The sequence below is a fragment of the Megalobrama amblycephala genome, linkage group LG2 (genome assembly GCF_018812025.1).
Source record: "Megalobrama amblycephala isolate DHTTF-2021 linkage group LG2, ASM1881202v1, whole genome shotgun sequence".
Lineage (NCBI taxonomy): Eukaryota > Metazoa > Chordata > Actinopteri > Cypriniformes > Xenocyprididae > Megalobrama > Megalobrama amblycephala.
In genome coordinates, this window is record NC_063045.1 from 59424239 (window position 1) to 59712596 (window position 288358).

Consider the following 288358-nt stretch of genomic DNA (forward strand, 5'->3'; position numbering starts at 1 on the left):
TATTTTCTAAAACCAAAGCACATTTTGAATGATTGATTGATTGACAGCTTGTCTGACATTAAATATACTTGTGTATAATATCTCATTGTTTACATAAACTCTTTACAGTCATAGACCTCAGGTGAGGGGAGGCCAGTTTGAACCTGCTTCTGTGTGTCACCATCTCTAAACGAAAGCAAACCGAATCGTAACCGTGTGTCTTACCCTGTGAATGTAGCCGCATGCTTTTGATTTCGGTCGGCTACAGCATTGGATTTGCTATTTTGGCCCTTTAAGACGTGCCGAGACATCCCTTATGAAAATCATATTGTCCTTGACATGATTATTTTTATGAATGTGCTGCTTTTTTTTTTTTTTTTTTTTTTTTAAATATGTAAATACGCATGAATAAAAGTACATACACATTTACCTCAAAGTAACTTTTTAGGACTTGCTGCATATCTATATCTATATATATATATATATAATATAAATAAATATATTTTATTTTTTAAGGTTTTTTTTTTTAGTCATCTTTCTCTTGATATTTTTTTAGTTTATTTTAGTCTGTTTTAAAAATGTGTTGTATGTATTCTGAGCTGCCTGATTTTTCCATTGTCCACAAAAGAAGCATCTTAAAAACCGACTGGCCTCTCCTCCGTCTACATTGGTGCAAACACTTACTGACAGTGTTCACTTTTTTATCAAATGTCTATTGTCAGTGATGAATGTATTTATTTGTTTGATCCTGTTTTGACTTTTTAAGAGTTTGGATGAGACGACGTGTCTTCAGGGTCTGAGTTTATTCTGTTGTAGTAAGCTGAGAGGTAAATTAAAAAAAAAAGAAAAAAAAAGACACAAGACAGATAATTTTCAAACCTGTGAAGATGTAGACATGAGGAATGTATTTCTCCATGAAGTGTCCATCATAAAGGATGTATCCCACATCGTTTTTGTAATTTTTATCTCACTCAATGCATGCACATGTTCTGGATCATGTGTTTTCTGTCACAGACACTTGAAGGCTGTCGATTTTAAATGTTCTCTGTCTGTACGCCTCTGCCCACCGATACAGGAAGGGACCCTTTAGAATTGCGTCAAAGGCATTCAAGGTTGTGTTTTGTGTACCGAAAGCTGCCATGTTGCTGCGCGCTGTGATTCAAGGCTGCCGGTCGATTCCGTTGTTTATTATTTACAAATGCCCAACAGAGCCAAAGGTTTTTCCTAAGAAACGCTTGCATCTCTTCACTTTCTCATTAGCCAACAGAATGCAGATGCATCTTATTACTGTAAGATCACATATCTTTTTAAGCTTTATAAAATGCACTTTCTAAGTTCTCACCGAGGTCCTTTACGCAAGATCTAGGCGATTTCATCTTATCAGTTATTTACAAATCGCAACGTTTACTTGTCTAAACAATTTATCTCACACTTTTTTGCTGCTAATGTGTAGTTTTGTCCAATTCTACATATCCCAGATAGTATTATGTTGTTGTTGTTTTTTTTCTTCTGTCAACATAACTGGTAAGTGTTAGGCGTTCATAGGGACCTCAAGTTACCAAACCAACCCAAACAAACTAAACCAAAGCCAGATTTACAAGCATGTGCATAGCAGGTGGGCATGATTCCCATATGTTTTCACTTAAACGCCATATCACGTTTAAATGCTAGAGCGTTAGTCATCCTAGCCTGTCCATAAGCATTCCAATAACTTTATATGCTGATTAATATTTATTTTCAGTTCGAATGAAAGCAGGATGTCGGATTAGAGAGGAATTTGGAGGGGGGGAAAAAAAAGTCACCAGTAGAAGCATTAGTTTGGCGCACTTGTGAAGGAAGACAAGTTGCCCTTGACGATTATTAGCTGGAATTACTGTTGCGTGTGTGTTTTCGGTCAGCATTGAACACAGCTCGCAGACAACACGGCGGTTTCGCCTTCCTCAGAGAGCTTGTATTCAGGTCAGAGCTACATGCAGCTCGAATTCTGTCTCATGTGAATAAAACAGTGTACAGAGCTCATCTCACGTTCACAGTCTTAATGTACAGCTACCAGAAGTCATTTTAGAATCTTTTCATTAAAATCTTGATCAAAAAAATTCTGGTGTGTTTGAATTCCTTCCTGTTTGTTTGCGTTTATCACTTACAATGGAAGTAAATGTGACAATCTCTTTTTGACATTGGCTGTGCAAAGTTATAAACTACACTCTAAAAATGCTGGGTTAAAAACAACCCAAGTTGGGTTGAAAATGGGCAAACACAGCGATTGGGTTAAATGTTTGCCAAACGTGCTGGGTAGTTTTATTTAACCAATGTTTAAAAATATGGCTGGCTTAAAATGAACCCAAAATTGAAATTTTATTAAATTACTTAAGGCAACAGTAATAATCAATAGGTGAACATTTATTAATAAGCAATTTAATAAATGTTTGTTTAAATTTTATTCATTTAAACTTATTAATAAATGTTAATTTCCAACATATTAAAACAACCCAATTGCTGGGTTTGCCCATTTTCAACCCAACTTGGGTTGTTTTTGAGTGCAGAATTACACAAATAACTAGAAATACATCTGTTTGTTTGACAATTTTATAGCTCTAATGTTTTAAAGAAAGAACTAATGCAAGTGCTTTAACAAAAAAAAGTCGTACCTCGACTTTTTGTGCCTTCAAAGTGCTTTATTTAATAAATAAATACTATATAAAATGCCCCATTTCCTTCCATTGTAAGTGTACTTTAATGCATTGCAAAGTGCATTGCTTTATACGTGTTATTGATTGAACTAAAGGATGAGTTGAAATGATTTTCTGCTGAACGTTTCAAGTTCATTCACATTCAAAGCAACTGCACTTGAGTTTCTGCACCATCCACAGCCGAACGTTGCATCAGTGAGCCCGGGGGTCACCGATGATTAATGACGAGGGGGCGAGAGAGAATCTGGTCCCCTCCCCCCGGCCGGGCTCTAACCGGCCGTGGCACAAGGGGTCCGTCTGCCATCTGGGAGTCCCTCTCAGAGTTTCACCAATCAGAGTTGGCGGCTCTCTCCTTCACCAGTGCTTTTCTTTCTCTTTTGCTCGGCATTCTCGTGGCCGTTTAGACTGGCCCTCCTTTTGTTCCCCCCCTCCAGGCTTGCCAGTGTATGTCAAGAGGCCAGCGTGCACCTCCCTACCCCAAGGGAAAAGAGGGTTGGCATTTTTTATGGTCCTTGTGTGGCTGATTCTACGAGGCCATTAAGCCCCGCCTCAAGTGGTGTCACATGCCAAATGACCCTGAATGGGGTCAGTTTCAGGCACAATGAGTTGTATGTTGATGCCACCTCCCCCCGCTCGCCCCGTCTGCTAAGTATAGATTAACTATAGACACATCTGCGAGGAGGCAAAATCACATGCAGATCTTGCAGGAAACCCTTAAATGCATGAAAGGCCTTTCAGCGTCCAATGCCCATGGTCGTGGCATCTGCTGCACGATTCAAATTTGCATTCGAAAATGTTGCTCTTGGTTAAGGCAAGCTTGTAGTTCAAGTTGGTGATTTGAACAAACCTGAGCCAGATTTGGGCCTGTAAGAAACCACCTAGAAAATGTTGTAACTGCAAAGCAACAGGCTGATAAACATCATTTAGCAATTGTAAAAATGCACTCTTAAAAACACTGGGTTAAAAACAACACAATTTTGGTTGTTTTCAACCCAAGGGCTGGAGAAATATAGGACAGAACACATGTTGGGTTAACTTTACCCAGCAAATTGGGTTGTTTATTTAACCCCGCATAATGGGTTGATTCATTTTTACCATAATACCAGCTTTTTTACTTCATACATGAATCAATGTTTACGGATTAACTTAAAGGGATAGTTCACCCAAAAATGAAAATTTGATGTTTATCTGCTTACCCCCAGCGCATCCAAGATGTAGGTGTCTTTGTTTCTTCAGTAGAACACAAATTATGATTTTTAACTCAAACCGTTGCTGTCTGTCAGTCAAATAATGCTAGTGGATGGGAACTTCTACAATAACAGTAAATAAAACTTGCTTAGACAAGTCCAAATTAAACCCTGCAGTTCGTGACGACACATTGATGTCCTAAGACACGAAACGATCGGTTTGTGCGAGGAAACCGAACAGTATTTATATCATTTTTTACCTCTAATACACCACTATGTCCAACGGCATTCATCACTCGATTCATTTGGTCTGATCGCGCTCTGACAACAGCAGTGATGTCTCGCGCATCATTGAAGTATATGAGCGAGACATCACTGCCGCTGTCAGAGCGCGATCAGACCAAACGAATCAAGTGATGAATGCTATTGGACATAGTGGTGTATTAGAGGTAAAAAATGATATAAATACTGTTCGGTTTCTCACGCAAACCGATCATTTTGTGTCTTAAGACATCAATGTGTCGTCACGAGCCGCAGGGTTTAATTTGGATTTGTCTGTCGTGTTTTATTTACTCTTATAGTCCAAATTCCCGCTGACTTGCATTATACCACTGACAGACGGCAGCGGTTGTAGGTAAAAATCATCATTTGTGTTCTACTGAAGAAACAAAGTCACCTACATCTTGGATGCGCTGGGGGTAAGCAGATAAACATCAAATTTTCATTTTTGGGTGAACTATCCCTTTAAATCCTCCCCAAACTTTTTTTTAAATACTCCTCACAACCACTAGTCTGCATGATAATTCCTTTATTTTCAATTATATTTTATAGTATAGCATATTTTATATTGTTTTATTTCATATTGCCTACTGTGACTGACTCCATAACCAGTCCATAAATAATCAGTGTACAATTCTGAGAACATATTTTAACATCCTAAGTACTTTTTATTCTGTATCTTTTTTAATAAAATCATAAAATTTTATGCAAGGCATCAGGTGTTTCCATAACACGAAAAGAACTGATGCAACACTCGTTTAGGTGACTCACATCGCGCCCCTGTATGTTGCTTTGCATAAAATGAAACGATATACAGAACAATAACGAATTTTTAAATAAAATAAAATGTACACAAACCTGTATTTTCCTGAAGACATGCACCAATTTGATGGAGCTGTACTGATCTCTCCTGAAGAGGGTGCAAAACTCGCGATAAATAACTCAACCCCTCGGTTATGTCTGACCCAGGATCTGGGTTACACTAAAACTACCTGAACGCTGGATTGTTACGTCTGACCCAGGATCTGGGTGACACAAAAACCACCCGAACGCTGGGTTGTTACGTCCGACCCAGGGTCTGAGTGACCCAAAAACCACCCGAACGCTGGGTTGTTACATCCGACCCAGGATCTGGGTGACACAAAATCTACCCGAATGCTGGGTTGTTACGTCTGACCCAGGATCTGGGTGACACAAAAACCACCCGAACGCTGGGTTGTTACGTCTGACCCAGGATCTGGGTGACACAAAAACTACCCGAACGCTGGGTTGTTACGTCTGACCCAGGATCTGGGTGACACAAAAACCACCCGAACGCTGGGTTGTTACGTCTGACCCAGGATCTGGGTGACACAAAACCTACCCAAAACGCTGGGTTGTTACGTCTGACCCAGGATCTGGGTGACACAAAAACCACCCGAACGCTGGGTTGTTACGTCTGACCCAGGATCTGGGTGACACAAAAACCACCCGAACGCTGGGTTGTTACGTCCGACCCAGGATCTGGGTTACACAAAATCTACCCGAAACGCTGGGTTGTTACGTCTGACCCAGGATCTGGGTGACACAAAAACCACCCGAACGCTGGGTTGTTACGTCTGACCCAGGATCTGGGTTACACAAAATCTACCCGAACGCTGGGTTGTTACGTCCGACCCAGGATCTGGGTGACACAAAAACCACCCGAACGCTGGGTTGTTACGTCTGACCCAGGATCTGGGTGACACAAAACCTACCCGAACGCTGGGTTGTTACGTCTGACCCAGGATCTGGGTGACACAAAATCCTACCCGAACGCTGGGTTGTTACGTCCGACCCAGGATCTGGGTGACACAAAATCTACCCGAACGCTGGGTTGTTACGTCCGACCCAGGATCTGGGTGACACAAAATCTACCCGAACGCTGGGTTGTTACGTCCGACCCAGGATCTGGGTGACACAAAATCTTCCCAAACGCTGGGTTGTTACGTCTGACCCAGGATCTGGGTGACACAAAAACCACCCGAAACGCTGGGTTGTTACGTCCGACCCAGGATCTGGGTGACACAAAACCTACCACCCGAACGCTGGGTTGTTACGTCTGACGACCCAGGATCTGGGTGAACACAAAAACTACCCAAACTCTGGGTTGTAATGTCTGACCCAGGATCTGGGTGAACACAAAACCTACCCGAACGCTGGGTTGTTACGTCCGACCCAGGATCTGGGTGACACAAAATCTACCCAAACGCTGGGTTGTTACGTCCGACCCAGGATCTGGGTGACACAAAAACTACCCAAACGCTGGGTTGTTACGTCTGACCCAGGATCTGGGTAACACAAAACCTACCCAAAACGCTGGGTTGTTACGTCTGACCCAGGATCTGGGTGACACAAAAACTACCCAAACACTGGGTTGTTATGTCTGACCCAGGATCTGGGTGAACACAAAACCTACCCAAACACTGGGTTGTTACATGTCTGACCCAGGATCTGGGTAACACAAAAACTACTCAAACACTGGAAAAATACCCCCTAAAAAACAACAACAAAAAAAAAGGCTCAACCCTGGACTTGGGTATAAAAAAAATCACCCGATTTTTTTTTTTTTTTTTTTTTTGCCACTTTTGTTCTTTTATTCCATATAACATGCTCAAAGACGTTGTATGTCATTTATTTGCATGCAAAGACTTAAAATGTTTGCCAAACACCTTCGGTTCAGCCTTTTTGCTGGGCAGTTTGCATAAGAAGTGTTGCACCAGGTGTCGGCCTCACCAGTACAGCAGCTGCCCCTCGAACCCTGGATTAATGCAGGAGAGAGGGGGGGAAATACATGCGAGCCCGTCCGGCAGAATTGAGTCTATTCTTCTCTTTATTTCTTTCACTCTTTCTTTCACTGGGCTGAATGTAATGGCACAGACTGCCAGGCTGACAGTGCAACGGCCCAAAAGAAATGACCCTACAGGTGGTGGGCACTGCGAGAGTTTAGCATATTGATCCTTTCACATGGAATAGTACAGCAGCCTCTCAGAGAGACCGTCCCCCTGCTCTCTATTTACACTGTGCCATGGCGCTATACAAAACAGGCTTTAGGGCGACACATAATGGGCTCCTTTGCCTGAGCTTGAAGGGCCACAAAGGACAGGGAGAAGAAAAAAGGTTTAATGTGAAATTCTGATGCCTTTTTTTTCCTATTTCTTTGTTCTTCGTCACACATGATGATGCTAGACTGGGTAATTCAAAGGTACAGTTGATTTTTGAAAGATGCAGGATGCTGAAATTGGTGCCATGACCCGTAGGAAAATGTTTTTTAATCATATGATGTATTAATGTTCAACTAACTGGATTCACAAACCAATATATATAAAAAAAAAAAAAGTAAAATAAGCACATTTCATGAAGAATCCAGAATAATATGTATCAAGGTTTCCATAAAAATATGAAGCAGCACAACTGTTTTTAACATTGATAATCAAAAAGGTTTCTTGAGCAGCAAATCATCATATTAGAATGATTTCTGAAGGATCATGTGACACTGAAGACTGGAGTAATGATAATGAAAATTCAGCTTTGATCACAGGAATAAATTACATTTTACAATATATTACAATAGTTGATTTGTTATAGCTAATACTTAACAATATTACTGTTTTTACTGTATTGTCAATCAAATAAATGCAGCCTTGGTAATAGACCTCTTTATAAAAACGTTAAAAAAAATCTTACCAACCCCAAACTTTTGAACAGTAGTTAGTTTATTCTTCCTCAAAATCAATCATTGGCAGAACCGTTAAGGAATCTGGATCAGAACCAGAACCATTATATTCCTTGTGATTACAGTGTGTTTATGTGCGATGAACTCTTGCTGTTTAGAATGCAATGAATGTACCTGCTCCAGTGAAGTCTGGCCTCTAGGAACAACATTTTTAATCAGGAACTGTCAAGCACAGTTGATTAACATTAATGGGTCACATGGGCAGAGCCCCCCACCATATGTATGCAGATTCACAGAGGGTCTGACATCAAACCGCAGCTCACGGATGGCATCAGCGGCTCTCGGCCCATTCATCACGGTCATGTTGTGTTAGTTTTGTGTGTGTCGGAGAGAGCAGAAGGTCTGTGACCAAGATCACACTTACGGCCTCGTTTATGTGCTTAAAAGGATACGGTGAGGTCTGTAGCAGCTTCTACTAATAATACTATGGTAATACTGGGATCTTTACTCACCGCTCTCACCATGACCTGGGTATTAAAGCAGCAGATGACAAAAGTGCATTGTGCGCTTAGAATAAACGGAACAATATCATGCGTTGGTGTGGTCTTTATAGTTATTTATACAACAGTTCTTTCTGGTTCTCGGATCTGATTGGCTGAAAAGCCATGCGATATTCTAGTGATAACAGCACTGCTACATTTTCACCATTTGTATTACTCCACTTTAAGCGACTGTCATGGTGGCCGAGCAAATCCACCGCATTTTTTACAAATATTCCATGAACTGTAGTTTTTTTTTTTAGGTGAGAATGTAGTTGTTTAGACCTGAAATATGTGACTCATATTGAATCATAGCGCCTATTTTCCAATTTGTTTAGACGTTTCAGAGATGCGAGCTCTAGGCTGCCGTTCAGTGCTCGAGTACCCGCCGAGAACAGCTTCATTTTGGCCAGTGCTTCAGGATTTGCCGCTGTCTCTTATCGTCATTAAACATGAGATGTAATTCATTTTGGGTACACAAAACAGGCAATCTTTGGTCTTATTAATCTATTACTTGTTCCTGAGCAAATCAAATTGGGCTATGTTAAATTTAATAATTTAATATTAAGGCTATTCTTAACTTACATCCTGTAGAGCACTGCTTTTGTACATTTGACTGAATTGTACTATTGTGTTTATTTCCTATTGTCATTTATAATGGCTATTGTTGTTAATTTAAATATTGTTGTTCAATAAATATTATATTTATATAAATGTTGTATTTGCTATTGCCCTCAGAGAAACCAACACACCAGTTTGTGTCCTACCACCACAGGAAATCGTTAAGAACAACTTACCTGTGATGAAGGATCACTTCTCAGACCCGTGTTTCTTGGGAATATCCCGGACGAGCCCCCAGCTGTTAGGGTCCATTAGTAGAAAGTTACATTAATAAACCATTAGATGGCAGCAAACTTTACGAGTGAATGAGTCAGTTGCAAAAGACTTTTAAATGTACTTTTGTAAACAAAGGGCATTGTTTTAGCGCTGTATGTTATGGGAAATTCCTTTAACTAAAAAGGGCAAATACAAAGATCGCTTTCCTCAGTGGACATTCAAACGGATCTTTATAATGGATATAATATTATGGACATCGACCTGAAGAATGAATGTTATATCAGACACAGGTAATGCTCGCTCAGGCGATCTCTCTCTATTAATAATACTGTACAAAATACAGTTTCAATAAAGCGACTCAACATTCCTTTGTTACTAGTTCTAAAATGACGTTTTAGAATTAGTAACGGAGCCTTGGTCAAACTGTCAACTTGAGATTTGAATCCGTGGCGGAAGGAAGTAGTTCTACACAAAAGAAGGTTTTAAAGACACTCCGTTGTTATTCCTTATTTACACACTCGTGCCGTCAAACTATTGTATAAACACAATATCACACTCGTAGCCATGCGATACGGCTGTATATCAGCACGCTATGATTACCTATGGCCAAATCACAGCCGTGCTGATATACAGCCATATCGCATGGCTATGAGTGTGATATTGCTCATCTATAGTTAGTGTGAACGGGCCTTTAGTTTAAAGTATTCTTGGCACGTTCTCATGACAACCAGCTACACATTAAAGCCCATAATCTCTAAGCTCATTAAAAATTAGAGTAGCAGTGCTGCGGTCGCTCACTGGAGCACTAACACATGCACTGCCCACGGCAATCCCATCAGAACACGCCCTCGTCTAAACAGAGTCTGTTTCTGCTCAGTTCGCTGTGATGTTCAATAAGTGCAGTTGCAGGTACTGCGCTTCATTCTGCTCATGAGTTGCAGGTGCAGCGCTCAAGAATCCTCTGTGGTCTCTGCGCCAAACCTGCTTTGAAACACATTCAGTGGCATTCTTTATGCAACAGACCCCCACCCCACCCACAGCGCCTCCAGCCGTATCACGGGCAGAAGGGAGGGGTTCAATTGCGCTTTCTGAAAATTGCCCTGTCGAAAATAAATGGGCATGTTTCAGGAGACGGGAGAAATCAGTGGCAACACCTTTTTATTGCAGCCCACTCCCACCTCCCCCACCCTGAAGTGCTGAGGGAACCGTTGCCATGGCAACCCAGTATTTCTACTAATGTATGGATGTGGAAGTGGAATTCCTGGAGACAGTGAGGCTTCTTGTGCTTCAGTTCTCTTACAAAGCAGCTTCAGCTCTCAGATCTCTCCCTGTGAACTTACAGAGAACTACAGTAGTATGAACTGCTTTGGCCTTTTTAAAGCCCAAGAATTAAAATCAAGGAATATAAATATTTTACAGTACCACTGTATTACTGATTTTTATATATATATATATATATATATATATATATATATATATATATTATATATATATATTAGACGTGTATACACACACACACATATATATATATATATACACATATACATGTACATACATATACATACATACACACACACACACACACATTATATATATATATATATGGTAAATGTATGTTGTTGGGTGTCTGTGTAATGTGGACTACCTAACATTTTTCAACATGGAACTGCACAACCGTCTTTGGTTTATTGCTGTATAACAAAAACACAAATATTCTTAATTGAATAAACATAGGGAATCAATACAGAATTCAAATGATGTGCAATTGGCCATTATAAAACTGATTTTGACTCTAAATTCTGATTTGAAGAGCCTCGTTTGAAGCCGTTACTTGGCATAAGTTTATCCCAATTAGGAATAATAATAAAACTGAACATTGGCGTCTTTTATCATGTTGCTAATCTGCTTTGCATAACGTATAAGAATATCCCTTACTTATAAAACTGTAACAGACAAACTCTTGTGGTCTATTGTATTATTTTACAGTGTTCAAACGTGGCTCATCCAATTAGTTGTTATAAGGGGTTTGTACAGGTTACATGTGGAAGCTCCATAAATGTGATGGTCACCCTTAGCAGGATTAGCTCAGCAGTTCTGCGGCCGGCTACATCAAGCAATTAAATATTAATGGCGTGAGGAGTCATAGCATCTAAACCGTCCTCGAGGTATAACACACAGAAGGGATGGATCAGGTTCGAGTGCCTACGATGAATAATGGAACGCAATCATCGTGCATTACTGACGAGAGTTTCAAATCGGTGGTGTCGTCAAAGACTACAAGGAGAACATTTTTTTCCAAGTATTTTAATAGATGATTTCAGGTCCATTTCTGTTCACAAATACATTTGATTGATTATACTGACAGCAATGAAATGTTAAAAGTGCAAATGTGGACAAACGGCGTATATAATCAGCAACAGCTTTTCATGAGGTTAAGAAACGTTCCTGTCATGTGACACTTCTCTGAAACGTGTTTTCACCGACAAACATGAACATTTCATGATTGAACACAGAACACAATTCAACAAGTGACTTGATTGTCAATGATGCTAATGGTGATGCAAATCAATTAAAACAATAATTAAAGGGATAAAACGTCAACATACACAGAAATAATGTCTTTTCTGCCATATTTCTTATTGTCACAAATATCAGACGCACATATATACATACAGATGAACATGAGCATAGCTTTTATAATTTATTGTTGCTATAATAAGCTAAAATAAGCTCTTATCTTTAAGTAACATTAAAGGAAAATTATTCATAGGACTAAAGCTTTTGTCTCTAATGTGTAGAGATTATTTCATATCTATTCACGTACAGTGAGTAAAAAAGCAGCGAAACTACGACAGCTAATGAGGAATAGCGACTATACAGCAAATCTCTCATCGTAACCCCACCGACGCAATGACCATGACACTCGCCGCTCCCCATTTTAACCACTATGAAATTACATCTTCAATGTTTTTAGGAAAAATACATGCCAAATGACACACATAATGATCACCAGATATTCTATAAAGTCAGTAAACTACATTTTCTTTTTGGATTGAAGATCCCTGTTAGGAGTTAACACACAAACAACATCTGAGTGAATCTCATGAAAACACAAATCTAAGAAAATAAAGCCTATTTTCAGGAGCATTAGGATATTTTGCATTTATTTATTTATTATTTGTATTTAATTGCATTTTTCTTATCATTACTGTAATGCATTCAGACGGTGTACTAGTTTTTTTTGTAATTCTCATTCTCTCAATTCTATGGAAGCTTGTTTCCACCGTGAAATAAAAAATAAAAAAAGGTAATTGCGACTTTTTCTCTCACAATTCTGAATTCTTTTCTCGCAATTGCGAGATTATATCAGCGATATAAAGTCAGAATTGTGTTATAAAGTCAGAATTGCAAGAAAAAGTCAGAATTGCAACTTTATAACTTTGCAATTCTGACTTTATTTCATGCAATTCTGACTTTATAACTTGCAATTGAATGTTATAAAGTCAGAATTGCGAGATATAAACTAAATTCTGAGAAAAAAGTCAGAATTGCGAGTTATAAAGTCAGAATTGTGAGTTATAAAGTCAGAATTGTGTGATTAAAAACTCGCAATTATGAGAAAAAGTCAAAACTGTGTGATATAAAGTCAGAATTGCAAAAAAAGGTGATTGCTACTTTTTATTCAGTGGCGGAAACAAGCTTCCATACAACCCTGATTCTCAGTAAAATAAAGTTTTTTTGTATTATAGTAAAAAAACCTAATTTTTCTTTATTTAAATCCACACAAATTAAAGGCAGTAGAACAAATACCTTCATCATGACATATAAATATTAATTGGCGGCATTTTACATTATATTAATAAGAAATTGTGGTTAAAAATGTATATGCACAATGTCACAATGAAAAAAAAACCTTAATAGTCCCAAAAATAGACAATTTTCTTGCAAAACTAATTTCTATAATTTTCAGACCACTTCCTGAAAGGTTTCGTGAGATTCACCCATTCATCACTGCAAAAAAGGATGTTCTTCCTCAGTATTTTTTTCTTATTTTCCAATACAAATATGTAAACATTCTTAAATCAATTTACTTGATATTAAGTCTAGTTTTATGAAAAATGTATTGAAATTAAGTTTTTTCTTAAAACAAGAAAAATATCTTACAATGGGGTCAGCAAAAAATAATTTAAAAGTTTATTTTTCTGACCTCACTGGCAGAGACTTTTTTTCATAAAACAAGACTTGTATCTTAAGTCATTTTGCTTCTCCAGTAAATGTATCTTGATTGAAGAATGTTTCGATATTTGCACTGCAAAACACTGAGGAAGAAACTCATTTTTTGCAGTGCAGTGCCGAACACGACGTACAGACAAAACACAACGGAAAAACACTGATGTATTGCATAACACGGGTCATTTGCTGACGGCACACAATCTACAGTGCAATCTGTGCCATAGTCTTAGAAAATGGCTTCCTGGGTGATGCAACTGAACCCAGTAAAGATTCAAGTAGAGTTAAAGGATGTATTTCTACGCATGGAATGTCAGAACTCGCGCACAAACCGTCATGGCAGATGCCTTAAAGGGAGATAAGAGGACATACATGCAGCTTTAGGAGTACAGCGGTTCACTAGAGAGGCCCTGAGGCAGCCGGACAGGAAGGGACACACCTGGACGCTGCGATCTGGGCCAATCAGAGTGGGTGAATTATTCAAATCTGTAAAGTGCTCGTCATAAAGGATTTTAATAGACTGATAGTGACTACTGATCTCAATCTGAGGCCGGTGAAGAGAAGTCGGATCGAAGGCGGATGTGCGGGTCCGGTCTCAGTATGGGATCTGGTTCTGGTAGTATTGGAGCATGTCGTAGGTTTTGCTCCTGTATCGAAGAAACAAAGAATTTAATCATAAACGTTTATGGTAACACTTTACAATAAGGTATCATATGTTAACATGAGCTAAAAATGAAAGCTTCGATAACAATAAAGCTCTTTCTTTGAATATCATGTGACAAAAGTGATGTGTGTTACCTGCTACTGAGGAAGCAGCGCTCGATGACTTTAATCATGAAGGCCGCAGCTTCCTTCTCGCTCATATTGGGGTTGAACCTTTGCCTGCCGAACACAACGAACAACGATCAGTGTTTCAGAGGAATAAATGACAGATTATAGCATTAAATTATGATTTCATATTCAGTAACGTACTTCAGGAGTTTGATAGTCTGTCCTCTGAAGCACGGCAGCCCTGTGTCCAGCATCAACGTCACCAATGACACGACAGCATCCATATACGGCCTGAGATGAACCATTAAAACAAACACGGTCAAGTCAACATTTATTTCTATAGTGCTTTATACAACCTAGACTGTTTCAAAGCAGCTTCACAGTGATAAACAGTGTTAATAACAGTGTTAACCATGTAAAATTCTTCAATTACGACCGAAAACACATTATTTTTTCCCATATTCTCCATTGTTGCAGCTCCTCTCTTCCCAGTCTTTCAGTAACGCTCTGTTCAGTTCCTGTCTCTATGAAGCCCCTCCTTCTGAAAAGCACAAGCTGCTCTGATTGGCTGGCTGGAGCAGTGTGTTGTGATTGGTCAAGCGCTTCGAGCATGTTTGGGAAATGTACCGCCCCTTACCATAACTGCCAGTTTCAACACTCAACCAGGCCCCGCCCCTTTATTCTGCGTATGAATTATTTAAATGAGGAATATTGTGACGTGTTCGTTCCTGGAAGAAACTCAAGACTACAATGGAGGCGTTTCAGGGAGTTGAGAAACCGTGACACTGATATAGAGAATAACTCCTGCTGGAGGGACTTTGCAGACCTTTTTCATGCTCAGATAGCAACATTACACACTAACATGAAAAAAGCATAATAGGACCCCTTTAAAATATTCAGGTGGTTTGCAGCCAAAATCCTTCCCAGACACGCTCAAGTGTCAACACGTCTGACCTAATCTATCACCTCTGAGGATGCTGAAATATTGAACAGTGGCCCGTCTCACCTTACGGCCAGGTATCCGCGCACACACATCTCCATGAACCATTTAAAGGGCGTGGCCTCCATCTTGCCACCCATGATCATCACCATCTCGTCGGTCAGCTTGATGTCGGGCTCCCAGCCCAGATTCCCACCCGGAGAACTCTCAAACATGAAGCCAAAGTCTAGAAGACATAAATATATATATAAAACTATATGAAATAGAATTTTTTTTAAACTGAAATAGTATTTTTGTGCATTTTTCATAACAATAAACGTAAAATTAAGTAAGTTAACTTTTTTTTTTTTTAATGTTTCACTGCAGCAATAATTTGCCAAGTGTCGTCTTTGAAAAGAGCTCAAACTTCAGTCTGTGCTCCAAAGCATTGATGATTTAAGTTGGAAATTTCATTTTCAGGTCTATACTCAAAAAGTGAATAAATGGATTATAACTACAGCATAAATATAATTAAGTACCATAAAATCCCCTAAAAATGCAAAATAATAAAAAACACTTTCTAATTAAAATATAGTACATTCATTTCATTGAAATAAAAAATAAATAAAATAAATAGAGAGCACCAACAGGTTAAATTAAATAAAAAAATTAATAATTTAATTAATGTTTTATATTATATGGAATATTTAAAAATCATCATATTAGAATGATTTCTGAAGGATCATGTGACACTGAAGACTGGAGTAATGATGCTGAAAATTCAGCTTTGATCACAGGAATGAATTAGAAAACAGCTATTTTAAATTGTTAAAATATTTACTGTTTTTACTGTATTTTTGATCAAATAATGCAGCCTTGTCAAATAGTCTAAAATGATGGTACAAGAAGCCATGACTAACATTAGAAGTGGAATTTGGGGAGAAAATAAAATTCTACAAAATAATGTAGCCTTTTTGAGTTAAGCTAGCTAGACTGACCGATGTGAATAAGATGGCCTTTGCTGTCCAGCATGATGTTGCCGTTGTGTCTGTCTTTGATTTGTAACAGGAAGAGGAGCAGGCTGTACGCGGCCATACTGCGGATGAAGTTATATCGAGCCTTTGAAAAAGAGAGAAGCAACAAAAGGTGCATTAAAAATAAACGATCAGAACTGCATAAGCAATTCAATAAACACATTAGTTCATGCAAAACAGGAAGCAAAGTATGTTTATCATTTTCTATTCTCTCAAGTGTGGGTTTTTCATACACATCAGATGTTCATGTTGTTCATGATCTGTGTACACACACAAAAATTCATTGCATTTGTTTAATTTCTTTGTTTCAATCCTGGTTTAAATTGCACTGCGATGTGATGCGCCACGCATTACGTAATCACGTTGGAGGAGAAAATGAGATGAGAGAGTTCTTCGCCCTACTGCGGTACTTCCACCTACGTCACGTGTGACCTTTCCAACATGATTACGTAATGCGTAGCGCATCACAGAGCAGTGCAAGATGAGTATTTGTGGTTAACAAGTATATAATTTTAATTTTTTTATAAAATGAGCGGTAAAATGGTTTCTCTAGATAAGACTCTTATTCCTCGTCTGGGATCATGTAGAGCTCTTTGAAGCTGCACTGAAACTGACATTTGGACCTTCAACCCGTTGAACCCCAGTGAAGTCCACTATATGGAGAAAAATCCTGGAATGTTTTCCTCAAATACCTTCATTTCTTTTCGACTGAAGAAAGAAAGTCATGAACATCTTGGCTGACATGGGGGTATATATCTCTGCAGGGATGTTAAACATACAAAATGAAATGTTTGTCACCTTCTGGAAGGCCAGCGTGGACTCGTCTCCATACTGGTTTCTGAAGTAGTCGTACATGCCAAAGTCAGTCTGCCGGCCGAGCTGGTCACGGGACTTACAGTCGGGAATACATTCGATCACGCCACACTGAAAAGAATCAAACAGGAAGTCCAGGTTAGCAGAACTTCAGCAGGTTATCAACATGAAGTCTCAAAGGAAGCTCAAAGGTCACTCACTCCAGGAGCGGTGGCCACAACTCTGTATGGGAACACAAACAGGTCCAAACCCACGAGCTGAAAAATGTTCTTGAAGAGACCAATGATCTGAAGAGCGAGCATGTCCTGATTTGAGAGAAACAAATGAATCAGTCAATTTATTGGAGAATAATTATATGATTGAATTTCATGAAAACCCACACAGGTCACATTTCACCCCAAAATGCATTTTGTGCAATGTGTCCAAATGTTTTACTTTTAAATTTGTAATATATAAAAATACACACTATCATTCGAAAGTTTGGGGTCAGTAAGCTTTTTTTAATGTCTCTTCTGCTCACCAAGGCTGCAATTATTTAACCAAAAATAGTTATAAAAAGAGTAATATTGTAAAATATTATAAGAATTTAAAATAACTGTTTTCTATGTGAATATATCGTATAATGTAATTTATTCCTGTGATCAAAGCTGAATTTTCAGCATCATTACTCCAGTCTTCAGTGTCACATGACCCTTCAGAAATCATTCTAATATGCTGATTTGCTGCTCAAGAAACATTTCTGATTATTATCAATGTTGAAAACAGTTGTACTGCCTCATATTTTTGTGAAAACTGTGATGCATTTTTTCAGATTTCTTTGATGACTAGAAAGGTCAAAGATCAGTATTTATTTGAAATATAAATCTTTTGTAATATTAAAAAATGTCTTTACGATCACTTTTAATGGATCCTTGCTGAATAAAAGTATTAATTGCATAAAAAAAAAAAAACCTAAACCTAAACTTTTGAATTGTAGTTCATATATATAAAATATTGATTTTTATTTAATATTTTATAAATTATAAATTTTATATTTATTTATTTTTCACAGTTATATATATATATTATATATATATATATATATATATATATATATATATATATATATATATATATATATATATATATATATTCCCATTATTACAGTAATGAGAGTTAGATGTTTTTTTTTTTGCAATACAGTAATGAGATTTTTTTAGGGGAAAATGTGTTTGTTGAATGGTCCTGTTGAATGGTCCAACAATTTCTTATTTCTTTTATTTTTTATTTTGAAGTAAAATATGATACAGACTTGAGAGGCTTTGTGAGATTCACCCATTTACATTTAAATGTGTCCAAAAAAGAACTGATATTTCCCATGATACTGACCTGTCTGCAATCATCGCCCACTTTAAAGATGGCCGCCTGCCAGCAGACCTTTTGTGCCATCTCTGAACTCTCATCACCTTCATCTGGAGAGTCTGATGGGCAGCGCAGACCTGCAGACAGACAATGGGCCGCTTAGGTGGATAACACAGAAACTGCATATATATTTCTGCGAGTTCATGGCATACGAAAGGTCGTGTGCGACTCACCCTCTTTTTCAAGCTCGCTAACTCCACACCTCTTAACTTTGAATTTTGCCAGATAAGGGGCTTTGGCAGCACTGTAAAAACAAGGTAATGCTAATGACCTCATAAATCACATGTGCAATGTAAACGCATGTTGTCAGTACTGCAGATAGCATGTGAGCAAAAGAACAAGAGTTCACGGTGAGCTGTGGTGATTTGCGATACCTCTGCATAGGTGTTCCTGACTTGTAGTCGATATCGAGGACGATAGCTTCTGGATTGCTTGGCAAATAGCATCCTGATTACAGTGTTAGAAAAGTCATGAACAGATCATTTAAAAAAAAAAATGACACAAATACCCAAGTAAGAGCAACTATTCTTATCACAAGTAACTATTCAGATATATCTTAAAATGACCTGGCTGAACTTTGATTTCTGATAGCGCCTTCAGACACGCTCTCTTCCTCTCATCTCCTTTTGGAACAGGCCTGGAAAACAAGAACAACATGCTTTGATCTCTTTTCTATTCATGTACAGTGCATTATTATTATAGGTATATTTTGCATAAAGAAAGTGAAGCTTATTTTAAATTAAGGCCCACACAAAGGATGATAAATGCTCCACTGTGACCTTCCCTGAGCTACCTTGCCTTTTGAAATTATTTTCTGTACCATTAAAAAAAATAAAAAATACCCCAAACTTTTGAATGGTAGTTCATATATATAAAATATTGATTTTTATTTAATATTTTATAAATTGTAAATTTTATATTTATTTATTTATTTTTCACATTTATTATATATATATATATATATATATATATATATATATATATATATATATATATATATATATATATATATATATATATATTCCCATTATTACAGTAATGAGAGTTAGATGTTTTTGTTTTTTTTTTGCAATACAGTAATGAGATTTTTTTTAGGGGAAAATGTGTTTGTTGAATGGTCCTTAAATTAAGCAACAACAGTTTCTTGTTTCTTTTATTTTTTATTTTAACATGCTTTGATCTCTGTTCTATTAATGTACAGTGCATTATTATTATTATAGGTATATTTTGCATAAAGAAAGTGAAGCCTATTTTAAATTAATGCTGACACAAAGGATGATAATGATAAAGATATAGTTGTAAAAATTGTTCTAAATATAAAAGAGTTTACACCACAACTATAACAATACCGACACAGAGGATTCATAGCGTTGAAATTACTTTCAGAATGATTTTTTTTCGGCTGATGAACGATAAAAACATTGACAGCCAATCAGAATTTGTCCTGCTTCAAAGAGCTTGAGCATTTAAAGCGGCAGACGACAAAACTGCGGAGCCATTATAAAAAATATTATACACTTGCACTTTTTTTTTTTCACCATACAAAAATAAGAATCAGACTTCTAAGTGATCAACTTTTGGTGGGGGAAAGGTTTAATTAAACAATGCAAAATATCTTAATAGCTTAATTAGGGGTTCAAGCACGTAGGGCTGAAAGTGGAATGATATCCAATTTTACCATATAGGCCATTTTGCATTTTGTAGCAAAATGCTGTTTTTTTTTTTTAAAGCATTAACATATCATTACAAAACTCAGTATGGGTCATCAGCACGATGTCCTAAAGGAGTTTTGAGACAGCACCGCCTAGTGGTGAAATCAAATATTCATAGGCTCACAACTTTTTATGTGGTTGACTTATTTTCATGAGAGTCATCTCCTTTGATTCCTGAGTCCAACGATACCTAACATGCTGTTTCGATCGAGACGAAACCATAGAAGATTCAGAAACATAGATCGTTGGCTATACGTTAAAGCCAAAATTTTGATAGTAAGTGACAAAAAAATGCAAAGTCGTGCATGGGTTATTTTTTATGTATACTCATACTTCAACATATCTATAACTCCTAAACGAAATTAAATATTTTCACCAAATTTGACATTTATGGGCACATAAAAAAAGTGGTGGGATTGCGCCTGTTGGTGGCGCTATAACTGAACAAAATATTACATTTCCACCAACTACAATAAAGTATGTTATTTTACTGATGATTTTACTTTTGCTTGCTGCTTTGTGCTTGGCCCCTTAATGGCTGCTTGGAGCTATATTTTTATAATCTTTATTTTTGAGTTGAAAGGAATATACCCATTATCAGGGCTCTCAAGTCTCACGCACTGGGCGTGAGACACACGCATTTCAACCCGTTCACACGCTCACACGCCACACCTTGTATTTCTCACGCAGAGAAATCTCCAGGATAACGCACAACAAGTTGCGCCGCTATTAGAGGAATCAAGCGAACAGCCAATCAGAAAATAGAATTACTGTATCCGGGTAAGATTTAGATATTCCCGCCACAAAAATATTTATGTTCTGATTCCAACGACACATTCTGTGATTCACGGGCTCGCGCACTGATTCAGATGCTCGCTGAAGTAGTTAGCTACAGAAGAGGACATCTGTCAGTCACATTGATTCACATCTGGCTACAGACTGATCGTGATCGATGTGGGACCATATCCTATGAGTACAGTAAGTCATCTCATCAAATTGCTGGGGAATATTTGTGTCCAGGCAGCTGGTAGGTTAGTTAACAGTTTGTCCAGAGTACTTTTACGTGAACTTGCCTGCCTAGTAGTGATGGGCATTTTTCCAAAATATTCGAATATTTGGGCTAGTAAAAAAACGAATATTCGTGTATTTAAAGCTGCAGTCCGCAACTTTTTTTGTGTTAAAAATGTACAAAAATTATATAATGAGAATATACAACATGAATCCATTTTCCAAACCGTGTTTTTGTCTTATCCTGAATCATTATGGTACACTTATAATAAGTGTTTATATTCGGACTATTTCAGACCGGACTGGTAGGACTCGCCGCAGAGTATGTAACTTCGTGACTCGCCATAGACATACTATGAGACATACATGGAGAAAAGTAGCTCCGGCTAGAATGTTCCGCCGCAAGACGCGTGCAGTTCTGTTTATTAACCGCTAGAGGGCCAAAAATCGCGGACAGCAGCTTTAAATTACGATTATTTTGAGAAAATGAGAGACGTTTTTTATTTATTTTTTATTCAAGTTGTCGTCACCATTTCTGAACAAACTTATGATTAGGTAATATACACAACAAGTTTGTGTTTTATCTTAAGGTTTTCATCCAGTTTAAAACATTAAACAATATGTGTAAACAAAAAATATAGGCCTAAAGAACAAAAGCATTATAGGCTCAAGCAGCGAGCGGGAAAAAACACTAGTAAAGCAGAGCGCGCCAGTTATCGTGCAGAACGTAACGTACATATAAGGTACACTAGTGTCGGAATATGGTTACCATGTTTATATTGTTTCACATTACAATGTTGAGGAAAAACAACAATATAATGTGTATGATTATATTACCATTATCTATCTCTCACACTCACTCACTCACATACACACTAAAATGCTAAATTAAATAAATATTTTTTTATTTGTGCGAATTTGTGTCATTTTTCATATCAGCTCCCCCGTCCCCACCCAAACCCCCGTCGCCGCCGCCGCCGAAATCTCACTCTGAACTCAGTTCAAAACTTGAGAGCCCTGCCATTATATGTTTCTAATTGCCCCCTAATGAGGTTCCATTCCAGTTAAGATGCCGTCTAGGAAGGTAACTGCCTTTGTAGGCAGTAGTGTGACAGTTCATATGTGGTGGACGTACTTGATAATGGCGGAGACGTTGGTGATCTTGTTGAAGAAGTCAAACTCGCGCTGGTAGAAGTCTTTAGCGGGGCCCGACAGAGAGTGTGTGATCTCTTCCACCATCTGCTCCAGAAGCTCACCGATGTCCGCTGTACCACAACACAAACCCAGCACTCAATAAATACACATTAACTTGTATCTCTTAGCATGTGTTCACACTTTCAGGTTCTTTTGGCTCTTTTTCATTTAGCTCTGGTTCACTTAGCATTCACACTGTCATTTTTAACACCAAACCTAAAGATCCAAAGCAATGCTGTGTGCTTGGCTAAATGCCCTCGCTGTATGTGTGTACATATGATGGTATTTTTACCAGCTGAGAACTCATGAAGAGCTTAAATAATGTGTGAAGAAGTCAAAACAGTGCCATGAATTCCTCTGCAGCACACAAACAAAGATTTGCTACGAGGAGACACGGTTCTGACACCGTAATGGACAGCGTAGCTCCTAGGACAAGAAGAACCAGGTATGCTTGAGCATTCTGTCCTTTTTAGGCTCACATCGTGTGACATCACGTCCTGTTTTTGGTTCATTTAAATGACTTTGGTCCATGTTGCGTTCAGTCGAACCACACCAGAGTTCATTTGGAAAGGTGGGAAACATCTTAAACCTAACATCTTATGTCATTCTAAACCTAATGGGCTGCTATAAATATTTAACATTGATATGTATTTTGTCTTCCTGGTTATATTTATACTGCTGTATGAGCTGCCATGTGACTGTGAAAAATGATTGACAGGGAGAGAGCCAACTCCCAGTTTCTGATTGGCTAATGCATGCATGGGCCATGGTCAGATGCTTTTCCTGTTCAGCGTGATTTCTAAAGACTGGTCGGATAAGAGCAAGTTCATGTTCCCGTAGCACATAATAATGCCAAACTCTTGTTTACTAACGTTCAAAAGTTTGGGGTCAGCACGTTTTTTGTTTTTGAAAGAAGTCTGCTCACCAAGGCTAAAAACAGTAAACAGTAATATTGTGAAATATTATAAGAATTTAAAATAACTGTGTTCTACACGGATATATTGTAAAATGTAATTTATTCCTGATCAAAGCTGAATTTTCAACATCATTACTCCAGTCTTTAGTGTCACATGATCCTTCAAAAATCATTTTAATATGCTGATTTGCTGCACAATGAATTTGATGAATAGAAAGTTATAGCATTTATTTGAAATTCAATTTTTTTGTAACATTCTAAATGTCTTTACTGTTACATTTGATCAGTTGAATGCATTCTTGATGAATAAAATTATAATTTCTAATAAAATTTAAAAAAAAAATTGTACTGACCCCAAATTTTTGAATGGTAGTGTATGTAAATTTGGATTAATCTGGCTAATAATGGCAACTAACTGGACGCATTCAGACTGAACTCTGCAGCAGGTTACGTACGGTCTTTCTGATGGCCTTCCTCGTCCAGATAGATGTTGGTCTTCATGTTCCATATGAACTGATGAGCGAGGAGCTGGGACTTCTGTGCGGCCCACAGGATGTACTCACGCACGTAGCCCATCTGTCAAAAATGGCAGGAAACATGTTAATAACAGCCCAGGGGTGAATGAAATGACTTCTTTGCGAACAAAAGGCAGAGGTAGCTCAGGAAAGGTCACAGTTCACTCTTCCTCACCTTGTCATACCGCAGCGCTTGAACGATTTGAGGAATGTAAAACAAAATGGCATCCTGTAAGAAAAACGCAAGATCAAAAAACATTTCAAAATTATATTCTGTTTCTGCACACAAAGAATAAAGTGACATAAGGACCACAATTATGACACTTTTGTGCTGTTTAAAGCATGAACACCCTTTAAAACATTCAGTCATATGGGCTTGGAAAGACAAGAGTGTCTCATTTTTTCAATGATCACACACATTAAATTGTCACTCTTAGTTTGCGTAAATAAAAAACAAGCTTTGTCATTACAGCGGAAGACCAGAAATATCTTCAATATTATATTTGACAGTGGGAGGTCTTGGAGTCAGAGAGGCTGAGAACCGATGTTCTAGCGCCGCCCTGCTGGTACCTACGGGAGGGAAGGAGCGAAGGACTTTGACTCCATACTGAGCGGTGAGTGGATGGGGAGGGTACATGCTGGAGAAGTACGAGAGGCCGGTGGGAGGATCCGCAGGAGCCCAGCACAAGATGTGGCTCAGCTCTGGAGAATCAGCATCAATGGTGTGCCACGTCACCAGGAACTATGGGAAAAACACATCCAACATTGAGATTGATCTTTAGCATGTAGTGGCAGTTCATGTTCTGTTGTGGCTCTAACCTTCACTGCCTCCGGCACATCACTAACAGCACCAGGATCCAGTCGAACCAGACGGGTCACTTCAGCTACAATGGCATCTGCGTTTTTGAACCTACAAAGAAAAAAAAAAGCTCATATGTTGACATCAAAACATGAGCTCTGTAACAAAACCTTCTAGGCAGAATCCTGGACTGAAAAAAAAACCCTAATTTTGCTAATCAAATCATGCAATACAAAAATGCATTAGTAAACACAAATAATATAGTCCATTTTTAATTAGGCTGAGCTATTTTAATTTTCAGTATTGAATGAATTATGTACATACTGTGAAGTGTATATCAATATTCGTTCATTTAAAATGAATTTTTCACACTGACACAGTGCATTCTATAATTGAATTCTCCACAAATGCTACATTCCTGAAAAACTGTTAAAATTGGACTAAAATTGGTAAAAATTAGATTGATAGCTTAAAAGGTAAAAAGCCAAATATTTTTAAAACATGTCAAAAGACTCCAATTATTCATCATTAATATTTTTATTGCACTGCAACATTATTTTCATGACATTTAAGCACATTTGCCCAAATTCTCATTACTGTAATGCACCAGAGGTTTTACATTTGAGTTTATTTGTAATTCTTTTGATATGACTGTCTCATTAGAATGTAAAAGATTTTAAACATTAATATAATATAATATAATATAATATAATATAATATAATATATGTGCTGTCAAACGATTAATCGCATCCAAAATAAAAGTTTAAGTTTTGTTTGTGTACTGTGTATATTTATTATCTATATATATATAAATACACACACATGCATGTATATATTTAACAAAATATATTATATAAATTATATATAAATATATAAATAAATATGTATACATGTAAATATTTCTTAAATAAATACATGTATGTAAACATATATTATGTAAACACAAACTTTTATTTTGGATGCGATTAATCATGATTAATCATTTGACAGCACTAAATGTAATGTAATGTAATATAATATAATCTTTTTTGCTTTGGGATGTTTTGGAATAATCAAAAAATGTGCATAAAATAGGTTTTATTCATTGTGCCATTTAAAATATATATTTTTTAAATTCAAGCCAGTGCATTCTAGGATTGTATTCTGCACAAAGGATAAATGCCTAAAACATTGATAAAGTTGCCTTAAAAATTGGTCAAAATGAGATAAAAGAGAAGGTAGCAAATGTTTTCCTTCACATCAATATGCCCTAAAATGCAGTCTAGATAGACAGCTCACTAGAGTTTGGAACAGAGCTAATATTCTTGTTGTTGGCGTACCTAGCTGGAAGCTGCATAGCTAGGTACGGAGCGATACTCCAGGCCAAATTGACATTGTCCTTCCACTGTTTCTCACTCAGGTTGATGTATTTGGATCTCCAGTTGGAGATGCTGGTTTCTACCGACTGCTCGGTGGCGATGGCCAGCTCCTGTGTTGATAGCGGGTTGTACCATGTGGTCAGTCGCTCGATCTCACTGGCCTGTAAAGACAGCGCAAAGACGCTCAAGACACAGGAGTTCATTTGTTTATCAGGAACTGAGGATGAAATCAGGCTGGGGGAAAAGGCGCCCCTTACCAGTAAGGCCAACAGTAACGTCCTGCGTTTCATGTAGTACTTGTGTAGCTGGGTGCCTCTGTTGCTCTTTTTGGACATGCCTATATTGAAAGGAAACAACAGAAGACATAGTAGCAGAGCTGCATGAGGACTTAACATTAGTCTAGCTGGACCGCGGCCATATAACTGTGAGCCACTTATAGAGGTGCTTCTGTAATTCTTTAACTACTCTAGCTGCTTAGCATTCAGAGCTGGTGTTACTAGTGTTATTTTAGTACCATTGAGATCCTATTGTAATTTTTATTAATTCTTTGTAGCTTTTATTTTTATATTTTGCATTGTCAGTTTAAATTTATTTAAAGTTTTAGTCATTTTGTTGTATTTTTGTTGTTATATTACATATATATATATATATATATATATATATATATATATACTTACAGTGGGTACAGAAAGTATTCAGACCCCCTTAAATTTTTCACTCTTTGTTATATTGCAGCCATTTGCTAAAAGCATTTAAGTTCATTTTTTTTTCTCATTAATGTACACACAGCACCCCATATTGACAGAAAAACACAGAATTGTTGACATTTTTGCAGATTTATTAAAAAAGAAAAACTGAAATATCACATGGTCCTAAGTATTCAGACCCTTTGCTATGGCACTCATATATTTAACTCAGGTGCTGTCCATCTCTTCTGATCATCCTTGAGATGGTTCTACACCTTTATTTGAGTCCAGCTGTGTTTGATTATTCTGATTGGACTTGATTAGGAAAGCCACACACCTGTCTATATAAGACCTTACAGCTCACAGTGCATGTCAGAGCAAATGAGAATCATGAGGTCAAAGGAACTGCCTGAAGAGCTCAGAGACAGAATTGTGGCAAGGCACAGATCTGGCCAAGTTACAAAAAAATTTCTGCTGCACTTAAGGTTCCTAAGAGCACAGTGGCCTCCATAATCGTTTGGGACGACCAGAACCCTTCCTAGAGCTGGCCGTCTGGCCAAACTGAGCTATCGGGGGAGAAGAACCTTGGTGAGAGAGGTAAAGAAGAACCCAAAGATCACTGTGGCTGAGCTCCAGAGATGCAGTCGGGAGATGGGAGAAAGTTTTAGAAAGTCAACCATCACTGCAGCCATCCACCATTCGGGGCTTTATGGCAGAGTGGCCCAACGGAAGCCTCTCCTCAGTGCAAGACACATGAAATCCCGCATGGAGTTTGCCAAGATGGTGAGAAATAAGATTCTCTGGTCTGATGAGACCAAGATAGAACTTTTTGGCCTTAATTCTAAGCGGTATGTGTGGAGAAAACCAGGCACTGCTCATCACCTGTCCAATACAGTCCCAACAGTGAAGCATGGTGGTGGCAGCATCATGCTGTGGGGGTGTTTTTCAGCTGCAGGGACAGGACGACTGGTTGCAATCGAGGGAAAGATGAATGCGGCCAAATACAGGGATATCCTGGACGAAAACCTTCTCCAGAGTGCTCAGGACCTCAGACTGGGCTGAAGGTTTACCTTCCAACAAGACAATGACCATAAGCATACAGCTAAAATAACGAAGGAGTGGCTTCACAACAACTCCGTGACTGTTTTTGAATGGCCCAGCCAGAGCCGTGACTTAAACCCAATTGAGCATCTCTGGAGAGACCTAAAAATGGCTGTCCACCAACGTTTACCATCCAACCTGACAGAACTGGAGAGGATCTGCAAGGAGGAATGGCAGAGGATCCCCAAATCCAGGTGTGAAAAACTTGTTGCATCTTTCCCAAAAAGACTCATGGCTGTATTAGATCAAAAGGGAACTTCTACTAAATACTGAGCAAAGGGTCTGAATACTTAGGAGCATGTGATCTTTCAGTTTTTCTTTTTTAATAAATCTGCAAAAATGTCAACAATTCTGTGTTTTTCTGTCAAAATGGGGTGCTGTGTGTACATTAATGAGAAAAAAAAATGACCTTAAATGATTTTAGCAAATGGCTGCAATATAACAAAGAGTGAAACATTTAAGGGGGTCTGAATACTTTCCGTACCCACTGTAAATACATTTTGTCAGTAATATTGTGAAATATTATTACAATTTAAAATAACTGTTTTCTATTTGAATATATTTCACAAAGTAATTTATTCCTGTGATGGAAAAGCTGAATTTTCAGCATCATTACTCCAGTCTTCAGTGTCACATGATCCTTCAGAAATCATTCTAATATGCTGATTTGCTGCTCAATAAACATTTATTGTGTACAATTGTACAAAATATTTGTGTAAAATTTTTTTTCAGGATTATTTGATGAATAGAAAGTTCAAAAGAACAGTGTTTATTTGAAATCTAATCTTTTGTAACATTATAAATGTCTTTACTGCCACTTTTGATTGATTTAATGCATCCTTGCTGAATAAAAGTATTCATTTCTTTAATTTCTTTTCAAAAAAATAAAAATAAAAATTCTTACTGACCCCAAACTTTTGAACGGTAGTGTATAATGCTACAGAAGCTTTGTATTTCAGATAAATGCTGTTCTTTTGAACTTTCTATTCATCAAGGAATCCTGAAAAAAAAGTACACAACTGTTTTCAACATTGAAAATAATCATAAATGTTTATTGAGCAGCAAATCAGCATATTAGAATGATTTCTGAAGGATCATGTGACACTGAAGACTGGAGTAACAATGCTGAAAATTCAGCTTTGCCATCACAGGAATAAATTACTTTGTCAAATATATTTAAATAGAAAACAGTTATTTTAAATTGTAATAATATTTCACAATATTACTGTTTTTTACTGTATTTTTAATTAAATAAATGTAGCCTTGTGAGCAGACGAAACTTCTTTTAAAAACATTAAAAATCTTAGTGGTTCCAAACTTTTGAACTGTACTGTATATATGCATATTTATCTAATATATATTTATATCTAATATATATTTATTAGTGCTGTCAATCAATTAAAAAAAATAACTAATTAATCACACATTTTTCTTTAATTAATCATGATTAATCACATCCAACATTACCGTTTTAAATCAGAATTTTATTATTTTTTTATTGTATATTGTTGTGATTTTTACCTGCTCTGCCAAAATTTATAGATTAATCCTTATTAAAGCTACAAAAGTTATTCAGTCAAGAGCAGTGATTGATTAATGACAGATAGCAGCAGGTTTATTAGGCTGCTGTCACTTTAAGACCTGACGCACATGATGCAGATCTAAAACACATTCGATTTTCTCATAACTCTTATGGTCATTTAAGACTTTTTAACTCTTTTAAGACTGTGCACGCCAATAACAGGCATTTTAATATAATTTTTTGTGTTTGTGTCCATTCAAGAGAACTCAATGTGGTACTGGAGCGCTGTCTGAAGCGTGTTTTGGGTGTTTGTTCACAGAGAGCAGCTTCACAGACATCGTATTTAAGTATGTATGTACTTGAGCGTCTTATCACACTTGAATGGTTTAAAAGCACTTGAATGAATGATAGTGTGATCATATAATGTAACACTAGCCAAAGGATGCCAGGAAAAAATGGATGCTGTGTCAATTGCGTTAAATATTTGTAATGTGTTAAAATGAAAAACAAAACAATTTTGCAAAATTAACGTGTTAATTCTGACAGCCCTAATATAAAATATATATATTTACATTTTTTATATATTAAATAACCCCAATTTTTTGTTCAAAAAACAAAACAGTAATTAGTGACACTAGCTCGTTTCCATCAGCTCAGAAAGCATTTCTTGCTCAGCTAAGTGTAGTGCTGCTGACTCTTAACAATCAGGGAGATCATAGCATTAGCAGGTGCACACTGGCTAAACAGATTAAACTATTAAAACGAATCAGGATCAGCGAGCAGGCCTAAAGACCTGTTGCACATTTGAGCGATACCTGATTTCTTAGAGGTGGTGGACATCCCGCTGGACAGGGGGTAGGTGTTAATCCAGCCCTGAGTGCTCTGCTGCCGGGAACCCACAGTCATGTCCATGTTGTTCCTGGGGTCAGTGGCGTTCATCACCGACAAACTGTTCAGGGACGGATCCTGGTTGTCTGTGAAAGGAAATGTAGTCAAGCAAAGGATTTTGCAGAATTTTATTCTCCTTTCTGGTACTGAACACCTAAACTATTTGAGTGAATCTCATGAAGAGCTTGTACGGGTCATAATTCTCCCTAAAATCAAAATAAAAAAGCAATTATATTTAGCCTGAAGAAAATGAAGTCAATTTATTTATCATTCATATTTTTATTACATTGTGACATTATTTTTATGATATTTAAGCTTCAATGCATCCAAATGTTTTACTTTTGAGTTTATTTGTAATACCAATTATTCTTTCAGTGATTAATCTCATTAGATTTTCATTTACATATGTCAATGTCATTTCAGATTTTATTTGGTCATTGATAATGACTCAAACTGGAAACGATTTTACACATATTTTAAAAAGTACTATTTCTAGCGCCATTTCTTTGTGTAAAAAATCTTTTGATGGGGAAAAAAATAATGAGGGCACAAAATAAATAAAGTAAAATAAAATCAAAATAAAATAGTTTTGTTTTGGGAAAAAGTCTTCTGATTTAGAGGTGAAATATGACCTGGACACACATACATATATATATATAGACACATATATACATATATATATTTTTTTTTATTTATTTATTTGATTAAAAAAAAAAAGTGTGTATATATATATATATATATATATATATATATAAAATTAAAAAAAAGAAATTTATTAATCGCATACTTTTCTAATTAATCACGGTTAATCACACCTAACATTACAATTTTAATTATAATTATATTTTTTATTGTATATTGTTATGTTTTGATGGAGAAAAAAATAAGTACACTAAATAAAATAAAATAAAATAATATTTATAAAGGGGTTTTTTTTCTACTTTAGAGTGACAGTTTTGTATTGTTTTAGGAAAATGTGTATAATTGTCAAAAAAAAAGTCACTGCAAAAATGGCCCTAAAATATATTTCTTCTGATTTAGAGGTGAAATATTACCTATATATATATATATATATATATATATATATATGTCAAATAAAAAAAAAAGTAATTTATTAATCGCATACTTTTCTAATTTTCTAATTAGAAAATCACACCTAACATTTTTAATTATAAACACAATTTTAATTATAATTATATTTTTTATTGTATATTATTATGTTTTGATAGGGAAAAAAATATGTACACTAAATAAAATAAAATAATAATATAATATAATATAATATAATATAATATAATATTTATAAAGTTTTTTTTTTTTCTATTTTAGAGTGACAGTTTTGTTTTAGGAAAATGTGTATAATTGTCAAAAAAAAAAAAAGTCACTGCAAAAATGGCCCTAAAATAGATTTTATATATATTTCTTCTGATTTAGAGGTGAAATATGACCTGGACATGTTCTTGACAGGTTCTGTGAAATTCACCCATTAAGTGATATGTAAATTAATTTACATTTTTTAACCCATTTTCAACTTTCTTATCCTTTTACTATTTTGTCTATCATCATTCCAGCACTTTTTTCTCCTTTCCCACTCCCATTTGCTTTAATGCATTATTAACACACAGCATTCGAAGAAGTGAAGCCTGCAAATGATACATTCGACGAGTAAATACAAAGCGAAGCAACAGATTTGTGGTGCTGTCTGGCGATGTAGCACATCACACGATGGAGAGGCTTTAAGGGACGAATGAAGTCTCAATTAGTTCTCTGGTACTGAAATGATCATGCATTTTACATGAAAGCGCTAATGTTCTGATGAGATCATGTTTTCTACGATGGATAGAGAAGGGTGGTGGCGCTACAGGGGTGGGGGGGGGAGGTTGGACGGATACATTTGTCAATTTGCGTTTAGCGACAAATTGATAAATTTGGCCGCCCGGATGATTGTCGTGCATTTTTAGTATTGGTTTCAAATTTGCAGCCATGCAAATTTGAACCATATAAACATGCTCCTGCTGCACTGTAGTTGTACAGTTGTAGCAAGAGAGGCTTACTTAATATCGATATCGGAGAAGTGCTGGAAACGATAAGCGATCCGAAAATCCCAGCAGATAGGGAGCTTTGAGGGGGATTGGAGCCAAGCTCACCAGGTGGCACGAGCTGGCTAGCAGCTAGGTACTTCTTATCGGAGAGGATGTTGGCGTAGAAGCGGATCATTATGCTGATGTCCTCGCGCAGACGTTTGTCTCCCTGTGTGGGGAACTTCGATGAGACGCTGAAGAAAAAAAAAAGAGAAATATAATCAAGATTCAATTCATTTACTAAAGGACAACAAGCCAGAGACTTTTTCAGCAGCTCTGGTTCTGGAAGTATTTCTCAAAAAGCATTTATTATATCAAAAACTTTTTTAATAAAAAAATGTTATTATATCAATGTTTTTTTTTGCAGTACCTGAAATAATCAAAGGCGGTGGAGTAAATCTTTTCCCGCAGGACATTACGGATGGTGGAGTTGGTCACTACGTCAGAATGCAGGAGGGCAAGACCGAGTGTCAACAACCTGCATGAAGAGAAATACTGTAAAACCTTTTTTTTTTTCTTTATGTCAGCTACAAAATAACAGTGTAAATGTAATGGACTACACTGAAAAAAAATGATGTTGGATTTACTTACTATTTACTAGAAATCGGTAGTAAATTTGACAAATAATTACAAAGAAATGGCAAGTGACACATTAAATTAAATGTGAAATTTCTTGCAAAACGTACTCCAATAATCTTTTTTAAAACAATTTTTTACAGTCTAGTCTTCTTGCTAACCTGAAGCGAGGTCCAATGGCCGCCACATGGCGGTTCAGGCTGCTTTTTGGGCCACCAACATTGAGAGAGAGAGACCTCTGCAAAAGACTGCCGAAAATTTCCACCTGATCCGCACTGCTGTATTTGGCGATCTCAAAACGCTGGACCAGAAACTATAAAAATGGGAAAAAAGACAATTAATTTGATGAAATAAGTGCTATTTATGCTTTCACTTTCTTAAAGGTGCCGTAGAACGTCTTTTTAAAAGATGTAATATAAGTCTAAGGTGTCCCCTGAATGTGTCTGTGAAGTTTCAGCTCAAAATACCCCATAGATTTTTTTTTATTCATTTTTTTAACTGCCTATTTTGGGGCATCATTAAATATGCACCGATTCAGGCTGCGTGGCCCCTTTAAATGCTCGTGCTTCCCGCCCCCGAAGCTCGCGCTTGCCTTAAACAGCATAAACAAAGTTCACACAGCTAATATAACCCTCAAAATGGATCTTTACAAAGTGTTCGTCATGCAGCATGTCTAATTGCGTAAGTATGGTATTTATTTGGATCTTTACATTTGATTCTGAATGAGTTTGAGGCTGTGCTCCGTGGCTAAAGCTAACATTACACACTGTTGGAGAGATTTATAAAGAATGAAGTTGTGTTTATGCAATTATACAGACTGCAAGTGTTTAAAAAATGAAAATAACGACAGTCTTGTCTCCGTGAATACAGTAAGAAACGATGGTAACTTTAACCACATTTAACAGTACATTAGCAACATGCTAACGAAACATTTAGAAAGAGAATCTTACAAATATCACTAAAAATATCATGATTATCATAGGATCATGTCAGTTATTATTGCTCCATCTGCCATTTTTCGCTGTTGTCCTTGCTTGCTTACCTAGTCTGATGATTCAGCTGTGCACAGATCCAGACGTTAATACTGGCTGCCCTTGTCTAATGCCTTGAACATGGGCTGGCATATGCAAATATTGGGGCGTACATATTAATGATCCCGACTGTTACGTAACAGTCGGTGTTATGTTGAGATTCACCTGTTCTTCGGAGGTCTTTTAAACAAATGAGATTTATATAAGAAGGAGGAAACAATGGAGTTTGAGACTCACTGTATGTCATTTCCATGTACTGAACTCTTGTTATTCAACTATGCCAAGATAAATTCAATTTTTAATTCTAGGGCACCTTTAAAACCCAATCCTTGTTCTAACTTGTACTATTCTGGACAACGTATTGCTAGCTGAAATTCCTCATTTCTAAGTCGCTTTGGATAAAAGCATCTGCTAAATGAGTAAATGTAAATGTTACTAAAACATTTGTCACACTAAATTAAAGCGGAACTCAGTAAGATTTGCGAAGCTCCCCCTACAGGTTCCTTCAGTGAATCACACTGTTGTAAATACTCCAAGCGCAGCTCTGGACTACAGCGACTACAACGCTCACCAGCGCAGTAGTTTTGCAAATACAGCACAAGAAATCTCGATGGAGGTGGGTAATTTTCGAAATTGTCTTATAAAGTCATAATATATACATTGTTTTTGAATTACCGTAAAGCATTTTTCACTCTCGCGTGAACGTGAACATGAGGCGAGATTGTTTCGGGTCGGTGCAACTCAACTTGCAAGTGCTGTATTCTGCCGTAGACGTGCCAGAAGGGGTTAGTGCTCGCCTCAAACACACCACTACAAGTCAATTAACCATTGTAAGGACTTTTTATGAACCATTTATGAAGGTAAAAAAGTTACTTAGTTCTGCTTTAAACAGAGCAAACTGTTTGTTCAAACAGAGCAGTTTTGTATCAAAATGAAGTAAATATTTTACTGATACAGCAGTTCTATTTCAAGAACGACCCCATCACGATAGAGGAGAGTGAGATTTCCTCTCAAGCAGCCTTCAAGCTATTTCTGGTGTGTATCATAAGGAGCTTTTGGGCGGGGTAAATCTACAGCTATGGAAATGCCCGTAAGCTTGTACGGATAAACAAGGTAACAGGAAGTAACCTCAATCCAGATGTAGTGGGGCGTGACGTCAGGCGGGCAGGGGATGGGTTGACTTTCCTCTGAGGCCGCCAGAGGATCCGCCTCCACCTGGGCGTCGGAGAACAGCCCCATCTTCAGCTCGACGGTCATCTGCCACGCGCCAGCCATCTCCCGCATGAACTGAGCACAAAATGAAGTTGAAAAGATATGCACGTAATATGGAACAGTATTCATCTAATGTAAGAGCAGAGATTTTTGCAACACCACACACAGAATACTAGCATACTGCGTAGATCATATATTATACATTACATATATTTATGCATTTACATATGTGTCTTACCGGGACTTCAACACCTGTCCTTCCAGCCAGGAGCCATTCCCAGCAGGCTATAGCCGTTTCCATGCCATTCTCGGTAAACATCTTTAATGGAGACCAGCACAGTTGATGCAGTAGCTGAGGGTCCCATTCTACACAATAAAAACAATACTCCATTTACTTTCTTAAAGGGGTCCTATACATTTTTGTAATGTTGTTGTTTGAGCATGAAAAAGGTCCTTCCAGCAGGAGTTATTCTCTATATTAGTGTCACTGTTTCACTCTCTGAAACGCCTCCATTGTAGTCTTGAGTTTTCTTCCGGGAACAAACCCGTCACAATATTCCTCATTTAAATAATTCATACGCAGAATAAAGGGGCGGGGCCTGGTTGAGTTAGTTAGTAGTGTGTTGAAACTGGCGGCTATGGTAAGGGGTGGGACATTTCCCAAACATGCTCAAAGCGCTTGACCAATCACAACACACTGCTCCAGCGGACCAATCAGAGCACATTGTGCTTTTCAGAAGGAGGGGCTTCATAGAGAAACTAAACAGAGCGTTAGTGACAGACAGAGGAGCTGCAACAATGGAAAATATGGGAAAATAATGGAGTAACATGCCTTTGGAGCTGATCAACAGCGCAGCCATTTTGAACATGGCTTCAGTGAAGGCTTCTGGCTGGCCTCCGTCCAAAGCTTCATTCATCTGACGCATCATCAGCTTATTCAGATCCGACGTGCTCCTCGTGGCCTCTGAGAAATGGATCATCCCTGCCACCTGCATACGAGATGTGAGGAGTTAAGTCTCTTATGCTTCTTTCATAAAATACTCAACAGCCTCTGCTTTATTATTTAGCACTACCTCTCCAGCATAGCGGTTTCTAAGGTTGAGTGAGGCCATGAAGTTGGAGTAGTCTTTCTTCACACATGTTGGTCTCTCTGTGAGCTGAGTGGTCTGAAATGAGAGAGAACATACTTTACTATTTATGAAAATCACAGATGAACTAGTTAATATCCCTTCAGCATGAACTAAAGCACAACACAAGTTGTTCATCTTACACCCAGACTGGTGCTCTGGCGATTGTATCCGGCAAAGTGCAGGATGCTCTCAGTGGCCATAGCCAGACCCGTGTGCTGAGACAGACCCGACACCCAGTTCTGATGTTTATTCAGGTATTCCTATGGATGATACATTGATGATGTTAAAAAAAATCATTGCAGAAGATGATACTGTTGAAGTTAATTCTCTGTTGTTGTTTTTTTAATGGGAAGCCAAACCTGTAGGTGAGATTTGGTGACCGATGGTGCCCATTTCATGGCCTCTTTAAGGATTTCTCCACAGCGGGCAGCGAAGTCTTTCACTATGCTCTACATGTGACATATGACATCCGAAATGTATCACTAACAAATATGCAATAGCATGCTTTTCCCAATAATTTAAGTAAAAATTAAGTAGAATGTATATATATATATATATATATATATATATATATATATATTTATTTTTTTTTTTTTTTTTTTTTTTTTTTTTTTGAAATTAAAAGTAAAAATTAGTAATACTAATTATATAATATAAAAATATATTATATTAATAATATCTAATGTTAAATTAAAATATATTTATAAACAATATAAAAATATTTATTTTTAATAATTATATTTTTATTTAAAAAATGTATAAATAAATAAATAAATATAATATACACGCTTTGATATATGCATGCATGTGTGTGTGTGAAAGAAAAAGTAAAAATTAAGTAACAATAATTATATAATATATAATATAGTAGCAATGAAATAAAAATATACAATGTTAAATTAAAATATATTTATAAAATATAAATATATTATAAAAAATTTTTTATTTTTAATAATTATATTTTTATTTAATAAAATGTATAAATAAAATATACACGCTTTGATATATGCATGTATGCATGTATGTATATATATATATATATATATATATATATATATATATATATATATATATATATATATATGTGTGAAAGAAAAAGTAATAAATGAAATAAAAATATATAATGTTAAATTAAAAAAACATTTATAAAAATAAAAATATATTTTTAATAAGTATATTTTTATTTAATATAAATGTATAAATAATAAATAAATATAATATAATATTAATATTTATAAATATATTATATACAATATAATAAATATTGTTACAAGTTCATATTCCTGTGGTTTTAATAAGTGTAAAATAAATAAATAACTCAAGTAAATGTACCTCTCTGGCCTCATATGTATCCGGCACTGTGATGCGATACGGGGTGTCCGGTATGTCATAATACGGCTGGTCTTTGTGGATGTCCTGAAAAACAGTTGAAGAAAATCAATAAAGTATCATAAACATCTCCTGTAACAAATCTCCATATGAGTAAACACATTAACTTGATCTGAGCAAAGGAAATAGCACATACAGCGCTGAGTGAAAGAGACAGGGTCTGTAATATATCCAGCATGGTCCTCAGGACACGACCGCTCCACAACAAGTGTGGAAAACTAGAAGAAAAACACGGTTACTTTGAACGTTCAAGAAGAAGAAATCCACCTACTGTTTGTGAGATGACTGATAATCAACCAATCCACATAAAAACACTTAATAATGATTCTTAATCATTTCTACAGAAACAACATCTCAACAGAATAGTGTTTAGTATAGTCTGGAATTATTTTCTGTGATTGTAATAGAGAAGCACCCACGTCTCAGCGAGTCCTGACAGATATTTGTCAGCCACTCTTCGGATTCTCTTGTGAATGTGGTTGAAGTTGACCAACAGGAACTGAGCATGACTTTCTAACTCCTCCTCATGGGCTTTGGTCTTTTCCTAGGATGAAAGATATCTAATATTAGAGGACAACAACAAGTGGTTCATGTCCTCAATCTGAGTCTAGTTAGGAAGAGATGTTCACGTTTTCATTTACCTTGTCAGCCATCATCTGAAGAAAGACATCAAAGACCTTGTCACCCACTGCGATGACACACTGCATCATTCCTGAGAGGACAAAATGGAAACATAATCACATCAGCTGTCAAATAAAAACATTTTTTAAACTTGAATCTTTAGGCAAGATGCCACAGGTGAATAGGGCAAACTGTAACTAAAAGATATCACCATTCTTCTCCAGCTGATAAATCACAGTACATTAAGACATTCAATTTTGTATTACAAGTTTTCTGAAATGCTATGTTTAACCCTTCGTTTAACAGCCCTTAATTGGTCCTTTTTCATGGACAAATTTGGGTACGAAGGTCTCAGGTGTGATCCCAAAAATTGTTTTAAATAAATGTCATGTCACTAACTTCGATAAAAAATTTTTTTTGTGATTTTTACATTTATTTAACTCTAAAAGTACCATATTTTTTATGTAAAATATGCTTATTTTTATGTTATATTTAATGTTTCTTTTACTTCAGTAAAAAAAAAAATTATTCCAGTAAGTTCAGACAGCCAAAACCTAAATATTTAGTGAATTTGGTGACATATGATTGTATAAAAATATCAAAATAGCAAAAATATTAATAGCATGTAAATAGCCCAAAAACTCAAAATTTGACCAGTGCATACAAAAACTATAACTATGGTTGACTGTAGCATCTTAAAAGAGGTTACAAAATATTCCTTAAATCATCTATTAACAGATGAATGGCCTAGCCCACCTGATTTATCCTTCTGGATAGCTCTGTCTTCAAAATAACGAAACATCACTTGGAAACGGTCAGAATCCAGCGAGCGTAACACCCTGAGAAGTTACAAGAGGTCATGTGACTGTTCAGACAAACAAATCATGAGACACAAGTCTAAAACAGTCCTCTGCTCCCTCGTACCTCATGTATTCCAGTCGGTAGACGGACAGCAGGTAGGTGGACATGGCAAAGTCCAGTTTATTGATGAGCGCAGCGACCTCAGGAGGAGGATCCAGCAGGTTAATGATGGTGCCCCTCAAATCATTCAGCTCGGCCTAGAAACACAAAGTTTTACAAGGTGAATAAAGATGCAAAATTCAGTGTTATTTTAGTATCACTGATATACTATTATAGTTTTTGTTTAAATACGTCTATATAGTTTTTAGCTTTTACTTTTAGTTTATTTAATTTTAGTTTTTTTACTTAAACTAAATGAAAATGAGGAATGTTGTCTTGGCAAATAGCTGTCTTCTTATATTTTATTTTATTTCAGTTCATATTTATTTTATTTCAATTAATGAAAATGTGGTCATGGTTTATATTAGGTGTCTTTCAACCAAATTTCGGAAAATTCCCCGGCTCAAACTTTTGATTTTGTTGATATATTTTCTGTAGAAAGACAAACATAGTGATGAAAGCCAAAACATTAAATGTCACAGATGTTTAACTTTTGATGCTCAACAAAGACTGCTCAACAGATTTTACTAATAGACCTACCAATCTCTGAGTAAAAATAAAATAATAATGCTGCCATCTTTCTAAAGTCATTTTTATAGCCCTGTAAATTAGCTCCAAATCTCAGGTGTAAATGATAATTTTGACCCCCCTCTTCAAAATAGTGGATTACTCAGTAATACTCAGTGTACCCCACTTGCAAATATTTTTGGCTTATTTTATGCAGAAATCTGACTAAACGTCATGAGGATTATGCTTAAAACAAGAAAAACACATTTGGTAAGTGAAACATTGATATAATAACTTTAATATTAATAAAAATTAATAAAAACAAGTCTTAATATCTTATGCAATTTGCTCCTCAAGCAATAATATATGATGTTTTTACAGCAAAACTACACAAAAATACTGTTTAAAAAAATGTTGCAGTGTTTTTAAAAGGGCAGCTCGACTCTAAACTGAAAAAAATGGTATAGGATTTATTTTCAAACAACTTTCACTTTAAATTTCACAAATTATAACAAAGAAATGGCAAGTAAATATACATCTGTGATATTTTATATTTTGGCTTTCATCACTATTCATCTTTGTCTTTTTAAAGAAAAATATGAACAAAAAAGTTGACATGGATTGACCCACATTGTAAAAACATGCATGTACACAATAAACGCACTATATCAAATTATTAATTACATTTTTAGTAATACAGTAGTCAAAGACACTTAATATAAAGTGGATCGAAAATGCTTTTACTTTTAGTTAACGATAATAACCCTGGTTATCATGTCGGGATTGACCAAAATTATCTGATTTAACAATACTGGAAGCAGAGAACAATCTGTCTTTTATAACAAGAAACAAAAGCAGTACCGGAGTGACCGTATCGTTCTTCAGGGCAGAGTTATACTGCAGCTCTGAGCGCAGCGGTTCTCCGCTTGGGAATGTCAGCAGGGGGGATTTGGTTGCGATCTCACACACTCCCTCATACCACTCCTCCGGCCACAAACCTGAAGAAGATTTCTCAAAATCAGCTGAAGATATCATCAATATTCAGATTGACATATGTAAATCAACTAATATTGGGGTATTATTAACAGTATTATTACAAGACTCAGATATACTTCAAGAAAAATCAAAGGATAAACTGGTGTGATGTAATTTTGAACAAAATCTGGTCAAATCAAAGTTTGTTTGGAGTTCGACACCTTTAAACTATCATTGGTCTGTGGCAATGATGTAAAATGCTGTAATGCTGCGTTCACACCATGATCGTAAATAACGTAATTTCGAGTGCGTAATTTCAATGCCTAAATTAATCTGCAGCTGTCAGGTGGTACAAGCAGTCACATGGTACAAGTAGGAACTATCAGAAAATTCCCAGCTAACAAATTATGAGCTATTATGAGTAATTATGTGCTTTTTACAAGTTAAAAATCTCATAATTAATAACATTATGGCGTTAAAGCACCTTAAAACCTTGAACACACTGGAGAACTGCTTTATAGTAGAAATTGAAGTTGTAACTCTAATTGAAAGAGACACTGACACCATTTTTTCATGTTTAGTACTGCAAAGCTGCTTGCTTTTAAACAATCTATTGTATAAAGAGTGCCGCATTGCAGAGCTGGTGCAAACACAACGACATCATGTGATCAGATAGTTTCTTAACTGCCATTTTCTCACCAATGTCATTTTTGTTAATTTTGCAATTGAATGGAAAGCACGCAACAAATATTTACATTCATCTAAACACCGCTTGCAGCAGCATGGGCGGAGTCAGGATGTTCACTAACGGTATATCGCTGCAATGGTATTTCTAACGTCTTTTTACCCCTTACTGAAGAACAAAAAAGATCTTTCTCATGAGTATATCGGGGCCTTCAGTTATTTTACCTGGTAATAATCACAAGCAATAGTACATTGTTTAATCTTCAACAAATAAAAAAAAGAAAATAAACAGCTACAAATGTAAAACCAAAATATATGTTGACTTATAAAAGTGATTTATAAATGACAAATATCTGACCTGAGCCCTCCACAGCGAAGCCCATCACAACAGAATACAGCCAGAAATCTCTGAACAGCTTTTGCAGTCTCGGTTTGGCCTCTTTTATGGGCGGCAAACGTTTGGTCAGCTATAAGATAAAACAATTAAATGATGAACAATGTGACACAATCAAGACTTAAAATAATAATTAAATGTGCAGACTGTGGGAAACCAAAGTAAAATACAGTGTGTTAATTTGATCACATTTTGCAACAAAAACAGTCTGATTTACCCAAGTAAGGACTTGTGCAAACCTCAATTTTATAATCTATTCCACTTTAAGTTTAATATATAAACATATACAAACATGTATAATAACAACTAAATATTCAATTCTAAATCATAAACTGGAAATTAACAGAACAAATCTGTGACAAGGCAGTGTTGACCAATAGTGAGTGACTAAAATTTCATAATATACAGTAGCTAGTGCACTGTAATCTATGGAAGCTTGTTTCCGCCAATAAAAAAAAAAAGGTAATTTTGACTTCTTATCTCACAATTATGACTTTTTTTCTCAGAATTGCGAGATTTGAGCTCACAAATGTGAGTTATAAAGTCAGAATTGCATGTTATAGTCAGAATTTTTCTGACTTTATAACTCACAATTTTGACTTTATATCTTGCAATTGTGAGAAAAAAGGTCAGAATTGTGAGATAAAAAGTCGCAATTACTTTATTTTTTATTTCATGGCGGAAACAAGCTTCCACAGTAATCTGCTATTACATGCTGTGTATATTAATAAAAAATAAAAAAAACATCCGTCACATTAAGGCAGTGTTGACCAATAACGAGTGACTAAATTTTTTAAATATATGTAGCGCACTGTAATCTGCTATTACATGCTGTATACAATTGTGTCACATTTGCAGAAATCCCATTCTTACCACAGCAATGACAGGAATGAGAACGCCTAAATTACCAGCGCTGCTGGATGCCTGAGGAAAAATGAACATAAGATACATTTAAAAGCATAAACACTACATTACTCAAATGCTCCACTGTCACCTGTGAATACAGAGGATAAATCCTTTTACAGCATTAACACTAATGATCTGGTCTGGATTAAAACAATCATTTCTGTTGCAACTTTCAGCAGACCACACTGCATTTCTACATTCACACTATATATACATAATGTGTTTACATTTACAATAACACTCCAATATAAAGAATGCAACACGTGCTACACAAGCATGCTTGTCCTACAATGAGGTAGAGAAATAAGGACTTTAATCTGAAGATACAATACCTTGAGGGCCGGGCCCTTCTCACTGGCTCTTTCACTGGCTCGTTTCCCCTCCAGTCCCAGCTGCACAAACAACTCCAGCAGATTCACCAGCAGCTCGTCGACCATCTGCTCTGTCTGCAGGTTCGCCGCGATGTTGGCCAGAGCGTTGATCACGGCCAGAGAACAGTGCCTGCACCAAAAATGAGTTAACTGACATGTTAAAGATGCTCTTGACAAAAATTAAACCGCAGTCGCAATGCATTTATGTGCTTTGATGTGCCAGTGTCATCCTTACTATGAATGTAAGTACTTTTAATGTAAGTAAATTTTCATGTGTATGTACAGTACAGTCCAAAAGTTTGGAACCACAAAGATTTTTAATGTTTTTAAAAGAAGTTTCGTCTGCTCACCAAGGCTACATTTATTTAATTAAAAATACAGTAAAAAACAGTAATATTGTGAAATATTGTTACAATTTAAAATAACTGTGTACTATTTAAATATATTTGACAAAGTAATTTATTCCTGTGATCAAAGCTGAATTTTCAGCATCATTACTCCAGTCTTCAGTGTCACATGATCCTTCAGAAATCATTCTAATATGATGATTAGTTCCTCAAGAAATATTTGTTATTATTATCAATGTTGAAAACAGTTGTGTACTTTTTTTCATTCCTTGATGAATAGAAAGTTCAAAAGAACAGCATTTATCTAAAATACAAAGCTTTTGAAACATTTTACACTACCGTTCAAAAGTTTGGGGTCAGTAAGAATTTTTATTTTTATTTTTTTGAAAAGAAATTAAAGAAATTAATACTTTTATTCAGCAAGGATGCATTAAATCAATCAAAAGTGGCAGTAAAGACATTTATAATGTTACAAAAGATTAGATTTCAGATAAACACTGTTCTTTTGAACTTTCTATTCATCAAATAATCCTGAAAAAAAAATATTGTACACAAATATTTTGTACAATTGTACACATTAAATGTTTCTTGAGCAGCAGATCAGCATATTAGAATGATTTCTGAAGGATCATGTGACACTGAAGACTGGACTAATGATGCTGAAAATTCAGCTTTGCCATCACAGGAATAAATTACTTTGTGAAATATATTCAAATAGAAAACAGTTATTTTAAATTGTAATAATATTTCACAATATTACTGTTTTTTACTGTATTTTTAATTAAATAAATGTAGCCTTGGTGAGCAGACGAAACTTCTTTTAAAAACATTAAAAATCTTAGTGGTTCCAAACTTTTGGACTGTACTGTATCTATATCTTTATGTATCAAAAGTTTGAAATCATTATTTGATTAAGATTTTTTTAATGTTTTGAGAGATGTCTCTTATGCTTAAAAATACAGTAAAAACAGCAATATTGTGAAATATTATTAAAATTTAAATAACTGTTTTCTATGTGAATATATTAAAAAATGTAATTTATTCCTGTGATCAAAGCTGAATTTTCAGCATCATTACTGTAGTCTTCAGTGTCACATGATCCTTCAAAAATCATTCTAATATGCTGATTTGCTGCTCAAGAAACATTTCTGATTATTATCAATGCTGAAAACAGTTGCTTCATATTTTTGTGGAAACAGTTACATGTTTTCAGCATATTTTTTAATGAATAAAAGATAATATTAACTTGAAATATTCATTCTTTTGGAACATTATAAATGTCTTTTGATTAATTTAATGTGTCCTTTTTTCTTTTTTTAAATCTTATTCATACCATTATTTTGAATAGCAGTTTATCATAGTTTCCACAAATACACAAAGCTTAATCAGCAAATCAGCATATTAGAATGATTTCTGAAGGATCATGTGACACTGAAGACTGGAGTAATGATAAATTAACAAACATAAATTACATACACACTCATATGTATATTATTTATTTATTTTAATTAATGTATTTATTTATTTTTAATTGAGCCAGAATTTGTTATTATTATTTCTTTATTAATTTTTAGTGTTTGTTGGTTTTGTTTGTTGCTGACATGGTGTTTATTCCATTCACACTTGGCACAAGTTGTTCACTTTGTATTAAAAATGGATGAAAATAGGTGAGAAAACTATGATGTGACATTTCAGAATATTCAGAAGGAATCCACAGGAAATAATCACCTGTATCCATGATCCTTGTAGTCTTTGGTGGAGTAAACCATCGAGCTGGCCTTCACACTTATCTGCTGGAACAAGTTCCAAACTTCCTGATAAATGTATTGCTGTCGGAGACAAACAGATGTAATGAGATATGTAGCACTAGTAGACTGACCAAAACAATCCCTATGACAGAAGACAGAGCTGTGGCCGTACATTTCCTGTGATGACCATACAGCCCAGCTGATCTATGATGAGGACGTCCAGCTGGGACGGCGGCTGGCAGAACTTCTGCTGTAGGATCTGTAGGATGGGCTCCATCACACGGGGAGTGTCTCTCAGAGCCACGGCAATGTGTCCTAATGCTCGATGGTGTGATCTGGGATGAGGTGGGCGTCCCTGCAGAAGAGAGACGAACATTTCACACTTTTAAGCATTAACTTAAAAATAACAGACTCATTTTCTTAAAGTCACCATGAAATCAAAATAGTCATTTCTTATTTTTTATGGAATATTGCAGTATTTATTATAAATGATTTATTCGTGAACATCAAAATATTTTTTTAATTCATGTGGCTTCATAATCTTTAATCAAAATAACTTCCCCTCCTTCTTGCAGCAACATTTCTTCTCTGATGACGTGTTTACTGGTGTTAGGGCGGGGCAACCTGTCACTCACATGAGATCCACCAATAGCAAACCACAACCATCTAATCAATTCCTGATGGACGAAATCAAGCCCCGTCCTACATTTTCCCTACAAAAAAGACTATGTACTTCTGTTGCCGGATTTAAAGGCTACTTTAGATACTTTAGGCTACTTTTAGAAAGAAAAAGAATAATTTGAAAGATTTTTAACTATTTAATGACCAATAAAAAAGAATGTTGGATTAAGATGGATGAGATTTACTGTCAGAGTTCAATAACATACTTGTCATTTTCCTGCGAGATGTACAGACGGTTGGAAAGACTGGCAAGGAAAGCCTCAACGATGACTGAGTCCATGGTCAACCCTGCTTTTAAACACCTAGATCAACAAAAATAGTTACGTATTTGTGTTTAGAACTGTGGTTATGAAAAACTGCAAAATCATACTGTAGAACCATAATAGATTCTTAGAAAGTTCAAAAGAACAAGACTTATTTGAAATAGAAATCTTTTGTAAGATTATAAGTGTGTTTACTGTCACTTTCGATCAATTTGATCTTTGATCATTTCTTTTTTTTAATTCTTACTATCCCCAAACTTTTGAACAGTAGTATGTCATTACAGAACCACATAAAATTGTATGTCGTAATTAAATTCATAAAATTACAGGTTATAGATGAAGTTTACCTGCATATATTGTCGATGGAGATGTCTCGGAGCTGCTCGTACATGGATGGCTGGCTCTTCTTACTGGCGTGAGAACTGAAGGTGGACTGGGAATGCTCATTGGTCACATGGATCTTGATCTCACCTGTTCCTGTTTAGTGGGAAATGGAGTTAGACTACTTGCACTGAGCCAACTGTTTACATTTCTTAAAGAGGATCTATTACGCTTTTTTACGTTCATCTTTCTTTAGTGTGTAATGTTGCTATTTGAGCACAAAAAAGACCCTCCACCAGGAGTTATTCTCTATTTCAGTGTCACTGTTTCTGAACTTCCTGAAACGCCTCCATTGTAGTCTTGAGTTTTCTTCCGGGAATGAACATGTCACAATATTCCTCATTTAAATAATTCATATGCAGAATAAAGGGGCGGGGCCTGGTTGAGTTAGTTAGTAGTGTGTTGAAACTGATATGGTAAGGGGCGGGACATTTCCCAAACACGCTCGAAGAGCTTGACCAATCACAACACACTGCTCCAGCCGCCCAATCAGAGCACATTGTGCTTTTCAGAAGGAGGGGCTTCATAGAAACCAGGGATGCATTTAAGTCCACTTTTTAATGCCATTCCCTCTGTCTCGTTCACTTGGCTGTGCGTCATTGCTTATGTTACACAAGTGCCCAGTACTGGCAGAACCCTTGCAATGGGTTTAAATGCAACACCCTAAGCCCTTGAACACTTGTGGGTAAATTAAGTGCGAAACTGCGAGTTGGAGCTGCAACAATGTCAAATGTGTGAAAAATAATGTGTTTGTTGAACATTTAAGCATGAAACACTATTCTAATAGACGTCAAAATGAAAATGAAACGTGAGAATGAAATCAAGGGGAAGATCTCACCTGTGGTGTACTGGCTGTGATATTTGTAGAGCTTCACCAATACAGGTGAAGGTACAACCAAGAAATCTCTTAGAGACATGGTGACTGAGTGCGCCACCACAGGGAAACGCTCACACAACCGTCCGAGACCCTGTTTCATGAACACATGTAGCACAATTATACATGAAATATCATATTTCACCCCAAAATAATTTCTTTAGTGCATTGTGAGAGGGGCAAAACTCAGGATGCACCTGTAAGCAGCAGATGAGCAGAGGCATGTGAGCGATGATGACTTTACTAGATGTCTTAGACTGTAGCTTCTCAGACAGTTTGGTGCAAAGGTTCTCCGCACCTGGCAGAAACAAGCCAATAAATGAACAGCAGCATGACATACATGCAGCATGTGATACCAGAATTGTTTTTCAGTCTCACCCTGTTCCTCCGTGACGGCCCAAACCATGAGGTCCACGCAGGCGGCGTTGGCCTGGCAGCGCAGTTTGAGCGGGTTCAGCTCGCTGTGCAGATACTCCACGTCATGCAGGATCCTCTGCAGCTCCGACTGACTGCTGCTGAACTGCTCCAGAACAAAGTCATGAACCTCCTTCACGTACGACACCTGCAGGTCTGCACACATACAACAATCACATAACCGCAAACAGTAGTAAGAGTTACTGGAACTATTAGAGTTGTTGAAAGCCCCAAGTCTTAGGGTGCTTTCACACCTGAGCTTTTGTTTCAGAACCTGGTGCGTTTTCTCTCTTGGTTCGGTTCGTTTAGGCATTTGTGAACACGGTAACCATGCTTTGATCCGCACCAAAACAATCGCTCAGAGACTGCCTGAACTTGGCCTGGTTGCAAACAAACTCTGGGACTCAAATAAAGCCACAATAAGCTCATGGAGCAAACTTGTCAATCATCCTGATGATGATGCAGAAGAAACCAATGAGAGGACAGTTTTACTCACATGACATGTGATTTGCATAAACACATTTTGGTACGCTTTGAAATGTTGCTATGTGAAAGCAAACCAAACTAAGAAGAAAATGCAACATTGTAAGAAATTAAGTCCCTGTTTCAGAACAAAAAAAGTGTGAAAACGCCCACAGAGATGTTAAATATTTTTGTGAAATAATCAAAAAAAATAAATAATAAATAAATAAATAAATATATATATATATATATATATATATATATATATATATATATATATATATATATATATATATATATATTTATTTTTTATTTTTTATTTTTCTTAAACGTTTCTTCTATGCCAGCTATCTAAACATTTCTAACCCCTTTCTACTATTCATTTAAATAATTATTTTACTTTATTTGTTTGAAATTCATAATATTAAATATAATAGATTATTAACAATAAAGAATAACACAAAAATTTGATTTTTTTTTTTAAAAAATGTAACATTGTAATTTTATTTTATTTATTTGTGATTTATAAATATAAGAGATTAAAAATAATAATAAAATTAATAATTATAACAGGATAAAAATATTAATTGATTGTATGGTAATAAATTGTACTTTTATTTGTTTTATTATAATAAAATTAATAATAATGCATATAATAATATAACAATAATAATTATTATTATCATTAATAAAGATTAATAATAATAGTAAAATGTTTTATTATTATTAATAGAACAAATTATTTGATTTTATTTTTTATTTATCTCCAGGTATCAGCTGAATTTTCTTTTCTTTTTCATCTCACATGTATGTATATAATGAACTTAAATAAGAACTGCATAAAAGAACTTACATTTTTTATAAATAATGTTTACATACTTTTTCAGCTAAATAATGTCATTTTACAGCAGAATTAAATTCTGTTTGAATCATTATTTCATTACTTTTATTATTGATATTTTTGAATCATTATTCTCCTCTTTATCACTGTGAAGCTGCTTTGAAACAATCTGTATTGTATAAAGCGCTACAGAAATAGAGGTGACTTCACTTATTTACATTTACCTTTCATGTAGTATAAAGTGTCCCTCAGCATTTTAAAAATAGCCACATACAGCGGATCACTGAACGTCTTGTAGAAGAGATTAGCTCCTGTATTGACCTGTAACAAAGAGCAAATGTCCAGAAATCAACACATTGTCTTTTGAAAAGAACATGAAGCAGTGATATCCGGATCAAAGCAGATACCTCTAGAACTGCAAACAGAGTCTGATCCAGTGTCTTCATAAAGGATTCTGACACAAACTGCTCAACCTATCCAAGAAGATAAAACAACAACAAAAACATCAAAAGAGTACACAAAAACATAATAGTTATAACATAATAAACTGCAGCTGAAGACACTACAGAACATTTACCATTTGCAGAAGCTGCCTCAGTAAATCCAGTGGTACATCAAACTCTTTACTGTTGCTGCCCGTGAAGAGCGGCGAGACAGAGAAACTAGAGCTTATATTGGAGAAATAGTAGTCTGGGTCCACAGCGCTGCCGTCGGGCAGGTACGAGCCGGCTGGAGCGCAGAAACAAGACCACGTTAGGATACATCAAACCTCGACAGCATTGTTGGACATCAAAACCTTGTCCAAAAACATCTATTGTACTAATAAATACTAAGTAGGCAAACCTGTAAAAATGCTGCTCTTTTTAAAGTTACCTTCAAAATAAGGAGCAGAAGGGTCAGAAGGGGAATTCGGAGGAAGTCCGGCACGCTCTGGACTGGCCTATAAAACAGAAAGAGATCATTAGAGACACAAAATCACAATTTCAATCCAATGCTACACATATTGACTAAATCATATAATCTAGTTTTTATTTTCCCAAAGTATGTATGTGCTAGTCTAGAGTATTTGATTGCACTGGCATGGTGTATTCGGTACCTGTTGTGAGATGCTGGAAACACTGCTGGTTTTACGGCGTAAAGAGTCGCTCTGGCAGACGGTGAGGAACGAGCTGGGTAGGATGGAGCGGAAATCATTAAAGGATCGTCGTCGGGTCACCTCCGTCCCCTCTCCTGTGCCTAGGAGCTGAGGGCTGATCCGTGGAAAGAGTTTCGACAGCAGCGGCTCCTCTGTGTTGCTGTAGCGGCCAAACGCTCGCACCACGCCGAGCAGACAGGGCACAGTGTATTTACACAGGTATTCTGGGTAGGGAAATCGAAAGAGAGTATTATTATTATTTCACACTGAAAAACAGCTTTAAGCTATTTAAAATCAACAAAATGAAAACTGAACCTATTAGTTAATAATAAATTAATTTAATTTTTAAATACATGTTTTTTTTTAATTTTTAATTGAAAATAATGTTTTTTTTTATTTTAAATACATGTTTTTTTTAATTTTTTTTATTTTAAATGCATTTTAATTTTTTTTATTTAATTTTTAATTTTAAATATTTTTTTAATTTTTAAATAAATGTATCTGGTCTTACTGTGATTATTCTAAAGAAAAAAAAAACAATTATTATATATTTTAATTATATATATACAATCATGAAAAAAGTTTTTTTTAAAGAAGTTAATAATTTTATTCAGCAAGAATGCATTAAATTGATCAAAAAGTGACAGTAAAAACATTTATGATGTTTTTTAGTGTTCTTTTAAATTTTAAAACGAAATGTATCACAGTTTCCCCTAAAATATGAAGCAGCAAAACTGTTTTCAACATTAATAATAATAATAAGAAATGTTTCTTGAGCATCAAATCATCATATTAGAATGATTTCTGAAGGATCATGTGACACTAAAGACTGGAGTAATGATGCTGAAAATTCATCTTTGATCACAGGAATAAAATACAGTTTAAAATTAATGCTGTCAATCGATTAAAAAAAAGTACTAATTAATCGCACATATTTCTGTAATTAATCACGATTGATCGCACCTAACAATAAAGTTTTTAATCTATTTTTATATTGTAATAATTTCACATTTAATCTCCAAATTAATGTAGAAACAACATAAAGACAGTATATTTTAAACATTTGATCTAACAGGTAGGAAATATACAGAAATCGAATAAAGTTATCAAATACTTCACAGTCTTCACTGCATAAATAATAAATTAATTATAGATTAATCCTTATTAAAGCTACAAAAGTTATTCAGTCAAGAGCAGTGAGTGATTTTCTCTTGGTCTTTTGTTCTTTGATTAACATTAGTGACAGACAGCAGCAGGTTTATTAGGCTGCTGTCACTTTAAGACCTGATGTACATGACGTGGATCTGACACACATCCGATACGGTCATTTATTTAACTCATTAAGCGTGCTAGTACAGATTTAGGTTATTTTTGCATCTTATCACGCTTGAATGGTTTAAAAGCACTTAAATGAATAAGACTGTGATCATATAATTTAACGCTAGCTAAAGGATGACAGGAAAAAAACAGATGCTGCGTTAATTGCGTAAATCTTTTTAACGCGCTAAAGTGAAAAAAATTGATCGCATGTGTTAATTAGTAATTTTGACAGCCCCAGCCTTTCAAAAACATTTAAAAATCTTACATGAAAGAATTTAGTGTAATTAGTTGATTATAAAATATTAAGCAATGATATGACAGCCCATGTTTCTTGATCCAATCAAATCCAGATGTATAAAATAAAATCCCACCCTTCATTATTTCCAGTTGATTGCTCTGTCTCACATTATGAAAGTTATGAATTTCACATAAATACCTAAAAATAAGGTATGGTATTCAGGACAGGAAGAAACACTGACCTTTATCTTGGCCTTCGATGTTCTGACACATTTCCTGTAGCACCTGCATGAGGTTCATCACAGCCTCTAAAATCTAAAAGAGATTTAAAGGTGCCCTAGAATTAAAAATTGAATTTACCTTGGCATAGTTGAATAACAAAAGTTCAGTACATGGAAAAGACATACACTGAGTTTCAAACTCCATTGTTTCCTCATTCTTATATAAATCTCATTTGTTTAAAAGACTTCCGAAAAACAGGCGAATCTCAACATAACACTGACTGTTACGTAACAGTCGGGATCATTAATATGTACGCCCCCAATATTTGCATATGCCAGCCCATGTTCAAGGCATTAGACAAGGGCAGCCAGTATTAACGTCTGGATCTGTGCACAGCTGAATCATCAGACTAGGTAAGCAAGCAAGAACAATAGCGAAAAATGGCAGATGGAGCAATAATAACTGACATGATCCATGATATCATGATATTTTTAGTGATATTTGTAAATTTTCTTTCTAAATGTTTCGTTAGCATGTTGCTAATGTACTGTTAAATGTGGTTAAAGTTACCATCGTTTCTTACTGTATTCACGGAGACAAGAGCCGTCGCTATTTTCATTTTTAAACACTTGCAGTCTGTATGATTCATAAACACAACTTCATTCTTTATAAATCTCTCCAACAGTGTGTAATGTTAGCTTTAGCCACGGAGCACTGTCAAACTCATTCAGAATCAAATGTAAACACCCAAATAAATACTATACTCACATGACCCGAAGCATGCATGCAGCATACATGACGAACATCTTGTAAAGATCAAAATCCATTTGAGGGTTATATTAGCTGTGTGAACTTTGTAAATGCACTGTATTATAGTCGTGAGCTTGATGGGCAGGGAGCATGAGATTTAAAGGGCCAGCAGCCCCTGAATCGGTGCATAGTTAATGATGCCTCAAAATAGGCAGTTAAAAAAATTAATTAAAAAAAATCTATGGGGTATTTTGAGCTGAAACTTCACAGACACATTCAGGGGACACCTTACACTTATATTACATCTTGTAAAAAAACGTTTGATGGCACCTTTAAGAGAAAACTAAATCAATCCCTCCATTAGGGCAGATGCAGAGCAGAATTCATTTGACATAAAAACAGTTAGTGATGTAATACAACCTATTAAAATTGTGTTTGATATGTGAGAAATTAAGCTTCTCTTTTTAAATACAATAGGGCAGCAAATTAGTCTAAAGCAACACTAACATAAACAAGAAAATACACATTTGTGACATCGATCCTGTTTGAAAATTGAGAAGTCAGTTTATTCAGATAAGCAAGGTAAACAACAGCAAGCAAAACCTTCATGAACACACCTGGATTCGCATGGACTCGTCCATCTGGGCAACATCTGAGAGCATCGTCACCAAACTGAAGGAGAAATTCTCCGCAATAGGGAGCGTTTCTGAAAACACAAGGATGAGAGACACGTAAGATCAGGAATATCTGAGAATGAAATAAGTAAATGTGATTTAAAAAAGACAGAATCATACCTCGTCCTTTCCTCTCTGAGCTCTCCTCGATCCATTGCACCCTGGGCAACCCTTTCAGCAAAACCAACAAATACGGGACAATAGCGTCCTTGTGCTGAAGGAGTAAATGAACATACGATAAATTAATTCACTTTGATTACTATCAAAATACACAATCATTTTTTTCAGATTTAAAATTATTTTTTTAAGATATATAATCATTTAAACTAAATTGTTACACCTTTCACGTTTGGGTCAGTTTTGACAGTGATCTGTGGCTTTACATATGAAATAATGCTGAATTTTATTTATTTATTTATTTATTTTTCATTTATTAGTCTAAAATTAATTCTGTAGAATACCTTTAGCCTCTTTCACATATTGCACACACTTTTCGGACTGATTTTTATTGGTAAATTTGAATATGCACAAACATAAACTGTAAACAGACTAAAGATGTAACTGACATAACAAATGTAATAAACTGCAGCCTAAAGGGGTATAGAGCAAAAGTTCAAACACCAAACAGTCTAATTTTTAAAACGCAAAGAGAGTTTGAAAGAGGAGAAGTCCACACTGTTTTGTGTGTTTTTTTGTTGTTGATGTTTGTTTGTTTGTTTTGTTTTTGTATTGTGTAGTTTTCATGTACTTCTTTGTATTTTTATGTGAATGTTTGTTTCTTGCTGCCCATCTTGACCAGGACTCCCTGGCAGAAGAGATATTTTATCTCAATGGGACCTTCCTGGTTAAATACAGAAAATTAAATTTCACTCTGCTGCCACCTATTGATGAAACATTGCAGATTCAGGCTGCTGATCATCTTTTTCATCTGAAAGTGAAGGTTTATGCAAGTAAAATGTATATATTTTGACTAAAAACAACCCAGAGTAATATTTTTGTTGTTTTGATGTTGTTTTGTTGGAAAAAGAATATGTAAGTTTCATAAATTTGGACTGTTTTTGACATTTTCCGTTGGAGTTAATACTGGTAATTATCAGTTTGTGTTCTTATAAATTTCATATAATGATATATTCAAATAAAATTTCTTGCGAATATATATATACAGTACAGTCCAAAAGTTTGGAACCACTAAGATTTTTAATGTTTTTAAAAGAAGTTTTGTCTGCTCACCAAGGCTACATTTATTTAATTAAAAATACAGTAAAAAACAGTAATATTGTGAAATATTATTACAATTTAAAATAACTGTGTACTATTTAAATATATTTGACAAAGTAATTTATTCCTGTGATGCAAAGCTGAATTTTCAGCATCATTACTCCAGTCTTCAGTGTCACATGATCCTTCAGAAATCATTCTAATATGCTGATTTGCTGCTCAATAAACATTTATGATTATTTTCAATGTTGAAAACAGTTGTGTACTTTTTTTTTCAGGATTCCTTGATGAATAGAAAGTTCAAAAGAACAGCATTTATCTGAAATACAAAGCTTCTGTAGCATTATACACTACCGTTCAAAAGTTTGGGGTCAGTAAGAATTTTCATTTTTATTTTTTTGAAAAGAAATTAAAGAAATGAATACTTTTATTCAGCAAGGATGCATTAAATCAATCAAAAGTGGCAGTAAAGACATTTATAATGTTACAAAAGATTAGATTTCAGATAAACACTGTTCTTTTGAACTTTCTATTCATCAAATAATCCTGAAAAAAAATATTGTACACAAATATTTTGTACAATTGTACACATTAAATGTTTCTTGAGCAGCAGATCAGCATATTAGAATGATTTCTGAAGGATCATGTGACACTGAAGACTGGAGTAATGATGCTGAAAATTCAGCTTTGCCATCACAGGTATAAATTACTTTGTGAAATATATTCAAATAGAAAACAGTTATTTTAAATTGTAATAATATTTCACAATATTACTGTTTTTACTGTATTTTTAATTAAATAAATGTAGCCTTGGTGAGCAGACGAAACTTCTTTTAAAAACATTAAAAATCTTAGTGGTTCCAAACTTTTGGACTGTACTGTGTGTATATATATATATATATATATATATATATATATATATATATATATATATATTGCATCACAGTGGTTTTGCTGTAATTCTAAATTTAAAATTTCAAAGAATTTCTCAACTTTTTTAGATAATAAAAAGAGGGTAAATGTAGTAATAACACAGTAAATCCTTGTAACATTCAAAACATTTTGGCACATTTACTCATTAATGAGAAGTTCTTGGTCAGATACAATATGGTTTTAGCTGAAAAATATTATGACTGTTTTATAAGCTCACGCTCCACCGGGTCAGAACTGACCTGGGAATACGAAAGGTGTATGTAGTTTTTTAATAGAGTAGGAAAGTTAAATGTGTCCAACTCTCCCTTATTTGAATCATTTACCTTTAATCATTTAGCAGACACTTTTCTCCAAAGCAACTTACAAATGAGAACAACAGAAGCAATCAAATCAACACGAGGGCAACAGCGTGCAAGTGCTGTGTCTGTTTTTTTTAAGTAAATAAACAGAGACAGAATAGAAATAGACAAATTAAGTGCTATTATTAATGGGTCAAGCTGATGGGTGCGACTGTCAAAACCAGTACCTGCAGCTCAGACTCCACCAGGAAGATACCGAGGGCGATCACAGCATCTCTCCTCCGCTCATCCAGCTGGAAAACACCACGGATGTCCACGGGACACATGCATTGTAGCTTCTGGACCTATAATATGAAAATATGCAAATGTACTTAAAAACGTGCAACCTTCATCATGCAGAAGCAGCGAGACTCAGTAAATTATTTGTCTTTAATTTGTAGAAATATTTAATCACATCTTTCATGTGTCAAACTACAGAGTAAAATGTGACCAACAGGGTTATTACAGTTAACTAAAACTAAAAACATTTGTGTTCATTTAAACAAAGCTAAAAGGAAACAATATATAAATATGAGATGAAAAGCTTCAACTAAATGAAAAATTAAAACTATCTGAAATAAGTTTGAGTTAAAGTACTGAAATTAACTGTAAATAAATAAAAAAATAAATATAAATTGAAATAGTAATAGTAATATTTAAAAAAACAAAAACGGACTAATAGTTAAACTAACATTATAAAATAAAGGCTAAAATATTAATATTAAAACTATAATACAAAAATGTTGACTGCGCAATAATACAATAGGTGCACACACATCATGAAAACTTAATGATGCAGTATATTATCACAGAAGTTCACCAAAGTGTAAGGAAGTTTATAAGTTTATACTTGCCTTTAAAACTATTAATTAAGTCACGTGTCATGTGGTCAAAAAGTGGCCAGAAAAAGTGAAAGAGACGTGACATATGGCCAGTATGATTCTGTCCCATACTCAGAATTTGTGCTCTTCAATTGTACACACACAGCAGTTAGTACTGAACACACACACCATGAACACACACACTCCACACAGACATTTTTGCTGCGGTGCCCAGGGAGTGATTAGGGGTTCGGTGCCTCAGTTGTGGGTAATGAGAGTGGAAGAGAGTGCTGTTCATTCACGGCACTGAGACTCGAACCCGCAACCTTTGGGTTACAAGTCCAAATCTCTAACCATTAGGCCACAACTGCCCAAAACCAGCATGCATAAAAAATGTAACATGCAAAAATGACTTTTAGGACACTAGCATCCCACTTGGTTTTAAACAAGAGCACCTTGGCTTTATTCAGATTTACTAAGGCTTAGATAGTGTTTTGTTCTCAGAGGCACAAATGACTTTTCTATACAGATCCACCCTAACAACACCTATCTGGTTTTTCATGTCCTGTCAGACAGTAATAACACGTTAACAATCAGCACAGTGATGTGTCAGGGCTAATGTATACTTTACATCTCAGTCTCTGAGCAAACAATTACTCCAAATTCAAATGAAACCCCAGCCAAAACACTTCTGAAATAAATACATAAATCAATAACCAGTTCTGTCTGAGCAAATCTGAAATGAAAATGTGGTGGGATTTGTGTTGTGGATGATAAATTTCACTCCTAAAAAACAAATATTGTACATTTCAATACTAGAACATTATTCAGTATTATTACTAAAAATATTATTAAATTCACAGTTTTAAGCTGTCATTGATTATTCCATACAATTGTATTATAAACATTTAAAATACGCTTATGTTTATATTGCTTAATAAATTGAAAATGGTTTAAACTTAATATACAGACGACTATACATAGTATTAATTAATCATGAAGATGTTCTTATTTGAAGGGTAAGAACATTGACTGTATAAAGGTAATGTAGGCTGATTTGAATGGCTTGTCTTCAACATTTGAATATATATATGTTAATAAAGAGTAAAGAAATAAGCGCGAACATCAGATATTGGATTAAACTCTGGTTTGTTTTGGTTGTGTTAGCTGTTAGCTCCAGATGCTAATAGGAAGTAAAACTCTCACCTTGTCAATCGGAGCGGGTCGATGAGCAGCCAGAGAGCGCGCGAGAGACAGCACAGTATTGAAGTAAAAACCTCGCGACGTTCCTTTCGACGACATTATATTCATTTAATATTAAAACAACAAACAAATATCTACATCTTAAAATGAAATGCTCGTCTGGTGACAGCTGATGAGAGCTGCGGCTACGGAAAGCCCGAGCGCACATTTGGCAAGGTCATTATTGCGATAGGGAAACGCACTATCAGACGCAGTCTCAGCTTCACGCTTGATGGTGGGATTTTCCAAGTAAAATAAAAAAGTTGCATGTGGGATAAAATGTACATTTGGTATCAATGGTATAATGTACAAAAAAAGAAAAAGAAATATATGACATCATACAAAAATTAAGTTAGAAAATCGAATATATACAAAAGATGGATCACCGATTCTTTAGCAATATATATATATTCCACTGAATGTTTTCATATTTAGATTACCAAAACACTGTTGACCATGGCAAATAATGTTTTTAGTACATCTGTTACTGCATTTATATTTTGCAATATTAATATCTCCAATAAATATCACTATGAATAAAGGGTTATTGGTCTAAGTTAGGAGGGGAGAATCCAGGGTTTTAATACATCTCTACTTGGGATTGCATCAAAGATCATAGCATAATCTTCTTGATTCACGGGAATCTTAAAATTATATATTGAGGAATTCTTCTGATATGATAAAAGTAGGCCTCGTTCATTAAGCTGCTGAATAACAGTAGTCATACCAGGTCTGATACAATTTTTTAATGATATTTAAAACCCAGTGTCATCAAAAATTTCTGACACCAAATATTTCAGAACACCGGCACATGAATATTCATGAGGTTTGTGTTAAAGAGCCACTGAAAATAGAGTGCACGCTCCTGGAATCACAGAAACTGTTTTCGGTTAATTGCATTTCAGGGGCTGTTTTTACACAACATCGTTTTCATCTAAAAATGGAAAACTTTTTTATGCATTTTGACCGTTTGTTTACACGACAGCAGTGTTTTGGGGGGCTGAAAACACAAACTTTTGAAAACAGGATTCAATACTGTTATCATCTCCATGTAAACAACAAAAATGTGAATTTGTGAAAATGGCGATGTTATTTGCATGTATATTATGTGTTCAGTCTATAGGCGCATAGTGTTTCTTTACAAAGTGACATCGCCAACTACTATGGAGTTTCTTTTGTGTCTTTTCAAACAAACATATTGTGTTTGAGAGTAAAACTAATTATTTTGTAATTAAAAAATATATATATTGCAAAAAAAGTCGTCTTAAGGCTCAAAAATAAAGAAGTTGATAACAGAATTATTTGCAGTGCGTGTAAATCTTTGAAAACCTTTATTTTTCCTTGTGCACTTCGAGAACTTTTCATCCCAAACCCACACATTTTGCTCTCTTTTCTGCTGTCTTTTTTGCGGGTCAAAATATTTTGCTTGCGAGGTGAATAGGTTTGCAAGCTGAAAAGTTTTGCAAGTTGAAAAGTTTTGCGAATTGAAAAGTTTTGTTTGCACGTGAAGCTGTAGCTCAGTGGGCGGTCTCTACCAACCAGGATGAAAGGCATTTTTCTATTGGTCACCCTCGATTGAAGTGACAAGTTGGCCACGCCCACTACGGTTTCCAGCCTCTGCTGCTGCCACCGAGAAGATAAGAGAAGCGAGAATGGCGAGCAACAGGTCGTTTACTGGGTAAGATAACTAATATCATAAACGCAGTGACAAGTGAACTGAATGATTCTCTCTTCTTATGCTGCCGTTGACTAGATTTTATTAACGTTAGCCAACACTAGCAGCCAGAGCCACCATTAGTAACGTTTGCCGTGTGGTCGATGTCCAATGTTGCTAGCTGAGCTGACATTCATAATCACATTTGGATTTTCTCAGCGTAAAGGTTGAGAGGCACTATTTTCGATGTTCGTAGAGTTGGGCCTAGGTTCTGGGGTAAAAATATCCGCTTGTTAACTCGTGACGTAAGGAACGCCGTTTCTGGGTCCAAGCCCCGGCTAGTTTGACTTGAGAATGCCATCTCCGCGGCCGTTTATGAGCGCTATTTATTCATAATAAACATTTATCATTTTAAAGTTACACGTTTAAAATACTTACAGTCTATACAACAGTCTCCATGGTCACAGCGTCACAGACATTAATATTTTAACGATTTATAAAAGATGAATCACTGTCTGGCAATCTGGGATTTTGGTATGGAGATAAAGGTTATGATTATAATTTTTTTTTTTGTAGTATTACACCACATTATGTCAACCTTTACTACAGACTGGTCTAGCCAACGTTAAGTATTTAAATGGGACAGCATAAGAAGAGAGAATCATTCAGTTCACTTGTCACTGCGTTTATGATATTAAATTAGTTATCTTACCCAGTAAACGACCTGTTGCTCGCCATTCTCGCTTCTCTTATCTTCTCGGTGGCAGCAGCAGAGGCTGGAAACTGTAGTGGGCGTGGCCAACTTGTCACTTCAATCGAGGGTGACCAATAGAAAAATGCCTTTCATCCTGGTTGGTAGAGACCGCCCACTGAGCTACAGCTTCACGTGCAAACAAAACTTTTCAATTCGCAAAACTTTTCAACTTGCAAAACTTTTCAGCTTGCAAACCTATTCACCTCGCAAGCAAAATATTTTGACCCGCAAAAAAGACAGCAGAAAAGAGAGCAAAATGTGTGGGTTTGGGATGAAAAGTTCTCGAAGTGCACAAGGAAAAATAAAGGTTTTCAAAGATTTACACGCACTGCAAATAATTCTGTTATCAACTTCTTTATTTTTGAGCCTTAAGAAGACTTTTTTTGCAATATATATATTTTTTAATTACAAAATAATTAGTTTTACTCTCAAACACAATATGTTTGTTTGAGTAAAAAAGACACAAAAGAAACTCCATAAACTACTGGCCTGGTAGCAGAATACAGCAATGTTAGTCATTTTTGTGGATCTGTGTGAAGGGGGATCATTTTGACAATGTTGTCATTTGTACGTGAAGAGTACAAAGGAAAAAAGTTTCTAAGTACATTGTTGTTGTGTAAACTTACCCTCAATGTCGAATAAAGTTAAGCCTTTAAATAGAAAAAAACTGTATATATGCTCAGTAGTTTTTTTTATGCTCAGCCATTGATTTGTTCCAAGTAAATAAGCCAACAGCAATTATGTTTGCTTGGTTATAATTGTAGGCTACATTTAAAATAGTGTCACTTTGATAACTTGTCAAGTCAAGTCAAGTCAAATTTATTTATATAGCGTTTTTACAATTGGTAATTGTTTCAAAGCAGCTTTACATATTAGAAGCACAGAAAAAAGGGAAGTGGTTAAAAATAAGCTGTACAAACAAGCTTGGTAATATGTAACATATACAAGATGGTGCTACATTAAGCCAATGTCGGCTGACTCCCAGGGGTGGAAAAAACCCCCTAGGAGAAAAACCCAGCGTGCTAACACTGGGAAAAAAGTCCTAGGAGGGAAAAAACCCCTTGGAAGATATATATAATATATGTAAATATGGAGATCAAAAATGAATCTATCTTGTATGAATCTATCTGTGGTGGCACAAGTTTCAGTTGTTTAAGTTTCATGCTGTCATTTCCTTTAAACAGCCATGTGGTTAAGCATCTATAACAAGAGCACAGGCGTGTGCTGTACAGAAGTTGGTTTTATGGTCAAATTTGACAGTAAAATAACCTCATACCCTGAACGCCTATAGACTGTCATGTGTTGCCTGTTTAAATTGTGTAAAATTGCATTGTAAAGGGGCTTCTGGAGGTAAATTAATTATCTACAGTCTTCTGTAATTCACCTCCAGATCTTGTGAAGCTCTTTTACAATTCGTTGGGAGAACCAAATAAGAGAAACCAGAGGGTTCATTCTTGGTACCTCGCTTAATACATCTGAGATCATTTGATAGACGCCAGATCTTCTAATGATGATAACTGAACTCTGGATAATTTGGTTCTTCAAACGAATTGGCAGATTGGATTAAAATATCTGGATTAACAGATGTAACAACATAAAAGTTGTAATAGATAAATGAAATATGCACCTTTTTTCATGTGTGTGAGACTCCAGTAAAATTATTAGCTAATTACTTCCTTACAAATAAATCCCTCAACGAGAAAACCTGGCTGTGTCTATACTGTGATAGAATACACAACATTATAATATTATTTGCTAATTTATTTTAAATCATTATTTATTGTCTAGTGTCTATTTACAATTAGCGTCCCTTGTTGGCAAACGCTATTTACATTTGCTCAAAAAAGACATGTGGAATTCAACGTCTTCAGTGGCACAACAGTAGCAAGTAAGGCTTTGTCACTTTTAGAGTATTTTTTTGATCAGTTTTCATGCTTATTTTCTGTCTTCTGTCAGTTTTCTAGTTTGTTAATTGTTTCAGTTCTCCTTGTGTGCCTGGCTGTTTGTCTCCTTGTTTACTGATTAATTAGTGTCTTCAGTTCAGGTGTACTGTAAAAAAATATTCCGTAGTTTTTACAATATAATTTTGGCAGCTGTGGTTGCCAGAATAATTTTGTAAAAAATACAGAAAAACTGTAAACTACGGAAGAGGATTAGGGCCAAGCAATAATAATAAAAAAATAAAACCATCTCGAGATTAAAGTTGTTAAATTTCGAGAAAAAACACGTTAAATTTCGAGAAAAAGTCGAGATAAAATGTTGAGAATAAAGTCATTAAATTATGAGAAAAAAGTTGTTAAATTACGAGAACAAATTTGTTAAATTACGAATTTGTTCTCATAATTTAAAGACTTTTTTCTCGTAATTTAATGACTTTATTCTCATAATTTAATGACTTTATTCTCAACATTTTATCTCGACTTTTTTCTCGAAATTTAACGAGTTTTTTCTCGAAATTTAACAACTTTAATCTCGAGATGGTTTTATTTTTTTATTACTGCTTGGCCCTAATCCTCTTCCGTAGTAAACACATTTACAGAACAAACTGTAAATTTTACAGTATAAAACTATAATTTAAGAAAATCTGAATGTAAACCAATAAATTCAGCAATGCACACTACTACTAAAATCTGTTTTGTACCTTTAACATATACTGACAACCACCATTGTGACGATCACCATCAGTTCCTGTCAGTTCCCGGACTACATTTCCCACAATCCTCCATGTTCACTCTACACCAATCACTTGTTGCCACATACAGCTTAGCACACTACCTGGACTATAAAAGACTCGCACACACACTACCTGTTTGCAAAGTCTTGTTTACCCTGTGTTACATTACTGAGCGTTTATATCCTGTCTGATTGTCTGTTACCATTCCTGCCTGTTACTCGTTATCGACCCGTCGCTGCCTGCCTTTGACCCCTTGCCTTGTCTGCTGTTCTGTGAACGATATCTGCCTGTCCTCACCATTGCCTGTATCCTGACTACGATCCTGCCTGTCCCTTGCTGTTCCTGTTTGTTCCCGTTTGACCCTGCCTGTACGACCACCCTCACTTTTAATAAAAGCTTTGCAATTGGATCCCTGCCTGAGTCCTGCTTCGTTACAACCATAATAATGCAGGTGTTAATAGAGAAAGCCACATGAAGAATCAGAGTTCATCACAAATAGCTTTTCCATGAGCTAAAGTATATATTAATATAAAGAAGGTGCAAAGAGTCATTCACGCAAACGCAAAACACCATCATGGTAACCCACAATACTTAAATAATGCAATAAACTTTCATTACACAACAGAAGATGTAACATAAAACCCTAATGTACGCAACTGATAACAAAAACTATTAAGAAACATGATTATTTAAACAAAATACTTTCAAATGTGGAGTGTCACACAGGGAATTGTGGGAATATCAGTTTACAGATTTTGACTGTAAATTATACATTGATTTTGTCTTTTTTACTTATAAAAATGTACAGCACTTTACTGTGAAAAATGCATAAATGTCTGGTAAGAGCTTTTACAGGTTTTCCCTGTATGTAATACGGGAACTTACTGTTAACCTATTTACATTTTTTTTTTTTTTTTTTTACAATATTTTACTGTTAAAATCACATTCATTTTTTACAGTGTGTATTGTTAATCAAGTCTCGTTAACTCCTCTGTTTGCTGTGTATTTAAGCCTTGACTTTCAGTCTGTACGTGGTGTTTGTAGTTTAATTTCCTGTTGATTTTCTCTGTTCCTTGTTCAGATTACTCCATTAAAAGTTCTTGAAGATATCTTCTTCATTGTGTGTTTCAATACTCCAACCCCAGTGCGACAGGCTTGCAGTCCTGGCATTTAATGCGACTGACGCGGGTTCAAATCCACCTTTTGCTGAGCTTGCATTTACTTTGAATAAAAATGGAAATGTTCTAAAAGTAGAAATAAACTGTGAACGAGTGTTTACTAATATTAAAAGTGTTTATTGGATTGGGTTAGGGGAAGGTGTAGGGAAGGTTTTTATTCTCCCAATAAGGCAGCATCCATTTAATAATTTTAATAAATATAATAATTTACACTCTATGATATTGCATCTTGTTAATGTACAAAAATATTGAGGTGCAAATAGTATGTGCCGATATAAAGTATAGATAGCATCTAATTGCAAAGAACTGATACTTTTATATGGTGTAAATAGAATCTATAGCTATTTTCACCTATAGTGTAAACAGCATATCGCTAAAAAAAATGCTGCTATTGTCACTCAGTCACTGCCTTATTATTGTCCCTGGTTCACATTTGTAAGAAAGTAGCAGTGGCTTGGGACAGCTTTAAAAGATGCAATCTAATCCTGTTTACATGAAATAAGCCTGCTCCAGAGCAGGTTTGAACTTATGGACCTGTTGCTTTGACAGAAAGTCCAGGATGAGTGTCGAAGAACCAAACAATCCAAGATCATGCCAAATCGTCATCAATCAAATCCAGCTGAGTTAGCAACATACAAAGTTCTTGGTACGTTGCTAACTCAGCTGGATTTGATAAAGTGATATTTGCCAAATTACTTGTCTGGTCCGCATAATACAGAAAAATTTGTTGTGTCCGCGTTTCTATGCGAACTGGAATAATTTTGATAACGTTTTATCTACACATAGGGAAAGGAAAGGGAACTGGGCCTTTGCAGGGGATAGTTTAGATGAAATGTCATGTCTAGATGCAGGTCCTTCATTTCTTCTGGATACGGCCTGGATCTGGCAGGCTACGGCAAACCTCGGGATAAACAGAGAGAAACTAATATTAGCGTAGACGCCATTCTTCTTATGATATTTCGTGTACATCAGGTGTTATGGGAAGTGTTACTGGTTCTGGCTGGCCTAATCTATACAGCCTCACAATTTACATGATTTAAATTATAGAAGTAGATAATGGTTTATGTGTATGCAAGTTTAAACAGATGTGGTTTTAGGCTTCAACTGACAGAGCGTGTCTGCTTCCCGAACAGTGATAGGAAGACCAAGCTTCTGCACACATACACACTCAAACCTATAGACTAAACATGTAAATGAACGGCAAGAACGCATTAAAGGTATTCAGTTTTCAGTCGGAAAGGTGTCATTTAAGCAGCCACTAAAGTAATTAACTTTAGCTCAATAAGAATTTGAAGCTGCTTTGAAACAATATGTATTGTGAAAAGCGCTATATAAATGAAGATGACTTGACTTGACATTCTCATTCATGTGTATGTGACTTTCAGCACATCGCATGTTGAACTTACTAGAGTCAAAGGGCAACATCCTGTTATTGTCTGTCTGTATTAAACTGAGCATCAACTAAACAGCAATCTGGGGTCTGTTCTTCTAGGATACACGAGGATACGTACCGAAAATGTTGTTATTAAACCTCTTATTAAAAAAACACAACTTGATCCTAGAGAATTAGTCAATTACAGGCCGATCTCAAATCTCACTTTTCTGTCAAAAATACTAGAAAAGGCAGTTTCATCACAACTATGTTCCTTTTTAGAAAGAAATAGTATCTTGAGATAGATTACTGTAATAGTTCTGGCTGACCTAATCTATACAGCCTAACAATTTACATGATTTAAATTATAGAAGTAGATAATGGTTTATGTGTATGCAAGTTTAAACAGATGTGGTTTTAGACTTCAACTGACAGAGTGTGTCTGCTTCCAGAACAGTGATAGGAAGATTGTTCCAGAGTTTAAGTGCTAACAGAAAAAAGGAACATAATTTTCGAGTCTGTTCAAAAGAATATTGTGATCAATAGTGTCAAATGCAGCACTGAGATCCAGTAACACTAATAGAGAGATACAACCACAATCTGATGATAAGAGCAAATCATTAGTAACTCTAATGAGAGCAGTCTCAGTACTATGGTATGGTCTAAATCCTGACTGGAAATCCTAACAGATGCTATTTCTTTCTAAAAAGAACATAGTTGTGATGAAACTGCCTTTTCTAGTATTTTTGACAGAAAAGTGAGATTTGAAATTGGCCTGTAATTGACTAATTCTCTAGGATCAAGTTGTGGTTTTTTAATAAGAGGTTGCAGCCAGCTTAAAAGTTTTTGGTACGTATCCTAATGACAAAGATGAATTAACAATATTAAGAAGAGGATCTATGACCTCTGGAAGCATCTCTTTCAATAGCTTAGTCGGTATAGGGTCTAACATACATGTTGTTGATTTTGATGATTTAACAAGACAATTCTTCCTCTCCTATAGCAATGAATGAATTTAATTTTTCCTCAGGGACACTACAATGCACTGTCTGACATGATACTGTAGTAGATGGTTGCATGGTTATAATTTTCTCTCTAATATTGTCAAGATTGCAAGTAAAGAAGTTTTCTCTATTTCTCTTAAATTTAGCCACTGTAAATACCTAAAAATGCGAAAAACTGATGTAGGTGAGTAGCCTGTATCAGGTGTTATGGGAAGTGTTCCCGGCTCCGGCTGACCTAATCTATGCAGCCTAACAATTTACACGATTTGAATTATAGAAGTAGATAATGGTTTATGTGTATGCAAATTTAAACAGATGTGGTTTTAGTCTAGACTTAAACTGCCAGAGCATGTCTGCTCCCCGAACAGTGATAGGAACATTGTTCCAGAGTTTAGGTGCTAAATAGGAGAAGGATCTACCGCCTGCAGTTGATTTTGATATTCTAGGTATTATCAGCTGGCCTGAATTCTGAGATCGCTTTAGACGTGAAGGACTCTGCATTAAGAGCACGCTCAGGTACTGGAGAGCTAAACCATTTAGTGCTTTATAGGTAAGTAGCAAGATTTTAAAATCTATACATTGTTTAATAGGGAGCCAATCCAGTGTTGACAGAACCAGGCTAATATGGTCATTCTTCCTAGTTCTAGTAAGAACTCTAGCTGCTGCATTTGGACGAGCTGTAGTTTATTTATCAGGCGAGCAGAGCAACCACCCAGTAGAGCATTACAGTAATCTAGCCTTGATTTCTAGTTTTTGAATGTAACTGTGATCAGCTAACTATTTTGTATTATGGCAATAAAATCTTCTCTAAGTTCTACTGGACCTACCATATGCACCAGGAGCATAAGAAAATTGATCTTTTGTGCCATGCAGTTGTGATATGTAATATGCAGAGGGTCACAGAGGGGGGGTGCAGTTAGTTTTACGTTCTGTATTTGCTGATATTCACCTAGAGGGGGTTTGACCACTCGTTTATTTGCTGGTTGGTCTTATTAGCTGATTTCCAGCATGACAGAACTGGTGGTTCTAGCTGGTCTGTCAGATGATTTTAGTTTCAAAACTCCTCTGTAAAAGCATGATTGAGCCTTTTGCCATTGTTGGTCCTAGTCTAAGGAATAACCAATTCCAGTTAGAACTGCTTCCTCTTTACCAACTTTGAAGAAAAAACACCTTTTATCAATAGAATTCGACCAGGCATAATTAGAGCCCGAACACAGATGGTGTGAGGACCCTATTGGAATTGCTTAGTTTATTATTATTATTATTATTATTATTATTATTATTATTATCCTAAGTGAATCGCATTTTTGAGGGCCTAAATGTGCTTGAAAACTCATGCATCAGAAGCATCAGAAGTGGTGAAAATGGGTTTCAGAATATGGTGTGGCAAAATGGCTTGATAGCGCCACCTATAAATTTTCAATGAAGTATAAAATTCAGTACACACATGTTGTTATATGCCCAATATCTACAAAAAAGTCTCTTGGAGCAAAATCTGAAACCAAATAGGAAGTCAGATATTTTTAATTAACTTTACAAAATTTGTGCAATTTTTGCCCTTTCCAGATGTTGTACTTTAACCAACACCTCCCAGAGCTTTAATCAGATCAACATCATCATTGGTCAGTCTAATCTAAAGGCCTTTGCGACGTTACATTGCGAAGATCATAACTCTTCACTGAAGCGCGTGTCCGTGGCGCACTGACAAAATCTGAGGTTTTGCCATGAAAGAGAAAGCTGTTGTAAGTCAGTCAAACAATCTGCTCCGATCTGCCCAAAACTTCACATGTGTGATAAGAGTCCTGGCTTAAAAAAAAAAACGTCTATATGACAATATTCAGTTAGCCATAGCGCCACCTGCTGGCAACAGGAAATGACATGCTTTGCTAAACAAGTCAATCCCAGAAACACATTTCAATATGCCACAAACTACCAAAAATGCAAGAAACAAGTTAAATCATGCAACACTTGGCTGAATGCTAATGAATGGGATTAACGCCACGAAACAGGAAGTTGTTGTTACTCAGGCATACAGAGTCCGATCTGCTCCAAACTTCACGTTTGATAATAGTCCTGGCCTGAAGACATCTACATGCTAATATTTAGTCATAGTCAAAGCGCCACCTGCTGGCAACAGGAACTGTGTTGCATCAAAATGACTTATTTAATGACATATTTCTCCTCTATTTATCTGCTTAAATGAATATCGCCCACTGTTCAGTTTTCCTAAGGCCACCGGGTGGTGGTGAGCCCAGGTATGAGGGCCCTTTCATCGCTGCTTGCAGCTATAATGTTTGTTTTGTGTTTTTTTTGTGCTGTATTGTATTGTAGTATCAGGGTTTTGTTGTGCAATACATAATAATTATGTATTGTGCAGCATTTTAGTATAAGGGGCAAAACTCTAGCTGTGACAATCGGTTTATGCTTAAGCCTTTGACCTGGTCCTTACTCCAATAAAGGAAAACAAGTTAACGTGTTTACATGAACATGATCCACCCCCTGCAAATTTATACATACTTTTGTCAGTCAAACACTTTAATACACATTTCTGGGTCCATTTGGTGAAATATTATGTTTTTTTTTAAATATATACAGATAAACTACTTGCTGACCAGTAAAGGACCTGATTGAGAGCATAATGATTTCAACTTTGAAGCTCATGCTGGCTTTGGCCACAGTTTTGGGGGTTGTAGTAACCACCGTAAACTCCATCCCCCCTAAGAGTGAGATACACCAATACACAAACCTCACACACACATACACCAAGAGTGAGGAACACTAATATAATGACTGTGTGTGTGTGTGTGTGTGTGTGTGTGTGTGTGTGTGTGTGTGTGTGTGCTCTAAACTAAAGACATTACCTACCTTTTCTCCTAAATCACAATCTACAATGTCTGTTTTATTCATCCATTAAAATAGGATATACAGCGTTGTTCTATGCACATATGAACTAAAGAATCAGTACCTAATAAATTACTGTGTGAATGTTTGCATGTCACCATTGTGTTTCCTGACAGAACAGAATGTGAATCAGAATAATGCTGCTTTGGAGAATCAGCTCAGAACCGCTGCCGAGCAAGCACTACAAGCCATTGGTTCTACTCGCACGGCGACTGCTTCTTCTGCGCTAGCAGACCGGGGCCAGCATGTCTTCAACAACAACCTCCTTAAGTTGCACCGAAGCGTTCTGGAGGGCATGCTGAATTTTTTGGGGGCCTCTGAGCAGCTGAATAACCTGGAGCAGTACCTCAGAATCCCCCTCAGCCAACTTCAACGAGAGGCAATTAGCACGACAATGGTGGTCCACTTCAGGTCAGTGTGTGTGTGGTCAGGTGGGATGAGTGCTACAGTGTGTATAAACTTTAGTGTGTAAGTGTATTAGGTCTGGAAGATAAAGTCAAGTCAAGTCAAGTCACCTTTATTTATATAGTGCTTTTTACAATGCAGATTGTGTCAAAGCAGCTTTACATTGATAACTGGTATATAATTTTGGCTGCACAGCAGCTCTTAAAGAATAGTGTCAATGCAGCAAATCAAAGCACTGTTGAATAAATGTCAAGAATACTGTTGAATATCAAATGTGAAGTCAAATGTCAAGTGTCCCCAACTAAGCAAGCCAAAGGCGACAGCGGCAAGGAACCCAAACTCCAACAGGTGACATCAGGTGGCAAACAAGTGGCAAATAGGTGTTAAAATGGAGAAAAAAAAAACCTTGGGAGAAACCAGGCTTAGTCGGGGGGCCAGTTCTCCTCTGGCGAACAGTGCTTTGTTACGAATCAGGTAGCTATCATAAGTCTGATAGGATCGCAACAATCAAAGTATTTATTTCAGTTCCATCCAGTTGAGGATCGTATTCATCACGCTGGTATGGACGGTTTGTTGAGGAACTGTGCTACTGGCTGTCGTGTTGATGAGGCCTTCACAATGGATGATCTAGTCGACTCAATCTCTGCTGATACTATGTGTTGTGGTCGTGTCAAGGCGCAGGTCCTTGGTCTCAGCTGGATACGGCCCGGATCCGGTTGACAATGGTAAACCTCGGGATAAACAGAAAAACTAATATTAGCGTAGATGCCATTCTTTTTCTGATGTAACGAGTACATCTGGTGTTATAGGAAGTGTTCCCGGTTCCGGCTGACCTAATTTATGCAGCCTAATAATCCTTTAACGGATTTGAAAATATAAATTTATAATGTGTTATGTGTATGCCAGGTTAAAGAGATGCGTTTAACTGACAGAGTGTGTCTGCATCCCGAACAATGCTAGGAAGATTGTTCCAGAGTTTGGGTGCCAAATAGGAGAAGGATCTACTGCATGCGGTTGATTTTGATATTCTAGGTTTTTATTATTAGCTGGCCTGAATTCTGAGATCGCAATAAACGTGAAGGGTTATAATGATTTAAGAGCTCGCTCAGGTACTGGGGAGCTAAACCATTTAGTGCTTTGTAAGTAATTAGCAAGATTTTAAAATCTATACAGTGTTTAACAGGTAGCCAATGCAATGACGACAGAACTGGGCTAATATGGTCATAGTTCCTAGTTGTAGTAAGAACTCTAGCTGCTGCATTTTGTACAAGCTGTAGTTTATTTATCAAGCGGGAGGAACAACCACCCAGTGGAGCGTTACAGTAATCTAGCCTTGAGGTCATGAACGCATGAACTAACTGTTCTGCATTTGTCATTGAGAACATATGTCGTAGTTTAGATATATTTTTAAGATGGAAGAATGTGGTTTTACATATGCTAGTAACATGGCCTTCAAATGAAAGATTGGTATCAAAGAGCACACCCAGGTTCCTACCTGACAACGAAGACTTAACAGAGCAGCCATCAAGTGTTAGACAGTATTCTAGGTTATTACTTGAAGACGTTTCTGGTCCAAAAATTAGAATCTCTGTTTTTTCTGAATTTAGTAGTAGGAAATTACTGGTCATCCAGTTTTTTATATCAGCTATACATTCTGTTAATTTAGCGAATTGGTAAGTTTCGTCAGGGCGTGAAGAAATATAGAGCTGAGTATCATCAGCGTAACAATGAAAACTAATGCCATGCTTCCTAATGATATCTCCCAAGGGTAACATGTACAGAGTGAAAAGCAACGGTCCTAGTACTGAGCCTTGCGGTACTCCATTTTTAACTTGTGATCGATATGACATCTCATCGTTTACTACTACAAACTGATAACGGTCAGATAAGTATGATTTGAACCATGCCAATGCAATTCCATTAATGCCAACATAGTTTTCGAGTCTATTTAGAAGAATATTGGGATCAATAGTGTCAAATGCAGCACTAAGATCCAGTAACACTAATAGAGAGATACAACCACGATCTGATGATGGTACGGTCTAAATCCTGACTGGAAATCCTCACAGATACTATTTCTTTCTAAAAACAAACATAGTTGTGATTAAACTACCTTTTCTAGTATTTTTGACAGAAAAGTGAGATTTGAAATTGGCCTGTAATTGACTAATTCTCTAGGATCAAGTTGTGGTTTTTTAATAAGAGGTTTAATAACAGCCAGCTTAAAAGTTTTTGGTACGTATCCTAGTGATAAAGATGAATGAACTATATTAAGAAGAGGATCTATGACCTCTGGAAGCATCTCTTTCAATAGCTTAGTCGGTATAGGGTCTAACATACATGTGGATGATTTTGATGATTTAACAAGTTTAGACAATTCTTCCTCTCCTAAAGCAGAAAATGAATTGAATTTTTCTTCAGGGACACTACAATGTACTGTCTGACACGGTACTGTAGTAGACAGTTGCATGGTTATAATTTTTTCTCTAATATTATCAATTTTGCAAGTAAAGAAGTTAATAAAGTCATTACTGCTATGCTCTTTGGAAACATCAGAAGTTGAAGCTTTATTTCTTGTTAATTTAGCCACTGTATCAAATAAATACCTAGGGTTGTGTTTATTTTCTTCTAAAAGTTTTGAAAAATAGGCAGATCTAGCAGTTTTTAAGGCCTTTCTGTACTCAATCATTCTCTCCACGAAATGCGAAATACTTCTAGTTTTGTTTTCTTCCAGCTGCGCTCCATTTTTCTAGCTGTTGTTTTTAGGGCCCGAGTGTGCTTATTGTACCATGGCGTTGGATTAATTTCCTTAATTTTTTTTAAGCGCAAAGGAGCAACTGAGTCTAATGTGCTGGAAAAGACAGAGGCAATAGTTTCTGTTGCAACATCGAGGTCTTCTAAGCTGTCTGGTATGCTAAGGCGATGAAACTGATCAGGAAGATTATTTATAAAGCGATCTTTAGTGGTAGTAGTGATTGTTCTACCATATTTATGGCAGGGAGGCAGTTTAGCCTCTTTGACTAAATGTAATATACACGAGACTAGATAATGATCTGAGATGTCGTCACTCTGCTGCAGAATTTCAACGGCATCAATATCGATTCCATGTGACAATATTAGATCTAAAGTATGATTACGACAATGAGTGGGTCCCGACACGTGTTGTCTAACACCAGTAGAGTTTAGAATGTCTGTAAATGCCAATCCTAATGAGTCTTTTTTATTATCTACATGGATATTAAAATCACCAACAACAAGGACTTTATCTGCAGCTAGTACTAATTCTGATAGAAAATCGGCAAATTTTTTGATAAAGTCTGTATGGTGTCCTGGTGTCCTGGTATAAATACTTATCACGATAAAAAATTAAGATTTAATGTCACAGCTCTTACTCATGCAGACCATATCTAGTACATTGCACTGTCAGTCACAATACATGGAGCAAAAACATCTAAGCCAACACTTGTTAGTGGGGGTCAGTGGTAGGGTTGGGTACCATTCACATTTTAATCAGTATCGGTACCTGAAATTCAGTGCCGGTAACCAACTGTACCTTTTTTTCTTTACTTTACTCTCTGAGTAAAAAAAAACATTTATTTCAGTAAAAATTCAGTAAACATTTTGTTATATATTTATAAATTTTACATACTAGACAAAATAAATCTCTACAGTCTCCAGCCTGGAAATCACGTAACATCACAGTGTCTCCAGTCCAAGGTATAGTGTGAACACACTGTTATGTGTGCGGTGTAGTAGAATTCAAATATCACGAAAGACCATATCTCGTGCTGTTCTGTATCATATATGGACTGGAGTAAGCATGTTTCAGTTATTATGGACATATTGCAAAAAGCATTGACTGCATCTAGTTTTCTGAATTGTAACCACACTTCAGAACTTTAACCTGTGTGATGTGTCTGAAGGTGCAGGGGTAACGTCGAATGGTCTCTCTCTTGCTTTAACGTACCTTACTCTTGCTCGCAGATGCATTCTCAGGTACTGAAATTTGTTTGTGGGTTCCATGAAAATTACGGCATGTGACACACTCATGAATGACACTGAAGTCTGAACCTCTAGCCACCAGCTGGCCAAAAACCAGCAGCACCCTCCATGAAATGTCTTCCTTGGTGTTATACTTTCCACAGCAAAATTAGGATTTATAGTGGAAACAGACCTGATCCAAATGGATCCTTGGAAGGGTCAAGCCCTGACTGATTGGCTCGTTCTCTCATGTGTCAGGGACATCAGTGGTTTCTCAGTTTTGCTCATTTCCATAGGAACTTTAGTTCTGTGGACGCTCTGCTTTCTGCACTCACCAAGGGAGGAAGAGTAAAGTTCTTCTGGACCCATGAAGCTGAAGCTGCCTTTTCTGAGCTCAAGTGTCTATTCATATCTGTCCCTATCCTAACTTTCCCAGAACCTGACAAACAATTGTTGGTAAAGTTACATAAGAATCTCGAATACATCCAACAGGCCAAATGCTTTTAAAATCCACTGCATCTGCGCTGAAACTCGCCGCATGTTGCAATGCTACTTCGGCTCGTGATTAGAATCTAAAAAATCTGTCTTCATAGTGCTGTATGTACACCATCAGCGTGCTCATTTATAATAAAACAAGTTTGACAAGATAGACAGCTGTACAACATCTAATGCTATGAGCAGCCATTCAATATTCATTGCTAATTTACCCACACCCCTCCAACCTAATCAGTCAGTTTTTCTTATTTTTAGCCCACAGAAGTTCCAAAATGTAATCTCCAGCCGATCCCCCCCTTAATCAACAATAATAATTCAATAATACAATAAAACATTGCTTTCCAAACAACCTGTCTCACAGACAAGCTTATCAATTACCCATTCAATCATCTAGCCACAACAGTGATTTATTTATTTATTTATTTATATTTAAATATGTATCACTTCACTGCTGCAGTGATTGCAGTGATTTCTCCCTTTGTCAAAAATAATCTTTAGGTGTGTTTGTTTTTGTTTTTTGTCTCTGTAGTTCAGATGAGTTCTATGTGGATTATAATGCAGGTGTGTACGGAGCGTACGTGGAGAAGCTCCGACATGAACTTGTGGAATACCTCAAGGCCGATACATCTGACAACGATGATGAGAGAAACAGAACCAGGACGCAGGTGCAGTTCATCACCGGTGAGATGGTGAACCGTAATGTGATTGTGGACCCGATGGCCCGCGATCACTGGGTTAAGAAGGACCAAAACCGTTTGCAACAGTACAATGATATCAGAGCTGCATTGATGAATATGTTCCAGAACATCCTGGAGGACTTCGAAAAAGTGTCAGAAAGGATCAAACACTATTACGAGAGTGGAAAGTGGAACAGGTTAGACAGCTGGCTCCTGGATTACATTCATGTACAAACAATAAATTTAAAAATATAAAAAAAGTAAAAAAGTGAATCATTGACAGACCCAAAATACCTTCTGATGAGTTCAGTAGAGCTCCTCTTAGTCCATTAAATCATGTAGTGGATGACCTTCGAAGTAAATGACCTTTTCTCATGTAACTCTTGTTTTCTTTTCAACAGATAGACACACATCAAGAAATCTATCTTCTGACCCAGAGTGATCACTGTGAGGAGCTCTTCTTTCTGAAATCAATAAGCAATGCTTTGGTTTTACCCACATTCAGTTTTAAATCACATGAACTAATAATAATAATTTAAACTCTCTTTGTAGGCCAGATCATTGCCTTGATTAATTAAACCCAACAGGGCTCTATCATCTAAAAACTCGATGCCATGGGACTCTTTTTATAGTTAAATAGGAATAGTTGACCCAAAAATGAGAATCTGTTGATACTTTACTCACTCTCAGACCATTCAAGATTTACAAACCTCATTTCCACAGACGAGGGACATTAGAGAAATTACAATGCACAAAAGAAAAGATTGTATGTTTGTAATATATGATGTTTTTTCTTTGTGTGTGTTTTGTGTTGAAGCCAAAGACAAATTTAAACTCACAGAACTGAGCCTTCAATTACAATTTCCCAAATATCCCAACTTTTCTGGAAATGGGGTTTGCAGAATATGTTTTGTTTGATGTATTGAAGCATTTCTTGTGGAGGATCTAAGGATTCTCAATAGCCTACTTGATTTATACCATTTATCATTTAATCATTTCATTATTATTATTATTAATTGATGTAATTTTCTGTTTTCATATTTTATCATACTTAATTCCTTTCTATTATTGTCTTTAATCTTATGATTGTGTGGTTTGAAGGGATGTTTGTCTTCATGAGAAAGAGAAAAGAAAATGTCTCCATTTCAAGGTTTTTAACATCACTGGACGATGATGTGAAGAAGTCATTTTTCATTGTTTTTCCCTTAATATAATAACACTTGTTGGATTTGTGATGGTCAGATGAAGTCTAAGCATTAAAACATACGCAACTAAGATTATTCAATAAAGTCTGCTCTTTTTTCATCACTTCATCTCCTTCTGTTCTTCTCTGGATTTCCCAGTTAAACTCTCAGGCTGATAGAAGACTTCAGCGTTCAGGGTCACATCCAATATATTTGATATTTCTGACATGAAGATCCATCCGATCTAACATTTTGGCATGATCTAACAGGGGTAAATTGAGCCTAGGGAGAGGATAAGTTGAGCCACATGGGGGTAAATTGTGCAATTCATTATGCTGAAGTAAAATTGAACATTTTACTTGGCCATCTATATAAAATACACACACACACACACACACACACACACACACACACACACACAAATGGCACTATAGTGGCATCATCATTTATGTAAGTGCACTGTATTAAAAAAATAAACAAATTCTGAATAATGTATTTACAAAGAGAAATAGACTCATTTGTCCAGTCAGCATTATTTATTCTGGATCAGAACATGAGCTGAAGGCACAATGTATTTTTTGTTAGCATGACAATTAATGCATATTTAAGGTCACACATTTGGAATGCATTCTGATCACTGATACAGAAACACAAAATAAAATCCTTTCCTGGCAGAACATGGGTCAGCTATACCATACTGTTTACAAAATCCAATAAACACTATATCAAGATTTGGCTGCAACGTGGTATCTTCGATATATGGCATTACAGTATATCTAAAACATGTCTTTCAACTTAATCAAGAAACACAGGCACAAATGATAGTTTTGACAGTCAGACCTGTCTGTAAATTCAAGACAGTTACTCTCCCATAATCACACATGATGTGCGGTGAAGGCAAAATACACATTATTTACTATGAATGAGGTACTTCTAACTTCTAAAAGTGTTGCATACTACAAGTTAAGACACTCTAGTTCTCTGGTCTGCTGTGAAATACAAGCCGCCAGAGTATTAAAATACATTTGAAAAATTAACATTCAGTTTTTACAATGTCTGTTACATGTCAGTCTGCAGTAAAGGCCCGTTCACACCAAGAATGATAACTATAAAGATGATAAAGGTATAGATTTAAAAATCATTCTAAATATAAAAGAATAGCATGGAGCCCACACAACAGCTATAACGATAATGATATAGAGAAACGATATCATTGGGATTTCCAGCTGTTAAACGATAAAACACTGACAGCCAATCAGAATCCACTCATGCATTTAATATGGTGAAGAAGTTAATCACTGAGATCCAGAAAAATCCACCCATTTGACAAGTCAAATCCCCTTTTCAATACAATAAAAAATGACATATATGGAAAACAATCTCCAGAACCTGCAGAGGACCTATGGCTAATCAACTTTTGGTCAGAACCAATACCAGCCCCCGACCAGGGTCCAGTGCAGGCCTGGTCCCCCAAGCTCCCGACTCCACCCCGGAGGCTTCACACCTGCCTGCACCTCTACTCTCACCCTCCTGTAAAGACACCAGGGTGCCCACCTTCCCACCCCTTGAACTTTTGTTTACTCTATGCCCTCCTCCCCAGCCACCCTGCCTCTGGGCTATCTTCTTACAGCGCAAGGATGTGCCTTTTTGGGAGGGGGCGTACTGTCACGTTTAGAGTATGTTTTTGATCAGTTTTCATGCTTTTTTTCTGTCTTCAGTTTCTTAGTCAGTTTTCTAGTTTGTTAATTGTTTCAGTTCTCCTTGTGTGGTTACTGATTAATTAGTGTCTTCAGTTCAAGTGTGTCTTGTTTAAGTCTCATTAACTCCTCTGTCTGCTGTGTATTTAAGCCTTGAGTTTCAGTATGTTCTTTGTCTAGCTTTACATGGTATTTGTAGTTTAATTTCCTGTTGATTTTCTCTGTTCCTTGTTCAGATTACTCCATTAAAAGTTCTTGACGATATCTCCTTCAGTGTGAGTTTCAATACTCCAACTCCAGTGTGACAGGCTTGCAGTCCTGGCATTTAATGCGATTGGTACGGGTTTAAATCCGCCTTCTGCTGTGCTTGCATTTATTTTGAATAAAAATGATAATGTTCTAAAAGTAGAAATAAACTGCGAACAAGTGATTAATAATACTGCGAATAAACTGTGAATAAAGTGTTTATTGTGTAGGGTTAGGGGAAGGTGTAGGCAAGGTTTTTATTCTTCCAATAAAGCAGTATCCATTTAATAATTATATAAGTATAATAATTTACACTCTATGATATTGCATCATGTTAATGTACAAAAATACTGAGGTGCAAATAGTATGTCGATATAAAGTATAGATAGCATCTAATTACTATTTACTCTTATTGCAAAGAACTGATACTTTTACATGGTTTAAATAGAATCTACCTCAGAATCTCACCTAGTGTAAACAGCATATCGCTAAGAAAATGCTGCTATTGTCACTTTGTGTAAATAGTCGCTGCCTTATTATTGTCCCTATAGTTCACATTAGAGTATTTCACATTAGGGTCACATAACACTTTTAAGTAAGTAGCAGTGGCTTGACTTGAAAAGACTTTATCACCTCTGCTTAAAAACATGCAATATAATCCTGTTTACATTAAATAAGCCTGCTCCTGAGCAGATTTGAACTTATGAACCTGTTGCTATGACAGCAAGTCCAAGATGAGCGTTGAAGAACCAAACAATCCAAGATCATGCCAAATTGCATTAATAAAATCCAGCTGAGTTAGCGACGTATGATACTCAGTTTAATACAGTCAGACAAGTTCAACATGCAATGTGCTGAAATGATATGAATGAGAATGTAACTGTGATCAGCTAACTCTTTAGTATTATGACAATAAAATCTTCTTTCAGTTCTACTGGACTTACCATACGCACCAGGAGCATAAGAAAATTGATCTTTTGTGCCATACAATTGTAATATGTAATATGCCGAGAGTCATGGGGGGTGGGGGGGGGGGCGGGGTAGTTAGTTTTACGTTCTGTATTTGCTGATAATCACCTAGAGGGGGTTTGACCACTCGTTTATTTTCTGTTTGGCTAGTTTTATTATCTGGTTTCCAGCCTGACAGAGCTAGTGGTTCTAGCTGGTCTGTCAGATGAGAATAACTTACCAATTCCAGTTAGAACTGCTTCCTGTTTACCAAGTTTGAAGTATTTGCTTAATATTTGCTTAAAAAAACACCTTTTATCAATAGAATTCAACCAGGCATAATGTTTTGTGTTCTTTTGTATTGATTTTTGTTGTATTGTACAGCACTTTGAGTCAACCATGAGTTGTGTTGAAAGTGCTTTACAATAAAAAAAAAAAAAGGCAATAATCTTACACTGGTTTTACATGGGGGGGGGGCACTTTTTACTCGCCTCCTCGCTGTGCTTCTCCTCACTTCACTTTCTGCCTCCTCGACTTGCAGTCAGACGATACGACTGTAGCTGACAAGAGGTAACTACCAGCTTATTATTGCTGTTAATAAATTGAATACTATGTGAATTTGTAGTTGAATGAGGGCATCCATTTTTCAGATTCAATTTACTTGGCAGATTTCATTAATAATGTTAACTGCAAAATAATGCTTGCTGATCTCTTCTAATTTGGCCAGGGGTACAGGAACTATCTTCACAGGTTTATAAACACAATGCAATTTTTATAAATTCAGTAATATTTAAATCAGTAATGAATTTCACTGTTAATTGTATTGTGCTACAAACCTTTGTTCTTATTTAAATGTTTTAATTTTAAGTTTTCATTCTTAAAATTATAGTCTATTATTTCATTTCTCTTGGATCTTGACTGGCGCTCATCAGGGTCTGAAATTAGATTGTGGCAAAAATGGCATCAAAATCAGTTCCTGAATCAAGTTACTTATTAGTTTGATACTTATTGACTCCCCTTTAAATGACGCAACGCTTCCTTAAAGGATTAGTTCACTTCTGAATTAAAATTTCCTGTTAATTTTACCCCCATGTCATCCGAGATGTTATGTCTTTCTTTCTTCAGTCAAAAAGAAATTAAGGTTTTTGAGGGGGGAAAAAGTCCAGGATTTTTCTCCATATAGTGGACTTCAACAGTTACCAACAGGTTGAAGGTCCAAATGTCAGTTTCAGTGCAGCTTCAAAGAGCTCTACATGATCCCAGACGAGGAATAAGAGTCTTATCTAGAGAAACGTTCGGTCATTTAAAAAAAAATAAAAAATAAAATTACATACTTTTTAACCACAAATGCTCATCTTGCACTGCTCTGAGATGCTCCACGCATTACGTAATCACGTTGGAAAGGTCACGTGACATAGGTTAAAGTACACATCAAGTGTTCACAAAGCAAACGTGCAAAGACTAAGTCAAATGCCTTTTACAAAAAAAAAAGGTAAAACAACGATGTCGGATGATTTTGAAGCTGGAGGAGAAAATGAGCTGGAGTTTTTAGCCCTACCGGGGTACTTCTGGCTACATCATGTGTGACCTTTCCAACATGATTGCGTAATGCGTGGCGCATCACAGAGCAGTGCAATTTTTTATTTTTTTTTATTTTTAGAAAATAAACAATTGTTTCACTACTTATATTACTCGTCTGAGATCATGTAGAGCTCTTTGAAGCTGCACTGAAACTGACATTTGGACCTTCGACCCGTTGAACCCCAGTGAAGTCCACTATATGGAGAAAAATCCTGGAATGTTTTCCTCAAAAACCTTCATTTCTTTTTGACTGAAGAAAGAAAGACAAAAGACACGTCTGCTCCTGTCAGACTACACTCCCCATAATCCTCCCTGCCAGTCACGTTCACTCCACACCAATCACCTGTTGCCACATACAGCCATGCACACACTCCTCACTAATCACCATACCCAGCTGCAGCTCATTACCTGGACAATAAAGGACTCTCATTCACACCATCTGATCGCAAAGTCTTGTTAACACTGTTACAATTCCGAGCGTTATATCCTGTTTGCCTGTCTGTTACCATTCCTGCCTGTTACCTGTTATTGACCCGTTGCTGCCTGTCCTGACCTTTGCCTTGTCTGCTGTTCTGTGAATCATATCTGCCTGCCTCGATCTACTGCCTGTACCCTGACTACGACTCTGCCTGTCCCTTGCTGTTCCTATTTGCTCCTGATTGACCCTGCCTGTATGACCACGCTCATCTTTAATAAAACGCTGCATTTGGATCCCCTGCTTGAGTCTCCCTGCTTTACAGAAGACTTCGCCACACTAGATCCAGCAGCTTCCATGAGCATTTCCAGCCTCAGCATGGACCCAGCAATGCGTCTCGTCAGCCTTCGTCAAGGTAACAGTACCCTCGAGGCACATATTCAGAAGTTCCTGGATGTTGCTTATTTATCTGATCTGCCGGACTGTGCCCTCATTGACCTTTTTGCTTATGGATTAAACGAACCACTAAAGAGCAGTTTACTCACCAGTTGTTACAGATCCCTTGTTCCCCTGGACTCCATTTCCCATGATCCTCCTGTTTCGTCACCTGCACTCACTTCCCTCGTCAGCTCCTCATCATCACTCATCACCTGCACCTGGACTTGATTATCATCACTCCCTTTATATGGCACTCACTCCCTGCACTCCTTGTCCGTTCTCTGTTGTGTTATGTGTATGTTTGGTGATTCCCTGCATTGGTTTATTAAAGTACCTTATACTATTGTGGAAATCTGTATCTGCCTCATCTCTACACCAGCAACCGTAACAGAAGAACGGACCAAAAACTGACCGGATTTCCACAGAAAGAGAAAAAAAAAAGAAATATGGATGCTTCCTTCATCTCCCGGGCTCCAGCTTCTCCCATGCCTTCCACGATCTTGACTGCCGGCGATCGCCTCATCGGGCTTCTTCAGGTTGGTCGTTCACTGGAGAGGTATGTGGAGGAGTTCATTGAGCTGGCTTATCTGACTGACTGGCCCGATGCTAATTTAATCGCCCTGTTTTTGGACGGTCTGGATGACAACACTCTCCGTTTCCATGAACCAGATTATCGTTTCTCCTTAAGCGAAACTATCAATTTTATTTTGTTTTTGAATAATTCCAAATTCTATGTGGACAAGGTTCAGGATGAGTGTTGGTCTCCAGTCTGACGGCCGGGCCAGTTAGTCAGCCTCCGTATTCCTCCGCTTACCCCTCCGGTGAACTTCCTTCCTGTCCTACGCTGGGTCCACACTCTCCCGTTGGGTCCAGAAGGCGGAGGAAGAGGAAAAATCCTGCCGCTGAGCCCTCTCCAGCCTCCACCGAGCCCGCTCCCGTTCCAACGGGAATTTTTAATTATATTTGAGGGAATGAACTCCGAGCCCGCTCCAGCCCTCTCCGAGCCCTCTCCGAGCCCTCTCCGAGCACGCTCCAGCCCTCTCCGAGCACGCTCCAGCCCTCTCCGAGCACGCTCCAACCCTCTCCGAGCACGCTCCAGGCCTCTCCGAGCCCTCTCCGAGCACGCTCCAGCCCTCTCCGAGTACGCTCCAGCCCTCTCTGAGCACGCTCCAGTGGCAGAAGGGATTCTGGTGGAGTATGAGGGGATGAACTGGCCCTCAGCTCCAGCCGCCGCCGAGCCAGCCACTCCAGCCGCCGCCGAGCCATCCGCTCCTGCCGCCGCCGAGCCAGCCGCTTCAGCCCGTCACGAGCACGCTCCTATGATGAACTTTGTTATAAAAGTCTCCAGCCCTAAGACTGTTTACCCTCCCTGCCTCCCTCTCCCACCTCCTTCCATTTGTGTCTATACTGCACCTCCACCTCAAGCCCCCTCGCCCAGATCTCCACCTCGGACCTCTGGGCGATTACCTACACCCTGGCTCCAACCTCCCTCGACTCCACCATGGTCCATCAGCCACCAGTCTCACCAGTCTCCATCCTGCCCCCGTTCACACCTTGGTCACTCGTCAGCCTGCCTTCACTTCTGGACTGCACTCCTCCGTCTCCGCTCCGTCCCTCCGTCCCTCCGTTCCAGTTGGCTTCCTCACTCCCCCTGGTGTTCACTTTGTTGTATGTCATCTGTCTTCAACTGCGGCCTTCTGGAGCCCTGGCTGCGCTTCTCCCGCCGGTCCTTCAGCGCCTCCTGGGCTCGACGGCATCAAGGCCTCGGTAAAGGCCCTGGACCCGCCATGGCCGCCTTCGGCTCCTGACCCTCCATGGCCGTCCACGGCTCCTGACCCTCCATGGCAGCCCGCTTCACCTGACCCTCCATGGCTGCCCGCTTCACCTGACCCGCCATGGTTCTTGGACCTGCCCTGGAGACCTCCACTCCAGTCTACTCCTCCCCCTGCTCCGGCTTGAGGTCTCCAGGGCGCCCACCCCCCTCCCAGTTGTTCCATCTACAGCGCGAGGACGCGCCTACCGGGAGGGGGAGGTACTGTTACAGATCCCTTGTTCCCCTGGACTCCATTTCCCATGATCCTCCTGTTTCGTCACCTGCACTCACTTCCCTCGTCAGCTCCTCATCATCACTCATCACCTGCACCTGGACTTGATTATCATCACTCCCTTTATATGGCACTCACTCCCTGCACTCCTTGTCCGTTCTCTGTTGTGTTATGTGTATGTTTGGTGATTCCCTGCATTGGTTTATTAAAGTACCTTATACTATTGTGGAAATCCGTATCTGCCTCATCTCTACACCAGCAACCGTAACACCAGTGGTCCCCGAGGGTCGTTTGTGGAATTTTTGGACTTTGCCCTGCTTAGAGTTGGTTCACTTTTTACTGTGGGTGTCGCGGAGAAATGCGACACCACAGAGAATCACGTAATGGCTGCCGCTCAGGAGAGCACTCACAAAATGGCGGCCACTACAACATCACATCACGTCTTCACTGATCGCCCAGAGCCACGTCCTGTCTCCGTTGATCGCCCAGAGCCACGTCCTGTCTCCGCTGATCGCCCAGAGCCACGTCACGTTTCTGGATCTGTCCAAGGGCGCAGAGACTACGTTCCAGTGTGGCTGATCCTCCGCTGACTTCAGCTCGAGCGGCTGGCATTCTGAAGCCTCAGCCGGCCGCTTCGCACTCAAGCCCGGAGGCCGCTTCGCACTCAAGCTCGTCGGAAGCTTCGCACTCAAGTTCGTCTGTTGCAACGCTCTCAAGTTCGTCTGTTGCAACGCTCTCAAGTTCGTCGGCTGCAACGCTCTCAAGTTCGCCGGTTGCTATGGACTCATGTTCGCCGATTGCAACGCACTCAAGTTCGCCGGTTGCTATGGACTCATGTTCGCCGGTTGCAACGCAGTCAAGTTTGCCGGTTGCAACGCACTCAAGCGTCCTGGACGCAATGGACAAAATGACTGCTTTGCCAGTGCCCACGGGCAAGATGGCCACCCCTGCGGTGCTCAAGGACGTAGGAGTCGTTCCAGCCGTTGAGTCCGCTCCAGAGTCCGCTCCAGCCAGTGCGTCCGTTCCTGAATCCGCTTCAGCCCGTGAGCTCGCTGCAGTGCCCACCGAGGAGGTGAACACAGAGCCGCCACCTCGTCCACGAAAGAGGAGGTGGAGGAGGAAGAAGGCTCCTTTCATCTTTCAGGGCTCTGAGGCCTTCCCAGAGCCCGTTGTGGGCCCGGAGACCACGCTAGAGGTCTCTTCAGCGCCGCCCAAGCTCCTAGCCCTGTCAGCACCGCCCAGGCTCCTTGCCCTGCCGGCACCACCTGAGCTCCTCGCTTTGCCGGCGCCACCCAAGCGTCTTGCCTTGCCGACATCGTCCAAGCGCCTTGCCCTGTCGGCGCCACCTGAACTCCTTGCCCTGCCTGCGCCGCCCAGGCTCCTAGCCCTGCCCGCGCCATCCAAGCTCTTTGCTCTACCAGCACCACCTGAGCTCCTTGCCCTGCTGGCGTCACCCAAGCGCCATGCTTTGCCGGCGCCATTTGAACTCCTTGCCTGTGAACCCGCCACGGCTCCCATTGAATTCCCCAAGAACTTTTTTGGGGGGGGGGGGCAGTATACCTGAGGGTGGGGAGCTTGTGGGTGGGGACCTTGCCCGACCACTGCCGTCATGGGCCTTTGAACTGTTATGGCCACCTTTGGACTGCAATTTAGTATGGCCACTAATGGACTCTGACCCGCTGGGGTCATCTATGTACTCTGTCCTGACGTGGCTGCTCAAACCATCTGACCTGCCGTGGCTGCCCAAGCCATCTGACCTGCCGCGGTTGCCCAAGCCACCTGACCTGCCGTGGGTACCCAAGCCACCTGACCTACCGTGGTTACCCAAGCCTCCTGACCCGCCGTGGCTTCCTGACATTCCGGACTCGCCATGGATGCCCGTGGCACCTGACCCGCCATGGCTGCCCGTGGCACCTGACCCGCCATGGCTGCCCGTGGCACCTGACCCGCCATGGCTGCCCGTGGGTACCTGACCCGCCATGGCTGCCCTGGAACTTGCATTGGAGACCCTGTTCCTGTCTGAGCTCCAATGCACCCACCCCCCCTCCCTATTTGTGCCATCTACGCCGCGAGGACGCACCTTCCGGGAGGGGGGCGTTATGTCACGATCACTGTCTGCTCCTGTCAGACTACACTCCCCATAATCCTCCCTGCCAGTCACATGTTCACTCCACACCAATCACCTGTTGCCACATACAGCCATGCACACACTCCTCACTAATCACCACAGCCAGCTGCAGCGCATTACCTGGACTCTCATTCACACCATCTGATCTCGAAGTCTTGTTAACACTGTTACAATTCCGAGCGTTATATCCTGTTTGCCTGTCTGTTACCATTCCTGCCTGTTACCTGTTATTGACCTGTTGCTGCCTGTCCTGACCTTTGCCTTGTCTGCTGTTCTGTGAATCATATCTGCCTGCCTCGATCTACTGCCTGTACCCTGACTACGACTCTGCCTGTCCCTTGCTGTTCCTATTTGCTCCTGATTGACCCTGCCTGTATGACCACGCTCATCTTTAATAAAACGCTGCATTTGGATCCCCTGCCTGAGTCTCCCTGCTTTACACAAACATATTGGACGACATGGGGGTGAATAAATTATAGAATAAACCAGCTCAAACCAGCTCATGACCAGCTAAGGACCAGCATAAACCAGCTCAAACCAGCTTCCATGCTTCAAAACATCCTATCCAGCATATGCTGGTTTTTTCAACAGGATGGATACGCTTAAATCCACAGTAAGGATGCGTTCCTGTCATATATCACACATGTGCACTTCAATAAGCCGACAGAACGCAGGTTAATGTGTTTACATGCTGGCTGAAATCGGAGTAAGGGGCAAAAATCTAGCTGTGACGATTGGTTTATGCTTAAGCCTTTGACCTGGTCCTTAAAGGAAAACAAGTTAACGTGTTTACATGAACATGACCCACCCCCTCCCCCAGACCCCCTGCAAATTTATACATACTTTTGTCAGTCAAACACTTTAATACACATTTCTGGGTCCATTTGGTGAAATATTATGTTTGTTTTTTTTTTGGATACAGATAAACTTGCTGACTAGTAAAGGACCTGATTGAGACCATAATGACTCCTATTCTGAAGCTCATGCTGGCTTTGGCCACAGTTTTGGGGGTTCTAGTAACCACCGTAAACTCCATCCCCCCCTAAGAGTGAGATACACCAATACACAAACCTCACACACACACACACCAAGAGTGAGGAACACTAATATAATGACTGTGTGTGTGTGTGTGTGTGTGTGTGTGTGTGTGTGTGTATGTGCTCTAAACTAAATGCATCACCTACCTTTTCTCCTAAATCACAATCTACAATGTCTGTTTTATCCATCCATGAAATAGGATACACAGTTTTGTTCTATGCACACATGATCTAAAGAATCAGTACCTAATAAATTACTGTGTGAATGTTTGCATGTCACCACTGTGTTTCCTGACAGAACAGAATGTGAATCAGAATAACGCTTTTTTGAAGGATCAGCTCAAAAACGCTGCCCAGCAAGCACTAAACGCCATTCAATCTACTCGCACGCCGACTGCTTCTCATGAGCTAGCAGCCCGGGGCCAGCATGTCTTCAGCAATGGAATCCTTACGTTCCACCGCAACGTTCTGGAAGACCTGGTGGGCAATGAACAGGTGGATAACCTGGTGAAGGACTCAATAATCCCCCTTGGCCAAACTGAAAAAACTGCAATTAGTGAAATGGTGGTCCACTTCAGGTCAGTGTGTGTGTGCTCAGGTGGGATGAGTGCTACAGGGTGTAGACACTTTAGTGTGTAAGATTTAATGTCACAGCTCTTACACTCATGCAGACCACATCTAGTACATTGCGCTGTCAGTCACAATACATGGACCAAAAACATCTAAGCCAACACTTGTTAGTGGGGGTCAGTGGTAGGGTTGGGTACCATTCACATTTTAACCGGTACAGCTACCAGTATCGGTACCTGAAATTCGGTGCTGGTACCCAACGGTAGCTTTTTCCTGTACTTTACTCTCTGTGTAATAACAAAAACATGTAGTGGTTTCATGTTGTTGTTATGCATTTTCTCGTATCCATCTGGCTGAGGAACTTCAGTACAGCCGTGCTGAACTCCTCGAACCCAACACTGGGGGACACATGTCGTTCAACAGTGGATAGAGACAGAGGAGGAGACACTGCGAGCGGCGGCAGAAAAGAGGCAAGCGGGCTGGCGTGCTAACTAGGCTAAAGGCTAACCTGTTTAAGCCCCCGCTCCATACCATCTTCCTCTCTAATGCCCGATCAATCCGCAGTAAGGTGGACGAGATTCGACTGAGACTGACAACACAGAGGAATATAGCCAACTGTAGCAGCATGATGGAAATCATGGAAATCTGGCTGGATTTAGGGATTGTGATAGGGACTGTGTGTTTGTGTTTATGTGTGTTTATTTATGTAAAATTTTTCAGATTTAGGACAGTTTTGTTGATTTTATTTGCCAATTTATATAAAAATGCTCTCTGTTGCAGTCACACACATGTGTGTGTGTGTGTGTGTGTGTGTATGAGTTAGAAAGTTCGTTCCACTTTGTGTTTATGGTCTAGGACCAGACCTTTATGGAAATGTAGAACATTTCAGATTTATTCTGGATTTTTTTTTTTTTTCATCAATTCAATTTTTTCATCTTCCCATTCATTTTCAATGTGTGGTCAATCTGACCCAGAGTGACTAAATTTTTTTTTAAGCACCTTTAGAACAACCAAATCAAGCCCAGATTTTTTGTGCATGTTTAGATAGATTATTTAGGAAATGTCACAGAGTCTCATGCCCCTGAAGGGAAACCTTTTTAAAAACGAAGGAAACTGTCAGCGGGGTCAGATTGACCCCAAGGACCCATTAAGGGTTAATTTTTGGTATTAGTACATTTACTGTTGCATAAACAGCTTCAGTTTCTTTTTTCTTTTTGAGATTTTTTGACATAATCAGACATTTTTCACTTTTAATTTCAGTTGTTATATCTTGTTTTTGGTGTGTTTGTCTCTGTAGTCCGGAGGATGGTTATGTGGATTATAATGCAGGTGTGTACGGAGAATATGCGAGGATGCTCCGAGAGGCACTTGTGGCATACCTCAAGGCTTGTACATCTAACAACAATAATGCGAGAGAAGGAATCCAGAAGATGCGTAAGAAGGTGAAGTTCATCGCCGATGAGATGGTGAACCGTGACGTGTATGTGGACCCGATGGCCCGCGATCGCTGGCTGCATGAGAACCAAAACCACGTGGAAAAGTACAATCGGGTCAGAGATGCATTGAAAAATATGTTCCAGAACATCCTGCAGGACTTCCGAAAAGTGTCCGAAAAGATCCGTTGCATTCCCGAGTGAAAAAACTTGAAATAGGACAGGTTAGACAGCTGGTTCCTGGATTATTCATGTACAAAAAAATAAATAACTGTTAATGCACAAAAATCAATCAATAAATAAGCTATACAAAGTGAATCATTGACAGATCCAAAATACATTCTGAGTAGTTCAGTAGAGCACCTCGTTCACACCGCCAGCGACTGCATGTCACTAGTCTCTTGGTGCGTTCCAAATGGGATATATCGCCCCCTGAAGGGCACTTGTGAAAACAATCATGGCCGCCATACTGAAGGGTCGTTCCAAACCGAAGTGCTCAAAGCTGGCCACTTCAAAGGGTCCTTCAGAATGAAGAATTTCGAAGGGTACAACTGATGGACACTTCGAGTCCCCATGATTCTTTGCACAGGGAAGTTGTTTGACGTCACAGAATGGGTACAAGGGGCTTGGAGTTCGATTTTACCTATAAATGTATATATAGTATTTTTCTATACTACTGTAATATTTATGCGAGTTAGATTGGCACATTATTATGGTCAAAACAACATTGTACTTCAACAAAAATACTTTACAGCTCCCTTTATCAGTCCATTCAAATGTTTCAAATTCATAGACACAGTATACATTATATTTAAAGTAAAAGACCGTTAGTAGCTTATAATGTTAATAATACAGTAAATGAATGTGTATTAATACAAAGAGTACACCATGGGGGGAAAAGACGAAGCCGCCTTCTTGATTGTCTCGTTAAGATGACGCAGAAGTGCGTTCCAAAAAAAGAGTTTTTTGACCCCTACACCCTTCATCCCTTCGAAGCTCTCACTTCGGAGGGTAAACCCTTTGAAAGATTAGGGCATATAGGGATGAGCCCTTCCGAATGGAACGCAGGGTGGTTGTCGCAAGCGAAATTCGCTTATTATTTGCATAAAGTTGGAATTTCTGAACTTTTGTCGTGTGTTTCCCGTCGTTTGTCGCTTTGTCGCTGCCTGTCGCAGGCGGTGTGAACGGGGCTTAAGTCTATTAAATCATATATTGGATGACCTTCAAAGTAAATGACCTTTTCTCATGTAACTCTTGTTCTCTTTTCAGCAGATAGACACACATCAAGAGATCTGTCTTCTGACCAGGAGTGATCACTGGGAGGAGCTCTTCTTTCTGAAATCATTAAGTACTGCTTTGGTTTTACCCATATTCAGTTTTAAATCACATGAGCTAATAATAATAATAATAATAATTTAAACTCTCTTTAGGCCAGATCATAGCCTTGATTAATTAAACCCAACAGAGCTTTATCATCTAAAAACTCAAGTATTTGACAAGAGACCGTAGGATGCTATGGGACTATTTTAATTGTTAAATAGGAATAGTTCACACAAAAATTAGAATCTTATGATACTTTACTCACTCTCAGACCATTCAAGAAGTTGGGACATTGGGGGAAATTACAATACACAGAAGAAAAGATTGTTGTTGTATGTGTTTAACGTATGATGTGTTTTCTTTGTGCGTGTTTTGTGTTGAAGCCAAAGACAAATTTAACCTCACAGAACTGAACTGTGATTTGTTAATTCTGTCACATCTTTATTTATGACTTCAAATTCAAAATATGCTTATATTAACTAAATACCATTAAGTTGTTCAATGGAAACACTGGAAATGGTTTCTTTGTACTTTTGTCAGTTAAATAAAGGTTCAAAATAATTAACAAATCACAGATTCTTGTTTAAAGGGATAGTTCACTCAAAAATGAAAATTTGATGTTTATCTGCTTACCCCCAGGGCACTTTGTTTCTTCAGTAGAAATGTACAAATGATGATTTTTAACTCCAACCATTGCCGTCTGTCAGTCGTATAATGCTTGTCAGTGGGAACTTCATCTATAAGAGTAAAAAAAACATGCACAGACAAATCCAAATTAAACCCTGCAGCTCGTGACGACACACTGATGTCCTAAGACACGAAACAATCGATTTGTGCAAGAAACTGAACAGTATTTATATCATTTTTTGCCTCTAATACACCACTATGTCCAACTGCCTTGAGCGCGCGCATGGCATCCGGTGTGTGAGGTGTGTATGTGCAACGGTTGGAGTTAAAAATCATCATTTGTGTTCTACTGAAGAAACAAAGTCACCTACATCTTGGATGCCCTGGGGGTAAGCAGATAAACATCAAATTTTCATTTTTGGCTGAACTATCCCTTTAAAGGCACAATATATAAGGTTTCACCACTAGAGGGCGCATTTTCAAATCAGTAAAGGCAAAGTTTGATGATGCTATGAAGGAGAGTGGAATGACGGGAGATGTCGTTTTCACCATGAAGAGAAGCGGAAACAGACGATAGCGCAGATATTACATCATTGATAGGCGACGATGACAAGGGATGAGCCATTATTTAAAATTACAATTTCTCTGGATTTACAAATCCTTGGGAACTTTTGGGATAATGTATGTACACAACTGCATGAAATATATCACACTGTGCAAGAGGTTTTTGGATATTTTATTACAACAATCTTACATATTGTGTCTTTAATACAATGTCCCAAATATCCCAACTTTTCTGGAAATGGGGTTTGCAGAATATGTTTTGTTTGATGTATTGAAGCATTTCTTGTGAAGGATCTAAGGGTTCACAATAGCCTACTTAATTTATATCATTTATCATTTAATCATTTCATTATTATTAATTCGTGTAATTTTATGTTGTCATATTTTATCATACTTATTTCCTTTCTATTGTTGTTTAATCTTATGATTGTGTGGTTTGAAGGGATGTTTGTCTTCATGAGAAAGAGAAAAGAGAATGTCTCCATTTCAAGGTTTTTAACATCACTGGACGATGTGAATTTTTCATTGTTTTTCCCTTGTTCACTTGTTGGATTTGTGCTGGTCAGACAAAGTCTGTTAAGTTAAAACATACACAACTAAGATTATTCAATAAAGTCTGCTCTTTTTTCATCACTTTGTCTCCTGTTCTTCCCTGGATTTCTCAGTCAAACTCTCAGGCTGATAGAAGACTTCAGCGTTCAGGGTCACATCCAATATATTTGATATTTCTGAAGAAGATCCATCCGATTTAACATTTTGGCATGATCTAATAGGGGTAAATTGAGCATAGGGACAGGATAAGTTGAGTCACATGGGGGTAAATTGTGCAATTCATTATATATATATATATATATATATATATATATACACACACACACACACACACACACACACACACACCCATGGCACTATAGTGGCATCATCATTTATGTAGTCAAGTCAAGTCACCTTTATTTATATAGATTATGCAGATTATGTCAAAGCAGCTTTACATTGATAACTAGTATATAATTTTGGCTCTTAAAGAATAGTGTCAATGCAGGCAGATCAAAGCACTGTTGAATATCAAATTTCAACTGTCCCCAACTAAGCAAGCCAAAGGTGACAGCGGCAATGAACCCAAACTCCAACAGGTGACATCAGGTGGCAAACAAGTGTTAAAATGGAGAAAAAAACCTTGGGAGAAACCAGGCTTAGTCTGGGGGCCAGTTCTCCTCTGGTGAACAGTGCTTTGTTTGATAGGATTGCAACATTCAAAGTATTTATTCCAGTTCCATCCAGTTGAGGATCGTATTCATCACGCCGGTATGGACGGCGCCACTGGCTGTCGTGTCGTTGAGGCCTTTACAAGGGATGATCTAGCTGACTTGATCTCTGCTGATACTTCAGGGCTGCGTTGTGGTCGTGTCAAGGTGCAGGTCCTCTGTCTCATCTGGATACGGCCCGGATCCGGTTGACTACGGTAAACCTCGGGATAAACAGAAAGACTAATATAGTGTAGATGCCATTCTTCTTCTGATGTAACGAGTGCATCTGGTGTTATAGGAAGCGTTCCCGATTCCGGCTGACCTAATTTATGCAGCCTAATAATCCTTTAACGGCTTTGAAAATATAAATTGATAATGTGTTATGTGTATGCCAGGTTAAAGAGATGCGTTTTTAGTCTAGATTTAAACTGACTGAGTGTGTCTGCTTCCCAAACAGTGATAGGAAGATTGTTCAAGAGTTTAGGTGCCAAATAGGAGAAGGATCTACTGCCTGCAGTTGATTTTGATATTCTAGGTATTATCAGCTGGCCTGAATTCTGAGATCGCTATAGACGTGAAGGACTATAATGCTTTAAGAGCTCGCTCAGGTACTGGAGAGCTAAACCATTTACTGCTTTATAGGTAAGTAGCAAGATTTTAAAATCTATACAGTGTTTAATAGGGAGCCAATCCAGTGTTGACAGAACCAGGCTAATATGGACATACTTCCTAGTTCTAGTAAGAACTCTAGCTGCTGCATTTTGGACCAGCTGTTTGTTTAATAGGTGAGCAGAACAACCACCCAGTAAAGCGTTACAGTAATCTAGCCTTGATTTCTAGTTTTTGAATGTAACTGTGATCAGCTAACTCTTTTGTATTATGACAATAAAATCTTCTTTAAGTTCTACTGGACCTACCATATGCACCAGGAGCATAAGAAAATTGATCTTTTGTGCCATGCAATTGTGATATATAATATAATACAGTTGCAAGAAAAAGTATGTGAACCCCTTGCAGAATCTGTTAAAATGTGAATAATTTTAATAAAATAAGAGAGATCATACAAAATGCATGTTATTTTTTGTTTAGTACTGTCCTGAGTAAGATATTTTACATAAAAGAAGTTTGCATTTAGTTCACAAGACAAAACAATAGCTGAATTTATTAAAATAACCCCATTCATAAGTATGTGAACCATTGATTCTCAATACTGTGTGTGGTTACCTGATGATCCACGACTGTTTTTATGTTTTGTGATGGTTGTTCATGAGTCTCTTGTTTGTCCTGAGCAGTTAAACTGAGCTCTGTTCTTCAGAAAAATCCTCCAGCTCCTGCAGATTCTTCAGTTTTCAAGCATTTTTGAACCCTTTCCAGCAGTGACTGAATAATTTTGAGATTCGTCTTTTCACACTGAGGGACTCAAACACAACTGTTAAAAAAGGTTCAAACATTCACTGATGCTCCAGAAGGAAACACAATGCATTAAGAGCCGAGGGGTGAAAACTTAAAGGTAAATTGTACTTAATTTTCTGCCGGGAAACATGTAAATATCTTCTGTTGGTTCCGAAGGGCAGTACTAAAAGAAAAACAATGATATTTAAACAAAATAAGAAAAATTGTGACATCTTCATCCTGTTCAAAAGTTTTCACCCCCCGACTCTTAATGCGTCGTGTTTCCTTCTGGAGCATCAGTGAATGTTTGAACCTTTTATATACAGGATATCCAGTTTTGTTTTATGCACATGAACTACTGAATCAGTACCTAATAAATTACTGTGTGAATGTTTGCATGTCACCACTGTGTTTCCTGACAGAACAGAATTTTGGGAATCGGATATGTGATGGCAATTTTGAGAAGGATCAGCTTCAAAACGCCGCCCAGAACGCACTAGATGCCAAGCTGACTGCTTCTCATAAGCTAGCAGGCCGGGGCCAGCATGTCTTCAACAACAACCTCCTTAAGTTCCACAGCAGTGTTATACAAGGGCTAACAAGCAGGGTGATAAGGAACAGCTGGGTGTGATGATTATGTGATCAGTTGCTATGGTGACAAACTGGTGGCGGGAAATAGAACAACAACAAGTCCAAAAAGGAGTCCAAAAGGGAGTGCACGTGACACACTCATGCAGACCACATCTAGTACATTCCGCTGTCACAATCCATATTGTGAACACACTGTTATGTGTGCGGTGTAGTACAATTCAAATGTCATGAAAGACCATTTCTCATGCTGTTCTGTATCATATACGGACTGGAGTAAGCATGTTTCAGTTCTTATGGACATATTGCAAATAGTGTTGACTGCATCTAATTTTCTGAATTGTAACCACAATTTAGCCAGAACTTTTAGCCATTGCCCTGTGTGATGTGTTTGAAGGTGCAGGGTTGTTAGAAAAGTCTTCCTTGGTGTTATACTTTCCACAGCAAAGTTAGGATTTATAGTGGAAACAGGCCTGATCCAAATGGATCCTTGGAAGGGTCAAGCCGTGACTGATTGGCTCGTTCTCTCATGTGTCAGGGACATCAGTGGTTTCTCAGTTTTGCTCATTTCCATAGGAACTTTAGTTCTGTGGACGCTCTGCTTTCTGCACTCACCCAGGGAGGAAGAGTAAAGTTCTTCTGGACCCTTGAAGCTGAAGCTGCCTTTTCTGAGCTCAAGTGCCGATTCATATCTGTCCCTATCCTAACTTTCCCAGAACCTGACAAACCATTTTAGTGGAGTTTCATAAGAATCTGGAATACACCCAACAGACCAAATGTTTTTAAAGTCCACCGCATCTGTGCTGAATCTCGCCGCATGATGCAACGCTACAAATCTTCAGCTTGTGATTTGAATCTAAAACAGCTGTCTTCATAATGCTGTATGTAAGACAAGTCCAACATAACAGACAAGTTCAACATGCAATGTGCTGAAATGACATGAATGAGAATGTAACTGTGATCAGCTAACTCTTTAGTATTATGACAATAAAATCTTTATTCAGTTCTGGACCTACCATATGCACCAGGAGTGTAAGAAATTTTATCTTTTGTGCCATACAATTGTGATATGTAATATGCCGAGGGTCACAGAAGGGGGTGCAGTTAGTTTTACGTTCTGTATTTGCTGATATTCACCTAGAGAGGGGGTTTGACCACTCGTTTATTTTCTGTTTGGCTAGTTTTATTATTATTGGTTTCCAGCATGACAGAACTGCTGGTTCTAGCTGGTCTGTCTGATGATTTTAGTTTCAAAACCTCTCTAAAAAAGCATGATTGAGCCTTCTCTGTTGTTGTTCCTAGTCTATGGAATAACTTACCAATTCCAGTTAGAACTGCTTCCTGTTAATATTTGCTTAAAAAAACACCTTTTATCAATAGAATTCAACCAGGCATAATGTTTTGTGTTCTTTTGTATTGATTTTAGTTGTATTGTACAGCACTTTGAGTCAACCATGAGTTGTGTTGAAAGTGCTTTACAAATAAAGAAAAAAAGGCAATAATCTTACACTGGTTTTACATGGGGGGGGGGCACTTTTTACTCGCCTCCTCGCTGTGCTCCTCCTCACTTCACTTTCTGCCTCCTCGACTTGCAGTCAGACGATACGACTGTAGCTGACAAGAGGTAACTACCAGCTTATTATTGCTGTTAATAAATTGAATACTATGTGAATTTGTAGTTGAATGAGGGCATCCATTTTCCAGATCCAATTTACTTGGCAGATTTCATTAATAATGTTAACTGCAAAATAATGCTTGCTGATCTCTTCTAATTTGGCCAGGGGTACAGGAACTATCTTCACAGGTTTATAAACACAATGCAATTTTTATAAAGAAGTCAGTATAGCTTCAGTAATGAATTTCACTGTTAACTGTATTGTGCTACAAACTTTTGTTCTTATAAAAATGTTTTAATTTAAAATTTTTAGTTTTCATTCTTGAAATTATAGTCTATTATTTCATTTCTCTTGGATCTTGACTGGCGCTCATCAGGGTCTGAAATTAGATTGTGGCAAAAATGGCATCAAAATCAGTTCCTGAATCAAGTTACTTATTAGTTTGATACTCATTGACTCCTCTTTAAATGACGCAACGCTTCCTTAAAGGATTAGTTCACTTCTGAATTAAAATGTCCTGATAATTTATATCATATTTATATCATATATATGATCATTCATGTCTTTCTTTCTTCAGTTGAAAAGAAATTAAGGTTTTTGAGGAGGGAAAAAATTAAGGATTTTTCTCCATATAGTGAACTTCAACAGTTACCAACGGGTTGAAGGTCCAAATGTCAGTTTCAGTGCAGCTTCAAAGAGCTCTACATGATCCCAGACGAGGAATAAGAGTCTAATCTAGAGAAACGTTCGGTCATTTTCTTAATAAAAAAAATAAAATGTATATACTTTTTAACCATAAATGCTCATCTTGCACTGCTCTGAGATGCTCCACGCATTACGTAATCACGTTGGAAAGGTCACGTGACATAGGTGAAAGTACACATCAAGTGTTCACAAAGCGAACATGCAAAGACTAAGTCAAATGCCTTTTACACAAAAAAAGAAAGAAAAAAAGAAAAAAGAAAAGTAAAACAACGATGTCGGATGATTTGAAGCTGGAGGAGAAAATGAGATGGAGTTTTTTACCCTACTGGGGTACTTCTGGCTAAATCATGTGTGACCTTTCCAACATGATTACGTAATGCATGACTCATCACAGAGCTATTCCAAGACAAGCATTTGTGGTTAAAAAGTATATAATTTTTTTTTTTTTTTCCAAAATAAACAATTGTTTCACTACCCTTATTCCTCATCTGGGATCATGTAGAGCTCTTTGAAGCTGCACTGAAACTGATGTTTGGACCTTCAACCCGTTGAACCCCAGTGTGTTTACATGCTGGATGAAATCGGTGTAAAAATCTAGCTGTGACGATCGGTTTATGCTTAAGCCTTTGACCTGGTCCTTAGGGTAGACTGGGTACAGTTGGTACACTTTTTGCTTTTTCCGTTACCACACCAAAACTAGGGATTGAAAAAAAGTGATTTTTCATATGACATTTCCTTTACATGTCTACTAAAATATTAATAATTATTAACATCCATATGTAGGTCATATTTGCCAAAATTAGCTCAAAAACACAAGAAGCGGGTACAGTTGAGTACAGTTGAGACACCCATCCAGAATGCTGTAAAGCTGCCTAACCAATTCACTGCAAATGTAAAATACCTTTAAAAATGAGAATTCAACAGTTTTTATTTTCATTCAGTATTTTATCTGATTATTTGTTTAGTTAAAAGTTTGAAAAACATTTGAAAAACATTGTACAGTAATGGCAAACAGCGATACAATATTTAATTTCAGTCCATCATTTTAATATTAACAGTTGAAAAGTTGAATAAAAGTAAAAAACATTGAACAACTGCAAACAGCAATAATAAAACAGATGAAATCTATTAACTTGTGATCTTACATCGTGCAACTAAACTGCATGTGCCGCAATAGGATTCTATAGTGCGGGTACATTTGGTACATTGTGTCTCAACTGTACCCCTCTGACCACCTCGAACATTTCTCACATTTTTTTACGATGACCTTGCATGACACAAAGTCATGCAATATGTCAGTGTTTAGAGCACAGATTAAGGTTTACGAAAATGTAAGTTAACTTTAACAGTCACGTAAGGATGAGAAGCTATTCAATGTGAAGTGAAAAACTTGCCTTTCGCTGATATCTTCGGACTGGAGAACTGCATGTACTTCATGATCAAAGAGGGCACTAATATGGATGTGCGAACCAAATATCACAGATCAGACTTGTTGCGTACGCAAGTTATTTAAGGTGTTTCAACTATACCTGGTCTACCCTACTCTGATAAAGGAAAACAAGTTAACGTTACATGAACATGACCCACCCCCTCCCCGGACCCCCTTCAAATTTATACATACTTTTGTCAGTCAAACACTTTAATGCACATTTCTGTGTCCATTTGGTGAAATATTATGTTCTTTTATACAGATTGCTGACTAGTAAAGGACCTGATTGAGACCATGATGACTCCTATTCTGAAGCTCATGCTGGCTTTGGCCACAGTTTTGGGGGTTGTAGTAACCACTGTAAACTCCATGCCCCCTAGGAGTGAGATACACCAATACACAAATCTCACACACATACACCAAGACTGATTAACACTAATTTAATGACTGTGTGTGTGTGTGTGTGTGTGTGTGTGTGTGTGTGTGTGTGTGTGTGTGTGTGTGTGTGCGTGCTCTAAACTAAAGGCATTACCTACCTATTCTCCTAAATCACAATCTACAATGTCTGTTTTATCTATCCATGAAATAGGATATAGTTTTGTTCTATGCACACATGAACTACTGAATCAGTACCTAATAAATTACTTTGCATGTCACCACTGTGTTTCCTGACAGGTCAGAATCTGATATGTGATGGCAATTTTAAAAAGGATCAGCTCCAAAACTACGCCCAGCAAGCACTAAAGGCTATTGATTCTACTCGCACGCCGACTGCTTCTCATGTGCTAGCAGGCAAGGGCCAGCATGTCTTCAACAACAACCTCCTTAAGTTTCACCGCAGTGTTCTGGAGAAGCTGCTGAAAGATTTGAGGGGCTACGATAAGCATATGAAGAACCTGGAGAAGGACCTTGTGATCCCCCTCAACGAAGATCACAAAAAAAAAATTGGAACTGAAATGGTGGTTGACTTCAGGTCAGTGTGTGTGTGCTCAGGTGAGATGAGTGCTACAGTGTGTAGAAACTTTAGAATGTAAGTGTAGTAGGTCTGGACGATAAAGCAATATATATAATTATCATGTGCAGCGTAGTACAATTAAAATGTCATGAGAGAACATTCTCGTGCTGTTCTGTATCATATGGACTGGAGTAAGCATGTTTCAGTTTTTATGGACATATTGCAAATAGCATTGACTGCACTAGTTTTCTGAATTGTAACCACACTTCAGAATGTTTAACCATTACCCTGTGTGATGTGTCTGAAGGTGCAGGGGTAACGTCGACTGGTCTCTCTCTCTTTCTCTAACGTACCTTACTCTCGCTCCCAGATGCGTTCTCATGTGCCGAATTTTGGCACTGATTAATTTAATTCGGTCGATGTCCTTAAAAGTACCAAGTTCGGTACCAACCCTAGTCAGTGGTGACATGATCTGCTGCAAAGTCTGCCATCTTTTGGGTTTGTGGTTTCCATGAAGATCACGGCATGTGACGCACTCATGAATGACACTGAACTCTGAACCTCTAGCCACTAGCTAGCCAAAAACCAGCAGCACCCACAGCACCCTCCGTGAAATGTCTTCCTGGTGTTATACTTTTTACAGCAAAATTAGGATTTATAGTGGAACCAGGATTTATAGTGGTTCATAGACTGATTGGCTCGTTCTGTCATGTGTCAGGGACATCAGTGGTTTCTCAGTTTTGCTCATTTCCATAGGAACTTTAGTTCTGTGGACGCTCTGCTTTCTGCACTCACCAAGGGAGGAAGAGTAAAGTTCTTCTGGACCCATGAAGCTGAAGCTGCCTTTTCTGAGCTCAAGTGATGATTCATATCTGTCCTTATCCTAACTTTCCCAGAAACTGACAAACCATTGTTGGTGGAGTTTCATAAGAATCTGGAATACATCCAACAGACCAAATGTTTTTAAAGTCCACTGCATCAATGCTACAAAACTTAGACTCGTGATTAGAACCTAAAAAATCTGCCTTCATAATGCTCTATGTACACCATCAGTGTGCTCATTTATAATAAATCAAGTTTGAAAAGACAGACAGTTGTACAACATCTAAAGCTATGAGAGGGCGAAAAATGATAGTTAAACAGCCTGTATCATATCTCACCTGTTACATTATTACGCAGCATTTGCGATTAAACCGTGTTACTTCACTGCCACAGCAGTAATTTCTCCCTCCTCTTATCATGGCTGATACCGTGGGGAAAGAATGGACCTCCAAAAGCTTTCTCTTCCATTGAAACAACTCCAATGCAGTCTATTGCATCGCAGATTAAACTAATGCCATTCCTCAGACGGCTAATCTGGTCTTCCGCTTGCAATTAGTTTATAAATAAAGCTGAACATATAGCTGAATTTAAAATTCAAATCTCTCTCAAATTCTGCCTTTCAGAAAAGTAGAGCATTGGCTCCATATGTACCCCAGTGCCTCTCTACATGTTGTAAATCAGTAAATCTTCCTCTCAATTTTCTGCAAACCAATTTTTGGTCAGCAGTGCCCTGTGTTACTAAGCTGCGCGCGTGCGCGGCCGCGCAGAAGAAATAATTGCCGCGCGGAGAGAGAACAGACATGAAAATGATTGCAGTAGTTTAAATGAGAAATAATTGCAGTGCTCTGGACAACCGCTATAGAGTTATTGTCGCTATAGAATTAGAACCGGTGAATGCGGTTTACAGATTTCATAGAAAGATAACGATTGAGCGCGTGTGAGCTGGCTGGCCCTGAGCCAAATCAGTCGCGGTAAGAATACTAACGTTTGCGGACTAAATACATCAATACGAGAGGCAACGCGAAACGAAAAGAAATGTGAAATAAAACGTCGTGTTTTAATGAAAGGTGGTGGAAATGACGGATGATGGGCACAGAATGCTAACAAAACTCTGAGACATTTACAATCACACACCCACCACAGGTGTAGCTTTTAAACTCAAAATACATCAGTGATACAGTATACCTCAGTTTAAATTTTTTGTGTGTGGTGGTGTGGGTTTCAGGGATGTTTAGATAACTATAAAAGAGTTAACGTTCACTTTTCTTAAAAATATTTAGCTATCAGTTTAAATGCTTCAGTTTGTTTTCACTATGTTATATATTAAAACAAATGGAAGCATTTAAACTGATATAATACTGTATATCAGTTTAAATACTTAAATATTATATTTTATTATATTATAATGTAAGCCTAATAAAAAAATGATCTCACAAAGGGATTGTTTAGGGCTCCTTGCCACGAAAAATCTTAACCTCCTGGTATATAAAATCTGGGAAATTCATAAGCAATAAACATTTAATTTTGATGGTTTAACAATGTCTGTTGCTAATAATTGACTGTACAAAAGCCATCATTGTAACTGCTTATATTATATTATGATAAAGAATTGAACTGTCCTGCAGGAGGACAGAAATTATTTTTTAATAGAATTTCTTGGTAAAGACTGGTACAGTTAATACAGCAATGTGAAAAATCTCAAGTAACCTAAAATGTGCTTAATTTAGTGACTGAACTGCTTGTTTTCAAACATATTATTTAATAAATCACTAAGTTACATCAAGGGTCAAATAAAATAGAAACGGCACATTAAAGTTAAATGTTACAGTTGTATGATAAAACCATTTTTTTGTGTGTATGTTTACATTCGTTGTACAGGTCTGATATAAAGTATGTTTTTGCTCAGGTGGCCAAAATGTGCGCTCAACAGAGAAAAGTTTTGCTCAGCGAGAAAAAAAATTAGAGGGAACATTGGTTACGACCCTGGTCTAGGTCAGGGAAGCAGCATAAATAAAAATGTCCTGCAAAAATCAGTTTCAACAATTTCTTATTTTTTTATATTTTTCTGTTTAGTTTCATCACAGAGTCAAGAAAATAAATGAAGCATTTAAAATGGACACTAACTAAACCCGTATTATTCCTAACTAAACCCTGTAAAAAAAAAGAAAAGAAAAATACAGTGGTCCTTACCTAACTTCCTGGCTAATTCAACACAGGAGAAAAAAATACCGCTTCAGTATCAAAGAAAATATTATATGTGCAATATTTACAAGGAATGGCAACACACTGCCACAATAAAGAAATGAAAAACGAAAGGAATTATAATCAAATGAAAACAATGTGGTCAAGAATCAAAATGAAAGTGCTTTAAAGACATGAATAGAATTGGTGACATTTTAAAGAGGACCTATTATGCAAAATTCACTTTTGCATGGTGTTTGGACATAAATGTGTGTTGGCAGTGTGTGTACACAACCTCCCTATAGTGATAAAAATCCTTTTTTTAATCCCCATAAATCATAAGCAGTGTCTCAGAACAAGCCGTTTCCAGATCCCTGGCAGTGTGACGTCACAAAAGCCACAGGCTCCGCCCACAGTGTTGACTGACACTTAAGTTTGAACTTAGAACCACCCTGAGCTCGTTGTTTACAACGAGTCCGCCATTGCTGCCCTGACGAGAATGTCTCCCAAGCGTTTTCGGTGTTCTGTAGCTGGATGGATTAATCCACAGAGCTCTCTCCATTTACTCCCTAAATGAGGTGGATTAACTTGGTTTTCCAGGAAAATGCTCCCTCAGTTCTGTCGAAATTCGTTTATTATCTGCTTGAATTATTTCACACCGGACTGCTTTGTGAACGAATATCAATACAAAGGGACAATACAAAACATAGACTGTGCTAAAAATATGATACTCAAGGATATAACGTACAAGTAAAAACTGTTCTTCATCCAGTTTACAGTCTCCAGAGTGATACTGATACAGCAGTAATGAAGGTGAGGGCACGTTATTACAGTTCATCTGAGTTTATTTACGGATATAAAATGTACCAGTTTATTAAGCACCACCCGAAAAGGCATTTGTTTACATCTTGTAAAATGGGGCATAATAGGTCCCCTTTAAAACAATGTACAGATTTAGATCCCACAAGCCAGCTATGTCAATAACACCAGTAGCCAATGCTAACACCACTCTCCCCTCTGCCACGTCCACATCCTGGCGCTTTTTCAAAGGAACGTTCCCCTCAAGTCCACCGATCCGTCTCGCCTACGTTCAATCAAGGTGGAGCTACCTCAGAGAGAGAGAGAGAGAGAGAGAGGGAGAGAGAGATAGAGAGAGAGAGAGAGAGAGAGACACGCACGAACGTCTCCACACACAAGGAAAAGGCGGAGGAAAAACAACAATACGTCTTTTGACATAACACCTGCTATTAATAGCCCACAAATCTCCCTCTTTATTAAACGCACCCAAATATCTGAACCCAGCCCTTTGGATTCTTGTTTAGCACTTATCCGTGAAATATTAAGCAAATGCTTATTCCTCCTTTGTTCAGGAAATCACTCAGAAAACACCAACAGATCACTCGACTCACTTTCAGATTTCTCAGATGCTCCAAATCTACTTGCAATTCTAAATTTGATCCATTTGTCTTTCTCCAATACAGTAGGCTACTATACTGTACTGTATATATTATAAACAGATCTGTTAATAAGCAGCCATTCAATATTCATTGCTAATTTACCCACACCCCTCCAGCCTAATCAGTCAGTTTTTCTTATTTTTAGCCCACAGAAGTTCCCAAATTTAATCTCCAGCCAATCCCCTCTTCATCAACAATAATAATAATTCAGTAATACAATAAAACATTGCTTATCAATTACCCATTCAACCATCTAGCCACAGCAGTGATTTCTTTATTTATTTATATTTAAATATGTATCACTTCACTGCTGCAGTGATTGCAGTGATTTCTCCCCTCGTCAAAAATAGTCTTTAAGCTACTTCACTACTGTACAGCTCTTCTCTGCTCTTCTCTGCTCCTCTTTGGGGGTTTAGAGCTTGAGCTGAGCCTCAGTTTGAGCTTCCTCAAGGAAAGCAAGCCAAGTTTGTTTACCATTAACAATTAAGACTGAATGGGCAGGCGAACTCATGAACTGTTAGTTCTTCTGAAACAGTGGATAAACAGCTTCAGTTCTTTCTTTTTTAGATTTATTCTCTTATTTAAATTATTTGACATAATTAGACATTTTCAACATATAGTTTCAGTTTTATATCTTGTTTTTGGTTTGTTTGTCTCTGTAGTCCGGAGGATGAGTATGTGGATTATAATGCAGTTGTGTACGGAGCGTACGTGGAGAAGCTCCGAGAGGCACTTGTGGAATACCTCAAGGCTGATACATCTGACAACGATGATGAGAGAAACAGAATCAAAACGCAGGTGGAGTTAATCACCAATAATATGGTGAACCTTGATGTGTATGTGGACCCAATGGCCTGCGATCACTTGCTGAAGAAGAAACAGAAGAAGAACCAAAATATGAAGCAAAAGTACTATGAGATCAGAGGTGCATTGAGGAATATGTTCCAGAACATCCTGCAGGACTTCAAAAAAGTGTCTGAAAAGATCAAAGACCTTTACGAGACAAACAACTGGAACAGGTTAGACAGCTGTCTCCAGGAATATATTCATGTACAAACAATAAATATAATTGTTAATGCACAAAAATCAATCAATAAATAAGCCATAAAAAAATTAATCATCGACAGACCCAAAAGACCTTCTGATGAGTTCAGTAGAGCTCCTCTTAGTCCATTAAATCATGTAGTGGATGACCTTCAAAGTAAAGCACATTTTCTCATGTAACTCTTGTTCTCTTTTCAACAGATAGACACACATTAAGAGATCTGTCTTCTGACCCGGAGTGATCACTGGGAGGAGCTCTTCTTTCTGAAATCAATAAGTACTGCTTTGGTTTTACCCATATTCAGTTTTAAATCACATGAGCTAATAATAATAATAATAATAATAATAATAATAATAATTTAAACTCTCTTTGTAGGCCAGATCATTGCCTTGTTTAATTAAACCCAACAGGGCTCTATCATCTGAAAACTCAAATATTTGACAAGAGACCGTACGATGCAATGGGACTCTTTTTATAGTTAAATAGGAATAGTTGACCCAAAAATGAGAATCTGTTGATACTTTACTCACTCTCAGACCATTCAAGATTTACAAACCCCATTTCCACAGAAGAGGGACATTAGAGAAATTACAATACACAAAAGAAAAGATTGTATGTTTGTAATATATGATGTTTTTTCTTTGTGTGTGTTTTGTGTTGAAGCCAAAGACAAATTTAAACTCTCAGAACTGAGCCTTCAATTACAATGTCCCAAATATTCCAACTTTTCTGGAAATGGGGTTTGCAGAATAAGTTTTGTTTGATGTATTGAAGCATTTCTTGTGAAGGATCTAAGGATTCTCAATAGCCTACTTGATTTATACCATTTATCATTTAATCATTATTATTAATTGATGTAATTTTATGTTTTTATATTTTATCATACTTTATCATACTATTTCCTTTCTATTGTTGTTTAATCTTATGATTGTGTGGTTTGAAGGGATGTTTGTCTTCATGAGAAAGAGAAAAGAGAATGTCTCCATTTCAAGGTTTTTAACATCACTGGACAATAATGTGAAGAAGTCATTTTTCATTGTTTTTCTCTTAATATAATAACACTTGTTGGATTTGTGATGGTCAGATGAAGTCTGAGCATTAAAACAGACGCAACTAAGATTATTCAATAAAGTCTGCTCTTTTTATTATCATCACTTTGTCTCCTTCTGTTCTTTCCTGACTGGTTTTGTCAAAGACCTGGCAACCCTGCTCTCAGGACCTTGAAGACAAGTAACAAGGTAGGTCTGTCTTAATTAGTCTTAATTTATTTGACAAACAGTTGAAATATAGCAACACATATGTCAAGGAATAAAGTTAAAAACTTATTTCCAATGCAGTCCGTGATGCAGATAGGATACACTGTATATTTTGCATGAGTTTTTTGTCAGCATATATACAGTCTGAATAAAGTCTCTCTTTGTGTTAGACTGCATGAGTTTCACTTTTACTAACTTGGATCAACGGTTACATTTATTATGACAAACTACTGAATATATTCAACTGTGATCCACTAACTTTGTAAATACAGATCTGGCAGAACTTTATGTATTATGACAATAAAATCTTCCAGATTTCTCTCAATCCTGCAGTTGGTTAGCACCATTTTCCTGACAAATAAATCTACTTGACTTACCATGCACCAGCAGAAGAAAATGGATCTTTTGTGACATGCAATTTGTTATGTAATATGCTGAGGGTCATAGAGGGTGGTACAGTTACATTCTGTATTTGATGATATTTATTTAGAGAGGGTTTGACCACTTGTTTATTTGCTTAGCCTTTAGCTGGTTGGCTCGTCTTAGCTGGCTGAAGTAGATGGTTTCCAGCCTGACAGAGCTGGTGGTTGTAGCTGGTCTGTCAGATGATTTTAGTTTCGAAACTTTTCCAAAAGCAGCTATGAGAAGCCATAAAACACTGATTTTAGCTGTTTGTTTTTTCAGCAGGATTACAGTATATTCACTGTGTAATGCACTTTTCCCTTCTGGATTCAAACATCTGGTGTCAATTAAAACTGTAGAGAAGATGAAAAATAAATGTGTCTTGCAGTCTCTCTTGATTGATTGCCTAAGACAAATTTTTCCTGAGAGAGAAAATACAATGGATACCCCCTTAGCCAGACTGAGTGACAAAACATCCTACAACATGACTGGATTTAATTGGGGAAACTGCAAAAATGGGAGTAAAACAAACGATTAAAGTGACCCTTACAACTTGTGTTGTTACAGCCAGTGGTCCATGGATATTGACATGTGGCCAGGAACGCCTGGGAAATACATAAAGCAAAGCCTGTGAACGCTTAATCTGCTAGACAATGTACAATAATGCTTATGATGTTGGTGTGTTCCAAAACAATGACAAAATTCACATTTAGGAGATATAAGCATTCTATAAAATCACTTCCGCTAAAATGGATCATGGACTTTCATGACATCACCGCGGACTTCAGCTTCTCATCAGATCTTCTGTCCAATCAAATGCTCTCTAGAATCTGAAGCACCCCACCCCCTACATTATAAATAGACGCTGAAGCTGCGGCTGGAATCGGTCATTTGTTCACACATTTACTATTTTCTATATGATGAATGACACATAGCGCACTATATAGAGGATAGGGAAGGATTAAGTGTAAATATGCTTTCCATTGCGGCGAATAAAGTCTGGTTTCACGTTGTGTCAGCGAACCACAACAGTGCACACATAGTCTGCTCTGGTCCAGAGACACGATAGCACAGAGCGGATCACAAAACGTACCGGACCCATTTGAATTCTGTACAGAATGATATATTTTATAGAGATATGGAGGAGAGACGGTTGGAGATTAGAAGGAAAATGAGGCTTTACCAAGCTCAACAGCTCTGGCCGAGCTGCGATATAAACAAAATGCTACTGGCTATTTTAAAAAAGGGGGAAGAGCTGTTCGATATGTCCCGCCCTGTCTTCCTGTTTCAGTTGAAATATAGTGGTGCAGGTATGACATCATTTTGTAGGCCAAAACGCAGAAGCGAGTTAGCATTTTAGCACTTCCGGTTCTATCATACTGAAGTCAATGAGTTTTTTAAAGAGATTTTTGTTAAATGGCTAAAATAAGGTCTGTGGTGAGCACAAGCTCAAGACACTTTTACATTTTATTATACGACATAAAATACATCAGTATTACCCCACTCGTGATTTTTTTTAAAGCTGTCTTAAAAAGGCAGTTGCTAACATGTAGCTAAATGGGACTACAGAGGCAGTCAGGGAGATTAAACATCATCGCGCCTAACAGGTAAACTCAGTCCGCTTTTACAGCCTCATCATGCTTATAATTTTGCACTTAGAAACTATTGTAACTCAAACATTCTGGGAAAATGTTTTTATATAAAAACTGAAAGAGTTTTCGTAAGCTTAGTGGTGGTGACGTGGGAATGTGGTGTAGATCGTTTATAGCCTACCTTTAGCTTTTTACTTCTGGCGACTGCATTTAGGCTTCCGAATTCATAAAAGTCTGTGAAAATGATCTTGATGGACAAAACGTGTAAGTATTATAAACTTTTGATGATCACAGAGCTTGTTTTTTGCAATAATCCAAAAGCCTATGGAAAATCATATTGGGTTTTTGTCGAGGGAACCAATGAGATAATAACTGCCTATTGGCCTACAAAGTGACGTCGTAGGATCGTCCAAGGATCAGCTTAATTTCCACATCATCAAAATTTGCATCATCAAAAGCACTTGTTAATAAAAGTGCTGAGCTGAATTAGTGTTTAAAAGAGAATAAAGTCAAATGCACCTTTTACCCTGGTGCACCTTTAATCCTGTTGTACCCTACAACTATTCAGATTATCACAGAAGTACTTGGATAAAAGTTTATAGTTCGGATGTAAACACTTGATGTCAGCGGTAGCGATCAACATAGAGCAAATCACCCTTTGAAAGCCCTTCAAATACTGTGATAGGCGTTATATTCCTATAGGTAGATGTGAGTCACCTGGGAGTCAGCTGATGTGAGCTTGACTGATGTGACCTGCCAGAAATAATGCTACACTTGATTTATGAATCATCCATTCAAACCAATTAAAAAAAAACACAAAAAAAAAACATTCAAATTAATTCAACATTTTAAATAGATTGCAGCAATTAGTATTTTGTCAGAACCACTAGTAAATTACATGTTATTTTGTTTAGTTGTCTGTTCAGAATTGTGGGAGAATAGTGATCTCTATTTGAAGAAAAAAAGAAAAGTGATTCTCAGTTTATCCAGAATTGTGCAGGTCTGACCCAAAGTCACCAGAATTGAAAGATTTGATCTTGGGAGGCCTGTAGTGATCAAGCTGCTGTCAACATCATGATTTATCACTGAATTCATCAGTCATACACATTTCTGTGTCCATGTGGTGAAATATTATGTTTTTGATACAGATAAACTGGCTGACCAGAAAAGGACCTGATTGAGACCATAATGAGACCTTTTATCAAGTTCCTTGTGGTTTTGGTGCTCGCAGTTGTGGGGATAATGACCATTATCTCCGTCCCCCAAAAGAGTGAGATACACCAATACACAAATCTTACACACATACACCAAGAATGAGGAACACTAATATAATGAGTGTGTGTGTGTGTGTGTGTGTGTGTGTGTGTGTGTGTGTGTGTGTGTGTGTGTGTGTGCTCTAAACTAAAGGCACTACCTACTGATACTCCTATCTCACAATCTACAAAGTATGTTTTATCCATCCATAAAATAGGATATACAGTTTTGATTACATTTAACTAATTTTACATTAAAAAAATTTTATACATTCCATACAAAATCAGCACCTAAATTGCTGAGTGAGAGTTTACATGTCACCTCTGTGTTTCCTGACAGAAGCGAACAGTTCGAATCGGACACCTGTCAGATATGGCGATTCTGAGAACCTGCTGGACCAGAAGCTCCGAAACGTCGCCCAGCAAGCACTAGACGCCATTAATTCTACTCGCACACTGACTGCTTCTCATAAACTAGCAGGCAAGGGCCAGCATGTCTTCAACAACAACCTCCTTAAGTTCCACCGCAAAGTTCTGCAGGACCTGCTGAGAGATGTGGGGGGCTACGAGCAGCTGAATAACCTATTACAGGACCTTGTGATCCCCCTCAGCAAAGCTCAACGAGATGCAATTGGAAAGACAATGGTGGTCGACTTCAGGTCAGTGTGTGTGTGCTCAGGTGAGATGAGTGCTACAGTGTGTAGAAACTTTAGTGTGTAAGTGTAGTAGGTCTGAACAATAATACAATATTAATAATTATGATAAAAAATTAAGATTTAATGTCAAAGCTCTCACACTCATGCAGACCACATCTCCACATCTAGTATGTTACACTGACACCATCCATGGACCAAAATCATGTAAGCCAGCATTTGGTAGTGGGCGTCAGTGGTGACATGATCTGCTGCAAGGTCTGCCATCTTTTGGGTTTGTGGGTTCCTTGAAGATTACGGCATGTGACGCACTCATGAATGACACTGAAGTCACACCTCTAGCCACCAGCTAGCCAAAAACCAGCAGCACCCTCTGTGAAATGTCTTCCATGGTGTTATACTTTCCACAGCAAAATTAGGATTTAAAGTGGAAACAGGCCTGATCCAAATGGATCCTTTGAAGGGTCAAGTCGTGACTGATTGGCTCATTCTGTCATGTGTCAGGGAGGTTCAACTTCTGCATTTACCAAGGGAAGAAGAGTAAAGTTCTTCTGGACCCATAAAGCTGAGCTTGACTTTTCTGAGCTCAGGTGTTTTTGTCAAGCATAGCAAAATGGATCAGTTAATGAGCAGCCATTTAATATTCATTGCTAATTTACCCACACCCCTCCAGCCTAATCAGTCAGTTTCCTTATTTTGAGCCCACAGAAGTTCCAAAATTCAATCTTCTTTGTCAACAACAACAATACTCCCATATCTGTTCCAAAACACTTTTCAAACAGATGTCAGTTCAAACCCGTCTCACATAGACAAGCTTATCAATTACCTATCTCACAGCAGTTCTCTAACTAATCATTTGAAGGAACAGAAAAGTATCCCTTCACTGCCATAGCAGCGATTTCTCTCTCTCAGCTCAGAGCTCAAGCCGAGCCTCAGTTCGAACTTCCTCGAGGAAAGCAAACCAAGTTTGTTTACCATTAACAATTAAGACTGAATGGGCAGGTGAACTCATGAACTGTTAGCTCTTCTGAAACAGTGAATAAACAGTCTCAGTTGCTTCTTTTTGAGATTTTCTTTTTGAGATTATTTGACATAATTAGACATTTTTCACTTTTAGCTTCAGCTACTTTTTATATCTTGTTTTTGGTGTGTTTGTCTCTGTAGTTCGGATGAGTTCTATGTGGATTATAATGAAGATTTGTACGGAGAGTATGCGAGGCAGCTCCGAATGGCAGTTGTGGCATACCTCAAGGCTCATACATCTGTCTACGAAAATGAGAGAAACGGTGCCAAGGAGAATTTTCAGCGGGTGCAGTTCATTGCCAATCAAATAGTGAAACATGATGTGTATGTGGACCCGATGGCCCGTGATCGCTGGCTGCAGGAGAACAAAAACCGTTTGCAACAGTACAATAATATCAGAGAAGCATTGATGAATATGATCCAGAACATCCTGGAGGTCTTCAAAAAAATGTCTGAAAATATCAAAGGCTTTCGTGAAAGAAACAACTGGAACGGGGACAGGTTAGACAGCTGACTCCCGGATTACATTCATGTACAAACAATACATATAACTGTTAATGCACAAAAATCAATCAATAAATAAACCATAAAAAAGTGAATCATTGATAGACCCAAAAGACCTTCTGATGAGTTCAGTAGAGCTCCTCTTAGTCCATTAAATCATATAGTGGATGACCTTTTCTCATGTAACTCTGGTTCTCTTTTCAACAGTGACTTTTGAACAGGATGAAGATGTCACACTTTTTCTTATTTTGTTTAAATATCAAATTTAGTTACATTTATTTAGTTAAAAATAAATGTAAATGTACAGGTAATGGTCTGTATTTTTTTTTTTTTTTTTTTTACAGATTTTTCCTGTTTTGTCATTATACACTGAAATGCCTGTTGTTTTACAGATATTTGCTATAATTTAATTTTCCACTATTAAATTTACAGAAAATTGCATGTATTTTAGTATTACGTTAAATTGGTATTTGGTTAAATTGGTTAAATTGGTATTACGTATTACGTTTTTAAAAGAAATGTTCTGTATTTTTACAGAAAAAAATGTAAATTTACATAAAATGTTGATTAATATTTTACAGATGTTTTCTGTAAAAATAGAAAAAAGGGAACAAATGTATAACTACAGAAATCAACAGTCATTCAACATTTTTTTTTATTTTTTATGAATCAATGTAAATTCATGTGCATTACTCTTAAAGTTGACACATCTTCATTGTTCAATGAACATTACTTTACATTACACCAAAAAAGAAAAAAAAGAAACAAAATACAATTCTATTTTGTAATTTTATATTAACAGTGTAATGTTCTCAGAACCAAGTCAGTCTCATCAAGTTAGTGTTTTAAGCATTTCTACATTCATTCCAAAATAATAACTAAAGGCAATAATAATTTAAACAATATGTTTTATTTGTGTATTGCGGTTTTTATTTAAAATTGTCAACCTAGGATATTTTGGATCATCAGTCATGCTCCTTAAACACCGTCTGTCACAGACACGAATTGTATTTTTAATTTCACCAAACTGATTGCACTAAAACCCCCGCAGTCAACATGCTTTCAGGCCATTTCAAGTTTGATTTTGACGTGACATAAAGCGGTGATATCTAATTGTGATCTGTTTACTTACTTTTCAATTAGTCTTCCGACTGACGCCATTATAGAGGGTATGCAAGTGACGTCACCGTCGACCGTTACGGCTGCGGTCACGTCCACTGAGAGGCAAAAGACTGAGCGGCAGCATTGGTTTTCAGCGTGAATGTCGCGAAAAACACACAAAACACATCCAAAACGGGAAAGAGCTTTGTGATTGACTGTACATAGCTTTGACACAAAACCTGAGGCATATATTAAAAAAAAAAATCAGAAAGCAACAGAAAAAAAGCAAATGGATCACTGCAATTCACAGAAACATCCCAACTCCAGGCAGAGAAACATGGATTTTCAGTTATCTTTTTTTGTGTCAAAATGTTGGATTTTGAGGAAAAATCATACCGTATATTGTATTGTTATATATTATGTTGACAACTCATCAATTAAATATTTTCGATCTTAAATTCTTCATAATTGTGTGTTTTTAAATAAACAGCACTGACAAAAACTATACTATAAAACTATATATAGCCTATGTTTTAGGGCTGGACAATATGACAATATAACATTGATATAAGTGATTACGCGGATTTAAACCTACCTATATTGTAGTTATATAAAATATTCACATGCAGATTTGCTTTATGTATTTCCCCGCCGTCGAAATCAGGCACATATAAATGTCATGAAACACGACTCCTGGCTGCATGTCAATATCCACGGATTAGTTTTATTTGACAAGTTGTAAGGAACACATTCGAGTCCAACCTTTAGTGTAATTCGTTAGTTTTACTCGCGTTTTCGCGGTTTCCTCTATTAAATCCAGTCACGGAGGCATCAGTCAATCCAGGCATCAGGTTCTTGTCTATGGTTCTTTTGCCACTCAGTCCAGCTGAGGGAGCGCGCTTTCATCGGGAAAGTGACGTCGACGAATACCCTCTATTTGTTCAGTCAAACCAAGCGGCAACCTCCCCCTTTCTCTCGTGAAGCCAATACGGAAGTAACTTAAACTGCGATTCATCGACTGGCCGCTAAGGACAGGCTCCAAAAGAGAGCATAATCTCATAGAGTCCCATGTTAAATTGGCCAAGTTTATAGCAGAAAAAAACATGTTTACAAGTTGGTTCAAATTGTGGTTTTGGTCTATACTGCTATTTTTGCCCTTCATGACAACTCTGAGGGGGGTGAATTTTTTTATAACTTATCCGTTTAAATTATATTAAGCCTTAAAGTTCTGCATAATTAAGGGCATGGTCACTTGAGTGACAGGTAGATTGCGCTGCTGTCTGTGAGCCGTCATGTTACCTCAGCTGCCGCTGAATTTGGCATCTCAGCCGTATTTGTGCTCGATTATTTTATACAATTATAAAATATGGCTTGCTGCATAATATTCGAGACTGATGTGTGTCTGTGTAGATGTGCATGCATGGGGAAGAGACACAGAACACACGTTGTTGGATCGTGGCATTGGCTGAAAGTTTTGGTTGTGAGATTTACTACAATGACAATGGCGGGAAGATATCAAAATCCGACAGCACTGCTTGGATATTATAACTAAAACTGCTGCACTATTTTGAAAAAAAATATATACTTTGGACACAGGCTCATTTGTTTGTTAGATACGATCGTATACAGTTTTACAACATAAACACTGCTCAGATTGCATCCTTTCTTGAAGAACGATGACAGAGAGCAGATCATTCAGAAGAAATGTGACATGTTTTTTTGTTTTGCAGGACACTCATATTTTAACCAAGTGCCACAGATTGGATTCATCTCGCGATCTCTATTTCATTATAAAGGTATGAAGTCCCATTTGATTTTCCATGTTGTTATTTGCACAACCAACACTACTGGTGTTGGAGGATCTATATCTTAAAAAACACCGTAGATTGACAGTAAACCTTTAGAACGTTCTGATGATAAAACTTGTCTTCATTAATATTTTAGATCGTATCTAAGATAGATAGATAGCTCCTTTGCTGCTAACATGGTCATGTCGAGCTAGGCGGGCGTGGTTTCAGCAACCAGTCATATCACACAGTAAAAAAAATCCTGTTGTTTCTACGGAAAAATACCGGCAGCTGTGGTTACCAGAACAATACTGTAAAAATGACATCAAACCGTAAACATACTTACGGAGTTACATGTGAATTTTACATTTTAAATATGTATATTTAACATTGGATTTCAGTACACTGTAAAAAAAATCCCAGTAAAATTTACGGTAAAATAACATATTTCATTAACTGATATAATGTTAATTTACCAACCTAATGAAGTACTAATATCTGTTTTGTATCTTTATAATACACTGACAGTCATCAAACACAATGGTGATAAGAGTCACATGATGAATCAAAGTTCATCACAAGCTGAGGAGGACAATGCTAATATGTAGAAGGAGCACACAGTGTCATTCACACACACACTAAACACCATCATGGTAACATGCATGAAATTTTAAAAATGCAATAAACATTAATTTAACAACATTAGATGTAACATAAAACCCTAATGTACATAACTGATTAAAAAAAAAAGAGAAAAACTAAGAAGAAACAGAGTTATTTCAACAAAAATGTATCAAATGTGAAGTGTCACGCAGGGAATTGTGGGAATGTCAATTTAAGGTTTTTCACTGTAAATTTTACAATGAATTGTTATTTTTCACTTTCAAAAACTGTGAATTTAACGGTATTTTACCGTAAAATTACATTAAATGTACCGTTAGATCTATTACAGTTATTCACCGTATATAGTACGGAAACTTTCTGTAAACCAATTAACAGTTTTTCACCGCAGCATTTTTACAGTCTTTTACTGTTAAAATCACAGTAATTTTTTACAGTGCAGCTCAAACCACCTCCCCGCCTCTTTGCCCATTTTCAGTTATCCGGGAGTGACGTGCGGTGACGCGCAGCTAAGATGGCCGCGGCCTCATTTTCGCTTCAAAACTGCTGTTCAGAACTCTATGGGTGACGTCACGGACGCTACGTCCATATTTTTTTTTACAGTCTATGAGTCAAACTGACGCGCGGAACGCGCACGTAAGCAAGAGGCAGGAGTTATCGCACAAGCCAATCATATCCAATCACAACCAATTACATCCAATCATAGCGCGATGGAGACATTAGGCTTGTTTGAGATGAGCAAATTCTGCGCAGAACCGATCACCGGTGATCACCGCGAGATGCATGCCGGTTAGAAATGTGTCCGAGGGTGGGTCGCCTTGCTCTGATGTCATGCCGACGTGTGTCAAAAACCTCTCGCGAGGGCGAGGCGGCCTCATCGGATTCTGCAGTCGAGCGCAGTTGCTCTCCACCGACTGCGCTGACCAAAAGCACGATGGGAAACGACTTGCTGACGACACAGCTTAAAGCTTATTGGTTTAAACAACCGTGATGTATTGATCTCTTTTAAAATGTCTGATTTTAAAACTCTAATACAATTATTTTATGTGTATAAATTATGTGTGAATATTCCTAAAGTCTCTGACACTGCGATCTCTCTATGGGTTATGTGATCGTTGTCAGATTAATAAAAATATATAAAAACATGTCTATAATTAAAGTAAAAATGAGTGATACACACATCTTTTGAATGGAAATAAATAAATACTTTGGGTGTATTGTTCATTATGTTTATTTTCATATAAAAGCAACAGAACTAAAATTACATCCAGTTTATCAGCAAAAAAGCGCGAGTGTGAATCCCGCGATATCCGCCTTTGATCTTGTAGGTGTCTGTCCACTACGAGAACAGAGAACTGTCCGACTTGCCTGCACTTTTTTCACTCCTCCCCTCACTGCAGCCGCCTACTCTCGGCTGAACTTCAGGCGAGGCTAGGCGCATCTCAAACAAGCCTGTTGCCTCCTCTCACGTGACTTTCCCCCCATTCATTCTCAATTACCCCCCCACAAAACCCACCGCACGCCGGGGGTCTGATGATTTTAAATGGTTGTCTATGAGAGGAAAGGGAGGCATGACTCCATAGACTGTAAAGCATGACTCCTGCTGTAACTTTACCTCCGGGTGTCGCTGTTGGGCAGTGTTCCTTAAGAAATACGCATGACTTGCGCTATTTTTAATGTCATAATTTGTAATATTTCTGTTGTTTTATATGTAAATATTCATGATATCCTCCTATTGTGGGCGTGTCCTTGAGAGAACGCGCAAGCGAATGAGACATATCCAGCTGCAGACCCACAGCACCACAGTTTCAAAACCGCAGTTTCTGAACCGCAGCCACAGAACGGGCAGGGCTTAAACAGTCATATTTGCGCTAGCCATACATGCCATATTCTTTTGTTAAATATCAGTTGTTTTTACATGGATTTTGATCGGATCGATGTCTACAGTATTTAACAACAATACTTTTAAATAAAGTCATTTTTCTGTTCATATAGGCTGTTCAAGATACTGTATCATGATGTACAATGAGGAGTTTGCATGTTAATGGATAATATAAAACTATGTTTTGTTAATGCATGAACTAATTTGTATAAACTTTGAACAAATAATTTCAATCATATAATTTTGAAAATATATTAATAAATGTGTAACAATATAGTAAAATGTCTCCCTTGACTGTATGTGATATTATTTCCGTATGTTCATGGTGTGAACTTGTGACAAGTATGGGCAATTAATGTCAAAATATAGGCCTACATATATTTAATCATTGCAAATCCTTGAACAAGTGAAACATACATTTAAGCCATTGAGACATTTAACAACAGAAGGTGTATACGGTGAGTGTAGGCCTATGATATTTCTGTCGTGATGTGGTGAACGAATTTATATTTATATATTTAGGCTATTAAGTGTTTATCTATAGGCTATTGAATCATTTACATTTTATCATTAAAGATTTTTATTTATTTATTTATTTTTTGCATTTGTCAAAGATATTTAGCCTATCGTGTTAATATTAAATAAATAGGCCTATTAATTAATAAAACTTATTCATTTTGTTTTCAGGGATGAAAGAAATGTCATAATATGGGCTTATAATCTTTAAGCGTTTTAAGATGATTATTTGATTTTGCTCAAACTGTGTCATTAAGTATTAGGCTATTTGGAACGTGGAGGAAATAATTTAAAATAAAATGGCGTACAGTTGTAGCCAATATAGGCTACTCACTGTAGGCCTATAGGCTACACGACTGTGTTTATATTGACATTATATGGCTGTTTTAAAATTTTGCTCTTTGTACATCATGATATCTTATGCATACTAGGCCTATATGAACAGAAAAATGACTTTATTTAAAAGTATTGTTGTTAAATACTGTAGACATCGATCCGATCAAAATCCATGTAAAAACAACTTATATTTAACAAAAGAAAATGACATGTATGGCGCAAATATGACTGTTTAAGCCCCGCCCCTCACTTCCGTTCTGTGGCTGCGGTTCTGAAACTGTGGTGCTGCGGGTCTGCTGCTGGATACTATTGAAGCGAATGGAACTGAAAATATTAGTAGGCCTACACGCTCCTCAAATCGCATCGGTTTAATTTATTATTTCGAAAAGGTAATAAAATATTCCTTTGGAATATAAATCTTTAGAGCTTTGTTTTGATGACAGTCTTCATGCCAGCAGCTACTTAAAAAATGTTATCTTTGTTTAAATTATTATAATTATGATAAAAAAAAATATATATAGTTTAGTTTCGTTTTATTTAAAGTTTGACAAGGCAGGATATTGCAGCACAAAACCCTGAAATGTGTCAAACATAACACACACTCAAACAACCTGATTTACCTGATTTAAAACAATTTCAAAAGCAGTCAAATGAAAAAAAAATCTGATAATAATCATATAATTTATTCTATGAGGTAATACAGCACAAATGCACAGAAAAAATAGACAGCTACTTTACAAGATGATGTTATACTTGTTATTATCACCAATGTCATATGGTTTTGTTTTGCTTTTGTGATGTTTCCACATTATACTCATCATCTTGTAAAGTCACTGTCTGTTTCAGATTGGATGTGAGAGCTGAAGTCTTGGATAGTTCTGGCAGTGTGTGATCCGGACATCCATGAAGGCTGTTCCCGAGTGCCAAGGCCCTGTATTAATATTTACCTCAGAACCTCACATTTATCATTGCTTCTTTTCACACATTGTTTTGAATTTTTAAATGTCTTTTCACTTTGAGTTAGAGTAATTACTTCTGTACTTGTCATAACATTTAATGTATTCATGTAATATTTATATAGGCTACAACTGAATTTGTGTTAAAAAAAAAAAATTTAATAAAACTAAGAAAAGATGAAAAAAATCAGCAAAAAAAAAAAAAAAAAAATCAAAAGAGTCAATTTTCAGGATAATATTTTAAAGATAATTTTGTACAATCCAAATAAGCTTTACAGATATTTAGAAAAGGTTTTAACAATGTTTGTCATGTTTTTCATTTATGCACCTATAGGTCAATCAAGGTCACAGGTACAATAACTTAGGACACTAAAGAGACCTTTCTACTGACTCTGAAAAACAGCAGAATAAAGATGCCCAGGGTCTCTGATCACCTGTGCGAACGTGCCTTAGTCCTGCTGCAGGAGACAAGAGGACTGCAGATGAGAACAGAGCAATAAACTGCAATGTTCCTAAAATGTGTAAAGGACTCAAAACAGCGGCGGAAATCCCTCCATCACACAGTCACACACACACACGAAGATGCCTGAGACAGTGCTACAGGGAGACAGAAGGACAGCTGTTTGTCCTTCCAATGCCAAACCACATGTGACCATTAGTCCCACCAGATGTTTGAGAACATGAAATGCCTTGATGGAAGAGTGGAGTAACATCTCACAGCAAGAGCTTCAAATCTGGTGCTGAGGATGAGATGCTCTGTAAAGCAGCTGGTGCCACATCAGACTTTGTCTGTCTCAGTTTTTGAATCTTTTTGTTTGTACAAATATTTACACGTTAAGAAATTTGCTGGAAAAACTCAACAAAAAAATTGATTTGGCTTTGCAACAAAAATATGTGACAAATAACATCAAGTGTGCATTTACTTGTTGGACTATAATGATAATTTGTCATGATATCCAGTAAAAATATGAGAAAACAGAAAATATTTGTAGTTTGGTGTTGATAAAGGGTAGCCTATGCAAGTCTTACTGTGGTGATAAACACTGAAAATATCAAAATAATCAAGAAATTAAGGATGACAGAATATTCACACCAGGCTATAGCTTTTTATTAGGCCACAGATACATTTGTAGATTATTTCAATCTCTTTCGATACTCTGAACGATAAGACTCTTAACTGCCATTCTGCAGCCTGTATAACTTGTACGTTAGGTCTATACAGGAAAGCAGGAGAGTACAATATGAACAACATCATAAATTAAATATTCTGAGTGCCTCTGCTTGCAAACACGAGTAGTATGCATATATTAGTGTTATAATAAATACTAATAATAGAAAAAAAATATTATATGACCTGAGTAAATTGTCATTACTGAACCATAAGATACATTGGATAGATGGAAATAAAAATTCCAGATCAAAAAAGGTAAAGGTTTTGCATTGTTTCAGTAAAACATATGCTGGCATGTTTGAATGAATAGCTAATTTTTATTTCTTTATGATTTCAGGTCATGTGGAAAGACTGGAGATCTACAGCAGCATTGCAGTCCAGGTGTGGAAAGAGTACTATTCTTATACAACAAATTCTGTGTTTACATCTTTTCCTTCTGCTATTCTGTAAAGTAATTTTGTTGTTGTTGTTGTAATTGTAACTAGAATCATTCAGAAACATGGCTTTTCCAATCACTGCTATCCTGATACACATCTCTACTTTTCATTCCAGCCAAATGATCAACCAGTAGCTGCTCGCATCTCAGCCTGCTTGATGGAAATTTCCGACTTTCACCTGGATGACCTTTACCTTCAACTCCACCTTGCCAAGACAGAAGTGCTCGTGGTTTCAGCCACGTTATAATCAATCAGTTAAACTTCACAGACTACAGTGCTGGAACTGCCCGATCTTGCAGATTTGCCCAGTACAACATTGGGAAGACCAGGCCATTCCTGTCGGAAAATGCTACACAACAGAACAACAACTGGCTCTGCAAGCCTGTACCTATACGCCCTCCAGAAGCTTGCGCTCTGAAAGTGAACAGCATCTTGTGGTGCCATCCCAAAGGGGCACAAACTCACTTTAACTGACCTTTACCTGGACTGTCCCATGCTGGTGGAATAACCAGACTAACTCAAAATATTTTCAATAGACTGCTAAAGATGCATTTTTTTGTGTGTGAACAATTGCCCTGATAATACTATCTGTTTAACTGAAAAAAAAAAAATAATAATAATAATTTCTATGCATTCTGTTCTAGACTAACTGGAAATTGTCATTGTACTTATTGTTGCATCCATTCCAAGGTGAAAAAAAAAGTACATTTCTATAATATACTTAAAGTGCTCTATTTTCATGCACTAATTTTGTACTTAATATACTAAAACAATCATTTTTAGAACTTCTTAAGATAATCTTAAGAACATCTAAGTGTACTAAACTGCTATTTTAAGACAGCATGAAATATCAACTAAAATGTGCTTTTAATGTACTATCTCTGTATTTAGAAAATGTATTTAATTACCTAAATAAATTTTTTAAATACAGAGATAGTATATTAAAAGCACATTTTAGTTCATATTTCATGCTGTCTTAAAATAGCAGTTTAGTACACTTAGATGTTCTTAAGATTGTCTTAAGAAATTCTGAAAATGATTGTTTTAGTATATTAAGTACAAAATTAGTGCACGAAAATATAGCACTTTAAGTATATTATAGAAATGTACTTTTTTTCACCTGGGTTGTACTCCTTGTAGTCACTTTGGATAAAATGTAATCATATATGTATAAAATAACAGCAATATTACAGTATAAAAGTATACAGAAATGGTCTTTTAATGTAAATGTTGTATATACTAAGCTTGTATTTCCTATAATTTAAGTAACTTGACATACAATGTCTTATGTACAATGACTAATACTGTGCATGTTCCTTTGATTAAATGTATTTGGTACTATATTTGTCAATTTAACAGAAATTGGTTGTAAAGGTTTTTATTTTTATGCATTTCTAAGTAATTAATTTATAGATTGATTGTAGTTGTGATTGGTTCTGTAAAAATAAAGATTAATACTGTAAAATGCAAACATTTGTTTTTGAATTTATGTGCTAACTGCATTTTTATAAATAATTTCTTAGTTATTGTACATGGAAAATCTATATTTTAAAAGTAAATAACTGTAGATTGACAGAGCAGCTTGATAAAATAACTCATAACCTTCATTTTGCAGAGATTAACCTGAAAGTTAGTTATTTTCTATGTAATCTGACATAATTTATCCGTTTTTCCACGGTTTAATAAATTATTATCAACAGTAATATACTGTAATTTAATGAATTTTTGACTGTTAAGTCTGTTCTGTATTTTTACAGTTTTTGCATATAATTTTGTGAAATGGTTATTTGCTGTAATTTAATGGGATTTCTCTGGAAACTCTGCTGCCAGACTTTTTACCGTTTTTTTACAGGATTTTTTTTTACAGTGTGGATGAAGCTAATGCGTGTCTCTTGTGCCTCATTTCAGAGGCGTGTGTCTGACCGTTTCTACAGAAACCGGTGCTTCTAATGGCCTCTGTAGTGACGCGATGATTTTACCAGTCGGTGATTGGCTCTTATTTCGAAGCATATTGTGCGTTGCACTTTCTCCCATTCTAAACAATACAAGTGACATACAAAGTCTTGTGTTATTCTATAGTCTTTGTTAAAGCTCCCTTGAAGTTCCTTCGAACGTGCAGCTTTATTTACTGTGTTGACGTAATTTTCAATGATATATCTAGAAGCCCCTCCCCTTTTTTCAAAATAGCCAATAGTTTTTCGCATAGATCACAGCTTGGCCAGAGCCGTTGAGCTTATAAAACCCAATTTTCCTCATAGTCTCTAACCGTTTCATATCGATTAGCCTACATGTGACATGATACAGATTTTTGGTAAGTTGTGCTGTATCTTTCAAAGATACCTTTGGATGTTCATTCATGTTTACTTTGTGTTGTAACCAGTGAAGCGGAAGAGATGATCGGTTCATGTGTGCTCTGCTTGAACTGAAGTGCTATACAGCGATCTGTCACACCACAGAGCGCCAAGAAAGATTGTGATACCTGGAGAGACGTCTATGTATGGTCTCACTCCACCAATCTATGTGAAAGTAGCCCCCCGCAAAAAACCTCTTTGCATATACATGATTCACATAAATGACATATTTTGATTCAAAATGGCGGATTTCACTGAAAAGCAACTAGTTCGCAGGTATGCATCAGGTGCAGAAAAAATGGATCTTTTGTGCCTTCCATTTGTATTATATAATATGCTGAGGGTCATAGAGGGGGGTACAGTTAGTTTTACATTCTGTATTTGTTGATATTCACCTAGAGGGGGTCTTTATTTGCTGGTTAGCTGTAGAGCTGGTTCTGGCTGGTCTGTAAGATGATTTTAGTTTCAAAACCTCTCTAAAAGCAACTATGAGAAGACAATCATCTTACACTGGTTAAGCTGTTGGTTTTTCAGCAGGAATACAGTATATTTACTGTGTAATGCACTTTTACCTTCTGAATTAAAACTACAAAGTGTAAATTAAAACTACAGTGAAGATTAAAAAATAAATGTGTCTTGCAGCAGTCAGGGGCGTTTTTACAGGCTTCCTCACTTTTTACTCGTCCCCTCACTGTGCTCCTCCTCAATTCACTTTTCGCCTCCTTGACTTGCAGTCAGGACTGTAGCTGAGAAGAGGTAACTACCAGCTTATTACTGTGTTACTGAATACTATGTGAATTTGTAGTTGAATGAGGTCATCCCGTTTTTCAGATCCAATTTACTTGCCACAGATTTTGACAACGTTAGTTGTTAACTGCTAAAAGAATACTTGCTGATCTCTTCTAATATGGTCAGGGGCACAGGAATTTTACACAATTTTTAGAAAGAAATCAGTAATTTTTAAATCAGTGAACCTTCAGTAATGAATTTAACTGTCAGTTGTAAGTGTGCTACACACCTTTGTTCTTAAATTGCTTTAATTTCACATCTTTTTCTTTCTCAAAACAGGATTAGTCTATTATTTATCTTGGATCTTGATTGACGCACATCAGGGTCTGAAAAGGATCTGAAATTAATGGGGGCTTGTGGCAAAAAATGGAATCAAAATGAACAAAAATGTCACATTATGAGGGCAAAAAGTCCTGATCCTGCTCTGAGATGCAAAGGCTGGATCCAAATGCAGTAGTTTCTTTAAAGGCTAATCCAAAAACGTAATCCAAAACAGGAAAAACACAAGGAAACAATCCAAACAGATACTAGGGCAGGAACTCAGGCAAGCAGTGTAATCTAAGAGATAGGAAAACAGTTCAGGTACAACTTCAGTGGTCGAGAACGGACAAACAGGGAGCTCAAGGGCGCCCTTTGTAGTCGTCTCAGGGCAGACAGGAAGCTCAGGGGCTGGTGCCAACATGGCACTGAACTCTGGGGCAGGAGTGGGCTCTGGAGCATACTGAGGAACAGTGTGATGCCCAAATAACATAAAATGGCCACTGCCATTACAGGAAGTGCAGCCGCAGGCAGTGAAACCTCTAATGCGACTGGACAATTCAATTCAATTTACATTTATTTGTATAGATTTACTTATTTTACCAGGCTTTTGGTGTTTGATTAGGTCTGAATAATGTGAATGATTGGTTGTATGATTTATATGTTTTTGTTGATATTTTATGTTTGTATGATTTTTAGAGTTATATATTGTGTATAAACAGTACTTTGGTCCATTCTAATGGTTTTAAAAGTGCTTTATAAATACAAGTTGAGTTGAGTTGAGTTGAGTTGAGTTGAGCTGAGCTTGGCCCAGCACTTCCAGCTTTGATGGTGGCAAGTCAGCGCTGGTATACGAATAAATTTGTAAATATATATGTACTTTCGGAAAATACTACTGGGGCCATAGGCATCATGATTTACCACTGCATTCTTCACACAATAATAAACATTTGTTGAAATATTATGTTTTTTAATACAGATAAACTTGCTGACCAGAAAAGGACCTGATTGAGATCATGGCAATCCCTATTCAACATATCATGATGGCTTTGGCAGCTATTGGATTTTTTGCAATCATCATAGACCAATACACAAATCTCACACACATTTACCAAGAGTGGGGAACACTAATACAATGACTGTGTGAGTGTGTGTCCTGATAAACCCATGTTATGTGGACAAAAAAAAATGTCCCCGCAAGGATGGCAATATCCAAAATCCTTGTCCTTGTGGGAACATGTTTTTTTGAAATTGTAAAAATGCAGACAGTTTTCTATGATGAGTAGGTTTAGTGTGAGGGGATAGAATATATAGTTTGTACAGTATAAAAACCATTATGTCTATGGAAAGTCCCCATAAAACATGAAACCAAAACGTGTGTGTGTGTGTGTGTGTGTGTGTGTGTGTGTGTGTGTGTGTGTGTGTGTGTGTGTGTGTGTGTGTGAGAGAGAGAGAGTGCTCTGAAATAAAGGTACTACCATTTCTCCTATCTCACAATCTACAAAGTATGTTTTAGCCATCATGAAATAGGTTATACAGTTTTGTTCTATGGACACATTACAGTTTTTTTCAATTGCTAACATACTTTTGTCCATTCTGTAGTCACATTTTCAAAACTCTAAACACATTTAGCAGAACATCCGTCTGTTGTGGCCATACCATTAACACAATTCATGTCGTTTTCACACAAAAGGCAATCAATTAACACATTTCTTAAATGCTTAAATTTTCTTTTCATATAAGCTTACCTCATACCAAAATCATGGATCTTTCTCATCTTATTTGCAAATGCTTAAACACAGCAAGTCAGAAATGAAGACCCAGTGTTCCAATCTTTAAATATAGGATAAAACCTCTAATTCTGCAACAACAGCAGCTCAAAAGTATTGAAAAAAATATATAAAACAAATACTGAAACAATTGATAAGCATTTTTAATTAGCAGATCACTGAAATATAGCAGATTCCAGTCTCAGTTGGAAGTATAGTCAGAGGTTGAACTTCTTTCCATTACATGGACACAAACAATAAAATAGGACTCTTTGAATCGGATTTGTTCAGTGTGTATGAAGAACAACACAGAGGAGCAGAGAGAAAATAATATCTGGGTAAGAGAGAAGAATAGATGAAGGAGGAAAGGAGAAGTTGGATCAGGACAAGGGAGAAGAAGAGGTATAGGAGAGGAGGAAGAATGCTGGACTGTGCATCTCTGTTTTTTTCACTTACACGTGGAACCTATGAAAGCTTATTTCTGCCATGAATAGAAAATAAAAAAGGTAATTATGTCTTTTTATCTCACAATTCTGACTTTTTAAACTCAATTCCTGTAGTTTACATATCACAATTCTGAGGGGAAAAAGTCAGAATTGTGAGATGTATATTCACAATTGCAAAATAAAAAAAAATTAAAAAAATAGAATTATGAGATAAAAAGTCTAAAAAAAAGTATAAAAGTATAAAATTACCTTTTATACTTTTTTTATTCTGTGGTGGGAAAAAAAGCTTCAACAGTAACCAAAGGCCATGTATGTTGGATTTGTTGTTGATCAATGGCAGCAATTTCATGTTTTCATTTCAATAAAAGCTTCATGTAAAGCTTTTACTACAATGATTCCACTACCACTGTTCCATATATGCAGAATATTTGGTCTGCATAGGGCACTAGCTACCAAGGGGACACCATCCCACCCTCTATGAGGGCAGCATCAACACCACACCCAACCCCAGAAAGAGATTTCAACCAAGGGGGCAACTGAAGTTCTGCATATATGGGGACTCATTTCACCAGTAGCTGCCCTGAGCAATTGTGTTACTTTCTTCTTCTTCTCTTTTTCTACCGCACATTCTATAAAATAATGACTCACTTCTGTTGCCAAGAATGCACACATTCAACACTCAACCAAAAATGGAGAATGGCTTACATGATTGATTGATTGATTGATTACTTTATTTCAAGCCATAGAAATAAAAATATTGTAAACAGAAAGATGAATATATTGTACAGCATTATACATTATACCCACATTGGGTAAAGGAAAAAAAAACAACAACAACAACAACAGAAAATAATTGAGATAATAGTATCTATAATATATTTCAGAGATGTTCACAGTTTATATATAATATAGCTCGAAAAGGGGTGGGAAGAAGACGAATTTATTTAACCCCACCCCCTATTCATCCTAATGAATAGTTACAATATCTGACCTATGTCGTACATTATACACTAAAAATTACATCTTAATATTATACATTACACACATATGCAATGTAGATACTTCTTTCTATACTTTTACTTGTCAATATAAATATTACTCATATTACCATCGTATATCATCATATATCAATATATTAATTAAGAATTGTGAAAAATACTTCCAATTATATATAATATACTATAACTTACTATTTCACGACAATGTATTCAATATTTAAATATTTATGATGGCTTAATGGTGTTGATGTTAATAATAATTAAATTAGATTGTGTATGTTGTTCATTAACGGAGGCCAGGTGTTCATGTGAAACTGCTGTCAGAGAGAAGCAAACCCCTAACAACAGGACCACCCTTTACCTGTTTGTCTATGCTGTGCATTAAAAGAGACAAGATTTTGGCGAGTCAGCTGCGAGAAGGGGGCGCTCTCCAAGCAACAGAGCCACCACTTGCCAGCCCTGATCTAAGAATGATGTTGTATGCAATAATTTTAATTACTAAGATATTTATAATTGTTTTTCCATGTAATTATCTCTATATTTATTACCATCAACACTGTCACCACTTTCTTAAAAAAATTGATTTAATTCATGCTCCTGATCACAAATTGTTATATATTAATATAATAATAATAACGATGATAATCATAACAGCAGCAATTATCAAACCTAGACATTATTTAGATAATATATTGATCATATACCATATACCACACTACATACTTAAGCCTACACTGGAGGTTATAACATTATCTTATTATCAAATCCAACTACTATAATAACCTGATAACCGTTATAATATAATCATGATAAACAGTGAGCTAAAATCACAATATGCTTTCAGAGACCAGTATTATATTATAGTCATATTCATTCATCGTATAATGTATATGCACACATACCTATACATATATATACACACCTACATACATGCATACATACACATTATATATATATATATATATATATATATATACATATACACTACATCCATATATATATATAAATTAATCATATTATATATATATATATATACATATACACTACATCCATATATATATATAAATTAATCATATTATATATATATATATCCATACATATATACACATACATACACACACACCTATACACATACATACATACACATACACATCAATATCTTATCTAATTTATTATTCATAATGCATTATATATTTAAATCAAATGCAATTATATATGACCTTTCTATAATTATAATTATATTACAGTTTTTTTCAATTGCTAACAAGTGTTTAGCAATACTTAAAGTACTTTTTCTAAACTCTTAACACAGCAACACATAAACATCACACAGTTAGCCAAATAGTTAATTTTCTGCCCAAAACCATATTTTGTTATATAATTGCAAAGCAGTCTGAAGTGCTGCTGTGCGAGCCTGTAGAGGGCGCAACAGCGCCGATTATTCCCGTGGTTAAATCAGCACGTTACACTTCAAATGTGCTCATCTTCCACACAGGACAGCAATTCTGACTGGATATGTTCCCAAATCATCCCTCTCTATCATTTTCATCTCGTTTCTATTCGTTGATGAGAATGAGAGTAGATTTTAGTCATAGATTTAGTCATTCAAAATGCATTTTTATTTTCGTTTTCTTCCGTGAAAAAATGTCATTGACGAAAATTATGTTGAAAATTATTCGTCAAAGAAATGAACACTGCATTACACACTAAAAAAGATGAACATGTAAAAATTTTAAATAAACAAACCCTTTTTAAAGCAGGATTAGAGCTTCTCTGGGCCTGTTAACACCTGATCACTTCATGAGTTTTCTCTGATCGGATAGACCAGGTGCAAATGCCCTCCGAAGTGCTTTCGCAACGGATTTAAATCCGATCGCTCAAACCATTTTAGGAGATGAAATTGGTAAGTGTAAATGCATCTGGTTGTTGAAACCACATATGTAAATTTTACTCCTCCCAAAAATAAAAAAAATAAAGTGTGAGAGCGTGATATAGGCTATATCACGCTCTCACACTTTATTTTTTTTCATTTTTGATATGACAGCGCTACTGCATCACCGCAGATGAGCAGCTGCGTATCTCTTCAGCAAGCTGACGTGCAAACTGCCGCAAATGAAACTAAAAGTAAGTTGCAGGCGCTCAAATCACAATCATCTTCATTAGAATTAGTGAGACTAATCTTACCAGTGCTGATGCTGCTCTTTGTCCTATTGTGGTCTTTGATCTTGAAATTAGCAGATGATAAATAAAATGCAGCTCATATCTGTTGCTTTCATTGACGTGAACTCTGTTAAATTTGCATATAGCGCGGGAACTGAAGAATTTGTTTTGCGGAGACACATTTAAATCAGATAGTGATCAGTAAAAACACATGAAGTGACCCGGTGTAAACAAAACAAAAAATCTGTTGATGCTTACTGTGTTAGTGTCATTGACTTCCATATCTGGTCCACGTGTTTCGGGGTTAACTCTCTCCTCCGGACTAATCGGCATTCCGGCACCTCACCGATGGCAATGCTGTGCCTCTTATTCCACGACTCGGAATTCTAAGATCAAAATAACATTTTAGGAACTTACAAAAACTATTTAAGTCATTTGCATTTAGACTGCTGTATGTTTGCAGTATGTAAGTACTGTATATACAGACATTCAATACTATATAATATTGAATATAATACTGTACTTGCAGTACATACAGTATACTTTAAATTCACATTACTTGTGATTTCTATACATTTTATGTAATGGCAAAATGTGTTTACTGTGTTACAATATACTTTTTTTTCTGTAACCTCATGTTCTGGATGTTGTGTTTTCCATTTTTTAATGTAGTGTCTAATGAATGATCTGTAGTGTTTATATTTTGCTTAATGTGTGTATGATCTGAAAGCTTTGTTTGATTTTGCCATAAGAGTCAGAAGTTTTGTGAAATTAGTTTGAAGATTGGATTTGTGTTTAATGTTTTGAGAAAATGAGTGATGGTTTCAAGAAATGTGTTTTAGCAATTGTGAAATACTGTAAAAAACTTGATCCTAGAGAATTAGTCAATTACAGGCCGATCTCAAACCTTTTCTGTCAAAAATACTAGAAAAGGCAGTTTCATCACAACTATGTTCCTTTTTAGAAAGAAATAGTATCTGTGAGGATTTCCAGTCAGGATTTAGACCGTACCATAGTACTGAGACTGCTCTCATTAGAGTTACTAATGATTTGCTCTTATCATCAGATTGTGGTTGTATCTCTCTATTAGTGTTACTGGATCTTAGTGCTGCATTTGACACTATTGATCACAATATTCTTTTAAATAGACTCAAAAAATTATGTTGTCATTAGTGGAATTGCATTGGCATGGTTCAAATCATACTTATCTGACCGTTATCAGTTTGTAGTAGTAAACGAAGAAAGGTCATATCGATCACAAGTTAAATATGGAGTACCGCAAGGCTCAGTACTAGGACCGTTGCTTTTCAGTCTGTACATGTTACCCTTGGGAGATATCATTAGGAAGCATGGCGTTAGTTTTCACTGTTACGCTGCTGATACTCAGCTCTATATTTCTTCACGCCCTGACGAAACTTACCAATTCACAAAATTAACAGAATGTATAGCTGATATAAAAAACTGGATGACCAGTAATTTCCTACTACTAAATTCAGAAAAAAACTTCTTCACGCAATAACCTAGAATACTGTCTAACACTTGATGGCTGCTCTGTTAAGTCTTCGTCGTCAGTTAGGAACCTGGGTGTGCTCTTTGATACCAATCTTTCATTTGAAGGCCATGTTTCTAGCATCTGTAAAACCACATTCTTCCATCCTAAAAAGATATCTAAACTACGACATATGCTCTCAATGACAAATGCAGAACAGTTAGTTCATGCGTTCATGACCTCAAGGCTAGATTACTGTAACGGTTCTGGCTGGCCTAATCTATACAGCCTCACAATTTACATGATTTGAATTATAGAAGTAGATAATGTGTTATGTGTATGCAAGTTTAAACAGATGTGGTTTTAGGCTTCAACTGACAGAGCGTGTCTGCTTTCAGAACAGTGATAGGAAGATTGTTCCAGAGTTTAAGTGCTAACAGAAAAAAGGAACATAATTTTTGAGTCTGTTCAAAAGAATATTGTGATCAATAGTGTCAAATGCAGCACTGAGATCCAGTAACACTAATAGAGAGATACAACCACAATCTGATGATAAGAGCAAATCATTAGTAACTCTAATGAGAGCAGTCTCAGTACTATGGTACGGTCTAAATCCTGACTGGAAATCCTAACAGATGCTATTTCTTTCTAAAAAGAACATAGTTGTGATGAAACTGCCTTTTCTAGTATTTTTGACAGAAAAGTGAGATTTGAAATTGGCCTGTAATTGACTAATTCTCTAGGATCAAGTTGTGGTTTTTTAATAAGAGGTTGCAGCCAGCTTAAAAGTTTTTGGTACGTATCCTAGTGATAAAGATGAATTAACAATATTAAGAAGAGGATCTACGACCTCTGGAAGCATCTCTTTCAATAGCTTAGTCGGTATAGGGTCTAACATACATGTTGTTGATTTTGATGATTTAACAAGACAATTCTTCCTCTCCTATAGCAATGAATGAATTTAATTTTTCCTCAGGGACACTACAATGCACTGTCTGACATGATACTGTAGTAGATGGTTGCATGGTTATAATTTTCTCTCTAATATTGTCAAGATTGCAAGTAAAGAAGTTTTCTCTATTTCTCTTAAATTTAGCCACTGTATCAAATAAATACCTAGAAATGCGAAAAACTGATGTAGGTGAGTAGCCTGTATCAGGTGTTATGGGAAGTGTTCCCGGCTCCGGCTGACCTAATCTATGCAGCCTATTTACACGATTTGAATTATAGAAGTAGATAATGGTTTATGTGTATGCAAATTTAAACAGATGTGGTTTTAGTCTAGACTTAAACTGCCAGAGCATGTCTGCTCCCCGAACAGTGATAGGAACATTGTTCCAGAGTTTAGGTGCCAAATAGGAGAAGGATCTACCGCCTGCGGTTGATTTTGATATTCTAGGTATTATCAGCTGGCCTGAATTCTGAGATCGCTTTAGACGTGAAGGACTCTGCATTAAGAGCACGCTCAGGTACTGGAGAGCTAAACCATTTAGTGCTTTATAGGTAAGTAGCAAGATTTTAAAATCTATACATTGTTTAATAGGGAGCCAATGCAGTGTTGACAGAACCGGGCTAATATGGTCATTCTTCCTAGTTCTAGTAAGAACTCTAGCTGCTGCATTTTGTACAAGCTGTCGTTTATTTATCAGGCGAGCAGAACAACCACCCAGTAGAGCGTTACAGTAATCTAGCCTTGATTTCTAGTTTTTGAATGTGACTGTGATCAGCTAACTCTTTTGTATTATGACAATAAAATCTTCTTTAAGTTCTACTGGACCTACCATATGCACCAGGAACATTAGAAAATTGATCTTTTGTGCCATACAATTGTGATATATAATATAATACAGTTGCAAGAAAAAGTATGAACCACTTGCAGAATCTGTTAAAATGTGAATAATTTTAATAAAATAAGAGAGATCATACAAAATGCATGTTATTTTTTATTTAGTACTGTCCTGAGTAAGATATTTTACATAAAAGATGTTTGCATTTAGTTCACTAAACTAAACTTTTGAACAGGATGAAGATGTCACAATTTTTCTTATTTTGTTTAAATATCATTGTTTTTCTTTTAGTACTGCCCTTCGGAAGCAACAGAAAATACTTGTTTCCCGGAAAAAAAATAAAAATGTATCTTGATCTTCAAATTCAAAATGTTTACATCCCAACTCTTAACGCATCGTGTTTCCTTCTGGAGCATCAGTGAATGTTTGAGTCTTTTTTAATAGTTGAGTTTGAGTCCCTCAGTTGTCCTCAGTATGAAAACAGAGATCTCAAAATCATACAGTCACTGCTGGAAAGGGTTCGAATATGCAAAAATGCTTGAAAACTGATGAATCTGCAGGAGCTGGAGGATTTTTCTGAAGAACAGAGCTCAGTTTAACTGCTCAGGACAAACAAGAGACTCATGAACAACCATCACAAAACACAAAAAACAGTCGTGGATCATCAGGTGACCACACACAGTATTGAGAATCAATGCTTCACATACTTATGATACACATACAAAACATACCTATCCAGCATATGCTGTTTTTTTCAAAAGGATGGATACGCTGAAATCCACAGTAAGGATGCGTTCCTGTCACATATCACACATGTGCACTTCAATAAGCCGACAGAACGTAAGTTAATGCGTTTACATGCTGGACGAAATTGGTGTAAGGGGAAAAAAATCTAGCTGTGACAACTGGTTTATGCTTAAGCCTTTGACATGGTCCTTACTCCGATAAAGGAAAACAAAGTTAATGTGTTTACATGAACATGACCCACCCCCTCCCCAGACCCCCTGCAAATTTATACATACTTTTGTCAGTCAAACACTTTAATACACATTTCTGGGTCCATTTGGTGAAATATTATATATATATATATATATATATATATATATATATATTTTTTTTTTTTTTTTTACAGATACAGATAAACTTGCTGACCAGTAAAGGACCTGACTGAGACCATAATGACTCCTATTCTGAAGATCATGCTGGCTTTGGCCACAGTTTTGGGGGTTGTAGTAACCACCGTAAAGAGTGAGATACATCAATACACAAACTTCACACACACATACACCAAGAGTGAGGAACACTAATATAATGGCTGTGTGTGTGTGTGTGTGTGTGTGTGTGTGTGTGTGTGTGTGTGTGTGTGTGTGCTCTAAACTAAAGACATTACCTACCTATTCTCCTAAATCACAATCTACAAAGTATGTTTATCCATCCATGAAATAGGTTATACAGTTTTGTTCTATGCACACATGAACTAAAGGATCAGTACCTAATAAATTACTGTGTGAATGTTTCCTGACAGGTCAGAATCTGATATGTGATGGCAATTTTAAAAAGGATCAGCTCCAAAACTACGCCCAGCAAGCACTAGATGCCATTAATTCTACTCGCACGCTGACTGCTTCTCAAAAGCTAGCAGGCAAGGGCCAGCATGTCTTCAACAACAACCTCCTTAAGTTTCACCGCAGTGTTCTGGAGAAGCTGCTGAAAGATTTGAGGGGCTACGATAAGCATATGAAGAACCTGGAGAAGGACCTTGTGAACCCCCTCAGCGAAGATCACAAAAAAAAAATTGGAACTGAAATGGTGGTTGACTTAAGGTCAGTGTGTGTGTGTGTGTGCTCAGGTGAGATGAGTGCTACAGTGTGTAGAAACTTTAGAATGTAAGTGTAGTAGGTCTGGACGATAAAGCAATATATATAATTATCATGTGCAGCGTAGTACAATTAAAATGTCATGAGAGAACATTCTCGTGCTGTTCTGTATCATATGGACTGGAGTAAGCATGTTTCAGTTTTTATGGACATATTGCAAATAGCATTGACTGCAGTAGTTTTCTGAATTGTAACCACACTTCAGAATGTTTAACCATTACCCTGTGTGATGTGTCTGAAGGTGCAGGGGTAACGTCGAATGGTCTCTCTCTCTCTTTCTCTAACGTACCTTACTCTCGCCCCTGGATGCGTTCTCATGTGCCGAATTTTGGCACTGATTAATTTAATTTGGTCGATGTCCTTAAAAGTACCAAGTTTGGTACCAACCCTAGTCAGTGGTGACATGATCTGCTGCAAAGTCTGCCATCTTTTGGGTTTGTGGTTTCCATGAAGATCACGGCTTGTGACTCACTCCTGAATGACACTGAAGTCACACCTCTAGCCACTAGCTAGCCAAAAACCAGCAGCACTTTCCAAAATGAAGTATTCATTCTGACTTTCTTCAGATTTCTCAGATTGAAATCTACTTGCAATTTTAAATTTGATCCATTTGTCTTTCTCCAATCTCCAAGTACTATACAGTAGGCTACTATACTGTACTGTATATATTATAAACAGATCCGTTAATGAGCAGCCATTCAGTATTCATTGCTAATTTACCCACACCCCTCCAGCCTAATCAGTCAGTTTTTCTTATTTTTAGCTCACAGAAGTTCCCAAATTTAATCTCCTGCCGATCCTCTCTTCATCAACAATAATAATAATTCAAAAATACAATAAAACATTCTAAAATGCTTTCCAAACAACCTGTCTCACAGACAAGCTTATCAATTACCCATGCAACCATCTAGCCACAGCAGTGATTTATTTATTTATTTTTATTTAAATATTTATCACCATTGTAGTGATTTCTCCCTTTGTCAAAAATAATCTTTAAGCTACTTCACTGCTGCAGAAGTGATTTCGTCCTCTGCTCTCGCAGCCAATGTTCCCTCTAATTTTTTTTCTCGCTAAGCAAAACTTTTCTCTGTTGAGCGCACATTTTGGCCACCTGAGCAAAAACATACTTTATATCAGACCTGTACAATGAACGTAAACACACACACACACAAAAAAATGGTTTTATCATGCAACTGTAACATTTAACTTTAATGTGCCATTTCTATTTTATTTGACCCTTGATGTAACTTAGTGATTTATTAAATAATATGTTTGAAAACAAGCAGTTCAGTCACTAAATTAAGCACATTTTAGGTTACTTGAAATTTTTTCACATTGCTGTATTTACTGTACCAGTCTTTACCAAGAAATTCTATTAAAAAATAATTTGTGTCCTCCTGCAGGACAGTTCAATTCTTTATAATAATATAATTATTGAGCAGTTACAGTGATGGTTTGGAACAACCATAATGTGTTTTTGTACAGTCAATTATTAGCAACAGACAGTGTTAAACCATCAAAATTACATGTTTATTGCTTATGAATTTCTCAGATTTTATATACCAGGAGGATTTTTCGTGGCAAGGAGCCCTAAACAATCCCCTTGTGAGATCAGTTTTTTATTAGGCTTACATTATAATATAATAAAATATAATATAATATTTAAGTATTTAAACTGACATACAGTATTATATCAGTTTAAATGCTTCCATTTGTTTTAATATATTATATAGTGAAAACAAACTGAAGCATTTAAACTGATAGCTAAATATTTTTAAGAAATGTGAACATTAACTCGGTTTATAGTTATCTAAACATCCCTGAAACCCACACCACCACACACAATAATCTATTTAAACTGAGGTATATCACTGATGTATTTTGAGTTCTCTTTCTATGGAACATGTAAACCGGTTCTAACTCTATAGCGACAATAACTCTATAGCGGTTGTCCAGAGCACTGCAATTATTTCTCAGTTAAACTACTACAATCATTCTTCTGAAACAGTGGATAAACAGTTTCAGTTGTTTCTTTTTTAGATTTATTCTCTTATTTAAATTATTTGACATAATTAGACATTTTCAACATATAGTTTCAGTTATTTTTTATCTTGTTTTGGTGTGTTTGTCTCTGTAGTTCAAAGGATGAGTATGTGGATTATAATGCAGTTGTGTTCGGAGCGTACGTGGAGAAGCTCCGACATGAACTTGTGGAATACCTCAAGGCCGATACATCTGACAACGATGATGAGAGAAACAGAATCAAAACACAGGTGCAGTTAATCACCAATAATATGGTGAACCTTAATGTGTATGTGGACCCAATGGCCTGCGATCACTGGCTGAAGAAGAACCCAAAAAAGAATCAACAGTTCAAAGATATCAGAGATGCATTGAGGAATATGTTCCAGAACATCCTGCAGGACTTCAAAACAGTGTCCAAAAATATCAAAGACCTTTACAAGAGTGGAAAGTGGAACAGGTTAGACAGCTGACTCCTGGATTACATTCATGTACAAACAATAAATATAACTGTTAATGCACAAAAATCAATCAATAAATAAGCTATAAAAAAGTGAATCATCGACAGACCCAAGAGACCTTCTGATGAGTTCAGTAGAGCTCCTCTTAGTCCATTAAATCATGTAGTGGATGACCTTCAAAGTAAAGGACATTTTCTCATGTAACTCTTGTTCTCTTTTCAACAGATAGACACACATCAAGAGATCTGTCTTCTGACCCGGAGTGATCACTGGGAGGAGCTCTACTTTCTGAAATCAATAAGCAATGCTTTGGTTTTACCCACATTCACTTTTAAATCACATGAGCTAATAATAATAATAATAATAATAATTTAAACTCTCTTTGTAGGCCGGATCATTGCCTTGATTAATTAAAGCCAACAGGGCTCTATCATCTAAAAACTAAAAAGTATTTGTCAAGAGACGTACGATGCCGCGGGACTCTTTTTATTGTTAAATAAGTATAGTTGACCCAAAAATGAGAATCTGTTGACCATTCAAGATTTACAAACCCCATTTCCACAGAAGAGGGACATTAGGGAAATTATAATACACAAAAGAAAAAATGTAAACTCACAGAACTGAACTGTGATTTGTTAATTCTGCCACATCTTTATTTATAACTTTTTTTCAAATCCAAAATGTGCTTATATTAACTAAATACCATTAAATTTTTCAATGGAAATTGTTTCTTTGTACTTTTGTCAGTTAAATAAAGGTTCAAAATGAACAAATCACAGATTCTTGTTTAAAGGCAAAATATAAAAGTTTTCACCACTAGAGGTCGCATTTTCAAATCAATAACAAAGGCGGAGCTTGATGAGTATGATGACGCTATGAAGGAGAGTGGAATGACGGGAGATGTTACCATGAAGACAAGCAGAAACTGAAGATAGTGCAGATTTTATGTCATTGATACACGACAATGACAAGGGACGAGCCATTATTTAAATTTGGAATTTCTCCGGATTTACAAATCCTTGGGAACTTTTGGGATATTATAAGTACACAACTGCATGAAATATATCACACTTTTTAGAGGTTTTTGGATATTTTATAACAAAAATCTTACACATTGTGCCTTTATTTACAATTTCCCAAATATCCCAACTTTTCTGGAAATGGGGTTTGCAGAATATGTTTTGTTTGATGTATTGAAGCATTTCTTGTGGAGGATCTAAGGATTCTCAATAGCCTACTTGATTTATATCATTTAATCATTAATTGATGTAATTTTATGTTTTATATTTTACCATACTTATTTCCTTTCTATTGTTGTTTAATCTTATGATTGTGTGGTTTGAAGGAATGTTTGTCTTCATGAGAAAGAGAAAAGAGAATGTCTCCATTTCAAGGTTTTTAACATCACTGGACAATGATGTGAAGAAGTCATTTTTCATTGTTTTTCCCTTGGTATAATAACACTTGTTGGATTTGTGCTGGTCAGATGAAGTCTGAGCATTAAAACATACACAACTAAGATTATTCAATAAAGTCTGCTCTTTTATCATCACCTTCGTCTCCTTCTGTTCTTTGTGCAATTCATTATGCTGAAGTAAAATTAAATGTTAAATTACCTCTTGCTATATCAAAGCAAGAAAAAATTAATACTAAATGACATTGTCATTTATGTAAGTGCGTTATATAAAAAAATAAACAATTTCTGCCTAATGTATTAACAAAGACAAATAGACTAATTTGTCCAGTCAGCATTATTTATTCTGGACACAATGCATTTTTCGTTAGCATGACAATTAATGCTTCATGTCTTTCAACTTAATCAAGAACCACAGGCACAAATGATAGTTTTGACCGATCTGTAAATTCCAGACAGTTACTCTCCTATAATCACACATGATGTGCAGTGAAGGCAAAATACACAACAACACTGTCTTGCTTCCTTTGAAGTTGAAGTGAAAAAGACTAGGGGCCCTATTTTAACGATCTAAACGCAAAGTGTAAAGCACACGGCGCAGGCGCACTCAGGGCGTGTCCAAATCCACTTTTGCTATTTTAACGACAGAAAAACGGTCCGTGCGCCGGGGCGCATTTTTGAAATGGGTTGTCCCTATTCTCTTAATGAGTAATGGCCGTAACGTTCAATAAACCAATCAGAGTGTCATCTCCCATTCCCTTTAAGAGCGAGATGCGCTCGCGCCATGGCGGATTGCTATTTACATGGCGGAATTTGTTGGCGGAAAAGCTGAATGCTTTTCAAGCGAAGAAACCGATCTGCTCGTGCGCGAAGTTAAAGCGCGCGAACAGATCATCTACGGGACAAGCAGGAATCCACCAAAGCTTCCCGAGGTGAAGAAGGATGAATTAGCAGTGATTGTGTCCTCGTCTTCTGGCATCAGATGTTTTGCTGAAATTACCTGTTAAGTGGCCAGTCATTCTTTCAGTCGTCTGCGTTGGATGCAGGCTTTCAAATAGCTCCACGCGATGAGTCAGTTAATATATATGTGTGTGTATTGGCACGATTGTTCAATTAATTAGCCAATTTCGTTCATCATTATAAGTAGTAATAGGCTGAATTGAAAATAGGTAGCCTGATTCTAATACACGCAATGACTATTCATCATTACATTTTTATATTTATGTAGCCTACACAATAATATTCTTTTACACTGTAATCCTTTTGTTTTTAATATTTGGCATGTTTGTGTGATGCGCATCCCTGTGTGTAATAAGCAAAGTCAACGCGCACTGTGAACGCGCCCAGAGGTGCAGTTTCTACCAACGCGCTCAAACAAAAAAATATTGCGCCATTGACTTTAGACTTTAGACCAGGTTTGAGTTGGTCTATGGCGCAGTCTATTTTCAGCTCCTTAAAATAGCAATGTGCCGGCAATGCGCCTGAACACACCTCTTTTTTAAACCAGCACGCCCATGGGCGCACTAATTGGCGCAAATGCATTTACTAATTTAAGGACGTGGCGCTGAACGGGAAAACGCGAACGGCGCAGGACACAAACTAGGAAACACACTTGCGCTGCGCCTTGCGTCGCATTGCGCCGGGTGTATTATAGGGCCCTAGGCGTTGTTTTTATTCCACCATATTGACTTCGTCAGCCGAATTCACTGTTATATTAGATCGATTACACAAGCTATTCACTCAAACATAGCATGATGAGGACATCTGCTGGTTAAAGCCGTGTAAATGCAACAAGAACAGCAAAAACATGTTGTACACACTTTGAAACTGCTGCGCGAGTGTTTAGAATAAACAGACCATTATCGTTCTTGGTGTTAACAGGCCTTTTAACTCTAGAAATTGTGTCACCTTGATCTCCAAGATATTAAATATGCTGAATATTTCACCTGTGTTACCAGTCTTTACAGATTTGTTAGAATGTCTTGAGGTAGGAGAGCAAAGAAAATAATATAGCTGCAAGCAGCGATGACGGGACAAAACCCGGAGGCACCGCCACCCCGGTGGTTTCAGGGCAACTGTGCACGGTGGTCAATGGGCATTTAAAACAGTTAAACATAAAAGGACTATGTCAATTTCACACCACATTTACTGCAGCAGCTGATGCTCCTATGATCACAAACCACAACAGCCACATTCATGAGATCGTTTAAATTGAGATGAGTTTCATGTCATAGAATGTCATAAGTAAATTTCAAATGAGTGCAGAATATCATCCTAATCTGACATGTCTGTGTTTTTTTCTCACACAACCTCTATAAAAATTCTAGAGCAAATTGGATACTATTATTTGTGCAAACTCCACAGTGTTCTGAGAAATCTAATCCGGTCTTAATGCGAATGTCTGTGGTGTTGCCTCGCCACGGCCAAGCTGTTTGAGATATCAAAAATCTGCTTGCAATTTAGCATCCTCAATGTCTTGACTTCATGCTGACCGAGTTTAGTGGTGATCGGAATAATCATCTCAAAAATGCCTGAATAGTCGAAAAAAAATAATTTTCCTAAGGAAAACAATTAGGAAATAATAAATAATAATCCTTAGGGGGTCAAGAGGGTCCTGCTCCATTAATTGGCTTGGGCCCTAATAAAAACTATTATTAAACAGCAAAAAGAGAGGTATAAAGTACAGCCAAGGCTAGCAGAATCCATAAGTAAGATGAAACCTACTGCACCTTGGGAAGACAATCTTGAACCCCAAGAGTTCAAGATCAAGGGTCACAAGAACGGCTGTCAGATTCTATTGAGCAAGACACAACAGAAGAGAGTGACAGTCAAAGTAGTGAGTCATCAGATAACAATCTTAGAGAAGTAAGGTTAAGTAATAAGAGGGCAGGAAAGCTTGAGCTCAGGAGGGTGTAACATCAGATGAAAAATGCAGCAGTTATGCAAACTGCATTATGAAAGCAGTGGAAACTGCAAGACTTGATGAACACTCAACTACACGGTTAGTTCGCACTTGCACTGGCCATGCAATTACAGCCGAGGCCTTAGAAAAGTCCAGACAACTCACAGGTACAGAGGATATATGCCCAATTGAAAAAGGATTTGATAGAAGCCCAAAAAGATGGGGTGCCAATTTTGAGTATGTGGCTTTCGATAGAAGCCGACATCCCTCATGAAGATAAAATCAGATTGTTACGAAAAGTGGGCAGAAGTTTACCTGGAGGACACACTTTAGCCACAATACTGAATAATGCTAGTAGTAAAGAAATTCAAAATACGTTAGCAGTATATGACCTTCATACACAGCACGTCAAGACCAAAAAAGTAAGGCCTCAGAATAAATATAGAACAGAACAGAAAGACCAGTTGCATAAAGTTTATCTAAAAGCAAATAATGATCAACCAAATCAAAAGCTTTAGTTAAATCAAGAAAAATTGCACCTGTGAGTTTACCACCATGTGAAGCTGAAAACACATCATTAGTAAACTTAAGTAAAGCAGTAGTTGTAGAATGATTAGACCTAAAACCAGATTGAACTGAAGATAAGATATTATTAACAGATAAACAATTTGATAGCTGTTTATAAATAATTTTTTCAAAAACTTTAGATATAGAACATATAATAGGTCTATAATTATTAGGATCAAGTACATCACCTCCCTTATAAAGTGGAGTAATGCGTGCACATTTCCAGATAACTGGCAACTCACATGTAGTCAAACATAGATTAAACAAATCAGCAAGTGGATATATAAGAATATGAGAGGATAATTTAAGAAACCTATTTTCAATACCATCTAACCCAGCACCACTAGTCACTTTTAATTCATTAATGGCATTTTGAACATCAATTGGTAAAATCTTCCTAAATGAAAAAGAGCTATTACAAAATGAATTATCATTAAAGATACCAGAATTCAAATAAGAAAAGGATTCTGAAGACCAGACAGAAGAAAAATGCTGATTAAATACTTGAGCAATAGATAAAGAGTCATGAAAAACTCTAATTTGATTAATTGAATGTTTATTTGATGTATTAACAGTACTTTTAATTTGATTCCAAAACTGCTTCGGATTTTTACAATGATAGGAAAAAAAATCATTATAATAATTAGATTTTGCATTTCGAGATTTTGTCTTGCTCAAATTTCTCAAATGTCTATATATGTCCCAATCAGCACTACTTCTTGTCTGACGAAATGTTGACCATGCTTTATCTCTTAGCCTAAAAAGACTAATAAGTTCAGAGTTAACCCAAGGTAGATGATTGCCTTTAACCTTAACAGTTTTCCAAGGTGCATGTTTATTCCCAACATTACTAAATTCATTATTAAAAAAAATCCCAAGCATCTTGTACATTTGGAATTAAATAATATCTGTCCCAATTAACAGAAATCAAATCATTAATAAATAAATCTAAATTAAATTTTTTATATTGTCTGATTTTTATTAATCGTGGTGGCAATTTGGGAACTTTAATTTTCCATACACAAAATATAATAGAGTGATCACTAAGGCAATCAGACATAACACCTGCTCTTAAAAATCTATTTGGGTGTGATACAAGTATCCAGTCAAGAAGAGATTGTGTTTGAGATGTAATTCTAGTAGGCTCAGTAATTACAGTATTTCACAATTGCTAAAACACTAAACCCCATTCTCTGAACCCAATGCTCAGTGGCCTAAACCCATTTGTCGAATCAGTCACTTTGTAGGCAAAACCTTAAACAAGTTCAGGTAGTTAAGACACTGTTTGCAAATCTCATCCACTCTTTTTGCAAAACTCTAAACACATTCTTACTCACTAAAACACATTTTGCACTGTGTTGCAAAATGGTAAATACATGTGGCAAAAGTTAAACACAACTACAACACATTTGTCATCCTTTAAACACAATAACTCAAAATTATTCACACTTATTTCTAATGATGTGATCAAATAAACTGTATAAAATATAGGTCAGTTCAGAGTGCACAGGTGACACAGGTGCTGAATGATGATACCAACAATAGATGGAAACAATCTGAAAAGTAGAGGAGGAAGAGTATGTGTAAGAGGATGATGAGGAGAAAGAGCAAGGGGTGTGGAGACAAGGCTGTCAAGGCTGGATCCGGCACAGGTTTTTCCCTTTGCCTGGCAAGAGACGACATTGCCTGTGATGTGGAAAATGTCCTCAACAATATTCAACATATTCAACAATATTATTGATCTGACAGTACTGACATTATAGGATGAGAACTGAACTAAGCTAGCCTAGATGATGACATCACTGTTTTCTGCAGAACTGCTTTATAGAGGAAAATAATTACAGTAATTTACATAATAATTGATGGTCTTTACAATGTAAGTGAAACAACACTGAACTGACTTCAGCTGAACAATGACACTATTTTCTTTTCGAGCTGTACAGCCAAAATGAACCCTCTTTGCATTACTGATCATCATGTACCTGTTATCACTGTAAAGCTGCTTTGACTATACTATACTATACTATACTATACTATACTATATTATACTATACTAGACTAGACTAGACTAGACTAGTATCTGTGTAGTATAAATTGCAATTGAAATAAAGGTGACTTGACTTGATTTAGGCAGACCTAACATGAAGATGTGATGCTGAAGCAGAATGAATCTCTCACTGACTCTGAACTTTGTTTTTGTGTGTGTGTGTGTGTGTGTGTGTGTGTGTGTGTGTGTGTGTGTGTGTGTGTTTACTGTATCATGCTTTTCATTTAGAGTTTTCTTTGACCTTTTACAGTTTTTCTCGATTACTTACACACATTTTCTGAAAGCATGCCTCATACTCTCAGAACTCTACACACAAATCAAAAAACACACACACAATGGGCAAAACTCCTCAGTTCTCCTGCAAAATGAAACTTTACATTCAAAACAATGTTCTTTCTTCTCAAAATGGTATTTTGTTTTCAAATGACACACACAAACCATCATATGAATAGACATTTATAAGAACCAGTTGAACACTGATGTGCTCTATGTAAAACACAATGATGAATGGAAAACACTTCTCCATTCATCATAATGACTTTGGTCTTTATTTGGTTCAATGTTACACTTACTACAGACAGTACATACATAAGTGTGTTGTAAAATATTTGTAGTATATATATATATATATATATATATATACACACACACTACAAATATTTTACAGCACACTTATGTATGTAAGTGTAAATATATATATATATATATATATATATATATATATATATATATATATATATAATAGTTTTTATAGACAGAACACACAAATACACAGTAACAAATATATTTTATTTTTCCAACAAAAACAATGTACAGTGCACATCCAAACCAACGCAAAGTTGCACATACAGTGGTATACATACAAAACAACAGAAGAATTTACTGTATACAGTAATTCATTTTACTGTTTACAGTATATATATATATATATAAAAAAATATATGCTGCTCTGCCTCTGACTATGGTTGGCATCCATTGCTCCAAAACAGAAGAGCTCACCTGTTGCCCTTTTATGCTAAAGCTCTGTTTGCTAATTGTAAAAATGTGTGACAGGTGTTTGCCCATGTGATGAGTCAGTGTGCACATTTGAATGGCAGTGTGTTCCTTGTGAAAACAAGAGATTTTTCTGCCCGAAAACTGTGCCAAATGCAGAGAATTGTGTGTAGAGTTTTGAAAAAAGTGTGTTTTAGAACTGCAATGTGAGTGTAAAGCAGGAATTGTGCTTGTAGTTTAGCAGAATTGGTTCAGGGGGTTGGTGCATGAGTTACATGTTGTGGTCATTGTGTCTCAAGTACCAATATTTGTGTGTAAACAATTGAGAAAAACTGTAGTCATTTGCATTTAGACTGCTGTATGTTTGCAGTATGTAAGTACTGTATATACAGACATTCAATACTATATAATATTGAATATAATACTGTACTTGCAGTACATACAGTATACTTTAAATTCACATTACTTGTGATTTCTATACATTTTATGTAATGGCAAAATGTGTTTACTGTGTTACAATATACTTTTTTTTTCTGTAACCTCATGTTCTGGATGTTGTGTTTTCCATTTTTTAATGTAGTGTCTAATGAATGATCTGTAGTGTTTATATATTGTTTAATGTGTGTATGATCTGAAAGCTTTGTTTGATTTTGCCATAAGAGTCAGAAGTTTTGTGAAATTAGTTTGAAGATTGGATTTGTGTTTAATGTTTTGAGAAAATGAGTGATGGTTTCAAGAAATGTGTTTTAGCAATTGTGAAATACTGTAATTGGCTAAGATTTAAACTATTACATTTATTTTTTTTCTTTGTCAGATGACTGATCTAACCAGTTCTTATTGAAATCGCCTAATAAGATTAATTCATTTCTACCAAAAGAATAATAGTAGAAATCAGGCAATTAAGAGACTCAGCTGGTGAAGAGGGTGCTACCCATTAATACACATGTATTTGAGTGAAAAACCACCTTAACAAAAATACTTTCAAAATATAAAGGATCAACCGTAGGTATAATCAACTCTGATACAAGACCTATAGAAACATAAATAGCCACACCACCTCCCCTGGAGCACCTGTCATATCTAGAAATAACATAATTGCTTAAATTATTTTCATTATCTGAGACACTGCTATTAAGCCATGTTTCAGAAAATAATATCAGGCTTATTTAAATCAACCCAAACACGAAGTAAATCAATTTTATGCACCAAACTTCTGATATTCAAATGAATAATTTTCATATAGTGTCATAGTTCAATTTCAAATGAGTGTGAAGTTATCATTTGCAGTGTGTTTTTAAATTTTAATGAACCCAATTATCAAACTAATAATGTAATACTATGTTGTCAGTGGCCTACAAATACACTGGCTTGATTAGCTGCATCAGGTGTGTTTGATTACCGTGCGTTCACACCGCCGCCGGCGAGAGCGTCAACAGTCGCCTTGGCCGCCCTGCCAACAACGCTGTACTGTTCGTTCAAACCGCCGCCGACGGGAGGGTCAAAGTAAATGACAAGTCGCGTCAACCAATCGGAAGCCTCTTGAGCGAGGACCTCTAAATTTCCAAATGGTTGCCGCCGAACCGCGTCTCAGCTCATTACCATAAAGTTAACCTGATTTCAACTCTCCTCGACGCTCTCACCGTCCAAGACGCGCCGCGCCGCTCTTGCCGGAGCTCGCCGCCGGCTCTCATTGAAAATGAATGACTAGCGTCACTTTGACGCTCTCGCCGCCGGCGTTGTGAACACACAGTTAGGGTTGGCAACTGTGAGGCACAGAGAGTCTGCAATAAAAGGGATAAATAACTGATCAAGGGTGTAAAACTTTCTGTTGGTCAGAGCTAATGACTGTAAATTAGAAAGTTGTCCAGCTTAATGAGAACAATATGTGTACCGAGTTTGGTGACTGTAGTTTAAACTATCCCCCCACTTTTGTCAAAAGATGGCACTATAGAGGCCCTCCTCCCCACCTGTTTCTACGGTTTTGTCCATGTCTACTGGTTGACATCTCTGACAATTGTGTCGAGTTTCATGCAATTTGAAGCATGCCAAGAATCTCAAAAGCACCCAAAACTAAAATTAAAGTTTGATGCGTTGCCATGGCAACAGTGTTTGAGATATCATGATTCTTTTCACAGGTCTTTATCTGCTGTGTATTGACATTACACTGATGAAGTTTGAAACAAAACGGGTAAAAAAAAAAAAGGTGATCTCAAAGCATTTTGAAAGTGACACACTTCCTGCTGCCAATTGGTGGTGCTATAACTTTGACTCACAATAGCCACATCCATGTGATCAGCATCATATAAAGAACACACAGGTAAAGTTTCATAAAAAGCAATCACTGTATGCAGATGTTATAACACATTTCCTGTTTGTTACAACCACGCCTTCCTGGACTCCATTTCCCATGTTCCTCCTTGTTCTTCACCTGTTTGCACTTCCCTCATCAGCCTTCCCATCATTCCTAGATTCCCTGCACCTGATTATCGTCATCAGCACTCCCTTTAAGTTGGACTCACTCCTTGGACTCACTCCTTGCACTCCCTGTCAGTTGTTATTGTAGTTTAGAGCTTATGTGAAAGTTGTATATCTCTGTCGTCTCATTAAAATACCTAGTTTTGTTGAAGTCCATGAACGTTTCATCTCTGCTACAACCTCACACGTGACAGAGCAACGGACATAACCGAAGGACTTCAACAGCTAAAACTATGTGATTATTCCTGTTTCCCGAGTCTCCCGTGTCTCTCCAGCAAGCTTCAGTGGAGGATCGCCTGTGTGGGTTCCGGCAGGACGGTCGCCCGCTGGAGAGGTATGTGGAGGAATTTACCGAGCTTGCTTATTTGGTGAACTGGCCAGATGCCCCGTTAAATGCTTGTTTTCTGGCGGGGGCTGGATGAGGGCACGATTCGTTTTAGTGAACCTGCGTGTTTTTTTCCCCCAGTTGAGACAATTAATCTGATTCTCTTCCTGAATTGTTCTGATTTTGTAAATGAAGAGGTTCAAGAAAAATTGTGTATTCCTCGTCCGGTCCCCACAGAAATACAAGCAGCTCCAGGCCTCGCCAAACCTGCTCCAGCCGCCACCGAGCCAGCTCCAGCCGCCGCCGGGCCCGCTCCAGCTGCCGTCGAGCCCGCTCCTGCCGCCGCCGAGCCCGCTCCAACCACCGTCGAGTCCACTCCACGCCCCCTTGGGTGGGCAACATGTGGGGGATACACATGTGGGTAGGGCTCAGAACCCGTCATGGCCACCCACGACCCCTGAACCGCCATGGCCGTCCATGGCTCCTGACCCGCAATGGCCGTCCACGGTTCCTGACCCGTCAAGGCCGCCCACGCCTCCTGACCACTCACAGCTGCCCAAGACTCCTGACCTGCCATGGCTGCCCATGGCCCCTCCTAGGCCACGTACACACTGTGAGTTTCAGGAGTGACAACCACATTTAAATGCGGGAGTGAATCCCCTAAATTATTGTTACATATGTGTACGGAACACGACTCACTCTCGAAAATGTGATGATTGACAGCTTGGAAACCATAGCGACATTCTGGCGTCTCTCATGTTTGGTATCCGTTATCGTGACCAAAGTAATATTAAAGTGACAAAACACAAAACACATTTTCAGCAATTTAACTAAAAACACTAACACAGTCGACGGAGGCGTCGTGTTTTGTTTATGCTTGTATAGTTTCACAGAGTGCGTGGCACTCATTCTGTGTTGCCATGGTCACTCATTAAGCTTTTTGGGCTTGTTGTTTAAACTCGTCTCAAAGCAAACGGGTTTATGGAGATAATAAAGTGAGCCGATATTAATCGCGATTTTCAGCATAAAGCATTTGGATAGGCTTGTGCTTTCCCTGTGATTCGCCACGCATACACGAGAGACACACGTTACACCGGTGCATGTAAACGTCATTAACAACTAGTTATTCAGTTCGGTTCCATACACACTGCATAGAATTTCTGTAATTGCGGTTGTCACTACCTGTATTTTTCGGGAGTTAATACGATTGTAGAATGCAGTTGTCACTCCCGTATTTTACTGAACTGTGTGTGTACAGAATGCGATTAAGCACTAAAAGGTGAACTGACAACCGAATTTAGCTGCAGTGTGTACGTGGCCCTAAACCCGCCCTGGAGACCTCCGCACCCGTCTGCACCTCCCCCCGCACCTGCGTGTAGGTCTCCAGGGTGATCGGAATAATCATCTAGGAGGAGTATATCAAATTCCAGAGCATACGTTTTTCAAGCAACTCGTAATAGTCGACTTCCTGTTGAGCCGGCGTACAACTTAGAGCATGAAAGTTGTTTGGCTCGATGAGGTCTATATGTGCTTGTGTTTTTATTTTCATAAAAATACATGCAAGTGTGTTTGATATATGGACCAAGTTTTTAGACACTACTCAAGGGGGTGCTGTCGAGTCCCCCTGCCACGCCCAGGTACCAGCTTCTGCCCGGCCCTGATGGCCGAAGATTCGGATGTGTTTGCAAAATTTCTAGAGTTTTTGAGGATGTTAAGGGACTCAAAAATGCCTGAATAGTCGAAAAAATAATAATTTTCCTAAGGAAAAAAATAGGGCCAAAGCCAAAGCTGAAGATAATAATCCTTAGGGGATCAAGAGGGCCCAGCGCCATTAATTGGCTTGGGCCCTAATAAAAACTATTATTAAACAGCAAAAAGAGAGGTATAAAGTACAGCCAAGGCTAGCAGAATCCATAAGTAAGATGAAACCTACTGCACCTTGGGAAGACAATCTTGAACCCCAAGAGTTCAAGATCAAGGGTCACAAGAACGGCTGTCAGATTCTATTGAGCAAGACACAACAGAAGAGAGTGACAGTCAAAGTAGTGAGTCATCAGATAACAATCTTAGAGAAGTAAGGTTAAGTAATAAGAGGGCAGGAAAGCTTGAGCTCAGGAGGGTGTAACATCAGATGAAAAATGCAGCAGTTATGCAAACTGCATTATGAAAGCAGTGGAAACTGCAAGACTTGATGAACACTCAACTACACGGTTAGTTCGCACTTGCACTGGCCATGCAATTACAGCCGAGGCCTTAGAAAAGTCCAGACAACTCACAGGTACAGAGGATATATGCCCAATTGAAAAAGGATTTGATAGAAGCCCAAAAAGATGGGGTGCCAATTTTGAGTATGTGGCTTTCGATAGAAGCCGACATCCCTCATGAAGATAAAATCAGATTGTTACGAAAAGTGGGCAGAAGTTTACCTGGAGGACACACTTTAGCCAGTGAATAATGCTAGTAGTAAAGAAATTCAAAATACGTTAACAGTATATGACCTTACTAGTTCGTTTAAATTGAGATGACTTTGATGTCATAGAATGTTATAAGTCAATTTCAAATGAGTGCAGAATATCATCCTAATCTGACATGTCTGTTTTTTTTCTCAGACAACCCCTATAAATATTTTAGAGCAAATTACATACTGTTGTTTGTGCAAACTCCACAGTGCTCTGAGAAATCTAATCCAGCCTTATTGCAAATGTCTGTGATTGCTGATGTTGTGTAATCCTAACACTTCTCTTTTATTATTTAATTAATTAATAGAGCCAAATCAAAGAACCTGCAATTTTAAAGACAAATTTAATGTCAGTCTCAGGTAATAGTAAGATACATGTCTAGATTTTTCTGCTCACTTATGCAAGTTTACTTCTGCCCGGCCCTGATGGTCGACGATTCTGATGTGTGTGCCCTTTACAGGGCTTTGGCCCTAATAATAATCCTAAAGAAAACAATCCTAGAAAACAATCCTAGAAAAGAAAATAATCCTAAAGAATGTTATTTAAGGCATGTACTGATCTGTGATCAGTAGTTAAGAGGCTCTTAAAAGGCTGTTAAAAATGGAGCGCAGCTGGAAGAAAACAAAACTAGAAGTTTTCCACATTTCGTGGAGACAGAGAATGATTGAGTACAGAACGGCCTTAAAAACCACTAGATCTGCCTATTTTTCCAAACTTTTAGAAGAAAATAAGCACAACCCTAGGTATCTATTTGATACAGTGGCTAAATTAACAAGAAATGCTTCCAAAGAGCAGTAATGACTTTATGAACTTCTTTACTTGCAACATGTATGTTAGACCCTGACTAAGCTATTTGGCTTGCTTAGTTGAGGACACTTGACACTTTACATTTGATATGTAACAGTCTGCCTGCATCTGCCTGCATTGACACTATTCTTTAAGAGCTGCTGTGCAGTTAGTTTTACGTTCTATATTTGCTGATAATCACCTAGAGGGGGTTTGACCACTCGTTTATTTTCTGTTTGGCTGTTTTTTTTTAGCTGGTTTCCAGCCTGACAGAACTGTTGGTTCTAGCTGGACTGTCAGATGATTTTATTTTCAAAACCTCTCTAAAAAAGCATGATTGAGCCTTCGTTGTTGTTGGTTCTAGTCTATGGAATAACTTACCAATTCCAGTTAGAACTGCTTCCTGTTTACCAAGTTTGAAGTATTTGCTTAATATTTGCTTATAAAAACAAAAACAATATTCTGTAACACTTTACTTGAAGGGGTGTGCATAAGACTGACATGACACCTTCATAATCATGACATGACACATGTCATGAATATGAAGGAGGTTTTATGCATGTTTATGACAACTGTCATTAAATGTCATTCGCTCAATTATGTCATTTTTAATGCAAAGATGACATTGTTTGAGATGTCTGAGTTATGACAACTTGACACGAACCAATACATCATAACCTGTCAGTGTCTTTGTCATGACAACTTGACATTACCAAGATATTTTAACCTGTCATAAATGTGACATAACAGATTAATTATCAAACTTAAGAAACTACTTAGCTTTATGGGTTAACATTACATTACATTATTTTGGTAACACTTCAGTATAGGGAACACATATATAAACGATTAACTATGACTTTTCCCTCAATAAACTCCCAATTTACTGCTTATAAATATAGTTAATTGTTAAGTTTAGGTATTGGGTAGGAATCTAGAATAAGGTCATGTAGAGTAAGGCATTAATATGTGCTTAATAATTACTACTAAATAGTCAATATTCTAGTAATATGCATGCTAATAGTAATAAGCTACTAGTTAAAAGACCCTAAAATAAAGTGTTACCATTATTTTGTAACAGTGTCATCTTTTTTAAGAAATTTGAAATTGTCTATTATCTGACCTTCTGTTGGAGGAAACTTTAAAAAAAAGAAAAAAAAAAAGCGTGAAATGAAAAATATTCATGACGCTGTTATAAAATTTTTTGTCAGAGTATTGTCACTTAATGACATTTTAATGACAAATTCAATTTGTACCGCTGTAGTTGAGGTCAAGATAAATATTCATGACACTATTATAATGGCCTCATGACAGCCAATGTCAAAACCAACCACATGACAGTTTAATGTAATGTTAACCCATAAAGCTAAATAATGTCAAGTTTTCATGACAAAGACACTGACAGGTTATGATGTATTGGTTCATGTCAAGTTGTCATAACTCAGACATCTCAAACAATGTCATCTTTGCATTAAAAATGACATAATTGAGCGAATGACATTTAATGACAGTTGTCATAAACATGCATAAAACCTCCTTCATATTTATGATTATGAAGGTGTCATGTCAGTCCTATGCACACCCCTTCAAGTAAAGTGTTACCCAATATTCTTACACTGGTTTTACTCACCTCCACACTGTGCTCCTCCTCACTTCACTTTCTGCCTCCTCGACTTGCAGTCAGACGATACGACTGTAGCTGACAAGAGGTAACTACCAGCTTATTATTGCTGTTAATAAATTGAATACTATGTGAATTTGTAGTTGAATGATGGCATCCATTTTCCAGATTCAATTTACTTGGCAGATTTGATCAATAATGTTAGCTTGTTAACTGCGAAAGAATGCTTGCTGATCTCTTCTAATGTGGTCAGGGGTGCTTCATCTTCACAGGTTTATAAACACAATGCAATTTTTATAAATTCAGTAATATTTAAATCAGTAATAATTTTCACTGTTAATTGTATTGTGCTACTAACCTTTGTTCTTATTAAAATGTTTTAATTTTTTAGTTTTCACTTTTGAAATTATAGTCTATTCTCATCAGAGTCTGAAATTAGATTGTGGCAAAAATGCAATCAAAATCAGTTCCTGAATATGACGCAACGCTTCCTTAAAGGATTAGTTCACTTCTGAATTAAAATTTCCTGATAATTTATATCATATTTATATCATATATGTCTTTCTTTCTTCAGTTGAAAAGAAATTAAGGTTTTTTTTGGGGGGGGGGTCAGTTTCAGTGCAGCTTCAAAGAGCTCTACATGATCCCAGACAAGGAATAATAGTCTTATCTACAGAAATGATCAGTCATTTTCTGAATAAAAAAAATTTAAATTTATATACTTTTTAACCACAAATCCTCATTTTGCACTGCTCTGCGATGCGCCACGCATTATGTAATCATGTTGGAAAGGTCAAAAATAAACTACCCTTATTCCTCGTCTGGGATCATGTAGAGCTCTTTGAAGCTGCACTGAAACTGACATTTGGACCTTCAACCCGTTGAACCCCAGTGAAGTCCACTATATGGAGAAAAATCCTGGAATGTTTTCCTCAAAAACCTTCATTTCTTTTCACCTGAAGAAAGAAAGAAAGCCATAAACATATTGGATGACATGGGGTGAGTAAATTACAAATAAACCAGCTTCCATGCTTCAAAACATACCTATCCATCATATGCTGTTTTTTTCAACAGGTTGGATACGTGTAAATCCATGTTAAGGATGCGTTCCTGTCACATATCACACATGTATACTTCAATAAGCTGACAGGACGCAGGTTAATGTGTTTACATGCTGGACGAAATCGGTGTAGGGGGCAAAAATCTAGCTGTGACGATCGGTTTATGCTTAAGCCTTTGACCTGGTCCTTAGGGTACACTGGGTACAGTTGGTACACTTTTTGCTTTTTCCGTTACCACACCAAAACTAGGGACTGAAAAGAAGTGATTTTTCATATGACATTTCCTTTACTTGTCTACTAAAATATTAATAATTATTAACATCCATATGTAGGTCATATTTGCCAAAATTAGCTCATAAACACAAGAAGCGGGTACAGTTGAGACACCCATCCGGAATGCTGTAAAGCTGCCTAACCAATTCACTGCAAATGTAAAATACCTTTAAAAATGAGAATTCAACAGTTTTTATTTTCATTCAGCATTTTATCTGATTATTTGTTTAGTTAAAAGTAGTTCATTTGAAAAACATTATACAGTAATGGCAAACAGCGATACAATATTTAATTTCAGTCAATCATTTTAATATTAACAGTTGAAAAGTTGAGTAAAAGTAAAAAACATTGAACAATTGCAAACAGCAATAATAAAACAGATGAACACAAAGTCATGCAATATGTCAGTGTTTAGAGCACAGATTAAGGTTTACGAAAATGTAAGTTAACTTTAACCGTCATGTAAGGATGAGAAGCTATTCAATGTGAAAGCGACGTGGTGAAGTGAAAAACTTGCCTTTGGCCAATGTCTTCGGACTGGAGAACCGCATGTACTTCAAATTTAACATGATCGAAGAGGGCGCAAATATCACAGATCAGACTTGTTGCGTACGCAAGTTAATTAAGGTGTTTCAACTCTACCCTGATAAAGGAAAACAAGTTAACGTGTTTACATGAACGTGACCCACCCCCTCCCCAACCCCCTGCAAATTTATACATAGACTTTTGTCAGTCAAAAACACATTTCTGGGTCCATTTGGTGAAATTTGTTTTTTTTTAATGTTTTTTTTATACAGATTGCTGACTAGTAAAGGACCTGAGTGAGACCACAATGATTCCTATTTTGAAGCTCTTGCTGGCTTTGGCCACAGTTTTGGGGGTTGTAGTCAGAGGTGGGTAGTAACGAACAACATTTACTTTGTTACATTTACTTGAGTAGTTTTTTGGAAAATTTGTACTTTTTAGAGTAGATTTAAATGTGGGTACTTTTACTTTAACTTGAGTACATTTATAATGAAAAATCTGTACTTTAATATAGCTGATAAACAGATTCTTATAACCCAATTAGCTGACGATACTACACTCTTATTAACAAATTACTTACAGATCCCTATCGCTCTTGATCTTATTAAAGTATTCTCTAAAGCTTTCGATTTATTTTTGAATTTAGATAAATGTGAAACTTCGATACAGTAATTACTAAAGTTAAGAAAAATAATTAACTCCTGGCTCCAAAGGGTCTTTATGAGGAAGGGCTCTCCACACTAAAGCTGAAGGTGTTTCTCGATTGACCTGCCCTGCTCTTTCCTTGTATGTAGTCAATTTGTGTGAAGGTTGATAGAATGCTCTTTGACTTTTTGTGGAAACACAAGAGACATTACTTAACTTTGATCAGGGAGGTCTTAACTTTCGTGACTTTGCTTCTTTAAACAATATGTTTAAGATCAATTGGTTGAGGCAATTTTTGACTGATTCTGAATCCATATTGAACACTATTCCTAACTATATTTTTTCTAAAGTTGGTGGTCTCCCCTAGTATGTAACTACAATATTTCTAAATTGCCCATCAAATTATCAAATTTCCATAAGCAGATGCTTCTAGCTTGGCATTTAATTTACAAACATAATTTTAGTCCCCACAGGTACAGTATTTGGAATAACCATGATATCTGATATAAAAATAAAACTCTTTTTTTCCCCAGGTTGGTTTACTAATAATATTCTTTTGGTTTCTCAACATGTAAATTCAAATGGTCTTTTGTTTTCTTATTCTGAATTTTTAACTAAATATTCTATTCCTGTAACACCCCATGCGACTTTGCCATAGTGATGGATGCTATTGCTCTTTTAAAAAACTCGCGCGTGGATTTCATTTGCTCTCGCGCAAAACTGGACGCGCGCTCTCAAATATACAGTGCTCTCTTATGAACTGCCTCTCCTCTCGCTGAGATATTACGTGTGCGCGCTCAAACTGTGTCCTGCGCGCTCAAGCTCTGTCCTGTGCGCTCGTGAATCTTTCCGTGCTCTTGCAGAAATTAATTAGCTTCTGGATTAAACACTGGCTGATGCGCAATATCTGAGCGAGAGGAGAGGCAGTTCATAAGAGAGCACTGTATATTTGAGAGCGCGCGTCCAGTTTTGCGCGAGAGCAAAGGAAATCCGCGCGCGAGTAGACAGATTTGCGCTCGCGCATTGATGTGCTCTCGCGTCACAATAATGTGCTCTTGACATTAGACAGTAAAATAACGCCATACACCCTCCATTTATGCCTTTTTATGATGTACAAGGAAGAAAAAAAGGGACCTTTCTCCTCCTTTTTTTCAATATTAATTTATGTTAAATTACCTCTGGCTCATTTTTTTTTTTTTTTTCTTTACTGTTTTTGTGTTTGTTTATAATTCTATTATTGTTGTTAATTCTTTGAATTGTAACTTTTGCCTTTGTCAATAAAAAAAGTTCGATTTTACCCATAAATGTATGTATAACATTTTTCTATACTACTGTAACATTTATACGACTTAGATTTAACACATTATTATGGTCAAAACTACATTGTACTTCAACAAAAAATACTTTATAGCTCCCTTTATCAGTCCATTCAAATGTTTAAAGGTGCCATAGAATGAAAAATTGAATTTATCTTGGCATAGTCGAATAACAAGAGTTCAGTACATGGAAAAACATACAGTGAGTCTCAAACTCCATTGTTTCCTCCTTCTTATATAAATCTCATTTGTTTAAAAGACTTCTGAAGAACAGGCGAATCTCAACATAACACCGACTGTTACGTAACAGTCGGGATCATTAATATGCACGCCCCCAATATTTGCATATGCCAGCCCATGTTCAAGGCATTAGACAAGGGCAAAACGTCTGGATGTGCACAGCTGAATCATCAGACTAGGTAAGCAAGCAAGGAAAATAGCGGGGGAAAAAAACAGATGGAGCAATAATAACTGACATGATCCATGATATCATGATATTTTTAGTGATATTTGTAAATTGTCTTTCTAAATGTTTCGTTAGCATGTTGCTAATGTACTGTTAAATGTGGTTAAAGTTACCATCGTTTCTTACTGTATTCACGGAAACAAGACTGTCATTATTTTCATTTTTAAACACTTGCAGTCTGTATAATTCATAAACACAACTTCATTCTTTATAAATCTCTCTAACAGTGTGTAATGTTAGCTTTAGCCACGGAGCACCATCAAACTCATTCAGAATCAAATGTAAACATCCAAATAAATACTATACTCACATGATCCGACGCATTCATGCAGTATGCATTACGAACATTTTGTAAAGATCCATTTTGAGGGTTATATTAGGTGTGTGAACTTTGTTTATGCAATGTATTATAGAGTCGAGAGCTCGGGGACGGGGAGCGTGAGATTTAAAGGGGCCGCAGCCTGAATCGGCGCATTTATAATAATGCCCCAAAATAGGTAGTTAAAAAAATTTATTAAAAAAAAATATATGTGGTATTTTGAGCTGAAACTTCACAGACACATTCAAGGGACACCTTAGACTTAAATTACATCTTGTGAAAACATGTTCTATGGCACCTTTAAAATACAGAGACACAATATACATATGGTATATAATATACCATATATATATGATATATATATGGTGCGATAAACCTAAATAAACCCTTTGAAGAGATTAGTGCATGAGCCCTTCTGAATGGAACGCAGGGTAAATTGGTTCGCGAATCAGTTTGAATGAATTGTTCAGTTCCTGCACGCACTGAATCGTCCGAAGTGGCTTCACTCGAAGCGTTGGATGAAGTGGCAGTGGACCTACCCAGACAGCAACATAATGCGGCCCAGATTTGGCCCACATCCGGTACATGTGGATTACATGCGGACTGGATATATGCTGGATCTGGGCCAACACTATGTTGCTGTCTGGGTACAGTCAATTAAAAGCTAACCTGTAAGTGCATCCTATTGCTTGCCAGCGATGAAGATCTTTATTAGTTGAACTGCGTATGCTGTCTGTGAACAATTCCACACAGGTATTGATTTCATTTGATTTCAATTCATACAGACAATAGCATTTTACGACCAAACAGATTATTACGCCACGATAACAAAGTAGCTTTTCTGTACCGTTTTTAAGGACATATATCTTAATTTATACATTAAATAAGATACCATTGTTCAGAGATTATGAAATGAACACCCGCGGTTCGTCTTGAAAATGAACGCCTTTGCGTTGACACAGTTAACCAGCACCTGCAGAAATATACATTTGATTACATTTTGGAGAACAGACGGAAGAAGATCCGTCAATGTGCATTTGATCATTGTTTGTGTTCAGATGTTCAGCGAGCACATGTAAAGAGTTTTCTCTTTCTTCTTTCAAATGTAGCTAAGTTACTTTGAGTAAATATTTCTCTAAGTACTTGTACTTTTACTTGAGTACAGTTTTTGGATACTCTACCCACCTCTGTGTGTGTGTGTGTGTGTGTGTGTGTGTGTGTGTGTGTGTGTGTGTGTGTGCTTGTTTTTGTGACATATCAGGACACAAATGTGTATAATGACATGGGTATGACATAGGTATTACAAGGAGAGGGTGACTTATGAGGACATTACCCATATCCCCACTTTTCAAAAGGCTTATAAATCATACAGAATGAGTTTTTGTGAGAAAGTAAAAGTGTGCACAGTTTCCTGTGATGGGTAGGTTTAGGGGTAGAGGTAGTGTAGGGTGATAGAAGATACGGTTTGTACAGTATAAAAACCATTACGCCTATGGAATGTCCCCACAATTCACAAAAACAAACGTGTGTGTGTGTGTGTGTGTGTGTGTGTGTGTGTGTGTGTGTGTGTGTGTGTGTGTGTGTGTGTGTGTGCTCTAAAGGTATTACCTACCTATTCTCCTAAATCACAATCTACAATGTCTGTTTTATCCATCCTTGAAATAGTTATACAGTTTTGTTCTATGCACACATGAACTAAAGGATCAGTACCTGATAAATTACTTTGTGAATGTTTGCATGTCACCACTGTGTTTCCTGACAGGTCAGAATCTGATATGTGATGGCAATTTTGAGAGGAATCAGCTTCAAAACGCCGCCCAGCAAGCACTAGATGCCATTGGTTCTACTCGCAGGGCGACTGCTTCTCACGAGCTAGCAGACCGGGGCCAGCATGTCTTCAACAACAACCTCCTTAAGTTCCCCCGCAGTGTTCTGGAGGACCTGCTGAAAGATGTGGGGGGCTACGAGCAGCTGAATAACCTGATAGAGGACCTGAAGCCCCTCAGCCAAACTCAACAAGATGCAATTAGCAATAAAATGGTGGCCCACTTCAGGTCAGTGTGTGTGTGCTCAGGTGAGATGAGAGCTATAGTGTGTAGAAACTTTAGAGTGTAAGTGTAGTAGGTCTGGATGATAAAGTGATATAAATAATTATCATGATAAAAAATTAAGGTTTAATGTCACAGCTCTCACACTCATGCAGACCACATCTGCACACAATCCATATTGTGAACACTGTTATGTGTGCGGTGTAGTACAATTCAAATGTCACGAAAGACCATATCTTGTGCTGTTCTGTATCATATACGGTCTGGAGTAAGCATGTTTCAGTTTTTATGGACATATTGAAAAAAGCGTTGACTGCATCTAGTTTTCTGAATTGTAACCACACTTCAGAATGTTTAGCCATAGCCCTGTGTGTTGTGTCTGAAGGTGCAGGGTTGTTAGAAATGTCTTCTTTGGTGTTTTACTTTCCATAGAAAAATTAGGATTTATAGTGGAAACAGACCTGATCCAAATGGATCCTTGGAAGGGTCAAGCCGTGACTGATTGGCTCGTTCTGTCATGTGTCAGGGACATCAGTGGTTTCTCAGTTTTGCTCATTTCCATAGAAACTTTAGTTCTGTGGACGCTCTGCTTTCTGCACTCACCAAAGGGAGGAAGAGTAAAGTTCTTCTGGACCCATGAAGCTGAAGCTGCCTTTTCTGAGCTCAAGTGCCGATTTATATCTGTCCTTATCCTAACTTTCCCAGAACCTGACAAACCATTGTTGGTTAAGTTTCATAAGAATCTGGAATACATCCAACAGGCCAAATGTTTTTAAAGTCCACTGCATCTGCGCTGAATCTCGCTGCATGATGCAATGCTACAAAACTTTGACTCGTGATTAGAATCTAAAATCTGTCTTCATAATGCTGTATGTACACCATCAGTGTGCTCATTTATAATAAATCAAGTTTGACAAGACAGACAGTACAACATCTAATACTATGAGAGGGCGAAACAGTCTGTATCATATCTCACCTGTTACATTACCATTAACATTACGCAGCATTTGCTATTAAACCGTATTACTTCACTGCCACAGCAGTAATTTCTCCCTCCGCTCATCATGGCTGATACCCTGTGGGAAAGAATGGGCCTCCAAAAGCTTTCTCTTCCATTGAAACAACTCGCAGATTAAACTAATGCCATTCCTCAGACGGCTAATCTGGTCTTCCGCTTGCAATTAGTTTATAAATAAAGCAGAACATATAGCTGAATTTAAAATTCAAATCTCTCTCAAATTCTGCCTTTCAGAAATGTAGAGCATTGGCTCCATATGTACCCCAGTGCCTCTCTACATGATGTTCCAGTAAATCTTCCTCTCAATTTTCTGCAAACCAATTTTTGGTCAGCAGTGCCTTGCTATTAATAGCCCACAAATCTCGTTCTTGTTTACCACTTACCTGTGAAGTAAGCAAATGCTTATTCCTCCTTTGTTCAGGAAATCACTCAGAAACCACCAACAGATCACTCGACACTCTATTCATCCTCACTTTCTTCAGATTTCTCAGATGCTCCAAATCTACTTGCAATTCTAAATTTGATCCATTTGTCTTTCTCCAATACAGTAGGCTACTATACTGTACTGTATATATTATAAACAGATCCGTTAATAAGCAGCCATTCAATATTCATTGCTAATTTACCCACACCCCTCCAGCCTAATCAGTCAGTTTTTCTTATTTTTAGCCCACAGAAGTTCCCAAATTTAATCTCCTGCCGATCCCCTTATCAACAATAATAATTCAATAATACAATAAAACATTGCTTTCCAAACAACCTGTCTCACACAGACTTATCAATTACATTCAACCATCTAGCCACAGCAGTGATTTCTTTATTTTTATTTAAATATATATCATTTCACTGCTGCAGTGATTGCAGTGCTTTCTCCCCTTGTCAAAAATAATCTTTAGGTGTGTTTTTTTTTTTTTTTTTTGGTGTGTTTGTCTCTGTAGTCCAGAGGACAATTATGAGGATTATAATGCAGTTGTGTACGGAGAGTACGTGAGGGAGCTCCGAGAGGCACTTGTGGCATACCTCAAGGGTTGTACATCTAACAACCAAGGTGACAAATACGAACTCCAGAAAAAGCGTTCGCAGGTGCAGAGCATAGCCAATAATATGGTGAACCATAATGTGTTTGTGGACCCAATGGCCTGTGATCGCTGGCTGAAAAAGGACCAAAACAAACATGTGAAACAGTTCAATGAGATCAGAGCTGCATTGAAGAAAATGATCCAGAACATCCTGAAGGACTTCAAAGAAGTGTCTAAAAAGATCAAAGGCTTTCGTGAGGGAAACAGCTGTAACAGGTTAGACAGCTGACTCCTGGATTACATTCATGTACAAACAATAAATAACTGTTAAAGCACAAAAATCAATCAATAAATAAGCCATAAAAAGTGAATCATTGACAGACCCAAAAGACCTTCTGAGGAGTTCAGTAGAGCTCCTCTTAGTCCATTAAATCATGTAGTGGATGACCTTCAAAATGAAGCACATTTTCTCATGTAACTCTTGTTCTCTTTTCAACAGCTAGAGACATCAAGAGATCTGTCTTCTGACCCGGAGTAATCACTGGGAGGAGCTCTTCTTTCTGAAATCAATAAGCAATGCTTTGGTTTTACCCACATTCAGTTTTAAATCACATGAGCTAATAATAATAATTTAAACTCTCTTTGTAGGCCAGATCATTGCCTTGTTTAATTAAACCCAACAGGGCTCTATCATCTAAAAACTCAAGTATTTGACAAGAGACCGTACGAAGCCATGGGACTCTTTTTATAGTTAAATAAGAATAGTTGACCCAAAAATGAGAATCTGTTGATACTTTACTCACTCGCAGACCATTCAAGATTCACAAACCTCATTTCCACAGAAGAGGGACATTAGAGAAATTACAATACACAAAAGAAAAGATTGTATGTTTGTAATGTATGATGTGTTTTATTTGTGTGTGTTGTGTGTTGAAGCCAAAGACAAATTTAAACTCACAGAACTGAGCCTTCAATTACAATATCCCAAATATCCCAACTTTTCTGGAAATGGGGTTTGCAGAATAAGTTTTGTTTGATGTATTGAAGCATTTCTTGTGATCTAAGGATTCTCAATAGCCTACTTAATTTATACCATTTATCATTTAATCATTTCATTGTTATTAATTTATGTAATTTTATGTTTTTATATTTTATCATACTAATTTCCTTTCTATTGTTGTTTAATCTTATGATTGTGTGGTTTGAAGGGATGTTTGTCTTCATGAGAAAGAGAAAAGAAAATGTCTCCATTTCAGGGTTTTTAACATCACTGGACGATGATGTGAAGAAGTCATTTTTCATTGTTTTTCCCTTAATATAATAACACTTGTTGGATTTGTGATGGTCAGATGAAGTCTGAGCATTAAAACATACGCAACTAAGATTATTCAATAAAGTCTGCTCTTTTTATTCTCATCACTTTGTCTCCTGCTTCTATTCTTCTCTGGATTTCTCAGTCAAACTCTCAGGCTGATAGAAGACTTTGGCATTCAGGGTCACATCCAATATATTTGATATTTCTGACGTGAAGAACCATATGATTTAACATTTTGGCATGATCTAATAGGGGTAAATTGAGCCTAGGGAGAGGATAAGTTGAGCCACATGGGGGTAAATTGTGCAATTCATTATGCTGAAGTAAAATTGAACATTTTACTTGGCCATCTATATATATAATATATATATACATATACATACACACACACACTCACACACACCATGGCACCATAGTGGCATCATCATTTATGTAAGTGCATTGTATAAAAAAATAAACATTAATTTCTGAATAATATATTTACAAAGAGAAATAGACTCATTTGTCCAGTCAGCATAATTTATTCTGGATCAGAACATGAGCTGAAGGCACAATGTATTTTTCGTTAGCATGACAATTAATGCATATTTTAGGTCACACATTTGGAATGCATTCTGATCACTGATACAGAAACACAAAATAAAATCCTTTCCTGGCAGAACATGGGTCAGCTATGAAAACTGTTTAAAAAAAATCAAATAAACACTATATCAAGATTTGGCTGCAACGTGGTATCAGATATAATGCATTACAGTATATCTAAAACATGTCTTTCAACTTAATCAAGAACCACAGGCACAAATGATAGTTTTGACAGTCAGACCTGTCTGTAAATTCAAGACAGTTACTCTCCCATAATCACACATGATGTGCGGTGAAGGCGAAATACACATTATTTACTATGACTGAGGTACTTCTAACTTCTAAAAGTGTTGCATACTACAAGTTAAGACACTCTCGTTTTCTGGTCTGGTGTGAAATACAAGCCACCAGAGTATTAAAATACATTTGAAAAATTAACATTCAGTTTTTACAATGTCTGTTACATGTCAGTCTGCAGTAAAGGCCCGTTCACACCAAGAATAATATATATCATATGATATATGAACTATAAAGATAATAAAGATATACTTTTAAAAATCGTTCTAAATATAAAATAATAGCATAGAGTCCACAATAACGATAATGACTAGCAAACAGTGTAACATAAAATGACCTCAGGTATCAGCGCTAGTTTTGACAACACTGTCTTGCTTCCTTTGAAGTTGAAGTGAAAAAGGTGTTGTTTTATTCCACTATATTGACTTTGTCAGCTAAATTCACTGGTAGATTAGATTGATTACACAAGCTATTCACTCAAACATAGCATGATGAGGACATCTGCTGGTTAAAGTCGTGTAAATGCAACAAGAACAGCAAAAACATGTTGGACACACTTTGAAACCGCAGAGCAAGTGTTTAGAATAAACAGACCGTTATCGCTTGCTGGTGTGGACGCAAATATAGTTATCATTCTTGGTGTGAACGGGCCTTTTAACTCTAGAAATTGTGTCACCTTGATCTCAAAGATATTAAATATGCTGAATATTTCACCTCTGTTGTCAGTCTTTACAGATTTGTTTGTCTTGAGGTAGGAGAGCAAAGAAAATGTAAGCACACAGAATGTTATTTAAGGCATGTACTGATCTGTGATCAGTAGTTAAGAGGCTCTGGCCAGATCTGTTGACCTTTTTAATATCATTTACAACATTCAGCTAATGTTAAATAAGTAAACATTGTATTTGTATAAGAGTAACCTGGCTCTTTGGTGACGCTCGCTTGGGTGAAACAACACCGTTCAGTTTTTTAAATCATTTGTGTTTATGCAAAGCCTGTCGTGTGGTGTGGATTTCAGAGATTGTGGCGTACAGTTATAATAACAGGTCTGACATGATTATATGTCACTGTTAGTAAGGTATACTGTTACAGCAGGGTGTAATTATACACAAATTATGGAAATGACTTAATGTAAACAAGTAGAATTACAAAAACAAAAATAGATATACACAAGATGTATATTAATATAGGCACTTAAAATAATCACTTAACCTGGATCACTACCAAATATGAAAGTGCATGTTTCATAAGTACCACTGTAGGGTATAAAACACATTTGTATGTTATTATTTAAAGCTTTGGTTAATTTATGCATCTTAGAAAGTGACAACACTGCAAAAAATTATTTTCTTACTCAGTGCTTTTGTCTTGTTTTCCAGTACAAATATCTAAATATTCTTAAATTAAGATACTTTTACTTGAGAAGCAATGAAAAATGTATCACAATTAAGAGTTTTTGCTGAAAATGAGAAAAAATACCTGCCAATATGGTCAGAAAAATACACTAGTTTCCCACTTAAATTAAGTTTATTGTTATGACCCCATTGGCAGATATTTTTTCTTGTTTTAAACATAAACCCACTTTATTTAGGATTTTGCTTCTCAAGTAAATGTATATTTAAGAATGTTTAAGTATTTTAGATATTTGTACTGGAAAACAAGACCAAAATATATATATATATATATATATATATATATATATATATATATATATATATATATTGTGACGGGGTGAAGTAGGACACGAGTCGAGGATGGAGGATAAGTTCCCCGAAGGGTGGTTTTTATTCAGGTAAAGGGTGGTTTGGTGCTCAGGTGCTCAGCTTCCTTGTTTTGGGTGCGCTGGTGCAGTGTGGGTCCGTGCTCTCCTGTGGGCGTTGGGGCTGGCGGTCACACGCTGCTCTCTGTAGGCACAATGAAACAAAGGGTTAGCCGAGTCTTGCGGAGACATCTCTCAGGTAATACCTGAGCTCCAGGACTGCCCACTTGACGGCCAACGCTTCCCTTTCTACCGTGGCGTATCGTTGTTCCGCAGGGGTCAGCTTTTGGCTTATGAACATCACCGGGTGTTCCTCACCGTCATGGCCCTGCGATAGGACGGCCCCCAACCCGGTGTCTGAGGCGTCCGTCTGCAGCAGGAAGGGGCAGTTGAAGTCGGGGGCTCGGAGGACTGGTTCCGTCGTGAGGGCTGCCTTTATCCGGTGGAATGCCGTTTCCGTCTCGGGGGTCCACGGGACCTTCTCCGGCTGCCCCTTCCTGGTCAGGTCTGTCAGGGGAGAAGCTAAGGAGGAGAAGTTAGGGATAAAGCAGCGGTAATACCCCGCCAACCCCAAAAAGGCCCGTACCTGTGTCTTGGAGGTGGGCCGCGCCGCGGAGAGGATAGCTGCCACCTTCTTCTCTTGAGGTTTAATGAGGCCGCGACCCACCTGATACCCCAAGTACTTCGCCTCGGCGAGGGCCAGATGACACTTCCGGGGGTTGGCGGTCAGGTCAGCCCCGCGCAGTTCCGTTAGCACCCTCCGCAGCCGCTCCAGATGGTCCTCCCAGGTCTCCGAATGAATGATGACGTCGTCGAGATAGGCCGCCGCATATGCTTGATGCGGCCGGAGGAGGATGTCCATTAACCGTTGGAAGGTGGCCGGGGCCCCGTGTAGGCCGAAGGGAAGGACCCGGTACTGCCAGTGGCCACTTGGGGTAGAGAAGGCCGTCTTTGGTTTGGCCTGTTCCGTCAAGGGGACCTGCCAGTAGCCCTTGGTAAGGTCGAGAGTGGAGATGAACCGGGCCCTTCCCAAACGGTCCAACAACTCGTCCACGCGGGGCATTGGGTAACAGTCAAATTCTGAGACTTCGTTTAGGCGACGGAAGTCGTTACAGAAGCGGAGGGTGCCGTCGGGCTTTGGAACCATGACGATGGGGCTGGACCAGGGACTGCGCGATGGTTCAATTACCCCTAACCTCAGCATCTCCTGTACCTCATCCTCGATGGCGTGTCGCCGAGCCTCCGGGACACGGTAGGGCCGCTGCCGGACGATGGTCCCCGGTGGTGTGAGGACGTCATGCTCCAAGACGTGGGTCCGCCCAGGCTGGGGGGAGAACACATCCGAAAACTGACTGACCAGGTGTTGCAGCTCCGATTTCTGGGTGGCGGAGAGTTGGGGATCCATATCAACAACCACGGGAGTCGAGCTGGTGTAGGCCGAGAGCTGGGGCCCGGTCCCGACCCAGCGCTTCATAAGGTTGACGTGGTAGAGCTGATCCTCCTTCCTTTTACCTGGTTGCCGCACACGGTACGTGACGGGACCGACCTTTTCTGTGACGGTGTAGGGACCTTGCCAGGTGGCCAAGAACTTGCAGGCGGCCGTGGGAACCAGCACCAGGACATGGTCTCCTCGCTGGAACTCCCGTGGTTGGGCCGCCCGGTTGTAATATCGTTGCTGCGCCTGTTGCGCCTTGACGAGGTGTTCCCGGACAATGGGCATAACTCGGTCGATTCGCTCCCTCATCTCGCGCACATGTTCGATGGTGGTCCGGTGTACCGCCGGTTGTTGTTCCCAGGCCTCTCGGGCAACGTCCAGCAGACCGCGGGGTTGTCGGCCGAAGAACAGCTCGAACGGAGTAAAGCCGGTGGAGGCCTGAGGGATCTCTCGAACCCCGAAGAGTACGTAGGGGAGCATTTGGTCCCAGTCCCGCTTATCTTCGGCTATCAACATCTGTTTGAGGGTCTGGTTAAAGCGTTCGACGAGCCCGTCGGTCTGGGGGTGGTGCACCGTGGTGCGGAGCTGTTGGACTTTCAGGAGTTTACAGACATCCGCCATCATCCGGGACATGAACGGGGTGCCCTGGTCAGTCAGGATCTGGGAGGGGATGCCAACCCGGCTGAAGAGGAGGAACAGCTCCTGGGATATCGCCTTCGTGGTGGCTTTACGGAGGGGAACGGCCTCAGGGTAACGGGTGGCATAATCCACGATGACGAGGATGTGTTCATGCCCCCGGGCAGACTTCGGCAGCGGCCCCCCCAAATCCATCCCAATCCGTTCGAAGGGCACCTCTATGATGGGCAGCGGTATCAGCGGGCTGGGGGGAGGCGTCCGAGGTGACGTCCGTTGGCACGTTGGGCAGGCCTGGCAGAATCGTCGAACTTCGGCCTCTAGGCCCGGCCAGTGGAACCGGTCGCGGAGACGCTGGATCGTGTTTTGGGCCCCCAGGTGGCCTGCCATCGGATGGGCATGGGCAATCTCGATCACTGCCTCCGTTTTGCTGCGCGGGACCACCAGCAGGGTTTTCTCCTCCCCCCTCCGCTGGGCGACACAGTAAAGCAGGCCATTGTCCACGATAAAATGTGGCGTTGGGTGGGGTGCTGGCTGAAGCTCCTTTCCTTCCGCAACCCTCACCTGCCCCCAACAGTGCTTAAGGCGATCGTCCTCGTGCTGCTCCTTGGAGAAACCCCCGGCTCCAGTCACCTGCTGGAACAAATCAAAATAGAGGTTATGAGGGGGACGGGGTGACTCACCGCCTCTGGGGCTGTCGAAGGCCAGCAGCACGGGACGTCGTCGGGCTTTCCTGCCGGGCTTCCGGGTTGGGCGGTTCCCGGCAAGGCTGGCAGGCTGAGTGACGGCGGCGAGTAGGCGGTCGAACCCTGGCCAGTCTCTTCCGAGAAGGACCGGCACTGGTAGATCCCTGACGAGCCCGACGTCTACTGGCCAGGCACCGATTGACGCAGCAATGGTAACCCACCGCGCCGGCACTTCCCTGGTGTCGCCGTGCACACAGGTAATGGGGAGCTTAGTCTTGGCTTCGGCCCGGGGGGGTAGGATCGATGTTTTGACCAGGCTGACCGCGCTGCCAGAGTCCAGAAGGGCGCTGTGTGCCCTCCGGCGCGCGCCGCTCCTGGACCACCCTTCGGGGAAATGGCGGCGCTCTCTCCCCTACATCCCGGTGTTGGGTGGCCTCCGCCAGCTCTATGGCCTCGACCAGTTCATCCACGTTGGCTGGGTTCCGCATACCGGCTGCCTGCCGTAGCGGACGGGGAAGGGCACGCAGGAGGCGGTCGACCACAACGCGCTCCGCTACCTGGTGTACGGTGGGACCCCCGGCCAGCAACCAGTGTTGGGCCAGTCGGGAGAGGCTAGCGGCTTGAACCCGGGCCGGCTGCCGCGGGTCAAAGGTCCACTCGTTGAATAGCTGGGCAGCGCTGATCGGAGACAGCCCCATTCGGCCCAGGATCTCCTTCCGTAAGACCTCATAGGAGGTACTTTGTTCCGGGGGAAGCGCGAAGTACGCACGCTGAGCCTCTCCCGTGAGCAGTGGGGCCACGATTCGTGCCCATTCCTCCTCGGGCCACGCCTCCCGCATGGCAACGGTCTCGAACATCTGGAGATACATCGTTACGTCATCATGTGCCGTCATCCTGGGTAATAGCTGTGTTGCCTGGACACGGGGGTCAGGTGGCGGAGTTCGCGGGGCTGTGGCGAGACGGAGCGCGGCCAGCTCACGGTCGGTTTCCCCCTGTCGGGAGGCCATGTGTTCCATAATTTGCTGCTGGCGGATGCTCACCTCGGTGAGGTGCTTCAACAGCTCTTCCATCGTTGGAGGAGGAGCGCCACCTGAGGAACCAGAGAAAATACGTGAGGCAAAGAGAGTGGAAAAAACAAAAAAAAAACAAAAAAACAAAGCAAACGAGTTCAATAATAGAACGCCGTGTGAGGTGGGGTCGTCTATGTCCTCTTCACTGTAATGCCCGCATTCTCCACCAGTGTGACGGGGTGAAGTAGGACACGAGTCGAGGATGGAGGATAAGTTCCCCGAAGGGTGGTTTTTATTCAGGTAAAGGGTGGTTTGGTGCTCGGTGCTCAGCTTCCTTGTTTTGGGTGCGCTGGTGCAGTGTGGGTCCGTGCTCTCCTGTGGGCGTTGGGGCTGGCGGTCACACGCTGCTCTCTGTAGGCACAATGAAACAAAGGGTTAGCCGAGTCTTGCGGAGACATCTCTCACCTCTGTGTTTGCTTGCAGGGTTTAAATGAGCAGTGCTTGATGGGACGCAGGTGTGGCCACTCAGCCCGTGATGAGCAGGTGCAGGTGTGCCTGCTCAGTTTCCAGGGTGACGCTGATGAGAGCTCGGGACACGCGTCACAATATATATATATATATATATATATATATATATATATATATTCTAAGATGCATATTCTGTTTCTTAAGTTTTAGGGTGTTCAGATAAGGCCCTCAGCACTCATGAGTAAGAAAAAATAAAATGAGAAAGTAATAGTATACAATGTAATTATAAGTAATTAATAAGTATAATTTACAGCTCAGACTCCACCAGGAAGATACCGAGGGCGATCACAGCATCTCTCCTCCGCTCATCCAGCTGGAAAACACCACGGATGTCTACGGGACGGGATGCATTGTAGCTTCTGGACCTATAATATGAAAATATGCAAATGTACTTAAAAAACAATTGCAATTTTCATCATGCAGAAGCAGCGAGACTCAGTGAGCTATTTGTCTTTAATTTGTAGAAATATTTAATCACATCTTTCATGTCAAACTACAGAGTAAAATGTGACCAACAGAGAATACCCTATTTGAAGGGTAAGAACATTTAAATTACATTTTCTACAGTGTGATTAGATTACTGTATTAATTACTCTCTCTAAAAGGTATTACTTATTACTAATTACTTTCTAGATCCCATATCAACCTTGGCCTGTTGAGCAACCCTTATGAAAACTAAACATTTTACTGCAAAAACAAACAAAAACAAAAAGAAACATGGTTAATATAGTTAACCCATGGTAACCACAAATTAACCATGGTTTTGCCACATTATTCATACTTTAACCATGGTGGTTGTACAAATGGTAATCAATTTGACAAAATAAAAAAACATGACTACTACACTTTTACTATAATAAAACCATGGTTCATTTTCATAATACAAGGATAGACATGATACTCCCTCTTTATAATAATTCACACTTAATTATTTTTTTAATTACTTTCTTAGCAGCATTATTTTTTATTTATTTACTTTTTTGTATAGACGCAACAATTGCAGTTATCTCTTGACAACCAAACTATTTAGCTCCACTGAAGTTCCTTGAAACGCGCAGCTTTATTTACTGTGTTGACGTAATTTCCAATTATATATCTAGAAGCCACTCCTCTTTTTTCAAAATAGCCAATAGTGTTTCGCCTAGATCACAGCTCAGCCAGAGCCATTGAGCTCATAAAACCCAGTTTTCCTCATAATCTGTAACCGTTTCGATTAGCCTACAATGTGACATAATAAAGATTTTTGGTAAGTTGTGCTGTATCTTTCAACATATCTTCAGATGTTCATTCATGTTTATTTCATGTTGTAACTAGTAAAGTGGAAGAGATGGCGGAAGCGCTATACAGCGATCGGTCATGCCACACAGTGCAAAGAAAGATTGCGACACCTGGCGAGACATATATGGTCTCACTCCAGTCAATGGAAAAGTAGCACATTTTTGATTCTTGTGAGGTTTATTGTGCTTGCAATTTTACCCCATCCTCCTCCCCACACTCCCCCAGAAAAAAATAACTCTTTGCATCTACACAATTGTAAGGGTCTGTAAGGGTCTCATGTGCAGGAGGCCAAAAGTAATAATTTTGGACGCAGCTGCCATCAGACCCAACAGTCTCTGAAACTGTTTTACAGTGAGTGACTGGCCTAACTTCACCCCATTCACGGCCCCGAGAATGGAATTCACACGAGCAGGGGACAACTGCGCCTGCATCGTGGTGGAATCCCAGATTACTCCTAGATAGTTTGCAACCTGACTCGGGACCAGCACACTCTTTTTGGCATTGAGTCTCAGCCCAAGCCTTTTCATGTGCGACAGAACAACATCTCGATGTTGAACTGCCAATTGTTCTGTTTGAGCTAGTATCAACCAGTCCTCGATATAGTTCAGCACGCGGATGCCCTGGAGTCTCAGCGGAGCCAGAGCTGCATCCACGCACTTCGTGAACGTGCGGGGTGAGAGAGATAGGCCGAAAGGAAGAACCCTGTATTGGTAAGCTTCGCCCCCAAAAGCAAACCTGGGGAACTTCCTGTGAGAAGGATGGATGGATACATGAAAGTATGCGTCTTTCAGATCTATCGCCACAAACCAGTCCTCGGACCTGATCTGAGGGATGATCTGTCTGAGTGTAAGCATTTTGAACTTCAACTTCTTTACAGATCGATTTAGCACACGTAAATCTATGATCGGACGCAACCCTCCATCCTTCTTTGGAACAATGAAGTAGCGGCTGTAAAAGCCCGACATTTTGCTGGGAGGAGGAACCCTTTCTATAGCTCCTTTTTGCAAAAGCGTCGTAACCTCTTGATCCATCACCAGAGACTGCTCTGGGGTCACCACTGTGGGAAGCACCCCATTGAACTTGGGTGGTGTAGAACCGAACTGAATTCTGTAACCCTGTTCTATCATGAGCAGCACCCATTTTGAACTGTTCGGGAGACCTTTCCATTCTTCCACATATTCTACTAAGGGAACCAGCCTCTCGAGACTGGTCTCTTGTGTTTTTTGAGCACTTGGCTCGTCCATCTGACGCGGCGCTGGTAGACAGACGAATCAAGCGCCAACAGACCCTCCTCGGAGGATCGGTGGAGACCGCTGCGCCCTGACGCACACCGGGTGGCAGGGTTGGCAGAACAGCCCCCTGAGGGCACCGGGAAGGAACGAGCATCTGTTGTTTTAATAACCGAACCTTCCCGGAGGGGGCTGCCCTCAAAGGCCCCGGACGCATGGCGTCAGGACCTTTTCTTTGAAGCCTTCCGGGAAATAATGACGGTCCTCAGATCCGTCCTACGCCTGGTAGGCTTCGCCTGTGCTGACCGCCCCGGTCCCCAAGCTCTCTGTGGGGGAGCACGGGTGGCCACACTGGCTTTCTGTTGCGCTCTGTGCGCCGAGGAGCTGGCTGTCGGGGGGATGAGAGCGATGGGGAAGAATTTTTTGGAGGGCCGCTGACTGCTTTCGTGTTTCCTGGAACCTGTCGACGACAGTTGTAACTGCTTCGCCGAACAGGCCATCAGGAGACAGCGGCGCATCCATTAAGACGTTTTTATCTTTGTCTTTTATATCTGAGAGATTCAACCATAGATGCCTCTCCGTGGTCACCAGGGCTGCCATAGAGCGGCCGATTGACTTGGCTGTCTCCTTGGTGGCCCAGAGAGCTAAATCTGTCGCTTTTCTTATTTCTTGAATCGCATCAAATGTTGCTTCCCCACTCTCGTCTATTTCCCCCAGCAGATCAGCTTGGTATGCCTGCAAGATTGACATAGTATGCAGACATGTCGCCGCCTGACCTGCCGCCGAGTAAGCCTTGCCCACCAAACTAGATGCTCGCAAGCGTCTCTTCTACCCGAGGCATCGCCCCATAGCCGTGGTGCTTCAGCCCCTTGATGTTGCTGTATAGTGACGTTTGGGGGCTGAAGACACGATATTGCACAGGTCTTCTCCACAACCTCGACACCTCGGTGTGGAGGTGGGGAAAGAACGGCAGACCCCGACGCTGGGGTAGTGACCGTGCAGGAAGGAATCTTTCATCCAGCTTGCTTTTTGGCTTGCTTTCATGTTTTTCCGCGGGCCAGTCAATATTTAGCTTTTCAACTGCCCTTCAGCAGCTCCTCATAGGCTGGAGATGAGGATGGCGGTTCCTCATCTCCACCTCCGGCACCCTCCACATCAACCTCCTCGGAGGAAGATATGTTGAGTGTCGGTGTCTCCCTCCGGGGGGAAGAAACCGCAGTGCGTGCTTCCACCACCAAAGGAGAGACACTGGGTCCAGCAGGTAAGGGGAGCGATAGGGCTGGGCCCGTCTCTCCCCCATCTACTAGATCCATTTGTGAACCCCACAAGTGCAGCCTTCGCTGTACCTCGGCAACAGCGGGACCAGACCCGCGAGGAACACTCGCCGTGGCGCCCTCCTCGAAGAGCGCCCGGCGTGAACGCAGCACTCTGAGAGTGAGCCTCTCGCAGTGAACACAGACAGCTCCCTCGAGAGCTGCCTGTGCGTGCTCAACTCCCAGGCATCTCACACACATCTCGTGTGTATCCCCGTCCGCAATGAAGCGCGGGCAGGGAGGAACACACTTTGTGAATTGCTGCTTTCTTTCCACCATTATATATATATGTCTTTTTGTCTTTATGTTGTGCTTGGAAACTCTTGTCCTCGGACGAAGAGATCACTGTGCAATACATAGCAGAGACAGACAACAATAAATAAGACAGACAAGATACAGATAGCGCTTGCTGAAGACAACAGAAGCTAGCGTTCTTTGTTCCGGGCATGCTTTATAGCTTCCTGGTCCGTGACGTCACCCGCCTCTGACGTCACGTTTCCTCATTGGTTGGATACAGAGGTGCTTCACGAACACAAAATGCAGAGGGTTCCCACTGCGTCATTGGACGTAGCGTCGATGTTCCCATGAAAGGGAACGGTGATTTGCTCTATTTTGATCGCTTCTTTAGACATCAGTGTTTATATCTGAACTATTAACTTTTATCCCATTACTTCTGTGATAATATTAATATTTGTAATGGCCTACTGTGTGGCTGAAAAAAGACTGTTAAGTGGTTTCAAACACATAACATCTGCTCTCTGAATCAGAAGATTTGAATGTTCCGTGTGTGATTTTGTCAAAGGTCTAACAGACACAGGAGAATCGTTGTCATTTAGGAATGAGATTGCATGGGTGTTTGAAGATCCCAATCTTTTAATGTTTAATCGTGAAGCCATCTTTTGGGAGTGTTCCCCATGAAGATTACAGTATGTGACGCACTCATGAATGACACTGAAGTCACACCTCTAGTCACCAGCCAGCCAAAAACCAGCAGCACCCACAGCACCCTCCGTGAAATACCTTCCCTGCGTTGTACTTTCCACAGAAAAATTAACATTTATAGTGGAACCAGGCCTGATCCAAATGGATGCTTGGAAGTGTAAAGCCATGACTGATTGTCCTATTCTGGCATGTGTCAGGTCAAGTATCAGTGAAATCCTTGAAGGCGGCCTAGTGAGGTTCATGTCTGTGAGCCAGTACTGTATGAAATGGAAACCAGAGGGCATTGGGGTTATCCTTAGGCCCATTCTGGCTTTCCTAAGGTCCTGCACCAGTTTATTAATCAGTCTGCTGAACCAACAGTTATTGAGCCACGTTCTCTGCTCATGTGCCCTGTGTGACTTTGTTTGATTAATAGTATCACCCTCTCATCGCTCATCTCAGCTCATGTTGGTATATGTTTTTCAAGTTCCGACCTAAATGTTATATTTTTAACTCATGGTATTAATACATTAATGGTCGGTTCTGAACCAGTGCATAAACAGCTTCAGTTTCATTTAGTTTTCATTTGACATAATTAGACATTTTCACTTTTAGTTTCAGTTACTTGTTTTATCTTGTTTTGTGTGTTTGTCTCTATAGTCAGGATGAGTTGTATGTGGATTATAATGCAGCTTTGTACGGAGAGTATGTGAGGCAGCTCCGACAGGCACTTGTGGAATACCTCAAGGCTTATACATCTGACAACGGAGATAATAGAAGAGGAATCCATGAGATTCGTCAGCAGGTGAGAAACATCGCCAGTGAGATGGCAAACCATGATGTGTATGTGGACCCGATGGCCCGCAATCGCTGGCTGCTGCAGAACCAAGACCGTGCCCAAGTGTACTATCAGGTCAGAAATAAATTGAGGAATATGTTCCAGAACATCCTGAATAACTTCAAAAGTGTGTCCGGATGGATCAGAGGCTTACGCGTGACAAACTGGAACAGGTTAGACAGCTTTCTCCTGGATTACATTCATGTACAAACAATAAATATAACTGTTAATGCACAAAAATCAATCAATAAATAAGCCATAAAAAAGTGAATCATTGACAGACCCAAAAGACCTTCTGATGAGTTCAGTAGAGCTCCTCTTAGTCCATTAAATCATGTAGTGGATGACCTTCAAAGTGAAGCACATTTTCTCATGTAACTCTTGTTCTCTTTTCAACAGATAGACACACATTAAGAGATCTGTCTTCTGACCCGGAGTGATCACTGGAAAGAGCTCTTCTTTCTGAAATCAATAAGCAATGCTTTGGTTTTACTCACATTCAGTTTTAAATCACATGAGCTAATAATAATAATAATAATAATAATAATAATAATTTAAACTCTCTTTGTAGGCCAGATCATTGCCTTGTTTAATTAAACTCAACAGGGCTCTATCATCTAAAAACTCAAGTATTTGACAAGAGACCGTACGATGCCATGGGACTCTTTTTATAGTTAAATAAGAATAGTTGACCCAAAAATGAGAATCTGTTGATACTTTACTCACTCGCAGACCATTCAAGAATCACAAACCTCATTTCCACAGAAGAGGGACATTAGGGAAATTACAATACACAAAAGAAAAGATTGTTGATGTATGTTTGTAATGTATAATGTGTTTTCTTTTTGCGTGTTGTGTGTTGAAGCCAAAGACAAATTTTAACTCACAGAACTGAACTGTGATATACACACTGTAAAAAATAATCCAGTGGCTTAGTAAATTTCACAAAAATAAAGAGCTATATTAACTTAATAAAATCTTTTGAAATCATTTATTTTGAGTGGGTCAGGTTAAAAAAAATAATTAAAAATCCAACAGGTAATTTCTCTAAAATTTACATATATTATTTAACTTTATTTAATGAAAATAAATAAGTATTTAACTAACTAATTATATTTTTAATATACACTCAATATTTCTGGTGAATTCTAATAGAAATATTTGATAATTATTTACTTGTACTGATCTGTTTTAGAAACTAAAATTATTAAGTATTTCCTACCAATTTTCCTAAATAAAGTTCCAGCTTAATAAACGACAGTTTAAACATGTTTATTTAAAAAAGAAATTGGTTGAAATAATGCGGACCTCAATAAAAGCATATAGCATTGATTTACATCATTGAAGCTCGCAGTTGGTCTCTTTTCATTTTTCTTTTAGGTTTATTGTTAAAAATACATTTCCCTATGTAGAAAATTAACCTGTCCTCTTGTTAAGAAGAATGCTGTTAATTTTTGCAACTCCTCCCCCAGTAAACTTTGTTTGAGATTTTACCTGTCATATGGTCCAACAGGATGTTTGCTTCTTCAGGTGCTATTTGTTTTGTGTATTTGTCACTTTCTTGTAACATTCAGGTTTGAATGTTAGCTCTAACCAGTTATCTTTACAATTTGCCTGTAGGATTCAGCTGATCTACCCGTCTTTGTACAAGCGGAGTTGGCAGAGGAGGTCATAAAAATCTACATCCTTCGGGACAATGATGGGGCAATCAGCGATGTAGGAGTTGTGATTGAGGGCATCACTGTCCTCCGCAATCTTGGGAATCTCAGCAGAGCCTGCTGCTATCTTTTGGGACTCACGTACGCATTGGATTTGAGATATCCCAAGACCCACAAATACTCACTTGAGGTGTTCCAAAAACTGTTTCTTGACCTGGATCCTTCAAGACTCTCTGTTAAGGTTCAGAGGTTAAATTATCTTCTTGCATAGTTGCTGTTCAAGATCATCCCACAGAATGGGCATTCCTGATGGAAGTGTTTCTGTTATCTGATTAATTCAGTTGAAGGGATAGTTCACCCAAATATGAAAATGTTGTCATAATGTACTCGCCCTCAAGTTGTCCCAAACCTGTACGAGTTTCTTTCTTCTGTTGAATACAAAAGATATTTTAAAGAATGTTGGATAACAGATAGCTGAAGGTTGCCATTGACTTTTCATAGTATATATTTTTTTCCTACCATGGAAGTCAATGACAACCTACAACTGTCTGTTAACCAACATTCTTTAAAATATATTTTGTATTCAACAGAAGAAAGAAACTCGTACAGGTTTGGGACAACTTGAGGGCGAGTACATTATGACAACATCTTTTTGGGTGAACTATCCCTTTAATATTGATTTAAGTGTTGCTTTTATGGTTTAATGTTGAGTGTGACTGCAAATGGCTGGTATGCACCAGGAACAAAGTAAGATGTCATTTCTCTTATGGCTATCGTATTTTGCATGCAATCTACTTGAATATTAAAATGGATGAAATGTTTCATAAGATGATTTTAGACTGTCTAATGTTTAATTGACAAATAAATGCAAATGTAAGTAAATTAAAAATTTGTTTCTTTCTTTATTTGGTTTTATTATATTCATTGTAAAGGGTAAATAGTGTAAAGTGAATGCAACATTTTGATAATTTATAGTCCAATATTAAGTTAAATTCACTTTTACATTTAGTAAATATAGCACATTTGTTTGGTTAAAATCATCTAATATTTCAATTATCTACTCAATATTTTTAGTTTATTTGACATAGAATTACAGTTGTGGTGTTTTATCATTTTGATTATATCTAATTAATTTTATTTCTCATATAAAGTAATTCAGTTATTCAGATTTACAAATTTTTTTTACTGACATTTACTCAATTTATACAGTATATTTCATTGATTTCACAGCTTTAAAATTTACTCAGTTTTTTTGAGTGTAAAAATGTTTCACCAAAAAAATTGAGTAAATAATAGTTAAACTTTTTACAGTGCAGAGTCCTATTAAATGGTGCACACAATTTACTAATTTTTCCCCTCAATTTACTAAAACATGCGCACGATTTACTATTTCATTCCTTCGATTTATAAATCATGTGACTTACAAATTCTTGTTTAAAGGCACAATATATAAGGTTTCACCACTAGAGGTCGCATTTTCAAATCAATAACAAAGGCGAAGCTTGATGACGCTATGAAGGAGAGTGGAATGACAGGAGATGTCGTTTTCAACATAAAGAGAAGCGGAAACCAAGGATAGCACTGATGTTACGCCATTGACAGATGACAATGACAAGGGGCGAGCCATTATTTAAATTATTTAAAATTTACGAATCCTTGGGAACTTTTGGGATAATATATGTACACAACTGCATGAAAGGTTTTTGGATATTTTATTACAAAAATCTTACATACTGTGCCTTTAATTACAATTTTCCAAATATCCCAACTTTTCTGGAAACGGGGTTTGCAGAATAAATTTTGTTTCATGTATTGAAGCATTTCTTGTGATCTAAGGATTCTCAATAGCCTACTTGATTTATACCATTCATCATTTAATCATTTCATTATTATTAATTTATGTAATTTTATGTTTTATAATTTATAATACTTATTTCCTTTCTATTGTTGTTTAATCTTATGATTGTGTGGTTTGAAGGGATGTTTGTCTTCATGAGAAAGAGAAAAAAGAATGTCTCCATTTCAAGGTTTTTAACATCACTGAACGATAATGTGAAGAAGCCATTTTTCATTGGTATAATAACACTTGTTGGATTTGTGATGGTCAGATGAAGTCTGAGCATTAAAACATACACAACTAAGATTATTCAATAAAGTCTGCTCATTTATCATCACTTCGTTTCCTTCTGTTCTTTGTGCAATTCATTATGCTGAAGTAAAATTGAGCATTTTACCTCTTGCTATATCAAAGCAAGAAAAAATACTATATGACTTTTTAATATCTGTGTGTGAGCCCTGTAATATATATATATTATATAATATATTAAATATTAAATAATATAAAACACACACACACACACACACACACACACACACACCATGGCACCATAGAGTCATCGTCATTTATGTAAGTGCATTATATAAGAATATAAGAAATAAACAATTTCTGAATAATATATTTACAAAGAGAAATAGACTCATTTGTCCAGGCAGCATTATTTATTCTGGATCAGAACATGAGCTGAAGGCACAATGTATTTTTCGTTAGCATGACAATTAAAGCATATTTAAGGTCACACATTTGGAATGCATTCTGATCACTGATACAGAAACACAAAATAAAATCCTTTCCTGGCAGAACATGGGTCAGCTATACCATACTGTTTACAAAGTCAAATAAACACTATATCAAGATTAGGCTGCAACGTGGTATCTTAGACATATGGCATTACAGTATATCTAAAAGATGTCTTTCAACTTAGTCAAGAACTACAGGCACAAATGATAGTTTTGACAGTCAGACCGATCTGTAAATTCAAGACAGTTACTCTCCCATAATCACACATGATGTGCGGTGAAGGAAAAATACACATTATTTACTATGACTGAGGTACTTCTAACTTCTAAAAGTGTTGCATACTACAAGTTAAGACACTCTAGTTCTCTGGTCTGGTGTGAAATACAAGCCGCCAGAGTTTTAAAATACATTTGAAAAATTAACATTCAGTTTTTACAATTTCTGTTTCATGTCAGTCTGCAGTAAAGGCCCGTTCACACCAACAATGATAACTATAAAGATAATAAAGATATAGTTTTAAAAATCGTTCTAAATATAAAAGAATAGCAACAGCTATAATGATAATGATATAGAGAAACGCTGGGATAAAACACTACAGCCAATCAGAATGCACTCGTGCATTTAAGTTAATCACTGAGATCCAAAAAAATCTACTCGTTTGACAAGTCAAATCCCCTTTTCAATACAATAAAAAGTAATATATATGGAAAACAATCGGCCATACCCTTGGAATAAATTGTGAGAAGTATAATTAACGAAGATGAGATCATCATGCCAAACTAGCAAACAGTGTAACATAAAATGATATCAGGGCTAGTTTTGACAACACTGTCTTGCTTCCTTTGAAGTTGAAGTGAAAAAGACTAGGTGTTGTTTTCATTCCACCATATTGACTTTGTCAGCCGAATTCACTGTAAGATTATATCGATTACACTAGCTATTCACTCAAACATAGCATGATGAGGACATCTGCTGGTTAAAGCCGTGTAAATGCAACAAGAACAGCAAAAACATGTTGTACACACTTTGAAACTGCTGCGCGAGTGTTTAGAATAAACAGAGCGTTATCGTTCTTGGTGTTAACGGGCCTTTTAACTCTAGAAATTGTGTCACCTTGATCTCCAAGATATTAAATATGCTGAATATTTCACCTCTGTTGTCAGTCTTTACAGATTTGTTAGAATGTCTTGAGGTAGGAGAGCAAAGAAAATAATATAGCTGCAAGCAGCGATGACGGGCCAAAGCCTGGAGGCACCACCACCCCGGTGGCTTCAGGGAAACTGTGCTTGGGGGTCAATGGGCATTTTTCTGGGGTCAGTTTACTGCAGCAGCTGTTGCTCCTATGATCACAAACCAAACCACAACACCCACATCCATGAGATCGTTTAAATTGAGATGACTTTCATGTCATAGAATGTTATAAGTCAATTTCAAATGAGTGCAGAATATCATCCTAATCTGACATGTCTGTGTTTTTACTCAGACAACCTTTATAAAAATTCTAGAGCAAATTAGATACTATTATTTGTGCAAACTCCACAGTGCTCTGAGAAATCTAATCCGGCCTTAATGCGAATGTCTGTGATTACTGATGTTGTATAATCCTCAAACTTCTCTTCATGTGTTTTTTGACCTCCCTGAGCTGTTGTTTGTGCACCAATCTAATGCACCAAAAAAATCTTATGCTTTCATTTGATTTCAATATGTGTGGTATTAGATGAAGTCAAATAAAAATATTTAATTAATAGAGCCAAATCAAAGAACCTGCAATTTTAAAGACAATTTTAATGTCAGTCTCTGATAATAGTAAGATACATGTCTAGATTTTTCTGCTCACTTATGCTTAAATTACTTAAAGATTTTAGTTTAATAATTTGAATTATATCAATGAATAATTTATTTTAAAGCTGCAGTCCGCGATTGAGAGGTATGAAGTACAGCCAAGGCGAGCAGAAACCATAAGTAAGATGAAACCTACTGCACCTTGGGAAGACAATCTTGAACCCCAAGAGACAGGAGATCAAGGGTCACAAGAACAGCTGTCAGATTTTATTGAGCAAAACACAACAGAAGAGAGTGGTGCGTCAAAGTAGTGAGTCATCAGATAACAATCTTAGAGAAGTAAGGTTACGTTATAAGAGGGCAGAAAAGCTTGAGCTCAGGAGGGTGTAACATTAGATAAAAAAAACGCAGCAGTTATGCAAACTGCATTATGAAAGCAGTGGAAGCTGCAAGACTTGATAAACACTGAACTACACGGTTAGTTCACACTTGTACTGGCCATGCAATTACAGCCGAGGCCTTAGAAAAGTCCAGACAACTCACAGGTACAGAGGATAAGTATGCCCAATGGAAAAAGGATTTGATAGAAGCCCAAAAAGATGGGGTGCCAATTTTGAGTATGTGGCTTTCAATAGAAGCCGACATCCCTCATGAAGATAAAATCAGATTGTTACGAGAAGTGGGCAGAAGTTTACCTGGAGGACACACTTTAGCCACAATACTGAATAATGCTAGTAGTAAAGAAATTCAAAATACATTACCAGTATATAACCTTACTACACAGTATGTAAAGACCAAAAAAGTAAGGCCTCAGAATAAATATAGAACAGAACAGGGAGTGTATACAGGTTATCGCAGTAATCCCTTTAAATCTAAAAAAGGAGAGCAGAGAAAATATAATACTCGATTTCAGAGTAGACAGAATGGGCCTAGCCCATCAAATAGGAATAATCAAAGCCCGAAAAACAGGGGAGTAGGACAACCCAGAATAATGAATAAAACAGTTACACCTGCTTTCCAGAGGGAAAATGGGCCCATATGGCTCCAGAAGGAACAAAGAAAAATATAGCTGCAAGCAGCGATGATGGGCCAAAGCCCGGTGGCACCGCCACCCCGGTGGCTTCAGGGCAACTGTGCACGGCAGTCAATGGGCATTTAAAACAGTTAAACATAAAAGGACTATGTCAGTTTCACACCACATTTACTGCAGCAGCCGATGCTCTTGTGATCACAAACCACAACAGCCACATCCATGAGATCGTTTAAATTGAGATGACTTTCATGTCATAGAATGTTATAAGTCAATTTCAAATGAGTGCAGAATATCATCCTAATCTGACATGTCTGTGTTTTTTTCTCACACAACCTCTATAAAAATTCTAGAGAAAATTACATACTGTTATTCTGCAAACTCCACAGTGCTCTGAGAAATCTAATCCAGCTTTAATGTGAATGTCTGTGATTGCTGATGTTGTATAATCCTCACACTTCTCTTCGTGTGTTTTTTGACCTCCCTGAGCTGTTGTTTGTGCACCAATCTAATGCACCAAAAAATCTTATGCTTTCATTTGATTTCAGTATGTGTGGTATTAGATGAAATAAACTTACAACAATTATTTAATAGAGCCAAATCAAAGAACCTGCCATTTTAAAGACAATTTTAATGTCAGTCTCAGATAATAGTAAGATAAATGTCTAGATTTTTCTGCTCATTAATGCAAGTTTATTATAAACAGCCACTTTTATAATCATGTGAAATTTACTTAAAGATTTTATTTTAATAATTTTAATTATATCAATAAATAATTTATTTTAAAAATAATTTTAATTGTAAAAATAATAATTGTAACTTGAACAACATTTAGAAAACTAGTCCTGTACCAGTAGTGATATAGTGTCATAGTTCAATTTCAAATGAGTGTGAAGTTATCATTTGCAGTGTGTTTTTATATTTTAATTAACCTAATTATCAAACTAATAATGTAATATTATGTTGTCAGTGGCCTACAAATACACTGGCTTGATTAGCTGCTTCAGGTGTGTTTGATTAGGGTTGGCAACTCTGAAGCACAGTGAGTCTGCAATAAAAGGGTTAAATAACTGATCAAGGGTGTAAAACTTCCTGTTGGTCGGAGCTAATGACTGTAAATTAGAAAGTTGTCGAGCTTAATGAGAACAATATGTGTACCGAGTTTGGTGACTGTAGTTTAAACTATCCCCCACCTTTTGTCAAAAGATGGCACTATATAGGCCCTCCTCCCCACCTGTTTCTATGGTTTTGTCCATGTCTACTGGTTGACATCTCTGACGTTTGTGTCGAGTTTCATGCAATTGGAAGCATGCTAAGCATCTCAAAAGCACCCAAAACTATAATTAAAGTTTGATGCGTTGCCATGGCAACAGTGTTTGAGATATCACGATTCTTTTCACAGGTCTATATCTGCTGTGTATTGACATTACATTGACATTGAAACAAAACGGGTAAAAAAAAAGAAGGTGATCTCAAAGCATTTTGAAAGTGACACACTTCCTGCTGCCAATTGGTGGTGCTATAACTTTGACTCACAATAGTCACATCCATGTGATCAGCATCATATAAAGAACACACAGGTTAAGTTTCATAAAAACCAATCACTGTATGCAGATGTTATAACACATTTCCTGTTTCTTACAACCATGCCTTCCTGGACTCCATTTCCCATGTTCCTCCTTGTTCTTCACCTGTTTGCACTTCCCTCATCAGCCTTCCCACCATTCCTGGATTCCCTGCACCTGTTCATCGTCATCAGCACTCCCTTTAAGTTGGACTCACTCCTTGCACTCCCTGTCCATTGTTATTGTTGTTTAAAGCTTATGTGAAAGTTGTATATCTCTGTCGTCTCATTAAAATACCTAGTTTTGTTGAAGTCTGTGAATGTTTCATCTCTGCTACAACCTCACACGTGACAGAACAATGGACCTAACCGAAGGACTTCAACAGCTAAAAACTATAGGATTATTCCTGTTTCCCAAGTCTCCCGTGTCTCTCCAGCAAGCTTCAGCGGAGGATCGCCTGTGTGGGTTCCGGCAGGACGGTCGCCCGCTGGAGAGGTATGTGGAGGAATTTACCGAGCTTGCTTATTTGGTGAACTGGCCAGATGCCCCGTTAAACACTTGTTTTCTGGCGGGGCTGGACGAGGGCACAATTCGTTTTAGTGAACCTGCGTGGTTTTTTTTCCCTAGTCGAGACAATTAATCTGATTCTCTTTCTGAATTGTTCTGATTTTGTAAATGAAGAGGTTCAAGAAATATTGTGTATTCTTCGTCCGGTCCCCACAGAAATACAAGAGGCTCCAGCCGACGCCGAGCCCGCTCCAGCCGCCGCCGGGCCCGCTCCAACTGCTGTCGAGTCCGCTCCACCAGCCCACGAGCCCACCCAAGCAGCCCACGAGCCTACTCCAGCCCATGAACCCACGCCATGCCATGAGCCCTTCCAGCCCCCCTAAATCTCCCAAAGAATTTTTTTGGGGGGTTGGGGGGGGGGCAATGTACCCGTGGGTGGGGAACATGTGGGGGATACACATGTGGGTGGGGCTCGGAACCTGCCATGGCTGGCCACGACCCCTAACCCGCCATGGCCGTCCACGGTTCCTGACCCGTCATGGCCGCCCGAGACTCCTGACCTGCCGTCTAGACCCGCCCTGGAGACCTCCGCACCCGTCTGCACATCCCCCCGCACCTGCGTGTAGGTCTCCAGGGCGGCCACCCCCCCTCCCCCGTTGTTCCATCTGAGGCGCGTGGACGCGCCTACCGGGGAGGGGGAGGTAATGTTACAACCACGCCTTCCTGGACTCCATTTCCCATGTTCCTCCTTGTTCTTCACCTGTTTGCACTTCCCTCATCAGCCTTCCTGCCATTCCTGGATTCCCTGCACCTGTTCATCATCATCAGCACTCACTTTAAGTTGGACTCACTCCTTGCACTCCCTGTCCGTTGTTATTGTTGTTTAAAGCTTATGTGAAAGTTGTATATCTCTGTCATCTCATTAAAATACCTAGTTTTGTTGAAGTCCGTGAACGTTTCATCTCTGCTACAACCTCACACGTGACACTATTTCCCTTTTCTCGCCATAAATTCGTTGCCTCGCCATGGCCAAACCGTTTGAGATATCAAAAATCCGCTCTCAGTTTAGCATCCTCAATGTATTGAATTCATGCTGACCGAGTTTAGTGGTGATCGGAATAATCATCTTGGAGGATTATATCAAATTCCAGAGCATGCATTTTTCAAGCAACCCATAATAGTCGACTTCCTGTTGAGCTGGCGTACAACTTAGAGCATGAAAGTTGTTCGGCCCGATGAGGTCTATATGTGCACCGAGTTTCATACAAATACGTGCAAGCGTGTTTGATATATGGACCAAGTTTTTAGACACTGCTCAAGGGGGCACTGTCGAGCCCCCCTGCCACATCCGGGTACCAGCTTCTGCCCGGCCCTGATGGCCAAAGATTCAGATGTGTGTGCAAAATTTCAAGTTTCAAGTGTTTCAAGTGTGCAAAAAGAGTTTTTGAGCATGTTAAGGGACTCAAAAACACCTGAATAGTCAAAAAAAAAATTCCTAAGGAAAACAATAGGGCCTTCAGCCTTTGGCTTTGGCCCTAAAAATAATAATCCTTAGGGGATCAAGAGGGCCCTGCGCCATTAATTGGCTTTGGCCCTAATAACAACTATTATTAAACAGCAAAAAGAGAGGTATTAAGTACAGCCAAGGCCAGCAGAAACCATAAGTAAGATGAAACCTACTGCACCTTGGGAAAACAATCTTGAACCCCAAGAGACAGGAGATCATAGAAAATAACCAAAACAATACACGGTTCTTGTTTAGTACAGTAGCTAGATTAACAAATAAACAGACATCACCAGAACAAAACGTTTCATTACAGTTTAGTAGTGATGACTTTATGAATTTCTTTACTGTGAAAATCTTTACTGAGAAAATCGAAGTAGGAAGAGCTAAATAAACGTATTACTGTGTCTAAACCAACAACATGTTTATTAAATCCAATACCCACTAAACTACTGAAAGAATTGTTACCTGTAGCAGAAGATCCTCTTCTCAATATTATCAACTCATCTTTATCTCTAGGTCACATCCCACTAAAATTCAAGCTAGCAGTTATTAAGCCTCTCATTAAGAAACCACAGTTAGATCCAAATGTATTGGCAAATTACAGACCCATTTCAAATCTTCCATTTATGTCTAAAATACTAGAAAAAGTGGTGTCGGTCCAATTGTGCTCCTTCTTGCAATAAAACTCTATTTATGAAAAATTTCATTCAGGATTCAGGTCTCATCATAGCACAGAAACTGCGCTCATTAAAATTACAAATGACTTACTTCTAGCTTCTGACCAAGGCTGTATCTCAAAACTAGTTTTACTTGATCTCAGTGCTGCATTCGACACTATAGATCATTACACTGATATTCAGGGACAGGCATTACGGTGGTTTAGGTCGTACCTATCAGACCGTCAAAATTTTGTCTATTTAAACGGGGAAAAATCGAAGATAACAACAGCAGCAACGCTAATTATTCTCTATTTTGCTTTTCTCTTTCTCTGGGCGTCCCGAAGTGACTAGAGAGTACATCAGCTTCAGTTTGGATCCAGCCTCTTAAGAAGACCTCAGATGACCATCACCTGTGAAGAGACGGCGCCAACTCCTGCGAGGAGTTCAGAAGATGCAACATCTGGATCACCATACACATTACTAAATTTCTATATATCCAAATTATTGTTAATATGTAATTCATTTTTCCAGGAGCTCATTGCTTCTACATTCAAGTAAATTGCTTACAGTGTTTGTAAATTAATTGCCTAAATTATTACATTATTTGCTAACTGCATTCTTTAAACTGTAATGTTGACATGCATTCTCTGTAAAGCTGCTTTGAAACGATACGTATTGTGAAAAGCGCTATACAAATAAATGTGAATTGAATTGAATTGAATAGATCAAGGGTCACAAGAACGGCTGTCAGATTCTATTGAGCAAGACACAACAGAAGAGAGTGACAGTCAAAGTAGTAAGTCATCAGATAACAATCTTAGAGAAGTAAGGTTAAGTAATAAGAGGGCAGGAAAGCTTGAGCTCAGGAGGGTGCAGCAGTTATGCAAACTGCATTATGAAAGCAGTGGAAGCTGCAAGATTTGATAAACACTGAACTACACAGTTAGTTCACACTTGTACTGGCCATGCAATTACAGCCGAGGCCTTAGAAAAGTCCAGACAACTCACAGGTACAGAGGATAAGTATGCCCAATGGAAAAAGGATTTGATAGAAGCCCAAAAAGATGGGGTGCCAATTTTGAGTATGTGGCTTTCGATAGAAGCCGACATCCCTCATGAAGATAAAATCAGATTGTTACGAGAAGTGGGCAGAAGTTTACCTGGAGGACACACTTTAGCCACAATACTGAATAATGCTAGTAGTAAAGAAATTCAAAATACGTTAGCAGTATATGACCTTACTACACAGTATGTAAAGACCAAAAAAGTAAGGCCTCAGAATAAATATAGAACAGAACAGGGAGTGTATACAGGTTATCGCAGTAATCCCTTTAAATCTGAAAAAGGAGAGCAGAGAAAATATAATACTCGATTTCAGAGTAGACAGAATGGGCCTAGCCCATCAAATAGGAATAATCAAAGCCCGAAAAACAGGGGAGTAGGACAACCCAGAATAATGAATAAAACAGTTACACCTGCTAAGAGTAGTTATATTCCAGAGGAAAAATGGGCCCATATGGCTCCAGAAGAAACAAAGAAAAATATAGCTACAAGCAGCGATGACGGGCCAAAGCCCGGTGGCACCGCCACCCCGGTGGCTTCAGGGCAACTGTGCACGGCAGTCAATGGGCATTTAAAACAGTTAAACATAAAAGGACTATGTCAGTTTCACACCACATTTACTGCAGCAGCCGATGCTCCTGTGATCACAAACCACAACAGCCACATCCATGAGATGACTTTCATGTCATAGAATGTTATAAGTCAATTTCAAATGAGTGCAGAATATCATCCTAATCTGACATGTCTGTGTTTTTTCTCACACAACCTCTATAAAAATTCTAGAGCAAATTACATACTGTTATTTGTGTAAACTCCACAGTGCTCTGAGCAATCTAATGCAGCCTTATTGCGAATGTCTGTGATTGCTGATGTTGTATAATTCTCTTTTTATTATATAATTAATTAATAGAGCCAAATCAAAGAACCTGCAATTTTAATGACAATTTTAATGTCAGTCTCAGATAATAATAAGATACATGTCTAAATTTTTCTGCTCACTTATGCAAGTTTACTTCTGCCCGGCCCTGATGGTCGACGATTCTGATGTGTGTGCCCTTTACAGGGCTTTGGCCCTAATAATAATCCTAAAGAAAACAATCCCAGAAAACAATCCTAGAAAATAAAATAATCCTGAAGTGCTTATTAGGGCTTTGGCCGTAATAAGCACACAGAATGTTATTTAAGGCATGTACTGATATGTGATCAGTAGTTAAGAGGCTCTTAAAAGGCTGTTAAAAATGGAGCACAGCTGGAAGAAAACAAAACTAGAAGTTTTTCGCATTTTGTGGAGAGAGAGAATGATTGAGTACAGAAAGGCCTTAAAAACTACTAGATCTGCCTATTTTTCCAAACTTTTAAAAGAAAATAAGCCCAACCCTAGGTATGTATTTGATACAGTGGCTAAATTAACAACAAATAAAGCTTCAACTTCTGATGTTTCCAAAGAGCAGTGGAGCATAATTTTAGAGAAAAAATTATAACCATGGAACCGTCTACTACAGTATCGCGTCAGACAGTGCATTGTAGTGTCCCTGAGGAAAAATTTAATTCATTCACTGCTTTAGGAGAGGAAGAATTGTCTAAACTTGTTAAATCATCAAAATCAACAACATGTATGTTAGACCCTATACCGACTAAGCTATTGAAAGAGATGCTTCCAGAGGTCATAGATCCTCTTCTTAATATTGTCAATTCATCTTTATCACTAGGATACGTACCAAAAACCTTTTAGCTGGCTATTATTAAACCTCTTATTAAAAAAACACAACTTGATCCTAGAGAATTAGTCAATTACAGGCCGATCTCAAATCTCACTTTTCTGTCAAAAATACTAGAAAAGGCAGTTTCATCACAACTATGTTCCTTTTTAGAAAGAAAAAGTATCTGTGAGGATTTCCAGTCAGGATTTAGACCGTACCATAGTACTGAGACTGCTCTCATTAGAGTTACTAATGATTTGCTCTTATCATCAGATCGTGGTTGTATCTCTCTATTAGTGTTACTGGATCTCAGTGCTGCATTTGACACTATCGATCACAATATTCTTTTGAATAGACTCGAAAATTATGTTGGCATTAGTGGAATTGCATTGTCATGGTTCAAATCATACTTATCTGAGCGTTATCAGTTTGTAGTAGTAAACGAAGAGAGGTCATATCGATCACAAGTTCAATATGGAGTACCGCAAGGCTCAGTACTAGGACCGTTGCTTTTCACTCTGTACATGCTACCCTTGGGAGATATTAGGAAGCATGGCATTTCACTGTTACGCTGATGATACTCAGCTCTATATTTCTTCGCACCCTGACAAAACTTACCAATTCACAAAATTAACAGAATGTATAGCTGATATAAAAAATTGGATGACCAGTAATTTCCTACAACTAAATTCAGAAAAAACAGAGATTCTAATTTTTGGACCAAAAACTTCTTCACGTAATAACCTAGAATACTGTCTAACACTTGATGGCTGCTCTGTTAAGTCTTCGTCGTCAGCTAGGAACCTGGGTGTGCTCTTTGATACCAATCTTTCATTTGAAGGCCATGTTACTAGCATCTGTAAAACCGCATTCTTCCATCTTAAAAATATATCTAAACTATGACATGATCGATGGGGAGCCGAACAACTTTCATGCTCTAAGTTGTACGCCAGCTCAACAGGAAGTCGATATAGTTATCAAATTATGGGTTGCTTGAAAAATGCATGCTCTGGAATTTGATATAATCCTCCAATATGATTATTCCGATCACCATGCTCTCAATGAAGAATGCAGAACAGTTAGTTCATGCGTTCATGACCTCAAGGCTAGATTACTGTAACGCTCTACTGGGTGGTTGTTCTGCTCGCCTGATAAACAAACTACAGCTCGTACAAAATGCAGCAGCTAGAGTTCTTACTAGAACTAGGAAGTATGACCATTGTCACGATTCCTGTCAGTTCCTGGACTTCAATTCCCATAATCCTCCCTGCCAGTCACATGCACACATTCCACACCAATCATCAATTGCCACATACAGCTGAATCACATTATCTGGACTATTTAAGACTCACTCACACACCACCTCATTGTGAAGTCTTGTTTAACCCGTGTTGCAATTCTGAGCATTATTATCCTGTCTGCCTGTCTGTTACCGTTCCTGCCTGTTACCCGTTATCGACCCGTTGCTGCCTGCCTTTGACCCTTGCCTGGTATTCTGTTATGTGAGTGATATCTGCCTGTCCTGATCTACTGCCTGTATCCTGACCACGATTCTGCCTGTCCCATGCTGTTCCTGTTTGTTCCTGTTTGACCCTGCCTGTACGACCACGCTCACTTTAATAAAGCTTTGCAAATGGATCCCTGCCTGAGTCCCGCTTCGTTACAACCATATTAGCCCAGTTCTGTCAACACTGAATTGGCTTCCTGTTAAACATCGTATAGATTTTAAAATCTTGCTACTTACCTATAAAGCACTAAATGGTTTAGCTCCCCAGTACCTGAGCGAGCTCTTAATGCATTATAGTCCTTCACGTCTATTGAGATCTCAGAATTCAGGCCAGCTGATAATACCTAGAATATCAAAATCAACTGCAGGCAGTAGATCCTTTTCCTATTTGGCACCTAAACTCTGGAACAATCTTCCTGGCATTGTTCGGGAAGCAGACACACTCTGTCAGTTTAAATCTAGACTAAAAACACATCTCTTTAACCTGGCATACACATAACACATTATCAATTTATATTTTCAAATCCGTTAAAGGATTATTAGGCTGCATAAATTAGGTCAGCCGGAACCAGGAACACTTCCGATAATACCAGATGTACTCGTTACATCAGAAGAAGAATGGCATCTACGCCACTATTAGTCTTTCTGTTTAAAATAAAATAAAGTGTTACCATTATTTTGTAACAGTGTCATCTTTTTTAAGAAATTTGAAATTGTCTATTATCTGACCTTCTGTTGGAGGAAACTTTAAAAAAAAAGAAAAAAAAAAGCGTGAAATGAAAAATATTCATGACGCTGTTATAAAATTATTTGTCAGAGTATTGTCACTTAATGACATTTTAATGACAAATTCAATTTGTACCGCTGTAGTTGAGGTCAAGATAAATATTCATGACACTGTTATAATGGCCTCATGACAGCCAATGTCAAAACCAACCACATGACAGTTTAATGTAATGTTAACCCATAAAGCTAAATAATGTCAAGTTTTCATGACAAAGACACTGACAGGTTATGATGTATTGGTTCATGTCAAGTTGTCATAACTCGGACATCTCAAACAATGTCATCTTTGCATTAAAAATGACATAATTGAGCGAATGACATTTAATGACAGTTGTCATAAACATGCATAAAACCTCCTTCATATTTATGATTATGAAGGTGTCATGTCAGTCCTATGCACACCCCTTCAAGTAAAGTGTTACCCAATATTCTTACACTGGTTTTACTCACCTCCTCATTGTGTTCCTCCTCACTTCACTTTCTGCCTCCTCGACTTGCAGTCAGACAATACAACTGTAGCTGACAAGAGGTAACTACCAGCTTATTATTGCTGTTAATAAATTGAATACTATGTGAATTTGTAGTGAATGATGGCATCCATTTTCCAGATTCAATTTACTTGGCAGATTTGATCAATAATGTTAGCTTGTTAACTGCAAAAGAATGCTTGCTGATCTCTTCTAATGTGGTCAGGGGTGCAGGAACTATCTTCACAGGTTTATAAACACAATGCAATTTTTATACATTCAGTAATATTTGAATCAGTAATAATTTTCTCTGTTAATTGTATTGTGCTACTAACCTTTGTTCTTATTAAAATGTTTTAATTTTTTAGTTTTCACTTTTGAAATTATAGTCTATTCTCATCAGAGTCTGAAATTAGATTGTGGCAAAAATGCAATCAAAATCAGTTCCTGAATATGACGCAACGCAGGATTAGTTCACTTCTGAATTAAAAATTTCCTGATAATTTATATCATATTTATATCATATATGTCTTTCTTTCTTCAGTTGAAAAGAAATTAAGGTTTTTTTGGGGGGGGGGGGGGTCAGTTTCAGTGCAGCTTCAAAGAGCTCTACATGATCCCAGACAAGGAATAAGAGTCTTATCTACAGAAATGATCAGTCATTTTCTGAATAAAAAAAATTTAAATTTATATACTTTTTAACCACAAATCCTCAAATGCGCCACGCATTATGTAATCATGTTGGAAAGGTCAAAAATAAACTACCCTTATTCCTCGTCTGGGATCATGTAGAGCTCTTTGAAGCTGCACTGAAAATGACATTTGGACCTTCAACCCGTTGAACCCCAGTGAAGTCCACTATATGGAGAAAAATCCTGGAATGTTTTCCTCAAAAACCTTCATTTCTTTTCACCTGAAGAAAGAAAGAAAGCCATAAACATATTGGATGATAAACAAACCAGCTTCCATGCTTCAAAACATACCTATCCATCATATGCTGTTTTTTCAACAGGATGGATATGTTTAAATCCATGTTAAGGATGCGTTCCTGTCACATATCACACATGTATACTTCAATAAGCTGACAGGACGCAGGTTAATGTGTTTACATGCTGGACGAAATCGGTGTAGGGGCAAAAATCTAGCTGTGACGATCGGTTTATGCTTAAGCCTTTGACCTGGTCCTTAGGGTACACTGGGTACAGTTGGTACACTTTTTGCTTTTTCCGTTACCACACCAAAACTAGGGACTGAAAAGAAGTGATTTTTCATATGACATTTCCTTTACTTGTCTACTAAAATATTAATAATTATTAACATCCATATGTAGGTCATATTTGCCAAAATTAGCTCATAAACACAAGAAGCGGGTACAGTTGAGACACCCATCCGGAATGCTGTAAAGCTGCCAAACCAATTCACTGCAAATGTAAAATACCTTTAAAAATGAGAATTCAACAGTTTTTATTTTCATTCAGCATTTTATCTGATTATTTGTTTAGTTAAAAGTACTTCATTTGAAAAACATTATACAGTAATGGCAAACAGCGATACAATATTTAATTTCAGTCAATCATTTTAATATTAACAGTTGAAAAGTTGAGTAAAAGTAAAAAACATTGAACAATTGCAAACAGCAATAATAAAACAGATGAACACAAAGTCATGCAATATGTCAGTGTTTAGAGCACAGATTAAGGTTTACGAAAATGTAAGTTAACTTTAACCGTCAATGTAAGGATGAGAAGCTATTCAATGTGAAAGCGACGTGGTGAAGTGAAAAACTTGCCTTTGGCCGATGTCTTCGGACTGGAGAACCGCATGTACTTCAAATTTAACATGATCGAAGAGGGCGCAAATATCACAGATCAGACTTGTTGCGTACGCAAGTTAATTAAGGTGTTTCAACTGTACCAACTGTACCTGGTCTACCCTGATAAAGGAAAACAAGTTAACGTGTTTACATGAACATGACCCACCCCCTCCCCAACCCCCTGCAAATTTATACATAGACTTTTGTCAGTCAAAAACACATTTCTGGGTCCATTTGGTGAAATTTGTTTTTTTTAATGTTTTTTTTATACAGATTGCTGACTAGTAAAGGACCTGAGTGAGACCACAATGATTCCTATTTTGAAGCTCTTGCTGGCTTTGGCCACAGTTTTGGGGGTTGTAGTCAGAGGTGGGTAGTAACGAACAACATTTACTTTGTTACATTTACTTGAGTAGTTTTTTGGAAAATTTGTACTTTTTAGAGTAGATTTAAATGTGGGTACTTTTACTTTAACTTGAGTACATTTATAATGAAAAATCTGTACTTTAATATAGCTGATAAACAGATTCTTATAACCCAATTAGCTGATGATACTACACTTAAAAAATGACTTACAGATCCCTATCGCTCTTGATCTTATTAAAGTATTCTCTAAAGCTTTCGATTTATTTTTGAATTTAGATAAATGTGAAACTTCGATACAGTAATTACTAAAGTTAAGAAAAATAATTAACTCCTGGCTCCAAAGGGTCTTTATGAGGAAGGGCTCTCCTCACTAAAGCTGAAGGTGTTTCTCGATTGGCCTGCCCTGCTCTTTCCTTGTATGTAGTCAATTTGTGTGAAGGTTGATAGAATGCTCTTTGACTTTTTGTGGAAACACAAGAGACATTACTTAACTTTGATCAGGGAGGTCTTAACTTTCGTGACTTTGCTTCTTTAAACAATATGTTTAAGATCAATTGGTTGAGGCAATTTTTGACTGATTCTGAATCCATATTGAACACTATTCCTAACTATATTTTTTCTAAAGTTGGTGGTCTCCCCTAGTATGTAACTACAATATTTCTAAATTGCCCATCAAATTATCAAATTTCCATAAGCAGATGCTTCTAGCTTGGCATTTAATTTACAAACATAATTTTAGTCCCCACAGGTAAAGTATTTGGAATAACCATGATATCTGATATAAAAATAAAACTCTTTTTTTCCCCAGGTTGGTTTACTAATAATATTCTTTTGGTTTCTCAACATGTAAATTCAAATGGTCTTTTGTTTTCTTATTCTGAATTTTTAACTAAATATTCTATTCCTGTAACACCCCACGAGACTTTGCCATAGTGATGGATGCTATTGCTCTTTTAAAAAACTCGCGCGTGGATTTCATTTGCTCTCGCGCAAAACTGGACGCGCGCTCTCAAATATACAGTGCTCTCTTATGAACTGCCTCTCCTCTCGCTGAGATATTACGTGTGCGCGCTCAAACTGTGTCCTGCGCGCTCAAGCTCTGTCCTGTGCGCTCGTGAATCTTTCCGTGCTCTTGCAGAAATTAATTAGCTTCTGGATTAAACACTGGCTGATGCGCAATATCTGAGCGAGAGGAGAGGCAGTTCATAAGAGAGCACTGTATATTTGAGAGCGCGCGTCCAGTTTTGCGCGAGAGCAAAGGAAATCCGCGCGCTCGCGCATTGATGTGCTCTCGCGTCACAATAATGTGCTCTTGACATTAGACAGTAAAATAACGCCATACACCCCCCACTTATGCCTTTTTATGATGTACAAGGAAGAAAAAAAAGGGACCTTTCTCCTCTTTTTTTCAATATTAATTTACGTTAAATTACCTCTGGCTCATAGTTTTTTTTTCTTTACTGTTTTTGTGTTTGTTTATAATTCTATTATTGTTGTTAATTCTTTGAATTGTAACTTTTGCCTTTGTCAATAAAAAAAGTTCGATTTTACCCATAAATGTATGTATAACATTTTTCTATACTACTGTAACATTTATACGACTTAGATTTAACACATTATTATGGTCAAAACTACATTGTACTTCAACAAAAAATACTTTATAGCTCCCTTTATCAGTCCATTCAAATGTTTAAAGGTGCCATAGAATGAAAAATTGAATTTATCTTGGCATAGTCGAATAACAAGAGTTCAGTACATGGAAAATACATACAGTGAGTCTCAAACTCCATTGTTTCCTCCTTCTTATATAAATCTCATTTGTTTAAAAGACTTCTGAAGAACAGGCGAATCTCAACATAACACCGACTGTTACGTAACAGTTGGGATCATTAATATGCACGCCCCCAATATTTGCATATGACAGCCCATGTTCAAGGCATTAGACAAGGGCAAAACGTCTGGATGTGCACAGCTGAATCATCAGACTAGGTAAGCAAGCAAGGAAAATAGCGGGGAAAAAACAGATGGAGCAATAATAACTGACATGATCCATGATATCATGATATTTTTAGTGATATTTTTAAATGGTCTTTCTAAATGTTTCGTTAGCATGTTGCTAATGTACTGTTAAATGTGGTTAAAGTTACCATCGTTTCTTACTGTATTCACGGAGACAAGACTGTCATTATTTTCATTTTTAAACACTTGCAGTCTGTATAATTCATAAACACAACTTCATTCTTTATAAATCTCTCTAACAGTGTGTAATGTTAGCTTTAGCCACGGAGCACCATCAAACTCATTCAGAATCAAATGTAAACATCCAAATAAATACTATACTCACATGATCCAACGCATGCATGCAGTATGCATTACGAACATTTTGTAAAGATCCATTTTGAGGGTTATATTAGGTGTGTGAACTTTGTTTATGCAATGTATTATAGAGTCGAGAGCTCGGGGACGGGGAGCGTGAGATTTAAAGGGGCCGCAGCCTGAATCGGCGCATTTATAATAATGCCCCAAAATAGGTAGTTAAAAAAATTTATAAAAAAAAAATATATGTGGTATTTTGAGCTGAAACTTCACAGACACATTCAAGGGACACCTTAGACTTAAATTACATCTTGTGAAAACGTGTTCTATGGCACCTTTAAAATACAGAGACACAATATACATATGGTATATAATATACCATATATATATGATATATATATGGTGCGATAAACCTAAATAAACCCTTTGAAGAGATTAGTGCATGAGCCCTTCTGAATGGAACGCAGGGTAAATTGGTTCGCGAATCAGTTTGAATGAATTGTTCAGTTCCTGCACGCACTGAATCGTCTGAAGCGGGTTCTCACTCGAAGCGTTGGATGAAGTGGCAGTGGACCTACCCAGACAGCAACATAATGCAGCCCAGATTTGGCCCACATCCGGTACATGTGGATTACATGCGGACTGGATATATGCTGGATCTGGGCCAACACTATGTTGCTGTCTGGGTACAGTCAATTAAAAGCTAACCTGTAAGTGCATCCTATTGCTTGCCAGCAATGAAGATCTTTATTAGTTGAACTGCGTATGCTGTCTGTGAACAATTCCACACAGGTATTGTTTTCATTTGATTTAAATTCATACAGACAATAGCATTTTACGACCAAACAGATTATTACGCCACGATAACAAAGTAGCTTTTCTGTACCGTTTTTAAGGACATATATCTTAATTTATACATTAAATAAGATACCATTGTTCAGAGATTATGAAATGAACACCCGCGGTTCGTCTTGAAAATGAACGCCTTTGCGTTGACACAGTTAACCAGCACCTGCAGAAATATACATTTGATTACATTTTGGAGAACAGACGGAAGAAGATCCGTCAATGTGCATTTGATCATTGTTTGTGTTCAGATGTTCAGCGAGCACATGTAAAGAGTTTTCTCTTTCTTCTTTCAAATGTAGCTAAGTTACTTTGAGTAAATATTTCTCTAAGTACTTGTACTTTTACTTGAGTACAGTTTTTGGATACTCTACCCACCTCTGTGTGTGTGTGTGTGTGTGTGTGTGTGTGCTTGTTTTTGTGACATATCAGGACACAAATGTGTATAATGACATGGGTATGACATAGGTATTACAAGGAGAGGGTGACTTATGAGGACATTACCCATATCCCCACTTTTCAAAAGGCTTATAAATCATACAGAATGAGTTTTTGTGAGAAAGTAAAAGTGTGCACAGTTTCCTGTGATGGGTAGGTTTAGGGGTAGAGGTAGTGTAGGGTGATAGAAGATACGGTTTGTACAGTATAAAAACCATTACGCCTATGGAATGTCCCCACAATTCACAAAAACAAACGTGTGTGTGTGTGTGTGTGTGTGTGTGTGTGTGTGTGTGTGTGTGTGTGTGTGCTCTAAAGGTATTACCTACCTATTCTCCTAAATCACAATCTACAATGTCTGTTTTATCCATCCATGAAATAGTTATACAGTTTTGTTCTATGCACACATGAACTAAAGGATCAGTACCTGATAAATTACTTTGTGAATGTTTGCATGTCACCACTGTGTTTCCTGACAGGTCAGAATCTGATATGTGATGGCAATTTTGAGAGGAATCAGCTTCAAAACGCCGCCCAGCAAGCACTAGATGCCATTGGTTCTACTCGCAGGGCGACTGCTTCTCACGAGCTAGCAGACCGGGGCCAGCATGTCTTCAACAACAACCTCCTTAAGTTCCCCCGCAGTGTTCTGGAGGACCTGCTGAAAGATGTGGGGGGCTACGAGCAGCTGAATAACCTGATAGAGGACCTGAAGCCCCTCAGCCAAACTCAACAAGATGCAATTAGCAATAAAATGGTGGCCCACTTCAGGTCAGTGTGTGTGTGCTCAGGTGAGATGAGAGCTATAGTGTGTAGAAACTTTAGAGTGTAAGTGTAGTAGGTCTGGATGATAAAGTGATATAAATAATTATCATGATAAAAAATTAAGGTTTAATGGCACAGCTCTCACACTCATGCAGACCACATCTGCACACAATCCATATTGTGAACACTGTTATGTGTGCGGTGTAGTACAATTCAAATGTCACGAAAGACCATATCTTGTGCTGTTCTGTATCATATATGGACTGGAGTAAGCATGTTTCAGTTTTTATGGACATATTGAAAAAAGCATTGACTGCATCTAGTTTTCTGAATTGTAACCACACTTCAGAATGTTTAGCCATTGCCCTGTGTGATGTGTCTGAAGGTGCAGGGTTGTTAGAAATGTCTTCTTTGGTGTTTTACTTTCCATAGAAAAATTAGGATTTATAGTGGAAACAGACCTGATCCAAATGGATCCTTGGAAGGGTCAAGCCGTGACTGATTGGCTCGTTCTGTCATGTGTCAGGGACATCAGTGGTTTCTCAGTTTTGCTCATTTCCATAGAAACTTTAGTTCTGTGGACGCTCTGCTTTCTGCACTCACCAAGGGAGGAAGAGTAAAGTTCTTCTGGACCCATGAAGCTGAAGCTGCCTTTTCTGAGCTCAAGTGCCGATTTATATCTGTCCTTATCCTAACTTTCCCAGAACCTGACAAACCATTGTTGGTGAAGTTTCATAAGAATCTGGAATACATCCAACAGGCCAAATGTTTTTAAAGTCCACCGCATCTGTGCTGAATCTCGTCGCATGATGCAATGCTACAAAACTTTGACTCGTGATTAGAATCTAAACTCTGTCTTCATAATGCTGTATGTACACCATCAGTGTGCTCATTTATAATAAATCAAGTTTGACAAGACAGACAGTACAACATCTAATACTATGAGAGGGCGAAACAGTCTGTATCATATCTCACCTGTTACATTACCATTAACATTACGCAGCATTTGCTATTAAACCGTATTACTTCACTGCCACAGCAGTAATTTCTCCCTCCGCTCATCATGGCTGATACCCTGTGGGGAAAGAATGGGCCTCCAAAAGCTTTCTCTTCCATTGAAACAACTCGCAGATTAAACTAATGCCATTCCTCAGACGGCTAATCTGGTCTTCCGCTTGCAATTAGTTTATAAATAAAGCAGAACATATAGCTGAATTTAAAATTCAAATCTCTCTCAAATTCTGCCTTTCAGAAATGTAGAGCATTGGCTCCATATGTACCCCAGTGCCTCTCTACATGATGTTCCAGTAAATCTTCCTCTCAATTTTCTGCAAACCAATTTTTGGTCAGCAGTGCCTTGCTATTAATAGCCCACAAATCTCGTTCTTGTTTACCACTTACCTGTGAAGTAAGCAAATGCTTATTCCTCCTTTGTTCAGGAAATCACTCAGAAACCACCAACAGATCACTCTATTCATCCTCACTTTCTTCAGATTTCTCAGATGCTCCAAATCTACTTGCAATTCTAAATTTGATCCATTTGTCTTTCTCCAATACAGTAGGCTACTATACTGTACTGTATATATTATAAACAGATCTGTTAATAAGCAGCCATTCAATATTCATTGCTAGTTTACCCACACCCCTCCAGCCTAATCAGTCAGTTTTTCTTATTTTTAGCCCACAGAAGTTCCCAAATTTAATCTCCAGCCGATCCCCTTATCAACAATAATAATTCAATAATACAATAAAACATTGCTTTCCAAACAACGTGTCTCACACAGACAAGCTTATCAATTACCCATTCAACAATCTAGCCACAGCAGTGATTTCTTTATTTATTTTTATTTAAATGTGTATCATTTCACTGCTGCAGTGATTGCAGTGCTTTCTCCCCTTGTCAAAAATAATCTTTAGATGTGTTTTTTTTTTTTTTTTGGTGTGTTTGTCTCTGTAGTCCGAAGGACGGTTATGTGGATTATAATGCAGCTGTGTACGGAGCGTATGTGGAGGAGCTCCGAAAGGCACTTGTGGCATACCTCAAGGGTTGTACATCTAACAACCAAGGTGACAAATACAAACTCCATGAAAAGCGTTCGCGGGTGCAGTTCATCGCCGATGAGATGGTGAACCGTAATGTGTTTGTGGACCCAATGGCCTGCGATCACTGGCTGAAGAAGGACCAAAACAAACATGCAAAACAGTTCAATGAGATCAGAGCTGCATTGAAGAAAATGATCCAGAACATCCTGAAGGACTTCAAAGAAGTGTCCAAAAAGATCAAAGTCTTTCGTGAGGGAAACAGCTGTAGCAGGTTAGACAGCTGACTCCTGGATTACATTCATGTACAAACAATACATATAACTGTTAATGCACAAAAATCAATCAATAAATAAGCCATAAAAGTGAATCATTGACAGACCCAAAAGACCTTCTGAGGAGTTCAGTAGAGCTCCTCTTAGTCCATTAAATCATGTAGTGGATGACCTTCAAAGTAAAGCACATTTTCTCATGTAACTCTTGTTCTCTTTTCAACAGCTAGAGACATCAAGAGATCTGTCTTCTGACCCGGAGTGATCACTGGGAGGAGCTCTTCTTTCTGAAATCAATAAGCAATGCTTTGGTTTTACCCACATTCGCTTTTAAATCACATGAGCTAATAATAATAATAATAATAATAATAATAATAATTTCAACTCTCTTTAGACCAGATCATTGCCTTGTTTAATTAAACCCAACAGGGCTCTATCATCTAAAAACTCAAGTATTTGACAAGAGACCGTACGATGTCATGGGACTCTTTTTATAGTTAAATAGGAATAATTGACCCAAAAATGAGAATCTGTTGATACTTTACTCACTCTCAGACCATTCAAGATTTACAAACCCCATTTCCACAGAAGAGGGACATTAGAGAAATTACAGTACACAAAAGAAAAGATTGTATGTTTGTAATGTATGATGTGTTTTATTTGTGTGTGTTTTGTGTTGAAGCCAAAGACAAATTTAAACTCTCAGAACTGAGCCTTCAATTACAAATTCCCAAATATCCCAACTTTTCTGGAAATGGGGTTTGCAGAATAAGTTTTGTTTCATGTATTGAAGCATTTCTTGTGAAGGATCTAAGGATTCTCAATAGCCTACTTGATTTATATCATTTATCATTTAATCATTATTATTATTATTATTAATTGATGTAATTTTATGTTTTCATATTTTATCATACTTATTTCCTTTCTATTGTTGTTTAATCTTATGATTGTGTGGTTTGAAGGGATGTTTGTCTTCATGAGAAAGAGAAAAGAGAATGTCTCCATTTCAAGGTTTTTAACATCACTGGACGATAATGTGAAGAAGTCATTTTTCATTGTTTTTCCTTTGGTATAATAAAACTTGGATTTGTGCTGGTCAGACGAAACATACGCAACTAAGATTATTCAATAAAGTCTGCTCTTTTATCATCACCTTGTCTCCTTCTGTTCTTTGTGCAATTCATTTATGCTGAAGTAAAATTGAACATTTTACCTCTTGCTATATCAAAGCAAGAAAAAATTAATACTGAATGACTTTTTAATATCTGTGTGTGAGCCCTGTAATGAACTGGTCATCATATATAGATATATATATATATATATACACACACACACACACACAGACACACACCATGCCACCATAGAGTCATCGTCATTTATGTAAGTGCATTATATAAAAAATAAACAATTTCTGCCTAATGTATTTACAAAGAGAAATAGACTCATTTGTCCAGTCAGCATTATTTATTTTGGATTAGAATATGAGCTGATAAAAACAAACAAATATCTACGTCTGGTGATAGCTGATGAGAGCTACGGCTACGGAAAGCCTGAGCGCACATTTGGCAAGGTCATTATTGCAAATACAGTCCGGCTGCCATCAGAGCAGTCTCAGCTTCATGCATGCACTCTGATGTGCATCTGTAGGCAGTGTTGGGTACTCTAAAAAAGTAGTTAATTTAATTACCAGCTACTAATTACATATTCTACAGTGTAATTAGATTACTGAAGTAAACACTCTCTCTAAAAAGTATTGGATTACTTATAACTAAATACTTTCTAAATCCCATTTCAATCTCAAACAGTTCAGCAGCTCTTACAGAAAATTAAGAATTTTACTATAAAAAAAAAAAAAACATGGTTAATATAGTTAAACAATGGTAACCGCAAATTAACCATTGTTTTGCTACACTATCCATACTTTACCATGGTATTTGTAGTAAAACTGTGGTTATGCAAATAGTAATCATTTTGCCAAAAAAAAAAAAACATGGTTACTACACTGTTACTATAATAAAACCATGCATGGTCAATTTTCATATACAAGGATAGACATGAAACTGCTCTTTTAATTCTTTCAAATAAACAATATACTGCATGAATTAGGCCTATCCTTGAACTGACAAAGTGTGTAAAAGGAGGTTACTTTAAAACATACACTTTAACATTAACTTTTAAAGTTAAATCCACTATTATTTTATATAGAATTCCTCTATACTTTATACAGTACACAGAAAAAAAAAAGATTTTTGCTGCTTGTTCAAATTACTTAATTAAAATGAGCTAAAGCTACACAATTCCTACACACTTAATTTCATTGTGTTCAATGCACTTAAATATATCTAATATTTTGTTTGTGTTGGGATTACATGAATCAATTTTGTTGCATTAACTGAAACTGGGCGGTGCTTGTTAGTTCCCAGTATGCATTGCATATGGCTGCATATGGCTGGATCAAGTGAGAAAATGTTGAAATTAGATGCTATTTTATTTGTTTTGCAGTAAGATGAAAACGGGGGATGTTTGATATTTAATAGTGTTCAGTGTTCACTTATATTGGAATTATGTTAATGCCATTGTGGCATTTGCTTAGGCTGTGGACTGGCACTTTACATTCAATTGCTGCATTTAACATGCTAGTGTGTGCACTATTGTTAGCTAATAGGCTGTTGACTACCTAGTACAGTCTAATGATCAGAGCTTATGCAAATAAACTGAAAGAAATATGAAAATAGATGAAGTTACTGTTCACTAACAAAGGCTAGCTCGTTTCCTATACTGCCTTAAAATTTAGCAGTTTCTCTTTTTTAAAAGATCGGCGGAGGCTTGTGATTTCACAGGCAGGATTTTATATGAATCAAAGGTCACAGTCATTATAATGTTCACCTTTGCTCTAATTAGATCTGATTACCCGCAGCTGCTGTTGGTTCAAGAGACACCCTGGAGTTAAAAATTAGTTGATTTTAAAGGGTTAGTTCACCCAAAAATTACAATTCTGTCATTTATTACTTACCCTCATGTCGTAAGACCTTCGTTCATCTTCAGAGCACAAATTAAGATATTTTAGTTGAAATCCGATGGCTCCGTGAGGCCTGCATAGGGAGCAATGACATTTCCTCTCTCAAGATCCATTAATGTACTAAAAACATATTTAAATCAGTTCATGTGAGTACAGTGGTTCAATATTAATATTATAATGAGTAATGACTTATTTAGTGATGGCCGATTTCAAAACACTGCTTCATGAAGCTTTGGAGCACAATGAATCAGCGTGTGTCGAATCTGCAGTTTGGAGCGCCAAAGTCACGTGATTTCAGCAGTTTGGCAGTTTGACACACGATCCGAATCATGATTCGACACACTGATTCATTATGCTCCGAAGCTTCATGAAGCAGTGTTTTGAAATCGGCCATCACTATAATAAGTCATTACTCATTATAATATTAATATTGAACCACTGTATTCACATGAACTGATTTAAATATGTTTTTAGTACCTTTATGGATCTTGAGAGAGGAAGTGTCATTGCTCCCTATGGAGGCCTCACTGAGCCATCGGATTTCAACTAAAATATCTTAATTTGTGTTCCGAAGATTAACAAAGGTCTTACGGGTGTGAAACAGGAAGAGGGTGAGTAATAAATGACAGAATTTTCAGTACAACTGCAATTACTAATACAGTTCCTAGACCAGATAGTTAATTGTGAAATGATGCAGTAATAACAAAATACATACAAATTCATGTCTGCTGCAAATTAATAACTTTTTTCTTCATATTCCATATTCCCCATGCATGCATGTGATGATTACTACTTGTAACGTCAGACAAATGATTATCTATTCTAGGCTACTGATTAAACTGAAAATGCATGTTTGTATGTTTCTTATATCGTATCACTTCATACTTCACAGACCATTAAAACATGAGTTCTGCCACAAGTAATAACAATAAGTTGCGTGAAAAGAAAAGCCCAGAGAAGTGTTGCTGCTGTTGTACATTCAGTTAGATTGCCATACTAGTATTTTCAAGAAACCAGAAAGAATTTGACAAAAGACAGCTGTTGATTGTTATGACTTTAGTAAATAATAAAATAAAAAATTAGACAATATAAAGCATAACATTCATGTAAAACCACTATGAAACAGTTTAAATATTTACAGTTGCTATTATTGAACTATATAATACCACAAAATGGAACAAAAAATATATGAATGATGTATAAAAGGCTCCTGGAGAAATTAAGTCTTTTATTGATGGACTCCTATGATAGTTTGATAGTTTGTAGAGCGTATTTCCCGATGCATCCAGTAGGAGGCATTATTGTTGAAGTTTGCCGCCTGCTGCGTCATTATATTATTACTGAGAGAACGGCAACTGCGTACTTATTTTTTCCCTGCCTGTTATTTGGATGTTTGTTGCCGTTTGGTGTTTCAAAGTGTTAGTTCATGACCATAAAGTAAGTTTTCTTCGATTTAAATGCGTTTGAAGTGTATTATTTAACTTTTTGCATTTGCACGGGCATGCACGGACATGTAACGATTAACGTGTGTTCGTTCGATAGATAAGATATGCTATGTAATTTCTGCTAAATACAAATGTAAATGTTACAGTTTACATAGTAATCATTCTATAATCGGTCATGTTTGATACTTTGTAAAGATTTAACCAGTATTACTGCCTTTTTGATGGTTATTTGGGAAATTGCATTGTTTGTTAATGTAACTGGATTTATTAATATATATAATAATACCGAAGTCATTTCATGGGACCAGACCATTAGTTATATTGTCTTCCATTGCACATCCTCTGCATATTTAAAACTGCAGCTGTTATTTCAAGATTATACTGGAAATGTAAGTATTATTGATTAAGGAATGTCTGATTTATTTGTAATGATGTACCTATTTCCACTTACACTGTTATGTTTTGTTATTTGTAGACTACTATTCAATACACTTTGGAAAGAAGCTCCAGTCTCCTCATTCTTTGTGTCCTGACGGACACCCCAGGAGTGTATACTGCTGATAGTTAGACCCAGAGCCTAGCAGTCTCCTTTCCTCTCCAACAAATGATGCAGTTTGAACAATTATTACAATTAGTAACTTTTATAGTAAAAAAATAAATAAAAATAGCCAGATACCTGGCTTTTGGACCTCTGTTCATCAGTAGATCATTAGGTTCAATTTATCTCTTGTCTTTGTACAAATGTATGTATGTCCTACATAAATGTAAACACAAAGCACAAATATAAGCACAAAATAACTCTACATGTCCAAAGTTCCCTGAATGCTATACACACACCTCTTCAGTCTTCATGTCATGACATGCACGTAATGAGAATAAATAAAAAAATAATGTAAACAAAAATGAAAACACATGTTAATACCACAAATGTTAAAAAGCAGAACAAATCATGTATTACCTTGGCCTGATATTGATACACCTAAAAAAAAAAAACCTTTTACTGCCTTCTCCAATGCATGATCGAAATGTTTGTTTCATTTGACCTCGATTATTTGAGAGATTCAATGTTAATATTAAATAGTTTGGTTGTCAAGGCACTACTGCAGTTGTTGATCTATCTATATGAAAACAAAATAAATGCTACTAAGAAATTAATTCAAAGGGTTAGTTCACACAAAAATGGAAATTCTGTAATTTATTACTCACCCTCATGGCATTCCACACCCGTAAGACCTCCGTTAATCTTCAGGACACAAAGATGTTTTTGATGAAATCCGAAGGCTCAGTGAAGCCTCCATTGACAGCATTGTCACCGAACCTATCAAGACCCATAAAGCTACTAAAGACATATTTAAAATAGTTCATGTGACTAGTGTATGGAGTCACATTAATGCCTTAAAGTTTTGCACAAAAATAAAGTTTTGCAAAACAAAAAAAAGAATTGAGCAATAAAAAAATGTTTTGCAAACAAAAATAATAAATTGCAAAATAAAATAACGTAGTGCAAAAATAAAAATATAATCAATTACAAAAATCAATGACAGCTGTAATCCTATTTTATCTTTGCCACATATTTTTCATGCTCAAACCTACTAAATCATTTGCAACGCTCATTTTATTCTGTGTTTCAGTCAAGCGTGCGCTCACGGTTTTCTTTTGCGCTGCACTTTTCTGTGCGGTTCTCTTCATGGCACTGGTTTGACATGGGGGTGGAGTCAAGAAACGGGGGCACGCCCCCGCGAAACACGTCATTGGCAGGAGACGCAGATCGGAACAGAACAGATCAAGCACAGAGACAGAGCGCATTTATTATAATCTGAAAACCACACCCACCGGGGGAAAAACAATCCAACCGTCTCCAGGCTGCCTTCTTGTCTTTTCTGACTCATTACAAAAAACAGAACAATGCCTAAAAGCTGCTGTGTGACAAGGTGTACAGCTAACAAGCTAAAAAAAAACAGAAATAAGTTTTTATAAGCTGTCGACCCCAAAAAACGAATGTTTAAGGACACAAAAGTGGATACAGGCAGTGAGACAGAGCGCAACGGGTCATATTACTATAAGAAATGCATTGGAGGGGGTCGCAATCGGCGACAACATATGCTAAACAAACCAACAAAAACAAACCATTCATTATTTTTAACCATGTCAAAGAATTATTTCACCTGTCGCCGATTACGTTCCCCTCCAATGCATTTCTGCGGGGGCGTGCCCCCGTTTCTTGACTCCACCCCCACGTCAAACCAGTGCCATGAAGAGAACCGCACAGAAAAGTGCAGCGCAAAAGAAAACCGTGAGCGCACGCTTGACTGAAACACAGAATAAAATGAGCGTTGCAAATGATTTAGTAGGTTTGAGCATGAAAAATATGTGGCAAAGATAAAATAGGATTACAGCTGTCATTGATTTTTGTAATTGATTACATTTTTATTTTTGCACTACTTTATTTTATTTTGCAATTTATTATGTTTGTTTGCAAAACTTATTTTTTTTTTCTACTCAATACTTTATTTTTTCTTTGCAATTCTTTATTTTTGTTTGCAAAACATAATTTTTATTGCTCAATTCTTTTTTGTGTTTGTTTATTTTTGTGCAAAACTTTAAGGCATTAATTTGACTCCATAACAGTGGTTCAACCTTAATGTTATGAAGAGACAAGAATACTTTTTGTGCACCAAAAAAACTAAATAACGACTTTATTCAACAATATCTAGTGATGGGCGATTTCAAAACACTGCTTCACGAAGCTTGTGAAGTCACATTATTTCAGTAAACGAGGCTTCGTTTTACGCGATCCGAACCACTGATTCAAAACAAAAGATTCGTAAAGCTTCGAAGCTTCATGAAGCAGTGTTTTGAAATCACCCATCATATTGTTGAAAACATTTGTGTTATGTAATATGCCGAGGGTCACACAGTTAGTTTTACGTTCTGTATTTGCTGATATTCACCTTGAGGGGGTTTGACCACTCGTTTATTTGCTGGTTGGCTGGTTTCCAGCCTGATAGAGCTGGTGGTTCTAGATGGTCTGTCAGATGATTTTAGTTTCAAAGCAGCTTAGAGAAGCCAAGCATCTTACACTGGTTTGAGCTGTTAGTTTTTTCAGCAGGATTATAGTATATTCACTGTGTAATCCACTTTTACCTTCTGGATTCAAATTAAAACTACAAAGTATAAATTAAAACTGCAGAGAAGATTAAAAAAAATGTGTCTTGCAGTCAGGGGCGTCCCTTTTTACTGGCCTCCTCACTTTTTACTCGTCCCCTCACTGTGCTCCTCCTCACTTCACTTTTCACCTCGTCGACTTGCAGTCAGGCGATACGACTGTAGCTGAGAATAGGTAAATACCGGCTTATTATTGCTGTAAATGAATTGAATACTATGTGAATTTGTAGTTCATCCAATTTTCTAGATCCAATTTACTTGGCACAGATTTGATCGATAATGTTAGCTTGTTAACTGCTAAAAGAATGCTTGATGATCTCTTCTAATTTGCCCAGGGGTGCAGGAACTATTTGGAACGTTTTTTAAGAACAACGCAAATTTTATAAAGAAATCAGTCTTTTTATATATATTTATGGGCTTTTTGCCTTTATTTTGAGAGGACAGTAGAGAGCAGACAGGAAAGCATTGGGCAGAGAGAGGGACAGGATCAGCAAAGGACATTGAGACAGGAATCGGACTTGGGTCGTCAAACGCATTTGCGCCATATGTAAGCGCACTAACCACTAGACCATCAGTGCTGACAGAAATCAGTCATTTTTAAATCAGTTATCCTTCAGTAATAAATTTTAAATTTGTGAATGTGCTCAAAACTTTTGTTCTCATTAATTTGTTTTTTTAAAATTAAAATCATTTTTTTTTTTTTTTTTTTTTCTCAAAATGGGATCATAGACTATTATTTAATTCCTCTTAAATCTTGAGTGACTCACATTAGGGTCTGAAATTAACAGGGGCTTGTGGCAAAAATGCCATCAGAATTAACAAAAATGTTCCCAAAATTCAAGATATGCAGGTAAAAAATGCCCCAATAATCTGTTCCTGATTATTTATGCAATATCTGATGATTAAAGTCTCCCTGAAATCAAAAGTTTTTTAGCTTTTAGTATGAATATGTTAGCCTTAAAGTTATGAATAAGCTGGCGTGTTCCAAAACAATGACAAAATTCACATTTAGGAGATATAAGCATTCAAAACTTACAGTCTCTCACTTCCGCCAAAATGGATCACGGACTTTCATGACATCACCGCGGACTTCAGCTTCTCATCAGATCTTCTGTCCAATCAAATGCTCTCTAGAATCTGAAGCACCCCACCCCCTACATTATAAATAGACGCTGAAGCTGCGGCTGGAATCGGTCATTTGTTCACACATTTACTATTTTCTATAAGGTGAATGGCACATAGCGCACTATATAGAGGATAGGGAAGGATTAAGTGTAAATATGCTTTCCATTGCAGCGAATAAAGTCTGGTTTCACGTTGTGTCAGCGAACCACAACAGTGCGCACATAGTCTGCTCTGGTCCAGAGACACGATAGCACAGAGCGGATCACAAAACGTACCGGACCCATTTGAATTCTGTACAGAATTATACACATTTTATAGCGATATGGAGGAGATTAGGAGGAGAAACAGCTGGAGATTAGAAGGAAAATGAGGCTTTACCAAGCTCAACAGCTCTGGCAGAGCTGCGATATAAACTAAATGCTACTGGCTATTTTAAAAAAGGGGGAAGAGCTGTTCGATATGTCCTGCCCTGTCTTCCTGTTTCAGCTGAAATATAGTGGCGCAGGTATAACATCATTTTGTAGGCCAAAACGCAGAAGCGAGTTAGCATTTTAGCACTTCCGGTTCCATCGTGCTAAAGTCAATGTTGTTTTTTTTTAAAGAGATTTTGGTTAAATGGCTGAAATAAGGTCTGTGGTGAGCAGAAACTTTCACGTTTTATTCTACGACATAAAATACATCAGTATTACCCCACATCATCACGCCAAACAGGTAAACTCAGTCCGCTTTTACAGCCTCATAATGCTTATAATTTTGCACTTATAAACTATTGTAACTCAAACAATCTGGGACATTTTTTTTATATAAAAACTGAAAGAGTTTTCGTAAGATTAGTGGTGGTGACGCTGAACTCGTGGGACTGTGGTGTAGTTTGTTTATAGTCTACCTTTAGCTTTTTACTTCTGGCGACTGCATTTAGGCTTCCAAATTCATAAAAGTCTGTGAAAATTGATGGACAAAACGTGTAAGTATTATAAACTTTTGTTGATCACAGAGCTTGTTTTTTGCAATAATCCAAAAGAAAAATCATATTGGGTTTTTGTCGAGGGAACCAATGAGATGCTAACTGCCTATTGGCCTACAAAGTGACGTTGTAGGATCGTCCAAGGATCAGCTTAATTTCCACATCATCAAAATTTGTATCATCAAAAGCGCTTGTAAATAAAAGTGCTGAGCTGAATTAGTGTTTAAAAGAGAATAAAGTCAAATGCACCTTTTACCCTTTAGATTATCACAGAAGTACTGGGATAAAAGTTTATAGTTCGGATGTAAACACTTGATGTCAGCGGTAGCGATCAACATAGAGCAAATCACCCTGGGAGTCAGCTGATGTGAGCTTGACTGACGTGACCTGCCAGAAATAATGCTACACTTGATTTATGAATCATTCATTCAAACGAATTTTTAAAAAAAATTCATTCAAATTAATTAAATATTTTAAATAGACTACAGCAATTAGTATTTTGTTAGAACCACTAGTAAATTACATGTTATTTTGTTTAGTTGTCTGTTCAGAATAGAGTGCCTCAGGGATGACGCAATTTTGTAGGCAAAACCCGGAAGCGAGTTAGCATTTTAGGGCTTCCGGTTCCAACTCCGTCAAGTCTATGGGTTTTTTGAATGGGTTTTTGCTAAATCGCCTGAAATAAGGTCTGTGCTTACCAAAGCCTCTAAATACTTTCACGTTTTGATCTATGACATAAAACACACCAGTTATAACCCACTTGTGATTTTTTAAACTTTTACTGTGTCTTCAAATCGGCGGTTGCTAACAAATTGCTAAAAGGGACTACTTCTTTTGGTGGGGACGTCATCATTAAAAACTGGACATTTGGACAGCATTTCTCATGAAAAAGTGGATAAGTATTCACAACAGCGCAGATCATAATCAGCGAGCATGTTTTTAAATAAAGTTGTTTTCTAAATAAAGTTTGAGGAAGCTTGGTGGCGACTTTATTTAGGCTTCAAAATCTATACATTTTGTGTTAACTTGTAAAGATTATCTTGATAGACAAAACGTGTAAGTGTCATAACCCTTTGTTAAACACAGAGCTTATTTTCTGCGATTTTCCAAAAGTCTATGGGAAAAATGCATAGGCTTTCGATCGAGGGAACCCGTGCGCCGCTAACTTCTAGGTTGGCCTACAAAAACGCGTCATCCCTGGGGCACTCTATTGTGGGAGAATAGTGATCTCTATTTGAAGAAAAAAAGAAAAGTGATTCTCAGTTTATCCAGAATTGTGCAGGTCTGACCCAAAGTCACCAGAATTGAAAGATTTGATCTTGGGAGTCCTGTAGTGATCAAGCTGCTGTCAACATCATAATTTATCACTGCATTCATCAATCATAAACATTTCTGTGTCCATTTTGGTGAAATATTATGTTTTTGATACAGATAAACTGGCTGACCAGAAAAGGACCTGATTGAGACCATAATGATTCCTTTACCTTTTATCCTCAAGATCCTTAAGGTTTCAGTGCTGATAGGTGTGGGTAGTGTGGGTATATACACCATAAACTCCATCCACCAAAAGGGTGAGATACACCAATACACAAATCTTACACACAATTTAATGTGTGTGTGTGTGTGTGTGTGTGTGTGTGTGTACGCGTTTTTGTGATTTATGAGGACACAAATTTGTATAATAACATGGGTATTACCCTCATATTTAAAATAGCTTTAAAAACATACTAAACAATGTTTTATTAAAAATGTAAAAATGCAGAATGTTTATAGGTTTAGGGGTAGGGGTACTGTAGGGGGATAGAATGTACAGTTTGTACAGTATATTAAAACCATTACGCCTATAGAGAGTCCTCACTTTGATAGCAAAACAAACGTGTGTGTGTGTGTGTGTGTGTGCTCTGAACTAAAGGCACTACCTACCGATACGATACTCTTATCTCCCAATCTACAAAGTATGTTTTATCCATCCGTGAAATAGGATATACAGTTTTGTTCTATGGACACATTTAATACAAAATCAGCACCTAATAAATTGCTGACTGTGAGTTTGCATGTCACCACTGTGTTTCTTGACAGAAGTGAATCGTTCGAATCAGACACCTGTCAGATGTTGCAATTCTGAGAACTTCAGGACCAGCAGCTCAAAGACGCCGCCCAGAAAGCACTAGACGCCATTGGTTCTAAACTCAAGTTGACTGCTTCTAATAAGGGACCGAACCACAGCCAGCATGTCTTCAATAACGGACTCCTTAAGTTCCACAGCAGAGTTCTGGAGGACCTGCTGAAAGATTTGGGGCACTACGATGAGCAGATGAAGAACCTGGAGCAATACCTCTATATCCCCCTCAGCCCAACCGAACAAAATGCCATTAGTACAATGGTGGCCCACTTCAGGTCAGTGTGTGTGTGTGTGTGTGTTAAATCTGCACGACTCTGGTTAAATTAACAATCATGACTTTTTGTTTTAAACAGAGACCACAATTCTTCCATGATTCTGAACAGACAACTAAACAAAATAACATGTAATTTACAAGAGGTTCTGACAAAATGTTAATTACTGCTGTCTATTTAAAACATTTAATTATTTTAAAGGTTTGAGTGAATGATTTAATGATGCACCCATATATACTTGTTTCATTACTGGATGAATCAGCATTTTTAAACGAATCTCCTGAATGAATGATTCAATGACTAATACATTTTTAAACAGTCACTTGTCGCCACCTTCTGTTGTAACGATGTAATCGATACAATTGTTATTTGAAGCACCAAAATGGTTATTTGCTCTATTTTGATCGCTTCTTTAGACATCAGTGTTTATATCTGAACTATTAACTTTTATCCCATTACTTCTGTGATAATATTAATATTTGTAATGGCCTACTGTGTGGCTGAAAAGACTGTTAAGTGGTTTCAAACACATAACATCTGCTCTCTGAATCAGAAGATTTGAATGTTCCGGTGTGATTTTGTCAAAGGTCTAATAGACACAGGAGAATCGTTGTCATTTAGGAATGAAATTGCAAGGGTGTTTGAAGATCCCAATCGTTTAATGTTTAATCGTGAAGCCATCTTTTGGGAGTGTTCCCCATGAAGATTACAGTATGTGACGCACTCATGAATGACACTGAAGTCACACCTCTAGTCACCACCAGCCAAAAACCAGCACCACCCATAGCACCCTCCGTGAAATGTCTTCCCTGCTTTGTACTTTCCACAGCAAAATTAAGATTATAGTGAAAACAGGCCTGATCCAAACAGATCCTGGAAGTGTAAAGCTGTGACTGATTGTCCTGTTCTGTCATGTGTCAGATCAAGGTTCAGTGAAATCCTTGAAGGCGACCTAGTGAGGTTCATGTCTGTGAGCCAGTTCTGTATGAAATGGAAACCAGAGGGCATTGGGGTTATCCTTAGGCCCATTCTGGCTTTCCTAAGGTCCTGCACCAGTTTATTAATCAGTCTGCTGAACCAACAGTTATTGAGCCTTGTTCTCTGCTCATGTGCCCTGTGTGACTTTGTTTGATTAATAGTATCACCCTCTCATCGCTCATCTCAGCTCATGTTGGTATATGTTTTTCAAATTATAAAAAGGTCCGACCTAAATGTTATATTTTTAACTCATGGTATTAATTACATTAATGGTCGGTTCTGAACCAGTGCATAAACGGCTTTAGTTTCATTTGACATAATTAGACATTTTCACTTTTAGTTTCAGTTACTTGTTTTATCTTGTTTTTTTTGTGTTTGTCTCTATAGTCAGGATGAGTTCTATGTGGATTATAATGCAGCTTTGTATGATACTTGTGGAATACCTCAAGGCTTATACATCTGTCTACGAAGCTGATAGAAGAGGAATCCATGAGATTCGTCAGCAGGTGAGAAACATTGGCAGAGAGATGGCGAACCATGATGTGTATGTGGACCCGATGGCCCGTGATCGCTGGCTGCAGGAGAACCGAGACCATGTCCAAGTGTACTATCGGGTCAGAGATAAATTGAGGAATATGTTCCAGAACATCCTGGATAACTTCGAAAGTGTGTCCGGATGGATCAGAGGGTTACGCGCGAGAAACTGGAAAAGGTTAGACAGCTGGCTTCTGGATTACATCACGAACAAACAATAAATATAACTGTTAATGCACAAAAATCAATCAAAATAAGCCATACAAAACTGAATCATCGACAGACCCAAAAGACCTTCTGATGAGTTCAGTAGAGCTCCTCTTAGTCCATTAAATCACTTTATATTATAGCAGATGACCTTCAAAATAAAGGACCTTTTCTCATGTAACTCTTGTTCTCTTTTCAGGGATGACATAAAGTGAGTCTGGACTAAAACCTGTTCCAGAACCAGTCTTCCTAATCATCTTCTGGATCCTGTTTCCATCATCTGTAGTGATGCTGATGATGATAAACAATGAAAATGGTTTCTTTGTACTTTTGTCAGTTAAACGTTCAAAATAATAAACAAATCACAGATTCTTGTTTAAAGGCACAATATGTACGTTTTCGCCACTAGAGGTCGTATTTTCAAATCAATAACAAAGGCGAAGCTTGATAATGCTATGAGTGGAATGATGAGAAGAAAGCAGAAACTGAGGATACTGCAGATATTAATTGATAAGCGATGTAAGGCTTGATTTTCCTGCTAAACAAAAACTGAGATCAAGCATCCTGCAATAAAGCAATAAAGCGTATCTGGAGAGAAGATCTTAAAAGAATAGCATAGGACAACGCCTTGCCCCCACACATCTACAGTATGCAACCCAAACACACACACACACACACATACACACACACACAAACTCTCCTTCCCCCTGCCTCAAGTCACTGAAAATTTATATTCTATGTATAATGTAACTTGTATATCTATTGTTTTTCCCTTTTCATGTTTGGTATCATTTTAAAAGTCTCAGTGCGATTGGTAAAATGGTCTCAATTTCACAGCAGTCACTTGTATTATGAAGAAGATGGAAAACTAAGGAAAATTCTGTCCTATCTTTGGGTGGTTTCTCCCAAGGTTTTTTCTCCATTTTAACACATATTTGCCTTTGGCTTGCTTAGTTGGGGACACTTGACACTTGATATTTAACAGTGCTTTGCATCTGCCTGCATTGACACTTTCATTAAAAGCTGCTGTGCAGCCAAAATTATATACCAGAGTAAGGTTCCACCCACCGGCCCAAAAACGGATTCTGACGGCCTGGGCGAAGGTTAAGCGTGTATGCCTTTTCAGTGCCTCTGTGAAGTTCACTTAATTTCAGTCGTTTAATCTGACTCCAATTTCAAATGATTCTTATTCTTAGGTTGTTTCCAATTAGAAATTAATCATTGGTTATGCATTAATTTAGATTTTTGATAATTCTGATTACCTTATATCTTCAATTATTCATTCACTGCAGTCCCGGTATCGCTTTAGAAAAGTCACTTTGGCCAACTGAGTGCTCTTCTCGGACACAAACTCGTCAGTTCTGACCTTAAACATTGATAAATATCTACTTTTAAGTCGGTCGCGCTTTACTTACTCGTAACAAAAAGCATAGTTTTTATATATTTATGAAAACTGCAACTTATTTAAGGCAGCGATAGTCAGAAATCGAAATGGACTTAATTGATGTGCCCTATGCTGCCATCTATTAAACCTTCAATATTATCAATCCTGAACACAGATTTGCGGTAATACCTTCGCTTTAATCTACTAGAAATAATGAATTAAGAATAATGCAGAATAAATCAAATATAACAATTTATTTGTCAAGTAAAAATGGATCATGTCAATTACATTACAGTTAGAAAATTAGAAGCCAATTCAGAAATAATAAATGCATAACATCAATTACTCAAAGAAATACATATACACACAGTGATGTGTGAATGTCTTCATACATTCAACCCATCTCTGCATGGGGGCTTCTGGCTACAGAAAGTCCTGCATGACTGCTTTGCACTTTACCTTATATACCAAGAACAGAACAAAGGATTGTACATTTTTATTACACCAACACCTGTTTTGGGGGGAGAGAAGAAGAGACACTACCCAAAAAGAGGACAGAATTCTCCTTAGTTTTCAATCTTCTTCATAATACCAGTGACTGCTGTGAAAATGAGACCATTTTACCAATCGCACTGAGAAATTTAAAATGGGGGGTTGCATCCTGTAGACGTGTGTTGTCCTATGCTATCTCTTTGAGATATTCTCTCCAGATGAGCTTTATTGCTTTATTGCAGGGCACTTTATCTCAGTTTTTTGTTTGAGCAGGAAAATAAAGTCATACACCAGTTATCACTGTAAAGCTGCTTTGACACAGTTTGCATTGTAAAAAGCGCTATATAAATAAAGGTGATTTGACTTGACTTCAGTTCAGGTGTGTCTTATTAATTTAGTCTAGTTAACTTTTTGTTTGTCTAGTTAACTGTTTGCTGTGTATATAAGCCTTGAGTTTCAGTCTGTTATTTGTCTAACGTTGTTTATGTTACTTGGCATTTGTAGTTTGCTTTCCTGGTGATTTTCCTTGTTCCTTGTTCCTTGTTTAGATTACTCCATTAAAAGTCCTTCAAGATATCTCCTTTGTTGTGCATTTTGAAGTAGAAGAAGTTAAAAAATGGAGTATCTTCCTCATCCAGGCCCATCTGAAACACACTCGCCAGCTTACCCCACTCTGATGCCCTCCACATACCGCTCCAATGGTTCCGTCCATTCCTATCCTTATGTGTTTCCCTGTGTTCCCCCACAAATGGTTTTCCAAAAGTGCTGACTTGGGAACCAAAGTTGCAGACCCGGCATTTACATCTGTCAGGTCAGCGCTGAAGTCCGCCTCACTTCCTCCATCTAAATCTCCATCTCAGGCCTCAACTCAGTGAATAAGATGGCCACCACCCTTCCAGAGTCTCTTCCCAATATGGCCACCACCATTCCAGTGTCTCATTCCGATATGGCAGCCATTCCAGAGCCTTCTTCTCATGATGGCCACACCTGGAAATGAGTCCTCTCCAGAACCTGCTAAGGACCTATGGCTAATCAACTTTTGGTCAGAACCAATACCAGCCCCCGACCAGAGTCCAGTGCAGGCCTGGTCCCCCAAGCTCCCGACTCCACCTCGGAGGCTTCACACCTGCCTGCACCTCTACTCTCGCCCTCCTATAAAGACACCAGGGTGCCCACCTTCCCACCCCTTGAACTTTTGCTTGCTCTATGCCCTCCTCCCCAAGCCACCCTGCCTCTGGGCTATCTTCTTACGGCACGAGGATGTGCCTTTTTGGGAGGGGGCGTACTGTCACGTTTAGAGTATGTTTTTGATCAGTTTTCATGCTTTTTTTTTCTGTCTTCAGTTTCTTAGTCAGTTTTCTAGTTTGTTAATTGTTTCAGTTCTCCTTGTGTGCCTGCCTATTTGTCTCTTGGTTACTGATTAATTAGTGTCTTCAGTTCAGGTGTGTCTTGTTAATCAAGTCTTAACTCCTCTGTCTGCTGTGTATTTAAGCCTTGAGTTTCAGTCTGTTTTTTGTCTAGCTTTTTTTTATGTTATGTGGTGTTTGTAGTTTAATTTCTTGGTGATTTTCTCTGTTCCTTGTTCAGATTACTCCATTAAAGGTTCTTGAAGATATCTTCTTCATTGTGTGTTTCAATACTGCAACTCCAGTGTGAGAGGCTCGCAGTCCTGGCATTTAACTCAATTGGCACGGGTTTGAATCCGCCTTCTGCTGAGCTTGCATTCATTTTTAATAAAAATGGAAATGTTCTAAAAGTAGAAATAAACTGCGAACAAGTGATTAATAATACTGCGAATAAACTGCGAATAAAGTGTTTATTGGGTAGGGTTAGGGGAAGGTGTAGGCAAGGCTTTTATTCTTCCAATAAGGCAGCATCCATTTAATAATTTTAATAAGTATAATAATTTACACTATGATATTGCATCATGTTAATGTACAAAAATATAGAAATATGCAAATAGTATGTGCCGATAGCATCTAATTACTATTTACTCTTATTGCAAAGAACTGAGCAAATTTGAACTTATGGACCTGTTGCTATGACAGCAAGTCCAGGATGAGCATTGAAGAACCAAACAATCCAAGATCATGCCAAATTGCATTAATCAAATCCAGCCGAGTTAGCGATGTATGAAACTCAGTGCAATGTGCTGAAATGACATGAATGAGAATGTAACTGTGATCAGCTAACTCTTTAGTATCATGACAATAAAATCTTCTTTCAGTTCTACTGGTCCTACCATATCCACCAGGGGTGTAAGAAAATTAATCTTTTGTGCCATGCAATTGTGATATGTAATATGCGAGGGTCACAGAGGGGGGTGCAGCTAGTTTTACATTCTGTATTTGCTGATATTCACCTAGAGAGGGGGTTTGACCACTCGTTTATTTGTAGGTTGGTCTTATTAGCTGGTTTCCAGCATGACAGAACTGGTGGTTCTAGCTGGTCTGTCAGATGATTTTAGTTTCAAAACCTCTATAAAAAAAAAGCATGATTGAGCCTTCGCTGTTGTTGGTTCTAGTCTATGGAATAACTTACCAATTCCAGTTAGAACTGCTTCCTGTTTACCAAGTTTGAAGTATTTGCTTAATATTTGCTTATAAAAACAATAATCTTACACTGGTTTTACTCACCTCCTCGCTGTGCTCCTCCTCACTTCACTTTCTGCCTCCTCGACTTGCAGTCAGACGATACGACTGTAGCTGACAAGAGGTAACTACCAGCTTATTATTGCTGTTAATAAATTGAATACTCTGTGAATTTGTAGTTGAATGAGGGCATCCATTTTCCAGATTCAATTTACTTGGCAGATTTGATCAAATGTTGATGTTAGCTTGTTAACTGCAAAAGAATGCTTGCTGATCTCTTCTAATTTAACCAGGGGTGCTGGAACTATCTTCACAGGTTTATAAACAATGCAATATTTATAAATTCAGTAATATTTAAATCAGTATAGATTCAGTATTGAATTTCACTGTTAATTGTATTGTGCTACTAAACTTTGTTCTTATTAAAATGTTTTAATTTTTTTGTTTTAATTCTCCAAATTAAGGATTTTTCTCCATATAGTGGACTTCACTGGGGTTCAAGGGGTTGAAGGTCCAAATGTCAGTTTCAGTGCAGCTTCAAAGAGCTCTACATGATCCCAGACGAGGAATAAGAGTCTTATCTAGAGAAACGTTCGGTCATTTTCTGAATAAAAAAAAATAAAATTTATATACTTTTTAACCACAGATGCTCATCTTGCACTGCGCCACGCGTTATATAATCATGTTGGGAAGGTCACATGACATAGGTGAAAGTACACATCAAGTGTTCATAAAGCAAACATGCAAAGACTACGTCAAATACCTTTTAAAAAAAAAAAAAAAAAGAAAAAAAGGTAAAACAACGATGTCGGATGATTTGAAGCTGGAGGAGAAAATGAGATGGAGTTTTTTACCCTACTGGGGTACTTCTGGCTAAATCACGCGTGACCTTTCCAACATGATTACGTAATGCATGGCTCATCACAGAGCTATTCCAAGACAAGCATTTGTGGTTAAAAAGTATATATATATTAGGGGTGTGACGAGACAGGTATCTCACGAGACGAGACGAGACTCGAGATTGAGTTCACGAGACGAGACGAGACAAGATTTTTACACACTATTTTTAAGAAATCCTCAATCCTTTGCTACAGTATTTATTAATCTTTGTTTATGTTAGTTAATAAAAATAGTCATTCATTGTTAGTTCATGATAGTTCAAAGTGCATTAACTAATGTTAACAAATGAAACCTTATTTTTTGTGCTTAATAAGATTAAGAGAAACTGTTATTCATTTTTTATGGTAACACTTTACAATAAGTGCAACCAAAGTGCAAATAAGTCCAAATTTTTCTTTGATACAGAGCTAAGAGATGGTTACAACTACACTGCCCAGCCTAAAATAGCTTTCATATTGAGAGATATTTGCATGCATCAGGGAGCCGCTTTCAAAATGCGAGGTACTGAAATCGCGTTTGAATGCGCGCTCGCGTTTACTTTCACTTTTAGCGATCGCGCGTAACTCTGTAAATATGGAGTGGTGGCAACCGTTATAAAACTGAATTAAATGTTTTTTATTTAAATACAAAGCAAAACGACAGTGGAGGCGTAATGTAAACGAATCGGTGGCATATTCTTTCCTAATCATCCTAACACTCTGTCATGGCAACAACATCACGAGACTACTTTTTGCCTCGACGAGAAATCTCGTCACATATTAGTCTCGCGAGATCTCGTGCCACGAGATCTCGTCACACCCCTAATATATATATATATATATATATATTTTTTTTTTTTTCAAAAAAAATAAACAATTGTTTCACTACTCGTATTCCTCGTCTGGGATCATGTAGAGCTCTTGAAGCTGCACTGAAACTGACATTTGGACCTTCAACCCGTTGAACCCCAGTGAAGTCCACTACATGGAGAAAAATCCTGAAATGTTTTCCTCAAAAACCTTAATTTCTTTTCACCTGAAGAAAGAAAGAAAACCATAAACATATTGGATGACATGGGGTGAGTAAATTATAAATGAACCAGCTCAAACCAGCTCAAGCTTCAAAACATCCTATCCAGCATATGCAGTTTTTTTTTCAAAAGGATGGATATGTGTAAATCCATGTTAAGGATGCGTTCCTGTCACATATCACACATGTGCACTTCAATAAGCCGACAGAAAGCATGGTAATGTGTTTACAGTTGGTACACTTTTTGCTTTTTCCGTGACCACACCAAAACTAGGGACTGAAAAGAAGTGATTTTTCATATGACATTTCCTTTACTTGTCTACTAAAATATTAATAATTATTAACATCCATATGTATGTTATATTTGCCAAAATTAGCTCTTAAACACAAGAAGCAGGTACAGTTGAGTACAGTTGAGAATGCTGTAAAGCTGCCTAACCAATTCACTGCAAATGTAAAATATCTTTAAAAATGAGAATTCAACAGTTTTTTATTTTCATTCAGTATTTTATCTGATTATTTGTTTTGTTAAAAGTAGTTCATTTGAAAAACATTATACAGTAATGGCAAACAGAGATACAATATTTAATTTCAGTCAATCATTTTAATGTTAACAGTTGAAAAGTTGAGTAAAAGTAATAAACATTGAACAACTGCAAACAGCAATAATAAAACAGATGAAATCTATTAACTTGTGATCTTACATTGTGCAACTAAACTGCATGTGCCGCAATAGGATTCTATAGTGCGGGTACATTTGGTACATTGTGTCTCAACTGTACCCCGCTGACCACCTTGAACATTTCTCTAGATTTTATGATGACCTTGCATGACACAAAGTCATGCAGTATGTCAGTGTTTAGAGCACAGATTAAGGTTTATGAAAATGTAAGTTAATACACATGTGCGAAGCAAATATCACAGATCAGACTTGTTGCGTACGCAAGTTAATTAAGGTGTTTCAACTGTACCAACTGTACCTGGTCTACCCTACTCCGATAAAGGAAAACAAGTTAACGTGTTTACATGAACGTGACCCACCCCCTCCCCGGACCCCCTGCAAATTTATACATAGACTTTTGTCAGTCAAAAACTTTAATACACATTTCTGGGTCCATTTGGTGAAAAAATAATATTATATTATGTTTTTTTTTAATACAGATTGCTGACTAGTAAAGGACCTGATTGAGACCACAATGATTCCTATTTTGAAGCTCTTGCTGGCTTTGGCCACAGTTTTGGGGGTTGTAGTCAGAGGTGGGTAGTAACGAACTACATTTACTTCGTTACATTTACTTGAGTAGTTTTTTGGAAAATTTGTACTTTTTAGAGTATATTTAAATGTGGGTACTTTTACTTTAACTTGAGTGCATTTATAATGAAAAATCTGTACTTTAATATAGCTGATAAACAGATTCTTATAACCCAATTAGCTGATGATACTACACTTAAAAAATGACTTACAGATCCCTATCGCTCTTGATCTTATTAAAGTATTCTCTAAAGCTTTCGGTTTATGTTTGAATTTAGATAAATGTGAACTCCTTCCTTTAAAGTCTTGTTCTGCTTTCCTGCATAGTATTCCAGTTAATACTGAAGTGTGTTATTTGGGTGTGATCATTTGTAAAGATGTTAATATGAGAGGAAAGTTAAACTTTGATCCAGTAATTACTAAAGTTAAGAAAAAATTTAACTCCTGGCTCCAAAGATTCTTTACGAGGAAGGGCTCTCCTCGCTAAAGCTGAAGGTGTTTCTTGATTGAACTATCCTGCTCTTTCCTTGTATGAAGACAAGTCAATTTGTGTGAAGGTTGATAGAATGCTCTTTGACATTTTGTGGAACACAACCATGTTCCCCTAGGTGGGTGGGAGGGTGGTGACAAAATCTAGCGCAATGTGGGACCAGGGTCTTGAAGGGACAGACAGCGGTTGGAGTAACCCATCTGGGGGTCGGTTGGAAGTCTTACCAGTGGCACAAATCGAGCAAGCCAAAACAAAACAGCGAATTTCACGAGCCATAGCAGGTCACCAGAATCGCTGCTTGACCAAAAAACTGGTGCGATTAACCCCTGGATGACAAGCCACGTTGGAACAATGCCCCCACTGGATAACACTTGGACCTTAACCTCTCCGGCACAAATAATCGATTCGGTGGGCACCTGGGCGGAGGAGTTACCCCTTCTAAGGCTGTCTTGACCTTCGATTCGACCTCCCATGTCAGAGTGGAGACCACTAATGTCTCGGGTAGAATATACTCGGGAGTAGACGGGCGTTCGGAACGAGAGAGAAAAATCAAATTGTCCGAAAAAAAGTGCCCACCGAGCCTGCCTGGAGTTTAGTCTTTTGGCAGATCTGATATATTCTAAGTTCTTGTGATCAGTCCAAAAGATAAAAGGTACCCCCGAACCTTCCAACCAATGACGCCATTCTTCCAACGCTAACTTGACTGCCAGCAACTCTCTGTTACCAGTGTCATAATTACGCTCAGCTGTAGATAAACGATGGGAAAAAAACACGCAGGGATACAACTTATCGTCTGTGGGTGAACGCTGGGATAGAACTGCACCTACCCCCACCTCTGATGCATCGACCTCCACCACGAACTGACGTGAAGGATCGGGGGATATGAGAATGGGAGCCGAAACGAAGCAACTTTTCAGTTTGGTGAATGCAGCCTCAGCTGCATCGGACCACCTGAACGTCGTTCTAGGGGAGGTCAAGGTGGTCAGAGGTACGGCTAGTTGGCTGAAATTGTGAATGAACCGCCGGTAGAAATTGGCAAACCCCAGAAACCTATGTAGGGCCGTACGGGAATCTGGACTTGGCCAATCCACCACAGCCTTAACCTTGTCAAGATCCATGCGTACTCCCTCAGACGAGACGAGGTACCCTAGGAAAGAAACAGACTGTGCATGAAAATCGCATTTCTCCGCCTTGACAAAAAGCCCATTCTCTAGCAGTCATTGAAGCACTTGTCTGACGTGTTGAACATGTTCCTGGAGAGATGAGGAAAAAAAATCAATATGTCGTCCAGGTAGACATATATGAACTGGTCAACCATATCTCTCAACATGTCATTAACGAGTGCCTGGAAGACCGCCGGGGAGTTGGACAGCCCGAAGGGCATGACCAAGTATTCAAAGTGCCCCTTGGGGGGGTTAAAGGCAGTCTTCCACTCATCCCCCTTCCTGATGCGAACCAACTGATAAGCATTCCGTAAATCCAATTTTGTGAAAATGGATGCTCCTTGCAACCTCTCGAAAGCTGAAGACATCAACGGCAGAGGATAAGTATTCTTTACCGTGATGTTATTCAGCCCTCGGTAATCAATGCAAGGTCACAAAGAACCATCCTTCTTTCCTATAAAAAAGAACCCCACCCCCGCTGGAGAAGAGGAAGGGCGGATGAACTTCGCTGCTAGAGAATCAGAAATATATTTCTCCATGGCCTCCCTCTCAGGAACCGAAAGAGAGTACAACTTGCCTTTAGGCGGAGACTTACTGGGCACTAAACCTATAGCACAGTCATAGGGACGATGCGGAGGAAGAGAAGTAGCACGGGACTTACTGAACACTTCCTTCAGATCCAGGTACTCCGCGGGCGCGTTTGACAAATCCGCTGCCTTCGCCTGCAACACAGAAACAGACTCAGACGGACAAGCAGACATAAGACAGGACTCGTGACATTGAGTGCTCCATTCAGAGATGGAGTGCTGCCACCAGTCCACCTTGGGGTTGTGTTGAGTGAGCCAGGGGTGTCCGAGTACAATGGGTGCTAAGGGAGAGTCCATGAGCAGAAATTGAATGGATTCCGTGTGGTTGCCGGATGTAATCAAGGTTATGAAACTGGTAGTGAGTGAGATGTTGGGAAGACTCTGACCATTGAGTGCGTTGACTGAAATCTGACTGATGAGTGGAGTGATGGGCAGGTGATTTTTCTGTGCAAAGTGAATGTCCATAAAGTTACTTTCAGCTCCCGAGTCCAGTAGTGCTTGACAGGTGAGAGTGTGGGTGGCCCATCTCAGTCTTACTGGAAGGAGAAAGGATGGTGGGGACTTCTCGGTGGAGATCCACCCGATAGTAGCCTCTTCCTTTCTATCGGGCTCGATCTTTTACCGGGCACGAATGCAGAAAATGACCCACTCCTCCACAGTAAATACACAGTCCCTGGGATCTCCGCCTCTCTCTCTCCTCCCGGGAAAGCCGAGCTCTCCCTACCTGCATGGGTTCAGAATCAGAGGTGGGGCCGACCGTGTCTCCAGCGCTGGTCGACCGACCCTTCGCGCCTCTAGGTCCGTGGTCTGGACGAGAGAAACGTTCCACACGGCTGAGGCGAGCGTCAACTCGCAGGGCGAGGTCGATAAGCCCATTAAGACTCTGAGGCAGATCCAAGATGTAAATTTCCTTCTGGACACGGTCGGCCAACCCATGCAGGAAGACGTCCCACTGCGCCTCCTTGTTCCATCTGCACTCCGCCGCAAGAGTCCGGAACTCAATGGAGTACTCAGCCACAGTACGATTCCCTTGCTTAAGTTCCGTAAGCTGTCGAGCCGCGTCCTTGCCAGCGACCGCACGGTCGAAGACCCTCTTCATTTCGGCGGCGAGTGCCTGGAACGAGGTACAGCATGGATCCTGGTTCTCCCACACCGCCGTTCCCCACAACGCTGCCTGCCCCGTGAGAAGCATGAGCACGAACGCCACCTTTGACTCCTCCCTTTCGAAGGTTTGGGGCTGAAGAGAGAAATGCATGGAACATCTTGTAAGAAAAGCTCTGCAGAAATTAGGCTCACCAGCATAAGACTGTGGGACTGGTAGGCGTGGCTCCAGCTGGTCTCCCCGTTCCAGTGGTGTGGGGGGAACGGGCGGCGTGGGCGGCGCAGTGGGATTGCAAAGCTGTTGTAGTTGCTGGGAGAGCTCGGACACCTGCGTCACCAGTGCTTGCACAGCGCGTCCGGTAGAAGAAATGCTCTCCTGCTGCTGGTCCATCCGAGCGATGCTGTGATTGATGAACTCCGTCAGCGACGCTGAACTTGCTGCATCCATGATGGTCAATTGTTCTGTCACGGGAAATAATAATAATAATAATTCCTTACATTTATATAGCGCTTTTCTGGGCACTCAAAGCTCTTTACATATTGAAGGGGGAATCTCCTCAACCACCACCAATGTGCAGCATCCATCTGGATGATGCGACGGCAGCCATATTGCGCCAGAACGCCCACCACACACCAGCTTATTGGTGGAGAGGAGACAAAGTGATGAAGCCAATCAGTGTATGGGGATGATTAGGAGGCCATGATGGACAGAGGCCAATGGGCAAATTTGGCCAGGATGTCGGGGTTACACCCCTACTCTTTTCGAAGGACATCCTGGGATTTTTAATGACCACAGAGAGTCAGGACCTCGGTTTAACGTCTCATCCGAAGGACGGTGCTTTTTGACAGTATAGTGTCCCTATCACTATACTGGGGCATTAGGACCCACAAAGACCACAGGGTGAGCACCCCCTGCTGGCCTCACTAACACCTCTTCCAGCAGCAACCTAGTTTTCCCAGGAGGTCTCTCATCCAGGTACTAACCAGGCTCAGCCCTGCTTAGCTTCAGTGGGCAACCAGTCTTGGGCTACAGGGTGATAAGGCAGATGCAAGTGCAAGTTATAACTTCTCATTTATTGAGTTTCACACACAAATGGTTGGTCAGAAGACACGTAGCAGACAGCAGGAGAGCGGTGACTAGGGCTGGGTATCGTTCAAAAATTTTCGATACCGAGACGATACCGATACCTTGACTTCGATACCAATACCTGAACGATACCTTTTTCGATACCAATTTTATAAAATCTGTTTTAACAATATTACATTACCTCAAAAAAATCTTTGGTTTTATATTTTAACTTTCTTGACTTTTTTCAGACTCAAAGACTCATCTCCTGAGCCACTGCAGGGGAATAAAAAAGCACAAATGAACAAAATTTACCCAACACAATAAATCAGTGCAAATAGTTTTAATAAAGTTTAGTTTTCAATGCAAAAATTCAGTATGTGAGGCTCTTTTTAAATCACTCAGCAATTGTTGTTCTTCTTCAAAAAATTTATTATTATTATTAACAAGATCAAAGCGGAAGAGTGACGCACGTTCGTTCGTAAATCGCCATCACCTGCTTTCAAATGGAGCGGCATTTAATAGACAGAGCCATAGATCACTGAAAAGCCACGCAATATCGCGTTCATTATCGAAGGCAATTCATCTGCGATATGAACGCGATATTGCGTGGCTTTTCAGTGATCTACGGTTCTGTCTATTAAATGCCGCTCCATTTGAAAGCAGGTGATGGCGATTTAACGGTAATCAGGTGTTATGTTCCCCTCCTAGTCTAGGAGTTAGAAGGGAAGGTAACAAAAGAAAATAAGATAACTTATTAGAAAAGGTAACGCAAGGATGAAAAAAAGAAAACGTGGAGGACACACTTCAGCCTCAGTCTCAGAGGGAAAACACAACACCACTTTAAGGGAAAGTCAAAATGTTTATTTCCTTATACCAAAAAGAGCTTACCAAAAGGAGAACATGAGGGAATAAATCTTCAGGAGAGAGTATACCTAAAATAACAAACAAAACTGGAGCTAACTAAGGTTTAAAGAATCTACTTACCCTGCTCAAAAACAAAGATGAAAAAAACAACACAAACTTCACAAACTTTAAACAATAAACAGGAGAAAACAATTGTACACAAAAAAAAGGCACTCTCTCCCTACGATTCCCAGGTAACCCAATAATGATTAAGAGTTAAATGATACAATACCTTCTAGTTACCCACACATGGATTGACCCGAAAGCAGGCTAAAGAATGATGCTAACACACAGAAAAAGTATAGGCCCACACCTAACTCAAAACTGTTAACCCTCAGTCACACAGTACACTCAGGCAAACAATTCAGTTTCCACTCTGAGGCTGGGGAGAAGTGTTCCTCAGCGCAGGATCTTCAGAATGCACCATATATACAGCTCTGCTCAGACTCAGGCATGCTCACAACGAGTTGCAGCTGGTGGCAATTAACCTGAGTAAGAGAGTGAGGGAGAGAAACAGGGCACAACACAGCACAGGACACACACAGGGATATGACAGTGACACACCAAAACACTCTGGGACGTAACACAGGGAACCGGCTTTACTGACGAAATGCGCGTGACAATCTCATGCGATATATCGTGCAGCCCTATTAGATATAAATATAAATAACAATGTAGCGCAACGTTACTTGCTCATCAACGAGACAGCGAAAGCATTTCTCCGCCCCCTCTCCCCGGTTCCATTCTGAGGTACCGAAATTTGGTACCGAATGACAAGACACTTTTCGATACTCGGTAGTATCGAGGCAATTCGATCGGTACCTAAAAAGTATCGAGTTCGGTACCCAGCCCTAGCGGTGACGCAGGGACTTCAACGGGCGCATAACATAATAAACATGTATAGCGTTATTTTACTGTCAAATGTCGAGAGCACATTATTGTGACGCGAGAGCATATCAATGTAAAAGCGCAAATCTGTCCGCTCGCGCGCGGATTTCCTATGCTCTCGCGCAAAACTGGACGCGCGCTCTTAAATATACAGTGCTCTCTTATGAACTGCCTCTCCTCTCGCTCAGATGCGTGTGCACACTCAAACTGTTTCCTGCGTGCTCAAACTGCACATGTGCGGTCACGAATCTCTCCTTGCTCTTGCAGAAATTAATTTGCTTTTGGATTAAACGCTGTCAAAAGTTATCAACCAATCAGAAGAGACGACTGATCCATGAAATGATACGTGGAATCTTATTGGCTGAGAGTGAACTGCGCCTGGAATTCTTTCTACAAAAATGGATATTTCATTTCTTTACAATTTAATAATATTTAATAATATTAATCAAAATGCAGGACATATCTTAGAAATGGCTTGGAATGGGGCGCTTGGATGTTTTCTATATTAATAAGCTTGTTTGTCTAACTGTATCACATTACAGGTCAAACCCCACTGAACGATTTATCCAAAACCATCATATTAGCCAATATCATGGACCAAAACATTAAATTAAACATTAATTAAAAACAAAAGATTAAACAACTAATAATGTTATAAATCAGTCTATTTAGAAATGTGTAAAATGTTATAAAGCCTATTTAAAAATATGTATTAATTTAAATGAATTCATTACAATATCGTTTGAAATTAATGAAGATATGATTCGTCCAGTGTTTTTAAATGAATTTCTTGAATGAATGATTCTGATCATCAAATACATTTTAACAGTCACTGGTCACCGCCTACTGGCAGAACAGTGTAATAACATTAGTTTCAAAAGTCATTTATTGCTAAAATCAGTGTATATTCGGACTATAAATTGTTATTGCAATACTTGCATTATTATTTAATGTTTGCAACACAGAAGTAGCAATAGTGTGTTGTTGAAAACGCTTTGTGAAGCTGTTTAAAAGATATAGTTTATGACCACTGCTTTCAGCGGCAATGCAAAACCAGGTTTAAATATTCCAGTATGTTCGTAATTTCAAAGGTTTAATAGACATAACCGAATCGTTGTCATTTAGGAATAAGATCGTGTTATTTTGATTAATCATGCATACATAAGAGCTTAAGTATTTTTGTATGTCATGTTTTATACCCGACCTCAAAAGAAATTGACTATGGTGGTATATGTGATCTCCACATTTTAAGTATTAAGGGAATGATGATCTGACCTGATCTTGTTCGGTCTTAAATCAGAAGATATTTGTTGGTAATACTTTACAATAAGGTTTCATTAACATTATTTAACTGCATTAGTTAACATTAACTAATAATGAACTGCACTTCTACAGCATTTATTAATATTTGTTAATGTTAATTTCAGCATTTACTAATACATTATTAAAATCAAAAGTTGTATTTGTTAACATTAGTAAATGCACTGTGAAGTAAACAACCAGCTGTATTTTTAACCTTAACAAAGATTAATAATTACAGTAATGTATTGCACATTGTTAGTTTATGTTAGATAATACATTTAACTAATGTTAACAAATAAAAACCTTATTGTAAAATTTTACCTATTTTTTATATAAATTTCAACACAAAACGTATGACCACACCACAATAACTTTAAGAAACATTTTTTGTTTGTTTGTTTAGATAAATTGGGGTTTGACCTGTAATGTGATGCAGTTAGACTAGGTTACATTTGATAAATATTATGAAATATCCATTTTTGTAGAAAGAATTCCAGGCGCAGTTCACTCTCAGCCAATAAGATTCCACGTATCATTTACATGGATCAGTCGTCTCTTCTGATTGGTTGATAACTTTTGACAGCGTTTAATCCAAAAGCAAATTAATTTCTGCAAGAGCACGGAGAGATTTGTGAGCGCACATGTGCAGTTTCAGCGCGCAGGACACGTTTGAGCACGCAGGAAACAGTTTGAGCGTGCACACGCAATATCTGAGCTAGAGGAGAGGCAGTTCATGAGAGAGCCCTGTATATTTGAGAGCGCGTGTCCAGTTTTGCGCGAGAGCATAGGAAATCCGCGCGCGAGCGGACAGATTTGCGCGAGAGCAAAGGAAATCCGCGCGCGAGCGGACAGATTTGCGCTCGCGCATTACACTGATATGCTCTCGCGTCACAATAATGTGCTTTCGACATTTGACAGTAAAATAATGCCATAAACATGCTCCAGCCAATAACCGACAAGCAGCGTCAATACGCAAGCTACTTACATTTTAAATGCGTGTTCATGACTGTTTCAGGAAGCACGGAGGGGAGGGGGAGGAGGAGGAGGAGGAGGGAGGGTCTAGCTAGCCTCTGTTTTGTTTGACAACACTTCGAACGTCAACAGGAAGTTACTCCGCTTTTTGTATAAAGAATTCCAGGCGCAGTTCACTCTCAGCCAATAAGATTCCACGTAGCATTTTTATGGATCAGTCGTCTCTTCTGATTGGTTGATAACTTTTGACAATGATTAATCCAGAAGCAAATTAATTTCTGCAAGGACACAGTTTGAGCGCACGCGCAATATCTGAGCGAGAGGAGAGGCAGTTCATAAGAGAGCACTGTATATTTAAGAGCGCGCGTCCAGTTTTGCCCAAGAGCAAATGAAATCCGCGCGCGAACAGACAGATTTGCGCTCGCGCATTGATGTGCTCTCAGGTCAGAATAATGTGCTCTCGACATTAGACAGTAAAATAACGCCATACATCCCCCATTTATGCCTTTTTATGATGTACAAGGAAGAAAAAAAAGGACTTTTCTCTCCTTTTTTCAATATTAATTTACGTTAAATTACCTCTAGCTCATAGTTTTTTTTCTTTTTTCTTTACTGTTTTTGTGTTTGTTTATAATTCTGTTATTGTTGTTAATTTTTGAATTGTAACTTTTGCCTTTGTCAATAAAAAAAGTTCGATTTTACCTATAAATGTTTATATATAGTATTTTTCTATACTACTGTAATATTTATACGAGTTAGATTTGGCACATTATTATGGTCAAAACGACATTGTACTTCAACAAAAATACTTTACAGCTCCCTTTATCTGTCCATTCAAATGTTTCAAATTCAAAGACACAATAAACAATATGGTGCGATAAACCTAAATAAACTAACGTTAAACAAAGGCCGCAGCTTGCACAATCTTCTCCTCCTTGATTGTCATGTAAGATGACGCCGAAGTGCGTTCCAAAAAAATAATTTTTTTGACCCCTACACCCTTCATCCCTTCGAAGCTCTCACTCCGGAGGGTAAACCCTTTGAAGAGATTAGTGCATGAGCCCTTCCGAATGGAACGCAGGGTAAATTGGTTCGCGAATCAGTTTGAAGTGGCAGTGGATCTCCAGTCAATTAAAAGCAAACCTGTAAGTGCATCCTATTGCTTGCCAGCGATGAAGATCTTTATTAGTTGAACTGCGTATGCTGTCTGTGAACAATTCCACAGGTATCGATTTCATTTGATTTCAATTCATACAGACAATAGCATTTACCAAACAGATTATTACGACACGATAACAAAGTATGTAGCTTTTCTGTATCGTTTTTAAGGACATGTATCTTAATTTATACATTAAATAAGCTCTTATTGTTCAGAGATTATGAAATGAACACCCGTGGTTGCGCAGTGGCGGCGCCGGCGACCTGTTCGTCTTGAAAAGGAACGCCTTTGCGTTGACGCGTTTAACCAGTTTACACGCGCCTGCAGAAATATGCATTTGATTACATTTTGGAGAACAGACGGAAGAAGATCCGTCAATGTGCATTTGATCATTGTTTGTGTTCAGATGTTCAGCGGTTATGAGCGTGAGCACATGTAAAGAGTTTTCTCTTTCTTCTTTCAAATGTAGCTAAGTTGTTTTTATACAAAGTAAAGGACGTGTAGTGATATGCGGGTTACAGATGCCAGAAATTATGCTCGTCTCTGCTGTGTTTGTAGCAAAGATATCTAATTATGATAATAATTTAAATATCTATCTAAATAATAACGGTGCATCTAAACATGCTATTGTATTGTTTATATATATATATATATATATATATATATATATATATATATATATATATATATGTGTGTGTGTGTGTGTGTGTATGTATATATATTATTACATTCACTTTTACTTTGAGTAAATATTTCTATAAGTACATGTACTTTTACTTGAGTACAGTTTTTGGATACTCTACCCACCTCTCTGTGCGTGTGTGTGTGTGTGTGTGTGTGTGCTCTAAACTAAAGGCATTACCTACCTATTCTCCTAAATCACAATCTACAATGTCTGTTTTATCCATCCATGAAATAGTTATACAGTTTTGTTCTATGCACACATGAACTAAAGGATCAGTACCTGATAAATTACTGTGTGAATGTTTGCATGTCACCACTGTGTTTCCTGACAGGTCAGAATCTGATATGTGATGGCAATTTTGAGAGGAATCAGCTTCAAAACGCCGCCCAGAACGCACTAAACACTATTGGTTCTACTCGCACGCTGACTGCTTCTAATAAGCTAGCAGACCGGGGCCAGCATGTCTTCAACAACAACCTCCTTAAGTTCCACCGCAGTGTTTTGGAGGGCCTGCTGAATGAAGTGGGGGGCTCTGAGCAGCTGAATAACCTGATGGAGGACCTGAAGCCCCTCAGTGAAGATCAACAAAAAGCAATTAGCACAACAATGGTGGCCCACTTCAGGTCAGTGTGTGTGTGCTCAGGTGAGATGAGTGCTATAGTGTGTAGAAACTGTAAGTGTAGTAGGTCTGGACGATAAAGCGATAAAAATAATTATCATGATAAAAAATTAAGGTTTAATGTCACAGCTCTCACAGACCATATTTAGTACATTGCGCTGTCACAATCCATAGTGTGAACACTGTTATGTGTGCGGTGTAGTACAATTCAAATGTCATGAAAGACCATTTCTTGCACTGTTCTGTATCATATACGGTCTGGAGTAAGCATGTTTCAGTTTTTATGGACATAGCATTGACTGCATCTAATTTTCTGAATCGTAACCCCACTTCAGAACTTTAGCCATTGCCCTGTGTGTTGTGTCTGAAGGTACAGGGTTGTTAGAAATGTCTTTCTTGGTGTTATACTTTCTACAGAAAAATTAGGATTTATAGTGAAACCAGGCCTGATCCAAATGGATCCTTGGAAGGGTCAAGCCGTGACTGATTGGCTCGTTCTGTCATGTGTCAGGGACATCAGTGGTTTCTCAGTTTTGCTCATTTCCATAGGAACTTTAGTTCTGTGGACGCTCTGCTTTCTGCACTCACCAAGGGAGGAAGAGTAAAGTTCTTCTGGACCCATGAAGCTGAAGCTGCCTTTTCTGAGCTCAAGTGCCGATTCATATCTGTCCCTATCCTAACTTTCCCAGAACCTGACAAACCATTGTTGGTTAAGTTTCATAAGAATCTGGAATACATCCAACAGGCCAAATGATTTTAAAGTCCACCGCATCTGCGCTGAATCTCGCCGCATGATGCAATGCTACAAATCTTAGACTCGTGATTAGAATCTAAAACAGCTGTCTTCATAATGCTCTATGTACACCAGGGATGGGCAACTTCGATAGTGACGAGGGCCAACATTTTTTCTCCTTGATACCAGGGGGCCAGATTACTAATCCACACTCACACCTTTTACACCGTCCTACTCAATTTACTTTTTACTAAGGGAAATGCAAATGATTTGATCCATTTGTCTTTTTCCAATCTCCAAGTACTTTACAGTAGGCTACTATACTGTACTGTATATATTATAAACAGATCCGTTAATGAGCAGCCATTCAATATTCATTGCTAGTTTACACACACCCCTCCAGCCTAATCAGTCAGTTTTTCTTATTTTTAGTCCACAGAAGTTCGTAAATTTAATCTCCAGCCAATCCCCTCTTCATCAACAATAATAATAATTCAATAATACAATAAAACATTGCTTTCCAAACAACCTGTCTCACACAGACTTATCAATTACCCATTCAACCATCTAGCCACAGCAGTGATTTCTTTATTTATTTTTATTTAAATATATATCACTTCACTGCTGCAGTGATTGCAGTGCTTTCTCCCCTCGTCAAAAATAATCTTTAGATGTGTTTTTTTTTGTTTTTTTTGGTGTGTTTGTCTCTGTAGTCCGAAGGACGGTTATGTGGATTATAATGCAGCTGTGTATGGAGCGTATGTGGAGGAGCTCCGAAAGGCACTTGTGGCATACCTCAAGGGTTGTACATCTAACAACCAAGGTGACAAATACAAACTCCATGAAAAGCGTTCGCGGGTGCAGTTCATCGCCGATGAGATGGTGAACCGTAATGTGTTTGTGGACCCAATGGCCTGCGATCACTGGCTGAAGAAGGACCAAAACAAACATGTGAAACAGTTCAATGAGATCAGAGCTGCATTGAAGAAAATGATCCAGAACATCCTGAAGGACTTCAAAGAAGTGTCCAAAAAGATCAAAGTCTTTCGTGAGAGAAACAGCTGTAGCAGGTTAGACAGCTGACTCCTGGATTACATTCATGAACAAACAATAAATATAACTGTTAATGCACAAAAATCAATCAATAAATAAGCCATAAAAGTGAATCATTGACAGACCCAAAAGACCTTCTGATGAGTTCAGTAGAGCTCCTCTTAGTCCATAAAATCATGTAGTGGATGACCTTCAAAGTGAAACACATTTTCTCATGTAACTCTTGTTCTCTTTTCAACAGCTAGAGACATCAAGAGATCTGTCTTCTGACCCGAAATGATCACTGGGAGGAGCTCTTCTTTCTGAAATCAATAAGCAATGCTTTGGTTTTACCCACATTCACTTTTAAATCACATGAGCTAATAATAATAATAATAATAATAATTTAAACTCTCTTTAGGCCAGATCATTGCCTTGTTTAATTAAACTCAACAGGGCTCTATCATCTCAAAACTCAAGTATTTGACTAGAGACCGTACGATGCCATGGGACTCTTTTTATAGTTAAATAAGAATAGTTGACCCAAAAATGAGAATCTGTTGAATACTTTACTCACTCGCAGACCATTCAAGATTTACAAACCTCATTTCCACAGAAGAGGGACATTAGGGAAATTACAGTACACAGAAAGAAAAGATTGTTGATGTATGTTTGTAATGTATGATGTGTTTTCTTTGTGCGTTTTGTGTGCTGAAGCCAAAGACAAATTTAAACTCACAGAACTAAACTGTGATTTCTTAATTCTGCCACATCTTTATTTATAACTTTTTTCAAATTTAAAATGTGCTTATATTAACTAAATACCATTAAATTGTTCAATGGAAATGGGTTTTTTGTACTTTTGTCAGTTAAATAAAGGTTCAAAATGAACAAATCACAGATTCTTGTTTAAAGGCAAAAATATAAAGTAAAAATATAAATAAAGTTTTTGCCACTAGAGGTCGCATTTTCAAATCAATAACAAAGCTGAAGCTTGATGACACTATGAAGGAGAGTGGAATGACGGGAGAATGGGAGATGTCGTTTTCACCACAAAGAGAAGCAGAAACTGAGGATAGTTCAGATTTTACATCATTGATAGGTGACAATGACAAGGGATGAGCCATTATTTAAAATTGGAATTTCTCTGGATTTACAAATTGGGAACTTTCGGGATAAGTACACAACTGCATGAAATATATCACACTTTTTGGAGGTTTTTGGAGGTTTTATTACAAAATCTTACATATTGTGCCTTTATTTACAATGTCCCAAATATCCCAACTTTTCTGGAAATGGGGTTTGCAGAATAAGTTTTGTTTGAAGCATTGAAGCATTTCTTGTGAAGGATCTAAGGATTCTCAATAGCCTACTTGATTTATATCATTTAATCATTTCATGATTATTAATTTATGTAATGTTATGTTTTATATTTTACCATACTTATTTCCTTTCTATTGTTGTTTAATCTTATGATTGTGTGGTTTGAAGGGATGTTTGTCTTCATGAGAAAGAGAAAAGAGAATGTCTCCATTTCAAGGTTTTTAACATCACTGGACAATAATGTGAAGAAGTCATTTTTCATTGTTTTTCCCTTGGTATAATAACACTTGGATTTGTGCTGGTCAGATGAAGTCTGAGCATTAAAACATACACAACTAAGATTATTCAATAAAGTCTGCTCTTTTTATTATCATCACTTCGTCTCCTTCTGTTCTTCCCTGGATTTCTCAGTCAAACTCTCAGGCTGATAGAAGACTTCAGCGTTCAGGGTCACATCCAATATATTTGATATATTCTTACGTGGAGATCCATCCGATCTAACATTTTGGCATGATCTAATAGGGGTAAATTGAGCCTAGGGAGAAGATAAGTTGAGCCACATGGGGGTAAATTGTGCAATTCAATTATGCTGAAGTAAAATTGAACATTTTACCTGGCCATCTATATATATAATATATATATACATATACATACACACACACACACACACACACACACACACACACACCATGGCACCATAGTGGCATCGTCATTTATGTAAGTGCATTATATAAAAAATAAACAATTTCTGCCTAATATATTTACAAAGAGAAATAGACTCATTTGTCCAGTCAGCATTATTTATTCTGGATCAGAACATGAGCTGAAGGCACAATGTATTTTTCGTTAGCATGACAATTAATGCATATTTAAGGTCACACATTTGGAATGCATTCTGATCACTGATACAGAAACACAAAATAATAATCCTTTCCTGGCAGAACATGGGTCAGCTATGAAAACTGTTTACAAAGTCAAATAAACACTATATCAAGATTTGGCTGCAACATATCTTAGATATATGGCATTACAGTATATCTAAAACATGTCTTTCAACTTAATCAAGAACCACAGGCACAAATGATAGTTTTGACAGTCAGACCTGTCTGTAAATTCAAGACAGTTACTCTCCCATAATCACACATGATGTGCGGTGAAGGCAAAATACACATTATTTACTATGACTGAGGTACTTCTAACCTCTAAAAGTGTTGCATACTACAAGTTAAGACACTCTCGTTTTCTGGTCTGGTGTGAAATACAAGCCGCCAGAGTATTAAAATACATTTGAAAAAATTAACATTCAGTTTTTACAATGTCTGTTACATGTCAGTCTGCAGTAAAGGCCCGTTCACACCAAGAATGATAACTATAAAGACAATAAAGATATAGGTTCCACACAACAGCTATAACGATAATGATATAGAGAAACGATATCGCTGGGATAAAACACTGACAGCCAATCAGAATCCACTCGCGCATTTAAAATGGCGGAGAAGTTAATCACTGAGATCCAGAAAAATCCACCCGTTTGACAAGTCAAATCCCCTTTTCAATACAATAAAAAAATAATATATATGGAAAACAATTGGCCATACCCTCGGAATAAATTGTGAGAAGTATAATTAACGGAGATGAGATCGTCATGCCAAACTAGCAAACAGTGTAACATAAAATGACCTCAGTATCAGCGCTAGTTGACAACACTGCTTCATTTGTAGTTGAAGTGAAAAAGACTAGGTGTTGTTTTTATTCCACCATATTGACTTCGTCAGCCGAATTCACTGTTAGATTAGATCGAGTACACAAGCTATTCACTCAAACATAGCATGATGAGGACATCTGCTGGTTAAAGTCGTGTAAATGCAACAAGAACAGCAAAAACATGTTGTACACACTTTGAAACTGCAGAGCAAGTGTTTAGAATAAACAGACCGTTATCGTTCGTTGCTGTGGACGCAAATATAGTTATCGTTCTTGGTGTGAATGGGCCTTTTAACTCTAGAAATTGTGTCACCTTGATCTCCAAAGATATTAAATATGCTGAATATTTCACCTCTGTTGTCAGTCTTTACAGATTTGTTTGTCTTGAGGTAGGAGAGCAAAGAAAATGTAAGCACACAGAATGTTATTTAAGGCATGTACTGATCTGTGATCAGTAGTTAAGAGGCTCTGGCCAGATCTGTTGACCTTTTTAATATCATTTACAACATTCAGCTAATGTTAAATAAGTAAACATTGTATTTGTATAAGAGTAACCTGGCTCTTTGGTGACGCTCGCTTGGGTGAAACAACACCGTTCAGTTTTTTAAATCATTTGTGTTTATGCAAAGCCTGTCGTGTGGTGTGGATTTCAGAGATTGAGGCGTACAGTTATAATAACAGGTCTGACATGATTATATGTCACTGTTAGTAAGGTATACTGTTACAGCAGGGTGTAATTATACACAAATTATGGAAATGACTTAATGTAAACAAGTAGAATTACAAAAACAAAAATAGATATACACAAGATGTATATTAATATAGGCACTTAAAATAATCACTAAACCTGGATCACTACCAAATATGAAAGTGCATGTTTCATAAGTACCACTGTAGGGTATAAAACACATTTGTATGTTATTATTTAAAGCTTTGGTTAATTTATGCATCTTAGAAAGTGACAACACTGCAAAAAATTATTTTCTTACTCAGTGCTTTTGTCTTGTTTTCCAGTACAAATGTCTAAATATTCTTAAATTAAGATACTTTTACATGAGAAGCAAAATGACTTAAGATTTTAAGTCTTGTTTAATGAAAAATGCATCACATTTAAGAGTTTTTGCTGAAAACAAGAAAAAATGCCAATTGGTCAGAACAATACACTAGTTTCCCACTTGAATTAAGTTTATTTTTCTGACCCCATTGGCAGATATTTTTTCTTGTTTTAAACATAAACCCACTTTATTTATTCATGAAACAAGACTTAATATCTTAGAGGATTTTGCTTCTCAAGTAAATGTGTATTTAAGAATGTTTAAGGATTTTAGATTTTTGTACTTGAAAACAAGACAAAAAAATAAACTAAGTTAGCTTTATATATATATATATATATATATATATATATATATATATATATATATATATATATATATATATATATATATATATATTATTGATTTTTTTTTATTATTTTTTTTATTTTCTAAGATGCATATTCTGTTTCTTAAGTTTTAGGGTGTTAGATAAGGCCCTCAGCACTTAGTATGTGATCATGTATAAGGAAAACTAAAATTAGAAAATATACAATGGAAAACAAGTAATATTTGCTGGTAAATTGCACTTAATATATATTTACACTGCCCTCCAAAAGTTTGGAAATGCACTAGAAAAGTGGGGTTTTGGACAATATTGGCATGCATCCTTTTTAATTTGTGATAATTTTGCACTGATAAGGGACAACACAAACTACAAAAACATATTTTATTACATAAACAGTTTATACATAGAAAAAACTTAAATTTTCAATTCATCAAAATATCCACCATTAGCAGCTATCTGACCTAAACTGGGTTCTGATTGGTTTATTGTATTCTAAACTTAATTGGCAATCAATTGTTGAAGCTATTAAGGTGTGCTGACCCAAAAATCTTTTACAAACCTGGGCCAAGTTTAAACCAGTAACCAGCATCACAGCTGGCAAAGGGGCATGTCTGACTTTGACATGTATATATTGCCATTATTATGTAATCAAAATGAAAATTATTATTGCTGGTCTTCAATGATAATGTCAAGTTACTGTAATGTATTTGCACCAAAAAATGATAAGGATTTATGCTGATATCGTCCAAAACCACACTTTGCCAGGGATGTTTCCAAACTTTTGGAGGGCAGTGTGTGTATATATATATATATATATATATATATATATATATATATGTATAATATTTAAAAACATAAAATAAAATTTTAGTGAATCCTGTCTCCCTAAAGATGTCGTTTTCCATAAAAAACATTTTTAAAAATTGTTCTTAAAGGTAAATACTATATATTTTTAGTCTAATTTTCAAGTATTTGATTTCTTTCTCACATTCGTTGGCGAAATCTATCTCTGTGTTGATTAAATTACGGTAATTAAGTACATTCCAGTGACTTTCTTTGTCATCTGCAGTTGGCAGATATTTTGGCCCCTGTGTAAACGTCCCCCGCTGTCGCACCGCTATGATGTCATGAAGGCCAGCGTCAGCTCTCCATTAATCTGTCTTCCACACCTTATTGAGAACTTTAACCACTTCCTCGTAGATTATGAACACTATAGCCACGTCCAAACACACACGACCTAATCTGGGGATGGTGCCTTTGTAAAATCTAGAGAATGGACAGAAATTAAGAGTGAATCACACAAAACCTTTCTTGTCATTCTGCAATACAGTCATTAGAATTTGGTAGGAATATGTGCATGGAAAATATAATTTAATGCATAATTTCAGATGTTTTAATGAGATTCATCCACAAATACCTCTATAAGGCACTTTGATTTAGTATCAAGTTTACTTACGCAGCTGGTCCTTCGTGTTTCATGATTTTGATGGCGCAGTCAACTGTGCTCTTGTATTTATGAGCTTCTAATCCCTGTAAACATCATTGAAACAATATTGAAATATCCTATTCATGTTTTTTTTTTTGTGGTTGATATTAGGGGTGTAACGATATTCAAACCGAAACGAAAAACTGCGAAACTGCCCAGTCCTGGCCCATTGGATCTACACAACGAATATAGCAGCCTAACCACCAATAATCGCAATAATCGTTACTTTCGATAAGAGACGACGTGTCATTTTTCAAATTCTGTCAATTTTATCATAAAATTCAAACAAAAAATGCCGTTTTGATGCTTTTTGATGTGGCGTGACAGATCACTGTACAGGCACCTCATTCCAAGCGGAAGCAGAATAAACATGAATGAACATCTGAAGGTACGTAGAAAGATACAGTACAACTTAAACATATAATATCTCGTGTAATTGCTCAATCAGTGTTTCAACGGTGGAAAGACATCAATAAAACAGCTGGTAAACACTGTGTCATGTAGCGTTTACCTCAGGCGAGTCCACAGCTTGTTAGTTCGCCAGAGAAATTAACTCTTTCGCTAAATATATGCATTATATTAGCCTATATATTCATTATATTTTACTCAACTTGTTAGTGATGTCTTGATTATTTAATGTGTTTCAATAAATCTGTCATGAAAATGACAGCCACTGTGTAAATGATTATATTTCAACAACGAATTGCAGTAAAAACATACTTTTATAATTAGATTTAGAAGTTAATGCAAAAACTGCCTTATGTGCAGTTTACAGGTTTGCATAAAATGTGTTATTTGATTATTGATTATTATACTGTATCTAAAAATAAAGCAACTGAATTTAGGCTAATAGACTGGGCTCTGAACCTTTAATATTATAGTAATGTGCAAGTAAGTGCTTCCTATTTCGTTTACAGCATTAGCAGAGGACATTTTTATATCCAAACTTTTAATTATAGTTGAATTTTAAGACAGAGACACAATTTGTTCAATAAACAACTCTTTAATGTTTTTAAAAAAGCAATTTTTTTCACTTGCTGTACCGAACTGAACCATGGTACATACCGAACTGTCAGTTTTGTGTACCGTTACACCCCTACTTGACAAATATATATATTTTTTTTTTACACACCTGCATTCTAGTTTTGATCACATCCAATGGTGTATTTCCAAACACGCTTGCGGCTCCAGCAATGGCTCCAAACATTCCGGTTATGAAGGGGTTAATAGTCTTATTGGGGTTATCGCCTAGTTTTAGAGAGAACACAGTTTCATTTCAGCCATGTTGTTTGATTAGCACACACAGTGATATATACATATATATATAATATCGTGGTTCATACCTTTGTACCAGTTTCTCAGGGCGGTCATTACGTAGAATCGGATGGCCTGGTTTGAGCCCTGCTTCAGTACTGTTGCGGTCAATCCCTGATATGTTCCTTTGAGTCCTGTTACATTAGAAAAGAGGTTCACAGATAAGCTCAATTTAAAACATTTACAAAGCAGAATTATTAAAAGAGTCCTAACAAATAAAAGAGGGTCATTTCAACTACAATGACTGGTTTGTATTGAAATTAGCTTCCTTGTGGTTCAAATAATCGATTGGATCAGAGGCTGATTAGAGTGTGACGGTCACATGGATTGTTGTGTCACATGATGTTCGTGCGAGGTCATATGAGACTGAATTTATTATATGCAAATCTGATTTTATATGTAAATCTAAAAACAACCTTTGAACAAACCAGGTTTGTTTCATACAAGGATTTGAGACATCAAAAATTTTGTGCCAGTGTTGCTATCATTAACTAAAACTATAATTAATCATTATAGTAGAAATAAACTAAAATATAATACTAGATGAAAAACTAATTTACTAAACACTAATTACTAAAAAAAATTTATTAAATTAAAAAGGAAACAGAAAATATAACAAATAAATGCTCATCCAAAATATTAAAGGCAGGGTAGGTAAGAAATTTTGTTCCAAATTTGTTTAAACTTTCTATATATATACATGCATAATTAAAATGTAAGAACTCTGATAAAAAGAGTATAAAAATCGAGTGACTCTAGACCGTTTAATCTGTATTAAACAGCTCATTATTTCCATCCGGGACGAAACATAGGATTGGCTTAGGCGGCTGTCACTCTCTCGCAACCATGGCAACCACCCTTTTGCCACACATGACCTGCCCACTTGCGCGCGCACGTTTGATTTGGGGAATTCAAGAGGCACGGATCCTAGGAATACCAAAACAATGGCAGAGAAACAGCAAGCAAAATTCACAGTACCGGCCTATGCAGTTAGTGAAGGCAAACCAGGCAAAAAAAGGAAGACAGTAACAGTACAAGAAAAGGCAATGAACAAAAGTCTTTGGATAAACAAAGAAATAAAACGCGAGTTAATATCGGCGTGGCTCTCCAGCGATGGCGAGAACTGAGGGAACTCAAGGGGCTGAAAAGTGACTCCTTGATGGCTTTATTTCTGCTGGACAGGTAAATCTTTCTTTTTGTATTTTGATCATACATATTTTTTGTTTATTTGTTCATGAAGCATGTGTCATTAGCACACGTAGCTGCGTAATATAGCTAACATAACATTACTTAGCGAGCCGTAGTAGAGACGATAAATAATCTATAGGCCTAGCTCAAGATGATAGCTATAGTGTTGAATTGTGCATAATTTTGCTTTAGATAACTAAATACATGTTTAACAGATAGTAGGCCTAACGTTACTCCGCATCTAGGAACTTTTCTTAGAACTATATTTACCCTCTGTCTAACTCTTTTACCATGTTCACCTGTAAGTTTACCTGCACGTTTTTTTTCGCCTTTGTTTTGTTTTTATATTCTCTACCTATGTTTACTGATGTCTTTATCTTGTATCTGTGTGTGTCGTACACACTTTGTTGTATGTGTGTGTTATTATTTTGTGTCTGCAATGCAGTTGTGAGTTGATATTTGAGTGTATGTTACTCTGTTGATCTGTAGAACAACGTATATGTTATGAATCTTACACGAAATTCATCTTCATCACAGTGTAAATGATGGTAATGGAAAAACGTGTATCATGCAACCTGTTTTTAGCTTTGCCTTATAGATAACTAACTCGTTAGCGAATTAAATTATGTTTATCTCATAATTATAAAGTTATTTTTATTACATGTGATTCTGACATGATGTCACTACATGCATTGTGCTCCTTCCTCTCCGCTCGTCTCAGGTAAATAATGCGTCTTCCAGCTCAGTGGTCGGAGTCGCACGTTCATGAGTTTTGGGGGCGTGGCTTTGGAAGGAGCCCAGAAGGGAGGGGGTGGAGTGAATGGAAATAATGAGCTGTCTTTAAAACAGTCGTGAGAGGTCTACAGACACTCGATTTTTATACTTTCTTTTTCAGAGTACTTACATTTTAAATATGTATTGATATATAAATAATGTTTAAACAAATTTTGAAAAAAAAGTTTTTTATACATTTTTTACCTACCCTGCCTTTAATAAACACTATAAAAGTGTATAAATAATACTAAAATAAAAAACTGTGTGCTTTAGAAAATATTTTTGTAAAACCTTTCTGGGGTGGTTTTATAATAAACACGACTGTAATAAAATATATACACTATAACAACAAGAATAAAATTAGAAAGCAGCCAAAAAAGGTGTGCATATAAAGTAAATGTATGAAAATGATTCTCTAGAAAAGCAGTTCTGCTATATAACACTTTTCAGATGTATTTGTTGTAAGTGTGTTTGGTCTCCAGGAGGTGGCGCTGCAGGCTAAACCACATGTACCTTGTGTTCTGATTATTTCTCTCACACCGTGGAAAAAACCTCTGTACTTTGGGTTCGCTGAGGACTGATCATGGATGAATTTGACCTGAAATTGAAAAAAATATATATATTTTTTTTAATAAAACTGAATGAGTGTTGATTCTAGAAATCACTTCACACTGGTTATATTTACGCATTTGAGATATGAATGCATTAAAAGCTGCAATAAAAGCTGTATGCCTCCTTAATGTATATTCTTGTCAGACAGTCTGCTTACATAACAGGTAATGCATGAGTAAACTGTGATCCTTCACATTTGTATAAGTGTGGAATATCTTATACTGCGTCTAGACTGCGAGTGAGCAATGCAATGTGACTAGAATTAAATGTCACATGGCTCACTCTCTGTGTAATAACTAGGCCCCTAACTATGCATGCTAAAAAGCATCAGCATATATCATCTCGCACACCTTCACAGTCTCCATCGGACACACCACGACTACAGCCTCCGCGACTCCTGCGCCCAGACCGCAGAGTAACCCCCGCGTGCTGTCCAACTTCCCAGATTCATCCCTCATCTTATTACTGAGGAATTCAAACATCCCAAACCTGCAGAGAAACAGACACATGACAGCATGAACACAAGCACGCTTCCTGTTTAAAATGAAAAGAAAAAAGCATCCTTCTCATTTACTTTGCAGAATTTTGCTTTATGGGCACAATAAGGGAAATAAATAAATAAATATTACACAAATATACATATAAATTCATACATGTACATCTATATATACATGTGAGTATATATTTATTAATATTTATAGTTATGTATGCACTCAGTGTGTATATATATATATATATATATATATACACACACACAAACACACACATAGTCTTATTTAAGTATATACAGTATACACATAACTATAAATATTAATAAATATAAAAAACTATATATATATATATATATATATATATATATATATATGCATGTATGTATGTATGTATGTACATACACACACACACACAGTGTTATTTTAGTAACATTGAGATACAGGTTTTATTCATATTTGTAGTCAGATTTTTATAGTTTCTGTATTCATCTTAATTTTAAAGTTTTATTTTATATGTTTTATAAAGGTTTATTTATTGTATTTTTGTGTTTTTATCATTTTCACTAGTTTGTATTATATATATATATATATATATATATATATATATATATATATATATATATATGTTTATTTTGAGATTTTCTTTTTCAGTTTAACGTGTTAAAAATATTTACCGTAATTTTTATTAATGAATAAATGCAACAACTGTGATAATAAATACTATAAAAGTGTATAAATAATACTCAAATAGTACTGTTTCATGCTAGCATAATTTTTAAAATAATTAATTAAACTGTGTGCTTTACAAAATCATTTTGTAAAACTTTTCTAGGGTATTTTCATAATAAAAATTGTCAACATAAAATGTAGAAAGCAGCCAAACAGGCGTCCATATAAAGTAAATTTATCAAATATTACACACACACACATATATACTAATATATATATATAATGTTTTTTTCCGTCATCCTTTGGTTAGCGTTACATTATATGATCACGCTCTTATTCATGCAAATGCTTTTAAACCATTCAAGCCTGACAAGACATGATGTGTCATGATGGCTGGTTATATTTAGCCGATGAAATAGAGCAGAGCAAAACTGGAAATTGTTTAAATGGTCAGCTCTTGGCCAGAATAAGCTGCAATGAGCGTCAGACTTCACACTGAGAGCCAAAGGTCTGGCTGTGCAAGGCTTATCCCAGCGGGGCAGGAAGCGCTTACCTCACCGCAGCTTTGGGAATGGAGCCATAGAGCAGAGAGCTCAGACCCCTGTACAGCCCCTTCACCCCATGACCACGCACCGTCTGCTGCACACAGTCAACTGAGCAACACAAACACAGAGAACTACATCAATTAAATGTTATTAAGAGCATTTTTGCATTAGAATCGGAGCCCGGGACATTTAAAATGCTAATGTTTTGGAGACGTGGGTGGGTATGAATTATTAAAACATTCATTTCCTTTTCAGATTGTTCTAGCGCTGGTCCCCTGCAGCTGAGTAAATCATTCATCGGTTCAAAGGAGAACATGACCAGACTGTGAAAACGTGACCCTGCCGGCTGCAAGCGTGTTATTGGCTAACAAATGAACCCGGTTGAACAATCAGTGCTGATAAACTTGTTGTGAAAAGGGGCCACAAAGTCCAGAGGCTGATAAACCCAAACCCACATCAGTGACTGTACTCTGACCCTTCAAACCTGAGTGGACTCTGTCTCTGCTGATGCATCATGTGTTTTTATGCACAATGGTTAAATGAAAGTGTTTGAAAAGCTCTCAGGGCAAAGCAGATGCAATTATCATGGAAACAATTGTTGAGTGTTTACTTCACATGAAGCAATTAGAAGTGGAAAGTGTGAGTAAATACACACCGATGCCTTTGTACCGAGGCGGGTTCGCCTTCTCATCTAACTGGAGTTGAGTTTTCACATACTCTGTAGGAAACGTGATGCAGATTTCAATTCCTCCGGCAATCCCTCCTGCAAAACACAGACAATTTATTCGTATTGATATTAATAATATAAGCCACAAATATAACAGAAGGAAAATATTGCCATGTTTAAAGGCTATTGTGGTTAAAAAAGAGAAAGAAAAAAAGTACTATGCAAAGAACAAACAAGTTTACATGTATATTTATGGTCTCTACATGTGACTACTACATTTAAATTGCTAACTTAATAGTAATAGTGACTAATAACTGCAATTTTATTTTTTATTCAAATAATTATATGCATACTACTTTTCAAAAATTTGCCATTGGTAAGATTTTTAAATGTATGCTCACCAAGACTGCATCTAATTGATAAAAAAAAATTATTAAAAATAAAAAAACTGTTTTCTATTTTTAAATGTTCAAATGTAATTTATTCCTGTGATCAAAGCTGAATTTTCAGCATCATTACTCCAGTCTTCAGTGTCACATGATCCTTCAGAAATCATTCTAATGTGCTGATTTGCTGCTCAAGAAACATTTATGATTATTATCAATGTTGAAAACAGTTTGTATTTTTATGGAAACCGTGATACATATTAATTTTCATGATTCTTTGATGAACCGAAAGTTCTAAAGAACAGCATTTATTTAAAAAAAGAATCTTTTGTAACATTATAAATGTCTCTTGATAAATTTAATGTGTCCTTGAACGGTATTACAGAGTTTTTACAGCAATGATCACCTCTACGAATAATGAATGCCTTGAAAATCACAACGATCTGTCGCCACCTTAACTGTGTGTGTGGAGCACATCTGTAGCTCAGCAGGCGGCAGTAAAGGGGGTGTGTCTGTTTGTGATTGGCTCAGTGGATCCGCCCCCTATAGATGGGTGTGACTGTGAAACAAACGTCCTGCTCTATAATCAGATCTCAACTTTGTTGACACATTTATGCTTTTTTTACTGCGCCATGTGTGCAGAAAAGCTTCAGGTGATCATTCAAATGGGTTTGATTCACCAAGCAGACGTTATTATACACTGTATACATTCCAGAATAAAAAGGTATTGCACTTTCATAGCTCAGGAGAGTTATTTTTCATTTAAGTATTAACTTTATCTGAGGTGTTTCTACTAAAAATAAACATTAATGAGTCAATAGTTGTCATACGGTTAGAGTAGAGAGTTGTGAAATGATCATGGATAGAAGTTCACAACATCTGATGAGAAACATGTCATATTGATATCTCTTAAAGGGGTCCTTGATTATGATTTCACTTTTTTAACTTTAGTTAGTGGGTAATGTTGCTGTTTGAGCATAAACAACATCTGCAAAGTTACAACACTCAAAGGGATATTTTCTTTTACAGAATTCTCTGTTTAACAACAAACGGCTGGTAGGGACTACAACGAGTTTCTTCCCGGGTTGGTGACATCAGAACCCCAAAATTTACATAAACCCGCCCCCAACAACACGCAACAAAAGGGGGTGTGGCTATGTTGGGCTGCTTTAGAGAAGAGGAAGAGTTGTTGTAGTAGAGTGTTGTTGACATGCCTCACAAACGAGGGTCAAGATTAACATGACGGCACATGAATCAACTCCACAGCAACTACATAAATTTATCCACTAACCATTCAGAAATGTCTAAAAGTTGTATCAGTGTATCTCCATCAGTGTCGACTCCGGTTTGAACAATGTAAGGCTGAACACTGTTACTAACAATCCTCATTTTGGCTGTGTGAGATTCTCCAGCTTTGTTGTTGTTGAGCTGTTAAAGCCCCGCCCTCTTCTAGAAAGGGGCGGGAGCAGCAGCTCATTTGCATTTAAAGGGACACACACAAAAAGAGCGTGTTTTTGCTCACACCCAAACAGAGGCAAATTTGACAAGCTATAATAAATGATCCGTTTAGCACAACTGGAGACACTTCCTAGATTTCTTTGGAAACTCAAACTCAGAAATTGCTAGTAAATTTCACAAATAATTATAAAGAAACAGCAATAACAGACTGAATTAAGTGTGAAATTTTGAAGTAGAAAGACTGAAATAGTCTCCATTTTATCTCACAGCTGTCTAGAAGAAAGAAAATAGGTTTTAAAGATATTTCTTTTGATTTGTCTTTCCCCTGGGATGTACTGAAACGCATACTGTATCATCTAAATCGGCACTGAACTAAACTGATCTGTACGGAAGAGGATTAGGGCCAAGCAATAATAAAAAAATAAAACCATCTCGAGATTAAAGTTGTTAAATTTCGAAAAAAAAACTTGTTAAATTTCAAGAAAAAAGTCAAGATAAAATGTTGAGAATAAACTCATTAAATTGCGAGAAAAAACTCATTAAATTTCGAGAAAAAAGTCGTTAAATTATGAGAACAAATTCGTAATTTAACGAATTTGTTCTTGTAATTTAACAACTTTTTTCTCATAATTTAATGACTTTATTCTCAACATTTTATCTCAACTTTTTTCTCTAAATTTAACGACATTTTTCTCATAATTTAACGAATTTGTTCTCGTAATTTAACGACTTTTTTCTCATAATTTAATGACTTTATTCTCAACATTTTATCTCGACTTTTTTCTTGAAATTTAACAAGTTCTTTCTCGAAATTTAACAACTTTAATCTCAAGATGGTTTTATTTTTTTATTGTTGCTTGGCCCTAATCCTCTTCCGTAGATCTGAATAATGACACTATTGTATTTTATAGAGCTGGTGTACAGCAGAATTTGTCTTGTATTTGATTAAATTTGCATAATTCATCATTATTTTCCTATATAAAGTGCTATAAATAAAGGTGACTTGGCTTGACGAAATACATTATATATCCTGTAAAATGCAATGAATGATAATGTTAAAATAGTCAGCTAATTAAAATGCTATCCTCCTTTTCAAGACACTTCATAAAAATAAAGTGTTGTTGTCTCATTAACCAGCCACACAAACATGATCACATACCACTGTAATGAGTGCTAGAGTTTCATGTTTGAAATTCATCTAAATGATTTCTGATGTTTCCCCAGTGCTGCATAAACTACAGTTTCTCTGAATTGTTTCTGTAAATTGTCTCCTTTCATTNAATGTACGGAAGAGGATTAGGGCCAAGCAATAATAAAAAAATAAACCATCTCGAGATTAAAGTTTAAATTTCGAGAAAAATGTCGAGATAAAATGTTGAGAATAAACTCATTAAATTATGAGAAAAAACTCATTAAATTACGAGAACAAATTCGTTAAATTACGAATTTGTTCTCCTAATTTAACTACTTTTTTCTCATAATTTAATGAGTTTATTCTCAACATTTTATCTCGACTTTTTATCTCGAAATTTAACGACATTTTTCTCATAATTTAACGAATTTGTTCTTATAATTTAACGACTTTTTTCTCGAAATTTAACAACTTTAATCTTGAGATGGTTTTATTTTTTTATTATTGCTTGGCCCTAATCCTCTTCCGTAGCAATGTATATCCACTCTCAAAAAAATATATATTTGATATATTTACAGTAGGAAATTTACTAAATATCTTCATGGAACATGGTCTTTACTTAATAACCTAATGATTTTTGGCATAAAAGAAAAGTCGATAATTTTGACTCATACAAAGTATTGTTGGCTATTGCTACAAATATACCTGTACGACCTATGACTGGTTTTGTGGTCCAGGGTCACATATAGAAGTACAATTTTTATCGGACTTTTTGATTCACAATGCCCTGTTTGGGCAACTTAATGTGCTGCACTATGTTCTACCACTTTAATTGTTTTAATTGTTTTTCCACCACTTTTGTATTGTTTTGATATTCAAGAGATTATAAGCTAGATGCAGCTATTTTGTGTTCGCATCGAATGTTCTTAGACTTTTATACATAATAAATGTGTTTATGAATAAAGATTGATCTGTTGAAAGCAGTTATTTTGAGTTAAATGCCAAATGTTCTCTTCCTATATCAAATTTGACATTGAAGGGGTGCATACAACATATTTGCCCACCGGCAACTCTAGCTGCCACACATTCAAATGCAATTTTTAAAAAAAACAAAAACCTAGGGAAAATAAATGCAGAACATGTTCACATTGGACACTATTAACACGTCTATATGCATGAAACATTCAGAAAAATTTGGGCACAAATGGGTTAACAGCATCAAAAATTGATGATAACCTGTGATCTTCATACATATGTCAACTCTGACAACTTTTAAACTCTTCAAATCTTGTAATTTTGTCAAAAAACAATTAAGCAATTCACAAGCTGCTCTATAGAGAGATATACTGTCTGGAACCTAGTGGTTACACTGTAACATTTATTTTTTATTTTATTTTTTTTTTTTTTACAACTAATTGGTGCTAATCTGCTTTTCAAAAATTGGATTTTAAAGGCCTGGCCTCTGTTTTAACCTGAAATACTGCATTAATTGAAAAAAATATTTTAAAAAATATGTGCAAAAATATGTATTGTTTTCAATGGAAAAGATTGATAATAATTATAGCATGTGATTGATAATAATTGATAATAATTATTTGTGATTGATAATAATTATAGCATGTAAAATTCTCTCAAAATGCAAAATGAAAAAGGCAAAATATTGTTGAACAAAAAATATATGACATTGATTTTACTGAAGAAAAAAAAAGTGACATTTCAGGTGTATAAGGAACATGAGTGTGGTTCACAAATAAGAACCGCACAAGTTAAACATTTAAACTTATAAAAGCCTTTAAACTGCTTGAAATCAGTGAAGTTACAACTTGAAAAAAATGCATTAAATTGTATATTCCAAAAGCCAAAATAATGAAAGAGCCGCACATTTAAATTGTATATTTGCAGGAGCTTTTCTTCTCAAATCAAACATGTTTTGGTCACACAAGCAAGCGGGAAATCATCTGTTCTCCTGAAGATTGTCAGCCGGACTGAAATCTGGAGAAAGATTGGAAAAACATTTGTCACTGTAGCTCTGCTTTTCATTCTGACAGATCGTCTCCTCACACTTTAGCTTCTGCAAAGTAAGAAAGATTACATTTATAAAGGTTAAACGAGGATATTTTAATGACATGGTTTGCATGATCGCTGAAACAGCATGTGACCAATTCCACATCACAAATTTGGGGATTTCCCAATAATATGGAAATATATATTCATCCAACAGCTGATGAAGCCTCTTGAATGAGGAATAAGAGCGGTTCAGAGAAAGATCAGGACAAAGACATGTAAACATGAACTTACTTCATACGGACTACAGTACAAACATGAATCCTCCCATCACACACAGAAGTACATGTGTGTTTCTGTAGGTCCTTAAAAAAAATTAAAAAAAAGTCATATACACAATTTAGTGTTAAATATATACTGAAATGAGAAGGAAATAAAATTAAATATGAATAAATAATAAATTAAAATATTAATAAAAACTATAATAGCATACAAATAAAACTAAACACTGGTTATCTGGTGTTAATCAACCATCATAAAGGTTTAATCTGGTGTCTAAAGACTGACTGCAAGAATATTATCAAGCCATGTAATTTCTTTGAGGAACAGATCTCAACTCTTGATGTCGGCTCATTACATACAAACAAACCTGTTTTCATTGAACACTGCAATAAACTCTCTATGGATAACTGCACATTTCTATGGAAAAACACTATGAAACTGCGGCCAGCGTTTATATTCTGGGTTCATCTGCTCGCCTGTATATAGGCTAGTATGCATCATCAATAATGTGTATTTTGAATGTGAAATTTTAATATCATTGTTTTCCTACATTAGTAGCCTACTTGTTACAAACCTGCTAAAATCACTGGCAGCGGAAGAAAAGCCTAGTTTTGGTCATATATCACACTCTTATATGGTCTTATAAGAGTGTGATATATGGTGAAAACTGTGAATTGAATAAAGAATAACCCATAAAAACACTAACCACATTATTAACAGCTTACTGTTAGTCTTGATCTCATCCTCAGTCAGAATCCTCTTTATGGTTTCTCCCTGTGCTCCACCTCACAAGTGTACTGGTTCTTCTTTGACTCGTCTGGAGGAACATGAAGGTAAGATGTCTTCTGGAAGGTCTCGTCCTCATTTGGCAGAAGCTCTCCAAAATCCACATCCTCATGGTGATCCTGTCCATTTCTTAACCAGGTAATAGTGACTCCAGATGGGTAGAAACTTGTGGCATGACACACTAGTGGAGAAGAGGGATCCTTCTGTAACAGAGACACTTCAGGAGCTGAAAAAGATTAATGTGAGGAACATATTTATACTTCTGATTCAGATCAGTTGAATTTATGCATGAAACTAATAAAACAGAGACAAACACAAAAATGAAGTACTTATAATTAGATTATATTGTGTAATCAGACTACACTTAATTTTTTTAACAATTACATGATTACATGTCATTTCCACAATGGCAGTAAATCATTCATTGATTGATTCATGATTCTCCCTACTACTGCTTTTCATGTTTTAAATGTTTCTTTCTAAAGCATATATACATTCAGAAAGTCTCCTAGTTTTGTTGAATTGCACACACAGACCGGCCACTATGGAAGCATATTTGCAGCAATATTCAATTTGAAATGTAATATGTAAAATGGCAATGGCACTTAAGTTGCACTTATGGGAAACTGTAAATTTAAATGCAGTAATGAATTGTCATTTTGCATATTACAAGAGAACACACTGGCATGTATTTTCCCTCTCATCTCGTCTTATTTTATGTTTTTCAACCCAAGTGCTGGGTTAAGCCTTTTGGGTAATTTTTATGGGTTATTTTTTTCAGAGTTTAAAAAAGCAATTACACTTGAATTACTTCTAAATGTTTCATTTTTACTTCTAATTTTTGTTAAATGAGTTGCAATATGTATAACCTGGTATAAAATATGCTATACTGTAAAATATGACGGACAATAAAGGAAGTCACCATGCAAACTAGTGGTTGTGTGGAGTATTTTACAAAGGTGTAGAGGATTTAAGTTAACCATTAAATCATGTATGAAGTAAAAAAAAAATTAAGTAGTAAAAATGAAGTAATAAAATCAACCCATTATGCTGGGTTAAATAAACAACCCATTTTGCTGGGTAAAATTAACTCAACATGTGTTCTGTCCTATATTTACCCAGCGCTTGGGCTAAAAACATGATTTGATGATGCAGCAAAATCGTATCAGTGCATCCATACTTATTATATATATATATATATATATATATATATGATCTACTTGAGCCACAGCGTACCTCTTCTCTTCTAAATCTGCTTTACTTAACGTCAAGAACTCTTTCAGCCAGTCAACACACTCATAACTGTAGTAGTGTTTCAGAGTTTCAAGCAGTGTTCTGTCATTATTCCACTTCATCATTGTGGGTAACTCCCTGTGATACAGCTGTGATGTATCTGAGCTCCTTCAGGTCCAGTAAGATAAAATCCTGTCCATCATAACTGTGCTGATCAAATCCCTTGTGAGTCTCCAGTCTGATCATCCCACTTACATCCATACATCCTCTGATACGTATGAAGACCTGAAGATGATAGAGGGATGCCATAAGATCTGCTCTTTTTTTAATGTACAAGGTAATACTTTGACAATTAAAATTGTAGTATAAAGCATTTTAACTCACCATGTGACTGATTGAATTGCTCCATTAGATCATGTATGTTGAGTTTGTAGATCTGCTGCACTTGTTCTCTGATCTCAGTGTATTTCTTCCACAGTTCTTTAGATGCAAACTCCTTCATCCAGTTCTTTCTGGGAATCAGCTTCCATTGTGTCACTGTCATGATAATCCGATCTGTTGATCATCCAGTGTAGTTACAGCAGAAAACTCTGGGATTCCTGCAATCATCTTTCCATTTATTTCAGTGTATGAGGTGATGAAGGACTTGTGTGACTCTGAATAAACATCACAAAGACATAAATCTCTCAAACACGGTTAAACACCATAAATCATAAATAAATAATTCAGGGTTTTTTTCTTATTTCAAATCAGTAATTTTGCACAGATATTTTAGGTATCATTAGAAAGCACTCAAAATTCACCCTGTGAATCGGTTTTGAAATTGAACATTGTTTTATCATGGTAACACTACTTTAAAGGATTAGTTCACTTTCAAATGGAAATTAGCCCAAGCTTTACTCACCCTCACACCATCCCTAGGTGTATATGACTCTCTTATTCCTGATGAACATAAATGAAGAAATATTAATAAATATCCTGATGCATCCGAGCTTTATAATGGCAGTGATAGGGATCAATGAGTATGAGCTGAAAAAAGTGCCTCCATCCACATCCATCCATCATAAATATGTGCTCCACACAGCTCCAGGGGGTTAATAAAGTCCTTCTGAAGAGAAGCGATGTGTTTGTGTAAAAAAATATCCATATTTATGAAGTCAAATGTCAAGCTTCCACCAGACTGCCTTCTGTATTCTATGTACGGAGAAAGTGTAAACCTCTTGCAGTTCACAACGCTTACACTACATCATGCGCCTTCCTTATTAAACTTATGGAAAAAGTGTAACTGACGTGACGCCAGTTTACACTTTCTTCGTAATGTGTATATGGCAGGCGGTCTGGTGGAAGCTCGATATTTGACTTCATAACTTGTTTAAATATGGATATATTTTTTCTTACACAAACTGCTTCAGAAGGACTTTATTAACCCCCCGGAGCCATGTGGAGCACATATTTATGATGGATGGATGGATGTGGATGGAGGCACTTTTTTCAGCTCATACTCATTGATCCCTATCACTGCCATTATAAAGCTCGGATGCATCAGGATATTTATTAATATTTCTTCATTTATGTTCATCAGGAACAAGAAAGTCATATACACCTGGGATGGCTTGAGGGGGAGTAAATCTTGGGGTAAATTTCATTTGAAAGTGAACTAATCCTTTAAGACATTTTAACAGCTCAATTTTTGCAACTTCAAATTTGGAAACAACTTGGTTAGACATGGCTTTGATTTTAATTTTTCTAATTTTTTTGTAAAACATATTTTGTATAAAATAAAAATGTTTAGTAAAATAAACACTTTACAGTCAATTTAAATTTCTATACATTTTTTTACACTTTTTTTTTTTTTTGAAGTGCTTCCATTTCTGCAATTATTTGCTGAGTGTATTTAAAAAGGGTCTTTATTAAGAAAACATTCATGATCTACAACCATTTGGAGGGTTAGTTCACCCAAAAATTACATTTCTGTCATTAATTACCCTAAAGTCATTCCAAACCTGTAAGAACTTTGTTCATCTTCGGAACACAAATTAAGATATTTTTGATGAAATTTGAGGGTTTGCTGAAGCACACATAGGCAGCAATATCATTGCACCTTTTGACATCCAGAAGGCATTAAAAACATCATTAAAATAGTCCATGTGACTACAGTGGTTCGACCTTAAAGGGATAGTTCAGTGACCAATGGAGTGACCAATCATGCTTCTCAGTCTGGCAATCCGATGGACGAGTCTGGGTTTGGCTGTTCCCAGGAGAATGCTACTTGCCTGACTGCATTGTGCCAAGTGGAGGGGGATTATGGTGTGAGGTTGTTTTTCAGGGGTTGGGCTTGACCCTTAGTTCCAGTGAAAGGAACTCTTAATGCTTCCATTTTCTGTTACACGTGTAGTTTGCAGTGTTGAGCATTATACCAATCACATATTTAGGAATGCAATGTCCAATCAGAGGCGTTGTGATTAGCCACCGCGCAAATGCCGGTGACTAATGAGGGTGGACTGAGTTCTGAATCTCACTCACACGAATTCCTGTTTATCATCATAAACAACAAAATAAGATATAAGTAAGAGATGTTGCAGTTGTTTAATCATCCTCTGCTGAGATCTTGAGAGATTTAATGTCTTTCATCTTCAGTTGATTTCATCTAAGGCTGTGGCTGAAGTCAGTTGTAGTTCTTGTGTTTCTGCTCGTCTGTTTTACTGTTCTCTTCTTTCCTTCAGTGATTCTGCTTGATAACAGGCTTATTAATAAAATATAGATGACTCTATATTTAATATACACAGATTTTGTGGCTCAGATAAGATCCAGTTTAGGTTTATTTCTTTGCTCTTGGTTGACACAAGTAGCCCACACAAGGACCATCATTCATTGCAGCATGTGGGCCAGATCATCATACCACATGTGCCAGTTGTGGGCCGGATGTATGCCGGATCTGGGCCGACACAACGTTGCTATCTGGGGTGTAATGTCTCTGATTTTGTATGCAAAAAGAATTATTGTGCTTACTGTTTCTACTGGCATTTAAACAGAGACAAGTGAATGAGAGCGTGGGCCCATAGGTTTTAAAGGGTTAAGGTTGAACCACTGCAGTCACATGGACTATTGTAATGGTGTCTTTAATGCCTTCCAGACGTCAAAAGGTGCAATGATGTTGCTGCCTATGTGTGCTTCAGAAACCCTTGGATTTCATAAAAAATATTTTGATTTGTGTTTCGTAGATGAACAAAGTTCTTGCAGGTTTGGAATAACTATAGGGTAATTAATGACAGAAATTTAATTTTTTGGGTGAACTAACCTTTGAAGTTTAGATCTGTGCTACTTACAAAAAAAAAAAAAATCCTTCTTTTCAACCCACAATGGAAATGGTAAGATTAAACATCAGATTAAAAATGCCTCATGATTTTCTGTCAACTAAAACTATTTAAAACATTTCTGTTAACAGAAATAAAGTTGAAATAAACAAAAACAAACAAATAAACTTTAAATATTAGTTGAAAAACTTAGACTAAATGAAAGTTAGAAATGTTTCCTTGGCAATAAACTAAAATATGTTTAAGTTGAAGCATTAAACTGAAAATTTAACTGAAAATAATGATGTTATGAAATGAATCTCACCTGAGTAAACCAAAGGCATGCAGATGAAGAAAATGAGGAACTTCATTCTGGAAGAAAATCCTTGTATCTGATACACAATTCTTCAATGCAGTCGTCGAAGTGGACTGTAAAACTGTTAAGTCTTGACAACACCTGATTCGACAGGAAGAAGTGGTTACTAAAGGAAGCTGTGGATTGAACAAACATCACTGATGCCCTAGATACCCAACCTCAATACGGACATTTAGAGGAAGCTTTTACTCTATAAACACTAATTGATGAATGTGTACGTCAAAACAAAAGGCAAATCTTTGTATGTTTCTTTCATTGATTTTAAGAAAGCATTTGATTCAATCTGGCATGAAGGATTATACCTTAAACTTATTGACAATGGAAAAGGGGGAAATTCTATAATTTGATGAACTCAATGTTTAAAGGCAGCCTATGTGCTGTTAAAACTGGAAACCCCCCAGGGGGCGTGACTGCAGTTTAAGCCCCGCCCTCTTCAACATTTACATCAACTGATTGGCCAATACATTCGAACATGCTCTTATTCAAGGTCTCACTAGCTATAAAGTGACCTGATTCTCCTGTTCACACTAAAGAGGGGTTCAGGACAGCCTGGATCTGCTGGAGGATCACTATCAGTCCTGGACCCTGACACTCAACCTCCAAAAACTAGAGTAATGATGGTCCAGAAACACTCCAGATCTCAGAGACCAACACACACATTCGCACAGAGCAATGAAAGGCAATATTTAATAAAAGCACAATGAAAAGACATTTATTTATAAGTTTGACGTGGTAAAGATATTTTAAAGAGAACCCGGGTATTAAGACCTGTATGGCTTAATATAATGTAGGGCCCTATAAAAGCCATTTTATTTTTTCCTAAATTTCCATTTTACTTTTTCTGAAATCCTTTTTTTCCATTTTATTTATTTATTTCTTTTTGGACTTTTGGACATTTTAATGGTTAAATTAAATTTTAGAAATCAAAAAGCATGTCTAATTAATGGAAATAATGAAAAATATCTAATTTACCAATTTACAATTCTGTCCGCGTTTTTGCCCTTTGACTGAAAATTACAGTTAAGAGCCACACAATGTGGCATCGTATCAGTATTTTATTTTCTTGTGTTGGTAGCGCCAGTAGCTCACAGAGTGCAACCATTTGATGTCATTAATGCAGAATGCACTGCACACCTAAAATGGCACCCTCACTGTCCAAAATATGCATAAAACGATGGGGATTTTTCAAATAACCTAAATCTTTCACAAGTTTTCTACTACATATTTCAGTAAGAGACATAATTTATATTATATTAAGCCATACAAGTCTTAATACTCGGGGTTCACTTTAAAAAATTGCAAGAGGATGTGCTGACAACATTATAATGTTTCTGCAACGCTACAAAAAACTTTAACGTGAAAAAAAAAAACATCTGTATTTAAAATAGTGCTGCCAAATGATTATTATGTATACACAAATATATACAGTATATTTACAAATTTTTATGTTAATATTAATTTTATGTTATGTTAAAAACAACTTTTATAAAACCAAGTGGACTGAAGCAAGCTTATTTCGATCTCCCCCTGGTGGCTGGCTGCAGTATAGGTCATAAACCCTGCCTTCTCCATGTAAACAAATGGAGAGAGCCAAACTAAAAATATGCAATTAGACTTTCTGAAGATGGTTTCTGTCATTTCAGGTAGCTCTTATCACACTGATGTATGTTCAAGTGTTCGTTTTTCCAGTTAAGTTTGGTTCAAAGTCAGTTATTTCATGATTGATAACTGTGCCTGCAATTGACCCTTCGCAAAGTCCCGCCATGTCGCTGTCACTCCACACAGAGTGAAAAATAAATTGTGGAGCAAAGAGGACACTGACAACACGTCGACAAACAAGACAGAGCAGGTTACTTATAATATTAAACAAAGTCCCAGCTTTCAAGCTGTGTATTTTTTTTAAGAAATTCAAACAATAAAAACCGTTTTGTGGCTCTTTAATGTGTCGTGACAGATCGCTGTAGCGCCTCAGCTCAAGAAGCTCGTGAACCCATCATCTCTTCCTACTAGTTAATTTATAGCATCAAATAAACATGAATGAACATCAGAAGGAATGTTGTTTCAAACGTGGAAAGACGTCAGTAAACACCATTTTTCAAGTTCAAGTCCACCAAGGTTAATCTTCTAACTCCTGACTGCTTTGTCGGACAAAATGGTGGATTCGGCGTTATGATTGGTTAGATCGCTTGTCAATCAAACTCCCAGCAAAGGGTCAATTGAGTCAATGGGCGGGACTTGATACCGCAGCTCCGCCTCACGATCACTACTGCTCAGACTCGGGCTGCAAATGCAACAATTTATCTGACATTATCAACAAGAAAACTATATTAACATATTTGTGATTAATACAACTTTAAGTGCCTGGAAAAGACTCTGAACTAGTCATTCCAGTATAAACCCATAAACAGTAATCTAAATAATACATATAATGATGCCATGGTCCATTTATTGATGTGGACATCACAGTCAGCACCTGTCAAAAGATAAGACTAATAACTAAGAACTGACATACTGAACACATACTAACACAAAGTTACTTAAATGCCAACATACTCATATAATGAGAAAATCAGTGGCTTAGCAGCAAAGTGAAGGTGAACCTGTATGACACCTGTGCATATACTGTATATATACATTTTAAACTAGAAATTAGAGGTTAAAAATGTCACAATTGCAACATACTCGTTTTCTAATTTTTACACATACGTTTACTATTTTCAGCTTTATATTTTCTTACGTACAATTTTTGCTGAAAAAAGAGAACAGCACGCATTCTTAAATGTTTCAGTGTTTATTTTTTTCCATTTTAAGCTGTCAAACTATTAGTATCAATGAACTTACAACTCGAAAATAAATAATCTACTGTATATTTACAAAAAAAAGTGTCCTTTTCATTAAAAATATATACAAATGCAAGTGGTGAAAGATAAAATCACACACAGTAGTACATCTAAGGCACCCATTACCCCTGATAATAACATAGGTTTCATATCCAGACAGTATCTGGATATTCTTTAGCTGATTTGCTAAAGCACTTCTTTAGCACTTATACATTGAAGCGTCTCCAGTGTGTTTTTACAGACTCAATGCCACACATATGTTCTTTTTCTTCGTTTGTTTGGTCATGTTGTATCTTGTTTGGGAAAACAGGTCGATGATGTCATACTCATGAATATTATTCAACATTAAACGTGTTTTGGTTACACAGTCATGCTGGAAATCATCTGTTCTCCCACATCCTGAAGATTCCCAACCAGACTGAAATGTGAGGAAAGTCATACTCAAGACAACTGAAAACTCTTCAATCAGTTTTGTCAATGTATGTGTCATCTTCGATAGATAATGGGTTATACCCACCCACTGGTTTCTGCAAAGAAATGTCATAAATATTAATTGAGGCTATTTTAATTCCAAAATTTGTATGATCAATGAAACAACATGTGACTAATTCCAAATCACAGATTTTTTGCAATTATTTGCTGGAATTATAAAAACAACAAATTCAGCAAATCTCTTTCTCTAGAATGTGCTTAAAGATAAACAATTGTCTTTGACTGTTTTTGTAAATATAGCTTTTAAAACTTAAATTCAACTTTCTTAGTTGACAGTTGCATCAAATTAACAATAAATGTGTGCATATAACAAAAAAAGAACTAAATATTTAATCAGTTTTTTTGTAGTTACATAAAACTGTTTGAATCCAAATGAAATCTCTACTAGATTCGGCCTGTTTATTTCATTTAACATGGTTAGATGAGACTCTTTTTATTTAGACTAGTCTGAATAAGACTGGACTGTTGTGGTCCACGTAAATGCAGCTACTGGATGGATTTAGCTGAATTAAGCATCTAGTGCTGGGCAGAATTAACAATATATCTAATTTCTTGACATTTTAAGAAGTTTTGGAGTCAGTTCACATTAGCTAGCACTAGCATTCTAAAGTTTGTTGTCAGATGTAAATTTAACTGAAGTGATGACTATTAAAGATGACGCTGTGCAGTTTAAAAACAATAATTAAAACATAATAGTGATTTTCAGCATTAGTGAAGCATTAGCTTTGTTTCATTCCACTTTATGCTGGAATTTCTGTCAAACACATGTCTGTGTAAATTCAAACTTTTAAATACTAGTGTGATTGTCGAGGACATACCCATTGCCCTACAGCTGATGAAACTACTTTAATGAGAAATAAGAGCAGAAAAAAAGACATGTAAACATATACTTACTTTTTTTTTAATAATCCAGACTACAGCACCAATAACCAGGACTATCAATACTCCCATCATACAGAAAATTGGTTTGAAGTATCCCTTTGTAGGTCCTTAAAAATAAAATAAACAAAACATGTAAAAGAACAACTAGCTGATAAAATAATAATCAATACTAATAAGTTATTAATTAGTTAGGTTCAAGGTTATTATCATTAACAAAAAACTAAATCTGAACTAAAAATAAATTAAACCTATAAGAATCTTCTGTAAATGCTTTGTTTGAGGAACAGGCCAAAAAACTTTTTTGCTTTGTTTATATCCATGAGAACTAACCTTATAGTGCCCTGAGATGAACAACAACTTAAATAAACAAACAAACAAAGCTTCGGAAGACTTTAAATATGACCCACAAGTCATATGGACTCATTTCATAATATTTGTGTTGTTTTCTTGTCTTGACAAACTCTTTTCCTCTTTTCATTTCCCTAGCATGTCAGGGGAGACGTGGAGTGTGCTTTAGGGGGCCTAACAAAATTTGATGATGGTATCACAAATTGACCGTGGCCCAGGATTTAAAGAGATTTCAGAGAATAAAACAGTAAAAGAACTAGAATTTATTGTAATGCATTTGAACGATTTGCAAATAATACGTTTTATTTTAAAATATACACACATTCACTCTTAATCATATGATGAAAATGGCTGTTAATGTTTCTTGTCTCATCACATTCAAACGAATTAGACCTACACTCTGCAAACCCATGACTCGGGGTGGGGCCTCATGTCCGCTAACACGCACTGGGCCTCACACCATGCTTACAACGGCCCTGTATGTATGCAGCACAGGACTGCTTAAACAGGATAGGGCAGCAAAGAAACAAACAAATGAGAAGAAAGAGCGGGACGTGCTTGATGATGAGAATTTAAAAGCACAATATGAACTGCAGCAGAGAAATGACTTCGGTACTGACATGTGGCTTTCTGTGGCACACAAGTGCTGAATCCAGTTCACTTTAGCGGCTTATTGCACTTGAACGGTGCACACATTTATGTGTCAAAATGCTCGTCTTGGTGAGTATTCACGTAAAGACAGTCAGTTATGTCTAAAGTAAAAGTAAACAGTTGGACGAAATTAACATTATATTGAATCCATACATAAGATCTTAAAGGGGCTCTATGTAAGATTTTTACTTTAATAAAGCATAAAAATACCCCGATATGTTTGCAGATATTTAGGAAACATGCTAAGTTCACCTACTTGTTTCTCAGAAAAACAATGCTACAGCCAGATATTCTGCTTTGAAAATGTGAGTTCCATGTCGGAATTTGTTTTGGTCTGTATAAAAACCGTGTGCTGTCAGTTGATAGTATTTCGACATCACAGGTTGCCAGTTGGCGGAAAACATCGCATATTGCAGCCATGGAAACCAACAAACAAACTGTGTCAGAGAATCGCAGATTCTACTTGACCTAAAAGCCTCTGAATCCATCTAAATATCTCTATGAACAACAGCATATTAAAACAGATAAATCAACTCATCAGCTTACAGTGTGCAAGTCTTCTCAGCTTTCATTGTGAATTGCGCTACCTATTGTTAATGGCAACTCTTGTCTTTGAACGAGGGGGCGGGCCAAACAATATTTTGAATTTGGACTGCAGTACCTATTTTGAACACTGGGTGTCATTCCTACATAGAGGCCCTTTAAGTGCATAAGTGTACCTTAAGTGTACCTTAATATTATAAAGTGATGAGAATATTTTTTGTGCGCCAAAAAAACAAACAAAATAACGACTTTTTAACAATATCTAATGATGGCCAATTTCAAAACACTGCTTCATGAAGCTTCGGAGCGTTATGAATATTTTGTGTGATTCAGACGAGAGTCGCACAGGTTTGGAACGACATGAAGGCGAGTAAATGATGACAGAATGATAATTCTTTCAACTTGTTAATATGAGATTGTGATTTCAAAAATCTATTTGATAAAATTTCCCAGTGTGATCTTAAAGGGTTAGTTCAGCCAAAATTGAAAATTCTGTCATCATTTACTCACCCTCATGTCTTTCCAAACCTGTAAGACTTTCATTCATCTTGAAATACAAATTAAGATATTTTTAATCAAATCTCTGTCTCTCTGTTAAAATGTCCAATTAGCCAAATGTGGTAAGGACATAATCAACTGTAGCAAGTATAAAAAGAAGCATAACAATAAAAACACTACTGCACTATTAAAAACTTACTGTTGTTACTTTTGATCTCATTGTCAGTCAGAATCTTCCGAATGGTCTCTGTCATGTGCTCCACCTCACAAACATACTGGTTTGTCATCCAGTCATCTAGAGGGGCATAGAGGGTAGCTGATTTCTGGAAGGTCCCATCCTCATTTATTAGTGTATCTCCATGCTCCACATCTTCATTGTGATCCACTCCATTTTTTAACCAGGTAATAGTGACTCCTGATGGGTAGAAATCTGTGGCATAACACTCTACTGGAGAGGAGGGATGCTTCTGCAACAGAGACACTTCAGGAGCTGAAAAGAGATTGAGATATATTTGAGATTTTTTTTTTTAATTATTATTTATTTAGTTTAATTTTTCAGGTTCCCCTTCGAATGGGAACTCACACTGAGTCCTCTAGAAGACACTATGGGGAACGCCTCCAGTGTAACTGGTGTCTGAAACACATGTTTAAATGCAACAATGTCTTTGGCACATGACAGTCTGTGATGTCACTACTGGTGCGACAATGTGTATAAAAGGGCAACTGTATTAGATGTCATCAGCTTTTTTGTCTTCAGGAGACTGTTTGTCTTGGAGAGGATCACGCACGTTCTGTTTTTGAGGGGCAGAATACACAGTTTGCGAGAGTTTCTCTATAAGGAATCTCTGTTCAGATTTGTCCCTTTTTACAAGGGAATTAGGAAGTCTCTGCAGTCTGCAGGGATCTGCTGCAGCCAAGGCCCAGTAGAGACTCAGATCGTGGGATCACAGGATGAGCTGGCAGAGGAATTTGATTGAGGAATGGCTCTCTCGTTCTTCTGCTGTTCATTCGAGTTAGCAGACAATGGTCTTTTGGCTTCTAGCTAAGAAGAGCATCATGTGGCTGGGAAAGAGAAGAAATGCTTATTGAGCCCTCTTAGCCTGCCTGCCCCATGTACAATGAGCTGCTCAAAGTTATGGCCCACATTACAGAGAGATTAAATTTCCAATGAAAGCGGAGAGAGGCTGCAGATTGCTTGTAGGTGTTTAGACAAGCTATTTCTAGTTGGCCATAAACGTGCAGCTCCTTTGATTCTTCCATTTCTGCCGGAGCTTCACGCTGAGGTGCTCAGGAAGGAAATAAGGTAGGAGGACAATTCTTTTTTGGTGATGTTCCTCTACATGTGAACTGTATCTGGATCTAACTTTTTGGTGATCGCGCTATGGGGGAACAAAAGTTACAGCATTTGGAACCAAGGTAGCCTCTTTGTTTAGCCATTGTTGCACCCCGATTGGCATTTTTAAAATTGTTCTTTCACGTGGAGTAACTCGTGATCAATGCATGGAATTATGTTGATGTTGGACTCATTTAAATCGGGAGCATCCACTGTAAGTAACCTTGTGCCATTTTCTACAATCTATGCGTATTCATAAAGTTATAAGCTAAAATGCCATGTGATAACTAAATTTTAGTTTTAGTTAGCATCTGTCATTCCATGAGCAATATCTTGTGATCGGCTTGGATTATGCTGAGGTTGGTAATTTTAATCTTGAGAATCTGCTGTAAATAATGATGTCCAATTTTCCACAATTGTAGGATGTTTCATGACGTTATGAGCCAAAACGTGACATAAATGCTGCATTGGTTTATTATTTACATATGGGGCTTCACGTACAAAAACTCGCTAAAGTTTAGTCAAAGCCCAAACCAATTATACTTGTTGTATTTTACTCCGTGAGTATAACACATGATTATCTGAGCTGTATGAAGCAGTTTGGGTCTCCAAGCAGGCGGCTCCTTCATGAGTCAATACTAAGGCTGAAGCTGTCTCCCCCTGATAGCGGGTAGACAGCTCCCTTAGGTCATGAGTGACAGGTGAGGGAACCATTCCCTTAAAGATAACGCCTGGCATAGAGGCTGACATTACCAGACTTTTGAGCTCCGCCCATCTTAGGGCTTGGAGCTTAGGTGGAGGCCATAGGGAACAATGTCACTGACAGTTCCATGGACCTGAGTCAGGGAATGTCTCCGGCATCTAAGTCTGTTGAGTCCTTGTTTTGTGGTTGTCACAGCCAATTAGGCAGTCATTCCCTCAGCATGACAGAGTGGGCATTTGTTTCCCATAGTGTTTGTTTCCCATAGTCTAGATGACGCAGTGTGAGTTCCCATTAGAAAGGGGACCTCTCAGGTTATACATGTAACCATGGTTCCCTGAGAAAGGGAATCAGATACTGCGTTTCATTGCTATGAATTGGTACTGCCTATCTACATCTCCTTTTTTTCGTCTGATTCGACATGTTGAATTGGTGAGTTATAGAGAGAGAACTCTGCAGAGAACTCTGATTGGCTGTTCAGTATAGCAGACCAGTCAGTTCACGAGAAATAATAATAATAACATGAGCAGAGTGGAATAAAGAACGTGAACAGAATGATTGATATTCAAAATGGTAAGCAAGCGCTGCTTTGCTTATGGTTTGTATACATGTAGTTTTAGTTTCACTTTCCCTGTTTGAATGACGAATATAGACAAATATATCTGCTTAAAATAGACAGTTATCTCCTTTATACACAGGCGCAGAACGCGCATACCAGTTGACAGTCAGCTGAAGTTCTTTTGGTGTGTTCAGGCACATATTTTTTCCCCAACGCATCCAACGTGAGTTGACAACACCATCGGCTTTCGTTGCTGCTAGTCGGGTTGGTGTGTCCCGGCCTTAACACAGGTGACTTTTTATACTCACGGGTGACATCAAGGACTGTCTCAGCCAATGACATTGTTGCGATTAAACAGGTTCTTCAGACACTGGTCACGCTGGAGGTGTTCCCCCATAGAAATCAGTGTCCCGTTCCCCTTCTCAGGGAACCATGAGATGTTTTCAAATCATGTTTTCAAAATGTTAAATGTTAAGTTTTAAAGCTTTAATGAAGCAATGTATGAGAAAAGAAAGAGAGACATTAATGACTCATTCTAATAAAAAATGATCTACTTGTTGAACAAAGTGAAATTGTCAAAGACAAGGTACCTCTTCTCTTGAAACCTGCTTTTCTTAACTTCAAGAAATATATCAACCAGTAAACACACTCATGTTCGTAGTATAGTTTCAGGTGTCCAAGCTGTGCTTTGTTATCGCTCCACTTCTGCACTGTGGGAGATGCCTGCGGTACAGATTCAGTGTATCTGCGCTCCTTCACACCCAGTGAGATGAAATCCTTTCCATCATAAGCATACAGATCAAACCCTTGTGAGACTTCAGTCTTATCATCCCAAACACAGCCATACACCCTCTGATATGTATGAACACCTGAAACAGAAAACTCTTTTTGTTTAATGCACAAGGTAATACTTTGACATTTAAAAATGTAGCATAAAGCATTTAAACTCACCATGTGACTGATTGAATCGCTGCATTAGAACATCAATGTTGTTTTTGTACACAAGCTGCACATATTGTCTAATATCATTGTCTTCTTTCCACATGTCTTTAGATGCAAACTCCTTCATCCAGTCCTGTTTAGGAATCAGTTCCATTGTGATACTGTCATAGTAATCAATCTGTTGATCATCCAGTGTAGTTACAGCAGAAAACTCTGGGATTCCTGCAATCGTCTGGCCTCTTATTCCAGTGTATGTGGTCATAAAGCTGTGTAACTCTGAAAAAACATTGAACAAAACAACACAAAGACATAAAGCACTCAAACAGTCATGGCCTTATGGTTAAAGAGTCAGACTGGTAACCTGAAGGTTGCAGGTTTGATTCTCAATACTGGCAGGAAATGACTGTGGTGCTCTAGAGCAAGACACCAACCCCCAATAATCCAGGGTGTGGACAGGGGTGGCTGTTGCCACCGATGACCTAAGATTAGCCACCCATTTGGCCAACCCACTCGCAATTGCTGTTTCTGTCTCTTTTTTCTTTTATAGACATAGAGCTGGGGCTGGAGAGGCACAATTCTATGCCATCCGGTTCTGAGCACTTAACTGCATTTATTCATGAGAATTAACTCTTTCAACCCAATTACTGTGCTGTATTATGCATGAGATTATTATTGCATGCATTACAGCAGAGAATTCAAACAAAATATAACAACATGCAGAGCAATGAATTCAACAAAGCTCAAAGCACAGATCAAAGATCATATACGAACTGGAATAAGCAGGTTTCATGTTTTTATGGACAAACAGTGCATCTTGAAAGTATTCACAGTGCTTCACTTTTTCCACATTTTGTTATGTTACAGCCTTATTCCAAAATGGATTAAATTCATTATTTTCCTCAAAATTCTACAAACAGTACCCCATAATGACAACGTGAAAGAAGTTTGTTTGAAATCTTTGCAAATTTATAAAAAAAAAAAAAAGAAAAAAAAAAAAAATCATATGTACATAATTATTCACAGCCTTTGCCATGACACTCAGAATTGAGCTCAGATGCATCCTGTTTCCACTGATCGTCCTTGAGATGTTTCTGCAACTTGATTGTAGTTCACCTGTGGTAAATTCAGTTGATTGGACATGATTTGGAAAGGCACACACCTGTCTATATAACGTCCCACAGTTAACAGTGCATGTCAGAGCACAAACCAAGCCATGAAGTCCAAGGAATTGTCTGTAGACCTCAGAGACAGGATTGTATCAGGCACAGATCTGGGGAAGCGTACAGAAAAATTTCTGCAGCATTGAAGGTCCCAATGAACACAGTGGCCTCCATCATCTGTAAATGGAAGAAGTTTGGAACCACCAGGACTCTTCCTAGAGCGGGCCGACTGGCCAAATTGAGCGACCTTAGGCCTTAGTCAGGTAGGTGACCAAGAACCCGATGGTCACTCTGACAGAGATTCAGTGTTTCTCTATGGACAGAGGAGAACCATCTCTGCAGCACTCCATCAATCAGGCCTGTATGGTAGAGTGGCCAGACGGAAGCCACTCCTCAGCCTGGAGTTTGCCAAAAGGCACCTGAAGGACTCTCACACCATGAGAAACAAAATTCTCTGTTCTGATGAAACAAAAGATTGAACTCTTTGGCCTGGAAAGCAAGTGTCATGTCTGGAGGAAACCAGGCACCGCACATTACCTGGCCAATACCATCCCTACAGTGAAGCATGGTGGTGGCTGCATCATGCTGTGGGGATGTTTTTCAACGGCAGGAACTGGGAGACTTGTCCGGATCCTTGATGATAACCTGCTCCAGAGCACTCTGAACCTCAGTTCAAAGGTTCATCTTCCAACAGGACAACGACCCCTAAGCACACAGCCAAGATAACAAAGAAGTGGCTACAGGACAAATCTGTGAATGTCCTTGAGTGGCCTAGCCAGAGCCCAGACTTGAAGCTGATTGAACATCTCTGGAGAGATCTGAAAATGGCTGTGCACCGCTCCCCATCCAACCTGATGGACCTTGCGAGGTCATGCAAAGAAAAATGGGAGAAACTGCGAAAATGGGTGTGCCAAACATGTAGCATCATACTCAAAAAGACTTGAGGCTGTAATTGGTGTTAAAGGTGCTTCGACAAAGTATTGAGCAAAGGCTGTGAATACTTATGTACATGTGTGTGTGTGTGTGTGTGTGTGTGTGTGTGTGTGTGTGTGTGTGTGTTTTTTTTTTTTTTGTTTTTTAATAAATTTGCAAAGATTTCACAAAAAAAACTTTTCATATTGTCGTTATGGGGTATTGTTTGTAGAATTTTGAGGGAAATAATGAACTTAATCCATTTTGGAATAAAGCTGTAACATAACAAAATGTGGAAAAAGTGAAGCGTTGTAAATACTTTCGGGATGCACTATATTTCACATACTCTATCTAATGCTCTAAACATGGACCAGTACCATGTATACACATATATTAATCAAGTCTTCTTCAAATGAAATATTTGTGCAAATAAGGACACAGATACAGGTGTACGTCTGATCATGAACGGGTTGACATGAGGAATATTCTGATACACAGAAGACAATGATGTAGACCGACAATTCAAAGAACAGTGGACAAAAAAAGATATATTTTATATATATATTTTAATAGGTGTGTATATATAATGAGTGTGTTGCAGGTCTGTGTTTTATTGGTTGTTTTCTCCCCTTTTTCCACCTTCTACTCTCCCACTTTTCCACAGCTTTACATGCCCATTTCTAGAGACTTTTTTTAAGTCAGAGGTGTGAACTACCAGGCTTAAAGCAGGGGGGATTTCATTACACTTTAAGAACATGTATCTCAAATGCTGCCAACTCTCACGCATTCAGCATGAGACTCACGCAACTCACAATGTATTCTTGCTCTCACGTCACACATCCATTTTCTCATGCAGTTTAAGGTATTAAAGGTATTAAACAGCTTAAAGGTATAATTTAAGAACGACATAGAGTTAAGAAGGTTTCGGGAAATCCAGCCCTTATTTTTATCTTAGCAACTATATCTATTTTATTAAAAACATCTCATGATTTTCTGTCAGTTCAACACACGGAAGTAGCTGAAGGCCTTAATGCTGACACAGAATTCATAGTTTAAATGATGGTACAAAATGAATCTCACCTGAGTAAACAAAAGGTATGTAGATGAAGAAAATGATGAACTTCATTGCAGACGAAAATCCATGTATTTGACCCACAATTTATTGTGTAGTCGTCCAAGAGCGCTGTAAAACACTTTAGCCTTTGCTACATCTGAATCAACAGGAACAGCCAGTTACTGAGCAAGTTACGACAACCTGGGAGTGCAAAGTTCCACCTTAAACCCAGCCCATGTTGCAGTGACGTCTGTTCTGTAACCTGTTTTTCCTGTTGATTCAGATGTAGCAAAGGCTAAAGTGTTTTACAGCACTCTTGGACGACTACACAAATAAATTGTGGGTCAAATACATGGATTTTCGTCTGCAATGAAGTTCATCATTTTCTTCATCTACATACCTTTTGTTTACTCAGGTGAGATTCATTTTGTACCATCATTTAAACTATGAATTCTGTGTCAGCATTAAGGCCTTCAGCTACTTCCGTGTGTTGAACTGACAGAAAATCATGAGATGTTTTTACTCTGATATGTAATATTTTCTCAAACATTTTTTTTTTATAATAACCAGGGCTGGATTTCCTGAAACCTTCTTAACTCTTAAAATATACCTTAAATTATACCTTAAGCTGTACCTTAAGGTTAATACATGTTTCCCTTAGTTAAGTATACCATCTGTAAGTCATTCGTTTGTAAGGTTGGTCTGGACCACTCTATACCTTTTCACAGTTGACAGTCTATACGAATATGATTTGCAGTTGTAATACACCCAGTGTACAATTAGGATTATGGCAAAGAATAAAATGCGAAGATTCGCTGCTAAATTCAAATGTGCTTTAGCGCTGATCCAGAGACAGACACGCTCCACGCTTGTCATATATCACAAGTATTCAGTGTTTTCAACCACATCAGGTTTATTTGAGGTTTCAGACATTTAATTACACATTCAAATGAAGTACTAGACTATTTAAAAAAAGACATTGTTATAATCAAATTCCATACACTGATGTCTATGCCAATTTAGGTCACTAGATTTAGCGACTTCACCACCACTTTTGAGACTTTCTTCAAAAGTTTAGGGACAAATCTAGCAACTTCTTGAACAAACCTTATCTACATTCTTATTTTGCCCACTGATCTTTATTTATATTTATATAGATCAATGAATTTGCCATTATGATGTCATCTAGTGACATTTAGCTACCAGTTTTAGCTACTTTCAATAGAAAGCAGTTGGCTACAGCAACCCTTTTTAATTACAGTATATAATTTGACAAATTTTTTATTCATATCAGATACACATTGTGTGTGAAACAAAGTTTACTCTATTCTTCTCCCAGGTCACCGGCTACATACTTTCATGTATTTCAGAGAAAATTTCCGTAAATCCGACAGCTCTGAATTATGGTGCCAACTCATCGCTCGACAACACATTCACTTCCATATATTTTACAATCGGAATATATCATAAAATTCATGATATAGTTTACAAGTTTGTGAATATTTTGAATAAAAAAGGAAAAGTTAAATAAACGCGATACAAATCTATCTGTCAGCTGCATGACGTGACACGGAGGAATTACGTTCTTAAATAATGTTGTAAAATAATGGTCGCCTTTAAACTCACGCTGGGGCTCATAGAATATAGAGCCCCTAGAATATAGATAAATTACAACATACATTTAGTTTGCAATTTGAATTATTTTTATAAGATCACATGATTCACTCTATACAGGGGCTGCTTCACTACATTATTTGAGAAATCAGTGTTCTTTATAAAAAGTTGCACTTCAGAAGTAGAAATTGCGTTTATCAGGACTCATGGGATCTTATAAAAATTCTGAGGGCGCTATATTCTAGCTGAGCCCCAGCATGAGTTTAAGTCGACCGTTATTTTAGAACATTATTTTAGAACATGTTAATTCATTGGAGACACGTCATGTAAGTATCGCGTTTATATTGTTTTTCCTTTTTTATTCAAAATATTCACAAACTTGTAAACTATATCATGAATTTTATGGTATATTCCGATTGTAAAATATATGGAAGTGAATGTGTTGTCGAGCGATGAGTTTGCACCGCAATTCAGAGCTTTCGGATTTACGGAAATGTTCCTTAAAATACATAAAAGTATGTGGATGGGAGAAGAATAAACTTTATTGTTTCATACACAATGTGTATCTGATATGAATAAAACACTTCATCAAATTATATAACTGAAAGGGTTATTGTTGCAGCTTCTGTAGACATCAGTGTATGGATTTTGATTATTAACAAACTATAAATGTCTTTTTTTAAATAGTCTAGTACTTCATTTGAATGTGTAATTAAATGTCTGAAACCTCAAATAAACCTGATGTGGTTGAAAACACTGAATACTTGTGATATATGACAAGCGTGGAGCGTGTCTGTCTCTGGATCAGCGCTAAAGCACATTTGAATTTAGCAGCGAATCTTCGCATTTTATTCTTTGCCATAATCCTAATCGAACACTGGGTGTATTACAACTGCAGAATTATATTTGTATAGACTGTCAACAGTGATAAGGTATAGAGTGGTCCAGACCAACCTTGCGAAAGAAAGACTTAGAATAAGAATAAGAACATTTGGGAAACGTATTAACGTTAAGGTATAGCTTAAGGTATAATTTAAGAATGACATAGACTTAAGAAGGTTTCAGGAAATCCAGCCCTAATCAACAGATTTAGTGCTTGCCGTTTCCATTTTGTTTTGTTGAAGCTGCATTGAAATCGTTTCAGTATTTTCCAATGATGTGTATTTGTCTCAGTCAGGCAAGTCTATTTAAAAGGCAAAAAAGAAACACAAAACTGATTATAGCCCAATGTTAATGACTGAAGTTATGCACATTTTGACTGGATGGTTGTGGTTTGCTATCAGTGGATCTCATTTGAGTGACAGGCTGCCCCACCCTCGTCAAGAGTTGAAAGTTATTTTGATTCAAGATTACAAGGAACAAAAAAATTAAAAAATAATGATCATTTATAATAAATACTGCAATATTATAATTCAGTCAGGAATTATAATATTGCATTGACTTCTTAGTCAATTTTTATTTGGCATATTTTGCTAAAGTTAAAATTTGGCGGTATGGCTCTGTTCTAAATTCCCCGTCCTTTTCATGAGCTCGATGAAAGCTAAGACAGGGAACAGCAGCAGCTTCTGGGGACAACCTCACATTTTTTAACTGGGAGAGCAGCACAATATTCCCCTATTGAGAACACAGCATGCATCAATGACAACAGAGTGACACTGATTAAGTTAGACACAAGTTTAAGGAGGAGCTGGGGAGGAGGTGGGTTGCAAGCAGCGTGCAGTAGAAGCAGCCAAGCAAGCAGAGAGACGGAAGCTGCGTTTAAGTAATGCGCCTTATTTTAGAGTTGCCAATTGAGTCCATAGAAATCAGATCAAATAATATGGGTGGGGTTGGAATTTGCAAATCAGCTGACAGCAGAGCTTGACTATGAGGCCTGCCTGAACTAATGCAGAATGCTTGATTTGTGACTTGTCATAACTACAGTTTCTCCAGCGCTGTGAATGTGAGTTTGGAAATGGTGTCTTCTTGGCAAACACTTTCAGTCAGACTCAGGATATTGAACAGCTCATTGAGACCTTCAGCTGCTCCGTTCCTCTTCCTCTTCCTCATCCACAGTCCTCGTCTCCAGTTTCGTTACACTGTAATATTACATAAAAAAGGGATTTTGATTTCATGGTGACTTTAAAAGGAAAAAAACTAAATGACTTGTCTTAGTTGGTGTCAAATAGTCATTTGATTTATGACAGTGTATGTGGTGTTTAACTGTGAGAGCTTTGTGGTATTGTGTTTTTGTGTTGTTGAATGTGTGTTGTTTTTTCAGAGTTACACTCCTTCATCACCACATACACTGGAATAAGTGGCCAGATGACTGCCGACGACTGCCCAGAGTTTTCTGCTGTAACTACACTGGATGATCAACAGATTGATTATTATGACAGTAACATAAAGAAGCTGATTCCCAGACAGTACTGGATGAAGGAGTTTGCATCTGAAGAACTGTGGAAAGAAGACAATGAGATCAGAGAACAAGTATGGCAAGTGTACAAAAACAACATTCCTGTTCTAATGAAGCGATTCAATCAGTCACATGGTGAGTTAAAATACATTATTACATGGCTGTCTGAAATGCTTGATTCTGATTTGTCAGTCGTGACATTCTGAGGTCTGTTATTCAAGATAATGTCAGTTATCAATAGCAAAGCTTTATAATGCTCCTCATCCAGGTATTTGAGACACAGATAGACATGCTTGCTCTAGTTTCATTCAAGTGCAGCCTCGGTTATCGACTACATTTACTGTAAAGGCAGGAACACACCAAGCCGACGGTCGGCCGTCGGGCAGTTTTTTGTACATCAGCGACTAAGTTTTCTCAGTGTGTTCCACACCGTCGGCTGAAGTTGGTCCTCGCCGGCTTTTTTTCGGCCAATTTGACGTTGAATTGGCGTTGGAGCTCGTCGGACCATCTGATCATTCTGATTGGCTGTTCAGCTACTGCCACCTGCTGGTATGGAAAGGCATTTCATCTTACACAGGCGCAGAACAGATGTGCTACTTGGCCGTCATCTGGAGAGAGTGGATGGTATTCAGGGAGTTGTGTTAAGCTGGTTCTCCTCTCTCAATGGTCGCACTTTTTCAGTTAATATTGGCAAACATAACTCATATTCAACACTGATCACATGTGGCGTTCCGCAAGGCTCCATTCTGAGTCCTCTGCTCTTCTCTTTATACATGCTTCCTCTTGGTTCTATCTTTCAGAAATATGAGGTTTCTTATCACTGTTATGCTGACGATACACAATTTTATCTTAAGTTAAAATGTGGCTGTCTGAAAACTTCCTAAAGTTAAATAGCGACAAAACTGAGGCCATTGCTTTTGGATCACATTTGTGTGTCGCTAATATGGAAAACCAGTTGGGTTCCCTGTCTTTAACATTGCAAAATAGAGTTAAGATCCTTGGCGTTATCTTTGATTCAGACTTATTATTTGATAAGCAGATAAATTCTGTTGTCAAACGAAGCTTCTTTCATCTCCAGTCCATTGCCAAATTAAAACAGTTCCTCTCAAAGAAAGATCTAGAAGTAGTGATCCATGCACTTGTTACATCCCGGCTTGACTTTCTGCAATTCTCTATACATAGGTCTACCTCAATCCTCCACACACCATTTGCAATTGGTTCAGAATGTGGCAGCTAGACTTCTGACGAGAACTAGGAAGAGAGAACACATCACTCCTGTTCTCTCCACCTTACATTGGTTACCATTCAGATACAGAGTTGACTTCAAGGTTCTGCTGAATGTGTATAAAGCTTTGCATGGGTTAGCACCACAGTACATTTCCGATCTTCTTCATCCTTACTCTGCTCCAAGATCTCTCCGCTCATGCAATAAATTCCTTCTCTCGGTTCCTCGGTCCCGCTTAAAGACTAAGGGTGACCGAGCTTTTGCAGTTGCGGCTCCTAGGTTGTGGAATGCGCTTCCAGTTGGCGTGAGGTCTTCACCCACATTGGACACTTTTAAATCCAGTCTAAAGACTCATTTCTTTTCTTTAGCTTAAGATGTTGCCTGAATAATATAGGGGGTTTTGAATGGTTTATGGCCTATCTTGCATGCTATATATTTTATGTATTAGTTTTATTATCTTTTGTGTAAAATTGTACAGCACTTTGGTACAACACATGTTGTTTTTAAATGTGCTTTATAAATAAAAGTGAACTTGAACGGTTGCTGCCTTGTGGATAAACTAATTACTTCAAAAAAAATAAAAAAATAAAAATAATTGCACACAGTTACAAAAATCTGGCGGTGAGCATACTCTTCTGATGACGAAATTCGTGTTGCACACTGTACGCTGACCCTCGCGTACGCTTAAAAAGTGAACTGGGCTTAATGCATGTTGCATTGTAGTGCACACACATAACAGACAGTATAGCTTGCATATGACGTGCACTCAGAATCATTCAGTAGTGCAGAAATGTATTGTCAACACTGTGATTTATCAATAAAATAGCTTAGAAACGGAAAAGTTCAGCTTTAGCTTCAGCATAAAGAGATGTAGAGAGATGCTGCCAAGTAGAATTAATTCACACAAGCAATCACTCTCTTAATGATGCATTCATATAAATGTAATCTTTAATCTGATTTAGAGCGAGCAGAAATCTGTGAGAAATATAATGACACAAAGACAAAAGAACTGATAAAAATAAGCTGTTTTGTAGGTGCCATAGCCGTGCACAAGGCAACCTGCATTTGAGTCTCAGCTCGAGGTTTGTTCATTAATGACGTCATCAGTGACTAGTCGACATCGACTCAACTTTCATCACATAAATGTCGACTTTGAAAAAATCTGAAGTCATTCAACCCCTAGTCTCAGCCTCAGATGTCACACCCTCGGACCATACTGACGCATATGGCACACTTAAAGCCGAGTTCAGACTGCAGGATTTTCAAAGTAGTCGGGTCACTGTTCTTTTCACACTGCATGACTATCTTGGCCAGCATTTAGTCGCTGTTGTGTTCATACTGCACAATGGATCGGCGACAGAAGGTTTCACACTGCATGACTTTACAATAGGAAGAATCGCCGACAACTCTGTCTGGCACGCAAACTGAGGCTGCGTCTGAAAACCTAGGTAGCTGTCTTGCTGCCTCGCTGTCTTATAAGAGAATGACTTGTACGGCAGTGTTTGTGCATGAAGGCACCTCACAAAACTGATTTCGGACAGACTTCTGAGGCAGTGTAACAGTTTAATGATCTACAGTAATATAGCGCGAGCTTTGGTGAGAACTAAACAAATATTTAATTATTACAGTAGTAATTTCTCGATAGAAATTATATCAAAATTGAAATTTGTTGGTCAAAATCGTACATTTATACACAACTGAGCAGCAAACGCAACTTTCGGACGCCATCTTTATTTTTCTAGCTCAACTGTCACAGAATGGAAAGCACAGGATTATGGGATATCAAAGGCAGCTAAGGATACATCTATGCTTCCTTCAAAAATCGATCTGAGGAAGGTATCTCATGAGACAGGAAGTGAAGCTAACATTGGATTCGGACGTGCCTTGATGCCTTCCTATCTTCAAATGTGTCCTCAGAAGGGCAGCGTTTTCCAGTTTTCGGACGCAGTCTATGTTTCTCAACCAAACACACGCGAGATGTGACAAGGAAACAATGCGATATCACGCGTGCAAGACCGGAGTTATTATTTTTTTAAACGGTAGCCCACAAGAAGCTTGAAATACGAATTGCCTGTGCGCTGATTTGCAGCGAAAACAAGAAAAAGAAAAGAAGAATAGGGAGGAAATGTTTGGGGAGACGTGAAGAACACGGATTGTGTGTTCTGCAACGAGAGCTGGAGGTAAATACATAACTTTTCAATGTGCTGCTGTTGCGGATGGTCAAGCAAATGTTTGTGTTTGTTTCCGTTTGATAGAATTGTAATGTTTATCTGAAACGAAGCCATGCTTGCTGATATTTTGGTCTATAACTCCTCCCCGAACTCCCCGCTGCTCTGTATCTTGCTCTCTCATTGGCTGTCAGTCATTGCTGATGTAGTTTTTAGTCAGAACACTTTTCACACAGCAGGATTTTGAATCGCCGACAGGTCCAGATATTTAGCATGCCATATCTCAACATATCTCACGGGTGTTGGCGACTCGTCGACGATTCTCTCAGATCACGTCTTTGCTAAAATCGTGCAGTCTGAACTCGACTTAACTGGAAACTATGGAGTCAAATTAATGCCTTAAAGTTTTGCACAAAAATAAAGTTTTGCAAAACACAAAAAAGAATTGAGCAATAAAAAAATGTTTTGCAAACAAAAATAAAGAATTGCAAAGGAAAAATAAAGTATTGAGCAGAAAAAAATAAGTTTTGCAAACAAAAATAATAAATTGCAAAATAAAATGAAGTAGTGCAAAAATAAAAATATAATCAATTACAAAAATCAATGACAGCTGTAATCCTATTTTATCTTTGCCACATATTTTTCATGCTCAAACCTACTAAATCATTTGAAACGCTCATTTTATTCTGCGTTTCAGTCAAGCGTGCGCTCACGATACCGGTTTTCCTTTGCGCTGCACTTTTCTGTGCGGATCTCTTTATGGCACTGGTTTGACGTGGGGGTGGAGTCAAGAAACGGGGGCACGCCCCCACAAAATACATTGGAGGGGAACGTAATCGGCGACAGGTGAAATAATTCTTTGACATGGTTAAAAATAATGAATGGTTTGTTTTTGTTGGTTTGTTTAGCATATGTTGTCGCCGATTACGACCCCCTCCAATGCATTTCTTATAGTAATATGACCTGTTGCGCTCTGTCTCACTGCCTGTGTCCACTTTTGTGTCCTTAAACATTCATTTTTTGGGGTCGACAGTTTATAAAAACTTATTTCTGGGTTTTTAGCTTGTTAGCTGTACACCTTGTCACACAGCAGCTTTAGGCATTGTTCTGTTTTTTGTAATGAGTCAGAAAAGACAAGGAGGCAGCCTCATGCATTACAAAGTCAATGGAGACGGTTGGATTGATTTTTCCCCCGGTGGGCGTGGTTTTCAGATTATAAAAAATGCGCTCTGTCTCTATGCTTGATCTGTTCTGTTGCGATCTGCGTCTCCTGCCGATGACGTGTTTCGCGGGGGCGTGCCCCCGTTTCTTGACTCCACCCCCACGTCAAACCAGTGCCATAAAGCGAACCGCGCAGAAAAGTGCAGCGCAAAGGAAAACCGGTATCGTGAGCGCACGCTTGAATGAAACGCAGAATAAAATGAGCGTTGCAAATGATTTAGTAGGTTTGAGCATGAAAAATATGTGGCAAAGATAAAATAGGATTATAGCTGTCATTGATTTTTGTAATTGATATTATTTTTATTTTTGCACTACGTTATTTTATTTTGCAATTTATTATTTTTGCTTGCAAAACTTATTTTTTTTCTGCTCAATACTTTATTTTTCCTTTGCAATTCTTTATTTTTGTTTGCAAAACATTTTTTTATTGCTCAATTCTTTTTTTTGTTTTGCAAAACTTTATTTTTGTGCAAAACTTTAAGGCATTAATTTGACTCCATAGGAAACACTTCAGGACTTTCGAAGTCGTCATCTGGTTGGTTGAATTCTACAGGATGTCAGGGAGACATGTGTGTTGTGTTCTTTAATGGTCTGCCTGGAAACAAATGCCATGATGCCAAAGCCCCTCATGAAAGAACAGCATTGTGTTTATAACTGTGACAACGAGCACTAACCAGGATCAGCTAAACGCTGGATTTTCAAAAGTATGTGAAGTTTGCGGCTCCATTGTTGCAGTAAACTTGCATAACATTCTTGAATGAATAATTTATTAGATGCACGCTGGTCTGTTATTGTAGAGACATTGACTTTACATTTCATGCCCCTAAACATGACAGAACAAAAACTGTGATTGATCACATTACATGTCAGTCAAACGTCCTTTTGGGTGGTCCTTGGCCAATGAAAGCTGTGATAGAGTCCAGACCTTCTGTCGTCAGTCTGAAGCTCTAGCTACGCGAGACTATTCAATCCTTAGTTATAAGCAGGATAGTGTAGATCCAGCCAGTTATCTCATCTCAAAAATAAACCCAACAGGGTGATCAGGAGGAGTCTTGTATCACACTGAAGGGGTTTATTTGTACATTATCCCTTACTTATACTACATATTTAAACATGAAAGGATTATCTTGTACAATAAAAAATAAAGAATTGTATCCCACTTTCTCTCTTTCAGGAGTTCATACTTTTCAGAGGATGTATGGATGTGAATGGGATGATAAGACAGGAGACTCAAATGGGTTTGATCAGTACGGTTATGATGGAGAAGATTTCATCTCACTGGACATAAAAGAGGGCAGATACACTGAATCTGTACAGCAGGCAGAGCTAACAGTGATGAAGTGGAATAATAACAAAGAACAGCTTGAAATCTTACAAGAATACTTTGGACACGAGTGTGTTTACTGGTTAAAGGAGTTCTTATATTTTCCTAAAGCTACGTTTAAGAAAGCAGGTACAGTATCAGATTTACCCAGAGAGACAGTTGATCATTTCTTTCCTGCATGTGCAGATCCCAGATTAACCATGTTTTAACAGACAGCTTGATAAATCTGTGCAGGTCAACATTAGACTGTTAAACTGTGATAAGCAGAAAGTGCATGTGTCTCTTTCACTGTTCTCAGTTTTGTTCCCTGTTCTGTATTTACTTCTAGATCATCCTAAAGTGTCTCTGCTGCAGAAGAACCCAGACTCTCCTGTGGAGTGTCATGTCACAGATTTTCTCTTCAGAAACACAATCATCTCATGGAGGAAGAATGGACAAGCTATGAGCGATTCCAGTAAATTGGTAAAGTCTGGAGATACACTACCAAATGAGGACGGGACCTTCCAAAGGACACTTAACCTCTCTGTCCCTCCAGACGAATATAAGAAAGACCAGTACACTTGTGTGGTGGAGCACAAGAGTTTGACTGAGACCATCCAGAAGACTGTGAAAGAGATCAAGAGTAGCAGTAAGTTGAAACCTGGTTAATTTTTCTACCTGTACATTTTACTGACAATGAAAATGCCTTTACTTTTTCTGTTATTTTTTCTTCCATGTTATTCATTGTGTATTGTGTGTATGTTTCTTTGTGTTCTAGTACCTGGATCAGATGCTTCATCTATCATGTATCATGTTTTAATGGCCATTATCACAGTTATTTTTTTACTGACTGTACTGTGTGTACTTTGGAAATGCAGGGAGAAATTCAAAGCTTGTAAGTACTTTATTTACATGTGTTTTTGTGTGTGGCAGTACAATGAAAAAGAGTGCCGTGAATGTGAAACTGTTGCTGTTTTATCAGTTCCATCATGTTTTTATTTATTTATTTTTTTTAATTTTCTAACATGATCAAACTATATTATGTGGGTGGTGTCTGAAATTGTATGTGAATCCCCTGATAATGTTCTTTAAATTACACTTCCATTTATCTCACTTCACAGGCAACACACAAGGCAACACACATTCCAAACATAAAGCCAGAAACACAGAGACTCAGGAAGATAGACAGGCGCTTACCTCCACTCCTGAAATTTCCACATGGTTCGCCTCTCCTGAAGCCACGAGTCATACAAATTCATGAGTGTGTGGCGCCTCATGGTACCTTCCCAAAGAGGCACAAAATCACTTTCCAGAACCTTTACCTTCACAGTTCTTCACTGGTGGAACAATCTTCCCAACAACTGAGTTCTTTTATAAAGTTCAAGAGATATCTAAAGACTTTAAAAGACTCTTTTGATTCAACTACACACACTTAAAACAATCTTCTTTATACTTTTACCTTTTCTTCCATCTGTACCCTTACGAAAAACTAGTATACTTCAAGTTCATTTGATCAAGTATACTAAAGTAATGTTCAAGTATACTTTATGTAGTAAGTATAATATCAATGTACTAGTAGTAAACTTGTAAGTGTACTATTTTAATACCGCTTGGGACTAAATTGGCCCAATTGAAGTATACGTTTAAGTGTACTATAAGTGTAACAGTAGTAAACTTTAACTAGTTCACATTTGTACTGCATCTGTACTAAAAGTGAACTTATACTAGTATACTAGTAGTTTACTATTTTAATACTAGTAGTGGCTACATTTTTAGTATACGAAAGTACACTTTGAAATATACTCTCGGTAAACTGCTAGTTTAGTGCAAGTATACTTTTAAGTTTTCTTTAAGTGAACATGACATCACACTTATAGTTTACTTTTTATATATTATTTTTGCACTTTAAGCATACTTCTATGTTCCTACACAGCAAAAACTGCAGTGTTAAATTAACTCTCCTGGGAGTACATGTGAGACCATACTCAAGAGTGTTAAAGTTAATGAGATAATTAAGTGATTAATTGAGTGATGATTGACCATTATTGAAGACACCTGATGATAACAAGCAGAATCACCAAAGGAGAAAATCACAATTTTTAAGCCACCATCGTGGAGATGAGGGTTTGCTTTACTTGGGCTCTTGACCCTTGACTTTTTAAAATAAAATTTTGTTTGGGCAGTTTTAACTGAGTTATAACATCCAGACAAACAAATGGAAAAAATGATTAGATGATGTTGGTTATGTTTTCACATAATAATTATTTGACCTGAATCACTGAACTCATTTAGAGCCCAATCTCTGAGTTAGATTTACGTTATTGATTACAGCAGCACTGAGATTCTGCAGCAGAAAATCAGCTTTATCAATATAATCTGATGGATTTCACAAACAGTTGTTCTGAGCAAAAAAAAAAAAAATCTTTCTCTTAGGCACACACAGACATCAAGAATCAGCCTGTGAATCTCAACAATGGTGAGAATAATAAAGCATGTTGCAGTGCATTCTGGGTGCCACCAATCAAAATTCATCCATGGCTCCCATCATGCATTGCTGCATGAATAAATTATGAGCTGAATTGTCTTAGTATTTTTCTTTATTCTCATATTTTATTTTGTTCCGTTTGTGACTTTTTAGTAGCTTGTTTTCTAATATTCAGAGTTGATCTGTTGATCAGAATATGTTGCTTGTCACCGTCGTTGAGATTCACAGGCTGATTCTTGATGTCTGTGTGTGCCTAAAAGAAAGATTTTTTTTTTTTTTTTTGCTCAGAACAACTGTTTGTGAAATCCTTCAGATTATATTGATAAAGCGGATCTTGTGCTGCTGTAATCAATAACGTAAATCTAACTCAGAGATTGGGCTCTAAATGAGTTCAGTGATTCTGATCAAATAATGATTATGTGAAAACATAACCAACACCACCTGACCATTTTTTCCACTTGTTTGTCTGGATGTTATAACTCAGTTAAAACTGCCCAAACAAAATTTTATTTTAAAAAGTCAAGGGTCAAGAGCCCAAGTAAAGCAAACCCTCATCTCCACGATGGTGGCTTAAAAATTGTGATTTTCTCCTTTGGTGATTCTGCTTGTTATCATCAGGTGTCTTCAATAATGGTCAATCATCACTCAATTAATCACTTAATTATCTCATTAACTTTAACACTCTTGAGTATGGTCTCACCTGTACTCCCTGGAGAGTTAATTTAACACTGCAGTTTTTGCTGTGTAGTATTAAAATAGTAAACTACTAGTATACTAGTATAAGTTCACTTTTAGTACAGATGCAGTACAAATGAGAAACGTAGCTGTGAACTAGTTAAAGTTTACTACTGTTACACTTATAGTACACTTAAACGTACACTTCAATTGGGCCAATTTAGTCCCAAGCGGTATTAAAATAGTACACTTACAAGTTTACTACTAGTACATTGATATTATACTTACTACATAAAGTATACTTGAACATTACTTTAGTATACTTGATCAAATGAACTTGAAGTATACTAGTTTTTCGTAAGGGTAATCTTGAAATTTAGCTTTTTAGTATTTCTTTTAGAATGAATCACTTAAGCTGCTTTTCCACCATGGGGCAAAACTGTTCTCTTTGCTTATCCGTTTCATTCTGTGCCAATTCTGCCCAGCCGGTATCGACATGGTTTTCCACACATTTTCCAGTGTGTGTCTGATAACAGAGCTCTTTGGAATGTATAATAAATGCGTCAGTCATTAGACACAAGAGGAAGACGATGGGATATTTCTTGTTTACTTCGCTCAAATAGCACACAAATAGTGCTACAGAGAAACTGGCAGCCAGGCAACAGACAAGTGACCAATCCAGGGGCGCGTTTCCCGAAGCGAACTATGGTCGCAAATTCCGTCGTTGCCATTAGAGTTCAATGGGACTTACGACCATGGTTCACCAACGATGCTTTCGGGAAACGCACCCCAGAATGGTGATGTCACTACACTACACATCCAGGGGTGCGTTTCCCAAAAGCATCGTTAGCCAACTAACATCACAAGTTCCGTCGTTATTAACATAGTTCAATTATTTGGTGTTTCCCGAACATAGTTCAAACGAACATTCACAAACTAATGTGGTTGGAATGACTTCTCTCGAGCTGTGGTTTGAAGTATAGTTTCTTGTCTTTATGACATGTGGACTTAATAAATCATTATCTTGAGCAAAATAAGCTCAAGATAATTGAGCTTATTGTCAACCGTATTGTCAGCAAAATAAGCAAGCTGACAATACGGTTTCTGCAAACAGTCGTGATTAGTTGATTTGTTCAACGATGCATCATACTATGGTAGTGAAGCAGCGAATTAGATCGTTGTACAGGAAACACGCCCCTGAACAGTATCCAGGCTGAGAAAGGTTTGTAATCACACCGTTCTGAACCAAATTCAAGTGGAAATATAATCATAACCATTTCTTTCCGTTCTTACCACCGTTCAGCCTGACGTTGGAAAAGCAGCTTTTGTTGTATTCCTCATTTGTTGCTTTGAATTTTGCTAAATGAGATAACATTTTCATTATGAGACAAATAATTTGTCTTAATGATATTACTTGATATTTGTTTTACAAAATTCTCTAACAAGAAAACATTCTGTAGAAACAAAGTCCTGCAAATCTTTCCTAAAACCAAAGATTTTTTTTAGGACTTTCAAATAAATAAAAATATTGATTAACTATATATATATATATATATATATATATATATATATATATATATATATATATATATATATATATAAAATTTTTAATTTGTAGAAAGTTATTAATAGATGACCCAGTACCATTTGTACCATTTCTATGGAGATAATAAAGTGCATTTTCCCAATCAGATGTTTATATATTTATGCACATATCTTATATGTTTAAGTACTATATATGTGCCTTATTTCCTGTGGAAAATATATGTATATATTTGTATATATGTACATACACTGGAGTAATGATCTGTTTCAGTCCATCTGTCTGATGGTTTCTCATTGGAAAGTACTTGTTGAGCTTGTGGTTAACAGAACAGCATTAAAAATTGATGATAACCTGTGATCAATCAACAGTGCTCCCATCAACATGTATTCACATTTGAGATGTTTTTTTATTTTTTATCCTGTTTGTTAATTTGGTCTTTCTTGCCTTATTATATGCCTTTATTTTGTGCTACATTAAATAATAAACCTCTATACTGTTCTCCATTTTTCAGTCGAGTTCTGTCATTAATATGTATACATAAGTTTTAATAGAGATTCTGACTAAATATGTGTTTCATGAATTTTGCTACACAGATTTTAACCGATACATATTTCAACTCTGAAAATTTTTAAACATTGAAAATGATTGAATATGTGAAACTTGTCTTGCTACCAACAATCATCTCAAATGTAATTAATGAACTAACACCAGACTGTTGCTTATGGATCAAAGTTCTTTCTTTTCCCTACAGCTATTTATATTTAATGTATATAATTTATTCTAATCATTATAACTTAGGACACTAGTTATTGGAGGCCTAGTCAGTGCACACAGTGACCCATCTCCAGTGCCTATGACATGTGAAAGCGCTGGCAGTGTATGTTCTCAGCAGGTCTGGAGCGAGTGAGCGGGTATCAGAGCGCTGCAGGGCTGTTTGTGAGGGCTGTTCGCAGGAGGTAATTAGTCTCTTCACTGCCACACTGAATCAGGGCTGTGAACGGGCCGCTGTCACATCAGCTCTGCAGCGCTCGAGTCTGAGCACCAGCGCTCGACATGCAGCGCCACACGACTGTCTGCTTCACCCTGAGCACAGGAGACACGCCACACCTGTGAGAGAGAGCAGACCGGATCTCACAGGTACACTGCACAAAAACACTGTTTATTCATGAGGATTTGTGTGAAATAATCTATATACACAATACAATAAAATATATCTTTGATAAACGCAAAATAAACCCTGCAAAAACAGTTAATCATGTCGTAAGACGTCCTCCAGTACTCAAGGGGGCGATAGAGTTTCTATAAAATGTGATATTAAACCACATTTATTGTTAATTAGGTATATACACAAATTTATGCAATCAATAGCACACGCATTTGAGTTTGCGTAGCTGGAAGCATTTGCATTACTGTGTTAGCATAGAGACGCTCCTAGGTTAGCAAAAACACACTTGTACCGCTACATTTTCCTCTAAAACCCGCTATTCTCACACTCACACACAGTGAGGTCCAAGTACAGCACGGCTTTAGCTGTGACTGATGATTTGTTTTGCTCACAAAGGCCTCAGGTGTCAGAAGTCACGTACCCAACTGACCTGTACACATGCTAGCATGAGCCGGCCTTCGCTGGGGCTAACCAGGACAAATCAAGTCGTGATTAATAACACGACTGAGGCAGAAGTGTGAATGTGCACGACCCACACGCTGGTGTACATGATTAGTGTACAAACAATTACTTTGCCCCAACATTTCCCCTGACAAGAGAATTAAGATTCTGCCATGCTAATCTCCCTGATCATACCAGAGCCATTCATTATGAGCTTTGAGCGGAAAACGGGAAATCTCTGGGAAACACACCAACGTTCGCCCACTCGCCACGTACAGATGTTCAGAACGAGCTGAAACGTGTCAGAATCAGAGCTACATTTGATAAGATTACTACTCTTCTTCCTGATAGATTTCGACGTCTTACAGGCTTTCTTTTTTAATCTGTGGAGGCCTTTTGGCTAATGCTAATGCTAAAATACCACACATTCGACTGTGTTAAAGTGAAAAACAAAAACAGAAAAGCTAGCTTTTTAACAAGATGGCGATATAAATCGTGAAATCATGGATAATGTTACATTATTTGAAGAAAAAAATAAATAAAAGTTGTTATTAAACTTTAAAAAAAGCTAAAAAAAAAAAAAACGCTCTGAAAAGCTAAATGCTACTTTTGATATGATTGGACATTTTAGAGGCTTTTGAAAGAAGTTAGCGAGGAACAATTTTCTTTTTTTAATCTGTGAAAGCCTTTTTTTTTTGCTAATGCTAATGCTAAAAAACCACACATTAGACTGTTAAACAAAGAAACAACGCTCATGCTAAAGCTAACAGGCAATAAAAGAGAAATACAGTGAGAAATGATGTCACATTATTTGAAGATACAGAATGAAAAATCACTGAAACTGAAAAGGAAAAGATTTTAAAAAGTGTTCTGAAAAGCTAAAGCTACATTTGATTTGTTTATTACTATTTTTCTTGGTAGATTTGACATTTTAGAGGCTTTTGAAAGAAGCTAGCAATGAACGGTTTTCCTTTTTTAATCTGTGAAAGCATTTTTTTGCTAATGCTAATGTTAAATACCACACGTTAGACTGTTAAACAACGAAACAACCCTCATGCTAAAGCTAACAGGGAATAATAGAAAAAGAGAAATACAGTGAGAAATGATGGGTAATATCACATTATTTGAAGATACAGAATGAAAAATTCGTTATTAAACTTTTAAAAATGCAAAAAAAAAAAAAAATGCTCTAGAAAGCTAATGCTACTTTTGATTTTGTTTATTACTCTTTTTCTAGATAGATTTGACGTTTTGAAAGAAGCTAGTGAGGAACGGTTTTCCTTTTTTTAATCTGTGAAAGCCTTTTTTTTTTTTTGCTAATGCTAATGTTAAAATACCACACGTTAGACTGTTAAACAAAGAAACAACCCTCATGCTAAAGCTACCAGGCAATAAAAGAGAAATACAGAGAGAAATGATGGGTAATATCACATTATTTGAAGATACAGAATGAAAAAGTCGTTATTAAACTTTTAAAAATGCACAAAAAATGCTCTAGAAAGCTAATGCTACTTTTGATTTTGTTTATTACTCTTTTTCTAGATAGATTTGACATTTTGAAAGAAGCTAGCGAGGAACGGTTTTCCTTTTTTAATCTGTGAAAGCCTTTTTTTTTTTGCTAATGCTAATGCTAATGCTAAAATACCACACATTAGACTGTTAAACAAAGAAACAACCCTCATGCTAAAGCTAACAGGGAAAAAAA

The 288358-nt window shown here is 37.5% G+C and overlaps 11 protein-coding genes, 3 long non-coding RNA genes and 1 pseudogene across 20 annotated transcripts in view; 10 read left to right on the forward strand and 5 right to left on the reverse strand.

Annotated features, from left to right (window-relative positions):
* The window catches only part of hic2 (hypermethylated in cancer 2), a 12789-nt gene extending 10796 nt beyond the window's left edge, over nucleotides 1–1993 (forward strand). Inside the window, exon 2 of the mRNA XM_048181281.1 lies at nucleotides 1–1993. This exon is cut by the window's left edge and continues 4701 nt beyond it. The gene's annotated coding sequence lies outside the window, so the exon portion shown is untranslated.
* A 10865-nt stretch (nucleotides 1994–12858) lies between these two features.
* Nucleotides 12859–58007, reverse strand: pi4kaa (phosphatidylinositol 4-kinase, catalytic, alpha a). The gene is given in 56 exon segments (XM_048181282.1): nucleotides 12859–14082; nucleotides 14234–14317; nucleotides 14408–14497; nucleotides 15213–15372; nucleotides 16124–16244; nucleotides 16958–17083; nucleotides 17173–17277; nucleotides 18341–18450; nucleotides 18547–18617; nucleotides 18748–18820; nucleotides 18940–19010; nucleotides 22229–22358; nucleotides 23659–23779; nucleotides 23894–23947; nucleotides 24293–24460; nucleotides 24538–24628; nucleotides 25838–26037; nucleotides 26134–26213; nucleotides 30001–30159; nucleotides 32221–32348; nucleotides 32525–32632; nucleotides 32892–33043; nucleotides 34890–35048; nucleotides 35212–35339; nucleotides 35806–35962; nucleotides 36047–36139; nucleotides 36244–36363; nucleotides 36463–36552; nucleotides 37436–37519; nucleotides 37629–37710; nucleotides 37912–38036; nucleotides 38134–38204; nucleotides 38870–38952; nucleotides 39038–39171; nucleotides 40442–40578; nucleotides 41598–41706; nucleotides 42507–42557; nucleotides 42872–43040; nucleotides 44986–45086; nucleotides 45178–45332; nucleotides 45335–45360; nucleotides 45893–45988; nucleotides 46297–46426; nucleotides 47169–47298; nucleotides 47402–47502; nucleotides 47583–47774; nucleotides 49146–49242; nucleotides 49329–49394; nucleotides 49499–49650; nucleotides 49795–49861; nucleotides 50018–50280; nucleotides 51856–51928; nucleotides 53203–53291; nucleotides 53380–53473; nucleotides 55937–56053; nucleotides 57776–58007. Coding segments are annotated over 56 exon segments (6300 nt in total). The 5' UTR covers nucleotides 57881–58007; the 3' UTR covers nucleotides 12859–14030.
* An 8827-nt stretch (nucleotides 58008–66834) lies between these two features.
* Nucleotides 66835–138012, forward strand: LOC125262495. 2 transcript variants are annotated; one of them, XM_048181285.1, is made up of 5 exons: nucleotides 66835–66997; nucleotides 69043–69170; nucleotides 133639–133936; nucleotides 136128–136472; nucleotides 136699–138012. In XM_048181285.1, the coding sequence occupies exons 2-5, from the start codon at nucleotides 69086–69088 to the stop codon at nucleotides 136700–136702; spliced, it is 732 nt and encodes a 243-aa protein (XP_048037242.1). In that variant the 5' UTR covers nucleotides 66835–66997; nucleotides 69043–69085; the 3' UTR covers nucleotides 136703–138012. The 2 variants fall into 2 exon arrangements, with proteins under 2 accessions (XP_048037242.1, XP_048037243.1); XM_048181286.1 differs by lacking the exons at nucleotides 133639–133936; nucleotides 136128–136472; nucleotides 136699–138012 and adding exons at nucleotides 69465–69759; nucleotides 74759–75103; nucleotides 75308–76214.
* LOC125262494 lies at nucleotides 95927–104909 on the forward strand. The gene is made up of 5 exons (XM_048181284.1): nucleotides 95927–95990; nucleotides 98379–98498; nucleotides 98792–99089; nucleotides 104194–104550; nucleotides 104777–104909. Exons 2-5 carry the CDS (start codon nucleotides 98411–98413, stop codon nucleotides 104778–104780), a joined length of 747 nt encoding a protein of 248 aa, XP_048037241.1. The 5' UTR covers nucleotides 95927–95990; nucleotides 98379–98410; the 3' UTR covers nucleotides 104781–104909.
* On the forward strand, nucleotides 104802–120766 carry LOC125262493. Of its 4 annotated transcripts, XR_007183579.1 has the most exons (9): nucleotides 104802–104852; nucleotides 105772–105814; nucleotides 108975–109096; nucleotides 109420–109738; nucleotides 110897–111256; nucleotides 114091–114156; nucleotides 118349–118435; nucleotides 118793–120010; nucleotides 120182–120765. XR_007183579.1 is itself a non-coding variant. In XM_048181283.1 (6 exons), the coding sequence occupies exons 3-6, from the start codon at nucleotides 109015–109017 to the stop codon at nucleotides 111474–111476; spliced, it is 771 nt and encodes a 256-aa protein (XP_048037240.1). In that variant the 5' UTR covers nucleotides 104803–104852; nucleotides 105772–105814; nucleotides 108975–109014; the 3' UTR covers nucleotides 111477–112448. The 4 variants fall into 4 exon arrangements, 1 of the variants encoding a protein (XP_048037240.1); XR_007183577.1 differs by having other exon boundaries at nucleotides 118349–120010; nucleotides 120182–120766; XR_007183578.1 differs by lacking the exon at nucleotides 118349–118435.
* A 14010-nt stretch (nucleotides 138013–152022) lies between the features above and the next one.
* On the forward strand, nucleotides 152023–184039 carry LOC125262708. The gene is made up of 7 exons (XM_048181524.1): nucleotides 152023–152150; nucleotides 154194–154289; nucleotides 158430–158721; nucleotides 174396–174648; nucleotides 176194–176472; nucleotides 183623–183681; nucleotides 183910–184039. Exons 2-7 carry the CDS (start codon nucleotides 154229–154231, stop codon nucleotides 184037–184039), a joined length of 1074 nt encoding a protein of 357 aa, XP_048037481.1. The 5' UTR covers nucleotides 152023–152150; nucleotides 154194–154228.
* Nucleotides 160687–162171, forward strand: LOC125262504. Its single transcript, XR_007183581.1, has 2 exons — nucleotides 160687–161028; nucleotides 161252–162171. It is a non-coding gene; the product is annotated as an uncharacterized LOC125262504 (long non-coding RNA).
* Nucleotides 184040–191379: 7340 nt separating the features above from the next.
* On the forward strand, nucleotides 191380–201389 carry LOC125262502. Its single transcript, XM_048181296.1, has 5 exons — nucleotides 191380–191443; nucleotides 193468–193563; nucleotides 197640–197931; nucleotides 199883–200239; nucleotides 200464–201389. Exons 2-5 carry the CDS (start codon nucleotides 193503–193505, stop codon nucleotides 200465–200467), a joined length of 714 nt encoding a protein of 237 aa, XP_048037253.1. The 5' UTR covers nucleotides 191380–191443; nucleotides 193468–193502; the 3' UTR covers nucleotides 200468–201389.
* Nucleotides 201390–204342: 2953 nt separating this feature from the next.
* On the forward strand, nucleotides 204343–205839 carry LOC125262507. The gene is made up of 2 exons (XR_007183584.1): nucleotides 204343–204693; nucleotides 205177–205839. It is a non-coding gene; the product is annotated as an uncharacterized LOC125262507 (long non-coding RNA).
* Nucleotides 205840–218592: 12753 nt separating this feature from the next.
* LOC125262500 lies at nucleotides 218593–234956 on the forward strand. The gene is made up of 5 exons (XM_048181295.1): nucleotides 218593–218659; nucleotides 221605–221700; nucleotides 232346–232637; nucleotides 234080–234436; nucleotides 234661–234956. The coding sequence occupies exons 2-5, from the start codon at nucleotides 221640–221642 to the stop codon at nucleotides 234662–234664; spliced, it is 714 nt and encodes a 237-aa protein (XP_048037252.1). The 5' UTR covers nucleotides 218593–218659; nucleotides 221605–221639; the 3' UTR covers nucleotides 234665–234956.
* Nucleotides 234957–239600: 4644 nt separating this feature from the next.
* Nucleotides 239601–247797, reverse strand: LOC125262709 (tricarboxylate transport protein B, mitochondrial-like). The gene is made up of 9 exons (XM_048181525.1): nucleotides 247768–247797; nucleotides 246540–246768; nucleotides 245893–245992; nucleotides 244530–244668; nucleotides 244081–244165; nucleotides 241635–241739; nucleotides 241424–241539; nucleotides 240262–240335; nucleotides 239601–240071 (listed from the first exon to the last, which is right to left on the reverse strand). The coding sequence occupies exons 1-9, from the start codon at nucleotides 247795–247797 to the stop codon at nucleotides 239957–239959; spliced, it is 993 nt and encodes a 330-aa protein (XP_048037482.1). The 3' UTR covers nucleotides 239601–239956.
* A 3405-nt stretch (nucleotides 247798–251202) lies between these two features.
* LOC125262505 lies at nucleotides 251203–252426 on the reverse strand. The gene is made up of 3 exons (XR_007183582.1): nucleotides 252388–252426; nucleotides 251826–251896; nucleotides 251203–251598 (listed from the first exon to the last, which is right to left on the reverse strand). It is a non-coding gene; the product is annotated as an uncharacterized LOC125262505 (long non-coding RNA).
* A 9-nt stretch (nucleotides 252427–252435) lies between these two features.
* Nucleotides 252436–254471, reverse strand: LOC125262710 (annotated as a pseudogene).
* Nucleotides 254472–260276: 5805 nt separating this feature from the next.
* LOC125262498 (major histocompatibility complex class I-related gene protein-like) lies at nucleotides 260277–270588 on the reverse strand. 3 transcript variants are annotated; one of them, XM_048181290.1, is made up of 6 exons: nucleotides 270442–270588; nucleotides 267299–267565; nucleotides 266938–267216; nucleotides 263955–264245; nucleotides 261728–261822; nucleotides 260277–260868 (listed from the first exon to the last, which is right to left on the reverse strand). In XM_048181290.1, exons 1-6 carry the CDS (start codon nucleotides 270485–270487, stop codon nucleotides 260803–260805), a joined length of 1044 nt encoding a protein of 347 aa, XP_048037247.1. In that variant the 5' UTR covers nucleotides 270488–270588; the 3' UTR covers nucleotides 260277–260802. The 3 variants fall into 3 exon arrangements, with proteins under 3 accessions (XP_048037247.1, XP_048037248.1, XP_048037249.1); XM_048181291.1 differs by having other exon boundaries at nucleotides 261724–261822; XM_048181292.1 differs by lacking the exon at nucleotides 261728–261822.
* A 106-nt stretch (nucleotides 270589–270694) lies between these two features.
* LOC125262497 (major histocompatibility complex class I-related gene protein-like) lies at nucleotides 270695–281820 on the forward strand. Its single transcript, XM_048181289.1, has 6 exons — nucleotides 270695–270830; nucleotides 274290–274559; nucleotides 280213–280491; nucleotides 280691–280990; nucleotides 281120–281236; nucleotides 281463–281820. Exons 1-6 carry the CDS (start codon nucleotides 270785–270787, stop codon nucleotides 281600–281602), a joined length of 1152 nt encoding a protein of 383 aa, XP_048037246.1. The 5' UTR covers nucleotides 270695–270784; the 3' UTR covers nucleotides 281603–281820.
* The last annotated feature ends 6538 nt before the right edge of the window (nucleotides 281821–288358 follow it).

Coding starts and splice junctions, on each gene's coding strand:
- LOC125262502 (XM_048181296.1), top strand. CDS start 193,503: ATGATTCCTATTTTGAAGCTCTTGCTGGCTTTGGCCACAGTTTTGGGG. Junction 193,564..197,639: donor TTTGGGGGTTGTAGTCAGAG/GTGGGTAGTAAC, acceptor GTTTCCTGACAG/GTCAGAATCTGATATGTGAT. Junction 197,932..199,882: donor AAAATGGTGGCCCACTTCAG/GTCAGTGTGTGT, acceptor TTGTCTCTGTAG/TCCGAAGGACGGTTATGTGG.
- LOC125262494 (XM_048181284.1), top strand. CDS start 98,411: ATGATGACTCCTATTCTGAAGCTCATGCTGGCTTTGGCCACAGTTTTG. Junction 98,499..98,791: donor AAACTCCATGCCCCCTAGGA/GTGAGATACACC, acceptor GTTTCCTGACAG/GTCAGAATCTGATATGTGAT. Junction 99,090..104,193: donor GAAATGGTGGTTGACTTCAG/GTCAGTGTGTGT, acceptor TTGTCTCTGTAG/TCCGGAGGATGAGTATGTGG.
- LOC125262500 (XM_048181295.1), top strand. CDS start 221,640: ATGATTCCTATTTTGAAGCTCTTGCTGGCTTTGGCCACAGTTTTGGGG. Junction 221,701..232,345: donor TTTGGGGGTTGTAGTCAGAG/GTGGGTAGTAAC, acceptor GTTTCCTGACAG/GTCAGAATCTGATATGTGAT. Junction 232,638..234,079: donor ACAATGGTGGCCCACTTCAG/GTCAGTGTGTGT, acceptor TTGTCTCTGTAG/TCCGAAGGACGGTTATGTGG.
- LOC125262495 (XM_048181285.1), top strand. CDS start 69,086: ATGATTTCAACTTTGAAGCTCATGCTGGCTTTGGCCACAGTTTTGGGG. Junction 69,171..133,638: donor AAACTCCATCCCCCCTAAGA/GTGAGATACACC, acceptor GTTTCCTGACAG/GTCAGAATCTGATATGTGAT. Junction 133,937..136,127: donor GAAATGGTGGTTGACTTAAG/GTCAGTGTGTGT, acceptor TTGTCTCTGTAG/TTCAAAGGATGAGTATGTGG.
- LOC125262493 (XM_048181283.1), top strand. CDS start 109,015: ATGAGACCTTTTATCAAGTTCCTTGTGGTTTTGGTGCTCGCAGTTGTG. Junction 109,097..109,419: donor TATCTCCGTCCCCCAAAAGA/GTGAGATACACC, acceptor GTTTCCTGACAG/AAGCGAACAGTTCGAATCGG. Junction 109,739..110,896: donor ACAATGGTGGTCGACTTCAG/GTCAGTGTGTGT, acceptor TTGTCTCTGTAG/TTCGGATGAGTTCTATGTGG.
- LOC125262709 (XM_048181525.1), bottom strand. CDS start 247,797: ATGATCATTTCACAACTCTCTACTCTAACC. Junction 244,166..244,529: donor GTCCGATGGAGACTGTGAAG/GTGTGCGAGATG, acceptor TTTCAATTTCAG/GTCAAATTCATCCATGATCA. Junction 241,740..244,080: donor AGAAATAATCAGAACACAAG/GTACATGTGGTT, acceptor CTAATGTAACAG/GACTCAAAGGAACATATCAG.
- LOC125262497 (XM_048181289.1), top strand. CDS start 270,785: ATGAAGTTCATCATTTTCTTCATCTACATACCTTTTGTTTACTCAG. Junction 280,492..280,690: donor AGCTACGTTTAAGAAAGCAG/GTACAGTATCAG, acceptor ATTTACTTCTAG/ATCATCCTAAAGTGTCTCTG. Junction 280,991..281,119: donor GAAAGAGATCAAGAGTAGCA/GTAAGTTGAAAC, acceptor TTTGTGTTCTAG/TACCTGGATCAGATGCTTCA.
- LOC125262498 (XM_048181290.1), bottom strand. CDS start 270,487: ATGAAGTTCATCATTTTCTTCATCTACATACCTTTTGTTTACTCAG. Junction 267,217..267,298: donor GCGATTCAATCAGTCACATG/GTGAGTTTAAAT, acceptor TTTCTGTTTCAG/GTGTTCATACATATCAGAGG. Junction 261,823..263,954: donor TGAGATCAAAAGTAACAACA/GTAAGTTTTTAA, acceptor TTTATTTTTAAG/GACCTACAAAGGGATACTTC.
- LOC125262708 (XM_048181524.1), top strand. CDS start 154,229: ATGATTCCTATTTTGAAGCTCTTGCTGGCTTTGGCCACAGTTTTGGGG. Junction 154,290..158,429: donor TTTGGGGGTTGTAGTCAGAG/GTGGGTAGTAAC, acceptor GTTTCCTGACAG/GTCAGAATCTGATATGTGAT. Junction 174,649..176,193: donor GTGCCCAAGTGTACTATCAG/GTCAGAAATAAA, acceptor ATTTGCCTGTAG/GATTCAGCTGATCTACCCGT.